This window comes from Narcine bancroftii, chromosome 7 (assembly GCF_036971445.1).
Source record: "Narcine bancroftii isolate sNarBan1 chromosome 7, sNarBan1.hap1, whole genome shotgun sequence".
Lineage (NCBI taxonomy): Eukaryota > Metazoa > Chordata > Chondrichthyes > Torpediniformes > Narcinidae > Narcine > Narcine bancroftii.
Window position 1 is genome coordinate 69,286,545 of NC_091475.1, and position 230,535 is coordinate 69,517,079.

At 42.5% G+C, this 230,535-nt stretch overlaps 1 protein-coding gene and 1 long non-coding RNA gene across 6 annotated transcripts in view; one reads left to right on the top strand and one right to left on the bottom strand.

The window, feature by feature from the left end:
• Positions 1–6,231: 6,231 nt before the first annotated feature.
• On the bottom strand, positions 6,232–122,661 carry LOC138738998 (uncharacterized). Its single transcript, XR_011341942.1, has 5 exons — positions 122,525–122,661; positions 117,588–117,781; positions 23,958–24,032; positions 20,047–20,147; positions 6,232–6,788 (listed from the first exon to the last, which is right to left on the bottom strand). It is a non-coding gene; the product is annotated as an uncharacterized lncRNA (long non-coding RNA).
• A 31,363-nt stretch (positions 122,662–154,024) lies between these two features.
• Positions 154,025–230,535, top strand: part of scel (sciellin) — a 159,268-nt gene continuing 82,757 nt past the window's right edge. For 2 of the 5 annotated variants that reach the window (XM_069890313.1, XM_069890312.1), the window contains exons 1-5: positions 154,405–155,633; positions 204,377–204,578; positions 217,020–217,132; positions 227,295–227,388; positions 229,040–229,111. In XM_069890313.1, the coding sequence (XP_069746414.1) occupies positions 217,075–217,132; positions 227,295–227,388; positions 229,040–229,111 (224 nt within the window). In that variant the 5' untranslated portion in view covers positions 154,405–155,633; positions 204,377–204,578; positions 217,020–217,074. Of the gene's footprint in view, positions 154,111–154,404; positions 155,634–204,376; positions 204,583–217,019; positions 217,133–227,294; positions 227,389–229,039; positions 229,112–230,535 lie in introns of those variants that run through there. The other 3 variants (XM_069890310.1, XM_069890311.1, XM_069890314.1) reach the window with 3 other exon arrangements.

Below are 230,535 nucleotides of genomic sequence, written 5' to 3' on the forward strand. Positions count from 1 at the left end.
GGGGGGGGGTGGCAATTCTGATAGGGAAGAATGTTCTGGTGAGTTTGCAGAGTTTGACTACAGATAAAGCAGTAAGTTCTGTACTGTTGCACTGTCAGATATATTCAGAACCCTGGACCTTGGTAAACTTCTATGCCCCCAACTTTGATGATAAAAAGTTTGTACATGATATTTTCCTGAGATTGGTAGAGGGAAAAGAGAACATCTTGGTTAGGGGAGATTTTAATTTTTGCATGGATTTTGTCCTAGATAAATCAACAAAGAACATAACTAAAACAAAGGCAGTGAGGGCTACTATTGATGGTATAAAGGAGCTGAATTTGATAGACGTATGGAGACGGAAGCATCCGAGGGAGAGGGACTACTCCTTCTACTCAAAGCAGTATGATTATTATTATTCTGAATAGATGTTTTTCTTGGCTTCAGCCATGTAGAGGGTAGGATTACAGAGGTTGAGTACACAGCAAGACTTCTCTCAGTCTATTCACCTTGGATATTAGTGATGGAGATGCAAGATAAGCAGGATACGGCATACAGATGGCATATCAATGTGTTGCTGTTAAAGAAGCTGGAGTTTTGTAGTTTTGTAAGAACACAGATGGACATGTTCTGCAAGGCCAACTGTACCTCTACTACAGATAAATTTCTCTTATGGGACACCCTCCAGGCATATTTGAGGGTTCAAATAATTGGATACACTAAAACAGTAAAGAGAGAATATATGAGGGAGGAGGATGAATTAGAACAAGAAATTTCTCGCCTAGAAAAGGGCTTTCAAAAATCAGGCTCAGAGGACCATTATAGGGCTCAAACAAACAAGAAATTGAAATATAATACACTTCAAACATATAGTATGGAAAAGGCCACAATGCAGTCAAAACAAAAATATTATGAATTGGGTGAGAGAGCCCATAAAGTCCTCTCCTGGCAGCTGAGGACAGAGCAGGCCTCAAGGACGATCAATGTGATACAAACTGGTGATGGCAGGAACTCGTGTAAGCCAAAAGAGATCAATGAGATCTTCTGGGAATTTTACGAGGGTTTATATAAATCAGAATTGGTGGGGGGGGGGTCTGATAAAACTGAGGAGCTCCTGTCTAATTTTGAGTTACCAAATTTAGATCCAGAAGAGCAGGAGGGCCTATATCGTCCCTTCATGGAAAAAGAGATAGGGAAAGCATTGAATTCGCTGCAGACTAACAAGTCTCCAGCATAGGATGGGTTTCTATCCGAGTTTTATAAGGAACCTAGAGACTTATTGATCCCTCTCTATATGGAGGTGGTAGGCCAGGCAATGGAGACCCATACTCTCCCAGAATCTTTATCGACAGTAATCATCACAATGCTCCTTAAAAAAAGACGAAAATCCATTAATGCCATCTTCTTTTAGGCCTATCACACTATGAACATGGACTATAAGATACTTGCCAAAGCCCTGGCAAATAGATTAGTGAGGCATTTGCCAAAATTAATAAAGACCAAGTGGGCAGGCAGTGGAGTATAATGCATCTGGCACAAACCAGGAATGAGAGGGGTCTGACTGTGGCCCTGGATGCAGAAAAGGCATTTGAAAGATTGGTGTAGGCCCTTTTATTTAAAGTGCTGGGAAAATTGGGGCTAGGGCCAACTTTTATAAATTGGATAAGGGTGTTATACCATGCGCCCAAGGCTAAATTTGTGATCAAAGAACAAATTTCTCCAGCATTCCCACTGACAAGATCAAGTAGACAAGGATGCCCACTATCTCCAGCTTTGTTCGTACTGGCCATGGAGCCACTGGCCGAAGGCATTTGCCAGGATCCAGACATCAAAGTTTTAGAGCAGGCCAGGAAGAACATGAAATCAATTTATTTGCTGATGACATACTGATATATCGGACAGACCCAGTGAACTCATTGTTTAAGTTGCGCTCTACTCTGGAGGACTATGGGGAGATCTTAGGGTAGCATGTCAATTGGGATAAGAACAAAATCATGCCACACTGAAAGGGATTATAGTCAATGTCAAGAAAATAGTCACCTAAAGTGGCCACAAAACATGATCAAATACCTGAAAGTCAAAATAGACACTAATTTGAATAATTTATATAAACTAAATTACACCCCCTTGCTGGAGGACCTCAATAGATGGATGTCCCTGCCCATAACACTCATTATGAATGTGTAGCCGAGGCTCCAATACCTCTTCCAGACACTGCCCTGGGGATACTTCCAAAATTTGTCTTCGTGAATAAGGACTTTTCTGTGGAACAGAAAGGTGACCAGGGTCCCAATGGAAAAAATTGACCTGGGATGCCCAACTTCAAGAAATATTTATTGGGCAGCCCAGTCGAGATACCTTGCCTTAATCCTCGAGGGGGAACGTGTACCACACTGGGCACAAATTGGCCTGCACATGGTAGGTGAGAAAGTAGCAGAAGACTTTATTTATAAGTGGAACGCTAAATTGTTGTCTGGGAAAACAAGCAGTCCCATATTGAAACAATAATTTCTATCTGGAATAAGATCAACCAATATTTGGGAATCAAAGTGGGGCTGTCTCCAAAAACATCCCTGACTCCAAATAGGCTAATACCATTGACAGTAGGTAACAAGATCCTGGACACCTGGGATTGTAATGGTGTCAGGTGCCTTGAGGACTGTTATGAGCAGGGGAGCTTAATGTCATTTGAACAACTTAGGAACAAATATAATCTATCAAATAAGATGTTCCATGGCTACCTTCAGATAAGATCTTTTCTGCAGGACAAATTAGGTCCAACTATGGCCCTACCAATGTGCAGTGACATGGAGACCCTGATTTGAAGAGGGAACACACAAAAGTTTATCTCAGCAGTGTATTTCAAAAATCAGTGTATTTCATGCTCCAGGTGGAAGGACCTAATAAAAACCAGGTTTTTATTAATCAAGGCAGAGGTGGGAGTCAGACTTAAGCATACCAATTGATGAGCGGTGCTGGTCCGACCTGAGTTGGCAGTATGACTGCAGACATCAATGTGTGGTACAGGCTGGTACAATACAACTTCCTGTACCAGCTGTACCTGATGCTACAATTATCAAACCAACGTTTCAGATGTGATATTGTGACAAGAACCTTTGTGCACATAACCTGGACGTGTACCAAGGTGAGACCCTTCTGGGTGAAACTGGGTCAAACCTGGAAAAAAAATTATAGGTAAAGAATTCCCACAGGAGCCAGCGTTATTTTTTTGGGAAACATAATGGACATAAGACTCATGATAAACCAGTCCAAATTTCATATTCAATTCGTAATGATCACATTGGCAGTGGGCAGGAAGTGCATAGTGGTTACTTGGAAGTCCAACTCCTGCCTGAGCATTGCGCGCTGGAACACAGAATTGCAAAGCTGTGTTCCCCTGGAGAAAATCACTTACAACTTAAGAAAAAAGAATGACACCTTTGTAAAAATTTGGCAACCATACTTAAATTCCATAGGAACACAATTATAGGGAGGACTGTCGTGCCTCACCCTCCCCGTCAGCCCTCCAATTAGTGGGAGGAGTGAGGGGGAGGGGGGCCCATCCCATTTAACCAGGAAAAGACGTGAGAAGAAAACAGTCTGAGCCCCGCATGCAGGGATGCAAAAAAAAACCCAAATCCATGATGTATAATTTACACTTTTGTTGTGAATGTCCTTAGCTTTGTGTGCAATTATGGTTGGTTGAATGTTAGGTGTTAAACGTGGAGGGTATGGGGGGGGGGTGTGGGGAAGGGGAAGAAAAATGCTTGAACTCTACAGGGAATTTTCCATTTAGTATAAAACTGACAATTGTAGACTGCAACTGGCATTTATATTGTTAACATTAACGTTGACAATGTCAACAACTATTTGAGTTTAAGTCTGGAAAATCATAAATAAAATATTTTTTAAAAATTCCCCTTCTCATCCTCCAAGGGACCAACCTTCACTTTAGCTACTCCTTTTGCACTTTATATAATTAACAAACTTTTACTGTCCATTTTTATATTTTGTGCTAATAGTTTTGCATAGTCTACCTTCCCTTTCTCATCGCTTGCTTCGTGGCTCTTTGTTGGTTCTCCAAGGTTTCCCAATCTTCTCATTTCCCACTGCTCTTGGTGATTTTTAATGCATGAGCTTTAGTTTTAATGCCTTCCTCGATCGCCTTAATGATCCAAGGCTGGCTCTCCCCACTCTGACTGTCCTTGTTTATAACTGGAATATGGAGCACCATGAAAAATCTTTCTGAAAGTCTTCCTTTGTTCCCTCATATAGCCTCCCTCATCCTCTAGTAGTTTCCCTTGTTTAGTCATAGCACATTTGTTTTAAACGGAACTATTGTACCCTCCAAACTCAATCATACAGTGATCTCTCTTTCCAAAAGGATCACTAATTTTACCTATTTCATTGCACAGGAACAGCTTCTAGATAGCATGTTCCCTTATAGGTACAGTAACATGCTGTTCAAGAAAGCCATCCCATATGCATTTATGAAGTCCTCCACAAGATTACCTTAACCAACCTGATTCACCCAATCTACATGCATGTTAAAGTCCCCCACAATAACTGCTGTTCCATCCAGACATGCCTCCTATATTTCTTGGTTCATTGTCTGTGCCACTCTTAAGGTTTTATTGGGTGACCTATAGATAACTTTCACTAGTGATTTTTTTCCTTTCCTAATCTCTATCCAAAAGGACTCAACATTTTGCTCTTTAGATCTTACATCATCTCTCACTATTGGCCTGATTTCAGCCCTCACTAAGAGTGCAACCCCACCTCCCTTACCTTCCTGCCTGTCTTTCCATATCATCTGATATCCTTGGATATTTAATTCCCAGTCCTCTCCACCCTGGAATCACGTTTCTGGAATGGCCACTAAATCCTACCCCTTGTACTGATTTGTGCCACATGTTCACTGACCTTATTTTGAAGACTCCAGGTATAAGTTATGAAGATCTATAAAGACTAGATTACCATAACTTTTCAATATTTTTGTATCTTTATTTCTGCTACATAAAGCACCCTGTTTGACTTGCTGAGTTATGTTTTGACCATAAAAGGTATACAAAAGATGCAGTTTTCTGAGAGTCAGGAATGTCTTACTGGAATGGTCCAGTGAATTTTAGCTACATGAATCACTGAAAATCTTCTCACAATGGAGAAGATTAAATGATGTCCTGATTGTGATGTTAAAGGATGCCAAGGTGCAGGCACAGCCACTGGAAGGAAATGTCTCCATTGTTGGAAGGGTTAAGAGCCCAATGCAATAGAATGAAAACAATTGATAGAGGATCCATAAGACATATAATAATCATGTCTACATTGTGAATGGTTAGTATTGATAAACACTGCTGGGGGAGCAGATTCATTCATGGCATCTTAAAAGATAATAGATATGAATGGGATAAATGTGCATGGCACTAGAAAATGGATGGGGATTGGGATGAGCTGGATTGCTCTCCCCAGGAAGCAAGCATGTTCCTGGTAGGTTGAATGGCTTTTGTCCAGTCTGTAACTTTCTTGATTTCTGTGGTTGGTTTAATTAAGTGAATGGTTAATGACAACCTCACACCATAATATTTCTGATGGTGACTGATGATTACCATTTTAGTTAGCTAAATTTTATTTTGTTATTGCCCTGTATTGGTATGGCATGTACAGTACCTGTGGTGTATTAGAGAAGTTGGGGACATTTGCCAAAATAGCTGATGCAAAATCAGAATTAACAAGTAAGTGAAATGTCTTTTGTGGACTATCTCTTTGTGCTTAAGTAGTTTACACATTGTTATTGTTCATAGAATTTATATTTGAATGGCGTCTGGTGGCTTCTTATTTTTAGAGACTGCTTTGTAGATGACTGCTTCCTCTACAACAATTAAACCATTAATTTCCACTTAGATGGGGAATAAACAGCCCTTTGTAAAATTTCTGAATAAAAATGAGTAATGTTTGCACATCTGCCATCAGTTTAAAGGAACACTGCACATTTCCTTTCATCCTGATAATTTCTTTTTAGTCATTATGCTTGGACTGCAATGGTTAAATGACAGAAAGACACCAAATCCAGATCCATGTACTGACTCACCTATATCGGCCCAGTTAGAATTAGAGAATGGTCTAGCATGGGAACTGCCCATTGCCCAGCACTTACTCCATGGCCCTCTTCACAAAAAGGTTCATGCTCATCTGGACACTTCTGGAATGCTATAGTTGAGAGATTTTGTTTAAATTACAACTGTTACCCTTTGCATCAGTTTATTCTTGATTTCAAATCTCATGTTTATCTCTCTTACTTTCTGTGGAAACTGTTTCAGGCCAACAACACTCAGACATCTGTGCTCCTCCAATGCCTGGTGCCTTGAGTATCCCCAAATTGAATCACTGATGGCTGTGCTGTTGGATGCCTGGATTCTAATTTCTTAATTCTCTCTCCAGATTCCTCCACTCGATGTTGTAGATAGCGGGATGGGTGGGGGGTGGAGGTGGAAGAGGGGGTGGGTGGTGTTGCCTAAGGCTACAACAACTGGTGAGTTGGATGGAGCAAATGTTAATTCTGACAAGTGTGAGGTGAGCCATTCTGGGAAAGCAAACAAGAGTAAGGCATACAAGAGTAGGGCCCAAGGGAGCGATGAACAAGTCAATAAAGTCCTGAAAATGGCAGGTGGAGAGGGTGGCGTGGGCATTTTCCTTCTCAACTCTCAGTCCTGTTGCAGGGTCTAGATCAGAAGCCTCAAAAATTCCTTTGCCCACTGAGCTTCTCCATTTCCTGCTCCAGATTCCGGCTCCTGCCATTTCTTGTTTCCATCCTGCAACAAGAAACTGAATTAAATGTGTTTAGGTCCGGGGGAGTTTATGTCTGTTTCTAGAAGCATCAGAGACAAATTTTATTCTAAAGCCATTTAAAAATCCATGTTGAAACTTCCCATTATTTTACAAATTACATTGAAAGATATTTTGAACTACTAAAGAGAAAATATATTCATTGTCAGTGTAAAATGGATGATAATCAAACATTATTAACAGTGTGACGATGCTAACCGTATTTTATCATTGAGTATGTGGGGGATGGGGATCATCTTGGCTCCCAGTGAGCAGTCGACAGAAAAAATCAGCTTGCGCAGCTATAAATAGGCCATCTATTACTGTGATATACAGTAGCTGTCAGTCACAATAAGAATGGTATCTTTTAGATCTTATAGGACATCGTCAATTGCTAAGTGTTAGGGTCAATGATACAATGCCATGTGATACATTACTACTGTTATTTTTGATGTTTCCATAAGATGCATTATGGGCTTGTCTGAAGCTGCTGTGAAGTCACGATTCAATTGTGCATTGCATCAGTTTGCTCAATCCCACTGTGACAAAGGAAATGCCCCCCCCCCCCACATAATAAATAACATGCTTTAATTTTTTTCCCCTTGCCAATAACTGATATTCTGTGCTTAATACTCGTCATTGGGCTGCATGAAATGTTATTTCGAATGTTTATGTTTTCTGGTTGTCTTCTTCTTTCTTTGGCTTGGCTTCGCGGACAAAGATTTATGGAGGGGGTAAAAGTCCACGTCAGCTGCAGGCTCGTTTGTGGCTGACAAGTCCGATGCGGGACAGGCAGACACGGTTGCAGCGGCTGCAGGGGAAAATTGGTTGGTTGGGGTTGGGTGTTGGGTTTTTCCTCCTTTGCCTTTTGTCAGTGAGGTGGGCTCTGCGCTCTTCTTCAAAGGAGGTTGCTGCCCGCCAAACTGTGAGGTGCCAAGATGCACGGTTTGAGGCGATATCAGCCCACTGGCGGTGATCAATGTGGCAGGCACCAAGAGATTTCTTTAGGCAGTCCTTGTACCTTTTCTTTGGTGCACCTCTGTCACGGTGGCCAGTGGTTTCTGGTTGTAATAATGTTAATAATCACATTCCTAATCATCTTATCCTTGGTGTCCAAACATGCCATTTCTTAGTTTTTTTTTGTCCCAATTTCATTTTCAGGTTCAGTCAGAAAAAAAAGATTAAGAATTAGAATTGTCAATCCACTTTCCAATATGTTAATAACAGAATATTATCTATTTATTTTAATGGTTTGAAACTTGAATGTGCAGCATAAAATCACCAAGATTACAAATAAGTCTAAAACTATCATACTGGGCATCAACTTTAAGTTTACTTAACAGAAAACATTCGCCAAGTCCAAAGGAAGACTTGTTAAGGATGTTAATTGTAAGAGTTCATTTTTGACTTGCGTGGACTCATTGGGCTTAAAGATTTCCTTCTGTGTTATATTTTTTCCTGATTCTTCGAGTTTAGTTCAGATTTCAAATTGACAGAATACATGACATCACATACAACCCTGAGGTCCTTTTTTCTGTGGGGTCGGCAGAATTACCACTAATTGGTAGTGCAAAAAAAAACTATACACAGTGTAAACAAAAAGAACTGTAAACAGATAAAGAATGTAAACAAACTGCACAATACAGAGAGGATTAAAAAAATCAATCAGATCAAATCAATCCGTACAGTCAGAGTCCTTAAATGAGTCCCTGAATGAGTTTGTTGTTGAGGAGTCTGATGGTGGAGGGGGAGCAGCTGTTCCTGAACCTGGTGGTGTGAGTCTTGTGGCACCAACACCTCTTTCCTGATGGCAGCAGTGAGAACAGAGCGTGTGCTGGGTGGTAAGGGTCTTTGATAATTGCTGCTGCTCTCTGATAGCAGTGTTCCCTGTAGATGATCTCGATAGTGGGGAGGGTTTTGCCTGTGATGTCCTGGGCTGTGTCCACTACCTTTTGCAGGGCTTTATGTTCAGGGGGCTTTGGCTTCCCCATATCAGACCGTGATGCAGTCGGTCAGATCCCAATTTCTCTTAATATTTAAGATCTTCTCGGAATGGAAATGCACCTGTGGTTACTTCCATTATCAAATCAATTTGCCCCATATGATTCTAATTCCATAAAATAATGGACAATGCAAATTAAAGAGGACTTTGATGGACTTCATGAGGAGGAATTCTTTCCACTTTTGAAACATTGAACACCAATTTAAATTAATTTGACAAAGGACAAGAAGTGATCAAATTAATTTCATTTAAATGATTGCTGTGATCTCAAATTCCATTCACTGGCAGCACAGTGGTATAGCATTTAATGTGGTTGCTGCAGAGTTTCAGGGACTCAGGTCCAATACTGACCTTCAGTGAGGAGTTTGCTAGCCTTGCGTTCCCTCGCTGTGCCCTGGTTTCCTCCCACATCCCAAGGATCCATGGATTGGTAGATTAATTGGCCACTGCCCCAATGATTCCTTGTCCAAGCAGGAATAATTGATTAGCATGTGAGGGAGAATAGGTTGAAGGGAAGTGGGAGCAATTAAACTAACTGGATTGCTCTGAAAATTGGCACCAACTCAATGTGCTGTGGCCTCCAAATATCACTGATGTATAATTGAGAGCCACGGGAATGAAAAATGGATAGATCTATAACATGATCGCACCACCTGACATGCCTTCCCCTCTCCTCCCCTCTCCACTTTCCATAGGGACCACTCCCTCCGTGACTCCCTCATCCACTCACCTCTTCCCACGAATCATCCCTTTAGCACCTTCCCCTGTGACTCCCCTTAGACCCGCACATCTTCCCTCATCCTCATTTTGGGTCATAAACAGAACTTCTAAGTTTGCAGATGACGCTAAGCTTGGAGGCGTTGTGGGCGGTGAAAAAGGTTTTCAAAGTTTGCAGCTGGAAAAATGGGCTGAAAAATGGCAGATAGAATTTAATGCAGACAAGTGTAAGGTGTTGCATTTTGGAAGGACAAACCAAGAAGCATATTCATGATAAATGGTTGGGCACTGAGGAGTGTGGTAGAACACAGGGGCCTGGGAATACAGATACATAATTCTCTGCAAGTGGTGTCATGCATGGATTGGGTTGCAAAGGGAGCTTTTGGCACATTGGCCTTCATAAATCAAAGTACTGAATACAGGACTTGGGATGTTATGGTAAAGTTGTATAAGACATCAGTGAGGCCAAATTTGGAGTACTGTGTGCAGTTTTGATCATCTAACTACAGGAAGGATATCAATAAGTCAGAAAGAGTGCAGAGAAGATTATTAGGATGTTGCCTGGACTTCAGGAACAGAGTTACAGGAAAAAGTTAAACAGGTTAGGACTTTATTCCTTGGAGTGTAGAAGAATGAGGGGAGATTTGATAGAGGTATTTAAAATTATGAGGGGATCGATAGAGTAAATGTAGGTGGGCATTTTCCACTGAGGGTAGGTGAGATACAAACCAAAAGGCATGGGTTAAGGGTGAAAGGGGACAAGTTTAGGGGGTACACGAGGGGGAAGTTCTTCACACAGAGGCGGTGGGAGTGTGGAACAAGCTGCCAGCTGAAGTGGTGAATATGGGCTCAGTTTTAACATTTAAGACAAATTTGGACAAGTACATGGATGGGAGGGGTATGGAGGGCTATGGGCTTGGTGCAGGTCAGTGGGACGAGGCAGAAAAAATGTTTTGGCACAGACTAGAAGGGCCAAAGTGGCCTGTTTCTGTGCTGTAATGTTCCATGGTTCTAAGTGAAGCAACTTTTCACTTGTGAATCTGCGAGAGTCATCTACTGCATCCAATGCTCCCGTTGAGGACTTGTCTCCATTGGAGAAACTGCACATAGACTGGGAAATCGCTTCACTGAGCACCTTCACTCTGTCTGCATCAATGATGGGGATCTACTCGTGGCCAACTATTTCACTCCTGCTCTAACACGTCTGTTCACGGCCTCTTGCACGGCCAAACCAAGGCCACCCGTAAATTGGAGGAGCAACACCTAGTATTCCGTCTGGGCCCTCTCCAACCCAACGGCATTAATATTGAATCCTCTGGTTTCTGTTACATCACATCCTATTCTTCCTCTCGTTCCCTCTGTCTCCTTTCATCCAGCTCCCCACCCCCTTCACTCTCCTTTCACAAAGCCATTCCCCCTCCCACCCTTCTGACCTCATGCCTATGCTCCTCCCCTGCCCTTTCCCTCCACCATTTTATTTAGTTGTCTCTCTACATTTTGCATCTAGTTTGATAAAGGGTTCTGGCCCAAAATGTCGTTTATGTATATTTGTCATTGCTCTATGGGGTTCGTTGTTTGACTTGCTGATTTTCTCTAGCATTGTACATTTACTTCAATCACGGTGTCTGCAGACCTGCATGTTTTACTGGATAGATCTTTCAAAGTGTTATCACAAACATGAGCTTCATTATCCTTTACCATGCTACAAGATTCTGTGATTCTAAACCCTCAATTAATGACCCAGGTACCATCAATGAAGTGTTAAGAAATAATGAAGCTGCCAAGCAACAGGATGCATCTAAAAGGGATGAGATCTGACAGCAGCAGCTCGGCATCCATTTGATCTTCTTTCAGGGATACAGCATTGAGATGTGGCCCATGAGCCTGCAATTCCCAAATACAACAATTAACAGTACACTTTTTGGAGGTTGAGAAGAAATCAGAGCATTCGAAGGAATCCCACGCAGGATTTTCCTCCTCCTGGAATCACACCTCAATGAGGTCCATGCACGGCATGATATTGAACTCTTTTTTCTGTTGGCCCCATCTCCATCCCTACTTCCACACCACTATTCTCCACCTCCCACCACTACAGATCCCTTCTCCCACTTTAAACCTTCTTCCTCCTGCTGGACACTTTGTTCCCGTCTTCTGCCTACTCTGGACCTTTGTATTTTCAACTGTCGCTGTGATATTAACCTTATCAACTTCACTGCTCCCCTCACTCATTCCAATCTCACCCCCTCAGAACACCTGGCCCTCTACTCTCTCTGCACCAATCCCAACCTCACCGTTAAACTCGCAGATCACCTGTTGTGGTCTGGAGCACTGGCTAAAGCCAGACAACAACTCTCAGACACCTCCTCTTACTTACCCCTCCAACAGGGCCCCACCAAAACTCATCAAACCACTGTATCATGCACTATCTCTGAATTTCCGGTCACCTCTCTAGCACGGCCTCGAACCTTATTATTCCCCAACCATGCACCTCAATTTCTACCTCCTACATATACAATCTCCTGGCGGACCCATCATGTCTGCGTGCTCTTGCTCCACCAAACTGGTATTTGCTTACCTTGACTCTGGTCCCCCCGGTCCAGTCCCTTCCCACCTACATCTGGAACACTTCACACACCGTCCCTCACTTCAACAACTTCTATTTCCCTGAATTTGATCTCCAATATCCACTTCCATCTCCCATAGTGAAGGCCTCAAAGCCCTTCGTTTCTTTCTGGACAATAGACCCAACCAGTTCTGCTCCACTACTACCCTCCCCCAGCTGATGGAACTTGTCCTCACGCTCAATAACTTTTCCTTTGACTCATCCCACTTCCTCTAAGTCAAAGGGGTAGCCAATATGCCTGTCATTTTGATGGCTACGTGTTGCTATCCATGCTACAGGCCTACACAGGCAAGGCCCCTCAACTCTTCCTCCACTACATCAATGACTATCTTGGTGCTGCCTCAACCACTCATGATGTGCCAGTCAACTTTATCCATTTTGCTGCCAACTTCCACCTTGACCTCAAATTCACTTGGTCCATCGCTAACAACACTCTCCCTCGTCTCGATCTAACTTTCTTCATCTCGGGAAACATGCTCTCGACAGACATTTTCTACAAATCCAAGAACTACCACAGCTACTTCGACTACACTCCTTGCTTTGTGTTCCCTGCAAGGATTCCATTCTCTCAATTCCTCTGTCTCCATTGCATCTGTTCCCACAATGAGGACTCCATGCCAGATCATCAGAGATGTACTCCTTCTTCAAACAATGTGACTTTCCCTCTACCACCATCAATGCAGTGCTCACCCACACATCCTCCATTACCCGCACATCTGCTCTGGCCCCCTCCCCCACCACACGCAACAAGAACAGGATTCCTCCTGTCCTCACCTACCACCCCACCAGCCTCCAAATCCAACACATCCTCCTCCTTCACCATTTCCCACACCTACTACATGATCCCACCACAGGACACGTATTCCCCTCTCCTCTCCACATTCCATAGGGTCCACTCCCTCCATGACTCTCTCGTCTACTCCACCCTCCCCACAATCATCCACTGTGACCACAGGAGATGCTCACCTGCACCCACACCTACTCCCTCAGCCCTCAGCACCATTTGGGGCCCCAAACAGTCTTTCCAAGTGAAGCAACGTTTCACATGAATCTGCAGTGGTCATCTACTGCATCCAGTACTCCCGCTGTGATCTCCTCTACATTGGAGAGACTAGATGCAGATTGGGAAATCACTTTGTTGAGCAGCTCGGTTCCGTCCACTCTGTGGATCTCCCAATGACCACCCATTTTAATATCCTCTCCTAATCTCTTGCTGACATGACTGTCCATAGTCTCGTCCACTGACAGACTGAGCCAATGCACAAATTAGCGCAACAACTCTGGACAACCTCCAATTGTATGGCATTAACTTTATCTTCTTTGGTTTCCTTTAAAAACTCACCCCATCCCATATTCATCCCCCAACTCATTTCCTCTTCTTCTGTCTCTCTCTCTTATAGAGCTAATCATGAATATGTGCAAAGATGTGCACATTTATTCAGAATGTACAGATCACTGCATGGTCATAAACTGGTCTCAGTATTAATGTTGGTGATGTGAATATTTTCACATAGCTGACTGAGAAAATGAATATACCCTCCGCAGACTTCAATGCCTCGTCTGCATGAAGCATTATGTTAATAGCAACTGTATCATCCAGGACCACATTTGCTGTGCTCTGCAAGTTGTGAGTTACTGAATGCTGTCCTTAAGTTTTGCCATAGGAGTTCTGAATTGATATTGTACAGTTAAAGTCCAAAATCCCAGATGCCAGAAATCCAGCTCACCTGAGAATCCAGACTCTCAAACTTTTTAAAGTGTGTGTGTGTGTGTGTGTGTGTGTGTGTGTGTGTATGTGTGTGTGTGTGTGTGTGTGTGTGTGTGTGTGTGTGTGTGTGTGTGTGTGTATGTGGGGTGTGTGTGGTGTCCCTTTTTTTGGCCTTTCTAATTTCTTTCTTAAGATTCCTTCTACACTCCTTGTAGTCCTCTTTCAAATTCTCAGCTCCCTGCTCTTTATACCTCTTGTACACCTCCCTTTTTCTCCTAACCAAATTTCCAATATTCCTCGAAAACCAAGCCTCCCTATGACTTCCAGCTTTTCCTTTGATCCTCACTGGGACATATCTACTCTGTACCCTCAAAATTTCCTTTTTTGAATATCCTCCATTTTTTATTTACATCCTTACCTGAAAATATCCTGTCCCACCCAATACTCCCCAAATCCCTTCTTATTCCTTTGAAATTTGCTCTTCTCAACCTCAACTTTAGGCCCTTCCTTGCTCTTCCCTAAAACCACCATAAAACTAACAGAGTTATGATCACTAGACCCAATTTGTTCTCCAACAATAATGTCCGATATCTGACCTTGCTCGGTCCCTAACAGGAGATCTAGTATTACACCGTCCCGAGTCGGTTCTTCTACTAATTGATTTAGAAAACAATCTTGAACACATTTAACGAACTCTAGCCCATCCAACCCTCTAACTGTATGGGTATCCCAATCAATGTGAGGGACGTTAAAATCTCCCATGATCACTACCTTATGATTCTCACACATATACGTTATCTCCCTACAACTTTATTCCTCTAATTTTCTTGGCCGATTTGGTGGTCTGTAATACACCCCTATTAGCACCCTCATGCCTCCATCACCCCTCAATTCCACCCAAACAGCCTCACTGGATGATCCCTCCAGACCATCCTGCCACCTCACGGCAGTAATGTCCTCCTTAACAAGCAGTGCAACCCCTCCCCCTTTTTTACCCCCTGATCTATCACATCAAAAACAAATGTATCCTGGAATATTAAGTCGCCAGTCCTGCCCCTCCTGTGGCCAGGTCTCACTAATTGCCACAATATCATGACCCCAAGTATCTGTCCATGCTCTAAGCTCATCTACCTTGTTCACTATGTTTCTTGCATTAAAATTTATGCATTTCAGAGAATGACCCTCACATATATTCTCTTTTCTACCTTTTACCCTAATCTCCATCCTACCTTTGTTATCATTATTATTCCTATCTAGGTGGCCATGCTCCCTTGACACTGCTCTCACATTCTGTTCCCCACCCCCCTGCAAAACTAGTTTAAACCTTCCCCCCCACAGCTCTAGCAAATCTGCTTGCCAGCACATTGGTCCCCCTCCAATTCAAGTGGAGTCCGTCCCTTTTGTACAGGTCCGATTTTCCCCAGAAGAGATCCCAATGATCCAGAAATCTTATCCCTTGCCCCCTGAACCATCTCTTTAGCCATGCATTCATCCTCCACATCCTCCTATTTCTACCCTCCCTAGCACATGGCACCGGCAGCAATCCAGAGATTACTACCTTGGAGGTCCTGTTTTTTAACTTCCTACCTAATTCCACATAATCCTGTTTCAAGACCTCATCCCCACTTCTAACTAAGTCATTGGTCCCCACGTGGACCACGACTTCTGGCTGTTCTCCTTCCCCTTGCAGAATGCTATGAACTCGATCAGAGATATCCCTGACCCTGGTACCAGGGAGGCAACAGACCTACGTGGATCCCCGATCTCATCCCACAAACCTTCTATCTGTCCCTCTGACAAATGAGTCCCCAACTACAAGTATCCTGTTCTTATCCCTCCTTCCCTTCTGAACCTCAGGGGCAGCCCCCGTGCCAGAGAATCTTAAGAAAGAAATTAGAAAGGCCAAAAAAAGGCACGAAGAGGCTTTGGCAGACAGAGTAAAAATAAATCCAAAGGGTTTGTATAGGTACATTAAAAGTAAAAGATTAGTTAGAGATAAAATTGGACCCCTTGTAGATAGTGAGGGTAGGCTGAGTGAGAAGTCAGAGGAAATGGGGGAAATTTTGAATGATTTCTTTGCCTCGGTATTCACTAGGGAAAAAAACATTGAACCAGTTGAAGTAAAGAAAAATAGTGGGGAGGTCATGAAGCATATAAGGATAACCGAGGATGGCTGTGTTGAAAAAGATAAAGGTGGATAAATCTCCGGGACCAGACAAAATATTCCCAAGGACACTCAGGGAGGCTTGTGGACTGATAGTGGGGCCATTAACAGAGATATTTAGGACGTCACTGGCCACGGGGGTAGTGCCAAAGGATTGGAGGATTGCGCATGTGGTTCCGCTGTTTAAGAAAGTGTCCAAATGTAAACCTGGGAATTATAGGCCCATGAGTCTGACGTCTGTGGTGGGCAAGTTGATGGAAAGTGTTCTGAGGGATGGTATTTACAAATATTTGGAGGTACAGGGATTGATAGGGAGTAATCAGCATGGTTTTGTCAGGGGTAGATCATGCTTGACAAACCTGATTGAGTTTTTCGAGGGGGTTACAAAAAAGGTTGAAGGAGGGAAAGCTGTGGATGTTGTCTATTCAGACTTTAGTAAAGTTTTTGACAAAGTTCCCCACAGGAGGTTAGGAAAAAAGGTGGAGGCATTAGGTATAAATAAGGAGGTAGTGAAATGGATTCAGCAATGGTTAGATGGGAGGCGTCAGAGAGTAGTGGTAGAAAATTGTTTGTCCAATTGGAGGCCGGTGACTAGTGGAGTTCCTTAGGGTTCGGTCCTGGGTCCACTATTATTTGTTATATATATTAACGATCTGGAAGTAGGGGTGGAGAATTGGATAAGCAAGTTTGCGGATGTTACAAAGATTGGTGGTGTTGTGGACAGTGAGGTAGATTACCGTAGATTAAAAGGTGATTTAGGAATGCTGGAGGTGTGGGCTGAGAAATGGCTGATGGAATTTAATACAGATAAGTGTGAGGTGTTACATTTTGGAAAGGCAAATCTAAATAGGTCATATGCATTAAATGGTAGGCTATTGAGATTGCAGAGCAACAAAGGGATTTAGGAGTGATGGTAAATAGTACTCTCAAGGCTGATACTCAGGTAGATGGTGTGATGAAAAAGGCATTTGGAATGTTGGCCTTCATAAATCGGAGTATTAAATTCAAGAGTAGGGAGGTTATGATGAAATTGTACAAGGCATTGGTGAGACCAAATTTGGAGTACTGTGTACAGTTTTGGTCACCAAATTATAGGAAAGATATAAACAAAATAGAGAGAGTGCAGAGAAGGTTCACGAGAATGTTGACAGGATATCAAGGTTTGAGTTACAGGGAAAGGTTGTGCAGATTAGGGCTTTTTTTTCTGGAGCGTAGAAGATTGAGCGGGGACTTGATAGAGGTGTTTAAGATTTTAAAAGGGACAGACAGAGTAAATATGGATAGGCTTTTTCAATTAAGAGTGGGGGGGATTCAAACTAGAGGGCATGGTTTAAAGTTGAAGGGGGAAAATTATAAGGGTAACATGAGGGGAAATTTCTTTACGCAAAGGGTGGTAGGGATGTGGAATGAGCTTCCGGCAGACGTGGTCGAGGTGGGATCATTGGTTACATTTAAGGATAGACTGGATAGTTACATGGAGAGGAGAGGAATGGAGGGGTATGGACCGGGTACTGGTCAGTGGGACTAGGAGGGTGGGGATTTGTTACGGCATGGACTAGTAGGGCCGAACTGGACTGTTCTGTGCTGTAAGTGGTTATATGGTTATATAGTTATATGGTGTGTGCGTGTGTGTGTGTGTGTGTGTGTGTGTGTGTGTGTGTGTGTGTGTGTGTGTGTGTGTGTGTGTGTGTGCATGCGAGTGTCTGTGTGTGTGGGTGTGTGAGTAGGTGTGGGTGTGTGAGTGGGTGTGGGTGTGTGAGTGGGAGTGGGAGTGTGTATGTAGGGTGTGTGTGCGCGTGTGGATGTGTCTGTGTCTGTGTGGGAGTGTGTGTGTGTCTGTCTGTGTATGTGTGGGAGTGGGTGTGTGTGTCAATGTGTGTGTGTGTGTGTGTGTGCATGTGTGTGTGTGTGCATGTGTGTGTCTGTCTGTGTGTGTGGGAATGTGTGTGTGTGAGTGCCATTAATGCACAGCGGCCACAAGCAACCACACTCAATGCAGCTAATCGTATCATAAAGAAATTCATTAGTATACTGTAATGGTCTTTTACAAAGGTCATTTTAAAACATAATTTTAAGCATTACATGCTCTTTTTTTGCAGTGAAAAATGTTTATGCTTACATTTTTGTCAAGTGTTGATTTTATTTTTCTTTAAAGCTGCTCATTCTGATTAATGAAATCTGCTGTATTTGTGAATGAATAAACGATCTACATGTACCCGTTTAGTGGGAGGGGTTAGATTAGTATGGTGGTTTTCTTTTTTCTTTTGTCCTTATTTTTGTTATTTTCTATAACTAGAAGAGATCGGTCTATTTAAACAATCACAATGTATTGTGATTCGAATAGTATTAGAATATGAGGTGAAATTCTCATAAGATTTTTCATTTTTTTGAGAATTATATAAGATGATGTAGAATTCATATGTGACTTATATTCTGTGTTGCATTATACAAATGCTATATAATTAATTATTATCTAAACAATATTTTTCTCTAACAAATTAATAAAAATGTTTGAAAGAGAAAATTTACCTGTTTATCTCTTCTTCCTCTTTAAATTTGTATCTTAGAAGTACTGCCTGAGAATCCAGAAAATCCGGACCAACCCAATCTCTGAGCAGTCCGGATTTTAGGACTTTTACTGTATTCTTGCATTTAACATAATGTAAGGTTAATTATTCATGTAAATTCTAGGATGATTGTCATTTAAGTAGGAGACTGCAACATTTTGTCTATCACACCTGCCATTATTTAATTTCACCTATATATGTAACGATAGTACAGCACGGTAACAGCCCCTTTAGCCACAAGCCCGTACTTCCCAATTACACCCAATTGACCTAAGATTTGAAGTTAATGTGAAAAGGTTGTTTTGATCGTTTAACTTGGTTAAAAAAAGTCAGACTGTAGCAGTATTATTTTGAACAGTCTCAATCACTTAACTTAGTGAAGGGCAAAAGAAGGGTTAACAAAGTAAATTCAAGATTCCTTTATGCAAAATTGCCATCTGCCTGCTGAAAGGCAGACCAAGAGTCGCCACGGGTGTCGCCCTGCGCCCCTTACGAGAATGGAAGCAAAAGACAGTCCCGTCAGAGAAACCGATTCACCTCCAGCGCATCTGCAGTCTTTGGAGCTGCACAAACTCGTGTTCAACCCTTCGGCAACCTGAAGCCCAGATCCAAATCTCCCAATATGATCAGGCTTGAGGCCATTCGGGAGCCATTCTTGCCCTTGGAACCCTCTCTTATCCCGGCTCCAATACCACGTTCTCCAGAGCCAGTCTTCAGCAACCTGTGTTGGCACAGGTTGCCCGCAGTCTGTGTAGGTCCCTCCTTCACTGAGCCCCTCGCTGGTCCGCTTGCGCTCACCATCTTGTCATATCGTCTCCTCTGCTGCTCTTTTTCCATGAGGTGTGTTCCCCCTTGTTTCTTGTTTCCTGCACCGGTCCGCTGCTCCTAGAGTCTGCAAACCCACGTGGCTGCTGTTGAGTGTCGGTGCCGCCATCCTTGGCACAGACCCGCAGTTGCAGGATTTTATTTTAACAACACCACCGGCTCCTCTAACAGGCTGTTTAAAGCCTTACAGAGCCACTGCCGTTATGACTTGGCGCTGAACCCTTCGGAGCAGTGCTGTGTCTCCACACCCCGCCACCACGCTGCTGTTATAGCAGCTCCAGCAGCACTGTCATTTTACTAATTGACAGCAAATTGCTTATGAGAAAGAAAACAATTTACATAATTGTTGCTTTGCTATCTTTTGTGACTACAATCCAGCTCCTGCTTCATGATAATAATCATTGATTATAGCCTCGAGTAGCACCATTTAATGTTAACAACACACTGTCATCTCCTTCATAAAAACTTCATGATGCACAAGGCACTCTCTATGTGCACAGGCACTCTCTGAAGGCACAAAAAGGACTGAGACCCTTACCTTCTTGTGCATCTAGCTTCTGTTAAAGCAGCACAGGTGATGGATAATATGGTGACCATAGATTCATCGAATAGTTCACTGATACTTCGCTCAGCACTCACCTCCATTCTCAGGGTTCTTCCATCAGCAGCATGGCGGGACTACTGCAAGTCATCTCTTCCAGAGAAAGCAAGTGGGCCATTCAACAATATTCCCCTTTATCCTTAAATATTTGTATGAACAAAAATCACTTAACTGGTCACCTCACTATGGAGACATTGTTAATGTTCATTTCTTTCTTTTAAAAATATTTTTATTGAGTTTAATATAATAATCGTACATACAAAGTCATCTAATTAAATAAATAACAAGTACATATCAATAATTAATATAAATGTAATTCAAATCCATCCATATTTGTTGATTTAACATTATTTCTTAAAAATCCCTGGTTAAAACAGAGTAATATGTCTAATTTGATGATGTGATCTAGGACAACCATAATTCAACCCATATATAATCAATTAATCTAAAAAATGGAATAAAAAGAAAAAATACCTAATATTAAATCTAATCTACCCCCTCCCTCTAATCAAGGTTACTTTGTAGAGAGAAAAACAGTAAAAATATGGATCAAATAGTGACCTTCAGAAAGCAGACAAGGAATCGCCAGATGTCCATGAATGACCATTCCTCATGTGGTTCCAAACTACATTCATTTGCAATAATTAACTGTGCCAAGGTTGTTTGAGGCAGCAATCAACTGCTTAGCAGGCCTGCCCAGTGAAGGTTGGCAGTAGGTCCTGTGAAGTGTAAATCATGGCTCAGACCGAAAAATTGGATTGCTCCAAAAATGAATTCCAGATTTACACTACATTAATAATGTTTCTTCATGCTATTGCTTCTAAGACCAATATTCAATAACAATCCATGCTAAATATCATCATGTATTTTGAGAGCGCATAATACCTTTATGTTCAAATGTGTGCCAATCAGTACATCTAACTGCAGGCCTAATGTTTTGTTAATTAGCAGCAGGATTAAAGCCAATAATCAATTAAATGGTGCAAATGCCTATATTGCTGCAGAAAAGAGAATATGCTCTAGGTCTTATTGACATTGGATGGGACTTGCCAGAGTAGTGGTGGAAAATTATTTGTCGAATTGGAGACCGGTGTTGAGTGGAGTGCCTTAGGGATCGGTATTGGGTCCACTGCAGTTTGTCATATATATTAACGATCTGGCAAATTGGATTAGTAAATTTGCAGATGCTACAAAGGTTGGCAGTGTTGTGGACAGTGAGGAAGATTATCAAAGCTAACAGTTAGTAGAGTGGGCTAAAAGATGGCAGATGGAGTTTAATACTGATAAATGTGAGGTGCTACTTTTGGTTGGACTAATCAAAATAGGACATACACATTAAATGGTGGACAATTGAGGAGTGCAATTGGACAAAGGGATTTAAGAGTCATGGTACATAATTCTCTGAAAGTGTAGATAGGCATTTGGTATGTTGGCTTTCATAAATCAGAGTATAGAATATAGGAGTAGGGATGTTACATTGAAATTGTATAAGGCATTGATGAGGCCAAATTTGGAATATTGCATGCAGTTTTGGTGGCTGAATTACAGGAAGGATATAAACAGTATAAAGAGAGAATGCAGAGGAGGTTTATGAGAATGTTACTAGAGTTTCAGGGTTTGAGTTACAGGGAACAGTTGAACATGCTGGGACTTCATCCTTTGGAGCGTAGGAAGTTGAGGGGTGATTCGATAGAGGTATTCAAAATTATGAGGGGGACAGATAGTCAATGTGGACAGGCTTTTTCCACTGAGAGTGGGGGAGATTCAAACAAGAGGACATGGATTGAGAGTAAAAGGGGAAGTTTAAGGGAAACATGAGGGGGAATTTCTTCATGCAGAGGGTGGTGGGGGTATGGAATGAACTTCCGGAAGAGGTGGTAGAAGCAAGATCGATGTTAATATTTAAGGAAAAGTTGGAGATGTAGATGGACAGGAGAGGTGTGGAGGGTTATGGGGCAAATGCGGGCCAGTGGGACTAGGTGGGAGAAGATGTTTGGCACTGACTAGTAGGGCCAAACTGGCCTGTTTCTGTGCAGTAATTGGTTATATGTTTATTATCTACTTGGTGGATAAAGCGGATGGCAAGAAGCATGTTGTCTGCTCCAGAGGTTGCTGGAGGGTCCTAAATGATCCCTCAACCAGGAGATGAGAGGAATTGTTAAGAAGGTTACTTCTGTAATATATTCTTTATTATAAGTAGGAAATCCTAAACTTGGAGTTGATAAATCTAGATAGAGGTGGGAACTAGATTTGAATATTGCAATTGATGAGCAAAGATGGGCAGAACTTTGCAGAGATTGTATGACTAACACTATTAATGTAAGATCTAGATTAGTTCAGTATAAATTTTTTACATCAGTTATATCATACACCACAAATATTGAATAGATTGAAATCAGATTTATCAGATCAATATTTTAGATGTGGTGAGGATGTTGGAACTTTTTTGTGTTCAACTTGGTCATGTCCCGAGGTAAGATTTTTTGGGTGGATTTAGCAAACTTTTTGGAATAAGGTACAGGTGTTGTATTTTCACAAAATCCAGATTTATTTTTATTGGGAAATATTGGAACAAGATCTAAACTAAAATTGTCAATATATCAATTGGAATTTATTAAAGTTCCATTAGTGAAGGCAAGGAAATGTATTGCAGTTACTTGGAAATCAGATACATATTTGGGTATGGCAAGATGGAATGCAGAAATTCAGAGTTGTATTCCTTTGGAAAAACTTACATTTTATTTGAGAAATAAGTACGCTGTGTTTTTTATAAATTTGGTGCCCATAAACTGAAATATTAGGTTTAAATTTCTAATGTGCTTCCTGTGCTTCTGGACCTGCAAGAATCTCCTCTGAATTGTATTACAGAACTCTGTTTAAACCTGTGTGTTAGATGACATCCCTCTGTGGAATCTGGAAAGTTTATTCTTTCTTTTATTTTACATAATTAAAATATGAGAAACAATATAGTTATTTTGAGGGTGTGGGGGGTTTGGTAGGGGGGAGATTTTTATTTTGTAGGGATATATACCATCATGTATGTCATTTCTAGCTGTTTTTAAAAATATTTTATTTTAAAATTTTTCATAAAAATAAAATTAACAATTATAAAATTTCAACAAAAAATACATATGCATATTTTACATATGGCAAAAAGATACACATATCAAAAACCCCTAACTCTATCCCCTTTTATTTCCCCCCTTCTCTTTATTAGATATTCTTTTGTTCACTGTCCGAGCTCACAATTTAAATTAACCTCAGGATTCAGGGAGAGATCACGTATGAATTTAGCAGCACTTTGAAGTTGAGCACCAACATAGTTCAAGTATGGTCACCATATTTTTAAAAACATATCACACTTGTTCCTTAAATTAAATGTTATTTTTCCCATTGGTATACAACTATCCATCTCTGCTATCCACCTCACCAAGGTATCCAGAGTCCAACTTCCGCATGATTGCAATAGACTTTTTGGCCACTGCCAATGCAATTTTAACATTTGAAACTGTGTGAGATCTTTGCTTATGTCCATAAGGTTGCCTAGTAAATAAAGTTCTGGATCATCTGGGAAGATCACCCTTGTAATTCTTGTTAATACTTCAGAAATGTCTTGCCAAAAAGGTCTAACCTTCACACATGATCAAGTTGAATGAAGGAATGTTCCTTCTTCTGTTTCACACCCAAAACACAATTCTTATATTTCTGGCTTAGATTTGTGTAATTTCTGTGGAGTGAGATACAGCTGATCCAAAAAATTGTATTGAACCAACTCATATCTTATCTTATAGCTGAAGTTACACTATCCACACACCACTCAGACAAAGATTGTTCTGGTATTGCAACACCTAAGTTGGACTCCACCTTTCCCTTGATCTCTGCAGACCATGTTTAGCACTTTCTAACTGAAGAGACAAATACTCTCTGGTAATAAATTTGGATACATTACCCATCCAAAGCATTTGTTCCATTTCACTAACTCCTGGAGAAGTCAATGCCTGTCCCCATTGTTCCCTAAAGAAAGCTTGGTGTTGAAGAAAACATAGAAAAGTTCCATTAGGCTCACCATAGGTCTGTCTCATATGTTCAAATGACATCAAAACACCATCTTTATAACAGTCCACTATGCAACATATACCCTTTTGTAACCATATGTTTAGAATTCTGTCACTCATATTCATGGGTACAAATATATTATTACATAACGCAGCTCTTAGCAAAATACCCACTTTTCTCCTGATACATGAATTAATTTCCTGCCATATTTTTACCATTTGTACAAAAATAGGATTATTTGTCTTTTTTTTAAATTGATTTAAGGCTCCACTGGTAGATAAAGTTTCCAGCTATTTCTTCATTCATCTCGTTGGAACCCAGTTTGGTGAATTCCCTTTAAAAAATGCCAAAAATCTTGCTTGTGCAGCCAAATAATTTTTTTTAAAGTCTGGAAGTCTCATCCGTACTAATTTATAATCCCAGGTTAATTTCTCCAAAGCAATTCTGGGCACTTTGTTATTCCACGGGAATTGTCTGACTTGATTGTTTAACAATTAAAAAATAAAATCTTAGGTAAAGCATCAGGTAATGATTGGAATAAGTACTGAAGTCTCAGCACCACATTCATCTTCACACAACTCACTATTCCCCTTAGTGTTAACGGCAAATCCTTTTACCTTTGTAAATCCTGTACTGCTCTGTCCCAAAGTCAACGTGACACTGGAGCACAACAGGGCTGCACTCTTAACCCCCTACTCACTTTACACCTATGACTGTGTGGCTCGGTACGACAGTAACACTATCTACCAATTTGCTGATGATACCACGGTACTGGGTTGGGTACAAAAGGGAAATTAGCACACAGGACGGAGATTGAAAACTTGGCTGAATCTCACATTCAATCTTACCAAAACTAAGGAGATGGTGGAGGACTTTAGGAGAGAAAACTATTGGTGGACGATCCAGCGATCACTGGGGATCAGGGGTGGAGAGGATGAGAAAATGGCGCCTTTCTGTTGCGATTCAGTTACAGCAGTAAGCAACATTGTGTTGTGACAGAATATGTTGTGTTTGTTTTGTTTGTAGATATGGCTTTGGGAGATAAATTGGGGCAAATGTTTTAGTTTAGGTCACATACAAACACTTTAAAACAGATCTTATTTAAAATACTGGAGCTCTGCTAATGTTAGACAGGCTGGGGTCAACAGCCTTTGCAAAAGCTTTGGAGTGTGCCCAAGAAACCTCATTAATAGATTGTTGTTTATAAAACAGCAACAGATGGAAGAACTTGTCGGAGCCGCAGACTGTCTGGAGTGGAACTTGCTGTTCTAGGAGGGTCTTGTGGTTTTTCAAGCAGAGAGAGTCAAACAGTTTTTTCTCTGAGGGAGAGAGAGAGAGAGAGAGAGAGAGAGAGACTGAGTCAGAGATCAGTTCTACAGTTTTACAGTCAGCAGCAGCAGCTGGGACTGGAACAGGACAAGCTGGCAAGCTTGTGGAAAACCCCATTTTGAAGACAGGTTCTGAGTGCTTAGTTCAGCCTGGTCAAAGCCCTTGTGGTTCATGCAAGAGAAGAGGACTGGCTATCTAATGTTTCACTTGAAATAAGAGAATCAAAAAGGAACTCTTTGGTGACCTGAAAGAAAGAGGTTATCATCTGGAGAACCTTGAGGGGGAAAGTTTCTTCGGCAAGACACTGAAGTGGCTGATAAAGAAGGAATCAGTTGTGGGTGTCTACTGTACAACAAATCTCTCTCTGAAAATTGAAAAAAACTTTCCTGACCTGTAATCACTTACCTTTCAAGCACCAAAGCCTGGTGAACTTTATAAATGTTAAATTCTGTGCACAGTATAAGAATTGCCTGCAACCAGTGAACTTGGAAGAATGAGAAGTGAGATTGGACTGTGATTCAAATAACTTTTCTGATCTTACACACACATTACATACATGTGCACTTAGAATTAGAAGGGGGTTAAATTAGATTAGTTAATTCAATAGTAATAAGTTAAAGTGTAATTCTGTTTTCATGTTTAAAGATAATTAAAAGTAACTTTTGTTCAAGTAACCATTTGTCTTGGTGAATATGTGTTGCTGCTGGGTTTTGGGGTCCTCTGGGCTTTTTGGGGACTTGTCCGTTCGGATTGAAAATTGGAGTTTTGGGATCTTAAACTTTTGGAGTTTTTGTAATTTATTAGTTAATTGGTTTTTCCAAGGTAATTTAAAGCTTGTGTGTGGAAAAACAGCAGCAATGGATGTTGATACATTTTTGTCACAACCATCAGCTGCAGAGCTGTAGAGCAACAGAAAAGAGGAACTGATGGCTATTCTAAGGAATTAAAGCTGACTGAAGTCAAGCATTGGATGAGGAAAATAGAGGATTATTGTGAAATATTATACAGGTGAGGGAAAATTTGTTGAGAAAGACAGAACATTTTCTGGAGGACAGATCTGTTGAATTGCAATTGGAGTTGGAGAAACTGTGGATGTAAGAAGAAAGAGAGAAACAGAGGGAGTTGGAAGCTGAAAACAAAAAGAAGAGGCTGAAAAACAGAGGATATATGAGTTAGAGGTGGCTGAAAAATGGAGGGAGGAAATTGAAAGGGACAGACAGTTTCAACTTGAGAAGTTAAAAATTGAGATGGAGGGAGGTAAGAGAATTGAGACTGTAACTCCTGGGGAGAGGTTTTTGGCTAGTAGAGATGTAAATCTAGTTCCTCCTTTTGATGAGGGAGATACAGATACATATTTTCAGCTTTTTGAAAAGGTTGTTGAGAGCTCAAGATGGCCAACAGAAAAATGGCCTCTTATGCTCCAAAGTGTATTGAAAGCACAAATTGTATACTCTAGTATTTTTTGTATCTATATCTCCTTCATCAAAAGGAGGAATTAGATTTACCTCTCTACTAGCCAAAAACCTCTCCCCAGGATCTACAGTCTCAATTCTCTTACTTGACTGCACAGCAAGTGGGAAATTATGACACTGTTAAACAAGCAGTATTGAAAGCTTATGAGTTGGTTCCAGGAGCATATAGACAAAAATTTAGGAGTTTGGTGAAAATATGGAATCAATCTTATATGGATTTCGCTCTGAAGAAATCTGTATGTTTTGACTGTTGGTGCACTTCAAAATAACCATCTAAAAAATAAAAATAATAGTGTTTGAAAAGTGAGGCAGTGTCTTTGATTCATTGATTTTTCAGGAATCTTGGCAGTGGGGAAGAAGCTCTCCTGGTGCCACTGAGTGGTAGTCTTCAGGCTCCAGTACCTTTTCTCTGATGGTAGCAGAGTGAAGTGGTGGTGGGGGGAGGGGAGGGTCTTTGCTTTTTTTAAGACCCTGCCTCATGTAGATGTCCTTGATAGTGAAGTCTGGTGCCTGTGATGTCACAGGCCAAGTTAGCAGTCCTCTGGAGTTTATTCTTGTCCTGAGTGTTGGCGCTTCCATACCAGGCAGTGATGTAATCATCCAGAATGCTCTCCATGGAACACCTTTAGAAGTTTACGACAGTTTTCAGTGACGTACCGTATCTTCTCAGAGATCTCACAAAATATAGCTGCTGGTGAGACTTCTTTGTGATGACATCAACGTGGAGGCTCCAGGACAGATCCTCGGAGATGTTGAGACCCAAGAATTTGAAGTTCTTGACCCCCCTCCATGACTGAGCCCTTGGTTTGTTACTTGGTAGCAATCCAAGCACTTTCATGCACGTAACTAAAGCTATTCATATCTGGTTATGCCCTGTTAAAGTAAAACTGTTTTTTTTGTGAGCATCCTAGAAATGACTTGAATAGTCAATCTGAACATCCCTGAAAAAACATTCCTACAATACTTTCCCCAAAACTACCTCTGGCTTGCTTTCCTCTTCCAGAACCATTGGAATTCTCAACTCCAGAGGATCATTGGAGGTACTTGAAGAGATAGGTATTTTTTCCAAACATTGGTGAATTCAGGCCTGTGGAGGTGTGTGTGTGTGTGTGTGTGCGTGTGTGGGTGGGGGAGGGGGGGAGCTGGAACAGATCATCCATAATCATATTTAATAGCAGGCAGGCTTAATGGTGGGTAGTTGACTCCTGCTCCCATTTCTTATGTTATGTGTCCTTCTTTTCTTAACTTGCTGGTCGAGTGCAGGTGATGTCAATCCTACATAATGTGCAGGGGGCTGAATGTCTGGATAGCAACAAAATCGAATTCTCTTAACAGTAGAGTCACTAGATGCTACATCTAAGCCTAGGATTTGTGCCTACTCTGGGTCATAATGCAGATACACCAGGGTAAACAGCACCTAAGTCAACCGACTGCAGAGATTTGCAGAGGTGACTGTTTTTGACACTCTATGTCAGCTCTGGAGAATATCTTGCCCTCATGAAAATAATCACACAGAGATTATTTAAGGCTTTAAGGAGCCTTACTTGCCTGGGGGTATTCTCTAGTAAATAAAATCAACAGTGGGTAAAAAGAACGATGGTTAAATTATTGTTCACGAGGTAATGATGGCACAGTGTTTAAGTTAGTGAACTTGTTTCCGGAGACCTTGGCTGTTAATTCAGGGAGATGTATTGAAAGTTTAAACAGAGCATACCATTAGATACAGTTACCACTAAATACAATTGGAAAACAAAAGAAATGGTGACTATGACATTACTTATTTATTGTCAAAAAAACTTCAGGGAAGGAAATCTATAATTTTCTCTTATAGCTATCATTTAACTGTTCTTTAAAATGGCCGAACAGGCCACTCCATTCAAGGGGCTATTAGGATTGGACCATGAACTGACCTTGTGTAGAAAATATTGCAGGCTAAATTAGATAGCATTAAAAATAGGGGTGATGGACAGACTATACTTGAGGAGGACTAAATTCACCATGCAGTCCTTTGGTTGTTACCTCAGTTACTCAGTTAGCAGCATTTGTCACAGGGTAGGGAGAGGTTAGTACCATTCCACACTGCCTAAATATTTTAAAGGGAAAATACACTGTGATCAGAATAGGAAGAGGTAGGTGATCTGTCACTTTAGTTGACATTCTGTTAATGGTCCCTGACCCCAGGAGAAAGCCAGTGTTTGCTGACTAAACATGAGTCAGCATACTCACTCAGAATCTAGTGATGTGCGGAAAAAATACCTGTCTCCCATGGAATAAAGAGCATGCCACCCCCTCTTATATAACAGGAATTGCAAACTTCTCGATCTCCAGCCTGGAATGATCCTGATATGCAAAATGTCAAAGCCAGTTATGACCTTGATAGCCATTAATAAAAAACTCCTTACCATTCTATATATTAGTGTTGTGGCTGGAGAAATGATGCCCTTATTGAGTTGTAGACTGAGTAAATATAAGTTCCTGTCAGCTCTTCAGTCATCCATCTCTCAGTTGTTTATTCTGTTTCAATTCAGTTCCCTCTCAATCGCACTGTACTCCAGTTGAATATCGGAGAAAATCTGGTTTGTGCAGAAATGGAAAGCCAAAACTACCCACTATTCTGCTCCCAAGAGTCTTCAGCAACGTTTTAAAGACTGGAAAGCACAAGGAGAATTGATCCAGATGTCAGGGGAAGTACGCTTTAAATAGTAGGTCATTTATTAACACAGCACTAGTGGGAGATGCTATTTGTGTATTGAATTTATGAGGTTAAGATAGGAAATTAGTTGAAGCAAAAGTAACAAATGTTATGAGCCCAAACCCCAGCAGCAATAGATATTCACCAAGACAAATGGTTATTTGAATAAAAGTTACTTTTAATTATCTTTAAACATGAAAACAGAATCACACTTATTACTATTAACTTAACTTAACTTACCTCCTTCTAATTCTAAGCGCAAGTGTATGTAATGTGTATATAAGTTCAAAAAGTTATTTGGTTCACAGTCCAATCTCATTTCTCATTCCTCCAAGTTCACTGATTGCAGGCAATTCTTATACTGTGCACAGAATTTAACATTTATGAATCTTCACCAGGCTTTGGGGCTTGAAAGGTAAATGGTTACCATTCAGGAAGGTTCTTGTCCGTTTTCAGAGAGAGATTTGTTGTTCATTGGACACATACAAACTGATTCCTTCCGATCAGCCACTTCAGTGTCTTACCGAAGAAACTTGCCCCATCAGGGCACCACAGAGTTCCTTTTCTGTTTCCTATTTCAAGTGAAACATCATACAGCCAGCCATCTCCTTTGACCAGGCTGAACTAAGAACTCACTACCCATCTTCAAAATGGGGTTTTCAAATCAGCTTCCAAAAGCCACTGCAGAAAACCAGCAATCTCTTTCTCTTTCTCTCTCTCTCTCTCTCTCTCTCTCTCTCTCTGACACACTTGGAGAGAAAATTTTTTTTAATTTCTCTGCTTGCAAAACCACATGACCTTCTTAGAAGAGCAAACTGCCTTCAGACAGATTGTGGCACCGGACCCAATCTTCTGAGTCTGTTCATCTGTTGTTTTCCAAAACAATAATCCATTACTCCACAGCATGTCCAATTAACAAATACTTGTGAAGTCCTCCAGCCAAGCAGTTTCCATTGTCTTTACAAAGGCACAGGGAGCCTGGACCGTCTGACTTGAGCAAAGCTCTGGCATTTTAAATGAGATCTGTGTTGTGAACTGTGTGTGTTTGCTTGTGACCTACACTAAAAAAAAACCCCACAATTTATCTCCTTTAAAACGCAATATAAAATATAACAATCAGTCACACAATACAAAAACATTGGGGAAACTCAGCATGTCCCACAAAGTCCATAGGAGGTAAAAATATATAACCAAAGTTCCGGACCTGAGGTGTGAGCAGGAATCTGAATAAAAAGGATTGGGGGGGGGGGAGAGAGTGAAGAAAAGGGCAGGGGATGGATCACAGGCCAACAGGCAAGAGGAAAAGCAGTTGAAGCATTGCGTTTCATTTTTGCAGAAATGACATCAAATGAGTGTTGCCCTCTGGTTGAGATCAGAGTATGACTCATGTACATGGTTCCTCTGGGTGTGGGTGTTCCACAGGTTGAGGTGCTTGCTAATACTGACTCACCCTGGAAATGTCTGTGTGAATATCAGTTGCTGCATTTGAACCAATTGAACACGCATATTTAATGTTGACCGATATGGAGCTGAATTTTGATATCTTCATTTTCATGTAAGTTTTTTTGATGCAGATATTCATTCATATCTCCCCAGATCCAGTTGAATTGACAGATGCCCACAGGCATGAATGCAGGTACAGACACTGCAATCTGTAGAAGTGAGCTTAAACGAATGCTAGCATTATGATTTCTAGCATTCTGGACGAGGAATGCAAGGTCAAATCCTGCCATGGTTTTTAAATAATAATTCAAATAATCAAATACATTTAGAATAAAAGATGTCATGATGGCAATAAAAATATTGGGATGTCATAAAAACTGTCATTCTCAACAAGGATGGCAAAGAAACAAATGTTAAGTCCAGACCCACCAATATGGTTTGTAGCATGCGTGCAACTGCGGTGTGGAAGGAAGACACTCACACGAGGAGTCGGAGTTGAAGACTGAATTATCATACTGGTTGCTCTGTTTGTATTTTATCCCCACTGCTGACATCGGGAATGACGTCACGGCAGTGTCAATCTCCGAATGGGTGGTGCTCCCGCTGTTGCTCATTGATTCCCGTGGTGTGGATGGTCACCTGGGACAAAGATCATTAGCTGTGCGGGATCTGCGCAGTTGCCGCATTCATCGGCCATTTTGTGCACCAGGTCATATCTATTATCAGGACACTACACAACCCCCTCCCCCAGAACCGGCAATCGGAGTGCTGTTCCCCACTTTCGGTGACAGAGGCGTTGAAATCCTCTTTTGGCATGGTGCGAATTCCCAGGAGGATCAGCATCACAGCGGCGAGGGTGGTGCATTGCATCGTAGTGGCGAGGATGGAGTGTTGAGATAGCTTCATGACGTCAAGCATTGCCGTGCGATTGATTCCTTGCTCTCATTGGATGAGAGTTCTGAGGATGAGTAATTCAAATTTAGGGAAGGCGGTTGGACCTCGCATGAGGCATTGTGCTTGGCAGTGGCCATTTTGGACCAGCAGACGGTGGCGAAGTGGCCATTCTTCCTGCACTTCTGGCATCGGGGCTTCCTCTCAGGGCACAGGAATGGACTGTGTTTCTCCCTCCAGCAGAAGTAATACTTTGGGGCTGTGTCGGGTAGTGTGGCGGCGGCGGCGAGGCCATTGACAGGGTGTGGGGAGGAAGGATTAAATGCAGGCATTCTACTCACATCATAACGGGAGGCCCAGCCCTGTGTCTTGGCGTCCATGCTTAGGGCTGCATTGTTTCAGTGATTTGAATGATCTCCACAAGGCTGTCTCCTCCATGCTCCAGCAATCTTTGCCTCACTTCATTGGATTGGACCTCAGCCACATAAGTATCCCGGATGAAGTCATCGGTGATCACGGCCGCCATCTTGTCAGTGCACGCACAGCCCTAACCAGTAACCTTAGTGCCTGGAAGTAGGCTCTGCAAGATTCACCGGGCTGCTGCCTCCTGGTTGCTAGCATGTGGCTGGCATAGACCTTATTCACAGGCCGCTCGTAGAGCACCCTCTGCACGTTCATGGCAGCAGTGTAGGAGGTCACGTCCTGGATGTTTTCGTAGACCCTCATGGACACCATGGACATCAGGACTAGCACAATGGGGTCTGATCGCTGCAGGTATGCCTCGAAGCACGTCACCCTGTGCCAGAAATCACTCTGGGCAGTAGCTGACTGCAGGTCGATACTGAGGCATTCTGGTCACAGCATTTCCTCCATCCGTTGAAATTTTTGTTAATAAATTTGTAGTGGGTCGAATGACTCAAAGAAGTCTTTGACTCAAACCAAGGCTTTTATTAACAAAAGACTGAAGCACAGTACATCGAGGTCGACCAGTCCAGACTGACCTGGGTCCGGTGGTCAATGTGGCAGGCACCAAGAGATTTCTTTAGGCAGTCCTTGTACCTCTTCTTTGGTGCATCTCTGTCACGGTGGCCAGTGGAGAGCTTGCCATATAACACGATCTTGGGAAGGCAATGGTCCTCCATTCTGGAGACGTGACCTACCCAGCGCAGTTAGATCTTCAGCAGTGTGAATTCGATGCTGTCGGCCTCTGCCATCTCGAGTACTTCGATGTTAGGGATGAAGTCACTCCAATGAATGTTGAGGATGGAGTGGAGACAACGCTGGTGGAAGCGTTCTAGGAGCCGTAGGTGATGCCGGTAGAGGACCCATAATTTGGAGCCGAACAGGAGTGTGGGTATGACAACGGCTCTGTACACGCTGATTTTTGTGTGTTTCTTCAGGTGGTTGTTTTTCCAGAATCTTTTGTGTAGTCTTCCAAAGGCGCTATTTGCCTTGGCGAGTCTGTTGTAAATATATACAGATATCTACATTGGTGATAGTATCCATACTATCACAATATTGTAAGAGTAATCTCAAGTAACTGGTAAATGCATTTATCCGGCATCTTCCCATCCCCATAGTTGCCGGATGCCATGGATTTTACTGTACATAAGTACAATGTACAGATTCATGAACATTCTTACTGGCTGCAACCAAACAGGTATGTAAGATACACCAACTACAATGGCATAGTTTTGTATCAAGTGCATTGGGTGAGAAAAAAGTGCATACATTTTTCTTGAATAGATTCAGCATTTTTAGCTTATCAAAGGAAAACAGTTGTAGAAATGATCTGATAATCCATGAATGATTTGGAGAACAAATTCAATCCCAGGAAGACAGTTGTATTCATTTAATTAATCTGATTTGGAAAACTAGTATCAGTAATGGTGACCATGAAAACTCTGAATTGTTCTCGAAGCACTTCCAGAACATTTTCAGCCAAAATACTGCCATCCATTTCCCAAAGTTCGGTAACGTTTATAGTAAACAGCAGAAATTCAAATATGGTCACAATCACTGAGCACTGCAGCTTCAAAACAGTGATAGAAGGAGTCATTGAAAATGTTATTCAGTGGATTTATTGACTAACTAATCTACAGATGAACTGCAGCCAAGCTGCATTTGACAGTAGTTTCCACATCTATACCTTCTGTCTCCTTGAAGGGCAAAGCGAAAGGGAATATCACCCCACCTGTATCTATCTGTCCATCATGCTCTTCGATCCACCTACCACTCATTGATTCCTGCCCCCCCTTTCAATCAGTGTTTGAACTATTCGCTCTACTGATGCTGCCAGACCCACTGAGTTCCTCCAGCAGTTTTGTTTTTGATCTAGAGCAGTGGTTTTTAAACTGCCCCTGTGGTAAACCACTGTTATGCTATGATTGGCTGCTGCCAGCTGGACATGCCTCCTGAGACTAATCCTACCCATAGCCCTTTGCATGCTCCCCATTCCATTTTGCCTTGATCAGTCAAGGAGAATAGGCCTTTTCACACCGCATTGTAAAATGGAGATGCCCCAGAAATTTTCCCGGCAGCCCTCCCGTGAACCTGTGGTGTGAAAAGGTCAGTCCGGGAATTTTAAAAAGGACAGTGGCTCCACCTTGTGGGTAGGGCCATGGACCATGGAAATTTTTTCCAGACCACCCTCTCCCTGCAGTGCAGGGAGCCAAATGGCCAAGCAGGGGAGCTTTGTGATGTCAATGCTTGTGTGCTGCATCACGTAGGTGATTAAAATAAAAAGATACTTACCACCTGACAACATCGGACCGCTTTGGAACATCGTGATGGCAGCATAATGTGGGATGAGAGCCTGTCCTCGATAACCATAATCCCTCACACAGCTGGATTTCCCAGTGCAGTTCCCGCTGCGTGAGGGATTATGGGAAACAAAGTCAGCCATTCATCCCGCATTGTGCCACCATCGCAACATGCTGAAGCTGGGTGGGCGGGAGACTGACCAACGGATGGTAGTGGGGGAGGAAGAGAGCAGGAAGGTGAGCGAGCGATCTATGGCTAGGGGGGAAGGGAACGGCGGATGAGTGATGGACCTAGCGACGTTCAGGGAGAGGGACCAGGCGGGCGAGTGGCTGATGGAAGGCTGGGGGAGAGGGAGGGAATGGGCAGGCATTTGATGGACGAGTGGGGGGGAAATTACCCTTACTCCATCGGTTGGGAACAGGACTCCCCCTAAATTACTGGGGAGAGCAATTCCCGGGACCGCATTGTCAAAGATCTGGGAGGTCCTGAATTCCTGGGAATTTCTCAGAGACAAAGTAGGGTCAGTGATCTGACAAGAAACTTTGCAAAATTACATACATGGAAATAGGCTCCAGAATATTTATTTACTGATGTCAAGCAACTATGTGGTAAACTATGAACTATGTGGTAAACCAAGCCTCTAATGTTTAAGACTGATTGAAGGTTTTTCACTGTGGATTAGTTTTCCTGTGAAGTGACAGTACACAATATAAAATAACATGCATAGTTTTGATATTTAATGAACTCAAAAAAGATGACTGAAGTGGTAAGGTGAAGAGTAGGCCATATAGTTTCTTTGGAATGTTCTGCAATTGAAGAATGTTGATGCTGATCTAAGCATTGGCTTCACACTCCTGCTTTGGTTCTTTCACAGTGCAAGGATTTATACCTCTCAAACATTGATTACTGGATTGGAGAGACATGCACATGAATCAAGCACGTTAATTCACACAGATACATGCATGTGCACAGCCACATACACTCACAAACATGCGCGCACACACTCACAAACATGCGCCCTCACATCACACACACACTCACGTGCACTCACACACGCACACACACTCATACATATACTCACACACACATGCACTCAGATGCACACACATGCACACACATTCGCACACTCACAATCATGCGTATACTCATACGCTCACACATGTACGTGCACGCACACTCATGCATACACACGCACTCACATACACATGTTCACACACACATGTGCATGTATGCTCATACACACACATGCACACATGCACACACATGCACACATGCACATGCACACACTCACACACACACCTACACATTCACGCACACACACTCACACACACATGCACACACAATCACATGCACACACCCTCACACACGTACACACACATACATATACTCACACATGCACACACTTACACACGCATGGATATGCACACACACTCACATAAGTACACACACACTAATACATATGCTCACATATGCACACACAAACGTACATACACAATCATACGTATACTCACACACAAGTGCGCGCACACACATACTCATGCACACACATACACGCATACACACACACACTGAGTTATGCATGTACACTAAAACTTACACAGACTCTCAATGTTACACAAATCGTACTGTTTTGTTCCAACATTATGGAGGCAGCTCGACCTGATGTGCCCTGAAGGGATTTTTTGGCTTCTCAATTTGACAACACCAGATGAAATTGACTGCGAGATTCGTGCAGATGAACAAGAAACATGAGCTGCTCTTGGATTGCAATTTTAATGAAGGGTGTTAGTCAAGCTGAACTGACTTCTGTTGACCTTTAGTTGAAATTGGATGTTTTGTCTAATTAATAAACTTGGATCAATTCACAGATTAACAGAAATTCACTGGAATTTTATTTCTCTTCATTGTATTTATTTGTCAGCATTGTTTAACTATGAAGTAGCCTTTCTGCAAAGCTGAACTGTTCACCCCAATCGGGACAGGAAATAACTGCATCTGTGACACTGAAGCCTAATGTGGAACAGTTTTAGTTGAGTTTCATTACTCCATATTTCAAAGGGCAATTCTCATGCAGACACTGCAAGACCTGCCTGGTTCCTCAAGCATTTCTGCTATAATCATAGCATTTGAAAACTTCTGTATTTTACTCCACCTTATAAATCTTTGTCCGCGAAGCCAAGCCAAAGAAGAAAACATACTGCTGTGAAGAGAATGAGGTTAATGTTTGAGGTTGATATCTTCCAACAGAGCGAGGAGGGATCAAACATGCCTTACAAATTGCAGAGAAGCACGAAGGGTGGAGAGAATAAAAGAGCTGCCTGTGAAAGGGTGGAGACCGAGAAATTAATGTCACAAGCAGCGGTAGAGCTGGTTTCCAGAGAGCAGGCTGAAGTTTTATTAATTAGCACTGCTGTGATTGGAAGAGAGGTAATTAGAATGAAATCTATGAGGAGAGTGGAGTGAGAAAGAAAAAGATAGCAGGAAAGGAGAGAGAGAGATAATACTGCAAATTCAAGAAATGCAAAAAAAAATGTTGGAAATATGAAGTAGGTTGGGCGGCATCTGCGAAGAGAATAAAAACAAGGTTACATTGCAGTTTAATGACCTTCATCAGAATTGGTGGGTTTTGACACAAACTGGAAAAGCAACATATCTGAAATTGTTGAACTCCTGCAGAATCCTGAAGGTCTGACACATCTATTAAGTAATAGAGGCAAAACTAATGAGATCATAGAAAGAGTGGGTTAAAGTCTCAAGTGGAGTGACCTTACTGGAATTAAAAGGTCAAAATCTTGGTACACCCAGAAAACCCCAGAGAAAATAATACCCCATTGAAATCAACATAAAAGCTGCTTACATTCCAATCCTTCCAACTATTTGACTGAAAGATTGTTTGAAGCCATCTACACCAACAGTTCAACTCAAACAACGGCAAGGAAGCCTTAATCTAATGCAATATCACAAAATAAATTTGTGGTCGATTAAAGAGGCTAAATTGAGAATGTGAGATGATTATATTTACCAATTAAAATGTTTTATTTTGCCAAAATATAAATCCACATAGAGGAGACACTTTTCAACCATAGAACTATACAGCACAGAAACAAGCCCTTCAGCCCTTCTAGTCTGTGCCATACTATTGTTTTGCCTTGGCTCACTCAGCTGCATGCAGTGCATATCTCTGTTCCTCTCCCATCCATGAACCTGTCGAAATTCTTTATAAATGCTGAAGTAGAGCCTGCATTCACCACTTCAGCAGGCAGCTTGTTCCACATTCCCAGCAGTCTCTGTGTGAAGAAGTTCCTCCTAATCTTCCCCTTAAATTTTCCCCTTTCACCCTTAACCTCTGTCCTCTGTAACTCACCCAACCCTCAGTGTAAGAACCCAACTTCCAATTACTCTAGCTACTCCCCTCATAATTTTGTGTACCTCTATCAAATCTCCCCTCATTCTTCTTCACTCCAGGAAATAAAGTCATAATCTGTTTAACCCAGTGGTTCTCAACCTTTTTCTTTCCACTCACATCCCAGTTTAAGTATTTCCTATACCCTGTAATTAGTAAGGGGTTAGTTAATGTGGAATGTGAGTGGAAAGAAAAAGGTTGAAAACCACTGTTTTAATTGACCCTAATGGACTCATTATGTGCATGGTTTCAGAACCTCAAAGGAAATGGGCCAATGACAATTTTTCTCAAACAAAATATTTCAGTAACAATTGGGTCTAGAGCAGTAATTCTCAACCTTCCCTTCCCACCTTAAGAATCGCTTACTAATCACAGAGCACTGATGGCAGAGGGATTACTTAAAGTGGTATGTGAGTGGAAAGAAAAAGGTTGAGGACTACTGACCTAACCTTTCCCTGTAACTCAGTTCTTCAAGTGAAACATGAAAATCTGCAGATGCTGTGATTGTAGTAAAAACACAGAAATGCTGGAGGAGCTCAGCCAGACTTGCAATGTCCACAGGAGGTAAAGATATATTACCGACATTTTGGGCCTGAGTCCATGTTCAAGAAAGTGGGGAGAAGCAGGCAGCACCTGAATAAAAAAAAATAGCAAAGGGGAGGAGTACAGACCAACTGACAAAAGTCGATAATTGGATATGGAGAAAAAGCAAAAAGAGAGGAAAGATGAGAATTAATGGGGGAGGTGGGTAAGTTTGGCTCTCTGAATCAGAGCTGAGGTTAAGAATGACAGAGGGAAAAGGAAAGGGAGAGTGTCAGAGCTACCAGAGCTACAGGAAGGGAGACCTGGAGTGGGGAGAGGGTTAACGAAAGCCAGAGAAGCCGATGTTAAAGACACCTAGTTGGAGGGGTCCCAGACGGAATTTGAGGAGTTGTTCCTCCAATTTGTGGGTGGACTCAGTCTGGCAGTGCATGAGACCATGGACAGACATGTCTGCAAGGGAGTGGGCCGGGGAATTAAAATGGGTGGATCCACACTATGTGGATAGAGACGAGATGTTCAATGTCCAAAATGGCACCTTACAGCGGCGAATCTTAGCGAGCAGCTCTGATGAGAAGAATCAAATATTCCCATTCGAAACTTCTAAAAATATTTTTAAAAAACTTCCATCAAACCAAACTTATCCAACAACATGGATGTCTTAAGATTGCTGGCAGACCTTGGAACCAGCAGAATCAGCAGTCTCCATCAGCAGGGACTTTTAAACAGCTCGCGAGTACAACAACATCGTGGGAATTTGAAACAGTCAGCCATCAGGCCATTTCAACTTTGTGAGAGCTGCAGACAGCAGATGCTCGGCACATTTAAAAATCACAGAGGATTTAAAGGGACATCACACAGACAGTTTAATCAGGGTGGGAACTACAGAGGCCCCAAGGGCCAGGTAAAGAAGACCCAACCACGTGGATGCAGGGGCAGGGAGGGGCTACAGTTCAAGCTGAGATGTCAGGACCAGAGGCTTCCGCTCCTTATCATCCTCCTGATCAACATACAGTCCTTGGGGAACAAACTGGATGAACTCCAAGCCAGATTTCAACATCAGAGAAACATCAGGGAGCGCTGCTTGATGTGCTTTACAGAATGTGGACATTCCAGAGACAGCTACACCCTCATCGCACTGACCATATACCAGGGGAGGCAATGTTTGTGACATCATCAATTCATCGTGGTGCACAGACAAGACAGTCATGTCCCAGTCCTGTTCCCCTGACCTGGAACATCTGGTGATCAAGTGCCACCCATTCTACCCACTGAGGGAGTCACCTCCATCATCCTGGTGACATTCTGCCCCAGCTTAACACCAGGCTGGCACTGGAGGGACTGAGGACTGTGATTAACAGCCATAAGACAGCACATCCTGATACCTTCCTGATCATTGTGGGAGATGTCAATCAGGGCAACCTGAAGAGGTCTCTGACAAACTACCACCAACACGTCACATGCGAGGCCTGGGGAACCAACACACTCGACCACTGCTACACCACTGTGAAAAATGCATACCGTGCCATACCACGACCACACTTTGGCAAGTCTGATCACCTGGCTGTACTTCTACTCCCAGTGTACGAGCAGACACTGAGGACCACAGCACCCAATGTGAAGACAGTGAAGGGATGGTCAAGGAAGGCAGAGGAGTGTCTGCAGGACTGCTTTGATTCAGCGGACTGGAACAGAATCAAGAACTTATCTTAAGACTTCAATGAATATCCAACAGGTGTCACCGACTTCATCAAGACCTGCATGGAAGAGTGTGTCTGCGTGCAAATACCGGGTGTTCCCCAACCAGAAACCCTGGATGAATCAGAGAATCGCAGCCTGCTGAGGGCGAGAACACGGGCGTTTAAGGCTGGGAACTGGATATTTACAAGTCCAGGTATGACCTGCATCTCTAAAGCAAAGTGGCAATTCCGGAGGAAGCTAAAGACAGAGAAAGATACACACCAGCTATGGCAGGGAGGACAGGCCATTACATTCCACAAAGTGGTGAACACTACAGATGGCTGTGATGCCTCACTACCTGATAAGCTGAACAGCTTCTATGCCCACTTTGAGAAGAAGAACCAACCAGTTCCTACTACCCTGAAAAGGCTGAGGACCCTGTGATATCTGTCTCTGAGAACGACATCAGGCCATCATTCAGGTTGACTGCACATGTTGTTCAACGAATGTAAGGAGCTCAGGATTTATCTTGGTTACCAATTTTACAACTGAAATAGTGCTCATAGGTTTTCTTAATAAGTGCAGTCATGCTGTGTCTTTGAGCCTTAACCGTATACTTGCCCCAAGATCGTGTTATATGGCGAGCTCTCCACTGGCCACCGTGACAGAGGTGCACCAAAGAAAAGGTACAAGGACTGCCTAAAGAAATCTCTTGGTGCCTGCCACATTGACCACCGCCAGTGGGCTGATAACGCTTCAAACCGTGCATCTTGGCGCCTCACAGTTTGGCGGGCAGCAACCTCCTTTGAAGAAGACCGCAGAGCCCACCTCACTGACAAAAGGCAAAGGAGGAAAAACCCAACACCCAACCCCAACCAACCAATTTTCCCCTGCAACCGCTGCAATCGTGTCTGCCTGTCCCGCATCGGACTTGTCAGCCACAAACGAGCCTGCAGCTGACGTGGACTTTTTACCCCCTCCATAAATCTTCGTCCGCGAAGCCAAGCCAAAGAAAGAATTGAATGTATCGCAGCTGTTGTGACATAGACGAGATATTTCTGCTGGATTGAATATTCCTGAAGACAATAAATGCTATTGTGAAGTACACTCACTATGCTATTGCCTGAACATGTGCATCAACAGGTGTTTAATCTATATCAATGTAGTGCACAGCATCCATATATGTAAGCTCCTTTTATAGCCTGTCTGCATCTATTCTGATTGAGCATGGCCAGGTCTAAAGCAATATTTGCATAGAACATGCACTGAGTGCATGCCTAGGCATGTTTGGACTGATCAAAACAGCTTGCTTTATGGGTAATGTGGATTTAAAATATGACAGGAAATCACAAAATAGGTTATAGCTAGAAAATAATGCATGATAAGAAAATTTTTAGGCAATGTTTGTGATCAGCAGCTCAAAATCCATAAAATACACCCAAAAGTATTTTGTCCAGTGTTATTGAAAGCTCATCCTGAGAATGGTCAGCAGGAGCTGGTCCTGAGTTTGGTCGCTTAACAGTTCATGCCTTATTTTTTTCTAAACATAAATATCACTTCCACAATATCTCACAGATACTTACCGTAAAATTGCTCAGCACGTTACCGAAAATGATCAGCAAACTCAGAGTTGAGATTTTTATTTTAAACAAAATGTACTTGTGGTTTTAATGTGTAAAATGAAAGCTGGCACCCATAACTGAGAATTAGAAACCATGCCAATCTCAGGATAATTCTTAACTAATTTTAAAACAAACTAATTTTAAAACAAAACAGACTGTTGGAGGAACTCTATGGTGAGGCAGCTTCCACAGAAGGAAATGTACAGTTGGTGATTTGAGTCAAAAGCATCCTTCAAGTCCTGAAACTCTGGTGGGGTGGGGTGATGGCATGAGGGAAGGAGGTGGAACAAGGACTCTCCTGCTGGAAAATTTTAAAGCCTGAAAATAAAAAATTTGAAAATAATTTTAAAAATTCTTGGAATTACCTGCAACGTGCTGGGCATGGCTGGGAGAGGGGAAAAAAAACAGCAAAAACCAAGTTAACAGTGAGTAAAGAAACAAAGAAAATGGAGAATGTATGGCCGACCTTCACAGTGGAGCCTGGGGTTCAGGTTCCCAAGTCTCCGTGGATGATGCATGTGAATTGGCCTTCCTGAAGCTGGCAGCAGCACCACCTCCCTGGGAACTGGGGAAGATGGCGCTGGAGCCATGCAGATCTCTCCTGAGGAGGACCAGAACATCATGGGCACGAGCGAAGGGTTACCCCTGCACATGCTCAGTAAGGAACAACAGGCTTCTGAAAGGAGACTCAATAGTGCCACATCTGGCACTGGTAGAATGGAGGTACTACAACATGGGTCAGAGCTGTCAGAAATATCTGTTTTTTTTGAAAGGTTGTGAAACAGAAGGAAAAGACAAAGAAGTAGAAAGTCAGAGTGCAATTATATAGAATCTTCCTTCATTATTGAAAGGGCAATTCCAGACATTAAGAGAAGATGTACAGAATATTGGAAGTGATGTGAAAGATGTTCGATTTGATATGATGAAGTACGCTGCAGAAGTTAACAAAGTTAAAGAAAAAGTTCAAAGAGTGGATTTAGATGTGCAGATTGTTAAAAATGATGTGGATATTTGCATGGACAGAATTGAGAAGGTTGAAACTTCTGAGAATGTTTGGGACATAAAGAGGAAAGAATTCCTGGAAAAGATTGATATACTGGAAAATCATATCAAATGTAATAATGTTAAGATTGTTGGTCTTAGAGAAGATTCTGAAGGTTGTGAGAATCCTGTGGATTTTTTTTTCAGAAATGGATTTGTAGAGTTCTGGGTGAAGAAAATTTTCCTAATGGAATTGAATTAGAGAGAACACATGGAGCTTTAAGAAGGAATTCACTGTCAACTCAGCCACTCAGGGGTGTATTAGTAGAGCCTGCCTCTACTTTGACAAAAGACAAAGGAGAAAAAACCCAACACCCAACCCCAACCAACCAATTTTCCCCTGCAACCGCTGCAACCGTGTCTGCCTGTCCCGCATCGGACTTGTCAGCCACAAACGAGCCTGCAGCTGATGTGGACATTTACCCCCTCCATAAATCTTCGTCCGCGAAGCCAAGCCAAAGAAAAGATATTATCAAGATAAAGAAAGAATTTTAAAAGTTGCGGTTCAAAAGGCAAGACAAAATATGGGACCTATGATAATCGATGGGAATAAAATCTTTTTTTTAATGCTGATTTGAATAAGTTGGGGGTGGACAGAAGAGTTCATTCCAGTGACAGTGATTCTTTGGAAGAAAAGTTACAAGTTTATATTCAGACACCCAGTCATGTTAAAGGTACTTCTGGATAACAACCGATCTAATTTTTTTTTTCAGCAGTGGAAGAAGCAAGATTTTTTTTGCCAAATCTCTTCCCTTAATTAAAGCAGACCACCAGGAAGTGGGAGGTATACCTCAATGAGAAATGCAAAGGGAGGTGATACAGATACAGCTTACACCTAAGAGAGCTGAACTGTTACAAGTTTAAAGCTGCCAACAGGAGTTGCAGACAGGTCTGGGAGAACAAAGTCAAACAGTTACAATCGATGATGACGCTGACTTGGAAGTGGCAGCTGAAAGGCTGTTATGAATATAATTGATATTTTATTTTCCCTTGGTGGTGGATGTTTGATTCCTTGCTTGCTTTATCCGCCATGTGCCATATTGTTTTGGGGTGCTGTGCTGTATATTTTTTATACAGTATTTTTTTTGGGTAGGGTGGGGTTATATCTTTTTTTATTCCTTTTTCTATATTTTTTTTCTTTGGGACAGAGACATTCACAGGAGTTGCTTATGTTGGATGATGGAGAGCTGGGAGAGATTTAGATTTAAAAATGGATAGAAATAAAACATTAAATTTTCTTAGTTTTAATGTTAACAAATTAAAAGAAAAAAGAAGTTATACTTATATGACGAAGATCAAAATTAATTTAGCATTTTTACAAGAAACTAATTTGACTGAAAAATAACATTTGAAATTAAAAAGAGAATGAGTTGGTCAAGTTAATTCCAAAGCAAGAGGAGTAGTAATGTTAATAAAGAAAACATTACTGGTGAAAATTCAAAGTGTTATAACAGATCCTGTGGGAAGATATGTTTTGGTTCATTGCCAAATTTATTCATTTTAAAATACACTTGTGTGTATTTATGCACCAAATGAGAATTTTATACATGATACTTTTTTATATTTGTCTGAGTCACATGAAAAAATATTAATAGGTGGTGATTTTAATTGTTGTTTGGATTCTATATTGGATAAATCAACTTAATTGGTAACATAAACTAAAATTACATTGAGTTTGATGAAGGAATTGAATTTAATAGATTCAATTGAATAAATTCAATAAATTGAATTTAATAGTTAAATCCTCAGGAGAGAAATTTTTAAAAATCCCATAGACATGATTCTTATTCAAGAATGGATTTTTTTTCTAATTTCTGCACAATTACAAGGAAGAATTAATTTTTAAAATATAAATCAAGAATTTTATTAGATCATTCTCCACTTTTAATGGTATACACAATGCCTAATAAAGAACCTTCACCATATAGATGGTGGCTTAATACTATGTTGTTATAAGAAAAAAATTCAATATTTTTTGGATATAAATTCTAGTTCAGTTGAGAATAAATTTGTTATATGGGAAGCATTTAAAGCTTATTTAAGGGGACAGATTATTAGTTATTCAGCAAAAATTAAGAAAGATTACTTGAAAGAGATTAATCAGTTGGAACATGATAATAGGAGAATTGGAAAAAGAGTTGCAAAATACATTTTCTGAAGAAAAGAAGAGACAACAAACAAAAAAACTTCAATTTAATACTCTTCAGATGTATAGAACTGAAAAAATTAGTTCAAAAAACAAAAGAGAAATATGAATTTGGAGAAAGAGCCCACAAAGTTTTAGCCTGGCAATTAAAAGCAGAACAGACATCCAGAACAATTAATGCAGTTAAAAAAATTCTCTGGGATTATTACATATAAACCACAAGAAATAAATGGTTCTTAAAAAAAAAATATTCTCAATTATATAAATCAGAATCAAATAAAGTTGAAAATAAGATTAACAACCTTTTATCCCAAATAGATTTACCTAGTTTGAAAACTGAAGAGCAAATTTTAGATAATGTGGAAAAATTTATTTGTTTAATACATTCAGTTAAAAAAGAGATGATTTAAGTGTTGCCATGACTTCAGATTTAAATAAAATTCCAGCTGGGGTAGAATAGGGGAAAGAAAAACACAAGATTTTATTTATAAATGGAATTTAAGTTGTTAACAATGAATAGAGAGACTCCCATTTTAAAGCATTTTATTGAGATTTGGAATAAGGTTGATAACGATATTGGGGAGGAGGTGTATTGTCTGGAAAAAAAACATTATTTCAGAATAAATCTCAATGAAGTGCTTTAATATAGGAGTTAATACCTGATAATACTAGATTTTGTTATTATCAAATTATGAAACTTTTACATGAAAATTATGGTCAAGAGCCAACATTATTACCAGTAGAAATGGAACTCAAATTATTGTTACATAATGGAAATATAAATAAATTTATTTCAATGATGTATATGTTAATACAAAAGAAAGCCCAAAAAATAGGGCTGATAGTACAAGACAAAGATGGGAAGTAGATTTGAATAAACAAATAGATGAACGAGATTGGATTGGGACATGTTGAGAAAATATGAAAATACAATAAATGTGAGATATAGAATGGTACAATATAATTTTATTCATCAGTTATATTTAACACCATATAAATTTAAATTTGATTCAGACCCTTTAAGATTTATGTTTTAGATATGGACAGAAAATTGGTATATTTTTGCATTCTACTTGGCAGTGCCCTAAAGTTAAAACATTTTGTTTAGAAATGGGTAAATTATTGGAATGACTAATGGGGATTATATTCCCGTAGGATCCAATATTATTTTTATTGTGTGATATTGTGGCGGTGTGAGCAATGGAAGAAACAAAGCCACCACGTTGAGGGTCGTTAATGACTGTTTTTATTCAAATTCAGCCTGTCCCTTTAAGGGCAGCATGAGCTCAGTCACCTGGTTCATTGTCACATCAAAATCACTGCCCAGGGTGCGCGCTGGAAGGGATTCTGGAGTAAGAGAGAAGCCTCTGACGATGCCATTTCCCCATGGTTGCCCTGCCACATGGTGATACAAGCAGGGCCGGTTCGCCATGAGGATGTGCGCCACCACACAACCTCCCCCCCACCCCAAGAACCGGCTACGCGTCCTGTAGCTTTGGCGGCCAGCCCCGGCACTTGGGCGCGGTCGTCTGTTCCGGCTGTGATAAGTCCAGATGGGCCGCCTTCAGGCAGTCCACTGTAAAAAGTTCCTCTTTCCTCCTAATGTCCAGGGTGAAGGTTCCGCCGGACCAGTGCAAGACTTTGTATGGCCCCTTGTATGGTCACTGTAGTGGTGCACCTTGTGGACCTCTTTGCATGAAAACGAACTGGGCCGAGTCTAGCTCTTTGGGGAGATGAAATGGCTGGATGCTGTGGCATGCCAGGGGTGGGGGAGCTAGGGAGGCCAGTCGTCTGCGTAGGTCCACCAGCAGGTTTTTGTCGGTGGCTGTGGTGTCAGGGTCTGGTCCAAAAAACTCACACAGCAGGGAAAGCGGTGCTCCATAGACTATCTCCACTGCTGAAGCCTGCAGGTCCTCCTTGGGTGCCGACCTAATCCCGAGGAGGACCTAGGGTAGTTCATCCACCCAGTCTGGTCCAGAGAGCCTGGCCATAAGCAATGCCTTCAGGTGCCTGTGGAACCTCTCCACCAACCTGTTGGACTGCAGGAGGTACGCTGTGGTGTGGTGGAGCTTGATCCCCAGGAGCTTCACCATTTGAGTCCACAGGGCAGATATGAACTGCGCCCATCTGATGCTAGTGATGTGCGCTGGGACTCTGAAACAGGCGATCCATTGGCTGACCAGAGTCCTGGCGCACGTCTCCACGAAGGCCTCCTTAATCGGGACGGCCTCCGGCCACCTTGTGGGCCAATCCACCACCATGAGGAGATAACAAGCCTCCTTGGACATCGGCAAGGGTCGATGACATCAATGTGGATGTGTTGGAATCTGCGAACCGCCGGGTCTAAGTTCTGGATGGGAGCTCGTGCGTGTTGTTGGACCTTGGGGGTCTGGCACCTAGTATAGTTCCTGGTCAGTTTTGCCACCTCCTTCTTCAGCCCATGCCACACAAACTGCTCCACAACCATCCGCACGGTTGTCTTTACTGTAGGGTGAGCAAGGTTGTGGATCGGACTGAAGACCTTCGCCCTCCAGTCCGGCAGGACCACCAGGCATGGCATGCCCATTGAGACGTTGCAGAGCAATGTGTCTGGGCTGCTGGGCACCTGGACATCCTTGAGTTTGGCGGTCCGCAAGGCCTGCATCTCTGCATCGTTCCTCTGTGCCTGAGCTTGTAATCCAGGCCGTGCACGAGAGTGTTGATGGCTGGACGGGAGAGTGCATCCGCCACTACATTGTCCTTGCCGGCCCTATGTCAGATGTCGGTTGTGAACTCAGATGCATACAAGAGGTGGCGCTGCTGTCTGGCGGACAACGGATCCTGGGCCATTGCCAGTGCTTGAGTGAGGGGCTTGTGATCCGTGAAGGCTGTGAATGGCCTGCCCTCGAGGAAGTAGCAGAAATGGCGGATGGCCAAATACAGCGCCAGGTGCTCCCGGTTGAAAGTGCTGTATGAGTTTCGGCGGGCACAGCTGCTTGCTGAAAAAGGCCAGCGGGTGCCATTGTCCATCGAGCCACTGTTCCAGAACCCTCTCCACTGCCGTAGCTGAGGCGTCCACAGAGAGCGCCGTGTGCGCTTCCAGCCGTGGGTGCACCAACAGCGTGGCACTGGCTAGAGCCTCCTTTGTTGTGATGAAAGCCCTGTCCACCTCCTCTGAGCATGATAAACTCTTCTCTTTGGTGGCCATGAGCACAAACAATGGGCGCATGGTACGCATGGCTCCGGGGATGAAACGATGGTAAAAGTTCACCATCCCTGCGAACTCTTGGAGGCCTTTCAGGGTGGAGGGTTTGGGGAATCTTTGAACAGCCACTAACTTCTCCAGCGCCAGCGTGGCCCCAGCTGCTGAAATAGTGTGCCCCAGGAACTGAAGGGACTCCTTGCTAACTGGCATTTGGCCGCATTGTCCATGAGGCCAAAATCTGCTAGCCGGGCAAAGAGTGTGTGGAAGTGGGCCTTGTGTTTGTCGCGGTTGTGACTGGCAATGAGAATATTGACTAGATAAATGAACACAAAGTCCAGGTCTTTTCCAACTGCGTCCATGAGGTGCTGGAATGTTTGGGCCACATTCTTTAGACCAAAGAGCATACGCAGGAACTCGAAGAGGCCAAAAGGGGTGATAATGGCCATCTTACCCACGTCATCTGGATGCACCTGGATCTGATGGTATCCCCACACGAGGACCACTTTGGACTGTGCGGTGTGGAGGTTGGCGGAGAAGTCCTGTGTGTGGGGGACCGGGTACCTGTCAGGAGTGGTTGCATTGTTCAATAGTAGTCCCCGCATGGTCTCCAGCCCCCAGATGATTTTGGGACCATATGGCGCTGTCCGAGCGCCAGACGATTCCCAGTTCCTCCTTTGCCTGCTTGAGCTTCTCAGGCGGCAGCCATCTGGGTCTAGCATGCAGATAGGGGCCCTGTGTGGCGATGTGGTGGAAGACCTCATGCTGGGGCAGGGCGGCATTAAACCATTGCTCTAAGATGGCGGGGAATTTGAGGAGGATCTCGTCGAACTCGTCCCTCGCAGTGGCTATGGTGGCGATTTCAGGCCTGCAGGCTTCTGTTATGTCCAGTCGGTTGGAGTGGAACATGCGGGCATTGACCAGCCTTTTGCCCTTCATGTCAACCAGTAGGCTGTGAGCTCTGAGGAAGTCAGCCCCTAACAGCACGGTGCCGATGGAGGCTAGGATGAACCTCCAGTAGATCTTCTCCTTCCCGATCTGGATCTGTGCCCAGCGGGTTCTGTAGGGTCGCCTGCAGGGTTGGACCTTGAGATTGGGTGCGAGTCTCTAATGCTGTGGGGGGAAGGACGCTGAGCTCAGCCTGTGTCCACCAGGAATCGGCGGCCGGTGGATCTGTCTGTCACATGAAGGAGGCTATTTGTGTGGCCAACCATTGCAGCCATCAATGGCAGCTGGCCTGGTTGTTTCCCTGAAACCCACAGGGCTTGCGGCACTTACTGGTGCACTCACCAGCACTGGTGGTAGAAACACCAGGTCGACTGGCCCTTCTCTGGCTTGGTTTTTGGAGTGGCTTTTGGATGGCTGGCTCCTGGTTGTTCCACCTGGTTGAGGGGTGCCTCGTTCTCCCTCTTCATTTACCAGAGGGCATCCACACGGGCTACCGCTCTCCTTGGGTTCGAGAAGTCTTCATCTGTGAGGAGCAGCTGGATGTCCTCCAGTATCTGTTCCAGGAATATCTGGTGGAAGAGAAAACAAGGCTTGTGGTCTTCCGCCAGGGCCAGCATTTCATCCATCAGCGCTGACGGACTACGGTCCCCAAGCCCATCTAGGTGAAGGAGCCTGGAAGCCCGTTGCTGGGGAGTTAGCCCGAAAGTTCCAAGCAGCAGGTCTTTGAGGGCGGTGTACTTGCCCATAGCTGGGGCATGGTGAATGATGTCGTTTACCCTCGCTGCTGTATCTTGATCCAGTGCGCTCACAACGTGATAGAACATTGTGGCATCTGAGAAGATGTTGCGGAGTTGAAATTGTGCCTCTGCCTGCCTGAACCATGTTCTCGATCAGTGGGTCCAAAAGTGGGGAAGCTTGATGGAGACAGCGTTAACCTCTGCTGAATCCATGGTGTTTTGAGTCCAGCAAAATGTCTGGGCTTGTCGGGGTCTCGCTGTGGCGGTGTGAGCAGTGGAAGAAACACAGCACCATGTTGAGGATCGTTAATGACAATTTTTATTCAAATTTATCACGACCATTTAAGGGCAGCATGAGCTCAGTCACTGCCCAGGGTGCACGCTGGAAGGGATGCTGGAGTCAGAGAGAAACCTCTGATGATGCCATTTTCCCATGGCTGCCCCTCCATGTGGCGATACAAGCGGGGATGGTTCACCATGAGATGTTATGATATTATGAATATTGAACCTAAGTTGAAATTGAATATGTATCAAAAGAAGGTTGTCAAATTTTAACAATAGCAAGAAAATGTATTGCCATAACTTGGAAGTCTGACACAGATTTGGGTTTAGAAAGATGGCATGTTGAAGTCTGGAGTTGTATATCACTTCAGAAAATTACTTATAATTTAAGAGTTAAATATATATTTTGGAAGATTTTTACAAAATATGGGTGTTAATATTTAAATGAAGCCCTGACATTCCCTTGTCCTCAAGGTCTCAATATATTATAAGAGATTTTCAAGTAATTGGCACCCCTGTAGAGGGTCACCCTTCTTATTCTTATTTTTTTCTTTTTTTGTAGGGGATAGAGGGGAGGGAGTGGTAAATGGAAGGGGGGGGAGAGTGTTATTTTTCTTTAATTTTATATCCAGATGTATCTATATTGTTTTGAACTATCTTTAATTATGTGTTTTATTGTGTGGTTTTAAAATAATAAAAATAATTTAAAAACTCCAAATGCCTATTTCATTCTGCAGATGACACCTGACCCACTGAAGTCCTTCAGCAGTTTGTTTTTAGTTCTAGATTGTAGCAACTACAGTCTCTTTTTCACTAAGTGACCTGTGTTTAATTTGTCACCATATACCAACAGGTAAAAATAAAATAATTACAATGTTCTACTTAATTAGAATGACTAAACAAGTTTAGTCAAAAATTTACATCACTTGAATTTCACGATTTCAGATTTATTGTCAGAGTAAGACATGACATCACATACAACTCTGAGGTTCCTTTCACCTGTCTTTCTCTTTCTTCTTTGGCTTGGCTTCGTGGATGAAGATTTATGGAGGGGTATGTCCACGTCTGCTGCAGGCTTGTTGGTGACTGACAAGTCCGATGTGGGACAGGCAGGCACGGTTGCAGCACCCAGGGAAAATTGGTTGGTTGGGGATGGGTGTTGAGTTTTTCCTCCTTTGTCTTTTGTCAGTGAGGTGGACTCTGCTGTCTTCTTCAAAGGAGGTTGCTGCCCGCCAAACTGTGAGGCACCAAAAGATGCACGGTTGGAGGCGATATCAGCCCACTGGCGGTGGTCAATGTGGCAGGCATCAAGAGATTTCTTTAAGCAGTCCTTGTACCTCTTCTTTGGTGCATCTCTGTCTCGGTGGCCAGTGGAGAGCTCACCATATAACATGATCTTGGGAAGGCGATGGTCCTCCATTCTGGAGACATGACCCATCCAGTGCAGTTGGGTCTTCAGCAGCGTAGATTCAATGCTTGCAGACTCTGCCAGCTCGAGTACTTCGATGTTGGTGATGAAGTCACTCCAATGAATGTTGAGGATGGAGCGGAGACAGCGCTGATGGAAGCATTCTAGGAGCCGTAGGTGATGCCGGTAGAGCACCCATGATTCGGAGCCGAACAGGAGTGTGGGTATGACAACGGCTCTGTACACACTGATCTTTGTGTGTTTCTTCAGGTGGTTGTTTTTCCAGACTCTTTTGTGTAGTCTTCCAAAGGCACTATTTGCCTTGGCAAGTCTGTTGTCTATCTCGTTGTCGATCCTTGCATCAGATGAAATGGTGCAGACGAGGTAGGTAATCTGGTTGACCATTTTGAGTTCTGTGTGCCCGAATGAGATGTGGGGGGTCTGGTAGTCATGGTGTGGAGCTGGCTGATGGAGGACTTCAGTTTTCTTCAGGCTGACTTCCAGGCCAAACATTTTGGCAGTTTCCGCAAAACAGGACGTCATCCGCTGGATAGCTGGCTCTGAATGGGCAACTAAAGCGGGATCATCTGCAAAGAGTAGTTCATGGACAAATTGCTCTTGTGTCTTGGTGTGAGTTTTCAGGCACCTCAGATTGAAGAGACTGCCATCCGTGTGGTACCAGATGTAAACAGCGTCTTCATTGTTGAAGTCTTTCATGGCTTGTTTCAGAATCATGCTGAAGAAGATAGTAAAGAGGGTTGGTGCGAGGACGCAGCCTTGCTTCACACCGTTGTCAATGGAGAAGGATTCGGAGAGCTCATTGCTGTATCTAACCCAACCTTGTTGGTTTTCGTGCAGTTAGATAATCATGTTGAGGAATTTGGGGGGGGAATCCGAGGCGCTCTAGTATTTGCCAAAGCCCTTTCCTGCTCACGGTGTCGAAGGCTTTGGTGAGGTCAACAAAGGTGATGTAGAGTCCTTTGTTTTGTTCTCTGCACTTTTCTTGGAGCTGTCTGAGGGCAAAGACCATGTCAGTAGTTCCTCTGTTTGTGCGAAAGCTGCACTGTGATTCTGGGAGAATATTATTGGCGACACTAGGTATTATTCTATTTAGGAGAATCCTAGTGAAGATTTTGCCTGCAATGGAGAGCAGCGTGATTCCCCTGTAGTTTGAGCAGTCTGATTTCTCACCTTTGTTTTTGTACAGGGTGATGATGATGGCATCACGAAGGTCCTGAGGCAGCTTTCCTTGGTCCCAGCAGAGCTTGAAAAACTAATGCAGTTTGGCATGCAGAGTTTTGCCGCCAGCCTTCCAGACCTCTGGGGGGGATTCCATCCATACCTGCTGCTTTGCCACTTTTCAGTTGCAACTGAAAAGTGGTTTCACCTGTAGGCATGACAGAATTACCACTAATTGGTAGGACAAAAAATAAACTGCACACAGCATGAACATGTAAACAATTTTTAAAAACTGTTAACAGGAAACAAATGTAAACAATCTGACTGCGCAATACAAGGAAAACAAATAAAATCAATAAAGTGCACAAGAATCCTTAAATGAGTTCATGATTGAGTTTGTCGTTGAGGAGTCTGATGGTGGAGAGGTAACAGCTGTTCCTGAATCTGGTGGAATGAGTCTTGTGGGATCTAGACCTTTTCCCTGATGGTAGCAGCGTGAACAGTGCATATGCTGGGTGCTGTGAGTCTTTGATGATTGCTGCTGCTCTCCGACAGTGTACTCAATAGTGGGGAGGGTTATCCTGTGATGTTCTGGGCGGTGTCCACTAAGTTTTGAAGGGCTTTACGCTCAAGGGTAATGGTGCTCCCATACCAGACAGTGATGCAGCCAGTCAGCACACTTTCCACCAAACATCTGTAGAAATTTGCCAGGGTTTCTGGTGTCATACCAAACCTCTGCAAACTCCTGAGATTATAAAGGCACTGCTTTCTTCACAATGCCATTGGTGTATTGGGTCCAGGAAAGATCCTCCGAGATAGTGACTCCCAAGAAATTAAATGTGCTCACTCTCTCCACCTCTGGATCTCCCAATAATCACTAGATTACATACCTCTGTCTTTCCTTTCCTGAAGTCAACAATCAGCTCCTTGGTTTCGGTGACATTGAGTGCAAGGTTGTTGTTGATGCATCATTCAGCCAAGTTTTTAATCCCCATCCTTAATATAACCTACTCATGTGGTATCGTTGGTAAATATGTAGATGGTGTTATTGTCATACCAAGCCACATAGTTGTAGGTGTAAAGTGAGTAGAACATGGGGATTAAGAATGTAGCCTTGTGGTGCTCCAGTACTAATGGAGATTGTGGAGGAGATGTTCTTAACAATCCTCCCTGATTGTGGTTTAGAGGTGAGGAATATAACAAGTAATTATGTCTTGGCTTCAGTCAGGAATTTTATTAATTTGAAGTAATCTGTTTCTATCATTTGGGAAGTCAAACCATCAAAGTTCTTTATTTTAAATTTAAATTTAGACATAACATAATGGCCCATGAGCCCTTGCCCAATTACACCCAATTGACCTATAACCCTGATATGTTTTGAATGGTGGGAGGAAACCAGAGCCCCTGGGGAAAACACGGAGAGAATGTACAAACTCCTTACAGGCAGCGCGGGATTCAAACCCTAGTCCCTATCGCTGGCACTGTAACAACTTTGCTCTAATCATTTGGCTAACCGTGTCACCCTGGTGAAGCCATGGCCTTGATCGCAGGGTAGCACATCAGAGTTTATAATGTTGCCAACCTGAATTTGTTGTTGAATATTCAAAAAAAAATACAGAGAAACTGCTGAAGCAAAATAGAATACATATTTTTTCAAATAATTTAAAAAGGTTGAAGATAGGAGTGTACTTTTTGTATGTACAGTCAGAAAATAGCTTCACGGGAAGGAGCAGCGATCAACAAATGAAGCAAGAAAAGTGGACTCATTCTTAGCGTTCGGATTAAGCACTATTTTTTAAAAATTTTAACTTGATTTTGGATTAATTTTCTTGATTGAGCCAAAGACTCTTGTGCTTCATTTAAAATTACCTGAAAGAACAAACCTGCTCTGCCATTCAATGAGATCATGATGGCCAAAATAGGTTGAATAATATTTTTGAATTAATTAGAGTTGAACTGAATTGAATTATTTATTGTCATTTGTTCGAAGGTGGAAGTCAACCCCTACCTCAGTATAGCAGCGATAATAAAACAAAAATGCAGGCTTTGACCCAAGATGTGTTTTTTCCCTCCAGAGAGAATAAACTCACTTTGACTCCAATGGAGGTGCTGACTGAAGCTGCAGAAACAGGGACTTCAGACCTTCTAGTCTGTGCCTAACTATTTTTCTGCCTAGTCCCACTGTCCTGCACCCATTCAATAGCCCAGTTTCCTGAGTAAATACTGATACAAAAAACCCATTTAAGATCATCTCATCCCTTTTGACGCCATACATACGTTTCCCATCCATGTACCTGTCCAAATTCTTCTTAAATGTTAAAATTGAGCCTGCATCCACCACTTCAGCTGGCAGCTTGTCCCTCACTCCCACCACTCTCTGTGTGGTTCCCCCCAAATATTCCCCCTAAATCAATGGTTCTCAACCTTTTTCTTTCCACTCACATACCACCTTAAGGATTCCCTATGCCATAGGTGCTCTGTGATTCCCCCCCAGACATATTGAAGAGGTATTAACCAATCCAAAAATCTTCTCCCATAATTCCTCTGGAGATGTAACTGAAGTTCTTCTTCAGAGGCTCTTTTAATTTTGTCATTAGAATTAGACTGCAATCTTAGTAACTTATTTTATAATAAGTTACCTATTAAAGGGTTCAAATGAAAAAAAGTATCAACCAATACAAAAATAAATTACATCAATTATATTAAACTCCTTATAAATTAAATGTTATTAACCCCAATTACTTTGATAAATATTTTCGATATAAGGTAACAGGGACTTTTTTTAACATTCGGTCTGGTCTTGTGTAAAAGTGGAAGAATTCTGGAAGGATTGGAGTACATTATTAGGACAAATTATGAAGATAAAAATACAAAAGGACCTGAGAATATTTGTGCTTGATAATGTATATGAAGCAGATATGAAAGTGAAGTTGGATAAATTTCAAACAAAATTTTTGATATAGCAATAGAGGCAGCAAAGAAATGTGTAGCAATAATGTGGAAAATGATCAAATAAAGAATTATTCAAAGTAAATGGAATAAGTTGATTTTGTCTTAACATCATTTTGGGTATTTGATTATTTTAATTCCTCTATCCACATGGATCCTTTTCCATATCTTCAATAAATGTTTTAAAATCTATGCTTCTATTTTCCCTTTTACTAATTTATTATTCCACTTATACAGAAATTGTTCTGGAATAAGTGGCATAGATTAATGACACTTTAGGATAGGTTAATGTTCAGATGGAAGGCACAATATTTTGAAACCCACCATTTTAGTCATACCTAATTGACTAGTTTTGTGCACGGTTTCATAACTCCAAAAGAAAAGGGCCAATGACAATTTTTGTCAAGCAAAATATTTCAGTTACGATTGGGTCTAGACCAGTGATTCTCAACCTTCCTTTCCCACTCACATCCCACCTTAAGCAATCCCTTACTACTCACAGAGCACTGATGGCATAGGGATTACTTAAAATGGTATGTGAGTGGAAAGAAAAAGGTTGAGAACCACTGGTGTAGAAAGTCATTTTTAATTTCTAAGGTATTCACTTTCTTGAGGTCACAAGATAAGACTTCTTTCTCTTATTCTTCTGCGGTCAGTTATAGAAAGAATAGGACTCAAACAACATTGATTCTCAACAGCCATTCTGGCTTCTATTGTCTTTTCCTGTAATTTAAAATTCAAATTTGCAATCTTCAATTCAGTCTCATTTATTGATGATTTATCTTAAAGTTTTCTATCAGATTCTCTATCTGTATTTATCAACTGGATCTTCAATAATGTAATTCTTTCCTAGTTTTCTAAAGTCAGTTGACTGATGTTATTAAACAATTACATGTTCTCTTTCAAGACATGAATCTCCTCTTCCAACATCTATTGGTTCCAGAGCCTTTGGTAAATGCTAAACCAATGAGCATTTCTATCTTAGAGTTATCTGCTCCTGATATATAAACCTTCCCCAGATATTTCCTCTGATCCACATCACTTTGATGTGGGATGTTTCCTTTATGTACAAGCATGGTCTTCTGTGTATATACACCTGGAAGATCACAAAAATCATTACTGTGTCTTCCAGCAAACCTTAATCCTGAAACCATGTTAGTTTCAACAACTTTTCTTTGTCCCATGGTTTCCAATAGAATATTTGTCCTTTTTTCTTCTAAGATCCAGCCTTTTTATAAGCCCCTCAGTACAAAATGACACAGTGCTTCTTGGGTCAAGAAATGCATAAGCTTGTATTGTTGCATTAGACACAAAATTCCCATCACTGACCTTAACTTGTACAGGTACTATAGAGAGTTCCCATTTATCTGCACCGTTCCCAGAAAGTCCAATTGTCAATACTGAAGCTTCAGTACCATTTTCATCTGTTTCTTTCATTGACACTTGTTCCTTTATCATATCCTTCTTTTCCTTGAAGACGTAGCACATAGGGATACTTTAGATTACATATATCGCAGTTGAGTCGCTTCTTGTAGTCCTTGCTGAAGTGTCCTTTACCCAAAAACACTCCATTTTCCTTCAAGAATGCGATTCTCTCACTGCGTCTTCTTTTCCATCAGTGGATATTTTTTCAAATAGTGTTTACCATTACATAATAAACATATTTTACATAATAAACATATTTTCATCAACAGGGGAACTTTCATTTTCCTTCATTTCTCTGTCAGAGAGGTGGCAAATGTACTTCAATTTTGGTTGAGGAAACTATTTGGATTTTTCAACTTTACTCACGGTTTGATTACTCTTAATTCCATCCACTGGATCAGTAACAACATCCATTTGTTCTTTAATGAAATCCACCAAATCCTTAAAAGTAGCTGCCACCTTATGTTTTCCTTGATATTCAACAATTTGCCTACCTCTCATTTGGTTGGGTAATTTATCTACAATGCTTACGATATTCTGAGGTATATTCTCCAAGATGGCCAATTTCTGTCGTAATGTTACAACATCCCCTGAGAAAGAGGTCGAAAGCTTGTAAACCATTCGTGTCCTGTGGTTTTATCTATATAAGCTCTAGAAATTCTATACTAGTCACCAAAATGTTTCTCTAATAAGCACTTAGCTGTTTTGAATCCTTGATCCGAAGCCATATGCTGGCAACTCTACAAGTTCCCATGGTCATCCACTTGTGAACTGAAGCAATTACTCTAAATAATCCTCTGAGCTGTGACTTTTAATTTCAATGCTGTGTTCAAAAACCCTTGAAATTGAAGTGGGTCACCATCAAAAATTAGCATTTTTATCTTAGGTAGAGAAGAGTGTTTGTAACTTAATTAACAATGTAGCCATTTCATCTTGTCTTGCCAGGTCTAGGTTTACGTTACGTTGTCCACCCGTATTTCTGCTTCTAGCTGGGAGTGCCTGGCATGACCCTATAAGAGGTGGCATTTGTCTCCTATTTTTGTCCAATGTAGCCATCTTCGTGGTTTTATCTCTGGGTCCTTGGATCCACCTCGTTCTTTCAGGATCTGGTTCATCTCACATCCACGGTTATGGTTCAGCCCCTCCTCTGCCTGGTTCAAGACCAAGTCCTAATTGTGTCTGTAGCACTGGCTCTTCATCAAGTCTTAATCTGCTCAGCCCCATGCCTAGACCTGTCTATTTCATGACCAGGCCTTGGCTGTGGTTCTATCGCTATGGCTTTGGTATCTAATAGTTTACTTTCTTGGAGTTCTTCATCAAAACTTGATGGTTTCAATCATTTACTTCTAGCACCAGATACCAGTGCTCATGACCTGGCCTCATTAGTTGCAAGTTCTTTGCCCAGTTCCAGTTGCTTCTTTTGCTTTTTTTTGAGGGTTATTTCCTCCATTTTTAGCTGCTCCTCTTGCAGCATCTCCTCTTGTCGTCGCTGCTCCCATGTCCATCTTTTCCTTAAAGAGCTGCTGTCTGTAGGCATCTTTAAATGCATACATTCAACACTTGAAACTTTGGCATTGCTCTAGAGCTCCTCCTGCTGGAAATATTTGATGCATTATTGTGTGATTTTATTAAGTCCTGTATGTCTGGCAATCTCTGACAATGTCTCCATCTTAGACTTTTCAACCTTCTTGGGACATGGCTGCAGCCACTTGAGAATTCGGTATCCAATTCTATTCATGGTTTTTGCAGTAATTCTGGGAGTGGTGTATCCCACGCAACTGCTTTCTTGTCCTTATCTATGTTCTTCATCAATCTTGCTTGAAGATTGCTTGCAGCTTTTGCAATTCTATTTTGAGCTCTGTTACTTTTATTTTCGCAACATAATTAATTTCTTAGCAGCTGCTATTTTTTTTCACTGTGTCATTCATCACACTCAGATATCAACATGCACGAAGGAGTCATGTGATGGAGTAGTGGCTGCACTCTCCAGAAAAGAAGGAAAAAAGTGAAGAAAAAACAAAGCCCCAGACACACAAATTACAACAAATTTGTGTCTAAAGAAAAGCCAAAAACAATGGGAAGAAAAGAAGAAAGAAAGACACCAGAAGAGAAAGGTGAAGGGCTTACCTGCACGAAAAAGCAGGGACCCGCCATGGAAAGAGGAACCCACACTCTGAGGTTAGTGGAAACTCCACAGGGTCACAACCCACCAACCGCAGGACTGCAAAGATGGCTCACGGAGCCAAACAGCGATGTGCGCAACAAAGAAAATACTGACGGGAGGGGGGACCAGCTGTGGAGTTTTACTCCACAGCACAAACAGCTGAGAAAGACCTGAGAGCAGGGGTCCCACCTGGAAGATAAAGTAAACAATGGGAATGGAAGGGGTGAGAATGAAAAAAGGAAACTAGAGACACAACAGATAACCAACCCAGAAGAAGAGGACCAACATCAAGACACCATGGGGAAAAAAAATTACCCAACAAACTGAGACAAGCAGCTCAACAAGAAAGTCAGAAGAGACAAAGATACAAGGAAGAGAAATAGAAGACACAAACCCAAGAGCAGACACAGAAGAAGGAGAAAACCAAGCTCTGCACAGAGGAACAGAAGGTAAAATGAATGGACAGTACATAGATTAAAAAAATGTCAAGAACATATGAAAGCATTAAAAGAATGGGTGACACTAGAATTTAGTGAATAAAAAGAAAAATGAAAAGTACAGAAGAAAAAGTGAGTAGATTAGAGCTGGTTATAACAGAGGTAGGGAAAAGATTAGAAAATGTCGAAGAATGCGTAATGGTGCGTATATGGAATGCGTATATGGAAGTGAATGACTTAAAAAGAAAATTGGAAGAAAGTGATAAAAAAGTTAAAGAAACACAGGAGTTGTTAGCTCAGAAGATGGATATAATGGAAAACTATAGTAGGAGAAACAATATAAAGATAGTGGGCCTTAAGGAAGATGAAGAAGGCAAAAATATGAATTTATAAAAGAATAGATCCCAAAGGTCCTGGGAATGCCAGAATTACAGGAAGGAATGGAAATAGAAAGGGCACACGGAACACTAGCCCCGAAACCACAGTAACAACAAAAACCAAAATCCGTTTTAGTAAAATTCCTGAGATATATGACAAGAGAAAATATATTGGAGAAGGCAATGAATAAAATGAGAGAAAACAAAAAACCACAGGAATACAAAGGTCAAAAAAATTTTTGCTCCCCAGACATAAGTTTGAGCTCCTGAAGAAGAGGAAGGAGTTTCATGCAGCAAAATCGATCCTATGGAAGAAAGGCTACAAATTTATGTTAAGATATCCAGCGGTGCTTAAAATAGTTATCCCGGGGCAGCAACACCAGCACTGTTCTCGGATCTGGAGAAAGCACAAGAATTTGCAGAATGCCTGTAAGACAGAAAGAGAGAGGAAGAGATGTAACAAGAACAAAGAACGACGACAAACTACATATAAAGAAGAAAAAATAATGTATAAGTAAGACCTAAAGGAGGGAAAGAAAGGGGAAGAAAGGAAGTAAGGGGAAAAAAAGAGGGTGAGGTTTGTTATATGTGAAGATAAAAGTCTTTTCTGGAGAGGGTTGGGGGGGAGAGAATAACAGTCACTGCGAAATCAGTTGATGCTTGTGAGTGGGTTCGCAATCCAAATGGAGGAGGGGAGTTGTGGTTGCCTGGCAAGGGACAAGGGGCAACTCAGAGAGGGGTGGGAACATTTGGGGTTAAGGGAATTTTAGATGTGAGAATGGTGGAAATATTTTATGTTTTAGAAGTGTTGTGTTACAGTGCTTTAAAAAAAAACAGAAATGAAAATGGGGAAAAGCGTGATGGTGAGGAAGCAGAAATGAGAAGTAAACAAAGTATGAAATGGCCATGTTGAACTATATGACTATAAATATTAATGGAATATATAACCAAATCAAAAGGAAGAGGCTATTAAATTTACTGAAAAAAAGAAAAAAATTGATATAGCATTCATGCAGGAAACACATCAAACTGAAGTGGAACACAAGAAATTAAGGAAAGACTGGGTAGGACACGTATCATATAATGCAAAAGCCAGAGGTGTAGCTATATTAATCAATAAAAATGTACCAATCAAAATAGAGGAGGAAATAATAGATCCAGCAGGGAGGTATGTAATGATAGAGTGTCAGATATATTCTGAATTTTGGAATTTGCTCAATATATATGCACTTAATGAAGAGGATCAAAAGTTTATGCAAAATATCTTTTTGAAGATTGTAGATATGTAGGGGAATATATTGATAGGAGGGGACTTTAACCTTAATTTGGACTCAAAGATGGATAAAACTGGACAAAAGACTAGCAGAAAGAACAAAGTAGCCAAATGTATGGTTAAATCAATGCAGGAAATGCAACTTATGGATATATGGAGGAGACAACACCCAAAGGAGAAGGAATACTCATATTATTCGAGTAGTCATAAAACATACTTAAGGATTGACCGTTCCTGTTGTCAGCCCATATACAAGGGAGAGTTAGGAAAATGGAATATAAAGCTAGATTGTTATCTGATCACTCACCCATGTTATTAGCAATAGAACTGGAGGACATCCCATCAAGAACGTATAGATGGAGATTAAACTCCATGCTACTTAAAAGACAGGATTTTAGAGAAATCATTCAGCACCAAATTAAAATGTACTTTGAAATAAATACGGAATCAGTGAAAGATAAATTTATATTATGGGATGTAATGAAAGCTTTCATCATGGAGCAGATAATAAGTTATGTAACTAAGATGAAGAAGGACTAAAATCGGGAAATAGAACAGCTGGAAAGGGAAATAGCAAGTATAGAAAAGAACTAGCAACAAGGGAAGATACAACAAAAAGAAGAGAATTGGCAGACAAAAAAATAAAATATGAAACACTACAAACGTTCAAGGTGGAGAAGAACATAATGAAGACAAAGCAGAAGTATTATGAGCTAGGAGGAAAAATGCACAAAATACTAACTTGGCAGCTGAAAACAGAACAAACTAAAAGAACGGTATTGGCATCAAAGAAAAAGGACAAACAAATTACACATAACGCAAAAGAGATCAATGAAAACTTCAAGGAATTCTACAAGCAATTATACCGAACTGAGCACAAAGGGAAAGAAGACAAAATAGATGAGTTTCTAGCTAAAATTGAACTACCAAAATTGCAAGAAGAGGAGCAAAACATATTGATAAAACCATTTGAAATACAGGATATATTAAAAAAGCTACCGAACAATAAAACGTCTGGAGAGGACGGACTCCCAATAGAATTCTATAAAACATTTAAAGACTTATTAATTCTTCCTCTCCTGGACGTAATGAACCAGATTGAAGAAACACAAAACATGCCAGATTCATGCAAAACAGCAATAATTACTGTAATACCAAAGACGGGGAAAGATCCACCTACACCAGTATCGTATAGACCAATATCTCTACTCAACACAGATTATAAGATAATAGATAAACTATTAGCAAACAGATTGGCTGACTGTGTACCAAAAATAGTAAAACTAGATCAAACTCGATTTATTAAGAAAAGACGAACAACATACAATATCTGTAAGTTCATTAACTTAATCCATGCAGTCCAAGGAAATAAGACACCAACAGTGGTGGTTGATTTAGACACAGAGAAAGCCTTTGACAGGGTAGAATGGAATTATTTATTCAAATTACTACAGATGTTCAACCTACCAGAGAAATATATTAATTGGATTAAAGCATTATATAAGGGACCATTGGTGAAGGTGACAGTAAATGAATATATATTGAACCAATTTAAATTAAGTAGGTCAACTGGGCAGGGATGTCCACTACCTCCCTCACTGTTTGCTTTAGCTATAGAACCATTGGCAAAACTGATAAGAACAGAAAATAAAATAAAAGGGATAAAAATAAAAGAGAAGAAATATAAAATCAATCTATTTGCAGATGACATCATAGTATACTTAACAGAACCAGAATTATCATAAAAGAATTACATAAGAAATTGAAGGAATATGGAGAAGTATCGGGGTACAAGATCAATGCAAATAAAAGTGAAGCGATGCCAATGAACAATGCAGATTTCACAAAGTTTAAGAAAGAATCACCATTTAAATGGCAAACACAAACAATCCAATACCTAGGTATTCAACTAGATAATAATCTAGGCCATCTATACAAATTAAATTATCAGCCATTAATGAAAAAATTACAAGATGACTTAGAATATTGGAAAGATTTACCACTAACACTGATAGGAAGGGTAAATTGCATTAAAATGAATATCTTCCCAAGGATACAATACTTATTTCAATTGTTACCAATTCCCTTAACAGAGAAATTCTTCAATGTGCTAAAGAAAATAATAAGGAAATTCTTATGGAAAGGGTGGGGGGGGGGAAACCAAGGATAGCGTGAGATAAATTAACAGAAGCTTACAGCTACCAAACTTTAAGAATTATTATAGAGCAGGAAAATTAAGATAACTAGCAGATAATTATCAAGCAAGGGAAAAACCAGAATGGACCAGATTAGAGCTAGATAAAATAGGGGAGAAGGTACCAGAACATATACTTTATAAGTGGGATGAAAAGCTGGTGCAACATGGAAGTTCACCAGCACTGCACCATCTGCTCAACATTTGGAAGATGATTCATGTGTAGAAAGGAAAAAAGCAAATTACCAACTACCAAAATTATTATTGACGCAAAATCAACTAATCCCTTTCACAATAGATAACCTTTCCATTAGCGAATGGGAGAGAAAAGGGATCAAAAGAATAGAAAATTGTTTTTTGGGAAATAATTTATTATCTTTTGAACAAATGAAATACAAATATGGTATAACTCATAGTACAATGTTTGCATACCACAACTGAAAACCTACTTGAAGGACAAATTGGGAAGCAGGTTGAGGTTACCAGAAGGAAGCAGCCTTGAATATGTGATTACAGACACAATGATAATTAAAAGATTTAAAAGATTTAATTAATACAATGCCCCAAACATGTACATCAAGCTGCAAGAGAAAGAGAACAATGAAATAAGCTGTAAACCCAAACAAAAGTGGGAACAAGATCTAAACATAAAGATAAAAAATGAAACATGGGAAAAGCTAAGCTCCGGAACTATGAGAAATACAATAAACACGAGGTTTCGTATGATACAATATAATTGTTTACACAGGCTATATACCATGCCCCAAAAATTAAATAAAAGGGACCCAACAGTATCAGATAGATGTTTTCGGTATAAGAAGGAAACGGGAACAACAGTACATGCAATTTGGGCATGTGAGAAAGTGGAAAAGTTTTGGGAATATCTAAATCAGGTATTAAATAAAATCACAAAAAGCAAAATACCAAAAAATCCAGAGATCTTTCTTTTAAGTAATATAAGAAGTAAAGAATTAGGCCTCAATTTGGATGAAGCACAAAAAAGATTTATTATGATAGCCTTAGCTGTAGCAAAAAAATGTATAATGTCAACCTGGAAATCAGAAGAGAGCCTGAGAATGGCACATAGAAATTAATAAATGTATTCCATTTGAAATAAATAACATATAATTTAAGAAATAACGTCACAGTATTTGAACAAATTTTGGAACTGTACATGAAACACAACAGAGAGGGCCTACCGTGGACCTCCACCCCTCAAAATGACAGAATGAGAAGAAGATAAAATGAACTGACCCAATGTGTAAAAGTAGATGATGCAATTTTCTTGTTTATTTTCATTGTGTGATGACGTTGTTTAATGGGTTTATTGCATTCTATATGTTGAACGTTTAATGGGTAGGGGGGTGGGAAGGAGGGAGGGGGAATAAGGGGAGAAAATGACACTGTGATGGAAATGTTTATGTGTATTTTGGTTAATATGGTTCATAGTGTGAAAAATTAAAAATTAAAAAAAGTTATCAGCATGCACCACAATTTCCAGAAAGCAAAACTGTCCATAGGACAAGTGGCTGCAATGCCCCAAACAGTGTCCTAATCTGTAATAAACACAGAATGCTTACTGCTTCATACAATGGTTTTGATTGTTGTGTTTCTTTTTCAGTTGCTTTGAACAAGAGCCCGATCACTCCTGTCTGGTTCCAAATTCAATTTTCAACTTTCTGTTATCTTCCAGTTCATCCTTCTATTGACTAACGAATCAATATTCCAGATTTTCTTTGACTTATGAGTCTTTCTTGGAGATCCATCTTTTATTGACTAATGAGTCAAAAACAACTACTGTATTGACTAAGTTGTAATGACCATTTACCAATATAGTCAACAGCAGAGTCTGGAATTTCTTTATTTATGATTTGCTCTTCACCAATGATCGATGACTAAGTTGACAAAAGTTTTTTCAAGGTTTATTATACCTTATGTGCGTCATTACTTAACAACATTGATACATGATTAATATGATATTTAATACATTACTTATAACATTATTGATGCAATACTTGATGCAAACGATAGAGAAAAGGAGAGAGGAGAAGGACAGAAAAGAAGAGTCCGGGGCAGGTAAGAAAACTTTAAAAAAAGTCTCTTACCAGGGTCTGTGGGGAGGAGTCAGTGTCGGAGGCGGCCATTGGTCGAGCGAGCGTACAGGAGAATGTGACGGGGTTAATTGGTAAAAGGCCAATAAATAAGAGGGACAGCGAGCAGCCCAGCGAGTGAGTGGCCCAGTGAGTGAGTGGCCCAGCGAGTGAGTGGCCCAGCGAGTGAGTGGCCCAGCGAGTGAGTGGCCCAGCGAGTGAGTGGCCCAGCGAGTGAGTGGCCCAGCGAGTGAGTGGCCCAGCGAGTGAGTGGCCCAGCGAGTGAGTGGCCCAGCGAGTGAGTGGCCCAGCGAAGGAGTGGCCCAGTGAAGGAGTGGCCCAGTGAAGGAGTGGGACTTCCAGGCTTTGGCTCATCAGGCTTCGGCGAAAGCAGGCAGAGAGAAAGCTAAGATAGTCTTTATTACTACTTCATTGGGGTAAGGGATGAGTGTTAAGGCTGTGTGTTGTCGGGAGTGCTGGATGTGGGAGGTCCTGGAGTCTTCCAGACTCCCGGATGTCCATATCTGCACTAGGTGTGTCGAGCTGCAGATTCTCAGGGACCATGTTAGGGAACTAGAGCTGCAGCTCGATGACCTCAGGCTGGTTAGGGAAACAGAGGAAGTCATAGACAGGAGTTACAGCCAGGTGGTCACGCCAGGGCCACGGGAGGAGGAAAGGTGGGTAACAGTTAGGAGAGGGACAGAAAAACGTAAGGTGCCAGAGAGGAGCCCTGTGAATGTAACCCTCAGCAATAAGTACGCCTCTTTGAGCACTGTTGAGGGGGACATCAAGGTTGGGGGGAGCGACAGTGGCTGTGCCTCTGGCACGAGGTCAGCCCCTGTAGCTCAGAAAGGGAGGGAAAGGAAGAGGAGGGCAATTGTGGTAGGAGACTCCATAGTTAAGAGGAAGGATAGGGGATTCTGCGGACGCAGCAAGAAGAACCGGTGGTTTGCCTCCCTGGTGCCAGGGTCCGGATGTTGCTGCTCGTGTCCCGGATATCCTAAAGTGGGAGGGACAGGAGCCAGAGGTCGTGGTACATGTAGGTACCAATGACATAGGGAGAAATAGAGAAGAGGTCCTAAAAAGTGAGTACAGGCAGTTAGGTAGGAAGTTAAAAAGAAGGACCGCAAAGGGGGTAATCTCTGGATTACTCCCTGTGCCACGTGACAGTGTGAATAGAAATAGAATGAGGTGGAGGATTAACACGTGGCTGAAGGGGTGGAGTAAGGGGCAGGGTTTTAAGTTTCTGGATAACTGGGACCTTTTTTGGGGGAGATGTGACCTGTACAGTAAGGACGGGTTACACTTAAAACCCAGGGGAACCAGAATCCTGGCAGAGGTATTTGCTAGGGCTACTCAGGATCCTTTAAACTAGAATGGTTGGGGGGAGGGAGCAAAATAGTACAGAGCAGTAAGGAGAAGGTTAGAATGCAAACAAAGAAAGTTTGTAGTAAGTATTTGAATATGGATGGGCAGGTGATAGAGAAGGGAAATGCTCTGGAAGAAGATGAAGGGCAATTAGCAGGAAAAGTAAATAATTTTGTTATTAAAGATGAGGGAAAACAGGGATTAAAAATTGGGAAATCTCTGAAATTCATATGTTTTAATGCCAGGAGTATTGTAAAAAAGGTGGATGAGCTGAAGGTGTGGATTGATACTTGGAAGTATGATGTGGTAGCGATTAGTGAGACATGGTTGCAGGAGGGATGTGATTGGCAACTGAATATCCCTGGGTTTCGTTGTTTTAGGTGTGATAGAGTCGGAGGGGCAAGAGGAGGTGGAGTTGCATTGCTTGTCAGGGAAAATATTACAGCGGTGCCTAGGAAGGATAGATTAGAGGGCACATCCACGGAGGCTATTTGGGTGGAACTGAGGAGTAGGAAAGGAGAGGTTACACTTGTAGGGGTGTATTATAGACCACCCGGAGGGGACCGAGACCTAGAGGAGCAAATCTGTAGGGAGATAGTAGATATTTGTGATAAGCACAAATAATTATGGGAGATTTTAATTTTCCACATATAGATTGGGAAACACATTCTGTGAAAGGACTGGATGGGTTAGAGTTTGTGAAATGTGTGCAAGATAGTTTTTTACAACAATATGTAGAGGTGCCGACCAGAGAAGGAGCAGTGCTAGATCTACTGTAGGCAAATGGGATGGGTCAAGTGACGGAGGTTAGTGTTGGCGAGCACTTCGGGTCCAGTGATCATAATGCCATCAGCTTCAATGTCATTATGGAAAGAGAGAAGTCAGGGCCAAGGGTTGAGGTTTTTGATTGGGGAAAAGCTAGATTTGAGGAGATGCGAAAGGACTTGCAGGGTGTGCATTGGGACAATTTGTTTTATGGGCAGGATGTAGTAGAGAGATGGAAGTCTTTTAAAGATCAGATTTTGAGAGTGCAAAAGCTTTATGTTCTTGTTAGGTTAAAAGGAGGGGAAAAAGGTTTGAGAGAGCCATGGTTTTCAAGGAATATTGGAAACTTGGTTTGAAGAAAAAGGGAGGCGTACATTAGATATAAGAAGCATGGAGTTAAGGAGATGTTTGAAAGATACATTGAATGTAAGAGGAATCTTAAGAGAGGAATTAGGAAAGCTAAAAGAAGACACGAGGAAACTATGGCAAGCAGGGGAAAACTAATCCAAAAGAGTTCTACAAATATGTTAATGGTAAAAGGAAAGCTAGAGACAAAATTGGTCCCTTAGAAAATCAGAGCGGAAAACTGTGTGTGGAGCCTAGAGAAATGGGGGAGATATTGAACAGTTTCTTTTCTTCGGTATTCACTAAGGAGAAGGATATTGGGAGATGTGAGATAAAAAAAAGCAAATTGGGTAAATATGGGGAATATAGAGATTACAAAAGATGTAGTTTTAAGGCTTTTGAAGAATATAAAGGTGGATAAGTCTCCGGGACCAGACGGGATCTTCCCCAGGACATTGAGAGAAGTGAAGGAGGAAATAGCAGAGGCTCTGGCGGTAATTTTCCAAATGTCATTAGATATGGGGATAGTGCCGGAGGATTGGTGCATTGCACATGTGGTTCCGTTATTTAAAAAGGGTTCAAGGAGGAAGCCTGGAAACTATCGGCCTGTAAGTTTGACGTCTGTGGTAGGTAAATTAATGGAGAAAATTCTTAGAGATAGTACTTATAAACATCTGGATAGACAGGGTCTGATCAGGAGCACTCAACATGGATTTGTGGGAGGAAGGTCATGATTGACCAATCTGATTGAATTTTTTGAAGAGGTGACTAGGAATGTGGATGAGGGTAGTGCAGTGGATGTTGTCTATATGGACCAGTAAGGCCTTCGATAAGGTACCACATGGAAGGTTAGTTAAGAAGGTGCAGTCTTTAGGTATAAATTTTGAGATAGTCAAATGGATTGAACATTGGCTGAAAGGGAGAGGCCAGAGAGTGGTAGTGGATAATTGTCTGTCAGGTTGGAGGCCGGTGACCAGTGGTGTGCCTCAAGGATCTGTATTGGGCCCATTGTTGTTCGTTATATACATTAATGATCTAGATGATGAGGTGGTGAATTGGATTAGTAAATATGCAGACGATACTAAGATAGGTGGAATAGTGGATAATGAAGAAGGTTTTCAAGGATTGCAGAGGGATTTGGGCTGCTTAGAAAAGTGGGCTGAAAAATGGCAGATGGAATTTAATGCTGATAAGTGTGAGGTGCTTCATTTTGGTAAGAAGAATCAGAACAGGACATACGTGGTAAATGGGAGAGCATTGATGAATACAGAAGAGCAGAAGGATTTAGGAGTAACGGTACATCGTTCCCTGAAGGTAGAAACTCATGTGAATAGGGTGGTGAAGAAGGCTTTTAGTATGCTGGCCTTTATCAATCATTGCATGGAATATAGGAGTTGGGAAGTGATGTTGAGATTGTATAAGGCATTGGTGCGGCCTAATTTAGAGTTTTGTGTGCAGTTCTGGTCACCTAATTATAGGAAGGATATAAACAGAGTGGAGAGAGTGCAGAGAAGGTTTACCAGAATGTTACCTGGGTTTAAGCATCTAGAGTATAGGGAGAGATTGGACAGATTAGGTCTTTATTCTTTGGAGCGTAGAAGGTTGAGAGGGGATTTGATAGAAGTATTTAAGATTATGAAAGGGATAGACAGAGTGGATTTGGATAGACTATTTCCGTTAAGAGGAGGTAAGATTAAAACAAGAGGACATGAGTTAAGAATTAAGGGGCAGAGATTTGGAGGTAACATGAGGGGGAACTTCTTTACTCAGAGAGTGGTAGCCGTGTGGAATGAGCTTCCGGGAGAAATAGTGGCGGCGGAGTCAATTGTATTATTTAAGAAAAGGTTGGACAGGTATATGGATGAGAAGAAGATGGAGGGTTATGGGCATTGTGCAGGGAGTTGGGACTAGAGAGGGGTGTTTGGTTCGGTGCGGACTTGAAGGGCCTAATGGCCTGTTTCCGTGCTGTAATTGTTATGTTATGTTATGTTAAAGATTCAGGTTTAACTCTGGACTCTAGATCTTCTCAGTAAAAAGAACAATTTGAAACTGACTTTCTTGTCTCGAAACCACACAGAAAAAGACCTTGGTTTCACAGGCCACATCCAGGAGAATGCAAAACAAACTGTGGACTGCTCCATTACTGGCAGCCCTGGCGATACAAGTGTTTTTAACCCCAACAACATCCACAGCTTTTCCTTCATCAACTTTCCTGGTAACTTCCTTGAAAATACACAGTGGTTAGATACCCGTTATTGGTCGTTTGGCACTTTGTTCCTCACTTTCTATAACAAGCATTATAATACTACGTTTAGGAGAGTGTGACATTCTTTTCTAGGGCCTAAGGGTCATTCACAGATTCTTTTTTTTTCTTTGGCTTGGCTTCGCGGACGAAGATTTATGGAGGGGGTAAAAGTCCACGTCAGCTGCAGGCTCGTTTGTGCTGACAAGTCCGATGCGGGACAGGCAGACACGGTTGCAGCAGCTGCAGGGGAAAAATGGTTGGTTGGGGTTGGGTGTTGGGCTTTTCCTCCTTTGCCTTTTGTCAGTGAGGTGGGCTCTGCGGTCTTCTTCAAAGGAGGTTGCTGCCCGCCAAACTGTGAGGCGCCAAGATGCACGGTTTGAGGCGATATCAGCCCACTGGCGGTGGTCAATGTGGCAGGCACCAAGAGATTTGGTGCAGCTGGATCTTCAGCAGCGTGGACACGATGCTGTCGACCTCTGCCATCTCGAGTACTTCGACGTTAGGGATGAAAGCGCTCCAATGGATGTTGAGGATGGAGCGGAGACAACACTGGTGGAAGCGTTCTAGGAGCCGTAGGTGATGCCGATAGAGGACCCATGATTCGGAGCCGAACAGGAGTGTGGGTATGACAACGGCTCTGTATACGCTTATCTTTGTGAAGTTTTTCAGTTGGTTGTTTTTCCAGACTCTTTTGTGCAGTCTTCCAAAGGCGCTAATTGCCTTGGCGAGTCTGTTGTCTATCTCATTGTCGATCCTTGCATCTGATGAAATGGTGCAGCCTAGATAGGTAAACTGGTTGACCGTTTTGAGTTTTGTGTGCCCGATGGAGATATGGGGGGGCTGGTAGTCATGGTGGGGAGCTGGCTGATGGAGGACCTCAGTTTTCTTCAGGCTGACTTCCAGGCCAAACACTTTGGCAGTTTCCGCAAAGCAGGACGTCAAGCGCTGAAGAGCTGGCTCTGAATGGGCAACTAAAGCGGCATCGTCTGCAAAGAGTAGTTCAAGGACAAGTTTCTCTTGTGTCTTGGTGTGAGCTTGCAGGTGCCTCAGATTGAAGAGACTGCCATCCGTGCGGTACCGGATGTAAACAGCGTCTTCATTGTTGGGGTCTTTCATGGCTTGGTTCAGCATCATGCTGAAGAAGATTGAAAAGAGGGTTGGTGCGAGAACACAGCCTTGCTTCACGCCATTGTTAATGGAGAAGGGTTCAGAGAGCTCATTGCTGTATCTGACCCGACCTTGTTGATATTCGTGCAGTTGGATAATCATGTTGAGGAACTTTGGGGGACATCCGATGCGCTCTAGTATTTGCCAAAGCCCTTTCCTGCTCACGGTGTCGAAGGCTTTGGTGAGGTCAACAAAGGTGATGTAGAGTCCTTTGTTTTGTTCTCTGCACTTTTCTTGGAGCTGTCTGAGGGCAAAGACCATGTCAGTAGTTCCTCTGTTTGCGCGAAAGCCGCACTGTGATTCTGGGAGAATATTCTCGGCGACACTAGGTATTATTCTATTAAGTAGAATCCTAGCGAAGATTTTGCCTGCAATGGAGAGCAGCGTGATTCCCCTGTAGTTTGAGCAGTCTGATTTCTCACCTTTGTTTTTGTACAGGGTGATGATGGTGGCATCACGAAGGTCCTGAGGTAGTTTTCCTTGGTCCCAACAAAGCTTGAAAAACTCATGCAGTTTGGCATGAAGAGTTTTGCCGCCAGCCTTCCAGACCTCTGGGGGGATTCCATCCATACCTGCTGCTTTGCCACTTTTCAGTTGTTCGATTGCCTTATATGTCTCATCCTGGGTGAGGACCTCATCCAGCTCTAGCCTTAGGGGCTGTTGAGGGAGCTGGAGCACGGCGGAATCTTGGACTGAGCGGTTGGCACTGAAAAGAGATTGGAAGTGTTCTGACCATCGGTTGAGGATGGAGATCTTGTCGCTGAGGAGGACTTTGCCGTCTGAGCTGCGCAGCGGGCTTTGGACTTGGGGTGAGGGGCCATACACAGCCTTTAGAGCCTCGTAGAAACCCCTGAAGTCGCCAATGTCCGCGCTGAGCTGGGTTCGTTTGGCGAGGCTAGTCCACCACTCATTTTGGATCTCCCGGAGTTTGCACTGAAGATGGCTGCATGCGCGACGGAAGGCTTGTTTCTTGTCTGGACAGGACGGCTTTGTAAGGTGAGCCTGGTGGGCAGCTCGCTTCTTTGCCAGCAGCTCCTGGATTTCCTGGCTGTTTTCGTCAAACCAGTCCTTGTTTTTCCTGGAGGAGGAGCCCAGTACCTCTTCAGTGGATTGCAGTATGGTAGTCTTCAACTGATCCCAGAGGGTTTCAGGGGACGGGTCCGTGAGGCGGGTTGCATTGTCGAGCTTTGCTTTGAGGTTTGCCTGGAAGTTTCCTCTCGCTTCGTCTGACTGCAGGTTTCCAACATTGAACCTCTTTCTGGGGGCTTTACTGTTCCTGGGCTTTGGCTTGAAGTGAAGGTTGAGCTTGCAGCGAACCAGCCGGTGGTCAGTGTGGCATTCCGCGCTGGGCATGACCCTGGTGTGGAGCACATCTCGTTTGTCACTTTCTTGCACCAGGATGTAGTCCAGGAGGTGCCAGTGTTTGGATCGGGGATGCATCCAGGTGGTCTTAAGGCTGTCCCTCTGCTGAAAAAGGGTGTTTGTAATGACAAGCCGCTGTTCTGCGCAGAGCTCCAACAGGAGGCGCCCATTGTCGTTGCACTTGCCGACGCCATGCTTGCCCAGGATTCCTGGCCAGGTTTCTGAGTCTTTGCCGACGCGAGCGTTGAAGTCGCCAAGGATGACAACCTTGTCGGCTGTAGGGGTGCGTTGGATGAGGTTGCGCGTAGAACTTGTCCTTTTCTGCTGGTTCCGCCTGGAGGGTTGGAGCATAGACACTGATGAGGGTGATGCGACGCTTGTTTTGAAGGGGGAGTCGCATGGACATGATTCGGTCCGAGTGGCCTGTCGGAAGGTTTTCGAATTTGGAGGCAATGAAGCTCTTGACCATGAAGCCTACACCAGATAGGCGTTGTTCATCCGAAGGCTTGCCAGACCAGTAGAGTGTGTAGCCCGCGCCGCGTTCTTGGAGGCTGCCTACATCTGCCACGCGGACTTCACTGAGAGCGTCTATGTCGATGTCAAGTCTGAGGAGTTCATGTGCAATGAGGGCAGACTGACGTTCAGGTCGGTGGCTATCAGCCTTGTCTAGCATGGTTCTGATGTTCCAGCATGCTAGCTTGAGTTTGTGAGCATCTTTTGAGGCGGAGGACGTGGAGGGGGAGGACGTGGAGGGGGAGGACGTGGACCTGTCCTCGGGCCTGCGCAAAGGAGCTTTTAGGTGGAATGCAGTGCGCGCAGTCCTGGCCCCACCCTTTACACCCATGGTTCGTGTGCCGTGGCCGAGCAAGCTGGGACGTGGCAGCGAGGTCCTTGGGTCGTAGGTTTTATATCGGAGTGGCCTTCTCCTATGCAGGTTTATTACCCGGGCTGGAAGGGTCTGCCTCCCCTCCTAGGTCGGTCCATAGTGCCCGGACCGCGGCCGAGGCCGCCGCAGCTCTCCCTGTGCCCGGACTGGAGCCGCCGCCTCTCACTCTCTGCCCGGACCGGGGCCTTCGCCTGCCTCACTCGACCGAGGCCGGGGCCGCCGTCTCCCCCTTGCTCCTGCCCGATCGGGGCCGCCGCCGCCGCCTACCCTTCGCCCGGACCGGGGCCGGGGCCGCTGCAGCTCTCCCTGTGCCCGGGCTGGGGCTGCCGCCTCCCACTCTCTGCCCGGACCGACACACAAAACCATTTTGAGTAATTAGACCTTGGCTATCCAAATACTTGTATATCCAACCTCTTAGAACACCTTTTCTTTTTAAAATATTTTAACATATAAGCTTACATACAGAGTTTTAGAAAAGAAAATACATAACAAGTCATTTGTATACATGTAAGCACAGAATAAAAAAAAGATTAATAAACATAAGAAACAATAATTTGAATTGATCTGTAAAACCACATTAAACCCATTTGCTGAGTTAAGCCAAATAAAAAAAAAGTGAAAAAAAGGAAACAAACTAAAAATGACATCTAATCTATCCCCTCACTCTAATCAAGGTTACCTTATATAATAAATAAAAACAAAAATGTGGATCTGATAGTGACCCTCCAGACATCAGACAGTGAATCTCTGGAGCACACGATAATTCTCAATTCTTCCAATTATAATTCATTTCTAAGAATGGGTCCCACAACTTTATAAATTGCAAATTTCTATCATTAATATTATATCTAATTTTCTCCAAATTTAAACAGTTTACATCATCTCAACACTATGTATGAGTTGGGGATGAATTACTTTTCCATGTCAGTAAGATTGCTCGTCTGGCTATCAACTGGCTAAAACTTTTTTCTGAGATGCCAATATAAGTTTATCTGGGTCACGAGAAAAACCAAACAATGGACAAATTAATGGACAAGGTTCTAAATTAATCTTTAGAATTGTTGATAAAGTTTGGAAAATGTTTTTTCAGAATCTCTCTAAATTTGGGCACTCCCAAAATATATTGATCACAGAAGCTTCAAAAATTTTATATTTCTCACATAATCTGCATAAAAATGAAATTATTCAAGTTTGGACATATGAGTTCTGTGAACCATCTTAAATTGTAATAAGCAATATCTTGCACAAAATGTGGAATCATTAATCAAGATGAGAGTAGAGTACCAATCTTCATCTGAAAATGTAATGTTCAAATCTCGTTCCCAATCACTCTTGATCCCAGCCATGGAGACTGATTTTAAATCCAATAAATACATGATATTCATCCACCAAGAAAATAAAAGTGTAAGTTAAAAAATAAATCAAAAATATTAGTATTTGAAATTCATGGGCAATCACAAAGCTTAGACTAAACAAAATATCCAATTTGGAAAATATCTATAAAAGTCTCTTAGAAAGATTAAATTTGGCCAAAAATTGTTCAAAAGAGATAAAATGACCTTGAAAAAAGAGGTCATAAAAATTTGAATGTCTAATCTATGCCATTCCTTGAAATCTGCATTCAGCAAGGATGGCTGAAAGATGGTTATCTATGATAGGACTATAACCATATAACCACTTACAGCACAGAACAGACAAGTTCAGCCCTACTAGTCCATGCCGTAACAAATCCCCACCCTCCTAGTCCCACTGACCAGCACCCGGTCCATACCCCTCCAGTCCTCTCCTCTCCATGTAACGATCCAGTCTATCCTTAAATGTAACCAATGATCCCGCCTCAACCACGTCTGCCGGAAGCTCATTCCACATCCCTACCACCCTTTACGTAAAGAAATTTCCCCTCATGTTCCCCTTATAATTTTCCCCCTTCAATCTTAAACCATGCCCTCTAGTTTTAATCCCCCCCACTCTTAATTGAAAAAGCCTATCCACATTTACTCTGTCTGTCCCTTTTAAAATCTTAAAACACCTCTATCAAGTCCCCCCTCAATCTTCTACGCTCCAGAGAAAAAAGCCCTAGTCTGCACAACCTTTCCCTGTAACTCAAACCTTGAAATCCTGTCAACATTCTCGTGAACCTTCTCTGCACTCTCTCTATTTTGTTTATATCTTTCCAATAATTTGGTGACCAAAACTGTACACAGTACTCCAAATTTGGCCTCACCAATGCCTTGTACAATTACATCATAACCTCCCTACTCTTGAATTCAATACTCTGATTTATGAAGGCCAACATTCCAAATGCCTTCTTCACCACACCATCTACCTGAGTATCAGCCTTGAGGGTACTATTTACCATCACTCCTAAATCCCTTTGTTGCTCTGCACATCTCAATAGACTATCATTTAATGCATATGACCTATTTAGATTTGCCTTTCCAAAATGTAACACCTCACACTTATCTGTATTAAATTCCATCAGCCATTTCTCAGCCCACACCTCCAGCCTTCCTAAATCACCTTTTAATCTACAGTAATCTTCCTCACTGTCCACAACACCACCAATCTTTGTATCATCCGCAAACTTTCTTATCCAATTCTCCACCCCCTACTTCCAGATCGTTAATATATATAACAAACAATAGTGGACCCAGGACCGATCCCTGAGGAACTCCATTAGTCACCAGCCTCCAATTGGACAAACAATTTTCTACCACTACTCTCTGACACCTCCCATCCAACCATTGCTGAATCCATTTCACTACCTCTTTATTTATACCTAATGCCTCCTGTGGGTAACTTTGTCAAAAGCTTTACTAAAGTCTAAATAGACAACATCCACAGCTTTCCCTTCATCAACCTTTTTTGTAACCCCCTCGAAGAACTCAATCAGGTTTGTCAAGCATGATCTACCCCTGACAAAACCATGCTGATTACTCCCTATCAATCCCTGCACCTCCAAATATTTGTAAATACCATCCCTCAGAACACTTTCGATCAACTTGCCCACCACAGACGTCAGACTCACGGGCCTATAATTCCCAGGTTTACAGCCAAGAAAAAACCAGTAAGACTAAAGATTTTCCCAAATTGAACCTATATTCTCAACCTAGTGGAATATGTGTCAATGTAGAGAAGGAAAATTGTAAAAAGCATCCTAAAATTGCCAACAAAGATTTTTGGAGAACTGATGTATCCAAATGTAACAATTAAAATATATTATGTCTGTTAATCACTCAATAATAAAATCTAAAATCTGGAAGTGATAATCCTCCATCCCTTGTAGTCTTTTGAAGGTGGGCTTTGATTATATGTGTTTTTTCTCTCCCTGCCTTATGTAGGTAGAAACCTTTTGGTACAGAAACTTCTGGTTTTTAAATAAAAAGCAATAAGTCATCTGCATAAAGTGATCCTTTCCTTTGGCTTAGCTTCGCGTACGAAGATTTATGGAGGGGTATGTCCACGTCTGCTGCAGGCTCGTTTTCAATTCCACATCTAGTTAAAAGTATAATTTCTCTACACTGTTGGAGAGCAACAGCTAATGGTTCCAGTTCTATATAAAAAAAAGGACTTAACTGGCAATCTTTCTGCATTCCCCTATTAAGACTAAACCTTTTCGATTGCTGTATTTTGGAGCAAATCAACACTATGGGCATGAATACAATAATTTAATCTATTTAATAAAAACTGGTCTAAAATGTAATTTTCCTAATATAGCAAATAAATATTTCCATTCCACTCGATCAAATGCAATTTCAGGATATATCAATGGAGTGGAGGGTAGATAAAAATATTCAATAATTGATGTATATTATTGTAAGAATAACAATTATTAATAAAACCAGTTTGGTCTGAGACTATAATAGCTGGTAAAATATTTTCTAATCTACATGCTAAAACCTTAGATAGAATCTTCACATCAGCTTTAAGTAACAAGATAGATCTATAAGATGTACATTCTGTTGACTCTTTCCCTTTTTTTTAGAATAAGATAGATATATACCTCGTTAAATGGTAAAGAAAGCTTCTCTTCTTTAAATGAGTCACCTAATATAGATGGTTAAGTGGAGTACAAGCTGTTTGGAAAATAATTTATAAAACTCTACAGGAAAACTATCTAGTCCTAGAGATTTACCAGACTGTAATGAGGAAATAGCCACAGTTATATCCTCCTTTGAAATAGGTTTCTCCAAACTTGCACATCTGTCTTGGGGAAGCACAGATAAATTTAACCGATCTACGAGTTCTGACATTGAAGCATAATTATTATTAAATTCAGAGGCATAAAGGTTAGAGTAAAATTTTCATTTATTTTAATATAATCTGTTGTCATATTTACTATCACTCATACAAATCTTATCTGTTTTTTTTAAATCAGAAATTCCTTTTCATGGTCCAGCAAGTAACTTACTTGATTTTTCCCCAAGACAATAAAAAAGACTTCTATTTTTTAACAGTTGCTGTTGAATTGCAAAAAAAGAGATCAAATATAGTTTTAAGTTCTACTCTTCTCTTATATAATTCTGGATTTTTATTTTGAACAAGTTGTAAATTAATTTGCTTAATCTGATTAATTAAATCTGAGCTTTGCTTGTTAGTTTTTTTTCTTGACATTAGCTGTGTACGAAATAATTTGTCCTCTTAAATACACTTTAATTGTGTCCCAAACAATCAAGTTAGACATCGTTGGGGATGAATTAGTCGAACAGAAAAATTGTATTTGGTTCTCCATTACTCTAAGAATACTCTATCAGTAAGAAGAGTAGTATTAAATTTCCATTGCTTTATAGTAGTGGAAATATCTTAAAAATTCACAGACGAGAATGACTGGGGCATAGTCAGATATAACTATTCCTTGGCGCGCACATGATTTGGTCAGGGTAAGTAATTAATTGCCAATTAAAAAATAATCAATCCTTGTACAAGAACGATGCAAGTTAGATAGAAAAGAGTATTCTCTACTAGTAGGTTTTAAAAAGTGTCAAACATCTGTAATACCAAAATTAGATAGAAAGGAATGTATTCCACCTGCAGAATTGGAAAAGGACACAATTCTCAAAGAAGAATGGTCAAGAGCTGTATATAAACAATAAGTTAAAATCACCTCCAAAAATCAATGAATATTGATTTTAATCTGGTAAAACTGAAAAGAATTTTCCAAAAAATGCTGGTTCATCTATGCTTGGGGCATAAACATATGTTAAAACTACTAGTCTGTAATATAATTTGCTTGTTAAAATAATGAAACATCCTTGTTTAACTAATGAAAAAATGGGATATTTTGATTTATTAATATTGAGACTCCTCCAATAATACAACCCCATGAGTTATCTGTCATGTTTCCCGTTCCTCAGTTCCATCCATATAGCCTAAGTAGACAAGCCCTAATTCTGTCCTGCCTAAGCACAGCTGTGATATTTTCCATGACTAGCAATGCCATTCCTCCCCCCCACCCCCACTGCTCTATCATGTCTGAAGCAACGGAAGTCCATGACATTGAGCTGCTAGTCCTGCCCTCCTGCAACCAAGTTTCACTAATGCCTACAATGTCATAATTCCAAATGCAAGTCTACGATCTGAGCTCGTCTGACTTTTCTACAATACTTCCTGTATTGAAATAGATGCACCTGGGAACATTTCCACAACATACAGCTCATTGACTTCTAATGTTACATGCAATCTTCACTTCATCTTTTGATCATCGTCTTCATCTTCACTTCATCTTTCCATTCCCCTATCTGCACTGGCACTTGGATTCCCCTCCTCTGGAAAATCTAGTTTAAACCCACCGGAGCAGCACTAGCAAACCTTCCTGCAAGGATATTAATCCCCTTCCAGTTTAGATGTAAACTGTCCCTTCAGAACAGGACCCATCTTCCCATTGATTCAGACAACTGAAGCCCTCCCTCTTGCACCATGTCTCATGTGTCAGCTGCATTATACTCCTATTTCTAATCTCACTAGAACATCCTAAAATCTAGACATGCAGCTGTTATCAGGACTCTGGGTTAAAATTACCTTTACATAGCTAATTTGGCAAGAATGAAATTGACTGATAAAACATCCTTTCCAAAATAACACTGTTAAAACTACAGCATCCAAACCTGTCAGTTTATCTGCAAACTTGTGAGGTGAAGATTTCCCATAATCTTTTGGGAAATTGTAAATATTCTTATGCACTGATTTGTTGGTGTATTTGCTTTTGATCAAAACCTGTTCTTAGCTGAAGGAATGGGCAAGATAAATTTTGTATGAATTGCCCTTTTGATTGGCAAATTCCTGATCTCTTGCTACTGTGAACTGCTCTCATCCTGGGCTTCTCCTCACCAATAGTTCCTCCTTAACCTGACCATCTTGCTTACACTAATTTCATTCAGTGCACACAGAATCAGAAAATGGTCCCAACATCTTCATGGTGACTCTCCTTGAGAGCAGCCCATTAGTTCCACCCCTTAGCCTGTGCTCTCACCTTATTTCTCACCTAATATATATCCAATTCTCTCCTGAAGACCACTAGGACTCGTCTCCAGCACATCTGAAGGCAATCATTCCAGATTTCAATTGTATTGCTGTGAACAAACTTTCTTCCTCATGCCATTCATAAATCTCTTTCTCTTTGTTGGCATCTCAATCTAGACTTCTAACTCTCGCAAACATTCTCCCTTTTAGGCTCTGCAGTCTCTGTCATAAATAATTCTCTTGCCAGTTCTAGATTCAACAGTGACAAGATCAAGCTATGATTTTAACTCATGATTTATTGTTTTGAACATTTGTAGATTCCTTTCTCACTGTAAAATTAAATAGGGTCGGGGGTGCCAGTGTTCAAATTGAGATTTCTTATTTCAATAGGAAAACATTCAATGCACCCAATAAGCCACCAGGGATATCACTGGTGGATGATCCATTCAGACTATTAATGAAAATAATAATTCCACCTTCAAGGCAAAAGCAGAGGTTCTTGTTCATAAGATTCCAAAAGTAACACTACAAATGGATAGAATTGTAAATTAGCTAATGGAACATTGGGTTTTATGGGACAAAGTTTGTAAATAAAAGCCTGAATAGAGTTGTGAATCAACATAATGATAGACATCTCAGGACCATTACTGAAAGAGAAGGGCATGGGACTCGAGAGAGCTGTAAGTGTCAGGAGCCAGCTTGAGGTGAGTACTTTTATAAAGTGAGTAGAGGGCAAGTTAAGGGTTAAACAAAATGCTGATTGGTGGGATGAGTAATTAAGACAAGGGTCAGTGACAAATAAAAAGATGGGTAGCTCAAGAGGAGCAGCCAGTGGAGAGCAGCTCAGGGTAGGAATGGGACTTAGAGGATTTGGTGAGCTGAGGCTGAAGATTAACTTGATTCCAGTAAGATAAGAGCTTTGAATTTAAATTAGGAAGAGTTAATGGAGACAGCAGCTATGGCAGTTAAATTCTCTGATTGCAGGATGTGGAAAATCTGGGACAGCACAAATGTCTACACCTGGAAGAAGTACATCCAGCTTCAGCTCCTAGGAGGCTGAGTTAGGGAACTGGAGCTAGATGAACTCAGGATTATTTGGGAGGCTGAGGCAGTGATAGAGAGGAGCTTCAGGGTGACTGTTGGGAGAGAGAATGGGGATAGACAGATGTGTAGAGCATCCCTGTGGCCATTCCCCTCAACAAACAAATATACAACTTTGGATACTGTTGAGGGGGGGGGAGGGAATGATCTACCAGAGACAAGCTGTGGTGGTCACATCTCAGGTGCAGAGGCTGGCCCCTTGGCTCAAAAGTGAAAGGCAGAGAAGAGGAGTGCTATGCTATTGGGGACACATTGGTTAGGAGAGTAGATAGGAGGTTATGTAAATGAGATTAAGGCTCTTGGATGGTATGCTGCCTCCCTGGTGCCAAGGTCAGGAACCTCTCTGATCGAGTTCACAGAATTCTGGAGGGGGAGAGCAAGCAGCTAGATGTTGTTGTCCATGTTGGGACCAATGACATGGATAGGAGTAGGGATGATATCCTAAAGAGGGAATATAGGGAGTTGAAAAGAAGTTCAAAATCAGGACCTTGGGGGGTGATGATCTCAGGAATGCTGCCTGTGCCATGTGTCAGAGAGGGAAGGAACAGGAAATTGTGGCAGATGAATGCATGGCTGAAGAGTTGGGACAGGGGCTCGATTTGTGGATCATTGGGATCTCTTCTGGGGAAGGTCTGTCCTGTAATAAAAGGTCAGGCTGCAGCTGAACTGGAAGGGGGCCAATATCCTGATGGGCAGTTTGCTAGAGCTGTTGGGGAGGGTTTAAACTAGTTTGGCAGGTGGGTGGAAATCAGAATGTGAAGGCAGAGATTAGTGTAGAAGGAAAAAGAGAAAGATGCTCTGTGTTCTGAGTTTGAGAGGAAGGACAGGCAGGGGAGAGAATATAAATGTAGCCAGTTAGAGGAGTAGAACCGGTGTTCAGACTTTTACTGGAATAAAGCCTGTTGTAGTCTTTTGAGTTTTCTGCTTGCTTGCTGCTACCTTAGTGCAGCATAAGTAAGACAATCAAATTCAATAGGAAAGTGTGACAGTGTGATTGTCATGCAATGTACAAAAATGCTGGAGAAACTCAGCAATTCATGTACCATCTATGGGAAGTAGAGTAACATGAGCAAAAAGAAAGCAGGAAATAAAATGATTGGGGTAGAAGGAGAGGAGAAGAGGGAGGAAGGAGCAGGAGGAGGAAAAGCTAACGGGTAAGAGGTGGATATGGATGGGAGGGCAGAAGAGAAAAAAGCTGAGGTGATAAGGATTAGGAAGGTAAGAGGGTGAGGAGCTGAAAGAAAGGAGTCAGAGAGAGATTTGCAGAAGGGGTTTAGCAGAAACTGGAGAAGCCAATGTTAATGCTGGCTGGTTTGAGAGTGACCAGTCAGAATATTAGATGTTGTTTTCCCAATTTGGCAGCGCATGAGGCCATGGATAGACATTTTGGTCTCAGAATAGTGTGTGGAATTAAAATGGTTGGTTACTGGGAGGTTCCAGTTATTGTTTTGTTGAGGGATTTCTTGAATAGCTAATGCTCACAGTCTGAATAACTGAATTTGGCTTTGTCTCAGCAATTGACAATCAGTTGAAAGTTGAATGCCTTGGTTGTGGTTTTCAGCCGGCCTCTGAGAGAGGACTAAATTTAGCCATGCAGTGACTGAGCATTTACCAAACCTCAGACAAGAAACATACTGTTTAACCTCTTGTGGTTTTTCCTTTAATGTATCGAGAACTCTGCTTGGTACTTTTATTTCATTATAAAACCATTTCATCCGGCAAAAACAATACCCCTGACATGGTTCACACAACAACCATCCGAGACACATTTGTACAAAAGAAAATTTATTTATTTGTTTGTAGATATGAATATTTCTCCTACATGTGTATTGTTTGTATGTATGTGTTCTGGCAATGATGGGATCCCTCCAACCATGATCAAAAACAAGATCTCACTCATCCAACTTTACATGAAGTTCTCCATTAGTGCTGGATGAAAGAAGGCGTACACAATAAACAATACACAACCAAGCAGGAAAGAGCTACAGCAAATTCTCAAAAACCGAAGTATACCCACAGTGATATCAGATCAATAACTCTGCACAAAGACTGAATGAAAATTCAAAGTAAACAAAAAGGTGAATCAGGTGCACAAGAGAGACTGCCGAAGCTGGAAAACTGGAACAACTCACAATTGCTGAAGGAACTCAGCAGGTCGTCAGGCAACATCCGTGGAAGGCAAGGGGAAGATAATATTTTGGTTTGAAGTCCTCCATCAGGAATAGCAAGAAACAAATACAAGCTTTGAAGGAATGGAAATATATAATTTAATGAAATCTAGGTTTCAAATTGACTGCCTGTAAAGCTCCAAATGATTATTCCCATCTCTCACACTTTCTCGAGGTTGAAGAGTTCTGACATCTATTTCTTGTTTGGTAATAGAGAACTCCATCATCAGTTTGCCTTTCAAAGTATAACTTGACATTCCAATACATCATAACTTTACACCTCCTCTCCAAAATCCTGAATTCATTGATCTGCACAAGAGTTCTTCAGAATTCTAACCTTGCTTCTTATAATCCAAAAGCAAACTGCTGCAAATGCTGGAGATCTGGAATAAAATGGATCAACTGGTTGAGTGGTGTCACAACAATTTTGCACTTCAATTTTAGTAAAACCAAGGAACTCAATGTGGTTCAGGAAGGGGAAATCAGAGAACACAAATTGAGAGGACAGCAGTGGTAAAGGTAAAGAACTTTAAATTCCTGGGTGTCAATATCCCTCACGATCTACCCTGTCAATGGAAAAAATGGCAGCACTGCTGAAGCTGCTGTGATGGCAGTGCTGGTGCGGACCCGCAGAGAGCAGGGAGTGGAGACACAGAGCCCAACCACTGTACAGGCTTTAAAAGGCCTGTTAATGGAGCCAATGGTGGTTTTATTTTAACGTTTATTTAAAAGTGCTATCTCACTGGCTCTACACAAAGCCCTGGAACACCTGGACAGTAAAGATACATTCATCAGGATGCTCCTTATTGACTGCAGTTCGGCATTTAACACCATCATCTCCGCAAAACTGATCAGCAAACTTTAAGACCTGTGTAATTGGATCCTGGATTTCCTCACCTCCAGACCTCAGTCATTGAGGATTGGTAAGAACATCTCCTCTACAATCTCCATCAGTACTGGAGCGCTACAGGGCTGTGTTCTTAGCCCCCTCCTCTACTCACTTTACACATACAACTGTGTAGTTCAGTTCCACAACAACGCCATCTACAAATTTGCTGACAATACCATGGTAGTGGATTGTATAAAAGGGATAATGAGTTAGCATACAGGAGGGAGACTGAAAACCTAGCTGAATGGTGCACCAAAGTGACGATTTTTGGAGTGGCGCATATGTTGTGTACGCCTTCGTTCATCCAGCACTAACGGAGAACTTCATGTAAAGTTGGATGAGTGAGATCATATCTGGAGGGATCCCATCATTGCCAGGAGTTTTCCTTGGGGCCAGACTGTTAATTGCCTTGCTGAGGTCCTCAATGGTTGGTTCGGAGTCGAGTTCATCCATGACTTGTGGACAATCGATGGCATCAATGGCTGAGCTAGCAACAACATTTTCCAACAAATAGAGCTCAGAGAAGTGTTCTACCCAGCATTCCATCTGCTTTCTTTTACTGGTGATTATTTCACCGCTGGATGACTTCAGGGATGCTGTCTTGCTTGTAATGAACTGAGAGCCTTCTTGATACCATCATACATAGATCTAAAGTTGCCTGCACACCTGCTGTCTTGATGTCCTCACTGAGCTGGAGCTAGTACTCAGCCTTGCAGTCTGTTGTACTTTGCTTCTAGCAGCTCAAAGTGCCTGAAGTGTTTGGTTGGATGGTGAGCATCTTTTGTGTCCCGATATTCCAGTGAGATGACACTTTTAAATAAAGTGGTCCACGAGTTTACATGCTTGGGGTCAACCATTACCAACACACTCCCTTGATGCTGAAATCAATAGGCACATCAGCATCGATCCTAGCTCGACTCTCCTCGCAGGTCCGGGAAAATCAGAAACTCACTACAAGACCAAGACTCCTGTGTACAATGCATGTGTTATCAGCACCCTCCTGTATGCTAGTGAGACTTGGACCACCTACTTCAAGACAGAAAGGAAACAACAGTGTTTCCCGGTACAGCTTTCGCTGCATCCTCGGCATCACCTGGAGAGACAGTCTCAAATTCTGAGATCCTCTCCTGCACTAGACATCCCACAATGTTCACGCTTTTAAGACAATGCAGATTCCATGGGTTGGGCCACGTCCATCGCGTGAAGGATGATAGACTGCCAAAGGACATTCTCTACGGAGAACTAGCAATAAGCAAGAGGAACACTTCAAGTGTGACATGAAAGCCTTAGAAATCAACACAGAGGATACAGCAGATGCCTGCAACAAATGGTGAGGTACTCTTCATCAACACCTAGAGCAAGGTGAAAGAGTGATCTTGAGTCAGTTGGAGGAGCGGAGAGCTAAGCAAAGAGCACAGCGGACAACAATTCATTGATGCCCTCTATTTGCAGCAACTGTGGAAGAGCCTGCCATTCTAGGATCAGCCTCCACAGCCACAGTCAACACTGCTAAACAAATTAGTAATTACCAGAGGTGCAATATCCATGGTCATCTGAGAAGGTGCACCAACAACAACCTTGCACTCAATGTCACCCAAACTAAGGAGCTGATGTTGACTTCAGGAAGGGAAAGCCAGAGATTTACAATGATCCAGTGATCATGGGGGATCAGAGGTGGAGGTTGAACAAATACTAAGTTCTTTGGAGTCACTATCTCGGAGGATCTTTCCTGGACCCAACACATGAGGAAAGCACATCAGTGCCTCTACTTCCTCAGGAGTTTGCAGAGGTTTGGTATGGCAACAGAAACCCTGGCTAATTTCAATAGATGTATGGTGGAAAGTGTGCTGACTGACTGCATCACAGTCTGGAATGGAGAGGGTAAATCCCTCCAAAAGCTGGTGGATACAGCCCAGGTCATCACAGGGAAAACCCAGCCTACAATCAAGAGCATCTACAGGGAACGCTGCTGGTGGACCTTTTAGCTCCTCATGGGGAGGGACTTGGATTTCGTCTTTATTTACTTGGATGCCAGCAAGGACCAGGCGCAACACAAGGCCCACCTATGTGCCCTTTTCTCCCCACTGGCCGACTTTAGCCTGACCATCAACCCAGCCAAGTGCCAGTTCGGGAAAGAGTCCATGCACTTCCTGGGCCATACCCGCCGCTGTGAAGGTCGCCGCTATCAGGGAGTTCCCACGCCTGGACAGCCTCAACTCAGGAGTTCGCGAGTATGGTCAACTTTTACAACCGCTTCATCCTGGGATCTGTACGCATCATGCAGCTGCTGTTCGCCCTCATTGGAGCCAAGCACAAGACGCTCACTTGGAACCCAAAAGCCTGCACCCCATTCGAGGCCACCAAGGATGCCCCCACAAAGGCCACCATGCTCGCCCACCTGCACACCGACCTGCATATGGCACTCTCTGTCAATGCCTCTGCCACAGCCATCGATGCCGTCCTGGAGCAGCAGGTGAATGGACATTGGAAGCCGCTGGCATCCTTCAGCCACCTGCCAGAATGCAAGTACAGTGCCTTCGACTGCGAGTTACTGGCCATGTACCTGGCAGTGCGGCATTTCCACTACTTTTTGGAGGGGAGGACGTTTACCATTTTCACCAACCACAAACCCCTCACCAAGGCACTTGCGATGGCAAAGGACCCCTGGTCAGCCCGCCAACAGTGTCACTTCTTCTTCTCGGTGTTTACCACCGACATTCGGCACAAGGTGGGGAAGGACAATGTGGTTGCCGATGCACTCTCTCAACTAGCCATCTATGCGCTGATGCCCAGCCTCGACTTCAACCAGCTCGCCCAGGACCAGGAAGCTGATGAGGAGACGAGGGCCTTTTCAAGACCGCAATTACCGACCTGCGGTTCTGAGACCTCCTGACTCCAAGTGGCGAAGGCACCATCCTGTGCGTTATCTCCTTGGGCACCCCATGGCCAGTGATTCCCCAGCAGTGGTGCAGGCAGGTCTTCTGTCACATCCACGACCTTTCACATCCGTCCATCAGGTCCATGATCCAGATGGTGGCAGAACGGTTCATATAGGATGGGCTGTGGAAGCAGATCGTGGCTGGGGCAGAACATGCACCCATTGCCAGACGTCCAAGGTGCACAGGCACACCAGGGCGCCTGTACAGGAGTTTGATCACGTCCAGGAACAGTTCAGCCACATTCGCGTGGACATCGTTGGCCCTTTACACATTTCCCAGGGCAACCGTTACCTGTTTACGGTGGTGGACTGAACCACTTGCTGGCCTGAGGTGATCCTGATGCCAGATGCCTCCACTGACTCCTGCTCCCGAGCACTGTTGCATGGTTGGGTCGCCCGGTTCAGTGTCCCGGCTCACCTCACCAGCAATTGGGGCACCAAATTCACATCTGTGCTCTGGGCACAACTCACCAACAGGTTGAGGATCCAGCAACACCACACAACGGCCTACCACCTGCAGGCCAATGGACTGGTCGAACGTCTGCACCGCCACCTTAAGTCGGCGCTTATGGCCCGTCTCACTGGTCCCGAATGGACGACGAACTGCCTTGGTGCTTCTGGGCATCCGCTCCACTCCCAAGGAAGTTCTGCAGGTGTCATCATCTGAGCTGGTCTACGGTGCGTCGCTGGCACTACCTGGAGAGTTCATCAACGCATCTCACAATCCCTAATGGTCACCGCACGAACTACTTCCTCACCTCAGGGCATGCTTGGACTCCTTCGAACCCCCACCACTGCCCAGGCATGGTCCTCGCCCATCTCACGTTCCCGGCGAACTGCTTTCTGCGGAGTACATTTTTGTTAGGCTGGGCATGACCGCTGCACCTCTGCAGTGACCATACGAGGGGTTGTACAGGGTTGTACAGCATTCAGGCTTGATGTTCATGCTGGACATGGGGGGCAGGCAGGAGCTGTTTACCATGGACAGGCTGAAGCCAGCACACCTCGATCCCACTGAGCCCGTGGTTATTGCCCAGACCAAGAAGCGAGGCCGTCCGGCAAATAAGGACATTGGCCCTGGTTCTGGGGGGGGGCTGTGTGGCGGCTCACTACAAGGCAGGCGAACCGGCCCCACTTGTAAGCCACACGGCGGGACAGCCAGCCAAAATGGTGTCGTCAGTGGTTTCCCTTCCTTCCTGCACGGGGCTCAGAAACCCACGCTGAGGGACCACGTGATGCTCAGGTGATGTCAGCACCCTCCAGCATGGTTCTCAGCCAGGTCCGGGCTGGGAGTATAAGTGCAGCCCAACAACCTGCAATAAACTAGTCTGCTCACTGAGCTCAACCTGTCTGGTTGTGTGTGTTATTGCAGAAGCAGTGTAGCCATCATTACAATTTTGTACATATGAGAGTCTCAGATGATTAGTGTGAGCAGGTCCTTTGGGTGTTCAGCGTTCTCACACTAATTTTTATTCCTAAATCTTTTTTTTGATTTACTGGATTCACTTATCTCTTCTCACATATAGCAAGGAAAACACCCTTGCTTAAATAAAGTTCACCTTCACAAGACTAAAAGGAACCGTGGATTAGCATTTCCTAATTTTAGATTGTATTACTGGGCGGTCAATATACATAATCTGCTTCTTCTGTTACATTTTGATAAATTAATTGACCATGGGTAGTAATGGAATTAAATTTTACTAAAAATACATCTATGTTAGGGTCTTTTTTTTTTACCCTTTTCCTTTTATAAACTGACTGACAATCCAATAATGAAACATAGGTGGCCAGGGACTGCCATTGCCCTTTGATGAATTGTTCCAGTATGCCCCCTACTGCTGAGCTGGAGGTGTCTACTGTGAGACTGGTTGGTGCCTCTGGCCTGGGGTGTACCAGAAGGGAGGCGTTGGCACTTATTGGGGTTTATAGTTAGTCCAAATTCCTCCACAATCGAAGGGAACTCCACAAGGATCCATGTAAATGCGTTGTTAGACAGGGTAACAGTCGAGGTGGGGACCAGGTAACTTGGCTTTCCCCATAAGTTTTGTTTGAAAAGTGTTGGCATGCACCAGTCACCGCACTAAGGTCCATCAGAAGGCAGTGGGCTTGCAGGAAGTCTTCTCCCAGGAGTGGTTGTGCCACCACCATGTGAACCAGTTGCTGCTGAAGCACAGGAGATGGTGCGGGTGCCCAATATTCTTATAGTGATGCTGTTCGCTGCCCACAGTTTCATGCCCGGCTTGAAGTTCTGGGTGTCATAGGCTGGGCGGAGAGGAGTGGGGAAAGAACATTTATTTTGGTGCCGGTGTCCATGAGGAAGCACCTTCTGGACCAAGAATCCCACTGGTGGAGGAGGCTGTCATGTTGGATTACTGCCACAGCCATTAACAATGGTTGGCCATGGCTTTTCCCTGAAATGCGCAGGGTGGGGGGTGTTGATGGGCCCCCATACCCCATATTTGGTGATAATACCAGTACTGGTGGGTAGGGGGTCCACACCTCTGTTTGCTGTACCCTTGTTGCGAGCTGTGTGCAGGACCTAGTGACAAGGGGTTACAGACTCCGGGGAAGTTGAGGTTCTGCACAGTACATCAGAAAATGAGACTACCCCCATTTGAGAAGATGCTGAGGAGATGACCCATGGGATGTTGACCATGGCAGCAAACCACTGAGGGGTTCTGCGGGCTGAAGAATGCACAGGTGGTGGGCTGTTGGCCACTCAAGTTCAGGCTGTGGGGAAAGGATTCACATCAGATATAGACAGCTGGAGACTGGCTTGAGACTGCATGAAGCAGTACCTGGTTTTGGATCCAGGAATATGAGAGGTGCCAAGGGCATTGAAGGTTTTCTAATCACATTTGGAACTTGGGCTGCTAATGGTTTGGATTGGACTCTGGGTGGTTTCAGGGATTCTGAGGCGACTCTCTTTTGCTTCTGTTTCTCTGCTTCTCAGGCAATTTCTGCTGATGGCAAATCTGTCTGCCTTACGGCAGATTAAAGCAAATTCTGTGTAATATTGCACTGTCTTTATTTCATTACAATAAAGGAATCTCAAATCTCTCTGGGGAAAAAAGGCTCAGCAGCAGCTATATTTTTTAGGAGTTTGAGGAGACTTGGTCTGTCACCAAAGACTCTTGTAAATTTCCACAGGTGTACTTTGAAGAGTATACTGATTGGTTGCATCACTGTCTGCTATGAAGACAGTGCACTGGACAGGGAGAAGCTACATAGAGTTGTGAACTCGGCCTGCACCATCATGGGCATCAGTCTTCACTCCATTAAGGACATCTACAAGAAAGCAGCCTCCATCCTCAAGGACCCTCACCACCCAGGCCATGGCCTTTTCTCACTGCTACCATCAGGAAGAAGGTACAGGAGCCAGAAGACGAACACCCAATGGTACAAAAACAGTGTATTCCCCTCTGTCATCAGATCTCTAAATGGACAATGAACCACAGACACCACCTCACCTTTTTCTCTTTTTTTTGTACTAATTTATTTATTTAAAATATATAATTTATAGCAATTTTTTGCACCTGTATTGGTGCCACAAAACAACAAATTTTGTTACACATGTTCATGACAAGAAGTTCTTATTCTGATTCTGAAAATGGTGGAAATACTGAGAAGGTCAGGCAGCATTTGTGGAGAGAAAATCAGAGTTAATGTCTTTCATCAGAAGCTTATTGATTAGATTGACCCAAAGCCTTTGCTCTGTTTTGTGTTTCACAGATACTATTATCAACGTTCTATTTTATTCTCGCCCTTTCACTTATAGTCAGTAGAAATTCATTCCAACCTATATTTGGCCCAAAAGTTGGGTCAAAGCTTCTTTCTTTTTCAATATTTTTATTAACATTGAAATTTCACATCCAAAAATATGGAGAACATATGGATACAAGTTAAAATTCAAAAGAATACATTACATTTAAATCATCATTTCATGCAAGGTAATCCACATTTTAACCAAACAGATTATATTGTATTGATAACATATTATTTGTTATAAAAAAAGGAAAACCTAAGCCCACTACCAAGAGAAAGCAGCTGTTTGGCCAAAAAAAAGAGACAATTTTTATAACTGTGATAAATTACCACCTTAGTCAACATAATTCAAAGTGTTTGAACAATTACATTCAAATTGAAAAATGAGCCTCTAAACTTCTCTAAATTTAAACATGATACCACGTAGACATTAAGCATGAGGAGGTGGGGTAAAGTCTCCCTCCATCTGAACAATACTTGCCTGCCTAGCCATATGAGAAATGAAAGCTAATACATGCAGGTCAGATGTTGTTAACGTTATGTCATTCTCTCCAACAATACCAAATAAAGCAGTTAAGGGATTTGGTTTAAAATTAACTTTAAAAACTGGAGAGAGAGTTTGAAATACTTCAATGCAATATTTCTCAAGACTCTGACATGTCCCAACATATGAATTAATGAAGCATTTCAATTGTTGCATTTATCACAATGAGGAGATACATCTGCATTTAAAAAATGAGATAGTTTGATCTAGGACATGTGAATCCTATGGACTACTTTGAAATGTAGGAGAGAGTGGTGGGCACATAAAGAAGAGGTATTAACCAATTTGAAAATTACATTACAAGTTTCTTCAGAAATTCAAAGCTGTAAGTTCATTTTCCAAGATTTTTAAATTTTATCTGTGTTTGAAGACCACTTTTAGTATTTTTGATATTTGTAGTCATGTTAGAATTTGTTAGCACCTCATTTCTGCTCATTATGCTTCCATATGAGAGAAGGCCAATAACGATTCATTTATTTTAAAAAAGCAGGAAATTATTCCCTGTGAACTTTGATGCTTTATACACTAATCTGTTTGCAATTTAAAAAATTTTATCCATACAGAAAATTCACAAAATGTCTTGAACACATTTCACAAATCACATTAAACTTCAATTTATATCAAACGTTGTTGACATGAAATTGTTTTTCTTTCTTTTTCTGACCACAAGAACACTATAATTAAATTAAATTCTTGAAAAGTAAGAATAAACAGAATTTAAACAGATTGATATCCATTGCATCGTAGAAAGATCTCTTGGCTTCTGCTACTCACTGCTGTGCTGCAGGCACTGAAGTGGTTTGGGAAGAACTAGATGTCTGCATATAATCCCTGGATCATAGAATGCATTTAGTTTGTCTGGGTCTGAATTGTTTTTACAGCAATGACTGATGGGGGTCAGGATAGTTTCGAAGAACTTGAAGAGTTTCCCAGACCCGAGTTGGTAGTTGAAAAATGAGATCTCAACCTCCAGCCTAGAGGTTACATTACAAGAAAACATGATAGTACCTGCAGTGCTCCAACTGAGTTGAAGAAAAACAATGATACAACTCCATGTGTGACAGATATGGAAATTCTCCCACCCCAGAATGCATGCTGAGCCCATTGTTCTACTCATTATATACCCATGGCTGTGTGGCCAGGCGATCTACAAGTTTGTTGATGACACCACAGAATCACAAACGGCAATAAGGTATCATACAGGAGGGAGATAGATCAGCTTGTTGAATGGTAGAATGTCAACAACCTTGTGCTCAACATTAGTAGAACATTAGGAGATGATTGTGGACTTCAAAAGGAAGATAGGGGAACATGACCCAGTCTTTATTAAGGGCTCAGTAGTGGAGAGGGTCAAGAACTTTAAATTCCTGGGTGCCAACATCTCCAAGGATCTGTCCTGGAACTTCCACATTGATGCAATCACAAAGAAGGCTCGACAATGGCTATACTTTGTGAGGTGTCTGAGGAGATTTGGAATGTCCCCGAAAACTCTTGAAAATGTCTATAGGTGTTCTATGGAGAGCATTCTGGCTGGTTGCATCACCACCTGGTATGAAAGCACCAACTCTCAGGACAAAAATAAACTTCAGAGGGTTGTTAACTCAGCCTGTGACATCACAGGCACCAGACTTCACTCTGTCGAGGACATCTACATGAGGCCGTGCCTTAAAAAAGCAGGATCTATCCTCAAAGACCCAGGCCACACCTTCTTCACTCTGCTACTATCAGGGAAAAGATACAGGAGCCTAAAGACGAGCACTCAACGGCACAAGGACAGCTTCTTCCCCGCTGCCATCAGATTCCTAAATAATCAATGAACCAAAGATACTGCCTTACTTTTTGTGCACTATTATTTTAATTTTTTTAATTATAGTAACATAGTAAGGTGGTTATAATATGAATGTTTGCACTATCATGCTGCCAATGAATGCCGAATTTCGTGACTTGTTCATGAAAATAAATTCTGAATTGGCAGTTTATATCCAGATGTCCAGATCTTTAGTCACACTTCTTGAACAATCACATTCCTGATCTGGAAATGAATCATTTTTGCTGATGAAACATAAGAGCACCAAGTAACTTAATGTCTCAAAGAGGCTGGGATATTTTGATCATGGTTGCCATGACAACAACAGGACTACCAATCCAACTGAGATAAATTTTTCCACCAATGGTAGCACGTTTTCCTTCACTTGACGATTTCCTTCACTTGACATTTTTTTGAAAATTGGCATCTTTGTGCAGTGAAACTATCTTCATCGTTAACAGGCATTATGCACTGTGAAACCTGACCATGAATTATGTGTCCAAAACTGCACACAATACTCCAAATTTGGCCAAACCAATGTCTTATACTCCATATTGTGATTCATGAAGGCCAATATGCCAAAAGCTCTCTTTACAACCCTATCCACCTGTGATGCCAATTTCAGAGAATTATGTATCTGTATTCCCAGAATCCTCTGGTCTACTGCACTCCACAGTGCCCTACCATTTACCGTATATGCCTTTTCTTGCCCTTCCAAAATGCAACACCTCACACTTGTTTGGATTAAATTCCATTTGCTATTTTTCATCCCATTTTTCCAGCTGGTCCAGATCTCTCTTCAACCTTTGAAAACCTTTCTTGCTGTCCACAGCACCTCCAATCTTAGTGTCATCTACAAACTTGTTGATCCAATTTACTATATTATCATCCATATCATTGATATAGATGAGAAACAACAATGGTTCCAGTACTGATCCCTGAGGCACACCACTAGTAAGAGGCCTCCAGTCTGAGAAGCAATCAACTACCGCTACTCTCTCGCTTCTCCAGTCTAGCTATTGTTCAATCCAGTTCACTACTTCACCATGAATACCTAGCATCTGGAAGAAGACAAAAGAACAATGGTTGTTTATCCAAGGAAAAACTGATGGGACTCTATAAGATTATGAATCATGTGTTTAGGTCACTTAAAGAAACAGCATTTCAGTGTTGATCAGCAAGTGACATCCATATCAAATGAATGTTGAAAAATGTAAACTGGTAGATAAGGAGATTGAATAAATGTCAAAGAATGATATTATTAGACATTCTGCATCAGATTGGAGTTCACCTTGTGTCCTGGTGCATAACTCAGAGGGGATGGTGAGATTTTGTACTAATTTAAAAAAGTTAATGCATTAACAAAGACAAATGCTTATCCTATCCCTGGGGTGGATGATTGTGTGGATAAAGGCTAAGTTTCTTACAAAGACGAGCTTATTAAAAGCTTAACAGAGAAATTTCTGCATTTGTAACCTCATCAGGATTATATGAGTATAATGTTTTACCATTTTGAATGAAAAATGCTCCAGGGATATTCCAAAGAATGATTAATTCTGTGATTCAAGATTTAGAGCATGTGAATGCTTATACTGGTTATTTGGTTACTGGGAATGACATTTCGGAAGCACATATCTCGGAGTTAGAGAAATTGTTTGATAAACTTTCAAAAGCAAACCTTAATGTTAATTTAGCTAAAAGTGAATTTGGCCATGTTACTGTAACTTATCTTGGTTATGTTGTTGTTCAAGACAAGTTGGTGGCTGCCCAGGTGAAAGTTCCAATGATTTCTGAGTTTCTCATCCCCATGGGTAAGAAAACTATTAGGAGGTTTTTGGGGGTGGTAGGGTATTGTAGAAAGTTCTGTAAAAATGTTGCTGATATTCCCCTTCCTTTGACTAATCTTTTGAAGAACAATGAAATGTTTGTTTGGTCAGAACTTTGTCAGGAAGCATTTGATGAACTGAAAGCCAACTTATGTCACCAGCCATGCTTAAGTCACCTAACTTTGAAAAGCCATTTTCTTTAGCAGTAGACATCTCCATCGGGCACACAAAACTCAAAACGGTCAACCAGTTTACCTATCTCGGCTGCACCATTTCATCAGATGCAAGGATCGACAATGAGATAGACAACAGACTCGCCAAGGCAAATAGCGCCTTTGGAAGACTACACAAAAGAGTCTGGAAAAACAACCAACTGAAAAACCTCACATAGATAAGCGTATACAGAGCCGTTGTCATACCCACACTCCTGTTCGGCTCTGAATCATGGGTCCTCTACCGGCATCACCTACGGCTCCTAGAACGCTTCCACCAGCGTTGTCTCTGCTCCATCCTCAACATTCATTGGAGCGCTTTCATCCCTAACATCGAAGTACTCAAGATGGCAGAGGCCGACAGCATCGAGTCCACGCTGCTGAAGATCCAGCTGCGCTGGGTGGGTCACGTTTCCAGAATGGAGGACCATCGCCTTCCCAAGATCGTGTTATATGGTGAGCTCTCCACTGGCCACCGTGACATAGGTGCACCAAAGAAGAGGTACAAGGTCTGCCTAAAGAAATCTCTTGGTGTCTGCCACATTGACCACCGCCAGTTGGCTGATATCGCCTCAAACTGTACATCTTGGCGCCTCACAGTTCGGCGAGCAGCAACCTCCTTTGAAGAAGACCGCAGAGCCCACCTCACTGACAAAAGACAAAGGAGGAAAAACCCAACACCCAACCCCAACCAACCAATTTTCCCCTGCAACTGCTGCAACCGTGTCTGCCTGTCCCGCATCGGACTTGTCAGCCACAAACGAGCCTGCAGCTGACGTGGACATTTACCCCCTCCATAAATCTTCGTCCGCGAAGCCAAGCCAAAGAAAAAAAGATCCTGGCGATGAAGCTGGGAGAGTAGTGCTATTAAAAAAGAATGGTTGTGATGATATAAGTAAGTCGAGTGGCTTACTTATCCTAGATATTCAATGAACATCAAAAGAATGATTTTACCATTGATAAAAAATTATTTATTGTCCCTTGTTCTAGCTTTTCAACATTTTGATGTTTACATCTACACAGCTCAAGGACCACTTGTTGTATAAACTGACCACAATCCTTTAGTGTTTTTCAGTGAAACAAAAAACAAAATAGATGATTGTTAAACTGGAGTTTAATTCTACAGGAATATGATTAAATATTAACTCATATTAAAAGCAAGGATAATGTAATCACTGATTGTCTTTCAAGATGTTAAATTTGCAAAGTTGTCTGTATTATATCAAATATAGGGTGTAGTATTTTAAAAATTGTAGGTTGCAGTTAAAATTTTGCTCTTTCAGCTCAACATTTCTTTTGCGGGGCAGGTATTACAAGCTCTTCTTTTTTTAGTATTTGGGGTTGGTGCACGGTGTAAACATTCACAGATTTCACAACATTTTTACAGACTGCATGGCATCATTGAGTGTTGACTATAAACAAAGTAATGCTTTGGAAGAAGACAAAAGAACCATGGTTGTTTATCCAAGGAAAAACAGAAGGGAAACTTACAGAGAGTCATATGATTATGAGTCAAGTGTTTGGGACACTAAAAGAAACAGTATTTCAGTATTGATCGATCAGCAAGTGATCTGAAAAACACATAAGTGGAATGGCTCTGTGAAATTGTCAATTCTGATGATTTTCCTTGTTCAACATTCATTGTTGAACCACGGTGACCATTGTACTGGTCATTTTGATTGGCCCACACCAGGAAAAAGGAAGCAGGATCATTCCTGCATTTGAATCATAACAATTTTTGATGGTCATTTTGTCTGAACCATGTCTAGGTTTTGGAAGCATCGTGGAAGTCACACATTTTCTTTCTCCTACACAAGGAAGAAGGGAGTTGTGACAATCATTCATATGAAGGGACATTCCTCTGGAAGCAACTCGACAAGGATTTATGAGTCTCTGACAGTCTGATTATTCAGTCTCTCACCTCCTTCGTAATTATTACTTCTGAATATTCGTTTAAATGTCTGAGTTTCATCACAGGATTTCTACAATTGAACTTTGAATTGACTTTCCAGAATGGTGCTTAAGCTGTAATGATTTGGGTATTCCACACACACAGAAGTATATCCATTCATAGTTGGTGTTAAGTTTTGATAAATTAATTAAGGTGCTATATTGTTAGTAATTATTAATAAATATATTATTTTTAAAATACAACTATCTTGGTGAATTTCTATTGCTGCTGGTCTGTGACATAACACTGGCTATCCAAATAATTGTATATCCTATCTCTTAGAACATCTTGCAATAATCTTCTACTACTGATGTCAGGCTCACTGATCTATAATACTTTTGGATCCTTTTTTAAACAATGGAAAACATGAACTACCCTCCAATCCTCCAGCACCTCACCCATGGCTAAGGATATTTTAAATGCTTTCGCCAGAATCCCTGCAATTTCTACACTAACCTCCCTCAAGGTCCAAGGGAATATCTTGTCAGGTTCTGGGGATTTATCCAATCTTATTTGCTTTAAGATAGCAAGCACTTCCTCCTCTTTAATGTGGATAGGTCCTATGATCTCACTGCTGGTTTCCTTAATTTCCACAACTCTGTGTCCGTTTCCTGAGTGAATACTGATTTTTAAAAAAAATTAAGATCTCTCCTATGTGTTTTGGCTCCATACAAAGCCGACCACGTTGATCTTCAAGGGGACCAATTTTGTCCCTTTTGTAGAAATCCTTAGGACTTTCTTTCACATTGCCTTCCAAAGCAATCTCATGTTTTCTTTTAGCCTTCCTTATTTTTTTTCTTGAGATTTTCCTTGGATTTTGTATACTCCTCAAGGATTTCATTTGCTCCATGTTGCCAATAACTACTATACATCTCTCTATTCTTCTGAAGCAGTCCCCAATATCCCTCAAAAATCAAGGTTCCCTATGCCTGCTAACCTTGCCTTGTGTACTGATAGGAACATGAAACTTTGTACTCTCACAATTTCATCTTTGAAGGTCCTCCACTTACCTCGCAAATCCTTGCTAAAAAAACATCCCAATCCCACACATTTTAAATCTAATTTCCTCAAAATTGGCCTTTCTCCAATTTAGAATCTCAACCCGAGGCCCAGACCTATTCTTCTGCATAATTATCTTGAAACTAATGGCATTATGATCACTGGACCAAAAATGTTCCCTTACACATACTTTTGTCACCTGTCCTGTCTCGTTCCCTAAAAGGAGGTCCAGTATTGCACTCACTCTAGTTGGTGCCTCTAAATATTGATTTAAAAAACTTCCCTGAACACATTTGACAAACTCAATGTCATCCAGCCCTTTTACAGTATGGGAGTCCCAGTCAAAATTTATAAATTTTATTAAACCATATTATTGGGATGCAATTGCCACTAAGTCTGGAATTGTTTCTTCTAGGAAATATTATGGACATAAGACCTAAAATGAGGCTGTTCAGGTAGCAATTAGAATTTCTTAAAATTGTATTAGTAGTGGTCAGGACGTGTATTGTGGTTACCTGGAAGTCTGATTCCCCTCTGGACATAGCCAAATGGAATGCAGAAATGCATAGTTGTGTTCCGCAGGAGAAAATTGCCTATAATCTAAGGAAAAATAGAATATGCTTTTGTGGGTATGGCAGCCATATCTACAAATATAGGGTTGAATGCATTAGGCACTCACACTATTTTTGAATTTTTTAAAAATCCTTTTTTTTTATCCCATATTTGTGATCTAGGTTAAAAGAAACTGGACTTTCTAAGATGGAATTTGGATCCCAACAGTCCCTCTTTCTTTTTCTATCTTTTCTTTCTTTTTCTTCATTCTATTTATTTATTTTTCTGATATTTTCTTCTTTCTTTTTGAGGGGGTCTTTGGGTGAGGGAAGGAGAGATGGGGTCTTTACTTTGTTGGAAATTTGAACAATTTATGTATATATTTGTGATGGCTAATTATTGATACGTTTGATCAGAAAATTAAAATAAAATATTTAAAAAGTATGGGAGTCCCAGTCAATATGTGGAAAGTTAAAATCTCCTCCTATCACAACCTTATGTTTCCTGCTGCTGTCTGCTAACTCTCTATAGATTAGCTCCTCCACTTCTTGCTGACTATTGGACGGTCCATAATACAACCCCATGAGCATGGTCTCACCTTTCCCATTCTTCAGCTCCATCCATATGGCCTCAGTAGACGAGCCCTCTCGTCTATCCAGCTTGAGCATAGCTGTGATATTTTCCCTGATGAGCAACACCTCTCCTCACCCTTTTATCCTCCCATCCTATCATGCCTAAAGCAACGGAAGCCCAAAACATTGAACTGCCAGTCTCCCTCTCCTTCAACCAAATTCCCAAAGTCATAATCCCATGTGCTAATCCATGCTCTAAGCTTGTTGGCCTTTCCTACAATACTCCTTGCATTGAAACAAATGCACCTGGGAACATTTCCACCACATACAACCCATTGACTTCTAACATTACATGTAGCTTTCACATCATCTTTTCCCTCCTCCACTCCTCCATCTGCTCTGGCACTGGTTCCCATCCCCTTGCAAATCTATTTTAAACACCTTCGAGCAGCACTAGCAGTTCAGATGCAAACTGTCCTATAGAAACAGGTCCCATCTTCCCTAGAAGAGAGCCCAAAGATCCAAAAACCTGAAGCCCTCCATCCTGCACCACATCTTTTAGCCACATGTTAAGCTGCACTATCTATTTCTAACTTCACTAACATGTGGCATGAGTAACAATCCTGAGATCGCTACCCTGGAGGTCCTGTCCTTCAACCTAGTACCTAACTCCCTGAACTCTCCTTGCAGGTCCTCCTCACCCTTTCTACCCATGTCACTGGACCATGACATCTGGCTGATTACCCTCCCTCCTGAGAATGCTGTGAACTCAATCAGAGATCTATCAGACCCTGGCATCAGGGAGGCAATATGCCATCCAGGATACTCAATCTCTTCCACAGAAACTCTTATCTATTGCCCAATTTATGGAATTCCTTATCACTACAGCTGGCCTCTGCTCCTCCCTTCTTAGCCATGGGACCAGACTCCATGTCAGAGTCCTGATCTCTGCTTGTCCCTGATATGTCTTTCCCCCCCAACAGTATCCAAAATGGTATACTTGTTATTAAAGGTAACAGCCACAGGGGTGCCCTGCACTGCCTTCCTGCTCCCTTTCCATCTCCTGACTGTCACCCATCAACCCTCTTCCTGCCTCCTATGATTGATAGTGTCCCTGTAACTCCTGTCTATCACCCTCTCTGCCTTCCGAATGATCCAGCGTTCATCCAACTCCAGCTACAATTCATTAACTCAGTTTGTCAGGAGCTGCCACTGGATGCACTTCTCATAGATGAAGTCATCAGGGATACTGCTGGCTTCCCTAACATTCCACATCCTCCAAGAGGAGAATTCCCCTGCCTTGGCTGCCATACTTGCTGATTCAAGATTCACTTTATTATCATAGTGATAAAACAGTGTCATATTACATGAAATTTTTTTTGCCTGCTGCAAGGCAAACAGATTCATCACCAGCTGGAATTGCCTAAGTACCACTTAGAGTCAGAGAGTGAGAGGCAAAAGAGAGTCACCAAGTATCCGTAGATTCATCTCTGGCCCTTCTGCAGCCACACAGAGTCCAGTCCAAACTATTGGCAACCTGAGCTCCAGATCCAAACCTCCAACACGGTCAGGAGCCCTTCAGCACCATTGGCACCTCTTCACATCACGGTTCTGATACCTGGTAACCCCTCCAGCCAGTTTGAGCCAGTCTCCAGCCGAGTCTCCTGACAGCAGTGTCCAGCAGCCCACAGCTTCCGTGGGATCCTCGGCTCAAGTCACCAGCAGCCCGCTACATGCACTAGCCCCTCAGCCATAGAGGGATGCAGAGTGTTGCACCACCGCTCCCTCGCTCCCTGCAGGTCTGCACCAGTGACAGCATTCCCACTACAGTGGCTCTGGCAGTGCGCAGTTAAGTGTCTTTTGTTTATGACTAAAGGAACAAAATATGATATTGTAGCGGCTGCTAACGGCAGTGCTACTGAAATGAAGTACATCCACACATGAGAGTGAACCAGTAGCAGACTTTATTTGAATCTCTCGCACTGGCGACCCACTTCCTGTCTGAGGCGCGCTGTTCTATGGGAGTGACATCAGCATGTTGTGGACTCACTGCCTGTCCAGTGACGTGCAACCAGGAAGTGGTGACATCTCCCAGGCAATGGGTGTCGCCAAACGCGGGCTTCTCCTGAGAAGGAAAGGGCCCCCACACCATCTTGTATCAACTGACTGGGGCAGCAATTCGGCCCGTCTAACCATGCGGTCACTTGGCCCGCTAAAAAATATAGAAGCCTTCCAGCTGAATCCTTTTTGTTCCTTAAATAGGGTGGCCTTTCTTATTTCAACTCCTGCTATCCCTCAACTCTTACCTGTTCTCACCAAAGCCTGTTGAGCCAAAGCCTTCCCACTCTGACAAAGGTCACACCATTACACAGTCCCTCACTTTTATAGTGATACTCAGCTTCTTCCTCTAATGAGCTTCTTCCTGCTTCACCCCTTTTGTGATCTTGGATTCTGCAGGAATCATTAAAAAACAATCCAGAGTATTTTGGTTTCCTTGACAGTTAAAGTAGCAAAAAATCAAAATACTCAAGGTGTATTGTCTACCTCTGTAATTAACATCCTGAAAGTGAGTATTGACTGCAGCCCCTTTCAAATTGCAACACCTGGGTAGCTCTCCTGGGACCCAGGTGCGATTACTGGGGCAAGAGTGCTCAGCACCCTGGGCAGCAACATGAACACAAGCAGTGATAATTCTCAGACACTAAGATATGGTCCATTCCTTTTTCATAAATCCTTAGAGTTCAATGCAATCAAATGTATGGGAGATGAATACAACCAATGACGAATTTTGTCCACTTTGCGCTGTTGATCAAAGACACTGCGGAAATTTTGCTCTCATTAGAATGTTAGACTTAAGGACACCAATATGAAACTACCAGATGATCCCAAAGAAAGCATCGTTCATTAAGGTTGGGGCCTGTGGGATTGATTTACCTCCTTATCCAGTCTGGCCTTTTTTTGTTAATAAAACTATACTTATTATTTCCTTGATCTTTATATACCTTTGTAGCTGCAGCAGCAATAATTTCACTTACAGGGCTCTCCATAACGTTTGGGACAATTACACTTATTTATTTGCCCCTGTGCTCCACAGTTTTCAGTTTGTAAAGATAAAAAGTTCCATTATTGTCACATAAATTCTTTCACTTTTTTGTCAACCGTAAGGCAGACAGAAAGTCGCCACTTTGTCCAACACTCCTCACAGCTTCCTCTCCAAGAACTGACCAGGCCTGAACCTGCTTAGCTTCCGAGATCAGCCAATCTTAGGGATATTAATTCACAGGTGATTCAAGTCGAGATTCCAGATTTGACTATGCTTTGACCATGCAGAAATTATAACATATTATAAACATAGTTCTCCATTCCAGGACACCATAATGTTTGGGACATTTGGCTTCACAGATGTTTGTGATTACTCAGGTATGTTTAATTGATTCATTGATGCAGGTATAAGAGAGCTAGACTTGCTTCTAAGCTTTTGATCACCTTTGGAGTCTGTAGTTGCCATTTTTCAACACAAAGACCAGAGTTGTGCCAATGAAAGTTAAAGAAGCCATTATGAAGCTGTTATACAAGAACCAAACAGTAAGAGATATCGCCCAAACCTTAGGATTACCAAAATCAACTCTTTGGAACATTGTTTAGAAGAGTGTACTGGCGAGCTCAGTAATCACAAATAGACTGGTAGGAAGACCTCCACTGCTGTTGACAGAATGAAGAAAAATCCTCAAATGCCACCCAACAGATCAGGAACATTCTTCAGGCAGCAGGTGTGGATGTGTCAATGACCACTGTCTGCAGATGACTTAATGAACAGAAATACAGAGAACACAGAAACAGGATTGCCAGATTACAGTTTGCCAAGCAGTATTCAAAAGAGCCTGCAGAATCTGGAAAAAATAAGTCTTGTGGACAAATGAGACAGAGATGAATCTGTATCAGAGTGATCTGAAGAGCAAAGTGTCAAGGAGCAATGGAACTGCCCAAGATCCAAAACATGCCATCTCATCTGTGAAGCATGATGGTGGGTTGTTATGGCCTGAGCATGTATGGTGCTCTTATCTTCAATGATGATGTAACTGCTGCTGCCAGTCGCAAAATGAATTCTGAGGTGCATAGAAACATTTTTTCCACATTCTTTAGTTGTTCATGTGGTTTACAGCCAATGAAGTACTTTGGAAGCTAATATAGGTCAGGCTGTGATCTTAAACAATAATCCACCGATTCATGTCTTCCATGGTATGGAAGGGAGGGTTATGTTCTTGCATATTTCTAGTTTTAAAATTTCTACACAGTTTAACAGAATTCACTCTCCTGTGAATCTAAGATACTGGGAAGATCCCACAGAATGGACACCCTCAGGATGATGATTTGTGGTTGCTAAGAAAGGGTAAGGCATAGACCTTCAGAACATTTCTCCATGATAAATGATCAGCTAACCAATGGAACAAAACTAAAGAGAAAGTGGCAGTGATTAAGTGAGGAGTTATGTAAAAGAAGTAAATTGATTTACTTCGAAGAAGAACTCAGGTCCAAACATTGGTTACATATCTTTGCTTCCAATAAATGCAGGGTGACCTGCCGAGTTTCTCCAGCACCTCTGTATATAAACTCAATGCTGTTTATGCTGATGAGAAACCAGAAATGCTGCCAAATCCCATTACCCAAAATGCATCTATCTCTTCACTGAACCCCAACTAGATGTAAGCATTCCTCAGGAGGAAGAATCTGACCAGAAGCACTCACCAGTTTTGCCTGTTGCACCAGATTGAGAAATGCTACAGAGATCTGCTGCCTCCTCCTGGAATGATCAAAGTTCCTTGGTGTACATATAAGGGACAATCTCTCCTGGATTCTGGACACATCTCCTCATTAGTTAGGAAAATGCAGCAATGCCAACACTTCCTGAGAAAGGTAAAGGCAAGGGATTGCGAATGGGAAATGGGAGTATTCATCAAAAACCAAGAGGAAATAGATGCTCTTGTTTGAGGAAGGCAGTAGTCCCTTAAAGTTGATGCTGAGTCGCTTGAAGGGCCAAGCCACATTTATTACTTGGGCTTAAGCTGGATGGAAGTGCAGTTTGCACTCCACACAGACACAACAGGACTCAGTCATGGTCCAGACTTGCTGGACAGTGAAGGAGAGATTTCAGGATTTTACGAAATGGTACAGCCACAAGACACCCGGGTCGTGCAGTGCCTGAAGTTTGTCAAATTGTGCACTAGTACAGGTTTGGGACAGAGCATTGGAGGAGTCACTGAGCTTCCCCGGCGTATGCTGGATGTTGTAATTGAAAGTGGCCAGCTCGACTCTCCAGCAGAAGATCTTGTCATTTTTGATCTTCCCTCTGTGGGTGGTGCTGAACATAAAAGCCACCACGTGCTGGTTTATGAGGAGGGTGAACCTCCTGCCTGCTAGGTAGTGGTGCCAGTGGCGGATTGCTTCCATGATAGCCTGGGCCTCCTTTTTGATGCAGGAGTGCCCTAGCTCTGAGCCATGGAGGGTCCGGGAGAAAAAGGCGATGGGTCTGCCCCCTTGGTTGAGGGTGATAGCGAGAGCAACAATCAGAGGCATCGCACTCCATCTGGAATGGAGTGTTTTCCTCCACGATATGCATTGTGACATTCGTGATATCCTTTTTGATGAGGGTGAAGGCTGCTTGCGCCTCAGTGAGGAGGGGAAAGGTGGTGGCATGGGCCAGTGGGTGGACCTTATTTGAGAACCGGGGGATCCACTAGGAATCGTAGGAAAACAGCCCAAGAAACCTGCGCAGGGGCTTGAGCATGTGGGGGAGGGGCAGTTCTATCAGGGGACACATGTATTTGAGGAATCGGGGTTGGGACTGATTACACCATGTCCATGATGCACCCAAGGATAGTGAGGTGGGTGTTGCTGAATACGCACTTCTTGCTATTTGTAGGTGAGATTTAATGCCTCTGCTGTTGGAGGAATTTGTCCAGGTTATCATGGTGGCCCTGCTGGTGACATTGACCTCAGATGGTGACATTGTCTAGGAATGGAAAGGCCGTTCTTAGATTAAGTCAGTCTACTGTACAGTCCATCTCCCTCTGGAACACGGAGCCTCCATTTGTGACTTCAAAGGGGACATGGCGTAACTGGTAAAGGTGCCTGTCAGCCTTGAAAGCGGTGCAGGAATTATCCTGACCCTGGATGGGGAGCTGGCGATAGGCCAACTTTAGGTCAATGGTGGGAAAACCCCTGTACTGGGCTATCTCATTGACTATGTTGCCAATATTTGGTAGTGGGTAGGCGTCCAGCTGGGTGTACAGGTGATGATCTGACTATCGTGCCCCCTTTGACCACCAAGGATTTGGGCTCACTAGAGGCTAGTGCTGGGCTCTAGTACCCCTTCTGCCAGAAGCCATTGCACCTCAGCCTCAATAAAGTCCCTGTCGCTGCACAGTAGCACCTGGTCTTGACCACAATGGGCTTGTGATTGAAGAGGGAGGAAGGGGGGTACCCGTAGGGTCGAGCATGGGTGGTTGTTAGGATTGGCATTGTGGATGGTGAGAAGGGGGAGTAGGCCACCAAAGGTCAGCGTGACACTGTAGAGATGGCACTAGAAATCGAGACCCAGGATAATCGGGGCACAGAACTTTGGCATGACCAGGAGCCTAAACCCTTTGTAGGTTTTCCCTCCCACAGTCAGACTTACTGAACAGCACCCCAGTGCTGTGATGGAGAGATCCTGGGCTGCAAAGGCCGTAGAAAGGTTGGCAGGGTGCACTCTGAGAGCCAGCATAAGGACAATGTGCAGGTGCACGAAGCTCTCAGTACTACTGCATCTAACAGGCATTTTATTACCTTCCCATTGACAGTGATGTGGATCATTGAGCGTCTGAGTCCATGGGGGATGTTGTCCAACAAGCATGGTGGACGTTAGCGCCGAATCAGGCTCCGAGTTGTTGCTCCCAGCTGGCAGCGGCGAGTAGTGGTTTGTAGGTGCAGTCCTGATGAGCCAGAATGGTGGAGGCATCATGCTCTGTGTGGTGTGGGTCAGCATGGTGAACGACGAGGGCACAGTCCAGGGCTGTCTGTACACGCACAAGCTGACTGTGTTGTAAGGTCAGCAGGATGGAAATAATGAGTTCGGTGTGGACAGAAGTCGGCCAGTCCAAGATGGCAGCACTTGTGGGGAGCACATGGCGGCGGTGTGGTTCGACAGCCAGGTCATAAGTGACGTCACTGGTGTAGCAATGTCATTGCCCGATACTCACAGGTGCAGGCACCCGGAGGGTCGAGGAAGTCTTCTGGCTGGTCGCAGAGGGCCACAGCACTCCCCTTGGGTTTGGAGAGGCATACCTTCTCAAAGTGGCCTTTCTTACTGCATTGGGAGAAATGCAAGTTCCTCATGGGGGAGTTATTCCTGCAGCATCTGTCGGACCCATACCGAGTCCCACAGTACTTACAGTGGTGGGATGTGTCAGCGGCAGTGACCATTTCTCCACAGAAGGGGCCCTCGGCGGCAGCGGTCATCTGTATTGACCAAGCTGAAGGGGGTGGCAAGAGAGTATCAAAGGCTTCTGCGTGGCAGGCTGCAGCTTCCAGAGAATGGACCACATCAATGACTCTCTGAGGGAAACATTGCTTTCTTCCAGGAGTCTCTGTCGAGTCGCCTACAATTTTAGGCCTTGCACACATGCATCCCGGATGAGTCACTCCACTTCCCCATCTGTCACTCTGGTCTTGGTCACGCACGAGTGTGCCAGCTCATGTAATGCTCCAGGGTAAGCCACTACTCTCTAACCTGGCTGTTATAGCCTGGTGCTAAGCAGGTATCTGGAGTAGAGTACATTCACTAGGGGCTGGTAGATGTTTTCCAGGTTGGCCATCGCCAGTTCGTAACCGGTGCAGTTACGGATTGTGTGGAACACAAACAGGCCTAGTTTCTTGTGTAGTACCATGAGTTTTTTTCTAGTCTGAATTGATGATCTCAGCCTGAGTGAGGATGATTGCCCGGATCGCATGCTTCCAGATCTCGAAGTGTGCTGGAGCTTCCAGGCACAGGAGGTCGACATCCATCTTCTCCATGCTGAGAAACTTCTCCATGGTTCTTTAAAATTAAGCTAATTAAATTGTGGGGCGTTGCAGTGTGAACAAACGGGAACAAGCAACAAAAGGCTGTACTACAGGCTTTAATTAGCTTAAAACTTGCACACAAGGTTCTGTATCCTTTCTGGCTCCGTGATCTGCTCCTGCCCAAGGGCTGGCGTGAGTCTTTAGGTGGGGCCAGTGATTGGCAGGGAATAGGTGGAGCCAGTCTCTCAGGTTACCTTGCTGCAGGTACAATGGGTGGCCTCCTTCAGTAGGTAGTGCAGGAGTGCGAACAGGCGCAGGGAGTCACCTATAGTCCAGTGGTTGTATCACCACACTCTGACCCTGTAACTCCTCCCCGTAAATTCCTAATAAAGGCTGATAGCCCCAGTCTCCTCCCTCCATACCAGCCTTGGATCTGGGCCAGCAGCATGTAGAGACATGCCCGATGTTTCTGGATATTAAAGCCTTTAATCACTCACTTTGTGTCTGCTTGTGGTTATTGATCGTGCTACATTGTTCATGACAATACATTTTGATTCTGACAAGAAACCCTTTACAAAAATACCTCAGCAGCTTAGCACGAGAAAAATCATAACTCTACATGATATCACATTCTCTGCATTTTGTGTGGTTTTGCAAATCTGCTTAGTCAAATCTCCAGTCATAAGACGTGTTGCTGGGAAGAGCAAGTCAACTAAGAATGGTATATAATGTATTCCTCCTTATACTGACTTTTAATCAATGATAAGTCATTATGTGGACCTGTCAATGTGCATTCGACAAATAATTACATAATTAGGAATGCACCTGATGGCTACAAAACAACTAGCATCCAGAAGCAATCACCAGTTTTGCATGTTGAAAATTTGCACAGAAGTAATCATGACTATCATTTCATCAGCAATAAAGGTGATGAGTCAGCATAAAGGGTGAGATTGAAAACTTGGCTGAATGCTGCACTCAATCTCACCAAAACTAAGGAGCTGATTGTTGACTTCAGGAAGGGAAAGCCAGAGGTGTACGATCCAGTGATCGTAGGGGGATCAGAGGTGGAGAGGGTGAGCAAATGTAAGTTCTTGGGAATCACTATCTCAGAGGATCTTTCCTGGACCCAGCACATCAATGGCATTGTGAAGAAAGCACGTCAGCGCCTCTACTTCCTTTTTTAAATTTTTTTTTTCACACTCTGAACCATATCAACCAAAATACATACAAACATTTCCCTCTTAAATATACACAGTGGCATTTTCTCCCTTTTTTCCCCCTACCTTCCCTCCCCCCCTTCCCACCCCCCTCCAAAACCAAAAAAACATTCAACATATAAAATACAGTAAAACCATTAAACAATGAAAAATAAACAAGAAAAATGTGTCATCTACTTTTACACACTGGATCAAGTCATTTTGTCTTATCATCATCTTAGGGGGTGGAAGTCCGAGGCAAGCCCCCTCTGTTATGTTCCATGTTTGGTTCCCAAATTTGTTCAAATAATGTGACTTTATTTTTTAAATTATATGTTATTTTTTCAAATGGAACACATTTATTCATTTCCATATACCATTGTTGTATTGTCAGGCTCGCTTCCGATTTCCAAGTTGACATTATACTTTTTTTGCTACAGCTAAGGCTATCATAATAAATCTTTTTTGCGCTTCATCCAGTTTGAGGCCTAATTCCTTACTTCTTATATTACTTAGAAGAAAGATCTGGGTTTTTTTTGTTATGTTTTTTTGTGATTTTATTTAATATCTGATTTAGATCTTCCCAAAACTTTTCCACTTTCTCACATGCCCAAATTGCATGTGCTGTTGTTCCCGATTCCTTCTTACAGCGAAAACATCTATCTGATAATGTTGGATCCCATTTTTTTTAACTTTTGGGGCGTGATATATAACCTGTGTAACCAATTATACTGTATCATGCATAACCTTGTGTTTATTATATTCTTCATAGTTCCAGAACATAACTTTTCCCATGTCTCATTTTTTATCTTTATGTTTAAATCCTTTTCTCACTTTTGTTTGGGTTTATAGCTTATTTCATAATTTTCCTTCTCTTGCAGCTTGATGTACATGTTCGTTATAAATCTTTTAATTGTCATTGTGTCTGCAATCACATATTCAAAGCTGCTACCTTCTGGTAATCTCAGTATGTTTCCCAATTTATCCTTTAAGTAGGTTTTCAGTTGATGGTATGCAAACACTGTGCCATATTTGTACTTCATTTGTTCAAATGTTATTAAATTATTTCCCAAACAACAATTTTCTATTGTTTTAATTCCTTTTCTCTCCCATTTTCTAAAGGAAAGGTTATCTATTGTAAAAGGGATTAGCTGATTTTGTGTCAATAATAATTTTGGTATTTTGTAATTTGTTTTTTCCTTTCTAAGTGAATCTTCTTCCATATATTGAGTAAATGATGCAATACTGGTGAGCTTTTATATCATATCAGCTTTTCATCCCACTTATAAAGTATATGTTCTGGTACCTTCTCCACTATTTTATCTAGCTCTATCTTAGTCCAATCTGGTTTTCCCTTGTCTGATTAAAAAAATCTGATAAATACCTTAATTGTGCTGCTTTGTAATAATTTTTAAAGTTTGGTAACTGCAAACCACCTTGATTGTACCTCTCTGTTAATATATCTAACGCTATCCTCGGTTTCCCCCCTTTCCATAAGAATTCCCTTGTTATTCACTTTAGTTCATTAAAGAATTTTTCTGTTAAGGGAATTGGTAACAATTGAAATAAGTATTGTATCCTTGGAAAGACATTCATTTTAATGCAATTTACCCTCCCTATCAACGTGAGAGGTAATTCTTTCCAATGTTCTAAGTCTTCCTGCAATTTCTTTATTAGTGGCTGATAATTTAATTTGTACAAGTGGCTTAAATTATTATCTAACCTAATACCTAGGTATCGGATTGTTTGTGTTTGCCATTTAAATGGTGATTCTATTTTAATTTCTGTTTAATCCGCATTACTCATTGGCATCACTTCACTTTTATTTGCATTGATTCCCGATATTTCTCCATACTCCTTGAATTTCTTATGTAGTTCTTTTATTGATGTTTCTGGTTCTGTTGTTTCTGGTTCTGTTAAGTATTCTATGATGTCATCTGCAAATAAACTGATTTTATACTCCTTTCTCCTTTATTCTTATCCCTTTTATTTTATTTTCTGTTCTTATCGGTTCTGCCAAAGCGAACAGTGAGGGAGATAATGGATATCCCTGCCTAGTCTACCTACTAAATTTAAATTGGTTCGATACATATCCATTTACTGTTACCTTTGCCAATGGTCCCTTATATAATGCTTTAATCCAATTAATATATTTTTCTAGTAGATTGAACCTCTGTAATACTTTGAATAAGTAATTCTATTCTACCCTGTCAAAGGCTTTTTCTGCATCTAAAGCAACAGCCAATGTTGGCATCTTATTTCCTTGAACTGCATGAATTAAATTAATAAATTAACAGACATTATCCGCTGTTCGTCTTTTCTTAATAAATCCAGTTTGATCTTGTTTTACTATTTTTGGTACACAGTCGGCCAATCTGTTTGCTAATAATTTTGCTATTTTCTTATAATCTGAATTAAGTAGAGATATTGGTCTATATCTGGTGTTAATGGATCCTTCCCCATCTTTGGTATTACTGTAATTATTGCTGTCTTACATGAAACTGGCAAGTTTTGTGTTTCTTCTATCTGGTTCATTACTTCCAGGAGAGGAGGAATTAGCAACTCTTTAAATGTTTTATGGAATTCTATTGGGAATCCATCCTCTCCGGCATTTTATTGTTCGGTAGCTTTTTTAATATATCCTGCACTTCCTCTATTTCAAATGCTTTTATCAGTTTGTTTTCTTCCTCTTCTTGCAATTTCGGCAGTTCAGTTTTAACTAAAAACTCTTTTATTTTATCATCTTTCCTCTCGTTCTCAGTTTGGTATAATTGTTCATAAAATTCCTTAAAGTTTTCATTAATCTCCATTGGATTATATGTAATTTGTTTGTCCTTTTTCCTCGATGCCAATACAGTTCTTTTAGCTTGTTCTGTTTTAAGTTGCCAGGCTATTTTGTGTGTTTTTACTCCTAGTTCATAATACTTCTGCTTTATTTTCATTATTTTCTTCTCCACCTTATACATTGGTAATGTTTCGTAATTTAATTTTTTTGTCCGCCAATTCTCTTCTTTTTGTTATATCATCCCTTGTTGCTAGTCCTTTCCTGTACTTACTATCTCCCTTTCCAACTATTCTATTTCCTGATTATAATCCTTTTTCATCTTAGTTACATAACTTATTATCTGCCCTCTAATGAAAGCTTTCACTGCATCCCATAATATAAATTTGTCTCTGACTGATTCTGTATTTATTTCAAAGTACGTTTTAATTTTGTGTTCAATGAACTCTCTAAATTCCTGCCTTTTAAGTAGCATGGAGTTTAACCTCCATCTATATGTTCTTGGTGGCATGTCCTCCAGTTCTATTGCTAATAACAGGCGTGAATGATCAGGTAGCAATCTAGTTTATATTTAGTTTTCCTAACTCTCCCTTGAATATGGGCCAACAACAAAAGCATATCAATCCTTGAGTATGTTTTATGCCTACTCGAATAATATGAATATTCCTTCTCCCTTGGGTGCTGCCTCCTCCATATATTCAAAAGTTTCATTTCCTGCATTGATTTAACCGTAAGTTTGACCACTTTATTCTTTTTGCTAGTCTTTTGTCCAGTTTTATCCAACATTAGATCCAAATTAAGGTTAAAATCCCCTCCTATCAATATATTCCCTTGCATATCTACAATCTTCAAAAAAATATCTTGCATAAACTTTTGATCCTCTTCATTAGGTGCATATATATTGAGCAATTTCCAAAATTCTGAATATATCTGACACTTTATCATTACATACCTCCCTGCTGGATCTATCATTTCCTTTTCCATTTTGATTGGTACATTTTTATTAATTAGTATAGCTACATCTCTAGCTTTCGAATTATATGATTCTGCCTCTTCGTGCCCTACCCAGTCTCTCTTTAATTTATTATATTCCACTTCAGTTTGAGGCATTTCCTGCACAAATGCTCTGTCAATTCTTTTCTTTTTTCAGTAAACTTAATAGCCTCTTCTGTTTAATTTGGTTATGTATTCCATTAATATTTATAGTCATATAATTCAACATAGCCATCTCATATCCTGTTTACACCTAATTTCCGCTTCTTCACCACCACCATCCCCCTTTTCCCCATTTTCATCTCAGTTTTCCCTTTTTAAACTCAATGTATGACAACACATTTAAAACATAAAATACTTCAACAACTCCCACATCCAATATTCCCTTATCCCCAGATGTCCCCCCACCTCTCTGAGTTGCCCCTTATCCCTTGCTGGGCAACCACAACTCCCCTCTCCATTTGGATTGCGAACCTGCTCTCAAGTGCCAATTGATTTCGCACTGACGGTTATTCTCTTCCACCCAACCCCCAAGAAAACATTTTTTTTACATATACAACAAAGTTCACCCTCTTTTTTCCCCCCTTATTTCCCTTCTTTAGTTCTTACATATACATTATTTTTACATCTTTATATATATTTTATCGCCGTTCTTCATTCTTGTTACATCTCTTCATCTCTCCTTCTGTCCTGCAGGCATTCTGCAAATTGTTTTGCTTCCTCCGGATCCATGAACAGTCTGTTTTACTCCCCAGGGATAAATATTTTAAGCACAGCTGGATGTCTTAACATAAATTTATAACCTTTTTTCCATAGGATTGATTTTGCTGTATTAAACTCCTTCCTCTTCTTTAAGAGTTCAAAACTTATGTCTGGGTAAAAATATATTTTTTGACCCTTGTATTCCAATGGTTTATTGTCTTCTCTAATTTTATTCCTTGCCCACTCCAGTATATTTTCTCTTGTTTTATATCTCAAAAATTTTATTAAAACGGATCTTGGTTTTTAATGTGTCTGTGGTTTTGGAGCTAGTGTTCTGTGTGCCCTTTCTATATCCATTCCTTCCTGTATTTCTGTCATTCCCAGGACCTTTGGGATCCATTCTTTTATAAATTCCTTCATATCTGTGCCTTCTTCATCTTCCTTTAGGCCCACTATCTTTATGTTGTTTTGCCTACCATAATTTTCCAACATATCAATTTTCTGAGCTAACTGTTCTTGTGACTCTAACTTTTTTATCACTTTCTTCCAATTTTCTTCTTAAGTCATTCACTTCCATTTCTAAAGCCGTTCCTCATTCTTCCACATTTTCTAATCTTTTCCCTATTTCTGTCATGACCAGCTCTAAACTATTCACTTTTACTTCTGTACTTTTCATTTTTTCTTTTAATTTCACTAAATTCTAATGTCAACCATTCTTTTAATGCTCTCATTTGTTCTTGAAAAAAAAACTTTATCTATATTCTGTCCATCTGTTTTACTTTCTATTTCTCTGTGCAGATCTTGGTCTTCTTCCTCTTCTTCTGTGTCTGTACTTGTGTTTGTGTTTTCTTCTTCTCTTCCTTGTATCTGTGTCTCTTCTAACTTTCCTGATGAGTTGCTTGTCTCACTTTGCTGGGCTTCTTCTTGCTTGGCTTCTTGCTGTTGGTCCTTCTGGGCTACTCATCTGTTGGGCCTCCTGCTGCTGCTCTTCTTTCCTTTCACTCCCTTTCCTGTTGCTTTCCTCTTCCAGCTGAGAGCCCTGGTGTCGGGCATCCCTCAGCTGGTTGTGTTGTGTTTGCCCACTCCTCGGCTGAGCCCCCCCCCTCCCGTCGGTGTTCTCCTTCTCCTTAGTAAGTGCACGACTCCTTGCGTATGCGCAGTTTTGTTTGGCTCTGAGAGCGATTTTTGCAGTCCAGCAGTCGGGGTGTCGTGACCAACCTCGGAGAACGGGGTCTCTTCTCCATGATGGCTCCCTGATTCTTCATGCAGGTAAGGCCTTCTCCTTTCTCTTCCAGTGTCTTTTCTTCTTTTTATCCTGTTGTCTTTACTTTTTCCTTCAAGGGGTGCCATTTTCTTTCTTTTCTCTACAACTTTATCTTTTATTTGTTATGTTTTGTATTTCTTGAACTTTGTATTTTCTTCACTTTATTTCTTCTCTTCTGGAAAGGGCTGGTATTCCCCTACCAGCCACTACTCCATCATATGACTCCCCCAGTGACTCTACTTCCTCAGGAGTTTATGGAGGTTTGGTTATAACACCAGAAATTCTGGCAAAATTGTACAGATGTGTGGTAGAAAGTGTGCTGACCGGCTGCATTATGGTCTGGTATGGAAACACCAATATTCCTGAGCATCAAGCCCTCCAAAAGGTAGTGGACACAGCCCAGGACATCACAGGTAAAACACACCACAGCTTCAGGAAAATACATGAACAGTGCCCTCAGAGAGCAGCAGCAATGATGAAAGACCCACACCATCCAGCACATGCTCTGTTCTTGCTGCCTCTCTCAGGACAGAAGTGTCGGTGCCACAAACCACACACAACCAGGTTCAGGAACAGGTGCCACCCCTCCACCATCAGACTCCTCAATGACAAACTCAATCAGGGACTCTTGTGTACTTTATTGTTTTTATTCTCTCTGTATTGCACAGTCAGTTTGTTTGCATTTGTTATCTGTTTACAGTTCTTCGTTTGTTTACATGTAATTTTTGGCACTACCAATTAGTGGTTATTCTGCCAAGCCCACAGAAAAAGAATCTCAAGGTTGTATGTGATGTCATGTATGTACTCTGACAATATATCTGAAATCTGAAGAAATCATGTGACATGAAACAAACTATTTATACTCTGCAGTAACTAACTAACAAGGCTAGTTTCTGGTTATGCTGCTTCTTTAATAAGCCCTGGATTAACAACCCGTGCTTTCAGGGCAGGCAGGAATGATGGAATGGGAGTTTAGGATTTCAGCAATTCAGTGCAGAAATGATGGGATGAGATACTGGGATGACAGCAAAGTGATCTGGGGATTATAATGGCGGGAGCAGTAAGTGAAATTCGGCAAGGAGCCTGACTGGAATAAAATGAGCAACTTCACAGGAGATGAAGTTACATGAAAAAGAAGATTGCAAAAAGAGATTGCAAACTGCCCAACTGTTTCATCAAGATACCATGAAGGGAAGCACAGTCAGCAATGAGGTAAATGGCAGATTTAAATTGATGGCTTGAATGGACAAAGTTATTGCAGAAGGAGGTTGAATGCAATATGTATGAGGTCTTCCAATTGGGACCTAAACAATAGACCAAAGTATTTGCTAAATGGTAAGAACTGAGGAAGCATAGGTTTTTCAGAATTAATATAGAAAACGGATTCAAAAAATTTAGCAAGGTGGTTACAATCAAGCCATAATCAAATCAGAGTTAAAGTTACAAAAGGCTGGAACCCAAGTTCTGTTGTGTTTAATTCTGCTGAGACAGTGGCTGCTGCAGTTTTTGAAACTGCACCCAGGAGCGATATATATTGTGGTTGCAGATGTGTGATTTTTTTTCTCATGATGGATAGAAATTCTTTAGGTCCTTCTGCACTAAGTTTGAATTCATAATCTATCCTTACCATTTCCTTGTGGAGTTTATTTCTGCATTGGCGATATTGCAATTTGGATAATAGCTTCTGCACATTCATTTGATGGGTGATGCAGATGCTTATCATTTGGCACAGAAGGAACTGAACACTGTAGAGCTCTTCATAGACTGCCCCATTAAAGATAGATAAATCAACCCAGTTGAGGTGTGAAACTAATATTTGTGCAGCTCTCAATTCCTCCAAGCTGACAGAAACACAGGGAATGATAACTCACTGTTGGGGGAAATGACATAGTCGCATTGTAGGTGGGTGGAAGAGGGCTGGCAGTTCGCATTGGTATGAGTATAGGGTGCAGGTCATCATAGGCACAGCTCCCTCTATGCACACCCATTTTAGTAATCAATGCATAAAAGAAATTAATGTGCACACAAAAGGTTAGTTACCTAAAACAACAAACTGAACAAAGTAGTTCAAAGTATAGAATAAAATCTTAACTAAATAGGTTACTTTGTGGAATGCAATCATACTTGTATTATATTCAAACATGCCAATATGCTTTTATTACCCATGAGAGATAGATTGTGCCAAAATCATCTTGAAACAATTTCAAGTTTACATTAGCACAAGCATTCCATGCGCACATACTTGTTTCATGGGAAAAAAAATGGCACAATGTCAGATTGTTGCGCACACTGACTACTAAAAATTAGAGGGAACAATGAGCGAAGGGTAGGGAGAAAGAGCTGGCAACTAGGAGTGGGTATGACTATGGGGTGTAGATCATTATAGTCCAAGTCGTTTATTGAACAATGTGACGAACTAGCGTTCTCCGGCCCTCGGTGCGAAACCTGCAGATGCACATACAAACAATGCATATGTAAGACATATGCATATGATATACACAAATGTTCCATGAATGTGAATACGGGAATGGGAGAGAGTTGGCAGCTAGGAATGGGTATGAGTATGGGGCATAGCTTATTGTAGGAGAGGGCTGACAGCTCAGAGTGGGCATGGGAGCCGGTTATAGATCAAAACACAGACAACTAAGAGGGAAATGAAAATTTAATAATGTGCAGATGGTGGAAAAATGACAGAAAAGTGACCTGGAAAACTGATGTCAATTCTTCTTCCACAAACACATCTACTGACCTAAGTACATACATGGAACATAGTACATGAAACAGTAGCTGTCTGGGTGGGGACAACTAAAATTCACAGCTTGCATGATAGATATCCCTCCATTCCCTCAGGTATAAAATTTCCATTATTTCCAACATTTTGTATTTATTTCTGTCAGTTCAGCATTGTTTTAAAGGGGTATATCGATGACTAGAGATAAATTATTGACAGACTCACCTGGAAGTTCTACGTGTGTTGTCAGTTTCAGGAAGTTTGAAAGATGTATTTTAAATTTCCTTTGCCTCAGTACAAATTTCAGAGTAAATAGTGAATCCAACTACTTTGTTCTGGTGTTATTCATAGTACCAGTTGAGGATGTACCAGCCTGGACTATTAACATGGAGAGACGTTCCCACATCCTAATATAACAGCTGTGAAAATTATAACCAGATGATTAATTAAGTCAATATTTAATTAAAAAGCAATGCAATGAATGGTTAACACAAAATAACTGATTGATCACTTGGGTCCTAATTGTACCACAGAGAAGGAAGTCTGTTATGGCCTCTGGGTCTATCAATATGATTGACTATTAACATTGGCACAGAGCGAGCAGCTGGTTGAGCCATTGCTTCTCTGTGCCAGCCAGGGTCCAATTATGACCTCACTGGGTGGAGTTTATATGTTCCCTTTATAACCATGTGGGTTTCCTCTGGGTGCTTAGGTTACCTCCCACATCCCAAAGATGTGAGGGTTGGTATCTTGATAACACAAAGTATCCCGTCTAGGTTCAAGAACAATTTCATTTCTAAATGGTTATTAAGCTCTTAACACCCATTAACAACCAGATCTTCAGGTACCCTTGGCTGCAGGCTTAGGGATTCATTAAAAAAGCTAATCCTCAAGTCAAGTCACCGTTCTTTATCATTCATATCGTGCTCACATGGTAAAGAAAGCACTCCTCTAGGACCACGGAGCATATTTATGTAAATATAAATTAGAATAGATGTTAAACACATTAAAATATTAAGATGTATACAGTAATGGTCCACAGACCCTATTCACATGTTCTGGGAGTTCAGGAGTCTGTTGGCTTGGGGAAAAAATACTTGCCCAATCTGGACGAAAGGGCCGAGTGCTGCAGTACCTCCTACCAGATGGCAGAGGAAAAAACAGTTTACATGAGGAGTGTTTGAGGTCCTTCACAATGTTTATTGCCTTTCACCTGCATCGAGTGTTGTAAATGACCTTCATGATAAAGAGAGCCCCCAATGGCCTTTTCCGCTGACTTCACTCTCCTCTGCAGGGTCTTGCGGTCCAAGGAGGTACAGCTTCCAAATCAGGTGGTGATGCACTTGCACAGGATGCTCTCGATACATCCTCTGTAGAATGTAGTGAGGACGGAAGGTGGGAGATGGACTTTCCTCAGCCTTCACAGGAAGTAGAGGCACTGCTGGGCTTTCTTGGTGAGATTCTCCACCAAGTGCACTCCAAGGAACTTGATAACCTTGACGACTTCAACAGTGGAGCTGTCAATGGTCAGCGGAGCGTGGTTCCCCCCCCCCCCCCCCCCCCCCGGGCCCTCCCTTAGTGCATTGTCATGCACTTTGGTAGAAACAATAAAGAAGTAGACTATTTTCTAAATGAGAATTCAGAAAGCAGAGGTCCAAATGGATTTAGGATTCCCTCAAAGTTAACTTGCAGGTTGGGTCAGCAGTAAAGAGGGCAAATGCAATGTTAGCATTCACTTCTAGAGGACAAAAATATAGAGTCAAGGTTATAAATCCTTCTGTTACACCACATTTGGATAACTGTGATCAGTTTTAGGCACCATATTTAAGGAAGGATATACTGGCATTCATGATGGTCCAACAAAGGTTTACAAGAATGATCCCATGGATGAGATGGTATGAGGAGAGTTTAATGGATATGAGGAGAGTTTGATGGCTCAGGACCTGTACACTCTGGAGTTTAGAAGGATGATAGGGAATCTTGTTGAAACCCACCAAATATTGAAAGGGTTGGAGAGAAGATACTTCCAGTCGTGGGATAGTTGAGGACCAGAGGGCACACACAGCCTCAGAATAAAAAGATGTCTCTCTAGAACAGAGATAAGGAGAAATGTCTTTAGCTAGGGGATTGAGAATCACACAACAATTAGGAAGAAACAAATTTCTCCAATGGTACATCAAGCTGTAGTCCTTTGGATATATTCTTCATGTGAGAAAAATAACTAGCAGCTGTTATCCTTTTTGTAGCAGATGTTAGTAAGCTAGAAAATAGAGTCATAAAGTCATACTGCACAGAAATGGGTTTTTTGTTCTCCCATGCTCTTCTTTTCTTTGGCTTGGCTTCACGACAAAAATTTATGGAGGGGTAACGTCCACATCTGCTGCAGGCTCGTTGGTGACTGACAAGTCCGATGCGGGACAGGCAGACACGGTTGCAGCGGTTGCAAGAGAAAATTGGTTGGTTGGGGTTGGGGTTGGGGTGTTGGGTTTTTCCTCCTTTGTCATTTATCAGTGAGGTGGGCTCTGCAGTCTTCTTCAAAGGAAGTTGCTGCCCGCTGAACTGTGAAGCGCCAAGATGCACGGTTGGAAGTGATATCAGCCCACTGGTGGTGGTCAATGTGGCAGGCACCAAGAGATTTCTTTAAGCAGTCCTTGTACCTCTTCTTTGGTGCACCTCTGTCTTGGTGGCCAGTGGAGAGCTCGCCATATAACACGATCTTGGGAAGGCGAAGTCGATGGTCCTCCATTCCATGTATGTCCATGTTAACCATCTATTCTGATCCCATTTACCATTACTTGGCCTGCAGACCTATGTCTTGGTGATTCAATTGTTTGTCCAGATATAATTTCAATTTTGTGAAAGTCTCTGCAGTGTGTTGCCAATTCTGAGGCAACTCTGGGGCTGGAAATTCCACCTCAGATTCCTTCCAAACCTCTTACCTCTTGTCTTAAGCATTGGTAGGTTTGAAAGATATATAGATGAGGTGATTTTCTTCTTGGATTCTCATTAGCCAAAACTACACTTCACTGACTTATATTTATTGGAAGAGAGGGAAATGTTTTTAATAAAGAGGTGCAAACATCAGTGAATAAGCGGTTGTGCCAGAATTCATGGGGTAGGACAAAGGTGGCTGCAATATAATGGCTTTAAAGGAGGCCATTCAGTGTGTCTGGTCCATGCCAGTTCCAAAGGGGGTAATCCCATTAGTCCTGTTCCCCTCTCCTTAGTTCCCTGCAAATTATTCTCTCTCACACATTCTTTTTTTACATAATCCCACACTCAGGGGGAGTTCCACCTCAGATCCCTTCTAAACCTTATCATTGGCATTAGGTCCATTGGATAACCACCACCTCCTGATATGGAAAGTGGGAGGAAACCAGAAAATACAATCACAGAGAGAACATACATGACCCATGCAGTCAAAGCAATGCAGGATTAACCAAAGTAGCATGTGCTAAGGACCCCACACTAAATGTGTGCAAGTTATCAATGCAAGTGCGAGGACGTGCAGCGCTTCGCCGTAACCCAGCCCGAAGCCTACATCATCCTGGCGTGGGACCACGTATAGTCCCCGCGCGCAGTGACAGCCCGATGCCGCTCCTCTGATTGACAGCTCCCTCCGCCCCGCCTCCCGGCTGCTGCCGCTCCGTCACGTGGTGGTTAGCCCGATCAAGGTGCATGCGTGCGAGCTGACGTCACATCGTCCGCGAGCGCCGTTCCCTCAGCAACAGACCAGTCCGCGTCCAAGAACCGGGAGTGGAGGTGAGACTTGCCCCGGGTGAAACGGGAGCGCGAGTGTGCGATGCCGGGGGGGACCGGGTCGGCCCTTATTAGAGCCCCTCTGCCCTGAGGTGTGAGTGTGGCCTTGGGGAGGAGGGCGAGCAGAACCAAGGTAGGGCCGGTGAGGGAAGGGAAAGGAAGGGGCGAGGCGGCGCGGGGAGGTGAGGGAAGGGAAGGCGGGCGGGAAAAGGTGATTCTCTGTTACACGGGGCCGATCAGAGAGGAGTGTTCCTGACGATGCCGTTCTCAGCGAGTGTGTCCAGCTGCAGCCCCTCCCACAGACGGACGAAAGGGGCGGAGGGACACAGGTGGCCGACGGAGGTGTTACTCTCCCCTCCTCTCCCCCTCCCCCCTCCTCTCCCCCTCCCCCCTCCTCTCCCCCTCCCCCCTCCTCTCCCCCTCCCCCCTCCTCTCCCCCTCCCCCCTCCTCTCCCCCTCCCCCCTCCTCTCCCCCTCCCCCCTCCTCTCCCCCTCCCCCTCCCCTCCCCCTCCCCCTCCCCCTCCCCCTCCCCCTCCTCTCCCCCTCCCCCTCCTCTCCCCCTCCTCTCCCCCTCCCCCCTCCTCTCCCCTCCTCTCCCCTCCTCTCCCCCTCCTCTCCCCCTCCTCTCCCCCTCCTCTCCCCCTCCCCCTCCCCCTCCTCTCCCCCTCCCCCTCCTCTCCCCCTCCCCTCCCCTTCCCCCTCCCCTCCCCTTCCCCTCCCCCCTCCCCCCTCCCCCTCCCCCTCCCCCTCCCCCTCCCCCTCCCTCCTCCCTCCTCCCCCCTCCCCCCTCCCTCCTCCCTCCTCCCTCCTCCCCTCCCCCCTCCCCCCTCCCCCTCCCCTGCACGTTCTTGGACAAATTTTGCTTTTGCTGGTTTGCAAATCAGTTTGCTTGTGAACTCGAGTAAAAAAAAGCAATTTGCAGAATTTTCTATCTGATAAATCACTTCTCAACCAAACAGAAATTCCTTCCAACCACATTAAAAATATCTATAAATCACAGAATCATGAAGCGTGGATACTGGCTATTCAGTCCACCTTGTCCTTCTTAACCAGTGGCCACTTCTCCATTAACCCCATCAAGCAGCACTTAATCAGGAGCCTTTCATGCTTAAGTGATTATCCAGATAGTTCTTGCATGTTTTCAATTATCCAGAATAAACAACATTCAGGCAACCCATTCCAGAAGCTTACCACCCTCTGAATGTCTTCCCTGACCCTAAACCTATTTTCTCAAGATTTAACCATGGAGGAAATTTGGCCTACAATGTAACCTATCTAACCTCATTCTAACTCTAAACTAATCATGTCCACTCTTAACCTCCTTGACTTGAGGAGAACAGATCTGGCTTCTCCAGTCACTTTTCCATTCCATTCCTCTGCATCCTCACATTCTTCATATTACCTTGACGTTGAAGCGCAGTGACACTCAAGGGGTTAATATTATCACCAAATGACCAATAACTATTGAAATATAGAAAAAAAAACGAGATGCAAGGTGATTAGCAGATGCTCTGAGGTCAGACCAGTATCTCAGGTGACAGTTACTCATTGTTTGATTAAGGATAAAAAGTATTTTCAAAGGTGATCAGTTGCTCTGAGGTCATGCCAGAAATTTACTAATTAAGGACAAAAAGTACTTTGTGCTGGGTTAATTAAAGGTACAATGGACGATAGCAAGAATTGTGTTGCAACAATGTCAAGTCATCTTTATTTGTTGTTGTGACGAGATAACGTTTCTCCAGGACCACAATGCAGATTTACATAAAGACAATTAAAATACTAAGATGTATACAATAAATGCCCATGGTATGCTATCCATGTATGTTTCTGGGAATTCAGAAGCCTGATGGCTTGGGGGGGAAAGAAATTGTTGCCCAACCTAGACGTAAGGGCCCGAGTGCTACGATACCATCTACCAGATAGCAAAAGGGAGAAAATTTACGTGAGGGGTGTGTGGAGTCCTTCACGAAGTTTATTGCTTTCTGTGTGCATTGAGTGTTGATGTACACATGTCCTTCATTGTAAGAAGAGAGCCCCCAATTATCTTTTCTGCTGACTCCACTATCCTCTGCATGGTTTTATGGTCTGAGGCAGTGATGCAATTGCTTAAGATGCTCTCAATACATCCTCTGTAGAATGTGAGGATGGAGGATGGGAGATGAACTTTCCTCAGCTTTCTCAAGAAGTGGAACCGTTGCTGGGCTTTCTTGGCTATGTAGCTGGTGTTAAGGTACCAAGTGAGATTCTCTGCCAAGTGCACACCAAGGAATTAGATACTCTTGACAACCTCAATGGTAGAGCTGTCAGTGGTCAGCAGAGAGTGATATCCCCCGTGCCCTCCTGTAGTTTACAACTATCTCTTGTTTTATTAATGTTCAGGTACAGGTTGTTGGCTCCGCACCTCATCTCTGTACGGTGACTCATAATTCTTACTAATAAGCCCAACAACGGTCATGTCATCAGCAAATTTGATGATGTAGTTTCAGCTCTATTTTGCTGCATGGATATAAGTCAGAAGAGTGAACAGCAGTGGACTAAGCATGCAGCCCTATGGGGGCCCCTGTGCTCAGAGTGGTCTTAGAAATACCAAGAATCCAATTGCAAGGGGAAGTGTTTAGACCCAGCAGGCTCAACTTCCCTGTCAGGTTTTGATGGTGTTGAATGCCAAAATGAAGTCAATAAACAGCATTCAAACGTGTGTTACGTTAATAAAATTATGATAAAATGTCTTTAAATGGATAGATTGAAGGGGTTTAGTTTAGGTACACTTTACAAACAGACATTAACATTTCACAAAAGAAATCTCATTTAAAATGCAAGGTGGAGCCTACAAATCTACAGAGACAATGGAAGAGTACTTGAGACAATGTTTATAGATCACCACATTTACACAGTGCCTAAGCTCAAGAATTGAATATCTTGTTCTGTTAAGACTAGTGTAGACATTTAAATTGCTGGTTGAAGGTTGCTATTCTAAGAGGGGTCATGTGGTTTTGCAGAGAAAAGGAATAAACATGATTCTTTGGAGAGAGAGAGAGAGAGGTTTATGGCAGGAGTTGGTGTTGGAGGTTGCAAGCTTTGCTCTTCTGCTATAAAACTCCATTTGAAGATGGGTTTTGAATTCTGAGTTCAGCCTATTCTCAACCCTTGTAGTAAATTACAAGAGGATGTGGCTGGATAATGTGTTTCTCCTGAAATCAGGGTAAAAGAAGAACTCTGTGGTCACCTGGAAGAAGAAGATATCTTTTGGAAAAACTCATGAGGGGCCAAGTTTCTTCCGCAAGACACTGAAGTGGCGGATTGAAGGAGATCAGTTTATGTGACCAATGAACAATGAATTATCTCTCTGAAACCACAAAGACTTTCCTTTGCGGTTACAATTGAAGTTAAAGCACCAGAGCATGGTGAAGATCATAAATGTTAAATTTGAGAACAATTAATGCAATTAAAATGGATACTAATGTTATTACTTATAAACCTTAAGAAATAAATGAATCCGTTAAGAATTTTTATTTGAAATTGTATAGCTCGGAATCCTTAAAAGACTAAAATAAAATTGATATAGAGTGTGAAAATTGCCTGACATCAGTGAACTTGGACAAATGAAAAGTGAATGATTGGACATTGAAACAAAGAACTTTCCTGAACACATACATATTACATACTTGTGCACTTAGAATTAGAAGGGGGTTAAGTTAAATAGTAATAAGTTAAATATTGATCTTAATATGTTCGAAGAAAATTAAAAGCAACTTTTGTTTAACCATTATCTGGGTGAATTTCTGTTGCTGCTGGTTTTTGGAATCCTCTGGGTTCGTAACAACGAGTCCTTATTTCAGAGATAGGTGAGGATTAGATGGAAGGTGGTGGTGATAGCATCATCCGTAGAGTGGTGGGATCTGTATGTGAACTGGGGAGGTGGGGGTGTCGAGTGACAGGGGTAGCAGGAACTTGATGTGTGCCATGACAAGCCTCTCAAAGCACTTGATGGCAGACATGAGTGTCACAGCGATAGTCATTGAGGCTGGACACAGACAACATTTTCAGCATGGGGACAATGGTGGCAGCTTTGAAGCATGTTGGGACCATGGGGCTTCTCAGGGAGATGCTAAAGATGTCAGAGTGAAAATCTGCCAGCTGAGCCACACACCCTCTGACCACTCTGGTGGGAATGTTATCCAGTCCAGCAGCATTCTGCAGGTTGACCCTGCCTAATACTCTCATCACACTGTAAGACCCTAACCCTGATCATTTGGAGGAGAGATTCTTCTTTGTAGCTACATCATTTTTCACTTCAAAACATGCCAAAATTGTTCAGGGCATCTGAGAAGGAGGCATCACTAGTATAGGCAGACAGACTTGTGGGGTTGGTGATGTTTTGGATGCCCTTCCACATGCATCTTGTGTCCTTGCTGTCCAGAAAGTGACTACAAATGTGCTGGGCATGTGCACGCTTTGCTTCCCTGATGGCCTTAGACAGTTTAGCTCTTGCAATATCTAAGGCTACCTTGTTGTCCACTGTAAAGGCAACACCTCCATTCCTGAGCAGCACAAGAACTTCTGCAGTCATCCATGGCTTCTGATTAGAGCAAGTAATGATAGTCTTTGGCACAGTGACATCATCAGTACACTTAACAATGTAGCTGGTCATGGATGCCATAGACTCCCCCAGATAGATGCATTCGCTGCTTCCTTGTACATATGCCAGTCAATGCATTCAAAGCAGTCTTGAAGTGCATGATTTTCTTCTGCTGGCCAGGTTTTAACCTGCTTTAGAAATAGTCTGGAGCTTCTGTTGAGTGGTCAGTATGCTGGGGTTAGCATTACAGAGATGTAGTCTGAGTATCAAAGGTGGGGTTGGGGCTCTGCCTGATACTCATCGGAAATGTTCGGAAACACAAGGTCCAACACATTCACCCCTTTTGTAGCAAACTCCACATACTGATGGAATTTAGGTAGCCCTGTCTTGAGGTTTGCTGTGTTGAAATCCCCAGTGATAATAGTCTGTCAGGGTGTTCAATCTGCAGTTTGTTTACAGCCCCATACAGTTCCCAGATCGCCTGCTTAGTGTTAGCACTAAGGAGAATGTAAAGGCTATGATGAATTCCCTCGGTAGATCAAATGGTCTACATCTGACAGTTACAAACTCCACCAGTGCTGAGCAGTGACTGGAGACCAGTACAGAGTCCTTACACCATTCTGTGTTAATATAAATACACAAGCCACTGTCACAGACTTTACCACACAGAATGGCATTTCTGTCAGCCCAAAATAAAGCGAGCCCATCCAGCTGAATAGCGGCGTCCAGAACTTTGTCACTGAGCAACGTTTCAGTGAAGACCAAAACAGCAGTCCCTGTGCTGACTTCGAGAGACAGATGTTGTCCATTTTAGAAACATAGAAGATAGGAGCAGGAGTAGATCATTCAGCCCTTCGAACCTGCTCTGCCATTCAATGAGATCATGGCTGATCTTAAAGTTCAGTACCCCATCCCCGCCTTCTCTCCGTAACCCCTAATTCCCTTATACTGAAGAAATATATCTAATTCCCTCTTAAATATATTTAATGAGCCTGCCTCTACTGCTCTCTGTGGCAATGAATTCCACAGATTCACCACTCTCTGGGTAAAGAAATTTCTCCTCATCTCGGTTCTAAATGGTTTGCCTATTATCCTTGAACCATGGCACCGGGTTGTGGACTCCCCCACCATTGGAAACATCCCTTCCACATCCATTCTGTCCAGTCCTGCCAGAATTTTATTTCTCTATGAGATCCCCTCTCAATCTTCTAAACTCCAGCGAGTACAATCCCAAATTGCACAATCTTTCCTCATGTTATTCCTGCCATTCCAGGTATCAGCCTGGTGAATTGCCTTTGCTCTCCCTCCATTGCAAGAACATCTTTCCTTAGATAAGGTGACCAAAACTGCACACAATACTCCAGGTGTGGTCTCACCAAGGCTCTGTACAGCTGCAGTAAGGTATCCTTATTCCTATACTCAAACCTTCTTGATATGAAGGCCAACATACCATTTGCCTTTTTAACCGCCTGCTGTACCTGCATGTTCGCCTTCAGTGACTGGTGCACAAGAACCCCTAGGTCTCTCTGCACTTCCCCATCTTCCAATATATTGCCATTCAAATAGTAATCTGCCCTCCAGTTTGTATTACCATTTATCCACATTGTAGTGCATTTGCCATGTATCTGCCCAGTCCCCTAATTTATCCAAATCACACTGGAGCTTCACCCCTCTTCAGTGCACACAACCCCTCCTAGATTAGTGTCGTCTGGAAATTTGGAGATATTACATCCAATCCCCTCATCCAGATCATTAATGCAAATTGTGAACAGCTGGGGTCCCAGTACAGCTCCCTGTGGCACCCCACTGGTCACCACCTGCCACTCAGAAACGAGCCATTTATCCCAAATCTCTGTCTTCTATCTGCCAGCCAGTTCTCAATCCACATCAATACCTTGCCCTTAATCCCATGAGCCTTGATTTTGCATGCCAGTCGTTTATGTGGGACCTTATCGAAGGCCTTTTGGAAATCCAGGTACACCACATCCACTGGCTCTCCCCCATCTATTTTACCTGTCACCATCTCAAAGAACTCCAATAGATTTGTCAAGCACGATTTGCCTTTTGTAAATCCATGTTGACTGTCCGATCCCTTCTCTGCTAGTCATATGCTCTGCTATTACATCCTTAATAATGGATTCCATCATTTTGCCCACTACTGATGTAAGGCTCACCGGCTTATAATTCCCCACTTTTTCTCTCCCCCCCCCCCCCTTTTTAAATAGTGGGGTAACATTAGCTACCCTCCAATCCATGGGTACTGATCCTGAGTCTATTGAGTTCTGGAAAATAATTCTTAAAGCATCTGCTATTTGAATGTCCACTTCTTTAAGTACCCTAGGATGTAGATTATCAGGCCCTTGGGATTTATCAGCCTTCAATTTCCCCAAGACCATGTCCTTAGAGATACTAATTTCTTTCAGCTCCTCCCTTGCATTAGTCTCTATGTTTCCCAACATCCTTGGGAGGTTATTTGTATCCTCTCTTGTGAAAACAGATCTAAAGTAAGAATTTAATTGGTCTGCCATTTCTTTATTCCCCATTATATTCTACCCTGATTCTGACTGCAAGGGACCTACTCTGGATTTCACCAATCTTTTCCTCTTGACATATCTATAAAAGCTTTTGCAGTTGGATTTTATGTTTGCCACAAGCTTACTTGCTCACCAGGGAACAACATTGGTGAGCAGGATGGATGGGAGAGCTGGGTGGCAGGGGTTCGCCCTCAGCCGAGCATGAATCCCTGCTCGCTGACCATGACTGCTCGCTTGCCATAACTGCAAGATGTGAAACACAAACCGTCATGTACTCTGTATATACAAATATTGCTGTACCTTGGAGGTGAGGAAGAGAGTCCCTCGGATCAGGTCTAGCTGCTTTGCAGTGCCTTTTGCAACAGGGCATTTAGGCTTTGCAAACCAATAAAGGTATTTGACCTGACCTACATTGGATCCTGGTACTTCAGCTAAGGTTTGACCAAGGTTTTATAAAGTTGGAGCATAATCTGTATTCAAGGCCAGATTCCCACGTGACTTCCATTATCTACATCAAGGCTAACAGAGCTTTACTCCAAAATCCCTCTGTGCCTCACAAAATGCATCACCCTACTTTTGTCTGCATTAAACTCCATCTGCTAATTTCAGCCCGTTATTCCAAATATTTGATATCTATTTATGATCAACAACTCCACTCCACTCATATTCAGGTCATGTACAAACTTACTGATCTTACTTTCCACATCCATATCTAAGTCATTCATATTTATTTCAAACTCCAAGGGCCGGGGGGCGTGGCAAGATGGCGTAGGGAACAGACATTCCTTCCAGACCTCTCCTGACTCTGATTTATTGTTTTGTCTTTAAGTGCCCGTTAAAGTTCTTTTAAAAGTTTATAAATAATAAGAGGTGCTGGATTAATACCTAATGGTTTATATGCAACAAAAAAAAGGTAAAAGAAAACATCAACAGAGCATATGACTACATTTTCAGAAATTATCTGAGCCTACTTATTTACAAGAAGCCAGGACTCAACGTAGAATGGATCGAGAAGAAGACGTACAGAATTCGGCATTGAAACTCCGTTTTAAACCGGTAAGGCTCTCTGAAGGTCGCACTCAGCAGCTTTCAGAACAAAGAGCTGGCTGGGTGCCAGTATTTCACACAACGGCCACTGTGAGACTGAGACTTTGACAGTTGAATCAGCTGGGGCGCCACCAGCTGGAGAGTTAAAGAGCTGTCGTTCGACTGCTACAGTGGTGGCGCTGCAAAATGCATCTTCAATTACAACGGTTTTTCAGACATCGATTTAGTGAAGATGATTAAAGAGATTTGGCTTAAAGATAACCCTGATCTTCAGTCTCCTGGCATTGCTGGGGGGACTTTGAGAGGGATTTTTATATGAAGTCAAACTGCTAGAAAAGATACTAAATTAAGGGAAGGGACAGAAGATCCCGTGGTCTCTAAGGAACAGCAAGACCCCATTATGCCTGAATCTACTTCTGTTGAAATGTTTGTTAAGGATCTTGAAGATAAGATATATTCTGTATTGAGTCACTTAGCTAATTTTGTGAATCCGTTTATTTCTAAGATTAATGCGATGGTGGAAGCCATTAATGGAGCTTTTAAGCTTGAAACCATTGAAAGATTTGAAATGTGTGATCAAGGTTTAGTCGATGCACAGGATCAACTGCAAGATGAAAATAGAATAATTGAAATATTGCAGATCCAAAATAAAAATTTAGCAAAAAAGGTTGATTATTTGGAGAATCAATCTAGACAGAACAATGTGAAAATTGTTGGTTTGCCAGAAGGCATAGAAGGACCAGATCCAAGAAAATTTTTTACTGAATGGATTCCATGAGTGTTAGGACAGGATAAATTCCCTGAAGGTTTAATACTGGAACGTGCTCATAGAGTTTTAAGAAGAAAATATTTTTCAGGACAGAATCCAAGACCTGTTCTGATCCGTTGTTTAAACTATTGTGACAGAGAAACAATTTTACGTATGGCTATTAGAAATGCCCAGCAAAATAGATCTCCTTTGATGGTTCAGAATAATCCTGTTTTCTTCTATCAAGATTTGAGTCAAGAAATTATGTTTCAACAACGTGAATTTAATTCTGTGAAAGAACGGTTGTGGAAAAAAAGACATAAGGCAACATTCAGGTATCCTGCGGTACTGAAGATTTTTCAGGATGGAAATCAGCCAAAGTTCTTTGACAATCCTAAAGAGGTTATGGATTTTGCTCAGTCTCTACCAATCATGCAGTTTCAGGAACGATGTAGTCCTTCAAGGTCTCCAAAGAGAGTAGAGATGTAAGGTGGGATCCAGATTTTTAAAAGAAATGGAATCAATGGTGACCGAAGTGGTAACGTTGATTTAAAAAAATAAATCTTTTATCTTTTTTTTGAGAAGAGTTTAAATAGTTTAAATAATGATGATAGTTTAATGAAATGGGAGTTGGGAGAGGGAACTGGGTGGGCATTAGTTTCCAGAAGTCATCAGCTACCTGTGAGTTATCTCACACCCAATATTTTGGGGGAGTTACCGCTTTGGGTGGTTTAAACAGGAGGAGGTAGTTGTGACCTCCGACCTGTTTTTTTTTCTTTTTAATTTTTGGGTTAAGAAGTGAAGGTTTTTTTAATTATTTTTTAAAATAAATAATTTTTTTTAAACTCTTTGTTTTCTGATTGTAATTGAGATGGAATTAGGAGGTTTTTTCTCTCTTTTTTTATCTCTTTTTTGGGGGGGTTTCTCTTTTTTCTCTCTTTTTTAAGAGGATGATGTCACAGAAGATAATAAGTCAAAAATTGAGGATGTTGAATTAGATGAAGAGGAAGATGAGGGGAAAGGTGATAAGAAGAAAAAGAAGAAAACCAAGTACAAATACATTGAGGGAGAAGAGTTTAATAAAATTAAGTTAATTTCGATAGAGAATTTTGAAGATGTTATAAATGAAGAATATGGAGAATTTTATAAGAGTTTGAACTTTTTTCTTTCTTTTTTCTTTTTTTATATAAGGGGAAGGGAAGGGAATAAAAAGTTTATCTGATTGTTTTTCTAAGGGATGTTTTTGTTCTCTCGATGAATTATAAAGGAAACTTGGTATTAATGGAAATTCTGTATTTATGTATTATTAATTATGATTTTTTGTATAACAGATATGTGGTTGATATATGATTTTAATATTTGAACTTAGTTTTAAAGTGGATTTCATTTGTTAAATACATGTATTATGTTTGATTTAAATATATGTTTAAGGGTATTATTTTAGTATTGATATTTTTTTTGTTGTTAGTAATTTTTGTTGTTGTTAAGTTTTATCCTTTTTTTTCTATTTTATTTACAACATTTAATTAGTTCTTCACTCTTTATTTTGGGGGGGAGTGTTGGACTAATTTTAAATTAGACAATTAATGTTGTGTTATAATTATTGGGGGGGTTAATTTGTGTAGTTTAATGATGTAGTATTCTAATTTTTATTATCTTATTTTTTATTATTTTAAATGTAATTTTTATTTTATTCATGTCATAAAATTTTAAATAAAGTTTAAAAAAAAACTCCAAGGGCCGAACAAATGATTATTGTAACAGATATCAATCACAAAAGCAACCCTCTCTCATCAACTTCTCTCTCCTTTTGCTTTGCCATTTTGGGTCTGTGGTGGGTACATCACCAGCCTACTGCAGGGGGCAACCTCTGTACCTGCAGAAGTGTAAGGGGACAGGACAATCAGTCAGCCTGAATAGATCAAGCCCCACTGTTCGGGTGTCAATCACCCTGCGGGATATGCCTGAGCCGGCCTCCCGAAGCCTCACACTGAGTTGCTGCAGCCACAGCCAGCCTGGCCCTGTGGAGGTTTTTGTGGATTAAAGCCTGTTGTTCAGTCTTTACCTTGAGTGTGTCTGATTCTGTCTAACAGCGCACCACAGGGTCAAGTTTAGATAATCAAGGGCAGTTGAATCTGAACTAGGTGAGCAGTGAGAGAGCTTCACAGAACTCTCTTCAGGGAGTCAGCAAACTTAATGATATGGTTTGAGCTGTGTTTTGCTGCACAGTCATGGGTCAGCAGAGTGAACAGCAGCGGACTAAGCAGGCAGCCCTAGGGAGCCCCCGTGCTCAGTCTGATGGTCTTGGAGGTGCTGTTTCTGATCCAGACTGCCTGAGGTCTCCCTGACGGGAAGCCATGAATCCAGTTGCAGAGGGAGGTGTTTCGACCCAGCAGCTCAACTTCCTTATTCAGTACTGTGGTATGATTGTGTTGAATGCTGAGCTGAAGTCAATAAACAGCATTCGAACATGCATGTCCTTGTTTTCCAGGAAGGTGAGGGCTATCTGGAGGGTGGTGATGATGGCATCATCCATAGAGTTGTTGAGTCTTTATGTGAACTGCAGGGGGCCTTGTGACAGGGCAGCAGGAGCTTGATGTGCCCCATTACGAGCCTCTCAAATCCCTTCATGACTGGATGCAAGTGCAACAGTGCAGTAGTCATTGAGGCAGGACACAGACAACTTCGGCACAGGGACAAATGTGGCAGTTTTGAACCACATTAGAACTACGGCACTTCTCAGGAAGATGTTGGTAAGAACATCTGCTAACTGAACCACACATCCCCTGAGCAATCTGCTGGAGATGTTATCCAGTACAGTAGCATTCCATGGGTTGACCTTGCTTAGCTCTCTCTTCACATCGGCCACTGCCACCAGACTTGAACCTGATCACTGGCAGAGTTGCACTAACCACTACGCTAACTCTATGGGATCTCATTCAGTCACCCAAACCACAATTAACAAAAATTAGAATTGTGTACCAGGCTAAGCTTGGTCTACATTTTTTCAAAGCTACCTCTTTATTTTTGGGGATGGTGGGAGAAAATCACAATGCTGTAAAGCTACCTTCCCGGACTGGTACTAAGCAGTTGTCAGTCATGATCATACTTTTACCTTAATGCTAAGTTTCCTTTTTTGTTGTTTCCATTTCTTCCATTTAACTCTTTCTTCTCAGTTCTCTTGTTAGTTGTCTAGAGTGCTGTGTTCATACCTTTGCACAAATGGTAACAATTTAAACAATGCATTATTTTCATGGACTTGCTTTGTACAATGTAACATGGGAATCTTGCAACAGGATATAAAATCTAGTTACTAACAGTTCAATTACATAATTAAAGGTAGTCTTCAACTTAAGACCGTAATGGGAATGGAAGGATTGGTTGTAACTCGGGTTTAGTCATAAATCGGGGAACGGGGACCATGGGCTGCCGCTGGGAACGGGGACCACGGGCTGCCGCTTGGAACGGGGACCACTGTACACAATACTTTTAATACAAAATATGTACTTGTACAATAGTTTTAATAAAGATTTTTTTTAAATATGGTCGCATGTGCAGGTGGATGTAACTCTCGGAGGTTGAAGGCTACCTGTACAAGTGCATATCTCTGCAAACTCAATCAGCCTCAATGACTCAGAAATTAAATAAATTTAACTTGCCATCATATAGTTGTTCATTTTTTCTTTTCATTTTTTCTTTCTGCCTCTGTTTTCTCCATCACTTTTTTGTTCTTTATTTCTTGCTTTGCATGTCCAATTTAACAGTGAATGCACCAGCTCTAATTTACTTTTATCTCCAATCCGCTTGGTTGGTTTCCAAACTTGAATCTCGATCTTTGATCATGTTTCTCTTCAGTGTCCCAGTGGCTTTGTTACCCTTGTCTTTAATTGCTTGCAGTTTCCAGAAAATTATGTGTGGTCCTGAAGTATGCAGAGCAATAATTAATGAACAAGGAGCACATCTGTATGCTCCACTTAAATAGCACAGACCCAATGGGCCATCCTTGACATTGAATGAAATTGTATCAGTGAAAGAGGTCAGCAACACAGGGTCAGTCAGTTTCCTGAAATTAAACTGCAAAGGTAATGCCCAAATTTATTTATTAAAAATGTATAGGGACAATGATGTTGTTAGACAGTTACCAAGAAACGGAGAACTTTTAATTGTCTTTGGGGTATTATATAACCACTAGAGGGAGCTTTAGTTTCATAAAAACACAGCAAAATGCTGGAGGAACTCAGCTAGTCTTTTAGATTCCATAAAAAGCAAAGATATATTGCCGACATTTTGGGCCCGAGCCCTTCTTCAAGGATTCAAGAATTCCTTGAAGAAGGGCTTGGGCACAAACCATCAGTAATATATCTTTGCTTTTTATGGAATCTGAGTGACCGGCTGAGTTCCTCCAGCATTTTGCTGTCTTCACTACATTCAGTGTCTGCAAGCTTTCATGTTTCATTTTGTCTTAATGTTCCTGACAAAGTTTTGCATGCTCCCCACTGAGCATGTCTTTAAATTACCTACTCCAGCACCTAACACAGACAAAAATAAAATGCACCAATGGATTCCAATTGTGACTTTAAACCCTTTGGATCTCACAATATCATAGGCCCTCTGTTCTGCTCATTTCTCCCCCACTTTACCATTAACACATCAACTGCTTCTCTTTACGCAGATGCTGCTTGAACTGCTGAGTTTTTCCAGCATTTCAGATTTCCACAATCTCCAACTTTTTGCCTTTCTGAGGAGCTGCCCTTCCAAACTGCATGGGTTCCAGCCAAGATGATTTTCTCAAATCACTTGCACTCAGAACCTTTAGCTCCAGGGATGAAAATTTATCACTGAATCAATGTTGAGTGGTGAATGAGGAACAAGATATTTTAAACAGTATTATAGGTTAGCTTATGAATACATTTCTGTCAAATGAAGCTTGCTGGCAAATGGTCTTACTGTGTGTTATGAAGAAGGGGATTATTTTTAAAATTAGAATTTCATTGCTTCTGTTGTTATTTCTAGTCTGTGCCAAACTATTTGCTGCCTAGTCCCATTGACGTATTCTGAGTCCAGAGCCTGTCATATACCTCCCATCTTTTCTTAAATGTTAAAATTGAGCCTGCATTCACTGCTTCAGCTGGCAACTCATGCCACACTCCCACTATTCTCCATGTGAAGAAGTTCCCCCTAAACATCTCCCCTTTCACCCTTAACCAATGTCCTCTGGTTTGTATCTCATCTACCCTCAGTGGAAAAAGACTACCTAAATTTTCTCAGTCTGTACCCCTCATAATTTTAAATACCTCTATCAAATATCCCCTCATTCTTCTATGCTCCAGGAAATAAAGTCCTACCATTTTTAACCTTTTCCTGAAACTCAGTTCTGGAAGTCCAGGCAACATCCTAGTAAATCTTCTCTGTACTCTTTCAATCTTATTGATATCTTTCCTGTTAGGTGACCAAAACTCCATGTTGCTTATACCTGCTGTACATCTCTTCTTCTGAACAAGCTCCTCAATATCCTTTGGAAACCAAGGTTCCTTTGCCTGTTCACGTTACCTTTTATCCTGACAGGAACATACACAGTCTGTATTCTCAAAATTTCACCTTTGATGGGCTTCCCCTTACCTCACACATCCTTGCTAGAAAACAACAACTTCTGTTTCCATTTGTTCGAGTCACAGTAATTTGTTCGAATCACACGGCAATACATTTACAATAATGTAATCAGCTGATGGACTTTTGCTTTTAACTCTTTTGGATTTAATAATTGTACTTGTATTTCTTTCTTTAACATGCTTTATATCAGCCTGCTTGCAGAATATCAAACTCAAATGCAGTAGAAAATGTTGTGTCTTGGTATGCTTCAAGTTCTAGTTTATTTTCTGACTGGATGAAACAACATTTTTCTAGCCCATGATCCACACCCATAATACACCCCTTGACTTGAACTTCTGAGACTTTGCTCTTGTAAGAAATATGCACATGAGAGATTTCTATTTAAATTTGATTCTGTGAAGGACAATACTTCTTGAGATCAAAAAGGAGGAAATTCATCCTGTTTCCTGTGTCACAAAGGATACTGGAGATGCTGGAATTTGAGCAACATGAGGGGTTCAGATTCAAAGCGTCTGCAGAGTTTTTTTCTACCACTAATGCTGCACCACCCCCTGAATTCCTCCAGCAGATATTTGTTGTTAAAGTAGTGAGGTAATTGCTTGTTGCCTGAAAGTAATGTATGAACAACAATTTAAAAAAAACACATTGTTCTTGTATATTTTTGCTGAATAAAATTGGGCATTGCCTTTGCAGTTTAATTTCAGGAATTAGAAACTGACAGATCCTGTTTTCCTTACCTCTTGCACTGATACATTATCAATTTGTACTATGTCAAGGATGACACATTGGGTCTGTATTATTCTTAGGATCCCCCCAGTTAGAACAGGGCTTGATGTCACCCTGTTCAGATCAGAAACTCCACCAAAAGCATCATTCCACCTTTCAGATGCTCCTTAATGTTGGAATTTCATGTTGACAACTCTAAGCCAACTTTTATAGCTTGTAGCTCCAGCTATGTTCTGGATTGGGTGGATAATTTTGATTGTGTGTAAAAGAGAAAAAACAAGTAATAGTGACAACCCTCTTAGTTTTCCACAATTTCAAATGAAACTGAAAAAAATTTACACATGTAGCAGGCACACAATGTGGTATTGTGAACCACCAGACTTACCTGACACATCACAGGCTAGCAGTGCTGGATACTAAAGTACAGCAAGCAGATCAGATGAAACCCCTACCTAAAGGTGCTAATGGCTCATAACTTTAACCTGCTGGTTCACTATCAAGCTCATTAACAGGCAGGGAATAAAAGGTCTGTGTATGTCTGCAATAAACCAGTCTTAAGTTGACTACCTTTGTGTGTGTTTGCCTTTATTTAGTAGCATCTACTATAGTAGCTGCTACAAACTGGTGACCCCAAAGTTAAGATTCAACAAATTTGAATCCTTATGGAAAAGGAGGAAATTTCAACAGCAACAACAACAACTCCCACCTCCATGACAGTTAATGCAGTTGGGCTTCATTTGCCTCCTTTCTGGACACATTAGCCTTGAATTTGGTTTCTTCAAGCTGAACCCCAGTTTCATCTCTGGGGTATGACGGCAGAAGTCACAAAGTTTTGGCATGTCTTGAGTACATTGGATGTGGCCACTGCATAAGCAGAAGACCAGTACACCAGGTTCCACCAGTTTCTTCTTGACACTTGGAACTTACTAGGCATGAGCGTGGCATGTGTGTTTTGAACATGGAAGGCCTAGAATCCAGCAGACCTGATGAATGAGATGCTGGCATTGTCAGATGGTCATTCCCATTGTCTGCTTTTCAAAACCTTATTTCTGTCAAAACTTCCAGCTCACGTTGCCATCCCCATTGGTAACATGGATTTTTGCCGTCTCCATGACATGGCTCGAGAGGCTGACAGGTTCTATCATACTCCTACACAAGAGTCTGCCCCAATACATCCCGTTTTTACAGCAGAAGCATCTCCCACATCCTACCAGCCTCTTGCATCTGCAGTCCAATCCAAGAAAGAGGAACGTGCTGATGTAAATTGAGAGTGGTGTTTTTACTATCGCCTCTGGGGGAAAAGATGCCCATAAGTGCATCCAGCCATGTACCTACTACAAAAAGAAGTTGGGAAATGAGAGAGCCAGCTGCCAGTAGTGGCCTCGGCAGCTGGCATACATATAGGCCTATTGTATCTTCAGGATGATGCGGATAAGTGTAAATTTCTTGTAGACATAGGTGCTGAACTTAGTTTGCTCCAGCCGACCTATTTTGAAAGGATGCATAAAAAATGCAACTTGACCCTACGAGCGGTGAATGGAACTGCCATTCCAAGTTTCGGCACTAGACGAGTCACAATCGGAATAGGTGGAACTACATTCCATTGGAATTGTGTCCTCGCTTCTGTCACTCAACCCATTTTGGGTGAGGATTTTTTATGTTCCCATGACTTGTCAGTAGACGTAAAATGCAGAAAATTAGTTCACGACATCACCTTTCAGACATATCCACTGGCGTGCATCAAGGGGAGAGTTTCACAGTTCGGAGTACATATGTTACACAAGGACGTATATACTGCTCTACTCAACATATTTCCCTTAACTTCAATGTCTCAAGAACAGCCCATGGTGTGTGTCATTACATAGACACATAAAGCTCACCGGTGTATGTCAAGGCTCGTTGTCTGGTGCCTGATAAATTGCGGCAAGCAAAGGCAGAATTAAAAGCAATGGAAGAATTGGGTATCATCTGACACTCAAACAGCCCTTGGGCCTCACCTTTGCATATGGTATCCAAGAAGACAGGCGGATGGAGACCCTGTGGCGACTACCATAGGCTTAATGATGTCACTACACCTGACAGATACCCAATTCCACACATACAGGATTTTACTGCCCATCTGCATCATTACTGCATATTTTCAAAGATTGATTTGGTTAAGGTTATCATCAGATACCGATTCATGAGAATGATATTCCCAAGACAGCAATTATTACATCATTTGGTCTTTTTGAATTCCTCAGAATGCCATTTGGCTTAAAGAATGCCACACAAACTTTTCAGCAACTTATGGACACTCTAGGCAGAGATTTAGACTTTGCGTATATTTACTTGGATCACATCCTTGTAGCAAGTCAAAATGAGCAAGATCACTGCCTGCATTTGCGCCACTTTTTCCAAGACTTTGCTCTGACAATTAACCTTGACAAGTGTCAATTTGGCAAGTCAACCATAGAATTCTTAGGGCATAAAATTGGAGCAGACAGCATATCTCCATTATCAGGCAAGATAGATGACATTCGTACATTCTCCAGACCTGTCACTCTCAAAGGGCTACAGAAGTTTTTGGGAATGATAAATTTTTATCACAGATTTATTCTCGGGATTGCTGACATCCTGCGACCACTGTTTAACATAATCTCTGCTCCAAACAAAAACATTACCTGGACCGCAGAGGCAGAGGCCACATTTATGTCCGCCAAAGAGACATTAGCCAAAGCAGCAATGCTTGCGCATCCAAATCCTGAAGCTGCTTTGACGCTTAGCACAGATGCCTCGGGAACAGCTATGGGTGCAGTTCTGGAACAATACGTCAGTGGCCATTATCAGCCCCTTGCCTTCTTTAGTCGTCATCTAAGACCAGCGGAAATTAAGTATAGCGCTTTTGATCGAGAACTATTAGCACTTTATCTGGCTATTAGGCACTTTCGTTATATCTTGGAAGGTCGACATTTCACCATATTCACAGATCATAAACCACTCATTTTTGCCTTTAGCAAAGTCAAGATCCTTGGTCGGCAAGACAACAACGACATTTGTCCTACACTTTGGAGTTTACTATGGACATATGTCAAATTTCGGGAAAGGACAATCTGGTCACAGATGTATTCTCTAGATTACCGTGTGCCATATTCAAGGTGAAGTCAACATTGCTGAACTGGCTGCAGCACAATCCGCTGATCCGGATATACAGCCATAAAGTACAGCTATTACTGGACTCGAAATTCAACAGGTGGCACCACAACAAGGTAGTCCAGAACTCCTTTGTGATGTATCATTGGGGTATCCTTGACCATTGGACCCATTATCTTGGAGACGGTGTCTTTTTGATGACATTCACAATCTATCACACCCATCCATCAGGACTTCTGTCAAAATAATGTCAAACAAATACATGTGGCATGGGCTGAAAAAAGACATCGCGCAATGGACTGAACATGTATATCCTGCTAATCTCTGAAAATTCAACACCACATCAAGGGACCCCTGCAGCCTTTCCTGACAAAACGCAGAAGATTTGAGCATGAGCACGTGGATCTGGTTGAACCATTACCAGTATCACAGGACATGAGGTACATTCTCATGGTAGTAGACTGCTTCACACACTGGCCAGAGGCCAGTCAGTGATACTGAGGCATGTGCTAGAGCGTTCATCTTAAATTGGATTGCTAGATTTGGAGTGCCTACACACATAACTTTGAACCATGGACCACAGTTCACTTCAGCGTTATGGGCTTCCTTGGTTTCTTTTTAAACATAGAAACATAGAAGATAGGAGCAGGAGTAGGTCATTCGACCCTTCGAGCCTGCTCCGCCATTCAACGAGATCATGGCTGATCTTAAAGTTCAGTACCCCGTCCCCGCCTTCTCTATGTAACCTTTAGTACCCTTATACTGAAGAAATATATCTAATTCCCTCTTAAATATATTTAATGAACCTGCCTCTACTGCCCTCTGTGGCAATGAATTCACAGATTCACCACCCTCTGGGTAAAGAAATTCCTCCTCATCTCGGTCCTAAATGGTTTGCCTATTATCCTCAAACCATGGCCCCGGGTTCTGGATTTTCCCATCATTGGAAACATCCCATCTGCATCCATTCTGTCCAGTCCTGCCAGAATTTTATATGTCTCTATGAGATCCCCTCTCAATCTTCTAAACTCCAGGGAGTACAATCCCAATTTGCGCAATCTTTCCTCATAAGTAATTCCTGCCATTCCAGGTATCAGCCTGGTGAATTGCCTCTGCACTCCCTCCATTGCAAGAACATCCTTAGATAAGGTGACCAAAACTGCACACAATACTCCAGGTGTGGTCTCACCAAGACCCTGTACAGCTGCAGTAAGGTATCCTTGTTCCTATATTGAAACCCTCTTGATATGAAGGCCAACATACCATTTGCCTTTTTAACCGCCTGCTGTACCTGTATGCTCGCCTTCAGAGACTGATGTACAAGTACCCCTAGGTCTCTCTGCACTTCCCCATCTCTTAATCTATTGCCATTCAAATAGTAATCTGCCCTCCGGTTTGTATTACCAAAGTGGATAACCTCACATTTATCCACATTGTAGTGCATTTGCCATGATTCTGCCCAGTCCCTCAATTTATCCAAATCACACTGGAGCTTCCTGACCCCCTCTTCCGTGCACACAACCCCTCCTAGCTTAGTGTCATCTGCAAATTTGGAGATATTACATCCAATCCCCTCATCCAGATCATTAATGTAAATTGTGAACAGCTGGGGTCACAGTTGCACCACACTACTGCATACCATCCACAGTCCAACGGCCTGGTGGAACTTAAATCTTCACCGAAGGCCCGACTCACCAGCACCAACTGGGTCGATGAACTACCTTGGGTTCTACTAGGAGTACGAACAGCTCCAAAAGATGATCTGTTTGCATCGTCTGCAGAATTGATGTATGGTACGGCCCTTATGGTTCCAGGAGATATTCACTTCACAAGCAATTCAGACATGGACATCCTGCAACAACTCCACAAGGGTATTGCTAACAGCAAACCATCCTCTACCAAATGATATGGCAAACCTAGGCAACAAGTGCCTATAAAACACTGAATTTGTATTCGTACGAAGACAGGTTCCAGGGGCACCATTACTAAAACCATATGAAAGACCATTTTGTGTGATTAAAAGAGATATACATTAGACGTCGGAGGGCATCCACAGCTATTCAGAGTGGACTGACTTAAACTTGCCCATACGGACCCTACTTCACCAGTTCAGTGCCCTCAACCCAGGCAACATGGACGTCTGCCTAAGTCAAGCTTATCTGGCATCTTAAGTTATGGTGATGATTCTGGGGGGGGTGATGTAGCGGGCACACACACTGCCACCGTCAGTTCACAGACTTACCAGACTTCGCGGGCTAGCAGTGCTGGGCACCAAAGCACAGCGAGTGGATCAAATGAAGCCCCTGCCTAAAGGCACGGGGCACTATTGTCTCATCGCTTTTACCTGCTGGTCCTGTGATTCAGCAGCTGTTTACTAACAAGCTTATTAACAGGCAGGGATTAAAAGGTCTGTGTATGTCTGCAATAAACCAGTCTTGAGTTGACTACCTGTGTTTGCCTTTATTTAGTAGCATCTACCGTAGTAGCCGGTACACACAAGTGGTTGGTATCCAAAGGCATTTGGGTACAAATTGTCAGTCAACATTTTTGGACCCGAAACGCTGACTGATCATTCCTCTCCCTGGATGGTCCTGTAGAGTCTAAACCTGCCCATATCATATTATTTGCTATAGTCTTTTCATTTCAAGGAGCTGCTTGTTGACTTCAGGAAGGGATTCCCCCAGTGATCATTGGGGGATCAGAGGTAGAGAGGGTGAGGAATTTTAAGTTCTTGGGAGGATCTTTCCTGGACCCAACACACCAATGGCATCGTGAAGAAAGCATGTCAGCACCTCGTTTTCCTCAGGAGTTTGCGGAGGTTTGGTATGACACCAGAAACCATGAAACATTTCTACAGATGTGAGGTGGAAAGTGTGCTGACCAGCTGCATCATGGTCTGGTATGGGAACACCAATACCCCCTGAACATAAAGCCCTCCAAAAGGCAATGGGCAGAGCCTAGAACATCACAAGCAAAATCCTCCCCACTATACAGAACATTTCAGGGAACGCTGCTGTCGGAGAGCAGCAGCAATCATCAAGGATCCACACTACCCAGCACACGCCCTGTTCTCGCTGCTGCCCTCAGGAAAGAGGCCACAAGACTCGCACCACCAGGTTCAGGAACAGCTGCTCCCCCTCCACCATCAGACTCCTCAATATCAAACTCAATCAGGGACTCATTTAAGGACTCATACTTGTGCACTTTATTGAGGAGCATGGTCTCGTGGACTGAAATGGCCTGTTACTATGCTGTATGTCTAAATTTAAAATTCCAAGAATCAAATTGAAGCAGAACTTATTGAAAATGTTCAACATTCTAGTGGCAAATGAGAAACAGTTAATGTTTCAGTTCCAGAACCTTTCATCAGAGTGAATAAAGAGAGAAAAGCACATAATTTAGTTCATTTTATAAAAAATATATTGGTCTGTATCACAAAATTCATTTTTGCATTTGGCTGCTTGATGGTCATATGACCTCTCCATCTGCAACCTGATCAGAATGTGGATTGTGGAGGGTTATGTGACCTCTCTCTCTCTGGAACCTAGTTGGAAGTCACTTCACCTGCCAAGCAATGATTAGATTTGCCCACCTGTGAGGCTGAAGCATGATTGGTCCAAGCAGCTCATGCCAATCAATGATTAGATCTGCCCACAAAAGGGACTGATGTGTAATTGATCCTCACATGTCCCATGGATGGGCCCTGTACTGAAAAAGCAGCATATGGAGTTTCTTTTTCTCTCTGTTCTTGCTGCTTTATGGAGACCATCACTGAAGACCAGGATGCAGGCCGCAGACAGCTTCGGATAGCCAACTGCGATGGACCGTCCTGGATCCTGAGCCATGGACAATACTGGTGACCAGGTTCATTTGATATATTTGTTAGTTGCAATTAATTTACTATTTATTAGTGTGCTGTGATTGTTAGTGATAGAGAGGGATGGTGAGTATTGCATTCCCAATCAGGAGTTGAGATTGTTTAGCACCATTCATTTGTACCCAATGAGTAGTTTATCTATGTATTATACTGGGTTAGTCTGTGTGTGTGCGCGCACACCCTTTTGTGAATCCCCCCCATGTGTAAGTAAAGACCACTTTGTTTATAACACTTGTCCAGCATCGATTCTCTTTGAACCCGTCGAACCTATTCTGAACACAATACTGCTCCATTCATGAAGGCTTTTCCTCTGCAACATCATGGTATGTGAGTTTTTGGCAGCCACTCCTAGTTACAGATCTCCATCGAGAAACATCACTGCCATATGCCATCTAATAAACAATGAAATGGGGTTTGTCTCTATAGAAAAAAAAGCATATCATACATTTATGTTGAGGAACTGGCTAAACCTGAAACATTCTGCTGTCTTTATAATTTGCAGAATGCCTTAAGGATTGAAACCAGACACCCATATCAAATTACATATCCTGATATAATGTTAGTTAAACTAGTTTCATTCAAAATGAGCAGGGATTTTCAATTTATTACAATTTCTGTTTAGGAATAAGTTAAAAATATTTATTAATTTGTTTTCCCCAATAAATAGTTCATGTTCTGATCAGAATGGTTCACCCACAGAACTCTCATGGAGTGCAATTGCACACCTCTTGTATATGCTTGGTGTAACTTTTAACGTCCCACCCACTTGGCAGCTGATAATGACAGGTTTGACACAAGATGATACAAAGTGGCGGAGGGAAAACATGCTACATTCATGAATGCATTTCACAATGCTTAAGGCTTTTTCTTTGCACTGGGGATCTTTCAACCTTTATTAAGTCTTAGGTTTTGACCTGAATTATCCATAAAATTCAGCTTGACTTGCTGAGTTCCTCCAGTAGATCATATTTTTCTGGTTCAGTATCCATCATTGCTGGTCTCCTGTGTCACCAGCCATCATTATGTGTTTCTATTTTTCCTGTTTGTAAACAATTTGCAAAAAGATTAACGTACAGATATGGTATATTATAAAACATCCAGATGTTGGAAATCTGAAAAAAATACGTAAAATGTTGGAAACACTCAATAACTCAAGCAGTTTTGGAAGGAAAAGCAGAGTTAATGAATTAGATTTAAATGCCTTGGAAATAAATACATTGGAAATAAATATCATATCTATTGTGAGAAACAATGATTAAATTGAATGATGTCAACTACCATACAAGAAACCTGGGACTTAGTCCCAGGGTTTTCTGAAGGCACCTGCCAGCACCTTTCTTCTTTCTTTGGCTTGGCTTCGCGGATGAAGATTTATGGAGGGGGTAAATATCCACGTAGGCTGCAGGCTCGTTTGTGGCTGACAAATCCGATGCGTGACAGGCAGACACTGTTGCAGCGGTTGCAGGGGAAAATTGGTTGGTTGGGGTTGGGTGTTGGGTTTTTCCTCCTTTGTCTTTCGTCAGTGAGGTGGGCTCTGCAGTCTTCTTCAAAGGAGGTTGCTGCCCGCCGAACTGTGAGGCGCCAAGATGTACGGTTTGAGGTGATATCAGCCCACTGGCGGTGGTCAATGTGGCAGGCACCAAGAGATTTCTTTAGGCAGTCCTTGTACCTCTTTGGTGCACCTCTGTCACGGTGGCCAGTGGAGATCTCGCCATATAACACGATCTTGGGAAGGCGATGGTCCTCCATTCGGGAGACGTGACCCACCCAGCGCAGCTGGATCTTCAGCAGCGTGGACTCGATGCTGTTGGCCTCTGCCATTCTAGTACTTCGATGTTAGGGGTGAAGGCGCTCCAATGAATGTTGAGGATGGAGCAGAGACAACGCTGGTTGAAGCGTTCTAGGAGCCGTAGGTGATGCCGGTAGAGGTCCCATGATTCGGAGCCGAACAGCAGTGTGGGTATGACAACGGCTCTGTATACGCTTATATTTGTGAGGTTTGTCAGTTGGTTGTTTTTCCAGACTCTTTTGTGTAGTCTTCCAAAGGCGCTATTTGCCTTGGCGAATCTGTTGTCTATCTCGTTGTCGATCTGATGAAATGGTGCAGCCGAGATAGGTAAGTCTATCTCGTTGTCGATCTGATGAAATGGTGCAGCCGAGATAGGTAAGTCTATCTCGTTGTCGATCTGATGAAATGGTGCAGCCGAGATAGGTAAACTGGTTGACCGTTTTGAGTTTTGTGTACCCGATGGAGATGTGGGGGGGGGGCTGGTAGTCATGGTGGGGAGCTGGCTGATGGAGGACCTCAGTTTTCTTCAGGCTGACTTCCAGGCCAAACATTTTGGCAGTTTCCGCAAAGCAGGACGTCAAGCGCTGAAGAGCTGGCTCTGAATGGGCAACTAAAGCGGCATCGTCTGCAAAGAGTGGTTCACGGACAAGTTTCTCTTGTGTCTTGGTGTGAGCTTGCAGGCGCCTCAGATTGCCATCGTGCGGGACCGGATGTAAACAGCGTCTTCATTTTTGGGGTCTTTCATGGCTTGGTTCAGCATCATGCTGAAGAAGATTGAAAAGAGGGTTGGTGCGAGAACACAGCCTTGCTTCATGCCATTGTTAAGGGAGAAGGGTTCAGAGAGCTCATTGCTGTATCTGACCCGACCTTGTTGGTTTTTGTGCAGTTGGATAACCATGTTGAGGAACTTTGGGGGTCATCCGATGTGCTCTAGTATTTGCCAAAGCCCTTTCCTGCTCACGGTGTCGAAGGCTTTGGTGAGGTCAACAAAGGTGATGTAGAGTCCTTTGTTTTGTTCTCTGCACTTTTCTTGGAGCTGTCTGAGGGCAAAGACCATGTCAGTAGTTCCTCTGTTTGTGCGAAAGCCGCACTGTGATTCTGGGAGAATATTCTCGGCGACACTAGGTATTATTCTATTCAGGAGAATCCTTGCGAAGATTTTGCCTGCAATGGAGAGCAGCGTGATTCCCCTGTAGTTTGAGCAGACTGATTTCTCGCCTTTGTTTTCGTACAGGGTGATGATGATGGCATCACGAAGGTCCTGAGGCAGTTTTCCTTGGTCCCAACAAAGCTTGAAAAATTCATGCAGTTTGACATGCAGAGTTTTGCCGCCAGCCTTCCAGACCTCTGGGGGGATTCCATCCATACCTGCTGCTTTGCCACTTTTCAGTTGTTCAATTGCCTTGTATGTCTCATCCTGGGTGAGGACCTCATCCAGCTCTAGCCTTAGGGGCTGTTGAGGGAGCTGGAGCAGGGCGGAATCTTGAACTGAGCGGTTGGCACTGAAAAGAGATTGGAAGTGTTCTGACCATCGGTTGAGGATGGAGATCTTGTCGCTGAGGAGGACTTTGCCGTCTGAGCTGCGCAGCGGGCTTTTGACTTGGGGTGAGGGGCCGTACACAGCCTTTAGAGCCTCGTAGAAACCCCTGAAGTCGCCAATGTCCGCGCTGAGCTGGGTTCGCTTGGCGAGGCTAGTCCACCACTCATTTTGGATCTCCCGGAGTTTGCACGGAAGATGGCTGCATGCGCGACGGAAGGCTTGTTTCTTCTCTGGACAGGACGGCTTTGCAAGGTGAGCCTGGTGGGTGGCTCGCTTCTTTGCCAGCAGCTCCTGGATTTCCTTGCTGTTTTCGTCGAACCAGTCCTTGTTTTTCCTGGAGGAGAAGCCCAGTACCTCTTCAGTGGATTGCAGTATGATAGTATTCAGCTGATCCCAGAGGGTTTCAGGGGACAAGTCCGTGAGGCGAATTGCATCGTCGAGCTTTGCTTTGAGGTTTGCCTGGAAGTTTCCTCTCACTTCGTCTGACTGCAGGTTTTCAACATTGAACCTCTTTCTGGGGGCTTTACTGTTCCTGGGCTTTGGCTTGAAGTGAAGGTTGAGCTTGCAGCGAACCAGCCGGTGGTCAGTGTGGCATTCCGCGCTGGGCATGACCCTGGTGTGGAGCACATCTCGTTTGTCTCTTTCTCGCACCAGGACGTAGTCCAGGAGGTGCCAGTGTTTGGATTGGGGATGCATCCAGGTCGTCTTCAAGCTGTCCCTCTGCTGAAAAAGGGTGTTTGTAATGACAAGCCGCTGTTCTGCGCAGAGCTCCAACAGGAGGCGCCCATTGTCGTTGCACTTGCCAACACCATGTTTGCCCAGGATTCCTGGCCAGGTTTCTGAGTCTTTGCCGACGCGAGCGTTGAAGTCGCCAAGGATGACAACCTTGTTGGCTGTAGGGGTGCGTTGAATGAGGTTGCGCAGGTCAGTGTAGAATTTGTCCTTTTCTGCTGGTTCCGCTTGGAGGGTTGGAGCATAGACACTGATGAGGGTGATGCGACGCTTGTTTTGAAGGGGGAGTCGCATGGACATGATCCGGTCCGAGTGGCCTGTCGAGAGGTTTTTGAGTTTGGAGGCAATGGAGTTCTTGACCATGAAGCCTACACCAGATAGGCGTCGTTCATCCATAGGCTTGCCAGACCAGTAGAGTGTGTAGCCCGCGCCGCGTTCTTGGAGGCTGCCTACATCTGCCAGGCGGACTTCATTGAGAGCAGCTATGTCGATGTCAAGTCTGAGGAGTTCATGTGCAATGAGGGCAGACCGACATTCAGGTCGGTGGCTGTCAGCCTTGTCTAGCATGGTTCTGATGTTCCAGCATGCTAGCTTGAGTTTGTGAGCATCTTTTGCCGTGGAGGGGGAGGACGTGGAGGGGGAGGCCGTGGAGGGGGAGGCCGTGGAGGGGGGGGACGTGGAGGGGGGGGACGTGGAGGGGGGGGACGTGGAGGGGGGGGACGTGGAGGGGGGGGACGTGGAGGGGGGGGACGTGGAGGGGGGGGACGTGGAGGGGGGGGACGTGGAGGGGGGGGACGTGGAGGGGGGGGACGTGGAGGGGGGGGACGTGGAGGGGGGGGACGTGGAGGGGGGGGACGTGGAGGGGGGGGACGTGGAGGGGGGGGACGTGGAGGGGGGGACGTGGAGGGGGGGGACGTGGAGGGGGGGGACGTGGAGGGGGGGGACGTGGAGGGGGGGGACGTGGAGGGGGGGGACGTGGAGGGGGGGGACGTGGAGGGGGGGGGACGTGGAGGGGGGGGGACGTGGAGGGGGGGGACGTGGAGGGGGGGGACGTGGACCTGTCTTCGGGCCTGCGCAAAGGAGCTTTTAGGTGGAATGCAGTGCGCGCAGTACTGGCCCCACCCTTTACACCCATGGTTCATGTGCCGTGGCCAAGCAAGCTGGGACGTGGCAGCGAGGTCCTTGGGTCGTAGGTTTTATATCGGTGTGGCCTTCTCCTATGCAGGTTTCTTACCCGGGCTGGAGGGGCCTGCCTCCCCTCCTAGGTCGGTCCATACTGCCCGGACCGGGGCCGAGGCCGCTGCTGCTGCTCTCCCTGTACACGGACTGGGGCCGCCGCCTCCAACTCTCTGCCTCCGCCTGCAACAAATATACTGAACAAATATGCATTCCAAATATCCATGAAGACTAATAGAGCAAACAAACCTTTCTATCTGCACAATATATCACTACTCCTTAAATCTGTTTTTTTATAAATCATTCTGATATAATAGCCAAATAAATCTTTACAAAAACCATAAAATACTGAAAATATTGAGTATGTTAAGAGGACAGAATATGGGGATAGCTTCAATCAAAATAGCCTGGTGTCATGAAAACAAAGGCAATTTGCAGAAGCTTTGGTTATTGGTCTGGTGTGCTAAAAATCTTGAAGAACATGTGTACCGTCTGTCAAGATTATAGAACCAAGCCATTGAAAATAACCGTATAGAGTTGGAAATGGCCAGCAAAACTTCTATTGTGTGGAGGGAATTGATTACCTTTAATCATACAACATGGTTCCACATGAACCATTTTGGATCCTGTATTGGCACATATGATACTGCGTTCCAGAAGACATGGTCTTGGTAATGGTTTTGTGGGTAATGGCGTTAAGTTGCTTCTTTGTACTTCAGTGCTCTATGAAACAAAATGGTCTTCAGCATGGATTATTTTACCACATTGCCCAGTGATAGACAGTCAGCTTGAAGATCAGTGAAAATTGTCAAAGAAATACTGAAGGAACATGAATTACAGGAGTGTTCAAGTTTAACAATCAATCAGCCAACATTTGTGCTAAATGAGCCCTCGACATTTCACAACCATTCCATTCTTGTGGTTGTGAGGGTCCAGATGATATGAAAAACATTTGAGCTTTGTTCACCAAACGTTGAGGGGAAAACAGAAGAGAGGCAATCCAGACGGAAATTTAAACAACATGATATCTTTGTTAATGAGTATTTATTTTGAGAATTTTCAATCAACATGTAGTCAAAATGAAGAATACTTAAAAAGTAAAACGTCAATATCCATAATATTAACAAAATGATACAAATATTGATCCGCATGTTAATATTAAAGTATGGTGGCACACTCTCATGGCGAACCGGCCCCGTGTGTAATGCCACATGGCGGGACAGCCATGGGAAGATGGTGCTGTCAGGGTTTCTTCCGCCTCAAGTCTCCTGCCCAGCAGGTGCCTGGGGCAGCAATTATGATGTCACAATGTGACTGAGCTCATGCTGCCCTTAAAAGGGTGCACACTGAATTTGAATAAAAACAGTCATTAACAACTTTCAGTGAGGTGGCTGAGTCTTTCTTAGCTGTGTCCAGCACTACATTGGTGACCAGACGCCTCTCTGGTTTCAAGAACATGGATCTGGCAGAGATCAACACCGTTGGCATCAAACTGCACCCCCCCCCCCCCCCTTCTGGACCCATCGCCCATGTACATGGTTCGGGCAGGTGGAGGCGCAGTTTTAACTGAGGAGCATTTCAGCAGATGCCACGATGTTCTACCACATTGTGAACATACTGGATGAAGAAACGGCAGCCGGGTAGATGATCTAATACACAACCCACCAGTCGAGGGTAAATATCCTGCCCTCAAGAACCTGCTCTTTGGCACTTTTGGGCTCTCCCCTCAGCAGCATGCCTCCAGGCTCCTGCACCTCAACGGGCTTGGGGACTGCACACTATCGGCCCTAATGGAGGAGATGCTGGCATTGGTGGAGGATCACACGCCTTGTTTCCTATTCTGTTAGATCTACCTCGAGCAGATGCCCAGGGTCATCCAACTACTCCTGGCAGATGAGGATTTCACGGATCCACGCCGAGTCGCAGCCCGAGCGAACACCCTCTGGTCCACCAAGAGGGAGAATGAAGCACCCCTCAGTCAGGTTGCACGATCAAGAGCTAGCTGGCCGCAACACTCCCCCAAGCACAAGCTGGAGGAGCACCATTCCACCTGGTGCTTTTACCATCAGCACTGGGGAGAGCAAGCTTGTAAGTGCTGACAACCATGTGACTACCAGGGGAAATTACCTGGCCAGCCACCATTGATGGCTGCGATGGCTGCTACGTAGACAGCCTCCTTCACGTTACCGACAAGTCTACCGGCCGACGTTTCCTGGTGGATACAGGAGCAGAGCTGAGTCTCCTGCCCCCCACTGGCCTTGAGACACGCACCTGATCTTGTGGCCCCACCCTGCAGGCAGCCAACAGTGCCACCAACAAGACCTTCGGTACCCGCAGGGTGCAGATCCAGATCAGTAAAGAGAAATTCCGCTGGAAGTTCGTGTTAGCCTCAGTGGGTACTGTGTTGTTAGGGGCCGACTTACTGAGAACAAGTGAACTGTTGGTTGACAGGAAAGGCAAGAGGCTGGTCAATGCTCGCACCTTTCATTCGGTGCACCTGGATGCCACGAAAGCCTGCAGGCCCAAGATCGCCGCCATTACCACTTCCAGGGAAGAGTATTCGAACATACTGCATGAGTTCCCCACCATCCTTCAACCACGATTCAGTGCCACCTTACCCCTGCATGGGGTATACCACCGTATCTCCATGTAGGGCCCCCGCTGCATGCCAAGCCCAGATGACTTTCGCCCGAGAAGCTACAAAGGAGGAGTTTTCCCGGCTGCAGGAGTTGGGGATCATCCATCGCTCAGACAGCACCTCAGCATCCCCTCTCTACATGGTGCCCAAATCCTTCGGGGGCTGGAGACTCTGCGGCAATTACCGGCATTTGAACAACGCAACCACACCGGACAGGTACCCGGTTCCACACATTCAAGTTTTCTCGGCCAATCTCAACGGCGCACGTCTTCTCCAAGGTCGATCTGGTGCAGAGGTATCATCAGATCCCGGTCCACCCCGAGGACATCGGCAAGACGGTGATCATCACCCCCTTTGGCTTCTTTGAATTCCTGCAAATGCCTTTCAGCCTCAAGAACGCAGCCCTGACTTTTCAGCACCTCATGGATGCAGTGGGTAGGGACTTGGACTTTGTGTTTATCTACCTGGACAATATCCTTATCGCCAGCCACAACTGTGAAGAGCACAAGGCCTACCTGGGTACCCTGTTTGGCCGACTGGTGGAGTTTGGCCTCATGGTCAATGTAGCCAAGTGCCAGTTCGGCAAGCAGATACTGCAGTTCCTGGGGCACATCATCTCAGGAGCAGGTGATGCCCCGGCTGCCGTTTCTTCATCAGTTCCCCAAACCAACCACCCTCAAGGGCCTGCAGGAGTTCATGGGGATAGTGAATTTTTATCATCGGTTCATCCCCAGTGCCGCCTGCACCATGCGTCTGCTGTTTGCATTGATCGCCACTAAGGAGAAAGTCCTGACTTGGTCGGAGGAGGCAGAGACCACTTTTGCTGCAACAAAGGAGGCCCTCGCCAGCACAACTCTCTTGGTGCACCCACGCCCGGAGGCACACACAGCATGCCATGGCATTAGGGGGCGTACTCGAGCAGTGGATCAATGGCCAAAGATCCATGGTCGGCTTGCCAGCAATGCCACCTCTCCTACGTGTCGGAGTTCACCACCAACATCTGGCACAGGGCAGGCAAAGACAATGTCATGGCGGATGCGCTCTCTTGCCCAGCGATCAATGCTCTCACCCCTTGACTACACACAGTTGACACAGGCCCAGAAGCTGGACACAGGGACGCAGGATCTCCGGACCACCATTTTTGGGCTCGAGCTCCAGGACATTCAGTTGCCCAACAGCCCGGACTCATTGCTCTGCGACGTCTCCACCGGCTCGCCACGCCTGGTAGTCCCACCGCAGTGGAAGTCGAGGGTTTTTAGCTTAGTCCATGACCTAGCCCACCCCTCGGTGAAGACTGGTGCGAATGGTGGCAGAGCGGTTTGTGTGGCACAGGCTCAAAAAGGAGGTGGCTGAGATGGTGAAGAACTGCACCAGGTGCCAAGCCTCCAAGTTCCATCCAGCATTTTAACCCGACGGTGCGGAGATTTCAGCTCATCCACGTTGACGTCATAGGCCCCCTGCTGGTGTGCAGAGAAGTGCGCTACCTTCTCACAACAGTCGATCGGACCGTGAGATGGCTGGAGGCCGATCCCATCAAAGAGGCTTCCAAAGAGAAGTGCATCAGGAACCTCGTCAGTCATTGGATCGCTAGGTTCGGAGTCCCGGCGCAGATTGCCAGTGACGGGCACCCAGTTCACCTCCGTGCTCTGGGCTCAGCTGGCGAACCTTCTGGGGGTTAAACTCTACCACACCACAGCCTACAAGCAAATGGTATGGTGGAGAGGTTTCATTGTCATATGAAATCTGCCCTCATGGCTCGCCTCACCAGCCCAGGCTGGGCAGATGAACTGCTCTGGATCCTCCTTGGCATCAGAATAGCACCCAAGGAGGACCTACAGGTGTCTTCTGCCCAGTGAGTTCTTTGGCCTGGCACCTAACGTCACGTCTGAGCACGCGAACCTTTTGGCAGATCTCCGTAAGAAAGTATCCTCGCTACCCCCCCCTTCCTCCCTCGCATCATGGCATCCGGCCGACACATTGTCCCAAAGAGCTGGACTCGGCGGAATTCGTATTTGTTTGGCATGGCCCACGTACGACACCTTTACAATGCCCGTACAAAGGTCCATACAAGGTCCTCCAGCGGTCTGGCAAGACTTTCACTTTGGAAGTAGGGGTAAAGATGAACTTTTTTCTGTGGACTGTTTGAAGGCGGCGGACTTAGACGATCATACCCAAACGCTGGGGCCACCCTCCCAAGCGGCAGGATGCATCGCCAATTCTGGGGGGGTGGTGTTTGTGTGGCGGCGCACTCTCTCATGGTGAACTAGCCCCGCGTGTAACGCCACATGGCGTGACAGCCATGGGAAGCTGGCGCTATCAGGGTTTCTCCCTGCCTCAAGTCTCCTGCCCACCGCACGCCTGGGCAGTGATTATGACGTCACAATGCACGAGGTGACTGAGCTCATGCTGCCCTTAAAAGGGCGCGTGCTGAATTTGAATAAAAACAGACATTAACGACGTTCAATGAGGTGGCTGAGTCTTTCTTGGCTGTGTCCAGCACTACTAAAGTGAGAAAAAAGAAGAGTCAACATGTGATTCAATTATTATAAAGAAAGAAAAATTTCAATAATTCTACAAAAATGTAAATTCAATATCCATGTTGAACCAAAGGGAGTAAAAGATTAATAGAAAGAGGAACAAAATAAGTGGTTCCCCCAAGAAACGAGAAGAAAGAAAAAAAGAAGAAAAAGTAAGAAAAGAGAAAGAATAAGAAAAATAAAAGATTGGCTTCACTTGGGATGAACCCCACTCCCATCAAGAGACAAATAACCTGACTTATCAAGAGTCCTTGGCACTGTGAACCCCGGGGGAAAGAGACTGGAGGGGGGAATCATTGAAGATTTACTCTGATGTAACTAAAGTATGAATTCTATATTCTTGAAAATATATCCTACCTGTTTCTGAGGTTCTAGGTGATCTTCTCCAGAGGAACACAATGATGCATTTCTTTCTTCGAGTGGGCTAAACCTAGTTGGGAATCAGATTTTCAAAGATCTGCTATGCATTTCCTGGCCTCATTTTAGGACTTGTGTCTTCTACATTTCAAAATAAAAATAATTCAGGTTCCTGAGGATATCGAATTCCAGTAATTTTTACAGGAGATTGCCCAAATCTTTTCAGATCTTTAGGGCATGATGAGGTTGAATGCAAGAAAGTACCTATTTCTTAATCACATCAAAAATATTTGTCTGATATTTCCAATTTGAACTTTTGCAAAAAGTTATATTGCACCAGCTGATATCCTTACATTAATCATGTTAGTCAGGCTGTCCTGGCATAAGTTGGCCCAGCAAAATGGATCAATTTCTATACCCAAATCTAATTCCCACCTTTGTCTTCATTTATCAAGTCCTTGCTTTGGGGTTTCTACCTGAAGTAAGGAATACATTTTTGAAATAAATGTTTTTGTGACCTCCCCTTTCAAACCAAGTCTCTATTTTGCTACACTGTGGTAAGGTTAGTGCTGGACCTAATTTATCCCTTAAATACGATCTTATCTGAAGATAGCAGAAAAAAAAGATGTATTTAAAACTTCTTATTTATTCCTAATTTACTCAAATGTCATAACTTATCCTTGCTCATAACAAACCTCAATACACTTGATCCCTCTCTGCAACCAAGTGTCCAGGATTTTATTATCAATCATTAATGGAAATAACATGTTTTGAGCCAGGGGTGTTTTAAGTGAAAAATTCCTCCCTTGTCCTCCAATTTGACCATTAATTTTATTCCATATTGTAATTATATGCTTTAATAGGGTGGCTTCTTTAGGGTCAGATAATAATTTAGAAATCCATTTATATATAAGGTATCTGCTATCCTTTCACAACCTTATACAACTTCAATTTTACCCATGAAGATTTGTCTCCTCCATTGGGATGCCCAAAAATATTTATTGAAATCTGGAAGCGTTAATCCTCCCAATTCATAATTTGATGTTAATTTATCAATCGAAACTCAGGAAGGGTTATCCATTTATTAAGATCATCCACAATTTTCTGAAGCTAGGGCAGGTAATTCAACTTGTATAAATTGAGCAGGTTGTTATCTATCTTGAAACCTAAATATTTAGTTCTATTGAGCAACCACTTAAATTGAGAATTTCTCTTAATTTGTTCATAATTCCTACCCATAAGTGACATTCTTTATTCTTGTCCCAATTGATTTTATAACTTGATATAATTCCCAAATCTTCCAATTTAGATTGCAATTTTTGTAATGAGTTAACTGGTTCTGTCAGATATATCAGAACATCATCAGCAAATAAATTGATTTTATGTTCTACCTGATTGATCCTGAAACCCTTTATGTCTGGATCTAGATGGATAGATAGCCAGGAGGAAAAGAGCTGGAGATAATGGACAACCTTGTCTGCTAGATCTGGTCAGTGGGAATGCTGATGAAATTTGAACATTAGTTATTACTTTAGATTTAGGCTCAACATATAGAGCTCTAACCCACTTAATAAATGTTTGTCCTAGTCTAAATTTTTTCCAGCACTTTAAATAAAAATGTCCAACTCCAGTTTGTCAAAGGCTTTCTCTGCAACTAGTGCCACGGCACACAATAACATGATATCTTTATGTTAACACCACTAACTGACATGGGAAACACAAGAACTACGGATACTGGAACCTTGAGTGAACAATGAGAGGTTTGAGGGACTTAGTGAGTCATGCAGCATCCAGGGATAGAAATGGTCAACCTTTTGAGTTGGGACCCTTTGTTGAGATTTAAGTAGGAAGGGGAAGTTACACAAGTACCATGTAATTCTTAAAGTTTATGCTCAGCTTCACCCTGTCAATGGATGAGGCTGAGGAGAGCATGACATTTTGGGAAAGGTGATGCAAATTCAAATGGCTGTCAACTAGGGGTTCTAGCTTGCACCTGAACAGAAAACTGTTTATTTCAATGTGATTGAAACAAACATTTTCAAAAATATCGTTCTTGATGCTTTGCTGTGGAAACAAATCCTCAGTGTCCCAGGAATGACTATCTTTGGTTACCTAACCATTGGATCTCACCAATAAAAGTACCATAACTCCTTTCAAAATAACCACCATCCCCTCCCATGAGGATTAACCCTCTTACTAATCTTTCCCCTTATCAATTGTTACCTTCCATTGCATAATCATTCTAGATCCAATTGCCAATTTCCCAGATTACTGAAGCCCAAATTTGAACTATTGGTTCAAATATTTACTTGCAGATTGCACAATGTCCATAAGTATGCTTTTAGTGCTCCACAAAAATTTCTATGCTTTTAGGAGGGTTTGGAAAGAATTTGAAGGTGTTGGTGCTTGGAGTAGGTAATGGAATGGGATAGATATTGGAACCATGCCTTCTCAAAAGATGAGGTGAAGAGAGTGATAAATGCCAGTGTACTGACAATATCCACAAAAGCAGTGCGAGAATAAGACAGCTTTAATAAACTAATATGTACACTAAGAGGTCTTGTCTCTCTGAAAGACAAACCTGGAAGGCTAGACTGTAGCTCTGGACTGCTTTATATACAAGGTCACTGGGATGACCCCTGGTGACCTAGTGGTGTAATTACATATCACCACAGCCAGGAAGGATGATCTCAGAAATATTAACACCTTGAAAAAGGATAAAAAAAATTTGAGAATAGGAGCAGGATTAATGAGGAGGAAGAGAGATATGAGAAATTTGGAGATTGTTGTTTAATATATTTAATTATCAATTAGGACTGGATTATAGACTGATAGAATTTGGGTGTAAGATAAATGGGTGTGTATTGGACACTGGTTATGGAGATTGAGAACAGAGGGAATAGGGCATTCAGCCCATCATATTGGTTCCATTACTCCAGGGGTGTCAAACTCAAATTCACGGAGGGCCAAAATTAAAAGCTTAGACTAAGTCGAGGGCCGAACTAAATATTTATTGAAAATTTTCAACAACATCTGCATGTTTTCTCTTCTTTCAGCATAGGTAATGTTAAACTTTAGGATATAACTTTAGGAGGATAATGTTACAGGTCAGGAGTAGGTAGCTCAAGTTCACCCTTTGCTTGACCTGAGGGAAACATATTTGGTCCCTGTGGAGATGTAGTCAGCATTCACAGGCTGTGTCCATTTTGGCCTGCATCAGGACTCAGCGTTTCCTGCTCACTCCTCAGGCTCTAGGCCTCCTCTAATACATTTTTGAAATGATCTTGCGGGCCAAATATAATTATATCGCGGGCCAAATTTGGCCCGCGGGCCAGAGTTTGACATGTGTGCATTACTCAATCAATTTACAACTTGTGTCTCTTTTTCATTTATCTGCCTTTCCTTTGACAACTTAATTCTTTTACTTAATAATTTATCCAGCATCTACATCACTCCTCAGAGCAACATTTATTGGAGCAACACAGTGGGTTCAAGGCAAACCACAGGTCCTTGTTGAGTAGATAGTTGTTCAACACAGAAATGAGCCCTTCAGCATGCACATCCATTCCAACTTTTATACCCTTCCATCTGAATCTTATTTGCCCACAGGAGAATTGCATCCTTCTATACCTCACGTATTTAAGTGTCTGTCTGAATGCCTCATAAACATTGAAATTGTATTGAACTCCACAACATACTCTGGTAGTGTATTACAGACATCAGGCACCTTGTTTGAAAAACTTGCACCTCAGATCCCCATTAAAATTCATTCCTCTCACTTTGACCTATCTCCTCTTGTTCCTGATACCTCAACTAATGGAAAACAGTTTGTCCTATCTGCACCTCTTGTAATCTTATATACAGTACTCCTATCAGGATACCCATCTGCCTTCTTCACACCAGCAAGAACTAGCCCAGTCATCCAATCTCTCCCCATAAATGAAGTTTTCTAATCCAGACAAAATCTTTTCTGCTCTCTCTCCAGTACAATTACAGAGCCCTTTATAATGTTTTGGAGAAAGACACTTTTTTTTCCCTTTATTTGGCCATTCTCCACAATTTTAAATTTGTAATGAAACATTTCATATGTAATTAAAGTCCACATTCCAGAATTTGTGCAAGGTTATTTGTATACATTTTGGTTTGACCATGTAGAAATTACAGCATTTTTTATATATAGTCCCCTTAATTCAGTGCACCATAATATTTGGGACATAGCAACAGTATTCAGACATACATCATGGTAACAGGCCCTTTCAGCCCAATAGCCCAATTGCCCCTGGTACATTTCAATCGGTGGAAGGAAACTGGGGCATCTGGAGGAAACCCACGCAGACACAGGTGTTACGAGCCCAGAACCAAGACAAATGGTTAAACAAAAGTTGTTTTTAATTATCTTTAAACATGAAGACAGGATCAAACTTTAACTTATTACTATTAACTTAACTTAACCCCTTCTAATTCTAAGCGCACATGTATGTAATGTGTTTGTGTAAGTTCAGAAAAGTTCTTTGGTTCACAGTCCAATCTCACTTCTCATTCCTCCAAGTTCACTGGTTGCAGGCAATTCTTATACTGTTCACAGAATTTAACATGTATAAAGTTCACCAGGCTTTGGTGCTTGAAAAGTCATGGTTGTCGGTCAGGAAGGTTTTTGTCAGTTTTCAGAGAGAGATTTGTTGTTCGATGGACTCTGAATCAAAGAACTTTTCTGAACTTATATAAACATTACATACACATGCGCTTAGAATTAGAAGGGGGTTAAGTTAGGTTAAATTAATAGTAATAAGTTAAAGTTTGATCCTGTTTTCATGTTTAAAGATGATTAAAAGCAACTTTTGTTTAAGTAACTATTTGTCTTGGTGAATTTCTATTGCTGCTGGTTTTTGGGGTCCTCTGGGCCCATAACACAATGAAGTAATTGAACATACTTGAGTAATCAAAAATACCTGTGAAGCCAAACATTATGGTGCCCTGAAATGAGGGCACTATGTATAAAAAGTGCTGTAATTTCTACATGGTCAAACCAATATGTATACAGATAACTTTGAATAAAATATGGAATTGGAATATGGACTTGATTTACATGTGAATTGTTTGATTACACATTAAAAACTGTGTCTTTGTCCCAAATATTATGGAGTGCACTGTATATCCTTCATACAATGTGGCAACTAAAACTGCACACAATTCTGGGGAAGGGTTGCACCTGAACTTCAGGGGAACCCAATTACTGGCAGGGAGGATTGCTAATGCTGTTGGGCTAGTTCAAACTAGATCCATAGGCGGGTGGGAACCAACATGAAGAGGCAGTTGGCACACAAGTAGGGTCAGCTGTTAGGACATTTGTTTGGAAGGACTGGCAGATAGAGGTGTGGAAGACATAAGCAATGTGCCATATATCACTGGGTATCAGGGAAGGGAAGTGATTATAGTCACTATTCCAAGGGAGAATGTGCTCTGAAAGCTGAATGATCCAAGGGTGGCTTAGTCTCCTGGACTGGATGGATTGCACCGTTGCATTCTGAAATAAATAGTGGTAGAGATTGTGGAGACATTGGTAATGATTTAATAGGTTCTGGTATGGTTGGGGAAGTTGTTTCTAGGATCTAGGATAGCTTCAAGATTCTGGGTAGTAAATTTAGGAGAGGGGTGAGGAAGAACTGCTTTTCCCAGAGGATGAGGAATCTGTGGAATTCGCTGCCCATTGAAGCAGTGGGCATGATCTCACTAAATATATTTAAGACAAGTCAGGTCAGACTCGGGGTCGGAGGAGACAGTGAGTCAGTGCCTGGTGTCGGGTAAGAGGAGGAGGAGGAGCCGGGAGTTAATTGGGGTTAATTGGTAAGGGGCTAATAAAAGGAGTAGAAAAGGAGGGAGCGGCCAGCGAGGAGCGGCACAGTGAAGGAGTGGGGACTTTGGCTTGAGGGACTTCGGTGAGCAGGGGCTAAGAAGGAACTTATTAATAAAGGGTATTATAGTAAGAAAGGAGGAAATGGAGTCAGTTGGGGTAGTTAAGTGCTCCAGTTGTGGGATGTGGGAAATCAGAGACTGCACAGCTGTTCCTGATAACTACACCTGCAAAAGGTGCATCCAATTGCATATAGTGAGTGACCGTGATAGGGAGCTTGAGCTGCAATTGGAGGAACTGAGGATCATAAGGGAAGCAGAGGCAGTGATAGAGAGGAGTTACAGGGAGACAGTCACCCATAGAAGGCAGGAGTCAGGGAATGGGTGACTGTGAGGAAAGGAGGGAGAGCGCCAGTGCAGAGTACCCCTGTGGAAGTGCCCCTCAGCAACATGTATTCGGCTTTGGATACTGCTGGGGGGAACAGCCTATCAGGGATGAGTCGTGGGGGTCAGGTATCTGGCACAGGGGCTGCCCCTGAGGTTCAGAAGGGAAAGAAGGATAAGAATAGGATTCTTGTAGTTGGGGACTCATTAGTCAGAGGGACAGATAGAAGGTTTGTGGGACGAGATCGGGGATCCAGGTTGGTATGTTGCCTCCCTGATGCCAGGGTCAGGGATATCTCTGATCGAGTACAGAGCATTCTGCAAGGGGAAGGAGAACAGCCAGAAGTCGTGGTCCATGTGGGGACCAATGACTTAGTTAGAAGTGGGGATGAGGTCTTGAAACAGGATTATGTAGAATTAGGTAGGAAGTTAAAAAACAGGACCTCCAAGGTAGTAATCTCTGGATTGCTGCCCGTGCCACGAACTAGTGAGGGTAGAAATAGGAGGATGTGGAGGATGAATGCATGGCTAAAGAGATGGTGCAGGGGGCAAGGGATAAGATTTCTGGATCATTGGGATCTCTTCTGGGGAAGGTCGGACCTGTACAAGAGGGACGGACTCCACTTGAACTGGAGGGGGACCAATGTGCTGGCAAGCAGATTTGCTAGAGCTGTGGGGTAAGGTTTAAACTAGTTTGGCAGGGGGGTGGGGAACAGAGTGTGAGAGCAGTGTCCAGGGAGTATGGCCAGCTAGATAGGAATAAAAAAAAGATAACAAAGGTAGGATGGAGATTAGGGTAGAAGGTAAAAAAGAGAATATATGTGAGGGTCATTCTCTGAGATGCATATATTTTAATGTAAGAAGCATAGTGAACAAGGTAGATGAGCTGAGAGCATGGATAGATACTTGGGGTCACGATATTGTGGCAATTAGTGAGACCTGGCTACAGGAGGGGCAGGACTGGCAACTTAATATTCCAGGATACATTTGTTTTAGATGTGACAGATCAGGGGGTAAAAAAGGAGTTGTTCTGCTTGTTAAGGAGGACATTACTGCCGTGAGGTGGCAGGATGGTATGGAAGGATCAACCAGTGAGGCTGTTTGGGTGAAAGAGGCAAGAGGGTGCTAATAGGGGTGTATTACAGACCACCAAATGGGCCAAGAAAATTAGAGGAACAAATTTGTAGGGAGATAACGTATATGTGTGAAAATCATAAGGTAGTGATCATGGAAGATTTTAACTTCCCACACATTGATTGGGATACCCATACGTTTAGAGGGCTGGATGAGCTGGAGTTCGTTAAATGTGCTCAGGATTGTTTTCTAAATCAGTAGAAGAACCGACTCAGGACGGTGTAATACTGGATCTCCTGTTAGGGAACGAGCTAGGTCAGGTAGCGGACATTAATGTTGGAGAATTAATTGGGTCTAGTGATAATAATTCTGTTAATTTTAGGGTAGTTTTAGGGAAGAGCAAGGAGAGGCCTAAAGTTGAGGTTCTGGATTGGAAAAGAGCAAATTTCGAAGGAATAAGAAGGGATTTGGGGAGTATTGAGTAGGACAGGATATTTTCAGGTAAAGATGTTAATGAAAAATGGAGGATATTCAAAAAAGAAATTTTGAGGGTACAGAGTAGTTATGTCCCAGTGTGGATCAAAGGAAAGGCTGGAAGTCATAGTGAGGCTTGGTTTTCGAGGAATATTGGAAATTTGGTTAGGAGAAAAAGGGAGGTGTACAAGAGGTATAAAGAGTAGGGAGCTGAGAAGTTGAAGGAGGACTACAAGGAGTGTAGAAGGAATCTTAAGAAAGAAATTAGTAAGGCCAAAAAAAAGGCATGAAGAGGCTTTGGCTGACAGAGTAAAAATAAATCCAAAGGGTTTCTATAAGTACATTCAAAGTAAAAGATTAGTGAGAGATAAAATTGGACCCCTTGTAGATAGTGAGGGTAGGCTGAGTGAAAAGTCTGAGGAAATGGGGGAAATTTTGAATGATTTCTTTGCCTCGGTATTCACTAGGGAAAAAAATGTTGAACCAGTTGAAGTAAGCATGTAAGGATAACCAAGGAGGTAGTGATGGCTGTGATAAAAAAGATAAAGGTGGATAAATCTCCCGGACCGGACAAAATATTCCCTAGGACACTCAGGGAGGCTAGTGGACAGTTAGTGGGGCCATTAACAGAGATATTTAGGATGTCACTGGCCACAGGGGTGGTGCCAAAGGATTGGAGGGTGGTGCATGTGGTTCCTCTGTTTAAGAAAGGGTCCAAATGCAAACCTGGGAATTATGTCTGTGCTGGGCAAGTTGATGGAAAGTGTTCTGAGGGATGCTATTTACAAATTTTTGGAGGTACAGGGATTGATAGGGAGTAATCAGCATGGTTTTGTCAGGGGTAGATCATGCTTGACAAACCTGATTGAGTTCTTCGAGGGGGTTACAAAAAAGGTTGTTGAAGGGAAAGCTGTGGATGTTGTCTATTTGGACTTTAGTAAAGCTTTTGACAAAGTTCCCCACAGGAGGTTAGGAAAAAAGGTGGAGGCATTAGGTATAAATAAAGAGGTAGTGAAATGGATTTAGCAGTGGTTGGATGGGAGGTGTCAGAGAGTAGTGGTAGAAAATTGTTTGTCCAATTGGAAGCCGGTGACTAGGGAGTTCCTCAGGGTTCGGTCCTGGGTCCACTATTATTTGTTATATATATATTAATGATCTGGATGTAGGGGTGGAGAATTGGATAAGCAAGTTTGCGGATGACACAAAAATTGGTGGTGTTGTGGACAGTGAGGTAGATTACCGTAGATTAAAAGGTGATTTAGGAAGGCTGGAGGTGTGGGCTGAGAAATGGCTGATGGAATTTAATACAGATAAATGTGAGGTGCTACATTTTGGAAAGGCAAATTTAAATAGGTTATATACATTGAATGGTAGACAATTGAGGAGTGCAGAGCAGCAAAGGGATTTAGGAGTTATGGTAAATAGTACCCTCAAGGCTGATACTCAGGTCGATGGTGTGGTGAAGAAGGCATTTGGAATGTTGGCCTTCATAAATCGGAGTATTGAATTCAAGAGTAGGGAGGTTATGATGAAATTGTACAAGGCCAAATTTGGAGTACTGTGTACAGTTTTGGTCACCAAATTATAGGAAAGATATAAACAAAATAGAGAGAGTGCAGAGAAGGTTCACGAGAATGTTGACAGGATTTCAGGGTCTGAGTTACAGGGAAAGGTTGTGCAGACTGGGCTTTTTTCTCTGGAGCGTAGAAGATTGAGAGGGGACTTGATAGAGGTGTTTAAGTTTTTAAAAGGGACAGACAGAGTAAATGTGGATAGGCATTTTCAATTAAGAGTGGGGGAGATTCAAACTAGAGGACATGGTTTAAGATTGAAGGGGGAAAATTATAAGGGGAACATGAGGGGAAATTTCTTTACACAGAGGGTGGTGGGGATGTGGAATGAGCTTCCGGCAGACGTGGTCGAGGCAGGATGATTGGTTACATTTAAGGAAAGACTGGATCGTTACATGGATAGGAGGGGACTAGAGGGGTATGGACCGGGTGCTGGTCAGTGCGACTAGGAGGGTGGGGATTTGCTACGGCATGGACTAATAGGGCCGAACTGGCCTGTTCTGTGCTGTAAGTGATTATATATGGTTTATATATGGTTACAACGTTTGCTAGATTTTTACATAGTAAGGGAATTAAGGGATATGGGGAAAAGGCAGGTAGGTGGAGATGAGCCAATCATCAGTTCAGCCATGATCACATTGAATGTCGGAACAGGCTCAATGGGCTGGATGGCCTCCTCCTGCTTCTATTTCTTATGCATTTATGTCGCAGAGGACTTGAAATTTTCAAATATCACCCCACTCTTCAAGGAATGAGGCAGCAGAAAGGAAGTTATAGGCTGGTGAGCTTGGCATCAATGGTTGTGATGGTGTTGGAATTGATTGTCAAGAATGAGGTTACAGAATACTTGGAGGTCAAGATTGACCAAATCCAGCATGGCTTCAGGGTGAATTTTGCTTGACAAATTATTGGATTTTTTTGACAAAGCGACAAGAAGGCTAGATCAAGGAGATGCAGTGGATGTTGTGTACTTGGACTTTCAGAAGGCTTTTGACAAGATGCCACACATGAGGCTACTTAACAAGATAAGAGCCTGAGATATAACAGGAAACATACTAGTGTGGGTAGAGCATTGGGTGAAAGTTCAAGTAGAAAGTAGGAATACATGGATCATATTCTGGTTGGTTGCCAGTTGCTAGTCGTGTTTCATGTGGTCGGTATTGTATATTAATGAATTTAGGTTATGGAATGAATGGCTTTGTGGCCAAGTTTGCAGATGATACAAAGGCAGATGGAGGAGCAGGTAGTGTTGAAGAAACAGGGAGGCTGCAGAGGAGTTAGGTTGAAAAAATAAATGTGTAGACTTTTTTAAATGGCGAGAAAATTGAAAATCAAATTTCTTCAGCTAGAGGGTGGTGAATCTATGGAATTTGTTGGCACTGGTGGTTGTGGAGGCTGTGTTATTGGGCATATTTAAGGCAGAAATTGATAGTTCCTTGATTTGCCAAGTCATCAACAATCATGGGGAGAAGGCTGGGGAGTGGGAAAATAGATCAGCTCATGTTTAAATGGGGATAGTCAATGGGCTGAATAGCCTATTTCTCCTCCTTTTTCTTGCAATCGTCCAAGTATGGTTTAACCACTGTTTTCTAATGATACAGCATATTATCCTAACTTTTAAACTCTATGCCCGACGTCTGAAGGCAAACATGCCATATGCCTTTTTCATAAACCTAACAATCTATTTTGCCAATGCAAGGAACAATGAACTTGTAGCGGAAGGTTTTTTGTTCCTCAACATTCTTTTGCACTATATCATTTACTGTGTTTGCCTATCCCTTATGACTAACAAAAAGGTAACACCTCACACTTGTTGGGATTAAATTCCATTTGCTAAAACTCCGCCTAACTTTTGAACTAATCTATATCCTGCTATGACCTTCGGTAAACTTATTTGCTATCAAGATCATCACTAATTTTTTTAATGTCATCTGCAGATTTACTGACACCTCCAATATTCACATCTGAGTTGTTAATATATACTGCAAACAGTATACGAACCTCTGGTTCGTAAACAGTTTCTTTCCAACTTTTGTTACATTCATCAGGGACTGTTCCAACACACAAAGGGATTGTCTGTAATCCAGCAAAGCCACTTTTTTTTACCCTTTATTGTTTTTTAATTCAATTATGTATTCAGTAGGAGTTGATTTTTAAATTATTTTGGAAAGATTTGTTTTACAGTGTATATGTACTTTGTACACTGGATATGACAATAAACTTGGGGCGGCATGATTAGCGTAGAAGTTAATGAAATGCTATTATAGCGCCAGTGACCCGGTTTTGAATCTACAGCTGTCTGTACGGAGTTTGTACTTTCTCCCTGTGACCTGTGTGCATTTCCTCCGGGTGCTCCAGCTTCCTCCCTCCCTCCAAAATTGTATGGGAGTAGTAGGTCAATTGGGTGTAACTGGGCAGCACAGGGTCGTGGGCCTGTTACTACGCTATACATCTAAATTTTTAAAAATTGAACTCATTATCTTTCTTTTTAAATATTTTTATTGAGTTTAACAAAAACCCTTTACACAAGGTAAACTAATGATAACATAAATCAAATCATATATACTTAACAATTGTAAATTAGAAGTATAAATTATTTGCTTCTGTAGTGCACTGTTAGCCAGAATCAGACACACACAAAGATAAAGACTGTACAACAGGCTTTAATTCACAAAGACTTCCACAGAGCCAAGCTGGCTGTGGCTGCAGCAACTCTGAGTGAGGCTTTGGGAGGCCGACGCAGGCTTATATTCCCGGAGAATGATTGATACCAGACCGGGTGGGGCTTGATCCATTCAGGTCAACTGATTGACAGCCGGCCAGGTGTTGTTGTGTCCCCTTACATTCTTGCAGGTACAGAAGTTGCCCCCTGCAGTAAGCTGGTGGTGTACCAAGGACATCAAATTCTATAATTAAACAATTAAATCATAACTTATACTATGTCCAAAAATAATATTGATACAAAAATTATACAAATAATACATGTAAAATACCCTTTCATAAGATATTTTATACTTCTCTGATGTGATCATGTTGTTCTGTGGATTGATAATTTTCACTGATCTTTGTGGTACATCATGAATCACGGACTTTCAGACAAATGAAAAACCACTTGTACCACTATCCTCTGCTTCCTATCATCAAGCAAATTTTTGTTCCAATTAGCGAACTTGCCATGTATGTCTTCACTTTCTTAACCAGGATATGTGGAGTATTTTTAAATGCTTTGCTGAAATCCATGAAGATACCTGTTGCTCTGCATTCATCAGTCATCTTTGTTGCCTCCACAACAAACTCAATCATCTTAATCAGACAGGAGTTCATTCTCGCAAAGCCATACTGATGATCCCTAATCTGTCCCTTCCTTTTCCAACATTTCATATATCTGGAGCCTAAGAAATGTTTTCCAATAATTCCCTTACCACCAACATAAGGCTCAAAAGCCTGTTGCTATCTGGCTTATTTCTGCTGCCTTCTTTGATAAAGGAACAACAATTGCCATCATTAAGTTTTTTGGCACCTCCCCTGTGGTGAATAAATATGTCAGACATCCAGCTATCTTTTCCCTTGTTTATCTAGTCTTGGGGATTTATTTATGCGTTCCACATAGTCCAACCTCTTCACCTTCTGAACTATCTGACTGTAGAATTAGGGCAGCTAACTAATGCAGCTAGTGGATTCAAGATTCAATTTATTGTTATAGTAATAAAACAGTGTCATATTACATGAAATTCCTTTTTGCGTGCTGCAAGGCAGTCAGATTCGCCACTGGCAGGAATTGCCTAAGGGCCTCTTACAGTTTTACGGTTAGACGCAGTCAGAGAAAGAGAAGCAAAAGGGAGTCTCCCCCGCCTAGAGTCACTGAGTGTCAATAGATTTGCCCCCAGTGTTTTCGCAGCCACACAGAGTCCAGTCTAAACCATTGGTAACCTGAGCTCCAGATCTGAACCTCCGATGTAGTCAAGGACCCTTCAGCACCCTTGGCACCTCCTGGCATCCCGGTTCCAATACCTGCACCCCTCCAGCCAGCTCGAGCCAGACTCCAGCAGTCTGCAGTCCGGCGTGAGTCCCTGACAGCAGTCTCCCTCAGCCTACAGCATCCACGGGTTCCTCACCTCGAGTTGCCAACAGCCTACTGCATGCACTGGTTCCTCAGCCGCAGAGCCCCCTCATTGGTCACCATTCCCACGGGTCATCTCCTCAACTTCTCCCTTTTAGACAGTGCTCCTGTCCTCTGGTGCCCTGCTCCAGTCCTCCACTTCCCTGGAGTCTGCAGTCCCTCATGCCTGCTGCCAATTAATAAGCGCTACCATCTTGGGCACAGACCTGCTGTCACGGGATCTCAAGTAAAACCACTGTCGGCTCTCCCAATGGGCCATTCAAAGCCCGTGCAGAGCTGATGGCAGTTGACTGGATGGCTGGACCCCACAGGAGCACTGCATCTCCGCTCCTTCACTCTCCGTGGGTCCGCACCAGGGGCAGCGCTGCTGCTACAGCGGCTCTGGCAGCACCACCATGACAGCCAGAGTTGCCAGTGTTCCGGGATCAATTCTGATTTCAAGTCCGTGTGGAGTTCACATGTTCTCGCCATGATCACATGAGCTTCCTCAGAGTGCTGCAATTTCCTCATCATGTGGGTCAGTTGGCCAGTGTAAATTGCCACTGCTGTGAAGAAGAGTGGTGAGAGAGAGTTGAGAATGTGTGGAGAAGAAAAAGGATTAATGCAGGACCAATGAAAATTGGTGGTTAATGGTCAACATTGGATTTGATAACCAAAAGACTTATTTCCTTTGGTCTATGATCCCAACCTGTTTCCATGCTAAGACGATAAGAAAAATATTCAAACTTGATTTCTGTGATCTTAATTATTCAATTGTGAATGACACACCATTGGCTCACTTCAGGCACCTTCTCAAGAAACATCCCAGTGATGATACAACTGCCCTAAACCACCTGCAATTACAGCAGTGGTTCTCAACCTTTTTCTTCCCATTCACATCTCACTTTAATCCCTGTGCCATTGGTGCGCTATGATTAGTAAGGGATTGCTTAAGGTGGGATATGAGTGGGAAGGGAAGGTTGAGAATCACTGCTCTAGACCCAGTTGTAACTGAAATATTTTGCTTGAGAAAAATTGCCATTGACCCATTTCCTTTAGAATTCTGAAACCGGCCACGTAACGAGTCAATTAGGTATGATTAAAACTGTGAGTTTCAAACTTTTTCTTTCCACCCACATCCCACCTTAAGCAATCCCTTACTGATCACAGAGCACCTGCGGGATAGGGATTACTTAAAGTGGGATGTGAGTGAAAAGAAAAAGGTTGAGAAGCACTGCTTTACAACATCCTAATGAATCAACAGAACTTAGTTCACTCAACAGAGCCAAACTGAACCATCTACACTTGCAAACATCTGGCATTGGTCCCCACACAAATTCTTTCTTAAATAGGCAGCACAGTTGGCATACATGGGTGGCACGGTTGGCATCCATGGTGGCAGGGTTGGCATAACAGTTAGCCTAATGCCTTTACACGCCAGCAATCGGGGCTGGGGTTTAAAGGAGTTTGTACATTCTCCCCATGTCTGTGTGGGTTTTCCCTGGGGGCTCCAGTTTCCTCCCATCATTCAAAATGTAGGTTAATGGGGTGTAATCAGATGGCACAGGCTCATGGACTGAAATGGTCTGTTGAAATTAAAAATTTAAGAAAAGTAAATTTAATATCTTTTGATCTCTGACTGAATTCCCTTCTCTTCCATCCTATGAGAGAGCAGCTGGTTGTTCTCTGAACTAACAATGTCTCTGTTGCCCACTTATTTGTTTCACCAACTCAACTCTACTTCATCACAATAAAATGTCATCACAAAGGAGGGTACAAGAGTGGTTACTCCACCGACACCCATTTCATATTTCACAATTTTTATCTGCAGCATGAGTGTTTTTAATTTTACCCCGAGTCCAAAAATTCCACAGCAAAACTAAAGCATAAATACAAAAAGAAAATTCCAAGCCCAACCAAATATGGGAGAAAATGTAAAGGAGGGTACAAGAGTGGTTACTCCACCGACACCCATTTCATATTTCACAATTTTTATCTGCAGCATGAGTGTTTTTAATTTTACCCCGAGTCCAAAAATTCCACAGCAAAACTAAAGCATAAATACAAAAAGAAAATTCCAAGCCCAACCAAATATGGGAGAAAATGTATACTCATGTCCAAATAGAAACAAGGTAGATGCTTCAGTATTGAAAGAATGTAGAACCAGTGTGTCCAGCCTATTATTTGAGAATGAGTGACATCGAAATCACACAAAATGAGGGTAATGATTAAAATTTCAGGAATGTATGATAGGATTCTGAAACAAAGAATCACTTGACTACAGAAACACACTTTGTATATAGAGCTATTATTCAAGGTGTTAATAAATTTCATCATCTGATCATCTCCATTGAAGCAGATCTTGATCAAAAGATAACCTGGTAATATTAATCAGTAATTTGTATCAGTTATTTGTAATTTATATTTATCTAGTTCAAGGATTAAGAGATGGTCCACAGTTATTTTATAGAGAACCATAGAATGATATAACATTACAATTAGAAGTCAGGGCGCTTTGGCACTACAAAGCAGAGGACATGGGTTAAGATTGAAAGTACAACATTTTAGGGGAACTATTTTTTCTGCATTGTCCCACTGACCTGCACCCACCCCATAGCCCACCATACCTCTCCCATCCATGTACATGTCCAAATTCTTCTTAAATGGTAAAATTGGGCCCACCTTCACCATTTTTGCTGGCAGCTCGTTCCACACTCCCACCTCACTCTGCGTGAAGAAGTTCCCCCTCATGTTCCCCAAAACTTTTCCCCTTTCACCCTTAACTCATGCCCTCTGGCTATATCTCACTTACCCTCAGTGGAAAAAGCCGACCTACATGTACTCTGTCTATACCCCTCATAATTTATAAATTCTATCAAATTTCCCCACATTCTTCTACACTCTGGGGAATAAAGTCCTAATCTGTTTAACCTTTCCCTGCAAATCAGTTCCTGAAGTCCAGACCACGTCCTAGTAAATCTTCTTTGCACTCTTTCTATCTTATTGATATCTTTTCTAAGGTTAGGTGACCAGAACTGCACACAATATTCCAAATTTGGCCTCATTAATGTCTTTTACAACTTCACCATAACATCCTGGCAACTGTATTCAATACTTTGATTTATGAAGGCCAACATGCGAAAAGCTCTCTTTACAACCCTATCCCCCTATGATGCCACTTTCAAAGAATTATGTATCTGTATTCCAAGATCCCTCTGATCTCAGCTCTTCTTAGCACCCGACCAAAACGAGAAATTTAAAATCAAACTTACCTGATGGCATGAAGGTCTTAAGATCGCTTGGAATCGACAGAACTGGCAGAATTGGTATAATTGAAAATCTCAGTCGTGCTGAGAGACCTTTAAATGCTTCATGCGGGAGTGGGAGTTTTAAACAACTCAAGCAGGTACAACAACAACTCCACCAATAGACCCACGAGCCAGATGCAGAGGGGGGCTATAGGCCAAGCTGTGATACCGGGCCGTGAGGCTTCAGCTCCCTACCATCCTCCTGGCCACTGTACAATCTTTGGAGAACAAACTTAATGATCTCCAAGCCAGACTTCATCATCAAAGAGACATCATGGAGGGCTGTGTGATGTGCTTTACAGAAACATGGCTAAATGTAGACATCCCAGACACGGTGACCTGTGGAAGGCCATCTCCGAAGCAAAGTGGCAATTCAAAGAAAACTAGAGACAGATACATACTAGCTATGGCAGGGAGTGCAAGCCATTGCAGCCTACAAAGTAGGGCAAACACCATAGATGGCTGTGATGCTTCACTACCCGATGAGCTGAACACCTTCTATGACAGTTTTGAGAGGAAGAACCAAAGAGAATCCCTGAGGACCCTGTGATATCTGTCTCTAATGGCAATGCCAGAACATCATTCAAGAGGGTGAAACTACTCAAGTGTCAGGCCCTGACAGCATACTAGGCAGGGTACTGAAAATCTGTGCCAACCAACTCGTTGTTCATGGACATTTTTAATCTCTCATTACTGCAGTCAGAGGTTCCCACCTGCTTCAAAAGTGCATCAATCATCCTGATACCCAAGAAGAATAGTGTGAGCTGAGCTGCCTCAATGACTATTGTCCAGTAGCACTAACTTTTACTGTGATGAAATGCTTCGAGAGTTTGGTCATGGCCAGAATGAACATGTGGCTAAATAAAGATCTGGACCTGCTGCAATCGCCTGTCATCACAATCGGTCCACAGCAGATGCAATATCGCTGACTCTCCACTCAGCTCTGGATCACCTTAAAATCAGCAATTAATACTTCATTGACTACTGCTCGGCATTCAATACCTTTATTCCCTCAGTGCTGGTCAAGAAGTTCCAAACTCTGGGCCTCTCTACCCATCTCTGCAACTGGATCCTTGACTTTCTCATTGGAAGACCAGACAGTACAAATTGGAAATAACTTCTCCTCCTCACTGATTATCAACACAGGCCCACCCCAAGGATGTGTACTTAACCCACTGCTCTACTCATTATACACCCATGACTGTGTGGCTAGGTACAATTCCAATGCTATCTACAAGTTTGCTAATAACACCACAGTTGTCGGCAGAATCACAAATGGCGGTGAGGAAGTGTATAGGAGGGAGATAGATCAGCTTATTGAGTGGTGTAATGACAAAAACCTTGCACAAGGTCAGCAAAACCAAGGAGATGATTGTGGACTTCAGGAAGGAGTCAGGGGAACATGACCCAGTCGTCATTGAGGGCTCAGTAGTGAAGAGGGACAATAACTTCAAGTTCCTGGGTGTCAACATCTCCAAGGATCTGTCCTGGAGCCTCCACATTGATGCCATTAGAAAGAAGGCTCGCAAGCGGCAAAACTTTGTGAGGCATCTGAGGCAGTTCGGTATGTCACCGAAGACTCTTGTAAATGTCTACAGGTGTACCATGGAGAGCATTCTGGCTGGTTGCATCACTGGCTGCATGGAGGCGTCAACTCTCAGGACAAGAAAAAGCTCCAGAGGGTTGTAAACTTGGCCTGCGACATCACAGGCCCCAGACTTCACTCCATTTACACGATGCAGTGTCTTAAAAAAGCAGCCTCTACCCTTACCAACCAGGCCATTCCCTCTTCAGGAAAAATGTACAGGAGCCTAAAGACACGCACTCAGCAGCACAAGGACAGCTTCCTCTCCATTGCTATCAGATTCCTGAATAATCAATGAACAAAAGACACTGCCTTACTTTTCGTGCTCTATTGTTTTATATAGTAATGTTGTAAGATGGTTATAATCTGATTGTTTGCACTTTGATGCTGCACAAAACACTGAATTTGATAACTTGTTCATGACAATAAATCTTGATTCTGATTTACTGTGTGTGTCCTTTCTTGGTTTGTCCTTCCAAATGCAGCACCTCACACTTGTCTGCATTAAACTCCATCTGCCATTTTCCAGCCCATTTTTCCAGCTGATCCAGATCCCTCTGCAAGCTTTGAAAACCCTTTTCGCTGTCCAAAAACACCTCCAATCTTAGTGTCATCTGCAAACTTGCTGATCCAATTTACCATATCATCCAGATTATTGACAGAGATGACAAACAACAATGGTCCCAGCACCAATCCCTGAGGCACCCCTCTAGTCACAGGCCTCCAGTCAGAGAAGCAACCATCCACCACTACTCTCTGTCTTGTCCCGTCCAGCCACTGTCGAATCCAGTTCACTGCTTCATCATGAATACCTAGCACCCAAAACTTCCTGACTAACCTCACATGTGGGACCTTGTCCATGTAGACAATATCCACAGCCTTTCCTTCATCTACCTTCTTGGAAAGCTCCTTGAAAAACTATAAGATTGGTTAATTCCTAACAGGGCATTTTTTTTAGATCCTGACAAATAAGGCATTTTGCTCAGTCTAAACATTCTAATTTTCTTCAAATCCCCCAAGCCAAAATTCTTGACTGACTTTTTGATTTAAAGTTTTATCATGATGGATTGATAACAATTATTTATGATAATGATGGATTTAAGAATATGTTCAGGGAAGGGAATCAAGAATGAATGGGAACAAGATTTGAATATATCAATTCCATTCGAAGATTGGGATACCATGATTGATCTGATTAATAAAACCTCATTTTGTGCACTACATTGTTTATTATAATTTAAAGCGTTATATAGAAATACATATGTCAAAAGTTAAACTCTCTCATTTTTATCCTGATGTGGATCCACTATGTGATAAATGTAAAATTTTTGAGGCCTCTCTGATTCATATGCTTTGGAAATGTCCAAAACTAAAGAATTTTGTGAACAATTTTTCCAAACTTTAGTAGAGATTCTTAGGATGAAAGTGGAATCATGCCCTTTTATTGCTTTGTTTGGCTGTTCTCTAAAGGAAAATATTTCCTTGAACTTAATTCAAAAAGCAATAGTAGCCTGTACTTCAATGATAGCCAGACGAGCAATTCTGATGAAGTGGAAATGGGTATGCAATGGGTACAGGATTATTACGTCTTGCTTGAGTTTGGAGAAAATTAGATAAAACAGCAAAGAGATCAAGGTTGAATTTGACAAAATATGGGAGCCTTCCATGGAATATTATCATCATATGAATACATAGGCGGGGGTGCTCTGGGGGTTTCCTTTCCGATGTCTGGGAGCTGAGACTTGATGCTTTGCATATTATTTACTGGTGGTCGTGTTTAGGCAGAGTAGAATGGTCTTTTTAAAAAAAATTGTTTTTCTTATTTTTAGTTTTCATTATACATAGTTCATTTAGATAACCAACAATGAATATGTTGTAATATTAAACTATGAGATGAAGTTTTTATAAGGGATTTTCTACTTTATTTGAGCATTGTGTACAAGACAATGTATGTCACTTATGATGCATATTCTGTATTGCATTATATAAATATTATGTGACAAATCTTTGGCTTGGCTTCGCGGACGAAGATTTATGGAGAGGGTAAATGTCCACGTCAGCTGCAGGCTCGTTGGTGGCCGACAAGTCCGATGCGGGACAGGCAGACACGGTTGCAGCGGTTGCAGGGGAAAACTGGTTGGTTGGGGTTGGGTGTTGGGTTTTTCCTCCTTTGCCTTTTGTCAGTGAGGTGGGCTCTGCGGTTTTCTTCAAAGGAGGTTGCTGCCCACCAAACTGTGAGGCGCAAAGATGCGCGGTTTGAGGCGATATCAGCCCACTGGTGGTGGTCAATGTGGCAGGCACCAAGAGATTTCTTTAGGCAGTCCTTGTACCTTTTCTTTGGTGCACCTCTGTCACGGTGGCCAGTGGAGAGCTCGCCATATAACACGATCTTGGGAAGGCAATGGTCCTCCATTCGGGAGACGTGACCCACCCAGCGCAGCTGGATCTTCAGCAGCGTGGACTCGATGCTGTCGACCTCTGCCATCTCGAGTACTTCGACGTTAGGGATGAATGCGCTCCAATGAATGTTGAGGATGGAGCGGAGACAACGTTGGTGGAAGCGTTCTAGGAGCCGTAGGTGATGCCGGTAGAGGACCCATGATTCGGAGCCGAACAGGAGTGTGGGTATGACAATGGCTCTGTATACGCTTATCTTTGTGAGGTTTTTCAGTTGGTTGTTTTTCCAGACTCTTTTGTGTAGTCTTCCAAAGGCGCTATTTGCCTTGGCGAGTCTGTTGTCTATCTCGTTGTCGATCCTTGCATCTGATGAAATGGTGCAGCCGAGATAGGTAAACTGGTTGACCATTTTGAGTTTTATGTGCCCGATGGAGATGTGGGGGGGCTGGTAGTCATGGTGGGGAAAACTGAGGTCCTCCATCAGTCATGTGACAAATATGTAGACAATATATAACATGTAATATTTCTCTTTACCAAATCAATAAAAATATTTTAAAAGAAAGAAAGATTGGTTGAGCACGACCTACCATGCATAAAGCCATGTTGACTATCGCTAATCAGTTTCTGGCTTTCCAAATAATTGGACATCCGATCTCTTAGGACACATCCAATAATTTACCTACTACCGACGTCAGACTCACAGGCCTATAATTTCCAGGGTTACTTTGGAGCCTTTTTTTAAACACAGAATGTGAGCTACCCTCCAATCCTCCAGCACCACACCTGGAGTGAAGAGTGAAGAACTTTTTAAATATTTCTGCCAGAGCCCCTACAATTTCTACACTAGCCTTCCTCAAGGTCTGAGAGAACATTTTGTCAGGCTCTGGGGGATTTATCCACCCTCATTTGCTTTAAAACTACAAGCACTTCCTCCTCTTTAATCTTTATAGGTTCCATAATGCCACTGCTTGTTTTCCTTACTTTCCATTTAAGATCTTCCCCCATCTCTCTCTCTTTTTTTTATTTTTTTTTATTTTTATTTTTTTACAAGGAAACTAGATGGCCAGGGAAACCATCATCGGGGTCGGTGGTGAGGGGGGGGGGAGACTTAAGCGACCTGAGGTGAGTGCACCTTTTTTTAAAAGAGGAGACGATGCCCAAGTCTAATCGCAGCAAAAGGGGCAGCTGGAGAGGAGCGGTCTCCACCAGGAGACCAGCAATGACCGGGACGGGCAGGCGACAATCGAAAGGAGACGCAATGCCCCCATCTCTTTTGGCTGCATACAAATATCTTCAAGGGGACCAATTTTGTCCCTTACTATCCCTTTAATATACGTGTAGAAACCCTTAGGATTTTCCTCACATTGTCTGCCAAAGCAACCTCGTCTTCTTTGAGCCTTCCTGATTTATTTCTTGAGGTTTTTCTTACATTTTTATACTCCTCAAGTACCTAATTTGCTCCATGTTGCCTATACCTGTTATACACCTCTCTCTTCTTCCAAACAAGGTCCCCAATATCCCTCGAAAACCAACATTTCCTATGCCAGCAAACTTTGCCTTTATTCCTGACAGAAACATAACATAACATACTCTGCACTCTTAAAATTTCACCCTTGAAGTTGCTGGTGATTTATTCCTGTTTTCTTCACATGAATTGCAACCCACCTTTCACAATCTTATGTCAAAGAAATGTTGAATTATTATATTAATCAACATTAAAACCATTGCCAGAGAGCCAATCAAAAGAGAACAAATGTACCTGTTTACAAATGAGGCAATTGTTGCTGAGTCAACGTAACATGGGCTATACAGCAGAGATTTATGGTAGTGAATCACATTATATCTTCTATAACCTGATGGGAAAACTCTACTATTCTTTCCTTTTTCTTATTTGTAGATAACTTCCTCTGCATTGAACCTCAGCTGTTTTGTGTATTAATAGATCAGATTAACAGATCCCCATTCCAATCACTCTCTTGGATTAAAACAAGTTTATTCTAACACTTTATTGGACTGAGTACTGGGTGTTTTATACTTGGAACTCTTTTTGTACTCTCCACAGTATTATGCAAACTAACAATTTCAGCAAATCTGTCTCATTCTTGCATCTTGTGAATTCCTATGAGAAACTTGAACCCTTTGGACTCCGGGCATTTTTAACCTTTCATAATAAACTCCAGACTGGGTCCATGGGTAAATGACAGTACAAACCATCTGGTGGTTGGGGATAAAACCAGTCACTGAAAACAGGGACATGGAGTTTAAGCGCTTGTTGGTAGCCCCTAAGAACAGGTAGACGGAGTCCAAAGGGTTAAGAATGGCACACCTTGCCTGACTTTCTGCCTCCTTTCTTTTCGACTTTTCACTTTTTGTTTCTTGCAGCACCTGGGTTGTCGTTATTTTTCACCCTGAAGTCCATTATTTCTCCCCATCATGTTCCTTTGGTTAAGAAGATGCATCATTGATCTTGCTGTTTACTCATGCTACTGATACACTCAAACCACCTTTCATATCACGTCCTTCCAGCAAATCCAATATGAATGGAGCTTTGTTTATCTTAAGCGACTTTGTTTATGATTGAAAGTGCATTTTATAAGCAATTCTTTCATTGCAATATTATTCAGAAAAACTTTGTGAATGGATGGTGTTGAGAATGATGGTCGTGACTAAATTCAAGAAAGACAAATTGCCTAGTGGGAGTACTTTATGAATATGGGTGTAATAAGTGCAGTTGGTTTGAAAAGAAAATGATTAAGGAGCCATTCATACATGTGGAAATTTGGTAGGAAAACCAGTGTGAGTGTTTGACCCAATTTTCATCTTGATAATAATAATTTTATACTTCAAATGAATATTTGGATGAATAGAAACACATGGAAATTCTTTGCTTCCACTCAGCGATAAAAAAATCAGCACATAAATATGTTACCAAACTGCATTCTCGGGATAATTACCTTCATCCTTTTAAAATGCACCTTCCCAGTTTCTGCTGTCTAAATGGTAGCAATAGTAAAACATTTGATTTGATTAATTAGTTCCCTTTGCATTGCAATTGAGTTTCATTCTGAAAAAAACGAATGCATCTATCTGCTGAAAACACTTTTAACCACAAAGCTAAAAGCACAGCAGGAGACCAACAATAAAAGAAGCCTCAAATTAAGATGGACAAATTTGAACACCAGAGCTCAGATGTGGCAATATTATTACGGATGAATGGTGTTTCATGGTAAAACTCCATGAACAGCTGAGAAGTAACAGACATTCCATTGCAAGAACTGGTGATTTCTCATTTGGGCTCCTTTGCAGCCACACATAGAAAGTTCTTTTTTTTCTTCTCCCGTCCAATACTTTATATATATTTTCCATTGGCTGCAACAAGGGTGTCATTTTTTTTAAGATGCAAGTCATTATCTTGTGCCTTATAGTCCATCAGCCAGCTCCCCACCATGACTACCAGCCCCCCCACATCTCCATCGGGCACACAAAACTCAAAACGGTCAACCAGTTTACCTATCTCGGCTGCACCATTTCATCAGATGCAAGGATCGACAATGAGATAGACAACAGACTCGCCAAGGCAAATAGCGCCTTTGGAAGACTACACAAAAGAGTCTGGAAAAACAACCAACTGAAAAACCTCACAAAGATAAGCGTATACAGAGCCGTTGTCATACCCACACTCCTGTTCGGCTCCGAATCATGGGTCCTCTACCGGCACCACCTACGGCTCCTAGAACGCTTCCACCAGCGTTGTCTCCGCTCCATCCTCAACATCCATTGGAGCGCTCACACCCCTAACGTCGAGGTACTCGAGATGGCAGAGGTCGACAGCATCGAGTCCACTCTGCTGAAGATCCAGCTGCGCTGGATGGGTCACGTCTCCAGAATGGAGGACCATCGCCTTCCCAAGATCGTATTATATGGCGAGCTCTCCACTGGCCACCGTGACAGAGGTGCACCAAAGAAAAGGTACAAGGACTGCCTAAAGAAATCTCTTGGTGCCTGCCACATTGACCACCGCCAGTGGGCTGATAACGCCTCAAACCGTGCATCTTGGCGCCTCACAGTTTGGCGGGCAGCAGCCTCCTTTGAAGAAGACCGCAGAGCCCACCTCACTGACAAAAGGCAAAGGAGGAAAAACCCAACACCCAACCCCAACCAACCAATTTTCCCTTGCAACCGCTGCAATCGTGTCTGCCTGTCCCGCATCGGACTGGTCAGCCACAAACGAGCCTGCAGCTGACGTGGACTTTTTTACCCCCTCCATAAATCTTCGTCCGCGAAGCCAAGCCAAAGATAGTTGGAAAGTACAAAAAGAGTCATTAAATTGTGACATGTACGGAGATGCAGTGACAGCCTTCGTTAGGTGTGCTATTTAACCTCCACATAGTACAGCCGGTGTTCAAGAATAAAAGACAAAAATGCAGGGCATCGTGTCACAGATTAAACGTGCAGGGTGTGGTGTTAAAGAGAAAAGTATGGTTAAACATCTGATACTAATGGGACAGTGACTCAATGTGCCTTGGAAGAGCAGGAAAGAAACTGCCCTTGAATCTGGAGGCAGGTATTTTCAAGCTGCCCAATATTCATCTTCTGCCCAAAGGGAAGGGGGGGAAGAGAATGTGATTGGTGTGGGATGGATCTTTTAATATGTTGGTTGCTTTCCTGAGGAAGTGAGAGATGACGATAGAATTGAAGAAGGGATTCTCGGTTAGAGCAGTTCCTTCACCAAGCTGTGATCCATGTGGAGAAAACACGTTCTATGGTGCTTCTATAAAAATTGCTAAGATTCGCTGGGGACGTGCCAAATGTCCTCAGGCTTCTGACAAAGCGGAGGCAATGGTGTACCATCTTGGCTGTTGGGTTTACTTGATTTGACCAGTGTGGGGATACAAATGTGTGTATATGTGACTGTCAATGGGTCCCCCACTGGTGACTCACTCCCTGGTAACTCCTCCCCTTGTGGCCGTGAAATAAAGGTCGACCTCCCTCTCCCTGTCCTCAGTCGAGCTCTTGGAATCGGGCCAGCTACATCTAAAGTGTAATAAATCCTATTGTTCCTCACTCTATGGCTTTGGAGTCATTGATAGAGCCTATCAATTTATTACACTTTAATCTTCCACATGGGATGGACAAACTGCTGCGATCCGACAGGTTGGACTCAACCCACAGACACCCACAGCCCCAGAACTGTACGAGCAGTGGATTGAGTGTTTCACAGACTTCATGAAAGCTTCTGAATGGGATTCCGAATGAGAAGAAACTCAAGTTACTGTGAGTGAGGGTCGGCCGCTGTAAGTACGTGACAATTGAGCTGCACAACTTACCCAGCTGCCATGACCGAGCTCCTCAACCTCTACAAACCATGGGTAAATGAAGTTTACTCACGGTATCTCCTGGCCTCAAGAAACAGCAAGTCATTGAGTCCCTGGACAATTTCTTTCAGGCCCTGCACAATCTGGGATGAGAATGCAGGGGCAATATCCCTGCCCTGGTATCGGTAGACCAGTATGTAGAAGAGCTGATCTGGGACACCTGTGTGGCTGAGGTGAGGTCCGATTACACCTGCCAGTGACTGCTGGAAGAAGACAGACTGCTGTTGCAAAGACTCCTCCAGCTCGCTAAGACTCTAGATTCAGCCTACCACAATGCTGAATCCATCATTGCCGGCAACGGGCCCTCCATGTGCGGGCCATGGGCGCAGCTATTTTGCGACACGACATTACAGACCGCCTCCGTACAGGGAGGCCCCAACCCCACTGCCGCCTCTGCCACAGCTGAGCACCCGAAGTGCTACTTCAGCGGCCAGCAGAAGCACTCCCGGCAAGGCTGCCAGGCGAGAGAAGCCACCTGCTCGGGATGCGGCAAGAAAGGACACTGCGAGAGAGTATGTAAGTCAAAGCCTTCCCTACTGAGTGCCGTGTGCACCCCTGGGGGTGGGGGGGGGGGGGGGCGGCCATCGAACCTGACTCCACTTCCTCCCACAGTGATGACATCACTTCCAGCCTTGAACAGCTCGACCGCATGCGTGACATGGGGGTCGCCATCTTACCTGACTCCACTTCCGCCATTGTGGACGACGTCACTTCTGCCGTTATCATCCTCCACTCCTGGTGCGATCGCTTGGTCAACATGGGAGCCGCCATGTTACTGAACCGGCTCCCCCTCCGACAGCGATGGTGTCAATCATCTTGGATCAGGGCAGCCCTCACCCGATCACCCACTCGATGATGGAGATTGAGATAAATGGGAAATGAACTAACTGCCTGTTGGACAGTGGAAGCCTTGAAAGCTTCATCCAGCCGGACACTGCTCACAAACTCTCTCTCCCCGTCAGGCCATTGAGCGGCATGATATCAATGGCTACAAAGGACCAATTTGCTGCAATCCGCAGGTATTGTATTGTGTCATTAACGTTGTGGGACAAATGTTATGATGATTTCCATTCACTGTTAATGTCTCAGCTCTGCGCACTGATCCTTCTAGGGTTGGGAGTTCAGGAGTGTCATGATGGCGTTCGGGGTGCTCCACCCACCCACCACTGTATACAACCCCCAGCTCATGGACCCCCCCCCCCCCCCACTGCAGCCAGCCCCCAACTGTGGCTCTCCACTCTCCGCATATATCCACCTTGAACGACCCTGGACTGTAAGCCCATAGCCACTAAGAGCAGATGATACAGCTCAGAGGACAGGACATTCATAAATTCAAGATGCAGTGACTCCTCGTGGAGGGGGTCATGGTGCACAGCTCCAGCCTGTGGAGAACCCATGTCTTGGTGGACAGGGGTGGAAGTAAACCCTGTATGGTGATCAACTACAGCCAAACGATCAACTCCTTCATGCAGCTGAACACATACCCCCTTCCCCGGATTGCCGACATGGTCAATAAGATCATCCAGTACAGGATGTTCTCCACCATTGACTTAAAGTCGGCGTACCACCAACTCCCCCTTCACCCAGGATCCTGCCAGTATACCACATTCGAAGCTGATGGCAGGCTCTACCACTTCGGAGTCACCAATGGTGTTTCCATATTTCAGAGGGAAATAGATCGGATGGTGGACAAGGGACAAACTGATGGCCACGTTCCCTTACCTAGACAATGTCACATCTGCGGCCACAACCAGAAGGAGTATGACATGAACCTTGCCAAATTACTCCATCCTTTGTTCTGAGTAAGGAAGAAAGAAATATGGATAATAATCATTTGGATGGTATTAAGGATTAAGAGATGAATAAAATCCAAAGGAAAGGATTGAAGTTCAATCAGACGTGACCTGGAGAAAATCAGTTGGGAATAATGGCCATAAAATTATTGAAGTACTGTACAATGTAATGAATATAAAATCAGACATCATTTTAACATTGTGACAGAGTATATAGATCTATATAGATATGAGGTTGGGAGATAAGTTGAGAAAGGTTTGTTAGAGTAGGTCACATACAAGCACTTTAAAAGAGATCATTTAAAATACTGGAGCTCTGCCCCAGCTTTTGCAAGAGCTTTGAAGGGTGCTCAGGAGACTTCACTAATGAATTGTAAGTTTACAGAAGGCAACAGATGAATGAGTTTGTTGGAGCCGCTTCTGTCTGGAGCTTTTGAAAGAGGGTCAGGTGGTTTTGCAACCAGAGAGAGTAAAGCAGGCTTTCTCTCAGAGAGAGAGAGAGACACACACAGACACACAGAGATCACTTCCACAGTGTTACAGCCAGCAGAGGTAGCTGGGACTGGAACAGGACAAGCTGGAAAGCTTGTGGAAAGCCATTTGGAAGACAGCCTGGTTCATGTAAGAGGAGAAGACTGGCTATCTAATGTTTCACTTGGAATAAGTAAAACAAAAGGGAACTCTGTGGTGACCTGAAAGAAAGGGGTTATCATCTGGAGAACACTGACGGGGCAAGTTTCATCAGCAAGACACTGAGGTGACTGATGGAAGTACATCAGTTGTAGATGTCCTGGAACAACAAATCTTTTGCTGAAAACCAACAAGAACCTTCCTGAGCGGTAACCATTTACCTTTCAAGCACCAAAGCCTGGTGAATTTTATACATGTTAAATTCTGTGCACAGTATAAGAATTGCCTGCAACCAGTGAACTTGGAGGAATGAGAAGTGAGATTGGACTGTGAACCAAAGAACTTTTCTGAACTTACATACACATTACATACACATGTGCTTAGAATTAGAAGGGGGTTAAGTTAGGTTAGTTAAGTCAATAGTGATAAGTTAAAGTGTGATTCTGTTTTCATGTTTAAATATAATTAAAAGCAACTTTTCTTTAAGTAACCATTTGTCTTGGTGAATATCTATTACTGCTGGGTTTATGGGTCTTTGGGGCTTGTAACAACATGTACAAGTTGTCTTACACTAAGGTCTTAATTCCAATGAAAATTAAAATAGCAGATGTGAAAAGTTAGTAATCTGTAATAAAATCAGGCAGCATCTGTTGGAATACATTTTCAGGTCAAAGACTCTTAAGCAGAGCTTTGCTTTGTTTCTCCAACACTGTTTTTTTTGGGACAGCACGGTTGATGTAGTGGTGAGCGCAGCGCCTTTACAGTGCCAGCGATCGGGACCTGGGTTTTAATCCCGCGCTCTCTGTAAGGAGTCTGTACGTTCTCCCTGTGCCTGCGTGGGTTTCCTCGGGAGCTCTGGTTTCCTCCCACCATTCAAAACGTACTGGGGGTTATAGGTTAATTGGGTGTAAATTGGGTGGCATGGGCTTGTGGACCGAAGGGATCTGTTACTGTGCTGCATGTCTAAACCTAAAAATCTAGAAACTGGGAAAGGATGTAAAATATTGGAGTCAAGAGAGTATGGATCAGATTTGGCTTGATAAGGTTTGTGGTTCCTAGCAAAAAAACTGGTGTTTACCCATTTAAATGGCAATAAAATCTGGATTCCTCACATTGGTAGTCAAATTTGAATTTCCTGGATTTACTGAGACATTCTAAAGGCTAAAGCTATCATCTTATACCTTTAATGCACATGACCTGGTGCACAAAAGTAATATCAATGGGGATTGTGTGTTAGGAGCAGGAAGAAAATTCAAGTTCAATTTTTAACTTCAGTTTTATGCTTTAAAATGTTTGAGTTTTTATTATATCGTGTCGAACCGCACCTCTCCATTATCAAACCGGTGTCCGTAGTTGTGGCCCCCGACGGATCAGGAGTTCGTGGTGGCCAGAGGCACAAAGTACTCTGGTAGGAGCGTGACTCCAGAGGTCGGGTGATGGTGATAGCCCACCAATTGTATTATTTAAACTCCTGCGAAGATTCCATTAAACAATTTTGTTGGTTCAGCTCACAGACAACCCCTGTTGTGCTATATTCACTGCACCACTCCCTACATTGGTGACCCCTGATGGATCAAACAACAGTTTGGACTTCACTATAGATGTTCAGAATACTGTTGCTCTCAAACTTCTAGTATTTCGGACCTTGCAACCACAGGTCTGGTTGGAGCAGGCCAAGGCCCAGTTCTATCTACCACAGATTATCGCTGATGCAACGAAATAGCACTATGTTGTTGCATCGTTGGACCAAGCACCAAGGGGCGTATTGTTGATTTCTTACACCAGCCTCCAGCCAGCAACAGGTTTAAAGCCATCAAAGTCCTGCTTATACATATTTTTGACCTCTCCCAACGCAACAGGGCAGCACAAATTTTCCATATGGACAGCCTGGGCGACTGCACTCCATCCAAACTAATGAACAAAAATCTGGCGCACATGGATGGACACAAGCCCTGACTGCTTTTCAAGCAACTATTTCTCAAGCAAATGCCAGAAGACATTAATTTGCTGCTTGCAGACAAAGACTTTAACAACCCTTGTCGTTTAGCAGCCTGTACTGATGAGTTGTGGCACACTAAGCAGCGTGGTAGATTTTCAGTTGGGCGTGTAGTGGTGCTTCAACAAAGGGCATGAACCCTGCCCACTTTGGATAGAGGTACAGCATCAGACTCAACCAGACACAGTGCAGACAGAGCAGTGGTGCTCAGAAATGGGCAGCTACAGCCCGCCACTGCCGTTCACCCTGCACATATCCAGGAAACTTTGAGGCTGGCCGTCGGTAGTGGCCTCAGGAACAACCTCCTTTACCTTATACTCAGGCCCAACTGAAACATGGAATACAGTACCACATTCCTACTCACGGACATCCCCTGCATGACAGAGCTATCTCCAGATGAATTGTGATTGGCTAAAGACACATGGAGGAAATGCGGATTGTTTGCCACTTCGACAGCCCTTGGACATCATCGGTGCATATGGTACCTAAGGCATCTGGAGAGTGGAGACCTTGTGAGAACTATTGGCGTTTGAACAACATCACTGTGCCAGATCTCTACCCAGTTCCCCATGTACAGGATTTCTCTATGATCCTTCTATGATCCTTCACAGTGCTAACATTTTCTCCAAAATCAACCTGATGCATGGATACCATCAAATCCCAGTTCACCCGGATGACATTCCTAAGACTGCCTTAATTACCCTGTTTGGGCTTTCGGTTTAAAAAACGCAGCCCAGACATTTCAACCCCTAATGGACACAGTGGCCCTGGACCTGGATTTCGCATTTGTTTATTTGGACGACATCCTTATTGCCAGCCACTCATAGCAGCAGCACTGGGCCATTCTCCATCACTATGTCAGTGGCTAGTTAGCGATCAACCAGACCAAATGCCAGTTTGTCCTCATCAATCAATTTCCTTGGCCACTGCATTGATCAGCACGGAATGGTTCCACTACCTTCCAAGGTCAAGGCCATTTGCAAATTTCAAAGATCCTCTATCATTTTTTTAAAAACTTTATTTAAAATTTTATGACATGAATAAAATAAAAATTACATTTAAAGAAATAATAAAAAGTAAGATAATAAAAATGAGAATACTACATCATTAAACTACACAAATTAACCCCCCCAATAATTATAATACAACATTAATCATCTAATTTAAAATTAGTCCAACCCTTCCCCCAAAATAAAGTGAAGAATTAATTAACAATGTTGTAAATAAAATAGAAAAAAACCCACTTACAAAAAAAGGATAAAACTTAACAACAAAAAAAATTACTAACAACAAAAAAAATATCAATACTAAAGTAATACCCTTAAACATATATTTAAATCAAACATAATACATGTATTTAACAAATGAAATCCACTTTAAAACTAAGTTCAAATATTAAAATCATATATCAACCACATATCTGTTATACAAAAAATCATAATTAATAATACATAAATACAGAATTTCCATTAATACCAAATTTCCTTTATAATTCATCGAGAGAACAAAAACATCCCTTAGAAAAACAATCAGATAAACTTTTTAATCCCTTCCCCTCCCCTTATATAAAAAAAGAAAAAAAAGGAAAAAAAAAGTTCAAACTCTTATAAAATTCTCCATATTCTTCATTTATAACATCTTCAAAATTCTCTATCAAAATTAACTTAATTTTATTAAACTCTTCTTCCTCAATGTATTTGTACTTGATTTTCTTCTTTTTCTTCTTATCACCTTTCCCCTCATCTTCCTCTTCATCTAATTCAACATCCTCAATTTTTGACTTATTATCTTCTGTGACATCATCCTCTTAAAAAAGAAAGCAAAAAGAGAAACCCCCCCAAAATAAAAGAGAAAAAAAAGGAGAGAAAAAAACCTCCTAATTCCCTCTCAATTACAGTCAGAAAACAAAAAGAGTTTAAAAAAAATTATTCATTTTAAAAAAAATTAAAAAAAACATTCACTTCTTAACCCAAAAATTGAAAAGAAAAAAAAACAGGTTGGAGGTGATCCTCTATCATGAAAGGTCTGCAGGAGTTTGTTGGCATGATTAAATTTTACCATCGTTCCGTGCCAGCTGCAGCCAAATTTATGCAGCCACTTTTCAAACTCTTGTCCTGACAGCCCAAGGAACTGAAATGGAATGACTGTCAAAGGAGCGCTAGCGAGAGCCACTATGCTCGTGCACCTGAGGGTTGACGTGCCAATGGCTCTGACAGTGGATGCGTCAGGCACTGCGGCAGGCGGGGACCTGGAGCAGCTCATCAACGGCATCTGGAAACCCCTGGCTTTCTTTAGTCGTCATTTGAGACCGGAGTTGAAGTACAGTCCTTTAGACAGGAAGCTCCTTGCCCTCTACTTGACCATATGGTATTTTCACTATTTTCTAGAGAGCAGAGGGTTTACAGTCTACATAGATCACAAGCCGTTGAGTTTTGCCTTTGCCAAGATGTCAGATCGTGGTCAACATGACAATGACAACTCTTCTACATTTCAGAGTTTATGACTACGATAAAACACATTGCTGGGAAGAACAATCTTTTTACCAACACACTATCCGGCACCACCATCGCTTCCTTCCATTCACCTGCTCCCGATATAGACGACACGGCTTTGGCAGCAGCTCAGCTTGAAGATGAAGGGATGGCCGCGTATCGCACGGCCGTATCGGGACTGAAATTGGAGGACATACATTTTGGTCCAGTCAATGCCTCCCTAATTTGTGACATGTCCACTGGCCTACCGAGGCCCATTGTACCTGCTGCATGGTGACGTCAGGTGTTTGACGCCATACACAGTTTGGCTCACCCTTCGATTAGGACAACAACAAAGCTCGTGGTAGGCATATTCATGTGGCACGGCCTGCACAAGACGTGCTAGGGCAAGGACATGCATCCAGTGCCAAACCTCGAAAGTTCAGCACCACATCAAAGCCCCACTACAGGTTTTTGCATCCACACGGTACAGGTTTGATCACATCCTCATGGTTATCATTGGTCCATTGCCCCCGTCCAAGGTAGTAGACAGGTTGTCTAGATGGCCAGAGATTGTCCCGCTCTCTGACACCTCTGCCTCAGCCTATGCGAGAACCCTCATCTCCAATTTGATAGCGTATTTTGGACCACCCATGCATATCTCCTCTGACAGAGGAGCTCAATTTACATCCAGGTTATGGTCCACAATTTCACAGTTAAGCAGCCCCAACTCTGACCCCTGTGGAGTAGCACTAGCAATGGGCAGCCAACCAGAATATGATCCCTGTAATCTGACCCTCTGCTGCCTGCCAATCAGCCAGTGCCCTACCTAAGGTAGTAAGGGTGGTTGATACAACTCATGCAGCTGAATCGGTCGATGGCCTATCATCCTTGTCCAATGGCTTAGTTGAATGTTTTCACTATCATATGAAAATGGTTCTCATGGCACGTCTTAAGGGACCGGATAGGATAGATGAACAACCTCGAGTAATTCAAGGTATCCATACCACACCAAAGGAGGACCTGGCTACGTCTTCTGCAGAGTTGGTTTACGGAGCCCCCCTAACGGTCCCAGGGGATTTCATTCTAGCACCACCTAGGCAGCAGGAATCTCCCACTTTGGTACTCACATGCTTAAGGGAGAAGGTGGGTACCCTGGCACCTATCCTGGCCACCTGGTATGGGTCTACGACTTCATACAATTCATCTGAACTCAAGGACTACTTTCATGTATTCCTGCACAGGGATGAGCACAAGATGCCATGGCATTTTTCAAGGTAGTATGGAATGATGGCTCCACGTTTGTTATAAACACTGGGGGGCAGGCAGGAAATGGTTTCAGTAGATCACCTTAATCCGGCACATGTGGGCCTGGATCAGCCGGTATTGGTGGCATACCCCCGGCACAGGGGGGCATCCACCAGCCCGTTCTAGCTCTATAGGTGAGACTGCTGTGTCACCTCCAAACTTCGGTTATGGGGGCGTCATGTGGTGAACTCCATTATCAAACCAGCATCTGTAGATGCAGGCTCCCACAGGTTGAGGTGTTCCCAGTGGCCGGGGTGGGGGGGGGGGGGGGGGGGTCGGGGGAGAGCACAAAGCACTATGGGAGGTGAATGACTTCAGAGGCTGAGTGATAGTGAGAGTGGCCAACTGTAATTATTTAAACTCTTGAGAAGATTCCATTAAACAGTTCTGTAGGTTCAGCTCACAGACAACTCCTGTTGTGCTGGTTATAATTTATTATATTTTTAATGTTTCATGTTTAAAAGTACTTTCATTTTAATAAAAGACATATAAAAAATCTACTAGTTGGGTAGATGTCTATTGCGTAGCGTGGAAATTTGCATGTGATATTATAAGACAAAGGAAGTTACCAAGGATTGATGGGAGCTAGAATTGTTATCATGAAACAAGCTTTGAAACATTTGGGTTTTAAATGTATACAACAGCAGTAATCGTATTTTGAATGAAAGTAGGACATGAAAGATAGGCTTTATAGGCTTAATAAAAGAGGTGTATGTATTAAGTCTAGAGATAATGATCAACTCTAATTAAATTACTGGGTTAAAGTATTCAGTAAAGTGCTCAACACAATAAGAAGAGCATTCATGATTTAGCTGAAAGCTTTCCGGTAGGAGGAAGTGCAAAGACAAAGAAAAACTTGAAGTTTTTTGGAATAATATTCAAGATTTCTTTTATAAGGAGCACAAATAGGCCTGCCCTGCCATTCAATCATTTTTCATGTTCCTGCTTAGCTCCACTGCCCGGCCTTCTCAACATGGCCTTTGATGCCCTGGCTAATCAAGAGCCTATCAATCTCTGCCTTAAATACACCCGATGACTTGGCCTCTACAACTGCATTGGGCAACAAATTCTTCCTCTGGCTGAAGAAATTCCTCCGCATCCCTGTTCTAAATGGCCACCCTTCAATCCTGAAATTGTGCCCTCTATTCTACGACCATGGGAAACAACCTTTCTACATCTACTCTGCCTATGTCTTTCAACATTCAAATGTTTTAATGAGACATCCCGACACCCCCCCCCCCCCCATTCTCCTAGATTCCAATGAATACAGCCCAAAAGCCATCAAAAGCTCCTCATATGATAAAACCCTTCATTCCTGGAATCATCCTGTGAACCTCCTTTCAACTCTCTCTAATGCCAGCACATCTTTTCTTAAATGAGGAGCCCAAAACTACTTACAGTACTACAATTAAGGTCTCACCATTGCCCTATAAAGCCTCAATATCACATGCCTTCTTTTATATTTTGAACGCCAGCAGTGTATTTGCCTTCACCACCAACTCAACCTGCAAGATTACCTTTAGGGTATCCTGCATGAGGGCTCCCATTCCCAATACATCTGGGAATTTTCCTTTTTTTTCTCCATATCCCATTTATTTCTTCTACCAAGGTGCATGACCACACACTTTCTGACATTGTATTCCATTTGTCACTTCTCCTAATCTGACCAAATCCTTCAGAACCCTCTCTTTGTCCTTAACACTCCCTGCTCTTCCACTTACCTTCGTACCATCTGCAAACTTGGCCACTCCTTCCATAATCTAAGTGATTGATATACAACACAGAAGCAGCCCCAACTCTGACCCCTGTGGAGTAGCACTAGCAATGGGCAGCCAACCAGAATATGATCCCTGTAATCTGACCCTCTGCTGCCTGCCAATCAGCCAGTGCCCTACCTAAGGTAGTAAGGGTGGTTGAACATGTCCATGGAAACTCCAGCCAGGATCATGTTGGTTTTGAGGAGATAGCCAGGTGCTCCGTCTGGGCCGGATGCATAGCGAGAATTCACCTTCGTGAAGAGTGTTTTCACGTCAGCTTCAGAAGCTGGGAGCACTGAGTCATCAGGGATTTTGGGGGCTCATGAAGGTGCATAATTTTTCAAAACATAGAAGGCAGGTGAGCTTGTCTGGAAGAGATGTAGTGCAGTTAATGATACTATCTTGTTTTGCCACCTCAGATGTGATGGCATGCAACTCCTGCCCCAGCTGCTAAGTGTTTGTCTGAGAACCCAGCCTGGTCCAGGATGGACATTCTGTGTTCGTGTTTTTGCTATTGTTGTACCTGGTCTTTCTATATTTTTCTGAATTGCCACATCTGAATGCCACAGATCTGGTGTTCCACAATTGTAGATCTCTTGGTTCATCCATGACTCCTGGTTAGTATAGACCCAGACAGACTGAGTAGGAACACACATGGCCACACATTTCCTGATAAAGTTGGTAATGACTTCATTCAAGATCCATAGATGAGCCACTTGGCTTGCACGTGGGGTCCCTGTCCTTCTACCTGCCACATGGACAGACAAATGACTGCATAACCAATGGATTCAGAACAGACACTGGCCTGGAAAAGAAGAGAGAGGAGCATTTAATGCCTTTCTTCTTATTTTTCTCTTCCTTAAATCCAACAGCATCCAGATGCTCCAAATAATAAGACATGGGAATTCTGGTTTGAAAATAGACTGCTTATCCAATCTATATCCTGGGATTGATGAAGTGTCTGCAACTATTTCCTGGGCACTCTACAAGTTGAGTTTGCTTGGAATAATATTGGCTTCCCAATATTATAAACGAGGAGGAAGAGAAGAATTGGAAATTGGATGCAAACTTTCTATGGAAGTTAATCTCAGTTCACCAGCAAGCATGTCCATGGTTGGCGTAAAAGTTACAGTGCCAGCGATCAGGACCGGGTTTCCAATCCCATGCTGTCTGTAAGGAGTTTGTATTTGCTCCCTGTGTCTGCGTGGGTTTCCTCCGGGGACTCCGGTTTTCTCCCACCATTCAAAACGTACCAAGGATTGTAGGTCAATTGGGTATGCTTGTGGGCTGAAAGGGCCTGTTACCATGCTGTATGTATGTATATCTGAATTAAAACTTTGCTATTTGCATCTCACTCTGATTATATCAACACTTGACCATTATCTTCACTAAAAAAACAGACTCCCTGCCTGGATATTCAAACTCTTTCATGGTTTCCCTTTACAATGTCCTTCAGTCATAATTTGCGCCTTCTAATTCTCTGTGCTCTGTGCTTGTGTGCCAGCCAGCTCTCCCCCACAGCCCCCTCCCCCTCTCCTGCCATTAGAGACAAAGCCTTTAGCTGATCTGCCATTGAATCTTTAGAATACCTTCCTTCAACATTTCTTCTCTTATTCAGGGTTTTTCAAAAGCTTGCTTATGATCAATTCTTTTTGAAAGAAATTGCTTTCCTGGTGGTAAATAGGTGACAACGATCACAATTCTTTGCTCTAATGGTTGGGAAAGTCACTAATTACAAGTTAAACAAGAAAATCTGGAGATGCTGTGATTGCAGTGTACACTAAAAACGCTGGAGAAACTCAGCAAGTCGCTCCACGTTCTTTATGTAGCAAAGGGAAAGATACATAAACAACGTTTCGGGCCTGAGACCTTCATCAAGCAAGATGCAGGCAGACAGGCGCCTAAATATAATGGTCGGGAGAGGGGCAGGGGAGGAGCATAGGAAGCAGGTTAATAGTTCACAGGCGATAAGGCACAAGAGAAGAAAATGGACAGAGCAAAGGTGCTCAGTGAAACGATCTCTCAATCTCCCCCATATAGAGGAGGCCACAACAGGAGCATCACATCCAGGAGATGAGCCCTGTAGATTCACAGGTGAAATGTTGCTTCAATTGCAAGGACTGTTTGTGGTCCCGAATGGTGGTGAAGAGAGAGGTGTGGGTGTAAATGTGAATGTAAAACTAATGGTTGAGAAGGGTGAGGGAAGGGTCGAGTGGATGAGGGATCACAGAAAGCAGAGGCGAGGGAGGGGTGGGGATAGTGGGGAAGATGTGTCTGCTGGTGGGATCATATTGTAGGTGACATAGGCAGGGAGATTGTTTCACTGAGCACCTTCGCGCTCTCTGCACCAATGGCAGGGATCTCCCAATGGTCAACCATTCCAATTCCAAGTCCTACTCCTACGCTGACTTGCCTGTCCATATCCTCATGCACTGGCAAACCAAGGCCACTCTCAAACAGGAGGACCTCAACCTAATATTCATCTCGCCACTCTCCAACTGGATAGCATAAACATCGACTTCTCCAGTTTCTGTAAGGCCACTCCCCCATCTCCCTCTCCTTCCCCTCCTTTTCCACAGATGTTCCCTTTCCATTCAAAGGGCTATCCTCTTCCCCTACCTATTCTCAGCTTTCTCCTTTTGTTCCCTCCCACATATTCGCCTCTTGCCTATGGCCCTGTGCTCCTCCCCCTGCCCCAACCCTCACCATTGTTTGAGGCACTTGCCTGTATTTTGCTCATACCTTGACGAAGGGCTTGGGCCCCTAACCCTAGTTATATATTTTTATCTTTTGTGACATAAAAAGTGTACGAGTGACCTATCGTGGACACTGAACATATCCTCACTTGTCAGGAAAGCTCAACAGTGACTGCACTTCCTGAGAAGACTCTAGCGGGAAAGGCTACCGGCCACCATTATGTCAACCTTTACAGGAGCTCTTGCAAGAGCATCCTAGCCAGCTGCATCACAGTGTGGTATGGTTGATGCAGAGAAGGACTCCTTCCACCCTGTACACTGCATCTGTCAGCTGCTCCCACTGGGAAAGATACAGGAGTATCAGAACCAGCAGAAAAAGTTTCTTCCCACAGGCAGGGAGAATACTGAACAACCAAAAGAACTGCTCACACTAGCCATCTGAGACTCTCATATGTAGAAAACAATATTGATTGATTTATTTGTATATATGAAGATTTGTAATGAATATTGTTTGCCTATATGTATTGTTTGCCTGGTTTTGTGTCTGTGTATTTTGCACTGAGGACCAGAGAATGTTTTTTGGTTGGGTTGTAGTTGTGCAATCAGATGACAATAAACTTGACTTGACTTGAATGATAACAAGTCATTGTTATCTCCACACGAATCAGGTATTTGACCAAGAGGCTTTGATTTTACTGTTTGGCATGGAGGATTCCAGGGACAATAGGCCCTTTCAAACTGCAGTGTAAAATAGGGTTAACTGGGCTAATTACCCAGTTAGCGCCCCAATTAGAAAGGGTCCAACCGGGTCAACCCCCGTCGGAACCCAACAGGGCCCCTGACCTACCTCAGTGGCAGTCAGGGGTCTCGTCTACAGCTGATTTGAACAGGAAAATGGCCAACCGTCTTATTCCAGTGACGTCAGTGCTTGCATGCGGGCAGCCAGCATCTGAACATCCGGCAGTACTTCCAATGAGTACGTGACACATCATCGGGAGGGGCGGGATCCCCCTTAAATCGCCGGGTTGGTGATTTAATGGGTCGATCCCACTGCAATTTAAAAGGTGCTTCCTGTGTTTGCACCCACGACCCAGGAGGGCTACCCAGCTGCTGCAGTTTGAAAGAAGCTTTTGACTGCAGTCAATACTCACTTTCACAATGTTAATTACAGAAGTGGATAATACACCATACCATTTTGATCTTTTACTGCTTTTACTGTCAAATAAACCAAAATACTCTGGATCGTTTTAATGATACCTGCAGAATTCAAGGTCCTGGAGCAACGCATGTAATTTGGGTCACAGAGGAACATCCTGGTGTTACAGTCAAAGCAAAGAAGAATCATGAGGCTGAACTATAGGGAGCTGGCTGGTTATGCAAAGAGCCAGAAGATCCTTGAACATTTTATTTACACTGGAAGATGGGCTACAGGCATAAGCAAATCTTGGCATGAACCAAACCAAAGGTTTATTTAGATATTTAAATAAGGAGTTCAATTTATATCTCATGTGCTCTTTGCTGCTCATAGCACATTACTGATTTCAAGTGGAAGAGTCTCATGAGAAATAACTAAAGGAACTGCAACAGGCAGCTTTTTAACCAAGTGTTCATTTCTTTCATCCCCATGGGTCATGAGAAGATATAATCCCATCCATTTGTAGTCCCTTACAAGGGGACCACTGGACGTTTTACATTTTCCTGACACTAGATATTTTTGCTTAAAGATCTGCAAAGTGATTTGTACTTGGGAAGCAACTTTCACAGACTCCAATGCCAACAGTCATTTGTAAGCATACACAGCACAGAAGGCCATTAACATGAACGACCATGTCAACCCTTCTCTTCCCATTCACATTTCACTTTAAGTAATCCCTGTGCCATCGGTGCTCTGTGATTAGGTAGGGATTGCTTAAGGTGGGATGTAGGTGGGAAGGGAAGGTTGAGAATCACTGCTCGAGACCCAAATGTTACTGAAATATTTTGCTTGAGAAAAATTATCAGTGGCTGATTTCCTTTGGAGTTATGAAACCATGCACATAACGAGTCAATGAGGTACAATTAAAACCGTGGTTTTCAAACATTTTCTTTCCACCCATATACCACCTAAAGCAATCCCTTACATATCACAGAGCACCAATGGCATAGGGAATATTTAAGGCTAGAGCTGGATGAGGTCCTCACCCAGGATGAGACATATAAGGCAATCGAACAACTGAAAAGTGGCAAAGCATCAGGTATGGATGGAATCCCCCCCAGAGGTCTGGAAGGCTGGCGGCAAAACTCTGCATGTCAAACTGCATGAGTTTTTCAAGCTTTGTTGGGACCAAGGAAAACTGCCTCAGGACCTTCGTGATGCCACCATCATCACCCTGTACAAAAACAAAGGCGAGAAATCAGACTGCTCAAACGACAGGGGAATCACGCTGCTCTCCATTGCAGGAAAAATCTTCGCTAGGATTCTCCTAAATAGAATAATACCTAGTGTCGCCGAGAATATTCTCCCAGAATCACAGTGCGGCTTTCGCGCAAACAGAGGAACTACTGACATGGTCTTTGCCCTCAGACAGCTCCAAGAAAAGTGCAGAGAACAAAACAAAGGACTCTACATCACCTTTGTTGACCTCACCAAAGCCTTCGACACCGTGAGCAGGAAAGGGCTTTGGCAAATACTAGAGCGCATCGGATGCCCCCCAAAGTTCCTCAACATGGTTATCCAACTGCACAAAAACCAACAAGGTCGGGTCAGATACAGCAATGAGCTCTCTGAACCCTTCTCCATTAACAATGGCGTGAAGCAAGGCTGTGTTCTCGCACCAACCCTCTTTTCAATCTTCTTCAGCATGATGCTGAACCAAGCCATGAAAGACCTCAACAATGAAGACGCTGTTTACATCCGGTACCGCACAGAAGGCAGTCTCTTCAATCTGAGGCGCCTGCAAGCTCACACCAAGACACAAGAGAAACTTGTCCGTGAACTACTCTTTGCAGACGATGCTGCTTTAGTTGCCCATTCAGAGCCAGCTCTTTAGCGCTTGACGTCCTGTTTTGCGGAAACTGCCAAAATGTTTGGCCTGGAAGTCAGCCTGAAGAAAACTGAGGTCCTCCATCAGCCAGCTCCCCACCATGACTACCAGCCCCCCCACATCTCCATCGGGCACACAAAACTCAAAACGGTCAACCAGTTTACCTATCTCGGCTGCACCATTTCATCAGATGCAAGGATCGACAACGAGATAGACAACAGACTCACCAAGGCAAATAGCGCCTTTGGAAGACTACACAAAAGAGTCTGGAAAAACAAGCAACTGAAAAACCTCACAAAGATAAGCATATACAGAGCCGTTGTCATACCCACACTGCTGTTCGGCTCCGATTCATGGGTCCTCTACCGGCATCACCTATGGCTCCTAGAACGCTTCCACCAGTGTTGTCTCCGCTCCATCCTCAACATTCATTGGAGCGCTTTCATCCCTAACGTCGAAGTACTTGAGATGGCAGAGGTCGACAGGATCGAGTCCACGCTGCTGAAGATCCAGCTGCGCTGGGTGGGTCACGTCTCCAGAATGGAGGACCATCGCCTTCCCAAGATCGTGTTATATGGCAAGCTCTCCACTGGCCACCGTGACAGAGGTCCACCAAAGAAAAGGTACAAGGACTGCCTAAAGAAATCTCTTGGTGCCTGCCACATTGACCACCGCCAGTGGGCTGATATCGCCTCAAACCGTGCATCTTGGCGCCTCACAGTTCGGCGGGCAGCAACCTCCTTTGAAGAAGACCGCAGAGCCCACCTCACTGACAAAAGGCAAAGGAGGAAAAACCCAACACCCAACCCCAACCAACCAATTTTCCGCTGCAACCGTGTCTGCCTGTCCCGCATCGGACTTGTCAGCCACAAACGAGCCTGCAGCTGACGTGGACATTTACCCCCTCCATAAATCTTCATCGGCGAAGCCAAGCCAAAGAAGATGTGAGTGGAAAGAAAGTTTGAGAAACACTGATGTAAACTATTTAGATATAAAAACAATAAATGCTGGAAATACACAGTAGGTCAAGCAGAAACTGTTGAGAGGGCTATGTTTCAGGTCAAGGATCTTTCATCAGGGTTGGAGAAAATTACAAAAAAGTATGATTTAATGAAGTGGGAAAGGGAGGGGAGAAGAAAAAAGAATGGTGTCTTGGCAAAGGGTCTTAACCCAAAATATGAACTGACCATTTCTCTCAATATTTAATCAAGAGAATCTGAATTAAAGTTGTTACAATGAGAACTTTTGTTCACCCTCACCAAACACCATCGACCTGTGCACATCCTGTGGTGAAACCACAATTGTACATATTCGTTATATGTAAATTACATGACCTTTTATGTTTGACCCTGCTTTCACTGGCTGGCTCGTGACTCCTCCCCTTTCTTCCCCATAAAGGCTGTCATACCACACGCCCTGCCCCCAGTTTGAGTCTGGGTCAGTGTGAGTGACCAACACAGGGATGTTATCCATCTCTTGCAAATGAGAGCCTTCAGTCTCGGCAACTTCAGTGCCCATGGTAGCTCGTCTACCCAGTTAGGTCCTGGTCCAGGGCACTCACCACATGGTAGTACTGGGTGGATTCTGCTGTGATCTGCTGGATCTGGAACTGTGCCTCAGCCTGGCCAAACCACTCGCATGGCTGATTCATCCAGAAGGTCGGCAGCTTGAGGGCAACTGCGTGGATTGCTGCTGGCTCGCATATTGTTGGGTTTAGATGCTGTCTAAACTGTGGGGTCACTAATTGTAGCCGAGTGCTACTCGGGAAGAAAGACACACACACACACACACACACACACACACACACACACACACACGAGTGTAGTCAGGTATAGCTCTGGTTTATTGGGGGCTCAAGCCCGACTTTTATACTGTTCGCGTTCCTGCCATTTCCCCTTTTTTGCTGACATAACAGCCCTCATAACAAAAAGTGGGTTTCCCATGTGTGGGTACAATACCCTTCTTCCCCGCATGCTGTCCCTGTCTTTTGGCTGCGCAGCAAGGCCAACACCATTTTGGGATCGCTGGCCCTTACACTGCCATAGCCACTGGTTTGCTTGCTGGGGCCAGTGCTGTTGCACAGTCTACCAGCCTGATAGCCGCTACAGTGCATCACACTTGGGTGCATTTTTACCTATCATTTCAAGGGCATAAAGTAGCTGATGCTATTAGAACAGTGTGTTGAGAAAAGAGCTTTATTTACGGTTAGCTGCTTTTTGGTGTGTCCAGTGACGTCATAGTCTGTTAAAAGAGGAACATAGCAAAAATGTGCTGCCATTTTTTTGCCCTGGAAACTCAAGACTACACAGGAGTTTAAATGAATGGATGTGAACTCATTGACATGACCAAGATGAATTAGTGGTTGTGGATGCTGCGTTTCTTCAAATGGTCCCTCGATGAAAGTTCAGCCAGGACTGAAAGGAGGAAACATTTTACTCAGGGTGTGAACATCTTTGAACCTCAACCTTTGAGAATGATTGTTGAATCAGCTGATATGGATGTCAAGTGGGAAAATGGAGTTGAGGTCAACAACCAGTTTAGCCATGACCTCAAAGTTCAAATTTATTGTCAGAGAACATACATGCCAACATGTACATTGCTGAGATTCTTTTTATCATGTGGGACAGGCAGAATTTCTACTTTTCTGTAGTGCAAAAAATTGTACTCAAGAAGGTATGTACTGTAAACAAAGAAAGAATGTAAACAAACTAAATGTGCCACACAGAAAAAAAATGTTCAATCATAAATAATGTGCCAAGTAAGAGTCCTTAAATGAGTCTCTGAGTTTGTTGTTGAGGAGTCTGCTGGTGGCAGGGTAGGATCTGTTCCTAATGATCAGGTACAAGTCTTGTGGCACCTGTGTCTCTTTGCTGATGGCAGCAGTGAGAATAAAGCATGTGCTGGATATTGTGGGTCCTTGATGATTGTTGCTGCCCTCCACAAGTAGTGTTCCATGAAGGTTTATTTGATGATGGGGAAAGGTTTACCTGTGATGTCCTGGGCTGTGTCCATTACCTTTTGGAAGGGTTTACACTTAGGGGAATTAGTGTTCCCATACCAGACCATGATGCAGTCGGTCTGCACACTTTCCACCACACCTCTAGAAATTTGCCAGTATTTCTGATGTCCTACTAAACCCCCGCATACTCCTAAGGAAGTAGAGGCATTGACATGCTTTCTTCACGATGCGGTTACTGTGTGGGTCCAGGGAAGATCCTCTGAGAAAAAAACTCCCAAGAACTTCACCCTCTCCACGTCTGATCCCCTAGTGATCACTGGATTGTACACCTCTTGCTTTCCCTTCCTGAACTCAACAATCAACTCCTTAGTGTGGGTGACACTGAGTGCGAGGATGTTGTTGGTGCATTACTCAGCCAATTTTTCAATCTCGCTTCTGCATACTGACTCATTACCTGTCTTTATACAGCCCACAACCGTGGTATCATTGGCAAATTGGTAGATGGTATTATTGTCGTACCAAGCCACATAGTCATAGGTGTAAAGTGAGTAGAGCAGGGGGGTAAGAATGCAGCCCTATAGTGCTCCAGTAATGATGGAGATTGTGGAAGGGAATTTCTTACCTATCCTCACTGACTGTGGTCTGGAGGTGAGGAAATGCATGATCTAATTACACTTCATCACCGTTACTGGTCGATTTACTGTCAGGTCACTCGTCTGAGTGCTACTGGTACCACGTAACCTAGTACTACCTGTGCCATGGTTGGGTGGTCGGTGAATAAACTGGCTCTCCACCAGACTTGCCTGATGTGGAGACTGGTTAGACACAGGATGAAAACCAAGACTTGTTAAAGGGCAGGCGAACCCTCTCGTAGTGTCAACAGCCATCTAGCCTCACATGCCGTGAAGCGTGGAGAGGTCATCCCTTGCATCGAAGCTTGGTCTAGCAAGTCACTGCAACAGAACATCCCCCTCTCCCCCAGCCATCTTGGACCTCACCATGCCACTGGATCCAAGAGGGGATGTCGAGAGGGTGTATCTGAACCTGTGCGATCCCCTACTTACCTAAATCCATTCACGCACACACTGTTCCTTTCTGAGGAGTGGGGTATCTACATATCAAACCCCACAAACTGACTGAAGGGATCCATCATTATCCTATGGGATGCATAGCCAGAAGACTGGTCAATAGTCATTAAGACATTCTTCTTGGACACCAATTTGATTGACACCTGTTTGAAACAGGTGGGTACCACACCCTGATGGAGTAAGATGTTGAAGATATCCATGAATAAGTTAGTCAGCACAGATTTTTAATACTCGCCCAGATAATCTGTCTGTGCCCGATGCTTTCCTCAAAATCATTCTCCTGAAGACAACCCAACCATCATCCTCAGATGTGGACAAGATAGGATCATCAGGCTAAATTGGGGTGCAGAAGAGTGGTTTTTCACTGTTACTGTTATCAAATCGGGCATAGAAGGCATTGAGTTTCTCTGGGAGTGAAACTTTTCTGTCTGCTACTTCACCAGATTTGGTTTCATAGCAGATCATGGCATTTAGGCCCTGCCACATCTGCCTTTTAAACAATACAGTTGTATCTGTTTCTACTAATTCCACTGGTTGCTCTTTTCATAAACCACTTTCTGTGTGGAAAAAGGTGTTCTTCAGTTTCCTTTTATATCCTTCCCCTTAAATCTATGCCCTCTAGTTTTACACTCCTTCATCATGGGAATCGATGATTTTGTATATCTCTATCAGCCCCAACTTCCCAGCCTTCTCGTTTAACTCAAGCCCCCGGTGAATATTTTCTGCATCCTTTCCATCTTAATGATGTCTTTCCCATAGAAGGGTATCCAGAACTGCACACACTATTCCAAGTGTTGTCTCGCCAACAAATCATACACAGTGGTAACATGAAGTCCCTGTTTTTGTACTCAGTGCCCTGACCGATGAACGCAAATGTGTCAAAAACTTTTTTCACCTTTCTGTCTACTTCTGTTGCCACTTTCAGGAAAGTGTGTACCTGTACTCCAAGTTCTTCTGTTCAACAGCACTCCCCAGACCCTACCATTTACCATTTAACCTATCAGGTCACACCACCTTACATTTGTCTGAGTTAAACTGCATCTCCCATTCCTCAGCTCAGTTTCCCAGCTCATCTGGATTCTGTTGTAATCTCAGATTACCTTCTTCACTGTCCATCATGCCACTGATTTTGGTGTCTTCCATAGAGGGATAGAAGATCAGGCTTTAGGTTCTCTTTATTATGAACTCCCATTTCAGTAAAATGGGATTATTAAGGGATAATATAGACAGGAGGGGCTGAACAGTCACAGTTAACATTTAACATTTCACACAAGTCACAGCCCAGCGATAATTTAATACATTGAAAGAACTGAGGGAAGGCTTGTCACAGTCTGTTCCAGAATTCAATACATTTGCAAAGACTTTGATTTTGCAGGGAGAACCATGTTGACTGCTGGAGAGGAAACAGCTTTTTGAAGCAGTTCTTGTGGCCAGCCATTTTTGTGGAATTCAGAGGAATGCCTGCTTTGTGAATGACTGGACCTTTTCGGTAGATTGACCTGTGGCAGGAGGGTCATTTTGGGAAGCAAAATGCTTCATTTTGATTGTGACTAACAGTGAAGGTCATTTGGAGAGACGGCCTCATTCTAAGTGTGACTAGCAGTGAAGTTACTTGAAGAGACAGGTGCCAGGGTCTTGGAAGCTTCGTGGAGGCCGCCCAATTCGGGTCACACCTACAAAAAGACCAGGAGTGTTATGACCACAGCTTGTGAGGATGGACAAAGGCAATGCAAGGAGAATTTGTGAGTCAAGCAGCCACAACTCCAGTGTTCCCATCAGTTCAACGTTAATTCTGGGCAACACATTTCAAAGATCTATGCTTCAACACTGAATTTGAAAGATTGAACTTTGAAGTAACTTTCTAGATTTTGTCGTGGACTGTAATAGTATATCACACAGCACACACACACTCACACACACACACACACACACACACACACACACACACACACACACACACACACACACACACACACACACACACACACACACACACACACACACACACAAAACACCTGCGCATAGCTGGGAAGAGATTTAGCGTTAAGGATAGTTTAATAGTTAAGACCAGAGTTTAAGAGTCAGAAATAAAATTAATGTTTTAAAATTAAACACTCTCTGGTTAATTGCCTATTGCTGCTCGTTACGTGTGGTTTGTAACATCTTTAGTCTTACTACTTTTAAGTTCTTGAAAAATATTAAACTTGGGGCGGCATGGTTGGCATAGTAATACCTATACAGCACCAGTGATTGGGACCAGGGTTCGAGTCCTGCGCCGTCTGTAAGGAACTTGTACATTCTCCCCGTGTCTGCGTGGATTTTCCTCAGGGGCTCCAGTTTCCTCCCACCCTTCAAAATTCACTGAAGGTGTAGGTTAATTGGATGTAAATTGGGCGGCACTGACTTGTGGGCCGAAATGGCCTATTACCGTGCTGTATGTCTAAATTATAAATTGAATTTAAAAAAATATAAATTATAGTACACAGCACTATAAACTTCCAACTTCTTGTGTTGAGACAGGAAACTTAAAGTTAGTCTTAGTCAAAGGGACTGGGGTAACTGTCAGATTGACTGAATCCAGGTGGGTGGCTGAGAAACAGTGAAATGGAATGGAGAAGACCAACAAAAGGTGTTAATTGGATATGATAAGGAACGAGATAAGAATGAATGATGTCTGTGAAAGGAGACAGGCAAGGGAGTGTCATAGCTGGGGGAAGGTGATGATGGGGGGTTTAACGAAAGGTAGAGAAGTCGATATTACTGTCATCCACTTGGAGGGGGTCCAGATGGAAGATAAAGTGTTCCTCCAATTTACGGGTGGCCTCAGTCTGGCCAGGCAACCAATAAAAGGGGTTAAATGAATATGATAAGGGTCGAGCTCAAAATTTATCATGTTTGACCATCAAAAGGTGTTTAAAAGAGAAAATGAGCAGAGGGATGACTGTGGTGGAGAGTTTGGTTATGTAACAGTGAGGGATAAGAACAGGACATGAGCTCTCGTTCCCACTCTCACTTCTCTTCTGCTGTCTCCAAAACAGTTCAAATGAAGCACAATTTATCATCAAGGAAGAGAATATATATAGCCCTAGCTGTAGCAAAAAAATATATTATGTCAACCTGGAAATTAGAAGATAACCTGAGAATACAACAATGGTACATAGAAATAAATAAATGTATTCCATTGGAAAAAGTAACATATAATTTAAGAAATAGCATCACAGTATTCGAACAAATATGGGAACCAGACATGCAACACAATAGAGAAATCCTACCACGGACCTCCACCACCTAAAATGACAGAAGGAGAGGACAATGAAATGAACTGACCCAATATGTAAAAGTAGAAGACACAAATTTCTTGTTTATTTTTATTAAGTGATGACGTTGTTTAACGGGTTTAATGTATCATATAGATTGAATGTTGAATAAATGGGGAGGGGAGGGGTGAGGGAGGGAGGGAAGGGAGGGGGGAAAAAAGGGGAGAAAATGACACTGTGTATATTTAAGAGAAAAATGTCTGTATGTATTTTGGTCAGTATGGTTCATAGTGTGAAAAATAAAAAAATTTAAAAAAGGAAGAGAATATCATCCTCCAAATAGCCTGATTACATTTTACATAAGACTCAACATTGTCCAGCAATTGCAGATAATTTGCAGGCTAAAATCGTAACCAACGTGAACTTATAGGCAAACCATGACAGTGATTATAAAATTACACTCGTTAATTGATGGCAAATCAGTTCCACTGGGACATAGCTAATGGGCAGTGATGAATTAATTCTCTGGACCATGGAATGTTTTGGGTAACTGATTAAGGAGTATCTTAAAAGGAGTCCATGATAAGGAAACAGTAGCTGTAATAATAACTACAGCTACAATCAAAAAGTGAAAACAAGCAGCTGAGAAGGTGGAAATCCAAAGTAAAAATAATACGCTGGTCTTTGCTCTACCATCAGGCCTGATGAGTGCCTCCAGCATTCCCCATTCTTATTTCAGTTAATGATAGTTGAATATCACTGCTATATCTTTATTTTTAAACTGTACCCTGTAAAATATCAGTTCTTTGCAATCTCATTTAGAACTTAGGCACTTCTGAAAAGAATGCTCTTTTAGTCTCTGATGCAGCTAAGATACCTTTCACAGTGAAAGGGTTCTCTCGTGAAAAAGTTTGCTGCTGTGCATCTCACAGGCAGGTGTGTGGAATAGTTGCATTGCAAATATGAATGGGCGGGGTGTCTGCTCAGGTGCAGTGGCACTGATATGGAAGGAATGCAGTTTAGTTGATTGGAGAGGGAGTGGTGGAATGTAGAAACTCTGCTGCCCATCTAATTCTTTCATTTAAGTGCTTTCTGCTTGTCATAAATTGAAAATTATTTTCCCTTTTCTCCACCCAGCGGGAGTGAGTGTGTGAGTCAGTGGCATTGGGTGGAAACCTGACAATACAAAACAAATAAGCTGCCAGTTTGATCCAGCAGCATTAACTACTCCATTACTCATTTGAGCTGCTTGGAACTGACAGAAGCAAAGAACGCACTCGACTAAACACCGGACCAGAGCCAACGACAAAACTGCAAAGGGATTGCAAGTCAAATCCAGGTAGGTGAGCAACAGAAATTTAACATTTGTATTCCTCTCAACCAGATTTCCAATGATTTGGTCAAAGTTCTTCGCAGTGTTGTAAATTAAACTGGAATGTTGTGCACGATGATTAGTTGCAATTTGAGAGAAATAAAATAAAACAGGCAAGTGCTGCCTGAAATCTTGTAGAGTCTCTTTCACTAGGAATGAAAGTAATATTAGTGTTTGTGAAATAATCACAATCTCAAAGTAATTAATAAATTACAGGTGTTTATGGTGTAAATAAAAATATATTTGAAATGAAGATGTGCCTTTTCCCCAGTGATTAAACATTGGGATTTTAGCTCAGTGAAAGTTGAATGTGGAAGGCAGGTTTTTAAAATGTAATGATGTCTTACCATGGTCATCTTTTATTTTATCTTTGTATAACACAAAAGGAAATGATTCAACTCATTGTGCCTATCCTACCAGACCCATTCCTGCCTCTCCACCCATTGTGCCTATCCTACCAGACCCATTCCTGCCTCTCCACCCATTGTGCCTATCCTACCAGACCCATTCCAGCCTCTCCACCCATTGTGCCTATCCTACCAGACCCATTCCAGCCTCTCCACCCATTGTGCCTATCCTACCAGACCCATTCCAGCCTCTCCACCCATTGTGCCTATCCGACCAGACCCATTCCAGCCTCTCCACCCATTGTGCCTATCCGACCAGACCCATTCCAGCCTCTCCACCCATTGTGCCTATCCGACCAGACCCATTCCAACCTCTCCACCCATTGTGCTTATCTGACCAGACCCATTACAGCCTCTCCACCCATTGTGCCTATCCTACCAGACCCATTCCAGCCTCTCCCTATTTCTCAGTAATACAGCACCTTATTCCTTGTCACCTGTTCACCAATTCCCTTAAGATTTTTTGTGCCTTTACTCTGCAAAAGGGAACACATTACTGTGACTGATATCCTTCACATTTAAAAATGTAACTTCCCATAAAATATGGAGATAATTGGTAAGAGCCAGAACTTAAGAAGCCTCATACATACATCATAATTACCACAGGAATGCTCCCACGTAACTGCCAGAAGAAAAGTATCCCTGTGTCAAGTAGCAGTTCAATCCACCAGGTCTTCCTACCTCATTTTAAACTGAGTATCAAGTTGTGTGTAATTTTTTTGAGTCACACATGTGGAAGGTAGATCGGGATTCCTTCTTGGAGACAGAGCAATACAAGCTAGGGAAAAATATCACTGCATAATTAGCTGAAAAATGCACCCAGAAAGTAGCAAAACAAAGATTCACCATTAATTAACTTGTGGTCTCTGGCTCCATGACTTCTGGCTTGCACTTTTATTAGGCATTAATTACTACACCCAGCTGGGCTCCAAGTTCCAGCATTACTGATTATATATTGATGATGTTCCGTTTGCAGCATGTAAGAACTAAAATGGGGCAATGCGCGATGCCTTGCCCACCCTAATCTTCTGGTTGTCCAGGCCCTGGGGCATGGAGCAGTTGGCTCATCAGCTGCTCAGTTGCCGTTTTGATAAGGAATCGTTTCCATCTGAAGGTTGCCTCACTTCACTTATCTTCCCTTCAATCATTTCTATTTTAGCCATAAATTCACAACACAACTTGTTTACATTGATTGAAAACATAAATAGCGGGTTAGGGAATAACAAGACAGGATATTTTTGGAAAAAGAAATGATGAAAGCCAATAGACATCCTGTTAATATTTTGAAATACTGCTCTTGCGTTCAATTCCTGATGAGGATTTTAAATAATTTATTTTTTTAAATTCTTTGCTGAAATTGAATTTTAAGTACAGTTAAAAACAAGATGGATTTAATAACGCCACACAGTAACTAAATAAAATTAATTACGAGATGGCAGTGCATTCCGCCATCTGTAAATTAAAGCTACAATACTGGAGCTTGTTAAATACCAGCCTTGTGCTGGCCATTGAGCTGGAGGTGATAGAAATAAAAATGGTCTATTTTGCTGCATCTCTAAGGATTCTAGATGTATCGAAGCAAAGAACAACATCAATTTCAAAGTGCAATCCCATCTAAGATTAACAATTATGTAACACATGCATCTTAAGAACACATTGGTCAACACCTGTGTTCCCTATGCAGTGCCAAGCTAGAACTCCAAGTTGCTAGTCATGTTTATTTCCATCAGCATTCCCATGCAGACATGTCTGGCCTTGGCATCATCCATTGCCATGGTGAGGCAAAAGGTAAACTCAAGGACCTTGTGAACAGCCTTAAACTTAATGGCATAAACTTGTATTCTCCCATTTTAAGTGAAGCCCCAACTCTATCTGGTTCACTGTTTCCATCTACTTCCACCCTTTATAATATTCCTACCCTTAGTGGTCTTGTGGCCACTGGAATCGCAGTGGACATGACGAAATAACCACACAAGGCGTCTCAAGAGTGATTCAAACAGATTTACTCTTCATCACCTGTGTTACCTTTTAAAAGCCAGAATCAAGTGCTCGACATGCACTAACATCGCATGGCCGGTCCGATGCCTCCTGGGAGTTGTAGTGCCACCATAGCACCACGACAGTCTTTTCTTCTACCTGTCTTTCCACTTCTCCCTCTCTCTTCTGATCAAAGCCCTACCACCTCTTGGCTGCTTTCCAACTCCTCTCCCCATCTTTTTTTACCCATTTCTACCCTTGATACCTTAGTCTTGACAAGAGGACCCCTTTCTTTTTCTTGTGCAGTCTAATGGCCACATGGACATTCAAAGGAGGCCTATCAAGATTCTTTGTTTCTTTTCCTAATGGACTACAATATTGTGCAGCCCACTGTTTATCAACCATGAAAGATGCACCTTCATATTGGAAAGAATGAGTAATGAATTAAGGTTGAAGGCCTAGGATATAAGGACGAATTGAGTCAAAATGATTGAGTGATACTTTATTCCTTCTGTTGCCAAGGGTTCGTTCCTCTGTGCTCTTGAGGTTGGCCAGATTTTCTGTCAGTAAATGCACTTGGTGGAACTAATTTGTAATCTAATGCAGAGACAAAGTAAACATGATTGATCTGGAAGAGGTGATGCTCTCACTCTGGAGGTTGGGTCTGGAAAACAGCGAGAATTTTACCTTTTACTTGGAACTGTGATGGACCTGTAAATGATACATGGACCAAACGACTAAAGTTGAACACTTTTCCATAAATTTTGCATAGGAATTCCTTGAAGAATTAATTTAGCAACTTCCTGTGAACACACATTTAATTCTCTCAGTTACAGTTTGCTGAAATCTACATGATTTATGAAAGTAAAAATCTTGTCTCAAAGGCAATGAGATACTTTTTGAAACATAGTCCGTGCTAATGCAGGGAACAACAGCTAATTCACAGGACATTTCTCAAAAAAAGAATGGGTTTAATGAAACATTTGTAATTGTTATTCAGGATATGGAAAGGTATACCAGGTGTGCAATACTGACATTCCAAAGTGAACACAACCCCACCCAAAACTTGCACAACCAGTTTAGAAACATTGCTAACACACCCATCCATACACTCTCACAATCATCTTGATTGACATATAATTTCAAAGAAAAAAAAATCCCCACCCAGACTATTTAACTACACAGTTGCTCAGATCGACTGAATGCATAAGTACAGAATGAATGTTGCTGGCATTGGCTGAGAATTCTATCTTCCAAGACAGGTGTGTACAATTCTTGCCCCGTACAATAAAAGCATGGAATAATCTTCACCCTATCATACTGACACAACCAGACCCCATTCAATTTAAGACATCTCTTCTTCAAAGATCTCCTCCTTAAGTACACTCAGTTTAAATTCCATATGGAATATTTTGAGGATCAAATTTAGATAAAATTAGAAGGAATTTCAAGCAGGACAGATGAACATTGCGGTGAATCCAGTTATGGTTTTAAGTGCATCTTAGTGTTTGTTGTTACACAGCATCCGAGAGATAGGGATTCCTATGAGATTTATAAATGCTCTGTACACTGTGCTTTACCTTTTGTGCTTGTTACCGTCAACCCATTCCATTCGTTTCCTCATTTTTATATTTTACTAGACGAGAAAGGCTTGGGAACGGATGAAATAATAAAACAAAAATAAAACACAGGCGTATTTTTCTCATGCTTGTTGAGATGTTGTCAGTTTAAAAGGGTTTGTGTTTCAATAGATATTTCTGCAGAAGTACCAACTGTTGCTCCAAACTAGTCAGGAAAGTGGAAAAGATCATGCTGAATGCAGATCGCACAACAAATCACTGCAAAGCATCGGAAACCAACTTCTGTCAGAGCTTTGCTGTTGTATTTTTGTATTGGACTGGTAGCTGTGCAAATCTTCTTTGGCTTGGCTTCGCGGACGAAGATTTATGGAGGGGGTAAAAGTCCACGTCAGCTGCAGGCTCGTTTGTGGCTGACAAGTCCGATGCGGGACAGGCAGACACGGTTGCAGTGGCTGCAGGGGAAAATTGGTTGGTTGGGGTTGGGTGTTGGGTTTTTCCTCCTTTGCCTTTTGTCAGTGAGGTGGGCTCTGCGGTCTTCTTCAAAGGAGGTTGCTGCCCGCCAAACTGAGGCGCCAAGATGCACAGTTTGAGGCGATATCAGCCCACTGGCGGTGGTCAATGTGGCAGGCACCAAGAGATTTCTTTAGGCAGTCCTTGTACCTTTTCCTGCAATATAGCAAATATATCATAGCAATATATGCATGCCTGAGCTAAATTTTGATGTTTGTTGCTTTTCATAAACATGCATACTTTTTTTCCACTGGATCTTGTGCATGGGAATAAAAGATTGTATGTCAATTGATACATTTATATATTTGCTGAAGTTATTTGAGCTTCTGATGTTATTATCTTGACTGGGATCCCCATTGTATGCACACTTAAGCAAATTGAATTCAGTAGTTTTGAGAAGTTGTGAAACCTTCACGACAAAATTTTTACTTTCATATATCGTGTACATTTCAGCAAACTGAAACTGAGAGAATTGAATGTGTTTCACAGGAAGTTGCATTAGCAACTCACTGAAACCGTGGCAATCATGGATGCATGATTGTGTGACAGCACAAAAATGGAGTGACTTTTGTGTCAAAGAGAAATGACTGGATGGGATGTACATTGCCAACTAGTGAGGAAGTCAGTTCAATGTGCATCGTAGTTTCAACATCCGCAACAAATTTCAGTGACTGCACCTCTCTTCCACCCAAAGTTGCTGGGACTTTATCTGTGCTGAATTGTGGTGACTGGTACCCAGTGGTAACTGGAATGGTGTGATGCAGTGTTGGAGTAATAAAACCTCAGACAACACATAGACAAATGTGAGAGGGGTTGTAGGAGTTACATTGGAATGCAAGCTGGGTGTAAAACAAGGTAGATGAGTTTAAAGCACTTAAAGCACATTGAAATTGTACTGTGCTGTAATGCTCCAAGTTCTTCTACTAAACGTGGCAATAACACGAGCTATACTTTAACAGTCTGTCAACTCAGGTGGTCTTTCAGTGTCCATAAAAAGCAAAAATATTTTGCCAAAGCTTCAGGCCTGAGCTGAGATAATGAAAGGTTAAAAAAAAACCTTGATTGAAGTTATATGCAGTCCTCCAAATAACAGCCATTTACAACAGAAGGAAATGTTACAGTGATCATGGAAGAAGACTGGTAATATTAGGCAGGTACTGGATCCCAAGTAATGGAATGTATAGAATGCCAATGAGGTGTCTTTTTAGAGCAGTTTGTGATCGAGCCAATGGATGGAGGTTGATTAGCGATCTTCAGGTCAAAGAACCATTATGAGGTAATGATCAGAATATGATAGAATTCACTCTGTAGTTTGAAAAGGAGAAGCTAATGTCAGATGTGTTAATAATGCAGTTGAGTAAAGGTACCTATGGAGGCATGAGCGAGAGGAGCTGGCCAAAGCTGATTGAAGGAGACCTTAGCAGGGAAGACAGAAGTGAAGCCATGGCTGGAGTTTCTGGGAATAATTCAAAAAGATGCAGGGTCGATTCATCACAAAGAAGCAACAGCACCATTCTTAAGGGATGGCGAGGCAACTGTGGCTGACCAAGCAAGTCAAAGACAGCAACAAAAAAGAGAGGCCACACAGTGTTGCAAAATTTAGCAGGAGGCCTACTCTAGGGCCTCACTCTTTCAATAATAGTGTTATATCTTAGTTGACTTTGAACTACTGTCAGCCTTAACATTAGAGTCTGTGCTGGGTAGCAACTGCACCACATCTACTGGGCATTACCATCTGCCTACCTCCCCATACCTCCCAGATCCCTTTCCCCCCCCCCCACCCCTGACCCCCAGGAGTCCATAGGAATGATTAGTGAGTGCAGTAGAAAATATTATAGCACATCAGTACTGCTCACAACTATTTTAGAGTGTTTCAAAATATAAGCCAATTTCAATTATGATCACTTTTGTAGGAAACTCATTTAAGCACAACTTGAGGCATTGAGACAAGTACATGAACATAAAAGTTCCATTATTATCATGTAGTACTACATTTAGAATGTAACAGAGAGTCACCACTTTGTCCAGTGCCCCCCCACCCCCCACAGAAACAAGGCCCCAGTGAAGAATGACCTGCGATCTCTGGTTTACAAGACCAGTGCTCTAACCACTGATCTAACAGAGTAATGATAGTTTATTGTCATATACAACAGACATCATTCAGATGCCTTGCTGTTTGGCATGGACAATCATGTCTCTCCATTTATCACGATCTCGGACCCTCCAAATTGTAGCTGTTGCCTCCCCTGTTCTTCTCCATTTTTGAGTTGAGATCCCATAGTCGATGATACAAGGGAAATTGTAATTCAAGGGAATTGTAAATTGCACACAAGCATATAGATGCAGCAAAATTCTTACTTGCTACAGTTAACCAGGTATGAAAGATGCACTATTTACAATATGCCAAGATAGAAAAGGAGATAATAAATATAAAAGGATAGATTGATAAATCTTCACGCCTGCAATAGTTTCGGCAGTGCAAACAGATATTTTGGTGGTCTCAGACAGGGAATAGGGAGATTTAGACCACTTGCAGGCAGACAGGATCAGTTCGATTTAGCACCATGGTTGGCACAGACAATGTTCAGCGTGCATGATAAAAGCCAACTGACCCACTTCATAATCAGGTTGGTTTTCAGACATTTTCTACTCTGAAGGTACTAGGTACTGATGCTTGACAATGCCTCTGTATCCTTCCACGCAAGTCAGTGCTGCTCAGAAAGAAGTGTGAACTTTTTTTGTGTTTGACAAATATTTAAAAGAGAACTTCATTTGTATTAAATGTAGTCAACGTATAACATAGGTGGTATGAAGGGAACACATGTCATTGGGCCTAGTATATTGCAGGAATCCTTATCCAGATGGATTCCCTTCAATTAAGACATGAAGTTGGTGTGCAGAATTCAGCTGTATATCTTTTGCATGCAATTTCCATTGGGATCACCCTAGATTCATACCCTAGATAAGAACAAAAGAAACAGGAAGAGAAGTAGACCATTCAGCTCTTTTCACCTGGTCCACCTTTCAATTAGGTTGTGATTGATCTTCATTCTCAGTGCCATTATCCTGCTTTAAACCAGCTTTCCCCAATTTCTCTCTGGGATAAAGTGAAGCTGTTAAATCATTGGATGGCAAAATAGCTTAACTGAAAGCAGTAAGCTTGTCTTCTTTTTCCCCAATTGATACAATAACAGAAAGTGCCAACAGGATTGAATACACTTCAGTCTCAGTCAATGTGCTGTGTCAGTTATCAACACATTTCTCAATACATCAAACAAATATTGTTTTTAACATGTTGGTGGTGGAGGAAGGGAAGTGGAGACACCTTTATAAATTGTTTTCTTTAACTGTCAACTACTTAGCTGAGGTTAGGTAGCAGGAGTGGGCATCTCATGGCACATTCTAAGTTTGTTTTGAATATTTTATTTAAAATCAATACATATAAAACATTGAATGACGTATTTAACATTGTAATAAATAATTGATTGAATACATGTTGAAATATATAAAAAGAGAGAAGAAAGAAAAAAATGACAAGATTTAAAAAAAATATCTAAAACCCCCCAACCCCCATCCTCTACCAATTCTTACTAAAAGAACTATACTAAACTAAAATCTATGTAAAGATGTTATGCCTAATGCAATTAATGTAAGATAATAGACTACTTCAGTATAATTTTTTACATCAGTTATATATTACTCCTCAAACACTGAATAGATGGAAATCGGATGTATCAGATCAGTGTTTTAGATGTGGTGAAGATACTGGAACATTTCTTCATTCTACATGGTCTTGTTTAAAAGTTAAACCTTTTTGGATTTCTGTAGGTAAATTTTTGCAGCACGATACAGGTGTTATTTTTCCGTTATATCCTGAGTTATTTTTGATGAGGAGTTTTGAAAATATAACTCCTAAATTACCTTTATCAGATTCTCAGTTGAAATTTGTTAAATTAGTTCTGGTGATAGTGAGGGAATGTATCGCTGTCACTTGGAAATCAGATGTTTCATTAACATTAGAATGATGGTAAATGGAGATTCATAGTTGTATTCCAATAGAAAAAAAATTACATATCATTTGAGAGGTAAATACTCCATATTTTTACAGATTTGGAGCCTGTATGCTCAAACATTAGGTTTGAATTTATAAATAATTCCTTTGAATCCTCCAGACCCATGAAATCTTCCCTTAATAATTTATGTTCTTTTGTGAAATGTTTTTGGGATCTTTGAGTGTTTCCTAAAGCAATCCAATTTAATATATATATATTTTTTTATATATAAAATATTTTTGTGCATTCTAAGTTTGATGCCGGGGTTAAATATTACTTGGTAGATAGGTGAGCTGATAACTGTGGGGCGAAGGCAGCTGGGCATTTTGAATGGATGAATAAATGTTTCATTTGCCCCTTTGTGGAGATTTAAGGAACTGAGAAAAAAGCTAAGAGGCAAAAGCCAAAAGATCAGGAGTGAATTAAAATTGAAGCAAAATAAAGAGATTGGAATAAGACAGAGATGGATAAAACAAAAGGATCCAAAAATTATGTGATCTTTCAGGACACTTTAGAAAACAGTAAGGTTGAGGAAACAATTAACATCATTCTAACTTCCAGTCTCATTTATAGAGAGTTTAATATACAAATCCACCCAACCTTTGTATTGCATAGAGGCTAAGGGTAAGGTGCTGTTTTGTGTCAGGTTCCTTTGTGTAAGTGGTCTAAATCAAACTAGCAAGAAATTATTAATTATACATGTTTGTCCTTTCCTTCAATTTAATGAGCATGTAGAAGAGAATGGGCTGCAGAATTTACAAGAGGGGTATTGATGGGATTGCTCCGCTGGGAGCTGCCAGTAACTCAGTGGACTGAATAGTTTCAAAACTCCATTAATCTGTCATTTAGTGGTTTGGAAATCCACTTAGTTTAGCATATGGCTCACTCATTTGGAGCCATGGGTTTAGAGTTCAAGTTGGGTGTGTGTTCAGAGCCAGAGGTCAGAGGTGCAGGACTGTGGGCCAGGTGTGTGGCCAGAGGTGGGATGGGGTGTAGAATGCCTGTAGTTAAGAATGAGGGTGGGCTTCCAACTGGAATGGGAATCCAGAGTGTTCGCTTTAGTCTCACTTCAATCTCTATGCAAAATAGAATTTATAAAAGTATTAGAATATTAACAGGGATAACAGGGGTCCAGAAAATCTAGTCAAGTGCTAACAGTGCCAGAATTTAGAGTTTTGGCAAAGGTATGCTCAGAAAGTGCTTTCACTCAGTTCTTATCAGTGACAGGGACCTCCCATTGGCCAATTATTTCAGTTTGTTGTCCCACTTCCACACTCACACATCTGACCATGGCTTCATGCACTATCCCACCAAGACCACCTGTAAATTGGAGGAACAACACCTGATTTTTCCATTTGGGCACTCTCCAGCCAGATCGCATTAACTTCTCCGGTTTCTGCTAACCTACCATCTCCCTCCCTTCCCCCTGTCTTCTTTCCCTCAGCTCTCCACCCCTTCCCTCTTTATTCACCCATCCATACATCCTCCTCCTGCTCGCTGCTGTGCCCTTCTGCCCTTCTCCACCTATTACCTCCTACCTTTAGGACCAAAGTCCACCTCCCATGTCTCCCCCACTGCCTTTTTGTTTGGACCCGCAGCAATGTAATGGGTTTGCAAAGGGCATAGAAGAAGAACGCTTCACTATGTACTCAACTCAGTATACACAGTATTTGCCGAGAGCTTTTAAGATTTGCCTAGGAAAACACTTTGAATTTTAAAATCATTTCAAACTATACACAAAGCGAAAACAAGTTAAACATTCCATAGAGAAGCAAACTGGCCACAATCATACATTTAATAAGAAAAGCCTGTATCTTTTTGAAGACAAAATAATACAACCATTGTCTTCTGTTTTCTTCCTTTTCTGCCCCTTTTTCTCCTAATCATGCAAAATAACAGAATTTACACTGTGAAATCTCAGCAAAGTTATGTTGATCACATGACCAGTGCATGGCAATGGAGTCAAAACACCAGTAAGATAAAAAATATCCATAAAACTTACATTAATGGTTAAAACAATATAAAACCAATTGTAGAACATAATATTAGTAATGAACAATATACATTAAGATTGATGACATAAACAATTAATTTTACAGGAAAACATTTAAAATAGGCCAGTAGCAATCTTTTCCCCCAGTTACAGCAGTGTGAGAGACAGGAAGGGAGGGTCTTAGGAGGTGCACAAGAAGTTTCCCACCGGAAACATTATTAAAATGACAGTAAATACAAGTAAGAGATAAAATTCACAATTATAGAATTGAGAAGAGAAATGATTAAAACCCATTTTTAACTCTGTTACACCAACATTTTTCCATATATTGATGAAGGACTCAAGTTCAAAACATCGATTATGTATCTTTAACTTTGCTGCATAAGCGATACTGTTTGACCTGCTAAGTTTCTCCAGCTTTGAGTTTTTACTTTAACCACGGTGTCTGCAGAGTTTCATGTTTTACTTGAGAAGGCTATGTGGATTACTTTTCCATCACCAGCTCATGATGAAGCAACCCCTAAAATTGTATTATTTCTTTGCTATTACTAAGTAGCTTGTTGATCAGCTTATTTCAGAGACACTTTCATTAGGCTTTGGAATCATGTGAATTTACAGCTGACAAACAAGGGTAAGGTTCTTTTCCTTAGGGGCATGAGCGAACCACTTTAGGGTTTTTAACGTGAACCATCCAGTTTGTTAAACAAATGAATCTCTCCCTTGGCATTTGATGCTTTATCTTTGAACTGCCTTTGACTCAATTCTTTTTGAACTAGCCCTATTATTAATGGGTGGAAGAAGCGAGCAGTTAGCCTGGTTTTCAAACAGATAAAAGTAATATACTTGGAATTATAAATCTTAGATTTTAAGGGAGGTGCTTCACATTTTGTTACATGAAGTGCAGTGCTTTTTTCCATTGAATGCCACATTACCATTCTTTAATTGCAGTGCCCAGAGAACAGGAAGGAATGCAAATGATATTTTAGGATCTTTCAACTCCATTGAATTTTACACTTTGACCAACTGGATAGGATGGAAGCAGTGCATTTATTCTTCTGTGCATGCTTGTTTGTTAAGGATGGTAAAGGTCATATCCTGTATCAAGGGACATCACTATTTTGACTTGATCATACTCAGTAAAGTTTGAGATTGCAGATGGTTGAGGCACGACCGCCCAAAAAAATTACAAAAAGAGACACTTGTTACAAAACAATAACAAGTGTAGAAAACATGTGTTTACATTTAAAAAAAAAACCTAAAAAATTGGACTAATCACATTTGAAACTATTTGGTAATGTTACTGATATTCAAAAGGGATCTTTTTGTTAAGATTTGTATCCTTGCCTTGTACATTTAAGATATTCTGAAAATCAAACAATATTCAGAGTGAAGAACGCTACAGACCATTCAGCCCTCTAGTCTGTGCCACCCACCACTTTGCTAGCATTGATCTAATGCTTGTTTATTATATTAGTGTGTATACTCTGATTATCTGGAGTTTTCTGGAAAAAAATCTTCTTCTATCTGTGCTTTCATAATCTGTTAACATTCCAAGCCATTCTTTATCATCTGAAGAGATTCTTCCATTTTATTCATTGCTATTGTCAAATTTTCTTCTCTACATCCCAATGGTCCACATTCCCGGACTTGTAAGAAAGCCTGATCTCACATTCACAGGGAGGAAAATGAAACATAGCTTGTCGAGTACACATTCCTTGATTCATTTAAACTTCCGAGATGCATGGCCTGTTACACCCTTTCGTTTACTTCTGTTATCACTGCTCAATCGAATTTGCAGAAATTAGTTCCAAACTAAATAAATCAACAAAGAAATTGAACAACCTTCAAAGACAGAAATTTTGTTTAACCTTTGCTCCATTTACTTATAGATAAACCTGCTGCTGAATTTATCTTCGAAGAATCAACAAGTAAAAATTGTTGGATATGGCACTGTTTCAAAAGTTATCAAGTACATTCTCAGCTAACAAATCCCCAAGTTCAGGTTTGTAATTTTATTTTTTCCCCCAAGACCTATACACTTGAAAACCCCATTGCATGTAAAGAATGGCAATTTATCAGTTAAGTTCATAGAGTAATTTGCAGGAGGCCAGACAATGGGTAGGGAGTTCAGAATTCAAGTTGCATTGGAATAATTGGCATATTTAAATTCAAGTCATTAAATAATTCTGGGATTAAAATAAAGATAGTGGGAGTAATGGTGACCATTAGTGTGGTGCTACCACTATGTGTACAGATGTATGTATGTGCTGTGTGCCCTGAACCTGTGACTCCTCCCTCCCAGATATCCCCATAAAGGCTGTCATGCCCAAACCCCTTCCCCAGTACCTGCCTTAGAACCAGACCAGCAACATGCAAGCTGTGCTGACACTTCAAGGTGATTAAAGCCTATTAATCATGACTCTCTTCTGATTGTGGTTGATTGGTCATACAATTTAATCACCTTAATTTTAGACCATGGACAAGGTAGTACGGGAAGATAGATTAGTCGCCGATCCCAAGAATCCGGAGGCCTCGACTAAATTCGACCAGTGGGTTGTGCTACCTCCACACATTCATGAGGTGTAATGATGTGCGGAGTGAAGAAGACAAGAGGGAAGTGCTCTTTGCTCAAGTTGGCCACCGGGTTTTCCAAGCGATAAGAAATGGACTTCCTGCAGAAGCAGTACCGGACCCTGATGAATGTCATATACACACGATTCCTCCCGGGCAGCAGAAAACAAGTGCCGGGTGGATTGATTAACAAATACATGCGGGCAAATACATGGTAGCTGGGGTGAGCTGAGAAACCTCTGCAACTGCCCACCTCAAAGGCCTATTACAGAACACTTGTGTGGCCAGGTTCAGATCTGACTACATTAGATAGAGACTCCTAGAAAAGGGAAATCAGAGCCTACAGGAAGTAGTGGACTTGGCTAAATCACTGGAGACAGCATGACAAAGCACTGAAGCATTCTCTTTGAGCAACACAGCTGCCCCGAGGAGGATGTGGCGCCACCATCTTGGGACGCAAGGTCCCACATTACCGCCACCTCCATTGAGCGCCAGAAATGCTATTTCTGCGAGCATGGGAAGCACCCCCCAGCCTAAAGTGCCTCAAGTTCCGCTTGTGGGAAGAAAGGTCACTACGCGAAAGTGTGTAGATCCCGAACTTCCCCCAGCAGTGCTGTGTGTGGCTGAAAGCTGCTGCCTTCTTTGACTGCCCCACTTCTGGCTTCACCTCAGGCATCACTTTTGGTGACCAGGGGAGGGTTGACAGGGCCCTTGGAATGACAAGCCGCGGCAGCTCCGCTGCCGGGGCACAGGACAGCACCACATGCACGACATGGGGATGACCATTTTGACGAGTGCCCCTGAACCAACACAGTAGCGACTTGGACAGTGTCCAGGTTTGCCTCCATCTTCCTTGACCAAGACAGCCTGCACCAACTGGCCAAAGCCATGGTGAGTGTCAAGGTAAACTGCCACCCTATGAACTGTTTACTTTACACAGGAAACACCAAGAGCTTCATCACCTGGGTACTGTACAGCAATACTTCCTCATTGTAACCACGACACAATGTAAAGTTTCCCTGGCCTCCCAGTCCGACTCAGCTGAGATCAGTGGCTGCTGGACCGTGATGCTGACTGTGCGGGGCACTGAGTACAGGAACTTGAAACTCCTGATCATGCCACACCTCTGCACGCCAGTCATACTGGGACTGGACTTCCAGTCTCAACTACAGAGTATCCACATGTAGTTCAACAGCAGACCGGATCCTCATGGTCTGCAACACCAACCAGCCAACCCCCGTGAACATGACCTGCAGCCTCTCTACTCTCCGGGACCCACCACTGTCCACGTTCGATAACCTCACTCCTGACTGCAAGCTGGTAGCCACTGAGCAGATGGTACAGCCCCAGGGACAGAGCATTCATTAAAGTGGAGGTCAAACGGCTCCTCATGGAAGGGGTCATAGAACCCAGCACCAGCCCATGAAGAGCCCAAGTAGTGGTAGTAAAGAACAGAGAGAAACAACACAAGGTCATTGACTACAGTCAGACCATAAGCTGCTTCATCCTGCTGGATGCCTATCCGCTTCCCTGCATCACCGACATGGTCAATGAGATCACCCAGTTCCGGGTTTTCTCCACCATTGACCTCAAATCAGCTTACCACCAGCTACCAATCTGGCCAGAGGACAGCCCATACACTGCCTTTGAGGTAAACGGCTGCTTCTCCCACTTCCTCCACATCCCCTTCGGAGTCACCAGTGGGGTCTCTGTCTTCCAGAGGGTGATGGACTGTATAGTTAATGACTATGGATTTAAGGTCACATTTCCCTACCTGGACAATGTGACCATATGTGGCCATGACCACCAGAATCATGACGCCAACCTCCACTAGTTTCTCCAGGCGTCCAAAACCCTCAACCTGACCTATAATGGCTGGTCATCCTGGACTGTGTGGTGGAGAATGGCATCATTGGGCTAGACCAGGACTGCATTTGCTCCCTGTTGGAACTCCTATTACCCCAGACCTTCAAGGCCCTGAAAAAGTGCTTGGGCTTCTTTTCCTATTATGCCTAGTGGGTCCCTAGTTACACAGAGACAGCTTACCCCTGGTGAAATCGGCCACTTTTCCCTTATCAGCAGAAGGGTGACATCGCCAAGGCGGCGATGCATGCTGTAGATGAATCCATCCCCTTCCTGGTGGAGAGTGAAGCATACGACTTCACCCTGGCTGCCACGCTCAACCCGGCAGGCAGGCCCGTGGCATTTTTTCCAGAACCCTCCAGGACCCTGAGCCCTGGCACTCAGCTGTCAAGAAGGAGGCCCAAGCCATAGTGGAAGCTATGTGCCATTGGAGGCATTATCTGACCAGAAAACCATTCAACCTGCTGACTGAACAACGTGCAGTCGCTTTCAATTAAACAACAAATAGCCGGAAAAAAATTAAGAACATCAAGATCCTGAAGTGGAGAATTGAGCTAACCACCTACAACTACAAGATCTTGTACTGGCCCGGGAAGCTCAATGAGCCACCTGATGCCCTGTCCCGGGGACATGCACCAACGTGCAGCTGGATCATCTCCAAGTCCTCTACAGCAAGCTCTATCATCCCAGAGTCACCAGGCACCACCACTTTGTTGGAGCCCACAACCTGCCCTACATAGCCAAAGACATCAGGGAGTTGACACGCATCTGCTCCGTCTGCGCTACGAATAAAACCCCTGTTCTACTGGCTGGACAAAACCCACCTTATCAAGGCCATCTGCCCCTTCGAGCTACTGAGCGTGGACTTTAAGGGACTGTTCCTGTCCACCAACAGGAATGTTTACTTCTTTAACATGGTGGATGAAAATTCCTGTTTCTCTTTTGCCATCCCCTGCCCAGATATGACCACAGCCACAGTCATAAAAGCATTACGCAGCATCTTCGCTCTGTTTGGGTACCCTTGCTGTATCCATAGTGACCGGGGATCCTCATTTATGAGTGAGGAGCTGCGGCAGTACCTGTTGGCCAAGGGCAAAGCCACGAGCAGGACCACGGACTATAACCCCCGGGAGAGTGGGCAGATAGAGAGGGAAAATGCCACCATTGGAGGACGGTTCTTTTAGCCCTTAAATCGAAAGGACTGCCCACTTCCCAGTGGCAAGATGCCCTTCCTGATGTACTCCATGCTACCAGGTCCCTTCTCTGTATGGCCACATGAAAGGCTCTTTCCTTCCTCAGGAAATTGGCATCTGGAACAACACTAGCTGATAAACCCTGGACCTGTGCTGCTCCAAAGGTACATCAGACACCAGAAAACTGACCCTCTAGCTGAGAAGGTCCATCTCCGTCATGTCAACCCCCAATATATCTATGTGGAATATCGACAGGCCACCTTCTCCATCCGAGATCTGGCGCGTGCAGGAGACCCCTCAACTGAGTGGCCAATCCCCTCCCCCAGTAATCCGGACCAACCGGCCCCTCTATCAGCACCCAATTTCGTGTAACAAACTCCAACCAACCTGAACAGCACCACAGTACTAGCCCCCCCCCCCCCCCCCCAATCAGCCACTGGAGGCACCATCTGTTGCACAAGACACCGCCTGGGAACCGACAGCTGTGCCACAGCAGACCCTGTGATGGTCACAGCGACAGACCAGACCACTGGACAGGCTGAGCCTGTAAGGGACTTTAGAATGGCACTGAACACTAAACCACATCACCCTGCCAGACTTTGTTTAAAATGGAGGAGTGAATGTGGAGCTACTGCTATGTATACAGATGAATGTTTGTACTATATGGACAGGCCTGCCCTGAACCTGTGACTCCTCCCTCTCAGATATCCCCATAAAGGCTGTTATGCCCAAACCCCTCCCTCAGTATCTGCCTTGGAACCGTGCCAGCAAAATACAAACTGTGCTGACACTTTAAAGTGGTTAAAGCCCATTAATCATGATTCTCCATCTCATTATGGTTGATTGGTTGTACAATTAGAAAGAAATATCAAAAAAGACCTACAGATGCTGGTGTGATGGATATATTATATTTTATATGGATAGGTTTTTGAAGGAGATAGATTGTGGGAGTAGGGTAGGTCACAAACACTGCATCAAACAGATCTCATTTAAAATGCAATAGCTTTGCTGAAAGTGAGTCATGCAGGCACCGAGAGTCTTTGCAAAGACAATAAATAAGGAGATTGCTTTGCTAAAGAATTTCAGAAGCAGGTGTAAATGGATCATTGTTTTGAAAGCAACAGGTGAAAAAGCTCAGATGTTTGGGTCCAGTGCCACAATCTGTCTGGTTGCAATTTGCTGTTCTAAGAAGGTCATGTGGTTTTGCAAGCAGAGAGAGACAGAAGACCAAACAGGCTTTCTCTATGAGAGAAAGAGCGAGAGAACTGTCTTCTGCAGTGGCTTTTGGAAGCTTGTTTGAAGATGGAGTGTGAGTTCTAAGTTCAGCCTGGTGAAAACCCTTATAGTCCTTACAAGAGGAAATGGCGGAAATAAGGGAAAGAAGAGCAAAGCAGTGGTGACCTGGAAGAAGAGGTTATCACTTGGAAAGCCCTGATGGGGGCAGGTTTCTTTGGCAAGACATTGAAGTGGTTGTGTGTCCAATGAGAAATGAATCTCTCTGAAATTGACAAGAACACTACAGAGTAGTAACCACTTAAACACCAGAGCTTGCTGAAAATTCATAAATGTTAAATTCTGTGCACAGTATAAGAATTGCCTGATATTGGTGAACTTGGAGGAATGAGAAGTGAGATTGGACTGTGAACCAAAGAACTTTCTGAACTTAAACATATTACATACGTGTGCGCTTAGAATTAGAAGGGGTTAAGTTAAGTTAATAGTAATAAGTTAAAGTTTGATCCTGTCTTCATGTTTAAAGATACTTAAAAGTAACTTTTGCTTAAGTAACATTTGTCTTGGTGACTTTCTCTTGCTGCTGGGTTTTGAGGTCCTTTGCCCTCATAACACTGGGAATTGGAAAATGCTGGAAATGCTTAACAGATGAGGCTCGTGAAAGAGAAAGCGTTAACATGTAGCTGCCAATCTGATTTACTGATGCTATTCAGTGAAAGGAAATCTCCTATCTTGGCCTGATCTGGCTTGGAAAGCTATATGGATAAAGGACTGTTACCATGTTATCCAAATCCATAAAAATGATTTTTGAATCAAATCACGCATATAAAATGCTGAATATATTTACTCCATGGATAAATCAGACACGGAGCAATGGAATGACTTTGAGGAAGTTGAAGAGGGTTCAGAGTATCCTGAAAGAAAGAAAAAGTGACAACCAAATCTAGAGCCCCTGGATGACAGGATATCTGGATAATAATAGCATCACCAGAATGGAAAAATATGTCAGATGCTGAGATCTCATCAGAAAACCTGGAAGAACATAGACCAGTGGTTCTCAACCTTTTCCTTCCCACTCACATTCCACTTTAAGTAATCCGTATGCCATCTGGGCTCTGTGATTAGTAAGGGATTGCTTAAGGTGGTATGTGGGAGGGAAGGGAAGATTGAGAATCACTGCTCTAGACCTCCTCAATTGTTACTGAAATACTTGGCTTGAGAAAAGATTGTCATTGGCCCATTTCCTTTGGAGTTATGAAAATGGGCACATAATGAGTCAATGAGATATGATTAAAACAGTGGTTTTCAAACTTTTTCTTTAAGCAATCCTTTACTAATCACAGACCACCTATGGCATAGGGAATACTTAAAGTGGTATGTCAGTGGAAAGAAAAAGGTTGAGGACCACTGACAGAACATAGTGCTGCTCTTTAGCTCACAGTGTCTATTCACCACAAGCACTAATTTACACCAATCCTACACAAACCCCATTTTATTCCACTTACATTCCCACCAACTCCCTCCTCCCCCCCCCACCCCCGGATACTCAGGCCATCCAACTCATTACAGGCAACTGTCAATTAATGTACACACCCACACATCCTTGGCATAAGGGAGGAACCCAATTCAGCAGGAGGGAGAACATGCAATCCATGCAGCCAGCCAACACTGAGGCCAGGATGAAACCTTCATCACTGGAGTCACAGGCCTGTAGCTTTACCTGTCCTGCTACTGTGCAAGAGAAATTACGAAAAGGGTACAAGAAAATATTAAATATATAGAGATCAAAAGTATAAATAAGGAAAGAATATGGGCCTATAGGAACCAAAAGATAATTTTGTTGTGAAGGCAGAGGATGTAGGTAAATAATTAATGAATATTTGCTGGCCTCTTCACAAAAGAGGATGATGCCAATTTAGTTACAGAAAGCAGGACTGGATAAACATCGTAAAAGAAAAAAACCATTCAGCAGTTTATCATCTTTGGAAAGTTACCAGACTGGATGAAATACATACCAGACTGTTCAAAGAGGAAGGAGAGGACATAATTGCTATTTATTTCATCCTCCCAAGCTACAGAGGATTGAAGAATTACTATATTTGTAGAGGTTTATCGACAGGTTGGTGAAGGAAGTGTTGGACATGCTCACCTTCTTCGGTCAGGGCATTGAGTTCAGGTGAAGGGATGTGTATTGGATATTGGTGAGACCTCACTTGGTGTATCATAACAGTTTTTGTCACCCAGCTATAGGAAAGGGGGCAGAAAAGATTCACAAGTATGTTCTCAGAACTGGGGCCTTGAATTATAATGAGAGTTGACATAGGCTGGGAATTTGCTCCCTGGAGTTTAGGAGGCTGTAGGCAGAGACCTTAAAGAAATTTATAAAACCATGAGTTAGCACAGAAAAGATGAACGTCATTGTCTTTTTCCTAGAGTAGGTGGATATAAAAGAGAGTAGATGTAAGATTAAAGTGATTTGAGGAACATTTCCCTCATGCAGAGGGTGATAGGTACTTGAAATGAGCTGTCAGAAGAAGTGGTATAAGCAGGGACAATCTTAACATTGGAAAGGCAATTAGATAGTTGTGTGGATAGGAAAGGTTAAGAGGGATATGCGCCAAACATTGGCAACTGGGACTAGCTTGGTCAGCATGGAGAATTGGGCTGAAGGGCCTGCTTCTGTGCTGTAGAACTTGATGACTCTCTGCAAAAGGGAATCAGGGATGTACCAAATAATTACACAGCAATGAGTTTATCAAGTGATGGACAAATTAAGGGGCAATATCAGGCTTCATTTTGAATGACATTGCTTTATCCAACCAACATGGATTTGTTCGGGGAAGTCACGTGTAGCTAACTCAACTGAAATAATTGAGGAGGTAATAGGAAGGGAGGATTAAGACAATCCATATGAGTCAAAACTTAAAGCCTATCATGTCTTTGTGATTGGTAGGGCTGTTACTAGTGGGGTTTAATAGACTTCAATAATCAGTTCCTGTATTTTATTAGCCTTAAATATTGGGATCATGATAATGGTACAAAATTGCCTCTATGATCAACTGATTGGTGGAGAATTATAAACTACAAGTTGATATGCATGTATAGTGGGATCATTTGGCCGAAGAATATGAGGCATGTATTTGGGAAATGCAAGAAGATGTGCAAATAACAGTCAATAAATGGTAGGAGATTGATTGGCATTGAGATACAGAATTTCCTGGGGTGCATGTGCTGGGCCTTTTTAAGGTTGCTGAAAGAAGCAAACTGGATGCTATCCTTTATACATCAAAGCATAAAATATAGCAGGAAAGTTATTCTCGAACCATATGCAACATTAATAAGCTAATTTTAAGTACTGCATACAGTTCCAGCTATTATTTGCAGGAGGGATGAAACAGGACTAGAGAAAGTACCAAGGAAATATATGAGAATGTTGTTGTGACCAGGAGATCGTAACAATGTGAAAAGATTGGACAGGCTTGATTTTTCTTTTACCTTTGCAAGTTGATGGGAAGGTTAATTGAGGCATGCAGAATCATGGGAGTCTGGATATAATAAATGGAATGGATCTTTATCTCTTAACTGAAGAGTCAAAACTCAGGGGACATAGATTTAAAGCAGTGGGTAGAAGATATGAGGGATGATAAAGGAAAAGAAGATCACCCGCTGGGTGGTAGCGGTCTGAAGCTCACTGCTTTCATGGGTAACAGATACATTATGTATACAGTGTTGTAGAGTTTGACCCACAAATCAAAGCTGCAAACTGGGATTGTCCTGAAGATCTTGAACATTGGTTATCTTCCTTCTGTGTGATATATGTTCAGTTATTCTATACTGTGACTTAAGAAACACACAATGCTGGTAGCGCACAAGGAATGACAGCCTGCTGCATAATGAAAGTACTTTACCTTTCTTAATTATTCAGTTTTCAGGAGCTGTGTATCTGCAGCATTTTTTGCTCATCCTTATTTGCCTTTGAGAAGATATTAACGAACCACAATCTTCAGCCACTGTAATGCTTCTGGTCAAGGTATTCCCAGGTGCTGTTGGCTAGGGAACAGCAATACATTGTAAATCAGCCGGGGTTTTTTTTTGGATCAAGGAACGTGGGCATTGTTGTCAATGCCAATTTTTATTGTTCATTGCTAATTACCCTAGTACAAAAGAGAGTGCTCGAGAGGTACAAGTTTGTTGTCACTTTTAACTTGATAGGGTTCTTCCTTGAGCTGTCTCCAACGTGGAGGGTTTTGGAAGAGGTGATATCTGCACAATGACTGAATAGAGTTGGTGGTCAGAGGTAGGATTAATAAGTGGTGGATAGTGAAGGAAGTAAGCTGTATGATTTGGGGTTAGGCATTATTTTGGGTGGTTGGCATAGCACATTCCAACCAAGATATTTTGGCTTCAAAGGATTTTAGGATGATGATATAGCTTAAATTTAATTATGAGGGTAAATTCCATTAGAATTTCAGAATATTAAGTGGTGATCCATTCAAGGTGCTTAATATGATAAAAAGGTTTGATTAGGGCAGCACAGTTGGCGTAATGGTTAGGAAAACAACTTTACAGCACCCGCGATCAGGACCGGGGTTTGAATCCCGCACTGTCTGTAAGGAGTTTGCATGTTCTTCCTGTGCCTGCAGGGGTTTCCCCAAGGACTCTGGTTTCCTCCCACCATTCAAAATATATTGGGGGTTGAAGGTTAATTGGGTGTAAATTAGGCAGCACGGAATTGTGCTAGAAAGGGCCTCTTACCGTGTTGTATGTCTAAATTAAAATAAATTTAAAGAATTTTGGAAAGCAATTGTTTCTTCTTGTATGAAGTTCCAAAGAAAGGGAGTATGTGCTTAAAATAACACCATTCATTATTCATTTATTTTCTTCAGGTGAAAATTAATGGAAATCAAAAGCATTATTCCAAAAATATGACCCTAGGTTATCTGAAAATTTCAAAACATGCTGATCATTTTTTAATAGAAAAGAGAATTGAAGGATCTAAGGTGGGCTGATTGAATTAAAATATATATCAGCTTTGAACAGGATGGAAGACCAAAACTCCATATTTGCATGTTGAGAGATTGTAAATTGCAGAGTAAGAAATGACAGAGATAAACTTTAAAAATTTCAGTTGAGCTCAAAAATAATTTTTTTTTAATTTTGATGGAGGCTTCTTTCTGAAAAGTGAACAAGTTTTTTCTCTCCACTAATCGTCTCTTGTGTCTCCGATATTCAATGTTAGAATTTTATTAGTAATATTTTCTTCTCTGTAATTATTGACAGACTGGTGTTAACCTTCAATTCTAGGTGATAGGGACCAGGTCATCAATGAAACCAAGAGGAAATCTCGATTAATGAAAGATGATGATTGGATTAGAAATACACCATCGGATGATCCTTCGTAAGTATCTTCTAAAATTACCTTTATTTTTCTCTTGCTTTGAACCAAGGACCAATGAATTCTACTTATTGATTAATTTAATCAATAATTCAGTATTTTTAGTGCAATGAAATAGACAGATTTATATGTTTTATCTTCAATTTCTTTGATATTCCTTCAGATTGCCTCCTTCAAACCTGAACAACTTCTGACCAAGAAGACTGAGAGTTAGGGGGGAAAGAGGTGCTGGGATTTAGAGTCTGTTCTCAAGAATGGGTGAACCACTGGCAAACATATCAGAATGACTTTTGTCTCAATTCTCCACCTCTTGAAATGTTTCCATGGCAAACTCCAGCAAAAGCTTGGCTTGGGAATGCAACTCACATCTGCTGGTCAAGCACAGTAGTTGAGGTAGCATCTCAACTATCTGCTACTCTTTCCCTGTCCCCAAATAAATGGATACTTTTTCTTAACCATAACCATATAACAATTTTCAGCACAGAAACAGGCTAGTTCAGTCCTTCTAATCCATGCTGTCGAATTTCTCCCACCTAGTCCCACTGGCCCGCATTTGATCCATAATCCTCCACACCTTTCCCGTTCATCTTCCTATCCAAATTTTCCTTGAATATTAACATCAATCTCGCTTCTACCACCACTCCCGAAAGTTCATTCCATACCCCCACCACTCTCTGCGTGAAGAAATTCCCCCTCATGTTTCCCCTAAACTTTTCCCCTTTTACTCTCAATCCCTGCCCTCTTGTTTAAATCTCCCCCACTCTCAGTGGAAAAAGCCTATCCACATTGACTCTATCTGTCCCCCTTAAACTTTTGAATACCTCTATCAAATCACCCCTCAACTTTCTATGCTCCAAGGAATAAAGCCCCAGCATGCTTAACCTTTCCCTGTAACTCAAACCCTGAAACCATGGAAACATTCTCATAAACGTCTCTGCACTTTCTCTATTCTGTTTATATCCTTCCTGTAATTGATGACCAAAATTGCAGAGTATTCCAAATTTGGTTTCACTAATGCCTTATACAACTTCAACATAACATCCCAACTCCTGTGTTCTCTTCTCTGATTTATGAAAGCCAACATACCAAATGCTTCCTTCACCACCCTATCTACACTTTCAGAGAATTATGTATGATGACTCCCAAATCCATTTGTTCCACTGCACTCCTCAGTTGTTTACCATTTAATGTGTATGTCCAATTTTGATTAGTTCTACCAAAATGTAGCACCACACATTTATCCGTATTAAACTCCATCTGCCATCTTCCAGCCCACTCTTCTAACTGTCCTATATCACCCTGTAAGCTTTGATAATCTTCCTCACTATCCACAACCCCACCAACCTTTGTATCATCTTTCTTAAAATTGCTTGTCATTCTACCTAAAATCTTTTTTCCAGAGGAAACAATGCCAGTCCAGAGAGTCTCTCTTCATAATAATAATAATAATTCTACAGCCATTGTAAATCCCCTTTGATGCTACTCAAGTTTATCCTTGCTCCTACAATCATCCCTGATCTTAGATGGAATGCTTTATTTTCTTCCACTGTTAACATTAAAAAAAATCTGTACCTCTTTCCAACTCCAACAAATTGTGTTATAAAATTGAAATGTGTATGCATTTGTGCCCCCAATATGTTTTCTTCATTTATAGAAAAGCCCCAGCGGATAAGAACTATGGAAAACTTGCATTGAACCAAGTAAAGACAGAAGAAAATGTGAACAGGTACAAACATTCTGCTATGTTCCAAATGCTGCATCATAACTTAAACACCAATAAATTCCAAATATTTACGAACAAGAAGAGAACAGTTCTGTAATTGCAATTGATTCATGAGTGTAAAACTTTAGGTTCTGTTGCATTTTTGCTCCATTGGAAATTACTGCCACTTATTTTGAATTTTGCCCTATATGGACACCAGGATATGTCTCACGTGATCTTTGGCCTTCATGCTGATTGGCTTCAAATTGCATCACAATATGCACCTTCAATATGCACCATTTGCATCTGGTATAGCATGCTTAATCTGAACCTTGTTGGCTGACAAAAAGGAGCTTTGCCACATTAAAATACACTGCTCATGAATGTGCATTTTGAACTATTGTGAAATATGCAATTATATAAATAACAAACAAATGTCCAATTGATTATTTAGCAGTGTAACTCTAATGCTCTTATATACCAAATCCTTAAGATGAAGGATGTAGCAGTCCAATCTTATAAATGAAAGGTAGTACTATTGACAGCAACTGCCAATGGCAAAATAAGTCTCTCAACAATGCAAACATTTTTGCCTTTTACTGCATCACATAGAACATGGAAAATTGAACAATGCAGCACAGGGACATGCACTGATCATGATGTCCAAATTAAGTTAAAACTCTGTAATATACTTTCCATTCCCTACAGATTCATGTGTCTATCGATATGTCTCTTAAATCTACTTTCATATCTGCAAAGTTTGCATTCATCTAGCACAGGGGTGGCCAACCGTTTACTTTTTAGTTTAGACATACAACACGGTCACAGGCCATTTCGGCCCACGAGTCCATGCCGCCCAATTAACTTACACCCCGGTACCTACTCATGGGCCGAAATGGCCTGTGACCGTGCTGTATGTCTAAATTAAAAATTGAAAATTTAAAGGTTGGCCACCCCTGATAGTGTATAGCTAACTTTGGCGTTATTTTAAAGAATTGATTAGTTAGTTGATGCTGTCATCTATCAGTATTTCCTCTGAAGTTGAAATGAGGAGCTTTTACTTAAGGGTGGAACAGTTGGCATAGTGGTTAGTGCAGTGCTCTTACAGCACAAGTGACCGGGACTTAGGTTTGAATCCCGCACTGTCTGTAAGGTATGTTCTCCCTGTGTCTGCATCAGTGGCGGCACTAGGGTTGGTATCACCCAGTGTGGTAACTCATAGTGTCACCCCCACCTCCTCCCATACCAGACCATACAGAATCCTTGGTAATGTTTTTTGTACTGTTACTGGTAAATTGTAATTCCCGTATATCACTGAATGTAACGGCAATAGTAGTGAGATAAACAACTAGCAAAATTAAAATTACACCTTTAAATTACAATATCATATGCACAGCCTAAATGTATTTACATCGTTTCATGTGATTCAAGTGGAAATTCAGTAAGAA